At 44.8% G+C, this 287,121-nt stretch overlaps 1 protein-coding gene across 4 annotated transcripts; it reads right to left on the bottom strand.

Moving 5' to 3' along the window:
- Positions 1-31,880: 31,880 nt before the first annotated feature.
- LOC146772922 (acyl-coenzyme A thioesterase THEM4-like) lies at positions 31,881-152,420 on the bottom strand. 4 transcript variants are annotated; one of them, XM_085637577.1, is made up of 7 exons: positions 151,892-152,420; positions 104,883-104,939; positions 102,402-102,564; positions 80,797-80,950; positions 71,579-71,689; positions 48,752-48,876; positions 31,881-32,702 (listed from the first exon to the last, which is right to left on the bottom strand). In XM_085637577.1, exons 1-7 carry the CDS (start codon positions 152,018-152,020, stop codon positions 32,641-32,643), a joined length of 801 nt encoding a protein of 266 aa, XP_085493703.1. In that variant the 5' UTR covers positions 152,021-152,420; the 3' UTR covers positions 31,881-32,640. The 4 variants fall into 4 exon arrangements, with proteins under 4 accessions (XP_085493703.1, XP_085493706.1, XP_085493704.1 ...); XM_085637580.1 differs by lacking the exon at positions 104,883-104,939 and having other exon boundaries at positions 152,269-152,417; XM_085637578.1 differs by lacking the exon at positions 104,883-104,939 and having other exon boundaries at positions 151,892-152,363.
- Positions 152,421-287,121: the final 134,701 nt, after the last annotated feature.

Here is a 287,121-nt window from a genome sequence, read left to right on the forward strand (position 1 = left end):
GGCATGGCCTCATTCCCACTGGAGTCTAACTATATTTAGCATCTAGTGCTACTTTATATGGCTGATTATGCGTCCATGCAACAGTGGACTCTCCAGTCCAGAGAAACATTTGCACTGAGGTCAGTCAGCTCCTCTGCTCTAGCTCCCGTACACCAACATCTTCATCAGTATCCACCACATTTAAGAGGAGACAGAGATGCTGCGTTTCCCCATCTAGGATAAGCTAGCTGCAAGAATATGAAAAGCAAGCATCTTTAGTTTACTGAGCCCAGGACCAGTCGCACCAATGTTGGACACGAGTAGCATACACATAATCACTTATATCACCCTTCATGTCACTTGGCTACAGGCCGTCGTTGTCTACTCTAGCACAGTGACTCTGAATGAAACATTTCCTAGCTATCGTAACAGAAAGTTTCAATTCTATAAAAGAAATAGAGGTGAGGATTAGGCTTTAACTTTCTCCACTTTAATATATCCAGCAGCCATTAAACATTATGTAGATCTCAACATTAAACTTAATTTCCCATGAGTCATTAGGGAAACTAAACAGAAAACAGTCTATCCAATCCAAATGCTGCAGTTCTTCTCAACATTCTCTTGCTTTCTTCCTGTGCCTACAGCCGACTTTTCCAAGGATCACTCTTGTTTATTTGAATCTGTCCCGAGAAGAAATAATCACATACAAATTATGTTCCCAAAACTGTATTATCCCAAAGGATCATCAAACAATGCGGCAAAACACAGTAACTTAGACATTTCCAGTAAGACAAAGAAATCATCAACTTTTCATTACTTGAATGAAACTACAGCTGCATAATCTAAATTCTTATAATACCTTTATATCATATCGGGCGGGCATACCAATGTCATTGGAAGAGGGTGGGTTAGTTTTCACCTGCCTTAATAGAATTGAAACTTTCCGTTACAATAGGTATTCATGCCAGATTTGCAACTAGTTTGAAATAAAATCTTTTATTAGTAGAATCTGATTACCAGTCCGCTACATTGAGAATGTCTTCCAATCAAGCTCCCAATGAAAATGCTCTGGAGACTATGGCCCCTCTCACATAATGAGCTCTGAACTGAGAGATATCGATACCAGCTTCTTGCATGGTTCATCTGACCCACTTGTCAATGGTATGGGAAGAAACCGCTTTGTGGGGTTAATTGAGAGCAATGAGTAATGGCTTTTCACCCTGATGGTGAAGCTCTTGTATCATAGTCTCATAAGCCTTTACCGCCCCAGCAACCCATACCTTTGGAACATCTGGAAATGCTGGTCATGACACAATTTTTTAATTACATTTTGTTTGCCTAGAAATATGAAAAGTAACTCCATTTACAGTGAATGCTCTACCTGTTACATCCAGCGCTCTAACATCCAAGACTCTTTGACAGGAAATCAACCACATCAAGGTGGCTCACTTTGCTGACAACTGTTTCCTTGGCAGGTACTTATTTGAAGGCCATGATTTGAACAGATGTAGAACCTTATTAAATTCCCATAATTTAGAATACTTGGGTTTGGGCGGAACAGACAATCTTATACCTCTCAGAAGTTTACAAACCAAAGGATGCTCCCCTATCAGCGATTGGTCAACCGAAATGGCCGATCTAAAGGTATTAATGGACCTATAACCCAAACCATCAGAAGTTAAGGCAGCCAGAAAATTCAAAAATGTGGACAACGTCAGCCCCTCAGGGATCCAGTTGCTGCTGATTACACTAACCGAACCATCGAGACCGGGCAGGGTAGTATCTTTTATTCCAGCTATCTGCCCAGGCTTTGGCAAGCAACAAAGCAGTCTCTCATGAAATGCCTGGGACTTTCCAACGTTCCCAGTAATCCTCTACGCCATGACACAGAGGGAGCTTGCTAGAACTAGGTGATAAGGATTCCCTTGGGGATCCCGGAGGAGGCCTGGAAACAGAAGTAGAGGGATTGGAAACTCCCAAGAAAGTTCCATCACAACTGAAAACCAGACTTGAGACCTCCAAATCGGGATGATAACCCCCAAATCCTTCCATTGTCTCTGAACTGGGGTGGACAATCTCATGATCATCATCAATGGTGGGAATGCATACCCTCTCTCCTTGCTTCAATCCTGGACAAACGCATCAGTCGTCACTGCTTTGGGATCCAGTCACCAACTTTAGTATCTGTCCAACTAATGACTCTGTCGAGAGACAAACAGTTCCATTGTGAAGGAACCTCACCTGGATGGAATCTCTTGGAACACCTGTGGATGTAGTTTCCAGAGAATCACATCCTGTTAATGTCAGGAATGCCAATCTGACACCCGATTGGATTTTCCCAGAAGGTGGTCTGCTGAGACTGAATTCTAGTTGACTAGGCAGCAGTTCCAAAAGGTTCGAGCCAAATCTGAAAGGGTCTTCGATCTCATTCCCCCTAAATGGTTGACGTACCGGACCACTGTTGCATTGTCCATTTTGAGAGAGACACAACATAGGGACTTTTCTTTGGTCCAATACTTCGCTGGAAAGGAGCCTGCCATTATTTCCAGACAGTTTATATGAAGGGCTTGTTCTGCGGGTGACCATTTTCCTCCTGTGGAGAATTCCCCGCAGCGTGCTCCCCCACCTGAGCCGCTGGCATTCGATTCTATCACGAGATTGGGTCAGAAGCCAAAAATGGCATGGCCATTCCTGGCTTCCATATGGAAAACCCTCCACTGCAGTTCTTCCTTTGCCTCTTCCGAGAGGGAAATGGATTGGGAGACCCCATTGAAGATGGAAGATCTTTAGGCGTTGCAACACTGGGTAGTGAAGGGGGCCCTGAAAAATGGCCTGTATAGACGAGGAAAAACAACTACGATGCAGTCTAGTTGATGCAGGGAGGTCAAAGGTTTGGATAGGGTTTTCCTCAGCTCGTGCTTTATTTTGGTAAGTTTGTGTGATGGGAGGCTCAGGGTGGCTTTGACAGAGTCCACCATAAATCCCAGAAATTGTAAGGTTTGAAATGGAATCAGGTAAGACTTATTCTTGTTGACCACAAAACCGAGAGACTCCAACAGATTGGCAGTCATCTGTAAATAGTTTACAAACATTCTGGACATTAATCCATAAAGAGTATATTGTCTAGGTAGACAATTAGTCTGGCACCTCCAGCTCTCAAGTACTCGACCACAGGTTTCAAAACCTTGGAAAGTGTCATGGAGTAGATGAGAGAACGAAAGGAAGGGAAGTGAATTTGAAAATCTGTGGTTTTCATTGAAATTGCAGAATACGCCAATGTGGGGGAAAGATGGGAATCGTGAGATAGGCTTCCTGCAAGTCCAAGAGGACCATCCAGTTGTTTGCCTGCAATAAATCTCTGAGAAGATGGATAACCTCCATCTTGAAGTGGTGGTAAACAACCACTCGTTGAACTCTCTCAGACTGATGATGGGGTATTGGCCCCGTCCCTCTTTTCCACCAGGAAAAGGTTGCTGAGAAAACCATAGGTGTGTAAAATTGTTGGGACGATCACACCCTACTCCAAGAGCTGAGCAATCTCTAAGTCTACTAACTCTGGTCACAAGCAAGGACAGGGATTTTTGTCTGTCCGGTTGGGTTGGAGAACCATAGAATTCGATTTGGAACCCCCTTGCAATTTGAAGAACCCAAGCATCTGAGGTAAGGACCTCCCAATTGAGCAAAAATGCCACCAACCTGTCTGATCTCCTCGGAAGTTTGTACACTCACCTTGAGGGGTACTGTAGGTGCCATTCCTTCTGAAACCTCCTCTCGCACCCTGACATCGGGGATAGCTCCTGGTTGGATAGAAATTGCTGAACCTGGATGAGTCCTGCTATTGTCTTTGGCGGGTGTCGAAGTGCCCCCTACCACCACCGGCTCTGGCAAAACCACAGGGTGTAAAAATCTTCTTAATAGCTGTCTGGGCTTTGTCCAGGGAATTAAAGGTATTTACAAATTTGCCCAATTCACAGATAAATGTATCTCCAAAGAGACTCCCTGTGCTATGGGACCTGCCTCTGATGTTGATAACTCCCCCAGTTTGGGGTCTATTTTAATCAAGAGGGATCTACCTCTTTCTGTAGAAATCACACAGTTTGTGTTTCTCAGAAAGACTGTGGCTTTCTGAGCCCAGCTTGATAGGACCTCCAGGAAAACTAGAGAGCCAGATGCCATGGCATCTTCGGTCACATCCAGTATCTTGTATAGGGGCCGTGCTACATCCAGTAACTTATCCTGACATGAACATCAGGAGCGATCTGTTCCCATCTTTGGGTCATGTACAAACTTCGCCAAGAAAATAGCCATCTAGGAGTCAATTTCGGGAGTGAGGGCCACTTTGCCCTCCAAGGAAGGTTTAGGACACCCGGCCTGGAGACAACTCCGAACTCCTTTGTCCAGTGGTTTCAGTAACTGGCCCGTTATATAAAAGCCCACCTTAGGTTCCAGGGCCCAGTCTGCAGGGTGCAAATGTAAGAGGTCATCTGGGTCCAACATGTCTAAATCTGGGACTTGGGGAGCTGCATCGGTACTGGGATCTTTTTCTGAGAGAAAGGGATTACCAGAAGGACGCCAGGGTCTGCTTCAGTCACCGTCCCCATCAGAGGGACTGGTAGACTCATCTCGGTTTCCAGGATCTGGAGGGAGGGAAAGAGACCTCCCGAGATATTAGGGATCTGAGTCCGTAGGGGGAGGTTGTGAGTCCATAAATGCCTTCTAGGGGCACGCAAAGGCGCCTAGATTGACCCCTGGGTCATTTGCGCGCTTGTGCTCATTGTCTGGTATTGTGCCTGATTCTGTCCTGGAGGTGTGGGGGACGGATGCCCAGAAGGTTCTTCACTTGGCTCGATGGGTTTCTGCCACTGAGTTTACAGTTGGAGTATTTTCTTCTCCAAGGGCACCATAACCTGGGATACTGCCTTAAAAATGGATGCGTCCATAATCTGGCAGAAGTGATCATCAATTGGGAGATAATTAATGCCTTCCTCCTTTATATACTCCTCAAAGTCCTACATACTTAATAAAGAGGATTGTAATAAATCCTTTAAGGAGGAGGATCATAGAAAATTCTGGGACAAACACAGGAAATGATGCGTGAATCTCTGAAGGGACTATGAATTAGGTGTTAACAGGCCCTGGGCCCAGTACTCCCTTCAATACATAGGGTGATATATATACATAGCCACCTGGGAAATGTCCGATAAATAATGCCTCACTAAGGGCTATCCTTACCCTCGAAGTGGGTATTCAGCTCCAGGCAGTGGCTCTGGTAATTTATAAATTATTGAGTAATGTGGGAAATGTGACAACCCCCATGCACAAATGTGGCTGGATGCATTTCACCACGTGCCAGCAGCCGGGAGGTAGAACGCAAGTATTCAGCTGTGCGACCCCCCCAGCGGCCGGATGACCGCACTGTGCATTCATAGCCTGAAAGTTAATGAAATGGCCGCGAAGGAGCGAGAACATTCTCGAGGCCGTGCTGTGAATGAAAAGGCAATTAAGTTCAATAAGCAACCCCAACGTTAGTGGCAACCTTCACAGCGGAATTATGGATAAGCAACCCTTGTCTTAGCCACTAAATGGTATACACAACAAATGCAGAGGTAGAAAACACAAGAAAGAGGGGGATAGAGCATCTGCAGAGAATGTTGAGAGGAACTACAGTATTCGGATTGGATACACTCTTTTCTGTTTCTTTTCCCCAATGACTCATGGGAAATGAAGTTTCATGTTGAGATATACATAATGTCAGGGCTTTAAGTGGGCCAGGTCTGTCCGGGTCTGAGCACCAGCAGTTATTTTTAGGGGGCCTCGAAACGGGTCTCTATTGGGCTCTATTTTCGGGCCTCGCAGAGCTAGTCTGTTTTCTTTTCTTTTCTCTTGGACTATTGTTACATACATACTTGAGCAAATCAAGCTAATGCGCTCCCAGTACCCCTGGCATCCCCACACCAGCTCGTTCAGAGGCGCAACTAGAGTGCCCACAACTCCTTGTTAGTGTGCTTTCATCGCACCATTGTGTCGATCAATGGTAACTCAAGTGGGGTCATTTAGCAGCTTAAACCACTTTGTGTGAGAAACTGCCTACATTTTGGTATCTCTTCTTTCCTTCTGATCATGAGAAACTTGCTTGTAAAAGTCCAGTCAAACAAAAGTTAGACGTGAAATAATACAAACGTGTTTGCACAGAAGGAAATTTTATGTGACCGCATCATAACGAGGATGTGACAGCCCTATTTTGCAAGTGTGAGAAAAGGAGGCTGATTTTGTGCGCTGCGAGGCTGGCCTGCAGCATCGCCCAGTTGTTTGGAACACCCCAAGCCTCTCGGCGTGTTTACCGCCAGTGTTAAAGCCACAGAGGGGCCTATTCAGTGTCCTGGCGACAAGCACCCACTGGCATACCTACGGGGCGAGGAAGGGGAGGAGGGAGAGTTTGCACTGTTGAACAAAACGCCCGTGGGCACAGTAGTAGGAAGTGTGGAGATGCAGGGGCTCTAAGAAGGGGTGAAAAAACGACTCATGCAAATGGTCTTTTAAAGACCTGTGAAGTGCTCGGGTGCGGCTGTGTGTGTGCCTGGGAAGCTGTCTCAGCCTGGGCTGCCACACACGACGGGGGGGGGCTCTGAGGAGTCCTAGAGCTGACGGCTTGTCAGAGCAGGGGGTACTGCTACACTAGTTATCTTTATTTAGACCACGCCCTTACTCAGATAGGCCACACCCCTTTGAGGTTTGCCCCGCCCTTTTTAGAGCACCCCCAGTTTTTTTCCCGCATAAAGCCCTGCATAATGTTTTATGGCTGCTGGAAATAATAAAGTGGAGAAAGTTGAAGCCTAATTCTCGCCTCCGGTCCTGACATAAAATTGGTGTGCAGTCCACATACCAATTGCTATGTTTCTTTTGTCTTTGTTCTCGTCCACATTATTATAATCCTACAAGACTTACGAATATGTCTCTCCTATTTCCGGTGATCAATTATAGCTAAAAAGTATTGTTGTGGTAGAACAATACGTCTACACGAGGGCCATCCTTTCAGGCTGCACAGGGGTGCTTACACCTTTAGCAAGGTATGGCAGGAACTCAAATGGGATAAAAGTTAGAACTGAGCAGAGTGCTGGCTTTTAGGGCAGGAGTATTCATTTAGTCTATCACTAACTCTCCTCTTCATCTGCCACCTCCTGTGAACCAAACGAGACCCTCCGTAGGCCCAGCGAGGCTCATAACAATCACTTATAAAACAAATTTAATAGCCTGACCTCCTTCTCAATGTCTGTAGAAAACCATTCCTCTTACCCCTTTTGCCATTGTGTGGTATTGTTTGGTGTTTCTGCACCAGCGGGACACAGATCAAGACAAATTCCACCAAAAGCAGGGTCTGCAAAAAGTTAAAAGGCCAATGCCAACACAACAAGTAGAGGTGGGCCGAAGCATAAGCATTAAATTATCGTGTTTGTGTTGGTAAGAGAAGGGGGACTTGTGACTTCGGCTTCATAGCACTGTATCCATGTCAGTTGTTGACTATGATTGGGAATGCATGCCATATGTTAGTGGGCAGAGGGCTGCAGAGAAGTTTGTGCACTATAGAAGAGTAGTATGTTACAGGAAAAAGTATGGAAATGCAAAACCCATCATATGTGTACCACTCTAGGTACTCCCATGTATTCACTCTTTCAAGCCTTCTGTGACTCATTATGCCAAAATAGAATGTCATATTTTACATTTTGTTTTACTGCATAGCCAGGCATCCCCTGATGGTACCAGAAACATACTGGTCATCAGATCCAGGAACTACATGCCAATTTTCTGCCCATGCCTTCTGATTTCAGGGTGTGACTTTGACAGGGTCGTTCGCTTCTCACTACGCATACAGGCCTTGCTGAAGAGGAAAGCTGGGAATTGAAAATGGAGATCTTGAGAATTTTTTTTTTTTTTAAATGAATCCACAACACACCAGGATATGCGAGTGCGAAGGTCAAGCCTCAAGCGCAATGCAGCGGACTCCTCCTTTGACACTCATCTGAATTTGAAGACACCAGATATCCTAGTCCAGTGAGCAGTCACCAACCCCACTGGCATACATTCCCAGTTCACCTGAGATCTGACAAATAAATGTAGCTATTGGTGGGATTTTGCATTTGAGCTAAGGTTGTCGACACTGTGAAGCGGTTTCTCTGGCTAGTATGTCTTCCACTTTGTACCACGATCTTCAAGTTTCTGTTAAGATCTGATTCCTCTCGTATTAACCCCTGAACCTCTCATACGATACCTAGGTCCCTCTCCTGGTCATTCCTGCCCCGACATGGTCCATTCTCCATTACCTTTTCATACTCTCTCCCTCTGCAGTTGCCCATCTGATGCCTGCGGCTAGCAACCACGATGCACTATAAACAGCCTTGTGAAACACCAGTGTTCTGGAGAGGCCTACTCCATCCAGATGGTGTTTTCTCATTCCTTCCATCGTGCACCCTTTCATTGGTCTCAAATGATCCTTTTCTGTCTCTTACCTCCCCGCTGATCAATTTGGGAAACCTTATAATGCTATCAAAACTGTCAACATAAAGTGCGAAGATTGAAACCTGCCCCCACAAGTCACGGTTTGTGCTTCCTTCCTGGCATCCTCATAACAAGGGTAATGGTCTCCAAGTGACCTGGGCCTGGCTTCTTTAAGCACATCATTGAGACAATTAATAATAGTACCATTCTTTCCCAATCCTGGGAGTACCATTTTGATGCATGAACCTTGAGCAATGCCATTGGTCATACACGACTTTATAGTGCAGAGGCACTGATTCATTCATTAAGCGGTTCAGGACAACAGAAAAACTGCTTTGCCAATACGTGAAAAAATCAGTGATAGACTCTCAAGCGTCCATCCGAAATTATCAAAGGGGCTCAAGTACTCGAATAGGCGCGTGCTTGCATGCTAGTTACCTGATAAATGGCCTCTTCAGAAAGAACCACATAAGGGATAATTGGACTTTTTACAACCCCAACAGCATATTCCCTCAGCTGCTATAAGATACATTTTTGCAACTTACAAATTCCTCTAGGGGGACCTGCCAAAGTGCTAAAGGTTTGTGGTAGTTTACACAAGCATATTTCAGCAAATGGGCATTCTTCTGATAAAGACAATTAAGTCCTAAGGAAGGCGTAAAGCAAGCAGAATATGTATCTATTAGTTAAGTAAGTAAGTTTATTATGCATGATTAATTAAAACCGTTGAATACACATGATAATAAAATTTCATAGTAATTCAGTGAGTAAAAGCAGTGTTAAAAGGCCATCAAAATGCATTATATTAAAACTCACATTTAGACGCTGCGCTTTTCAATAATTCTAAAGTGCGTTGTGCATCAAGGAGAGCTGGGCAAATGGGCGCTGTGCCAATTTAAGCCCCAGCACACCAGAATACCGAAGGATACACAGGTCATTGTACCTGCTCAGGAGTACTCGCATCATTGTTGCGTGACTCACCGCACCTTTTATATATTTCCAAATTGGATTTGTTGTTGCGATTCGTGTAATTAGGTTACTGCGCCTCTCCATACCAGTACCCTCAATTGGGAATTGCCCCAATCCAACCCTACCTCCTTTGCTATACGCCAAGACGCTTGAGTGATCTAACGTACCTTCGTGCAACCGCAATAATCCCTTCCTGGCATTTTTGCATTGCTTGCCCCCTGCTATCACGCTTGGCTAAAATTCCCTGAGGCATCTAATTTTTACGTCCCGATGATGATCCCAATATTGTTTTTACGGGATCGAAACGTCGTCCACCTTATATGCACCGTAAACGCAATTGAATTAATTGCTGATGTGTAACGGTATCTCTACATATTGTTTGCTTCTTGCATTTCTTTATACAAGTTACAAGCATTTTTTGGCCTGCCTGAGCCTTTTTCTGAATTTGTGAATTTCTGTTCATTTGTGTCTTTGTTATATATGTTGCGTTGGACACAGGATTGTGTCCCACTTTATTCTTGTGTTTTATGCGATTTGATACATTATTAAATTTTCTGTACGGCTGAACAGCTTTAATATAGCACTGATTTCAGGCCTATATTAATTGTTTTCTGCGTGAATCTCCCCTGTCAGGGACTATTTTGTAATTGTAATGTGCCAATTTAAGCAGCCTTCATTATATGTCCTAATAAAATTTACATTTTTTGTGCTTACAATCTTCATCAAATCAGTTGTGTTTGTGTGTCCAAAAGGTGCTGTTGCAAAAGCTTGTCAGGACAAGCAACAGTGACAAATCGACCCAGGTATTTTTATTTAGCCGATGACCACTTGCGCTGCATGTTTGAATCTCACAGTTAATATGTCAAATAATTAGTTAGTGTTGCCACCTATAATTATTGAGGACAAAATAGAGCAAGATCAACTAACTTGAATTTAGCAATAAGATCTCTAATGGTCTTACAAAACTCACAAAATCTTGGTGGAAATATGATTCAAGTAATTAAGAGTCTGTGAACAGAAAATCTCCATCAGTGGACACAAATTATTGAACCACTCTTAAGGTTACCAAATGATTCCGTGTCATCAAGGACACAGAGGTCCTGTCCAATGTGGGCGTTTCATTTAGAAATTATTGATTTCAAGTATGTTAGTTCAGTTGGACTAACTAAAGAGAACCAGCAGAAGAACTTCATTAATGTACTAGGTTGTCAACCAAAAACCCAGGACATGAGTACCACCTTTCCATATGGATGCCAACCTGCCCAACTGTAATAAAATCTACAAAACCCATATCTTCATATTGGCTCTTTTAAAGACTTTCGTGCTTTTGATATTGCCTTCACCTAGAGCCTCGAATCCTCTACCAAAAATGGAAGACAAGATAAATAGAAACCTGAGACGGATATTACCCATATTCAGTGCAGCTTATTTTCTAACCCCCACGCCGCCCCCTACAGTGAGCCCACCCTCAAACATCACCTTTGCCCAGATTATTTACCTCACCTGTAAAGCACTGGATACTTTTCAGATTTACTGTTCTGCATATTTTCATATTTAAAAGGATAGTCTTAAGCTTTCCTGTCAGATGGGAGTTTCTTCACTGCAGTACAGCCCAAAAGCAATGGGATTTCACATTTATAAAGCCTAAAAGGAAGATGTGGTCTCTGTTCAAAGAGTGTACCAGCATGCCCAAAAGAACAAGTCAGAAGATGATCCTTATTTGGAGAATGTCAACAGCTTGTATCCAAATTATGATGTACTCAAATGTGACATCTGACAAGGCTTCTCCTCTAGAGATGAGACAGCAAGAACCAAGAGAGTCACATATTTTAAGTCCAAGCATGATGCGGGCAAACCAAGGAACTACTCGAGTCTTCTAAAGATTCATAATTCGTAAAAGCTCCAGATCTATGTGGCCAGAGTGAATGGATAGTGCTAAAGTCTAGGTCCAACGAACCTCAACCTCATATGTTGGATTTCACTCCCACTCTGACCTCGAGTCCATGCGCTGCTCAAGCTCAACAAGGAATCCTCTTTGAGGCACTGGCCAATACCATGCACCCAACTTTGAAGTCAGGCCCAAAGTCTTAGTTCCTTCTCTTCAATGAAGTTGGCTCCAAAGTCTCTCCTCGCCTAATAACAGCTTTGGTGTTGTTTGTACTAGCCATGAAGTCATCATTGGCGAGGATATTTTCCTCAGTATTGATGCCCCTGACTCTCCTGCCCTGGACATTAGACATTTGATGTCATGAACTTATGCACAATATTGTATATAATATTGGTGTTTTTAGATGGCATGTTTTTAATTGATCAACCTATGTATGTATGTTTTTACTATTACTGTCTAAATGTCCTTTTATTGTATGTCATGATGTTTATATAGTCATATCTGATGATGTATGCATTTGGTTTTAATATATATATTTCTATAGTGTAGTGCTTTTTATGCTTTTATGATTTCATTTGAAATTGAATAAAGCTTACCAATGAATGAATGATGTCATGCACTCAGACAACACGATCTAGATGTTGGGCTCGACTGGAGGAAGGAAAAATTATCCAAATCAGGGAATTTTTTTTTATCCGGAAGAGAGAATGGAAAAGAAATATGGGAAACCATTTTTAAAAGATGCCTTTAAACTTGAGGTTTAAAAAACAGCGTAGAGAAAAGAAGAAGCAGAAGAGTACAAGGTCTGCACCCTGTGTGAGCCTTATGCATTGGAAAAAAAGGCTGGCCTGAAAGAAGTGTAAATCTATTCGGCCACTACCCTTTGTCTTCCAAGGATATCATTCACGCATTAATGAAGCAGAATTTGAGAAAAACATGGTGTGTATTAGTACAGAGGAGGCAGAAAAGAATCATCTCGCCTTACTTTTCATAAATGAACTGCTGGTGAAAGGCTGAGTCTTGTAAAAGGCAATGGAATCACTATCATCAGCTAGGAACCTGTGCCTGGACAAAAATACAGGGCTCAAGGTTTCATCCCCGTGGGTCACTCTTCTTTGGAAAGAGTGGGTGGTGGCAGCAGAAGGATACTAATGAACTCACCACCAGGGTCCTCGGTCCCCCGAACAAAGAAAGATGAAAACTTGTGGAATTGCAAGAAAGACATTGACCAGTGACTGACTCACTATACATGAAGTCAGAATGGCTGCCCTACTGGAAAAGTGTGCAAACAGCAGTTGGGGGAAATGTCCCTCATCATTCCTGTCCTGCCAGACAACAAAGATGCTGAGGCATGTGATGAACTGCAAACTGACCTCTAAGCAGGACACGAAGACATCATTGATGTATACAATTTGGGATCCCATCACATGTAGACAGTTTTTACCAGAATATGGGCCACTATTTTCATCTACCCATACTATGGTGAAAATCTGTTCAGGAAAGAGATTGACAACAGCGTGAAATGAATGATATCCGATACAGTGAAACAATGGGATTGCTTTAACCACCCCGCCTATACCCTTTCAATACTAAAGTCCAATTTGTGCAGGAACAAAATTCACCCCTCTGTTGCAACAGCCCGTTTCAAACTGACCCAAAAGCGATAAGAGTACTTCAGATCAACAACAGTTTCAACTAGAATTAGAAAAAACAAAAAACAAAGCTCGATGGTCAGTATTTAAGCCTGTCAGTGAACTAGACATTGCAAAGATCTTGTCGACCACTAAACCTAACAATCACTATAACGACCCTTTACCTGCAAAGTGTTGGTCTTCTATAAACCATCTGCTCATCCCGTCATGGACAAAGGTCATCAATACTTCGTTGAGACAAGGCGAAATACCGGTCTGCCTAAAAACTGGTCAAGTCATTCCACTCTTAGAAAAATCAACAGAGAACCCCTCTGATCCCAACAATTTCAGACCTGTAACAAACATTCCCATGCTAGCCAGAGTCCTGGAAAAATGTGTGCAACAACAATTGAGCCTTCACATTTCGGAATTCAATCTGTTAAATGACTTCCAATCAGGATTCAGACCAAACCATAGCACAGAAACAGCAATTCTGCACATCGTGGATGACACTTTACTTGCCCTCGCCCACAACGAAACATGTCTCCTAATCCTGCTGGACCTTTCGTCGGCTTTCGACACGGTAAACCATGCTAAAATACTGGATCGCATGAAAAACAGAATGGGGCTAGAGGGAACAGTCCTAAAATGGTTTAGTTCCTTTCTTGAGAACAGATCGCAAAAATTCAGTCAACCAAGCATTGCAGGTATATTACAAAAAGCAAACATTTCTTTCCACATGTACGCAGATGACACTCAGCTGTACATCAAAGTCACATCGACAGAAGAGATAAGTACCATGAACCAGGCACTAATGAGAACCCTCCAATGGCTAACCATCAACCACCTGAAGCTAAACCCTCAGAAAACCGAATTCCTGCTGATTACGCCCCAGAAAAGCAAATCAAATATAGTAGAATGGACCAACCTAATCACGGCCCTAAAGTGTATTCCGAAGATTGTTGACTCTACTAAATCTTTGGGAATGATTCTGGACAAAAATCTGAACATGTTAGCACATATCAACACAATGGCAAAAAATGCCAGTTTCCATTTAAGCGACCTTAGAAAACTAAAACCTTTCTTAAATAAGACAGATCTCAAAACAGCAGTTCAGGAATTGGTCATATCAAGGAAAGAGTATGGATGCACAACTCTGGCCGGGCTCCCCAAGATCTCAACAGCCCCACTGAAAGCTTGTCTTAATGCAGCCACAAGACTAATATCTGGATCCAAAAAAATCAACCATATCTCCCCTCATTTGAAAGCATTCAACTGGTTGCCCTTCGAAGAAAGAATTCAATTCAAGTTGGCATGCATCACTCACAAAGCGATACATTACAAAACACCAGGTAACCTAGCCCAGAAACTCACTCTTTCAGGAGGGTGCCGGTTTTCCAGGAGCCACGCAGACCTACTACTGAAACCAGCTCGATTTTGTAAGAAAAGAACTTATGACCGAGCGTTCTCAGGGGCAGCTCCTAGAATCTGGAACGCTCTCCCGCCTAACATTAGAAGAATCCATTCCATCGCAGCATTCAAAAAGGAAGCAAAATCGTTCTATATGAGGAAATATCTCCCTTAATTTTCAACAATGTAGCTATTGTCTACGGACCTGTCATGACTGTTTTCTTGCTACCTCTAGTTGTTCATTAACCCTTTGTGGGTTTGTATATATGTATTTTAAGCTTAATGTTTAGTTCTAGTCCTGGTACAATAACTGATGACTTGGAAACATTAATGGTTTTGTTTTTGGAAATGCAATTGTAAAGCGCTCTGATACCCTACGCAGGGTCATGTTCGCGCTATAGAAAACACCAAATAAATAAATAAACCCCATTGGCTACCCACTGCAGCAACCCTTGAGAGAGCGGCAGAGGCTGAGATTAGATATTGAGGTGAAGTTAACTCTAAATCCCCCAAGATCTCACAACCTCCCATGCAATATGGAACCTTTGTTAAGGAGGGCAGGCAACTTCTTCTATTTTGTCACGAGCTGGGATGAAATATCATTGAATAAGTGGGAGATAGACACCTTGTCATCATGTCTCATTCTGGAATTCATGGGAAAGCATCCACGACTACCACCAACTCTTCAAACTGAATCTACAATGCATCTTCAGCAATTGTAGATTGAGGGCTGCTCACTGGTTCTCAAGCAAGCAACAGAGGCCTTCCCCAGAGAGAAAACATGGGATTTACTGCAGTTTTTTCCCGATGGAGGGGGACGCACAGGATCTCAGTCCCATTGTATGCTAAAGAATTGTTAAAAAAAAATTTTTTAAATGTCCTTCAAGAAGATCACCCTTTTGGAAGGGGAGCTATACCTACCAGAAGTTAAGGTAATGTGGCAGCTAGAATTTAAAAACACGTTTTTCCACTTCTCAGTCCGAAAAAGACTGACAAGTACCTGAATTTGAAGGTGGTCCCCTCTGGGTTGCGATGTTCGCTTTTTGTTTTTACGCCAGTGAGTGCGCATCTGCACAGGCAAGAGTTCCACACCTACCCATATTGGGAAGGCTTGCTCTCTAATGTTTCCTCATAAAAAAGGAAGCCAAGAAAGCTGTGCGGGCCTGTCTGTTGCTCTCCCAAACCTCAGGGTTAGCAGTTACCTTCCAAAGTCAGCCAGATAAAGTGTTTATTTCTAAAAATAAAAAGGCGGGGGGTTTTAATGATCAAGACCGGGTCCATTCTGGATTTAAGTTTGCTCCTTTGACTGTTGAGTCTGAATTAGGATTATAGGAAAATATGTTCTGACCTATGCATTGCACATTAAGTGTTAACGAGACCTTTAAAATATTTTTTTCACAATTAGTAGCCAATCTAGGATGCTCAGCGCAGGAATAATGTGGTTGATTCTGCTAAGTTTTAGGATCTGTCTCACTGCTACTGTGTGAGTATGGTGTAATCTTCATATCCAGTACCTAAAGAGTTGAATGTAGATCCCATGGGCACAGGCAAGATGGGAAAGCACTACCGCTATTGAAGGGAGGAAATTGAGAATCCAAATCCCATGAAGTAAAGCATATGGTGACTCTTGACCTGAGTTAGGAGATAGATATTGGAGTGCATGATCCCACTCAGGTTCTCCACTTCCGTTCAGCCTGAGGTTACGAAAGTAGTGGGGTTGAGATTTTGTCATGATCCCTAGTGAAGCATCTACATTTTAGAGGAATTGGGTTTCAGAGGTTCTGTATTATCCGGCGCTCTATTCCCTAAAAATATTGCAGTAGGGCTGAAGTGATGAGGTCTGAGTGTTTCCAGTTTTAGGATGATCTGGGCGTCATCATTGTAAATTGTAAGTTTGTAAGATTCGTCAAGCTCTGGTAGTGGGAACAAGTAAACAATGAAGAGAATTGGAGCAATTGCCGAGTCTTGAAGGACACCTACTCAAGGGGTGAATGGAGCAGAGCAGAATCGAGGGAGCGTGAAAATCTGGCTTCAGTGAGTGAGGTACCGTTTGATGCAAGTAAGGACTGCATCCAAGATTTCTGTGTCACTTAGCCTTTCAACAAGTAGTTTGTAGCTGGTAGCCAATAGTATTGAAAGCTGATGAGAGGCTGAGTAGGAGAATGGCAAATCCATTAGTTGATGGTGTTTTTAAGATTGTCCTCAATGGCAATCAATGCAGAGAATGTAGAATATGTCTCTTCCAGATGGATTCATGTTGTGGGTGTGACAAAAAGATGTTTTGCTCAAGGATGTCAAAGTTCAGAGAAAAAACTTCTTTTTGTTAAGCTCACCCAGAAACAGTCTACTATGTACAGGTTTGTAGTTTGCCTGGTACAACTGATCAACTGCTTGCTTTTCTAGAAGGGACTCTATGCTAGGCAGGAATTAATGATCATTTTAAACCTAATCACAACAGAGGATGCTAGAAATGTGTAGCTTTAGTGTAGTGGCTGGTAGCACTGTCCAAGTCTTAAGAACAGACTTCTCTCTGTCCTCTTGAGCACCTAAGTGTGTCTCAAAATTAGCAGATGTGTTAGGAGTGAGAGATTATTTAGCACATATGGGGGCATATGTACTAGAAAATGTCAGAGTGCGGAGCAACGCCAAATTGGGTAGCGCCGCACGCCAACATTTTCCAAACAATAGGGACGCACCGTATTTACTACAATAAGAAGCACCCCTGTGTTTTCCCTAGCGCTTGTGCAAAAATGAGCTGGCTAGCGCCAAAGCAGGGACCCTTGTACCATAGTGCAAAGGTACCTGTGTTGCAGGGAATGATGTTTTATGTGCAAGAAGGTGTCCCTTCCTGCACATAAACAAGCTATAATGGGTATTTGTTACTTCTATGTGTGCTGCAGTTTGCAGCCACATAGAAGTAGCAAATCATCATTATTTAATGATTGTTTATGTGCAGGAAGGTGCTGCTCTGGTGGTGATAGGGGCTTGCAAATATGCCCCATGATTACAGTGCTGGTTGGGTCTGCAGTGACAATGCCGTTTACACATAAGAAAAATGTGCAGCCACTCTACCTTACTCCTATCACAACAAACCTCCCCACAGTGACAGGCTCGTGCCATTGGGCGGAATAGAGAACACAGGCTGGAATCATGAAAAGTGGGACGAGTATGAAGGGGCCCCGAAGAAATCCCAATACTCAACCTAGAAATCTTTCCCAATTCCACACATTCTTCCCAGACCTTATAAAAAGGTAGCAAGAGAGTTCTTGTTTCATTGAGCCAGACCTCAAGAGAGCTTTCTCTCCAAGACTAAGACAATACATCTAGTAAAACAAGAGCAAAGGTGGCTGTATGTCATCAAACCTTTGAGGAAATGGCTTCAGGATACCAGATGATTTCTGCCTTGTTGTTTAGACAGACAGCAGTGCTCTACTGCAATACCCAAATGCAGTGGTCTCCAACCTGTAGCTCGGGAGCTACTGTAGCTCTCCAGATACCTCTGAGTAGCTCACTTGTGTGCAGCCAAGCTTATTAAATTAGAAAGCTTTTGCTTGGTTGAATTAATATACATATAACAAAATGCCTAATAGCTACTGTGGCCATTTCTACACAGGCCACCACCGAAGCTGTTTCTAGCCCTGGACATTCATTTTATAAGCATTTTTATAATGGTGTTGTACTCCTGCTACCACTGAACTAATTAGACAGGCCAGAAAACAGTTATTTGTAGAGTAGAAGCCTATTAATGAATAAATAAAACAAGTGCAAGTATGCATTGGAATTCAAATTAGGACCTTTATGAAGCACAGCACCGTGGTGACAGCCTCCATAAGTGACTGACCTAAAATACAATGAATCAAATGGGTTTTTATTCCTTTTAACAATCTTGCATAAATAATGCAGCGAATTGGGCGCCACCCACGGTAGGGACTTGCCAAATATGTATCCAGTCATTAACATCATCGACAACAGACATTTAGCTATATTTGGATATTGGCTTATGAAATGTTCTGCAACTGAAGCAAAGCGGCAGTACACTCCTAGTCTCATGATTTCCTTTATTTCTCAAGGCCGTGAAGTCGCTGCGAGCTCAGCTCAGGTCATTAGGCCCACAGACGTTCTGCAAGCACCTTATGAAATGTCACATAAAGGAACCTGAAACAAGATGGCCTCCACAGTAGGTTTAAAAGTCAAGACTGGAGTGTTAACGGCCTGGAGTGAGATGGTTACCCTACTAACAGAGTGTAAAACATGCAGAAGAAGACGTCAAACTCTGATTGGACACAATGACTTGCTTTAGTGTGCACCATCTGGAGTAGTGAGTGTGAGGCAAGTTGCCCTTTTCTCTTTGAAGGTGTAAAGAAATTGCCACAGGCGATTGGGACAATGATGGTTGCAGCCATTGATTTATAAGTCAGGCACATGATATGCCACTCTGAGTCACATTGCGAAAGAAGTCTGGGTAATGGTTCAGCGGGGAGTGCAGGTTCTCTTTTTGGAAGATGTGATGGAGAAGGGACCTTTTCAAGGGCAAGAAAATGAGTTTATTCTCAGTACTTCTTTGCGGACAGGAAGGATTTAGAATTCAAATAAGACACATTTTAGCTTTGAGGTGCAAGATTAGAGGCATCTAAAAGGACAAATTCAAAATAAGTACACTGTCCTTGATAGCACTCTTCCTCTGTCAGAGATTCATTTTCACAGCAACCTATAAGTTGCACATTACGGTTCAGAAGATTCCACAGCACTATGTGCAGGTTTTGCCGTGTTTTAAATAGTACCAACACAAATTGGTCCCCTCGACACATAATCAGCAGACTTTTTTTACTACTATGCCTCGAAGAAGCTGCAGTACAACTGAGAGATCAAGATTTGCATGAGTAAAACCCTGGGTATCTTCAGATGGCAACCATTTGCTGTATCTTCTGAGGCTCTCATTAAACTGTGGCAAATCATGAATGGTTTCAAAGTACAGAATCCACTTTGTGCAATCAATAATAGACATGCAGCAGAAGATACTCCGTCCTGTGAACAGACGCCATCAATTGCAGGATCTCCTGGCTGCTGCACTATCGTCTGTCATGCAGATGGATTCTATGTTAGTTCTTATCCCCTGCTGCACCCTCCTACTATCCCAAGTGCTTCTTCCCATGAGGTCCCTGCCACCATGGATATTTTCAGATGCAATGTGTCCAGATGTCAGTGAACCGGGAGGGAAGGAAGAAAATGTCTTATCACAGAGTCAATTTCTCACCAGAATATGGACCAGATTCTAGGTGCCTGTTGCAGCTGCAGGAGGCTTTGATCAGACACCTTCCGAGGTAACAGAGCTTTCACGAAGAACCTTCTCACCCCGGGTTTCTGATCTTTAGCGGACTCTCTGCATCACAAAGATGTTTTGTAGTCAATGGCCACAAGCTAGTCCTACAGGCCCATTGAGAAGGCAGATACCTAACATAGACTGTCAGTAAAGTATAAGTAGGATGTGCATCCAGATGTGGTACTACATCTGTTTATTTCTTGGAGAGAACACACATTGATCTGATCGCCACAGAGGAAAACAAAAAATGCCAACTCCATGCAACTAGATGGCCAAGGACAACACAGATAGTTGCCTTGGCATGCCTCCGCTTCCCCTCTGCTCCATCAACTTCATTGGCTCAGGGCAAGCAAGCGTATTGAGTTTAAGGCCCTCTGTTATATGTTTCGAGCCCAGCATGGCCTGGCCCCAGTGCACATACTCAATCTTGTCAAGCCTTATCGACCCTCTCGCAACCAAAGATCGGCCAATGTCTCTCTTTTCTCTGTCTCCAGAGCATGTCTGACTCGCATGGGAGGCCGCTCGTTTTCCTTCCTGAGACTGAAGTTATGGAATTCCCTTCTGCTAGATCTTAGAAATTGTCAATCTCTCCTCACTTTCTGAAAAAAGTTAAAGACCTTTCTGTTTAGTCAGGCCTAATGGCCAACTGAGCTCCACTCTTGTCTGTTTCCACTTTCAGCACTGGGAAACCCTGTTGGGTAGCTGGGCGCTCTATAAATCTTTAAATAAATAAACACTGCTGCAGAATTATCTATTGCTCAGCTGATATCAGACACGTTTTAGACTTTTTAAGCCATTCCCAGGATTCCAGCTTCTCTGCAGTTTCAAGTAGTCAGATTCGATGATAATTCCTGTAGCACCTCATGGGATGAGACAGATCTGGTATTCAGGTTTGTTACAACGATCTGCAGCATTTCCCATCAAACTCGCAACCAGAAAAGATGCACATTTGATGGAGCCCAGTAGCAGGGGTTTTGCATCAAAGGCTGCTACTTGTTCCCAACGTTTCCAATTATAGACATTGGAATCACCTTGCTGATTATACGTAAACAAAAGCAGCAGCGAAAATGAACACAGACATAATAAACTGTTGACTTTCAAGAAACCAAGCAGTACATATGAAATTCTGGGGGAAAAACATAAAATGTAAAATTATACCTTGCTACATTTCTGTAGCATGCAAATATTGGTCGGGATTATCTTCTTGAACAGTTGTCTTGACAGGAGGAACTAGTCTTGCAGTGATGGTTGTAGGTTTGGATTTTGTTGCTAACTATACTATGGCCTCACCCTAGGCCCTAAGCCTGGCCTTGACACACTGCAGCAGCAATGAGACACACGCACACAGTATCATGGTGTGAGCTAAACACCAGGTGCCGCCCTTTCCCCGTTTATTACATAGCCTCTGGCTGCGCCTGGCCAGAGGAAGTACAGGGTGCAGTTGCGGGGCATATATGGTTGGTGATTGTTACATCCCTTCCCAACTTGACATCAGACTTTGAAATGAAATGAAAAGTGTAGCTTATATAGCGCAACTGTCACTCCTAATGGAGTCTCCTGGCGCTGTAGATAACTACGGTCAGCTATATCAGTATGAAAGCTAAATCAGGGCCGAACAGCAGACCCTGATTTAGCTTTCATACTGATACTTTGGTGTTGTACTTGGTATGCAAAGCCTCTGAGTCTTTGGCTCGGAAGCGAATTGGGCCTGAGGCCGTACCGTTGATGACGCGAGCAGTTGCCGCAGTTTTCATGCTCCTGGCTGCCATGGGGCGGGGGTATCCAAGACACTGTTTCTAGGGATGCTTGGCTCAGGAGTACGGCTGCAGGCAAATGGCTCTTTGTGGCCCGCTTGCTGATATGAACAATTCCAATTAGTCTATTGCTAATCGATTTCTGGAGTCGGCTGGGCTGGTAAATTCACTCTTCGGAACCATGACACATTTCTGGTGACGGTCTCTTCACCCTTTCAAGTGGTGACCATGGTACCATCTGAGTGGATGACTGTCCATGCACCTGGTTCGAATGGTGTTCAAAACTTCCATCCGGGTCTCCTGTACCTTATCAGGACCTGGTCCCCGGGTGACAGTATCTGAACTCTTGCACGGAGCCCCTTGCTTGCAAGCACATAGGTTTGAGTGTGCCTGGCTTGGGCTTCAGTAGGGTCATATGGAGTTGAGTCAATCCTGGGGAAACTAGGAACTTCTGCATGGTCAGCTCTGAATTGGCACCTTCTGCAGCAGCGATACTCAATATTTTATTCAGGATGCGCATGAAGCGTTCGACTTTGCCATTGGCTTGCGGCCGTTGAGCGGTAAACCGGCCGTGTCTGATCCCAAAGTTGTCAAGTAGCTCTTTGAACTCTGACCCCTGGAACAACAGACAATTGCCTTTCTTTATTTCTTGCGGTAAGCCAAACTGCGCAAAAGCACTTTCAGCACTTGGGCTACATTGGAAAATGCTGTACAGTCTATCACTTCAATGATGGGGTACTTAGAGTAGTTGTCGACCATTACTGATGTAATGCACCCGCCTTGGAAGCTTCCAAAGTCTAGGCTCACTTGAGACCGCGGGGTAGTGCTCGGTTCCTCTGTGATGATGGGCACCAGCAGTTCTTGGAGGCTTGTGATCTGACATAAGGGACAGTATGTCATGGTCTTAACTACGGCAGCTTCCAGCCCAGGGAACCACACCTTTTCCCTCTTCCTGGACTGCACTCGAATGGTCCCATGGTGGCCTCCATGAGTCAGTGCCGTTACCTTTTCTTTTAGACTTTCAGAGATGACGATACGTGCCCCTTGATAGCACAAGAGCTTCAATTGAGGCGCTCAGTTCGTCATGCACTTTCCACAGTTTTATCAGGAGCTCCTTCTCTGGGTCATGCCAGTCGTTGGCATCTCTCAGGAAGTTCTGCAAGGAGCCTCTTTGGAGAGTGTCCATGACTTTAACTAGCACTGGAGGCTAAGTGCCTGTGGGCACGCACCTTTCATCACCATGCTGATGTATTCTTCATCGGCATCCCAGCTGTTGTGATTGTCGTCGGCAGGAGCGGGTGAATGACGGGAGAGCTACTGGCTTTTCAGATTTGTCAATGTGTAGCATGATTGGTGGGGCCTTCAGGCACCCAAGACCTTGCAACAAGTTCGGAAACTGATTTATAAGTTCATTAAGCTTGAATGTTTTCACGCTTCTCACAAAAGACACTAGACCTAGTTCTTCTGCTGTATGGGTGCCAATGAGGGTATCAGCTTCTATGTCATCGACGTGGACAGTTGCCATGACCTCGCGATCTTTAGATTTTATCTGTAACATAATTTTTCCCCTTAATGGGAGCAAAGATTGGCTTCCGTACGTGAATATTCTGGTATTTGTTGATGCCAGTGGTGGTCTTGGTCAAAGGCGCTGATACTGCTGGATACCCATTACATTCACTGATGTGCCAGTGTTGATGAGGGTCTTGATGCTGGATCCTGTAATGTTAACAATGCAGGTGGGTCGAAGCTGTCTGTGTCGTTTAAGGTCATTTGTGAACGAGATGAGGAATACTTTCTCTTCATCATCTGGCGAGGAGTCCTCCAGCCAGTGTAGATGGCGCGGTGGCAGCTTGGTGGTACTCAGGGATTCAGGGTCATCCATGGGTAGTTCCCTGATAGCCCTGGTTTGAGTTTGTCTTCCCGGTGTATCTCTTCCTTTAGAGCTCCCTCTGCAGACGGTGGCAAAGTAGTTCAACTTGCCGCATTTGGAACATACGCAACCTTGTGCCGGGCATTCATCCAGGAGGTGTGCACCACGGCCACAGTATCTGCAGTTTGACCCTGATAGAGGGGGCATAGACGTCTTGGCCTTCCTTGTCTTGCCATCAGTGTGCAAAGGAGTCGGCTTGTTCTACCATTTTTAGTGGGAGCATGCGCTCATTGTTATGTGATTACAATGTCCATTTCAGCAGATTTCGCTGCAGACAGATCGCGAGGCCATAGCCAGTATCAGGATGTCATCTAGGCTGATATTGGGTTACCTTACGATAAGTCCCCTTAATGTCTTCTTCCCACAGCTCTGGATGATCGTCAGCTGTGCATGTTGGTTCACACAGATGTGCGTAGAAAGTTGTTGGTCGACTCCCCATCTCATGGTGGGCCTGGCTGAGCTTAAAGCGTTCAAAATTAGGGTTTTAGCTGCAGGTTGAAATGCAAATTGAGTTCCTGGACTGCAATCACAACTCCTGTTGATTATGGCTCTATCAGACTCACAGGTTGCTATGAAGTAGCTATGAAGTAGCTCTTTAGCCTCCCTATCCATGTTCTCCAGGGCAGGGATGCCGTGGCTGGATCAACTAGCTCACTGAAGGGCAGCAGTGCGCCAACTAGGGCATGTTGCGGGCAGGCTGGTCATGAGGTGCCCGTGGTTGGCTGCATTAGTGACATCATCATCTGCCATTGCGTCGTCGACTGTCATGTGCTGCCTGTGAACGTAAGCTGGTGAGCAGCACCAGTGCTGTATTTCCGGTTTTATTTTGACAGTTTTTTGCCTCAATAGCACTTACTCTCATCTTTCGTTCTTTTTTTGTTTCTTTTCTCTTTATTTGTTTCCCTCTTGTCTGTTATCGTCTTTTACAGTTAGTTTAAGTTAGTGCAAGTATTTCACTGTATTGTGTTCGTGTTGCTTTGCAGTCGTGCGGCAATTGCAGCGGTGTGCAGAGACAGCAGGCCCTCTGGGCAGATCATGCCAGGCGCGTAGAGGCGTGTAGGAGGGAGGGCCGCTGAGCGCTCCTTGCTGTGTGAGCGGTGATGAGGTAATCCACAGGGGAATGCAGCTCCGATGCGCTACATGATGTGGGCGGAGCGATAAGAAGGCAGCGTGTGTAAGGGCCTACACGGCCCGTGGCAGGAGCGGAGCAGCGCCGAGCATCGATGTCAGCCCAGGGGGGGTGACTCTCACCTTCGCAGTCAGGCAAGTGGGCAAAGACCTCACCTTCCAAGGTCTGCACAGCTCATAACTGGAAACAGTGGATCAAAGCAGGGTAGAGGTAAGTGCACCGCCATGTCGGCGGAGAACGACTGGCGGGAGCCGACGTCACTGTGACTGATGAGGCGCTGTTGTAAAGGCAGTGTGGTCCTCTATAGCAGGTGGGGTCTGGGGCCCACCTTCGCCACCAGTGTACTGTGGCCTCACCCTAGGCCCTAAACCTGGCCTTGTTACGCTGTAGCAGCAATGAGACACAAGCACACAGTATCATGGGGTGAGCTAAAGACCACGTGCGGTCTTCCCCCTTTTATTATATAGCCAAGGCCACGCCTGGCCAGAGGATGTACAGGGTGCAGTTATGGGACAAATCAGCACCGCTGGGGTGATGCTTGGTGACTGTTACACTAACTAATTGATAGACCGGCAAAAGAGATGTATAGTAACACAGTACATGTTGCAGTTCAACAAGGGGAATGAAAGTGAAAAACTATGTTTCCAAAGGAACAAAATAAGATGGTTTCATTTTAAGCAGAATGTTTCAGGCTTGGGAGTTAATTCACACAAAATATTTAGGACAAATAAAATATAAACTGTTTTATTGCTTCAGTTAATGAAAGAGTGGTTTTAAGTAAGGACGGCAGTACTTCTGCTTTTCTTACCTGAACTACAACAATTCAGAAAAGAAATGTAACTTTGAATAAAAATAATAACTTTCAGTTATCAAATTCAGAACACATATATAGTAGGTATAAACAATAACACCTTATTTAAAAATCAACAGATTATTCAGTTTGTAATTATCAAAATGCTCACCATTACTTGGTGGATTTTAATCCTCGTTGTATAATATACTGAGAACACTGTTTGCTAAATATCCATTAACACAGATTATAGGAACCGAATACGGTTTTATCACTGGGAGTGGTTTTCTTATGGTGAAATAGTACTATGATTAAAAAAAATTGATAAATGTAACTTTTTGTGTGAAAAATACTATTTTTCCTTATGATACGACCCAGTACAGGAGCTGCCATTAGGAATGATTTTGCATAAGCAAGAATTGAAAACATATGCCTTCTGCTCCCAGTTTTCAGTCTCTGGACCGAACATGAACAGTTGGCAAGATGTAACTTTAGTCTGTAGAATAACATACTGAACTGGTGATAGTTCACAAGGTATTGCGATGACATCTCCTTGGTTTTGTAGCGTCACCTGTTGGAAAAACGCTTTAACTTGAGCTCTTCTACTCATGATGTAAATGTATCTTTGGCTCTGCTTCATTGAACACTGAAGTGGTCAGAAAGTTTGATGGATTTCTAACATTGAACTTTAACAGCATTTGTTTTTAGCAAACAGGACAGGTAAACTATGGCCCCTGTTTGGAGATTATCTGCACGAGACAACTTAAAAAAACAATACAGCAACTCTTATTGTTAATAATCAGAACTGGTCAACTGAGCTTAGGAGAACTGCGTAGGGGAATCTATCGTTTTTGCTTCCTAGTTTTCAGCAGTCGATAAAAGTAGTGTGTGGTGACTCTAACCTAGGTTAGCTTAATGTTTAACTAACAAAAACCTTGAAAACTGAAATTAGTTCATTTAAAGGAGTTTCTGGGTCAGCCCTTTCTTTTCCTTAGTGTTAAAATAGCATTAAAATTGCAAGTAATCCAATACTACAATGAGGCGTAGTGTCCACTTTGATCTGTTGGCTGAGTAGAAACCATTTTGATTCACACCGAAGATGAGATTGAACAAATTGAAAAGAAATTAGAAACAAGACGGACACATTGGTACCCTCAAATTCCCAAGGGAAGCGTGTTACAACATGGAAACTTGATCTTCACCATCATCTGTGTATGGGAGGAAAGGCATAGCTGACAGGTAGAGTAGAGTAGAACACTGAAAATAACACAACAGGCGCACTGCTTTGTGGACCATCTGTGCGAATGGCTCATTTTTCTTTAGAAAGCACCATAATCTGACAAGCAAGAAGAAACAAGGAAAGCCTCCATTTCTTCAATGAGAGAGAAAATATATTACGCTGCTCAATAATAAATGTATTCCTTTTAGGTGGCCAGAATTCTAGGTGCATCAAACACCCACTGCTGACACTAACGTAGTCTCCATTCACAAGTTTAAACCCTAGTGAGGCCAAGTCAGCCATTTATCCACCTGACATAGAAACGCTTCACACCTTGAAACTGGGTAACAGGACATCTGCTCACAGGTATTACACTCGTTTTAGAAAAACACACAGAACAAAAACAAGGTACATTTGCAACATTGTCTTCCTAACTTTTGTAACACTAAATAACTTAACAAAACCGCATAGCTTTGTGTGACAGTGCAACCTTGTCACAGTCAGGCAAAGTACCGGCAGATATTTTCTCAACAACCTATTAGGATTCATTCTTCAACAGATGGCTGCACAACCCAGAGTTGGTGTTTTGTGGTTGATTTACAGCTTGGTGGGAATAGAAAAAAAACTCTATATGCAGAGGAAGTTCTGAATACTTTGTTGGGTTTTCTCAAATTGCAGAAATAGTCATTAAAATCCCTTAATATAGCAGGTAGTAAGTACCAAAATAAAAAAACATCTTTAACCCGTCAAGATAAAATATAGGTGTAAACTATGTAGCAGCCGTCCTGTAATGTTCAGGCACACATTTTTCTTCCTTTCTTCTAAACACATTTACATAACCCCACACGTACAATTTAGCCAGGGACAGTTACATTCCAAAGTCTTAAAATAAATAGTCTCCTCGAAGCCTCTTCATTAAACTGCGCCATTACATTATCTACAGAGTCGGACAGCGTCATTTTCTAAACACTTTTGAAAGGATCAATTCATAATTTAGTAACGGATCCAGATATGGGTGTGGAAATCGGGTTCTTGTTTCTTTGACTGACCAGCTGCTCGGTGAGTGTAGGACCTCCAGGCAGACTATCGGCTCCACAGCGCTACTGCTGCTCTTTTGGCCGGAGTTAACAGTTCAGACATATCCTTCCTTTCCACGTCTCTTGTACGAGTGCCTCTAATGCACGATATCCTGATCAAGACGAAGCAGAGTGCGGAGATACAGAGCTGCAGTGTCACAAAGAAGGTACTAAATGATGAAAATGCTGTCCCAAACTCATACCCGTGGCATGCTTCTCTTTTGAGGAGAAGCCGTCTGATATGCATGAAACTAGTCCACTTGCGTTACTGCAAAAATGAGCTTGAGAAGTCGCAAATGCTGTCTGTTTGTTCTCCTTTACAAAACTCTATTTGCGCCCGATGATGTCTTCATTTAGGAGACGCCTTGAGAGGATTCACTTTGCAGCGCAACAATAAACAAGGCAATTTATTAATTCAAGTTATTATCCCCAGAGCACTGCTTTACTTCCTCCCACGTTTGTTGCGGCCTATTAAACCACAACCTTAAATGAGAGCTCCAGAGGGGATGAGTGGGGTGGTGAGAGTACAATATTGGATTATTACTTGGTGTGAGCGACTACCCACCTCAAATAATAATCACAACTCTTGTTAGAGTGAACCCTTAAAGTCGCTAAATTAACCTGAGCTTAACCTCCCGGTAGGTATAACACAGAGCAGACAGCCTTAACTTTGGACAATTAGAAAAACAAAAAACAACTTAATGAGCAAAATGACACCAAAATGACAAAAATCCAATAAGGGGACATGGAGATATGAATTTTTTTAAATGTAACTCAAATAGCGCTAGAAAGTGCCAATCAGTGGCGGTTCGCATAGGGCATGCTACGGGGCGGTGGGGCGGGGCAGGGGGTAGTAAACTCAGACATATGACATAATGGAGGAAACTTTACTCCGTTCCGTCGTATGTCTGAGTTTACTACCCCCTCCATCGCCCCCAGCATGCCCTATGTGAGCCGCCACTGGTGCCAATTATAGTCAATGGTCGCAGTAGACTGGAACCTAGGGGCGATATGAGGCCCCACAACGGAACCCTGGACAGATACACCCAGTGGCTTGGTCCCAATGAAAGTCTGGAAGTCAAAAAAACGTCACTGCCACAACGTATTGTGGTAATAGTTACGGCTATGAGCTAATGGACTTTTTTGTTATCATGTACAGGGCTTCTAGTAGAAATAATTTGTTTCACAAGAGAGTGTATTTTTTAAACTATGGCAATTAAAATAAATAAGGGTTAACAAAGCCACAATGTTGGGAAAAAATGTCAAAGTCCTGACCCAAAAAGGGACTTTTATTTTTTTGAGGAAAAAGCTGTCTCTGTGGGACAAATCTGAAATTGAAGCCGCCGCTGTTGAATTGCTGGTCAGATACCGGCTACAGGCTGTTCCCACTGACACCCTAGAGTTTTTAAAGTTTTGTCTTGACAAAGTTTCTAAGTCCCCATCCAGAAATCGGCTTTGCCATTTTTTCTGAGAACTGGAGCCTTTCAAGGGGGTGAATCTGAAATTCAATCCCAACCAGTGGGAATGCTAGGCAGGTGTTTATCATAGTAGGCCCCCTTTCCTCTGGATCGGACGTTTTCAAATGTTTCCAAACTTTTTCCTGGTGCGCAAGCAACTACAGAAGCACACTTCAAAGCCCCACGCCCCACATCCCTCTCCTCCCCCGCCCTCAGAGATGACATATAGAGACACTAAGAGTGTCAGGCAAAGTCAAGTTCAAGGATCAATTTTCACTGGTCACCTGGGAAATGCAGGGGCAAGGACTCCTGCAACTTTTTGCGTCCCTGTCGTCTCACTGGAGGCCAGCCAACGGACCCTTGGAGCCCACACCTTTGCCCATGACAAGTTGCACTGCAGGTTTTGCATTGCAGTAGTCAGGCTACACAGGGTAGGCTGTAACCATGTCTGCATTGCCTCTGCTGTGGATGGAACAATCAGTGCAGCAAAAAGAGTGTTCGGCAAACAGAAAAGGCGGATTTCTTACAGTCAGGGATTAAGAGAACATGCACAGCCCATGCAAGCACAACTAGAAAAGGAAATAAAAAGGTGCTGATTCATAAGACTAGTGCATGTTGTCAGATCAAACAGAAAGACAACGGTTAAACCCTCCTGAAATTAGGAGTTTTCTTCCTGGGTTCAAAATAATAAACAATCTTTCTAAGGTACCGTGGGTATGGTGTGGCATAGGAGCAGAGACTACATTGAGTGATTGTTAAATCCTCATGTTTTCGTGGTCATTATGTTAGCCACCTCACTGTAGCTGAAACACTACCATAATATTTTGTTAGTCCTCAACCAAAGGACCCCATAGCCCTGCATATCAATCCACTCTGCATGTCTTTGGGGGATAAGGCAACATCGCCATGAGGCATTGGCAGTAGTGAGCTACATACCTTCAATGACAAAGATCACGTGCAACATCCCATAGATTAAAATAAGTAAGAAGGACTGATAAAGTCAAAGGGGCTCTCCTTTGGGACCTATTAGCTTTGCCAGTGCCTTTTGGCGAAGCGGCACCGTACTGGGGAAAAGGAGCATATCCTGCTGATGCTGTGCCGCATTGCCAAAGAGAAAAAAAATTAAAAGTGAAAGATTACGTGCTGTGTTATTTTGGGGGGCGTGCACCCATGATGATGCATGCCCGCACATTCATCACCATGCATGCATGCCTCTACGAAATTGCTGGGGCACCATTTTTTTTACTATTTACCAATCTGAGATTGATCTGTGAATAAGAACAACATGAAAACGAAGCAGCACGAAGGTGCTTCTATTTTTTTTTTTTTAAGCAGAGCAGTTGGCAGCAATTTGATGCCTGGCTCTACAAAAAAATGATTATTAAAAAACACAAAAAGACAGTGTGGCTTTAGGGGAATCAGCGGAGGAGCTGGTCGGAAGGGCAGATGTGGTGAGGAAGGTAAAAACAAAGGCAGGGTTGGGAGGAGGGGAAATGCAGCGCACAAAGATGGGAGCAACAAGGAAGGGGGAGACGCACATGAGGGAGAGAACAGCACAGGAGCAGGGGCAAAGCACACAAGGGAGAATGCAACAAGGAGAAGCACACAGATTGGAGAGAGAGAAACACAGAGTACAGCGGAAAAGAAACACATAAGGGAGACCAGTGGACACGTACACTTGAATTGAGCACTTAACCAAAAAGAAAAAAGTAGCACCATAAACGTGAGCAATGGAAGGGCACAAGTCAACCCATTCAAGAGGATTGTAAAGAGGCTATGTACAGTGGAGGGACAAATACAAGATTGACAAGAAAAGTCAACAAATAAGAAGCAATGAAAGGAGAGCAGCAATAAAGCCAATCAACGGAAAGCAATGATCGGGCTCAAGTGGTCGGGCCACCCATCAGATTAGGAAGTTCCTCCTGTCTGGCGGGCTTTATGTTGGCGTTTCCATGGCAGTACCTCTAAAAATGGGCACCACAATGGGAGCGCCAAAAATAGTTCCTGCATGGCATGGATTGAAAAGTCCATGCCGTGCAAGAACTGGGGTGCATGCACACAGGGGGCACATGTGTCCCGATGCATTCACTCCAGGGCGCAGATCACACGGGGCCCCTGTTGGACCCCCTTTGTTCCTCGTCTCCAGGGTTTTCATGGAGGAAGAACCGCCATGATAACCATGGCTGAGAGGAAACTTGTAATATGCTTAGCGCGACCACAGGTGTCCTGCCAAGTATATCGCTTCCTCTGACTGCCGCACCACTGCCAGGGAACGGCGGTTTCCGGGCGGCTGCTGTGGGGCAATGGCAGTCTGACCGCCATAATTGTTATAGGGTGGTCGGGAGCCTCCCACCACCACACCCGCATGAGTCTGGCCGTCCATGGACCGCCAGTCTCGTAATCGACCTCTTAGTTCTTGGTAAGCACACCCATAGGTCTTCTAAAATCAGACATCTTGCGCTGTCAGGCAGGCTAGGCCCAAAAAGCAGGTCACTCTTTAACCTGGCGATGAAAAGCATGTTCAAAAGGTCATTCAAAATTCTTAATTCTTAAATAAGGAGAACACGACCATCTTCATTATGTGCTGCTATAAGTCCTACGTACAGTAAAATGCTTCTGCAAAGGAATGGTGTGATTAACGTAATTCTCAGTATGCTGATTTCAGATAATAAGGCTTTGACACCTAGAGCTATTCTCTTCAATAACTCCAAAGTGTGAGACTAAACAAAATAATAGTTACTTGACCTCAACTCAGTTGTTACACTGCCTTATATGAATATAAATAATATAGAGTACTAGCTACAGCAGGTCTGCTCGCAATAAATAAATACTAGCAGCACTAAAAACATTTTTAGAAAAAAGTGTAAAAACAAACATACAACTTTTTTTTACATAAAAACGGTTTAAACCCTGATGAAACATGATGTTCAACATTTTTGAAATTGGAAAATTAACTATCTCATAAAATACCGATAACAATACTAATTGAACACTTTTTTTGATTTCAGGCTTCCTGGCTCCAGAATCCACGCTCCACAAATGTGGATGGTCCAGTCAGAAAGAGACAAAGTGATCACAACCTTCCATGTGCTGACCCCAAAGAAGATGTTGCCACGGCCAATCTGGGAAATATATATAAAAGTTAAATGTGCTGACACCCATCTTTCCCTTCGTGTGGAATAAATTCGAATGAGTGAAACATAATAATTGTGTTAGTTTCTAGGGAGTGATTAAAGACACTACTTATTCAACCCGAGCCCAAAGCACAAACCCACAACCTGACTATTAGACACAGGCAGATAAGCAAATGCAGGGATGAGCAGGGATGGTACCAAAGGCTAAATTGTTCAACAAGCTAAACCCATAAATAAACTAAGATGATTCTTAATTGATATGCAGTGTGTAAATAAAAACTGTCATGGAAGGTTAGGTGACATAATACATTAGTATCCACAAGAAAGTAACACATTGCAGCAGCAGCAGGGAGGTTGGATCCATGGCTGGTTGTCGACTTCAACACAGTACATTTCTTTCTCTTTCTCTTCCAGTTGATGCTGGCTGAACACAACAGAAGTCGCGGTACCATTTCTGAAGTCTAGGGATCCAGCGATAAGGGGCTGTCCTCCCCCCTCTTCCAACTGAGTAGGATAAACAGTGCTTGAAAGAGAAGTAAAGAAAGTAAGTGTAAGGACAGAGAAGACAATCAGTTCAAGAGTTGAATTAGAAACGTTTTCCAATGGGACACACAGACCACTCACTACTCTGCTCCCTTTGCCTGCTACTAAATGATAGCCTTAAATCCTAGACTACATGAATCTTCTTTCTTAGAATAACATGGGCAGTTGACAAAAGTCAATGTGGAACTGATTCTATCTGGCATGCTGAAGTCCATCTAATATCTACATGTCTCTGTAAGCTGAAGGGTATGATGCAGTACGTGGGCTGTGTGTGATAACAGCATTCTAGGCCAAGGATTGGGCTATACTAGTTATATTTGAGAGAATAGCAGTCATTCTTCCAGCTTACGATAACAACACTCAACGTGATTGGCCCCCCTCCCTGGCCGTTTTTGATCCCAGGGACCATCACCTCCCCAGCACAGGCACAGCAAAACAAAGGATGGGAGCCGCCGGTCCACCCTCCTGGAGCCATTAATGGCTCTAGGACCACCACCCCCCAGGGCCAGCTCCCTATAGCCCGAGGTGCCCACCCTCTGGAAATAGTTGTATACTGTCGCTTGCCAGGAGTTTTGTGACAGCAAATAGTAAGTTTGCTCCCAGCAGGTGAGCGCAGGAAAACTGCTACCGCTACCGCACACTGGGAGCGAACTTTTCATTTGTGTTCCTGCCCACTGTCAACAGGTAAAATAATTGCTCCCACACACAGGGAGCAGCATTTTTTGCTGCTCCCTCCGTGCAGGAGCAATGTTGGCTCCCGCTGGAGTCGGGAAGCTGGCAGGGACCGTGGAGGCATTAAAGCTCCCCTCGCGGTCCCCAACACAGCACACTGGGTTCCCTGGGTGGCGCCAGGGCACCCAGGAACAAGTGGCCAGGCCCTGGGGGATGGAGTCTCCGGGGCCAAAATTGGGCCAGGGAGGGGGACCGTGTGGCCCTCCTCCCCATGAGCTAATTGGCCCGGGGAATGGGGTCCCTGGGGCCAAAGTCAGCCCGGTAATGGGGGCTGCCTGTCACCCCTCCCCTTCAACTAATTGGCCAGGCCTAGGGTATGGGGTCCTGGGGGCGAAAATCGGCCCGGGAATGAAGACAATGTGGCTCTCTCTCCTTCTACTAATTGGCCAGGCTCCGGGGGATGGGGTCCCTGGGGCCAAAATCGACCCGGGAAGGAGGGTCATGTGTCCCCCCTCCCTTTTTACTAATTGGTCGGGCTCTAGCGGAAGGGATTCCCAGGGCCGAAAACAGCACAGGGAGAGGGGCCGCGTGGCCCTCTCCCCTTTTAGTAATTGGGTGGTCCCGGGATATGCGAACCCCGGGGTCGTAATTTGTCCAGAGGGGAGCTGCATGCCCCCTCCCAAGTTGCCTACTTATTAGGGGTGGGAGACAGGCCCTGCGGCCATCCCCTCGCATGGGTCAAGTCCAGGCAAGGCATATGGGTGGGTGCTTGAGGAGAACTGGACACAGGACAGGCAGGCCCTGTGGCCATTCCCTGTCACGCACTTCCAAAGGCCGTGCGTGGAGTTGGGTTGGGTGCCTACGGGAAGGGGGGGTTGAATTAACGTAAGGTAATTAAATATTACTTAACATTAGAAAAACATAGAAATTCACTGACAAAAAACAAAGGTTAATAGGAGGTTATAGTTGGGAAATAGATTTAAAAACACCTTAGAAATTCACTAAAAAACCAAAGGTTAGAGGGACGTTAGAGATAGGTTCAGATTTTCAATGCACAAAACCATAGTATTTCAACAATTATAGTTATCTCAAGGAACTATAACTCATGCCCTAAGGTAACTATAACTCACGCCCTCACCATGCACTCCTACTTATCCCACATATCACATCAGTAATTACATCTTGTATGACATCATTTATAATATAACTGCAACATTTGCAATAACATTTGTGATGTTAAAACTGTGCATGGCAGGGGTGTGAGTTATAGTTACCTTTGGGCACGAGTTATAATTTCTTGAGATAAGCATAACTGTTGAATTTCTATGGATTTGTGCGTGTAAAATCTGAACCTAAAGTACCTCTAATCTTCGTTCTTTTGTGAGTGTGTATATATATATATATATATATATATATATATATATATATATATATTATCTACTGGCGGTCGCCAGTAGATAGTTATAGTTACGACCTAGTTTCCATGGGAAATCTCAAAATTCTATTTTGAATAACTTTGGCGCCGGTTGACGAATCCTCGCGAAATTTTCAAAACTAATGGGGCGCTCCGCTCAGCTCCTACCCTGAAAGTCTCGGGGTGATTCGTCAAGCGGGGGCCGAGAAAAAGGGGGGGTCCCAAAACGTGTTTTCCCCATGCATTTTTCCATAGGACCTTTAGACACAGCTACAGCCCGAACGGCTGAACAGAATTACGTGAAATTTGGCAGAGAGGTAGCCATAAGGTCAAGGAAGTGCCTTTTGCAGGTCTGGTGTAAATCTGTTCAGTATTTCCTGAGAAAATAGCATTTAAAAGCATATCAATATCTATACGCGCGCACCGTGCGCGCACTGTGCGCGCACCCTGCCGGGCGCGTGCTCAATTCTGATTGGTTGTTAGATGTCGGTAAACATTCGAATCGGTCGAAACCAGGAAGTGTCGGCCGCCATTTTGTCTCTCGCAGTCTGAGGGGGTGAAAAAAAAGGAGGAGAACGTGAAAAGGGGGCAGAGTGGACAGTTCCTGACCCCCTAACCTTGGTCAGGGGTCACAGAAGGACCCCCAAGGGAGAAAAAAACATTTTTTATTTTTAAATCGCGAGGTGCGCGCACCGCGTGCTCACGCCACGCACTGCGAACCGTGGTCGCTCGGTGCGCGTAGCGCACCGTGCGCCCACAGCGCGCGCAGGGTGCGCGAAGCGCACTGTGCGCGCAGGGTGCGCGCACCTCGCAATTTAAAAAAAAAAAAAAAAATTCACGGTGCGCGCACGGTGAAAAACCTGAAAAAAAAAAATTAATACATAACTTAGCATTTAAAAAAACGTACAAATTCACTGAAAACCATAGGTTTCACACATGTTATAGTTAGCTGGACATTTCACTCGTAAAAAAACCTATGAAATTCCCCCGTTATAGTTACTGTAGGCAACTATAACTCACGCGACCGCAATCCTCTGCTGATGACGTCAGATATTACATCACTGATGACATATGTGTCTTTATGAAAAATAAATATTTGTAATATATGTATAGCTAAAGATTAATGGAAGAAGACATGGGTAAATAAGTGTCTAAATACAGTGATGTAATATCTGACGTCATCAGCAGAGGATTGCGGTCGCGTGAGTTATAGTTGCCTACAGTAACTATAACGGGGGAATATCATAGGTTTTTTACGAGTGAAATGTCCAGCTAACTATAACATGTGTGAAACCTATGGTTTTTTAAGTGAATACATATATATATATATATATATATATATATATATATATATATATATATATATATATCCAATCGACACTGCTCACCAGTTGAAGCGCCTCACACAGCGTGCACATTTCTCCATTTATTGGTGGACATCAAAGGAAACAAAGGTGTCATTAACAATCATTCTTTCTGCTTTGCCAGAAGTTACAATCCAAATGCGTTTCGGGCGTGGCCCTGGATCACTGGTATATCGGCAACAGGGAACAGCAACACTCATCTCAGCGCACCTGCGCAATTTAAATGTCCCGCATGTTCGTCACGGGCATACAGAGGATGTTTTATTGATGCATTATGGGACTATTAGTCTTCCATGACTTTGTTTGAGCGAGGTGAAAGCAAGATGACTTGAAATCACGCTAATGTTACACAGTATTTATGCGCAGCTTTGGTTTTGCTCCGGAGGAGCCGGCATGATTATTCTATACAGTTTTTGAGCCACAGAGAAATGTACGCAATGCGTGAAAAACATTATCTGAGTTAGGCTGTTCAGCGATTGTGTGACGAGCAGTATCATTCAAATGAACAATTCAAGCAACCTGTAACCACTTCACGAGACATACACTGACAGCCCATTTGCTAAATTAGTGCTATCCGAGGTGGTGAGCGCTAATCCTTTTAACAACAAGACAGAAGTGGTTTTAATAATAGTAACAATAGCAACACGTTTTATTATTTGAAACATGGTTTCTGTACTCCATGCTTATTGTGCAATGTGTTGGAATTATTATATGACATACATTTGTATTGGCAATACAATTAACTATTTGTGCAGTTGTTTGAAACTATCTAATTAGCAATACAATGTTTCTACATGAATTTTTGGTATTCCCACTGTGCAAAGTATATTGATGTATTAGGCAGTGTATATAATGTTGTATTGGCGTGTGGTATTTTACAGTATCTATGAAGGTGTATTTTATATTTTCGTTTTACAGTATCGGATCCTACTGCATTGATATTAGCGACGCTACTGGAGAGCATTAGCCTCGATTTCATTGTTCAAGAAATGACACATACAATAATTACATGTAGTATGTATAATGTTATTCCTATAAAAACAAAAGACTGCCTCTGTATGATGACTATTGCATTTCATAACTGTTAAAGTCATTAATAAAGTGTGTTAAAAAAAATAATCTATGAAGGTGTAATACTATATAGAAAGGTAAAAATAGTGCTCATCAGAATGACTAAGGCTGTCGTTACAGCCGAAACGCGTCTCTCCTGATAGCCGGGTCAAGGCCCATTGCAATAAAGAAGCCATATTCCTGCAATCCTCGTGCTCTTTTCCTTTGGGAGGGGGAGGGGTTGTGTTATATGTATATATATGTATATATATATATATATATATATATATATATATATACACAAAACAAATGAAAGGTTGCCCCAGAGTCGGCGGAGCAGCTGATAATGCAACACGAAATCCCAAGATAGGTCGCTCACGCTCTCAGAAACAATAGACAGGATTTAGGAAAATATGTTGATTTATTCCATCAGAAATCGATTGTGGCGCGTTTCGCCTTGTGGCTTGATCACACCATATATATATATTTTATTATTATTGAAAAAAACAAAGGTTAAAGTAACATTATAGTAAGGTGAATATGTCTGTGACAACATTAATGTTTTGATTTTTTTTTTAAAACACAGACGAGCACCACTGCTTATAACCTCACATAATACATCACTCATGACATGTTCTATGACATCATTGATGACATCTCAAATTACATCATTGATGACATCACTGATGACATCATCCAACCTCTTTTGTACACATTGCTGAATAACCCAGTATCGCATTAGGGCTCTGGATGTAACTACAAAATAGCTCAGAAGAATATGAGATGTCATTAATACATCACAGAAACAACTCCATTAGGTGTAGAACGTATGGGTTATATGCCACATTGATCCTATATCATACACTTCACCGATAGCGTAGTTTACATTAACAGTCAACCACAGATTTATAAGAAACCCTCATTGCATACAGTGTTCAATCTGTATACAACTTTTCAGAGAAAGCCAAGTTCCTAAAAATACTGAACGTCTGTTCCATAAGGCATGCCCTACTACGGACAGCTTTTTTCTGCATCAAACCAATCACCGTACCTACATTGAGAAATGAAGTTGATATAAGTAGTGAAGTGGGTACTGTTAACAATATTCACTCTATGGAGAGAGTTTACATCATACCAGACTGTTTGAAAACAGTGAAACTCTTATGAGAAATACCCTACGAAGTATTAAAAAGTATCTTCTAAAAACAGTGTACACTCTATACTACACTTGTCAAAAAAGACAATATTCACTTAAAATAAACAACGCCTGAAGGTCCCAAAGATTATACTACCTGCAGCCTTCATACAAGCACATGTACATAGCTTAATACCTGGTGCACACAGTCTTCTATGTTAAGTGAAAATTGGCATGCTAAGATAATTCTGTCTAAAAAGTCAAGACTACTTATAATACTTAGTGTGTAGTATGTAGAATCTCTGCCCTGCCGGAAACTTTTTCTGCAGTACCAAAACAATGTGTGTGAAACATAATGAACACACATCGTCAACTGTCACCAACGCACAGATTTACTCTTCAATATATAGATTTCTAACGTGTACACTACCTCTACACACCTATGATGCATTTGATGCACATGCATTTTGTAAACAGTTACACCCATAGATGGATGGACACAAGCTGTACAAAATTTGGTAGAAACGTAATATGGTACTTACCCGCCACTATGCAAACTATAAAACAAACTAGCACACTCGTTGGATGATGCATCAGTCATTTGAGATGTTATGAGTTATTTCATAAATGATGTCATAGAACATGTAATGAGTGATGTAATATGTGAGGTCATAAGCAGTGCATGGCGGAGGCGCAAGTTATAGGTAGCTCTGCTAACTATAACTAGTGAGTTTATGTGATTTTTTAGCTCAAAAAGTTAATTTTGCCACTGACATTCACCTAACTATAACACTACTTTAACCTTTGCTTTTTTTAGTGAATTTCAAAGTCTTTTTTTATAAACAGATCCTTTTATCACACTTCGTTATGTTATTCTTATCTTTGTTTTTTCCAGTGAGAATATATATATATATATATATATATATATATATATATATAGCTAGATAGTGATACGATGAATTTTAATTCAAGATATTTACATTTCTTGCACCTTAAAAAAACCCCACCACCTGCTCTCGAACTGTTTTTCTGGTATTTTTTTATACAGTGAAAGCAGTTACAGTGCTCTGGAGTTCCTCTGGGGCAATGCTTAATTTGTGTCGGTGTTTGCAGGTGTCGGACATCGGCACTCAATTTTGGGAACCTCCATTTCGTCATCAGACTTTGAACCAAATCCGGAAAGAGAAAGTCAGTGAAGATAGAAATGAGAAAAATAGAGTGAAATAAAAAGAAAGGTAAAAGGCTGGGATAAAAAAAATACCCATCAAAAGCAAGATAAGAAGGCAGGAAGTGTAGGGCGGTGGAAGAAAGAGGCATGACGTGGAAAGAGAACTGGTCAGTCTTCCTATTAATGTCTAGGGTGTTTTCCTAAATTAAGCGGTTGTGTTTGGGGGTGGGGGTTAAGAATGGAGGTATCATTACGCAGCCTGGTTTGGAGGCAATGTTGGGATGCGGGAGAGGTGGGGTTTATATGGGCCCTTTGTTAGAGATGAAAAAATGTATCAGGTGTTGTGCACGTTAGATTGGAGGTAATGACGTGGGGGGCCGGGGGAAGGACGTGCAGGAGGACTTGGGGCTTCTGCTGATTTTCTATGGGGTAGGGGTAGGGCCGGTGCTACTCTTTACTGGAGGGGCCCAGGGCACAAAGTATCTCTGGAATTCAGGGAGTGGGCGCTGCTCTTTTCTGGATTTCACCTTTTAACACCCGCCTGCATTAGGTTAACGGAACTAGCAAATGTACCCATGAATCGACAACGAAGAACCCGTGAATATTTTGCAGCATCAAATAAACCAGCAGTGGCACTGTATATTCTAGGGTTAAACATGATATTGAGTGTAAAGATGTGGAATGGAGCTAGAAGTCTGACCAACGGGCCGAAAACAAGTGTTCTGATCCCAGCTTCGGTTAAAATACTGTGGGGCATATTCTCAAGAACGTGTGATAACCATCGCAAATTTAGCTTAACGCAACTTTGCATATCGCAGTCCATCGTGAGAAAATAACACCGTCTTAACGCCCAATTCCCAACCCGGCGGCACCATGTGATAGCAGCATGATAACGCGCCAAATGATCGCTTAAAAACCAACGCGTCAAACATAAAATGCGAAACACGAACGCCCAAAAAGTTGCGATGCCACAAAGCGCGATACCAAAATCAGCTAAACCAGCGACAGGCCTGCAATTCCCATGCATCATGCGGGAAAATGCACTATGAAAGCAACAAAAAAAAAACACCAAAACCAATTCAAACTGTGTAGCATCATGGATGCACCTGGACCGAGTGCAGAGGACAACCGGAACCCCACAAGCCCCACGGAGGACCAGCATGGAACCCCGTGTTCAGGGAAGGGGAAGAGGATTCAGTCGTAGGAAGACCGGATCATCGTCACGGAGGTGATAGAACACCATCAACAACTGTTCAACACCTCCACTGCAGCACTGGCAACCCAAACGGAAATCTAGCAGTCCATCCTCACCAAGGTCAATGCAGTCGGAGTGTCGAGGAGGTCAATGGAGGAGGTCAAGAGGCGCTGGCATGAAGTGCACAGCCAAACCAAGGAGAAACTCGCCGCCAACAGGAAGGCAGCAACGGCGTCTGGAGGTGGGAGTCCTGCGCCGCTGGATGAGCTGGAGGAAATGGTGGCCACAGTCATCAGTGTGGAGACAGTGGCAGGAGTTGGGGCCATGACACATCTCAAAATGACCCAACAGCAACAGGGTGAGTAACCACCAGGGACTGGGGGACGGGGGGAGATGGGCACAATGACTGTGGAAAATGTCCCTGATACACTTGCAACACTGCAGCACAAATACAAACACCAAGTAAGCCCCTGTCCACCATGTGCACATATGAGCCCCCTCCAAATCACCGACGACACAACCGAGCCATGCACATGTGATGAATCCAGAAAAGCAGCGGATGTGTGAGCCACACTGACTATGCAAGTGACACTGCATGCCCGATAGCATGGCAGCAGCCAAAAAACATGACATGGTGTACAAATCGACATGGAGGTGGCCCAGTGCGGATCACATCCGTAAAGGAGCAGGTCACACTCTGACATATCCACGGTCACCCACAACCCATGCCGTCCAATACACGCAGCGGACGAACAATGCACAAGGCCACAAAATCTGTCCAAGAGCACATACAACCCAAGTCGCAAACATTTCAGCCCCCAAAAAGCACACAATTCAAAGGCACACCGCCTCAAAGGGATAAGGGTACACAAAATCAGAGCTGCAGGGGCAACTCCCCCACAATGCAGCACACACACATAGCAATCACAGAACATCAGCAATGACGGTACTGTGATACAAAGTGCAACACCAACACCACAGGACAGAGGACACAACAGGTTCTGCTTGTGCATAGTAACTGTCCACGCACATCTGGCATTGCCTGACACTGTGTGATGACAATGTACGGGTACTACCACACATCCGTCATGTAGTCGAAAATCACACTGTCTGCCATCAAATAGCCAACTCCAACAAAACAGTCACAGTGTACATTGGCATGCAGTCTGAATGTAAACATCTGCAAATCGTCAACATACATGGGAAACTCTGTTAACCTGCAACTCCCCATTACATTGCAGAGGGACAATCAACACTTCCTACAGAGCAGTCCACACATCTCATCAGTGATGATGAAGAGGACAACCTGCACATATGTCAAGACACCCTCCAACGACTAATGGTCAGCCTCCGCACCACATCCCCAGGAGCAGGGCAGGCCAACTGCCTCGAGGTGACCCCACCACCTGCACAGACCACACAGCAGGAAACACAGTGATGTAGCCATTACACCGCCACACACACCGGACATACCGGACACAGACGAAGCATCAGAGGAGTAATATGTGGATGGAAATTTACTGTGTGAGGAAGGAGGCAGTAGCATCCATCACCGCCATATGGCCTGTCCCTGCCTGGTTCTGCCCTATGCATCATGCCCTGGGACAACACCTTCCACTGACACCCGGAACACTCTGCGACATTCACCTGGACCCCGACACGGACTGCCATATCTTCACTGCTGGACAATTACATAGCAATCCTGCTGCGGACTGCACTCCCCCTCTTCCAAATCACTTTTCAATCCCCAAAGGACTCTGGATGGCCCACCACTGGGCTTCCATGTCATGTGGGCTTGGATGGCCATGTACAGCTCCAGCTCTGTCATTCACCAGAATGTGTATAAAACATTCTAAATCACACCAATGTGTCATGACTATGGTCACTCATGTATGGAAGTATGGCTGGATGTAGGGATAATGATTGCACATGTAGGTACACCCTGGTGAATGACATCAATGCGCATGTTTATCCCTGAGACACATGGCCATTTGGATGACTGTGAAGGTGAGTACTAGCTGTGTCCACAGTGCACATAAACAACAATCTCACAACCCTCCAACGTAGGCACACGTCCATGTATTGAATAGGGCTGTGTGTAGGAATGACCAAATCGGTAGCAGGCCAGAAGTGGTGTCCTACATCACATGTGACAACAGAACTTCACGTCGCATACCTACTCACACACATCTGTGTAGACACATTCTGTTATGATTTATAATATTGCTCCAAATGGTCCGAGGTTGGACACCGTACTCACATTGCTGTAGACACGTAAGTGCACAGGTCGGCCAGCAACTATCCCAAAACAATGTCTGGCTCATAGAGGTGGAGCTGTCAAAAGGGACCCACCCCCATTGTACACACATCAGTCAGTTCCTCCTTGTGTAGGGACGATGCTCATTGTGGCACAAGAGTGGTCAATCTAATCAACACTCATCACAGTTAGACACCAGTGGAGTTGCGTAGGCTTTATTGGCATGTGCGTGTCAGTATGGACAAGGCTAAGGCCACAACAGTCAGGGACATGCTTAAGACACTTACAGGCAGCATGGGAATATGTCGAGGTGCAGGAAATGGGGAAGCAAAAATGAAAAACAATCATCACGGATGGCAATGGTCTCAGCCCATCTTGCCTTGCTGAACGAGTCATGTGTTGTTTGGCGTCTGCCCATTGCCCCGTGTGAGGGGGCAAGACTCACAGCCCATGGGGTCTGCATAGTGCTCTGCCACCGGACTGCACCGACTGTCTGCTCTGCTGACAGTGATCAGGTGAAAGGGTCCGACAAGGTCACATGTCGTGCTACATTGCCATGTGTGTACTCTCCCCCCAGCAGTGTGTCCGAATTGGTAACGTTGCCAAACGACGCTGTGCTGCTCCGACCATGGAACTGCATCACCTAGCACAGGTGTGTGTACACACGTGTAGTTCCACGCACATGCATTCAGAGTCCAGACCAAGGTAGACATGTCCTCTGTTGTGGTGGGTTATGTGAGCATTCCCCACGATGCAACAAGGTGTTGGGACTTGTGCTGTGGGTGACAATCCGATGTGGCTGCAGGAACGTAGTTACTCGTCCATGAATGCCAGCGCAGCTTCATGTGCAATGTGTTCCAATAGTACATCGTTGTTGAGTTCAAGGAACACCAAGGTGAGCCAATCCATTAACTGGTTGGGCAGATGTGCTCAGTCCACGCCGTTTCCCCAATCCGCAACACAGCCCAATAGGGGAGCGCCTCGATGTGGTCACTGCACACGAGGAGTTGTGCAATCTCCCATGCGCAACTGCCAGCACATACGCCAAAGATCAGTGCATCCCATGAACGGCTATCCCGGTGACACTCCTTTGGGCCAACAGGGGGCGCACTGTCCGGTCATAATCCAATTCAGCTACCGTTGCGTTGGATAGGCAGACCTCCATGGGTCACTCGAATGTGCAGGATCGACAGTGGAACCAGGGCTGGATGCAGGTGACGTAGGCAAGACGGAAACTCCCAATTTAGACAGATAATTGGGTGTTAGGGGCTGAATTACTGGAACATGAAGAAAGCAGCCAGGGGGTGAGATTATGAGAGGATCTGCACACGGGCACATCAGTGGTACCATCTGTGAATGCCAGTGGGGTTAGATGCTTCCCTGCAGTGTAGCGAGATATGGAAGTAGGGACATACAGACCTGAAAAAGCAGCAGGGAGGGCAGCGGGGGGTTGAAAAGGAGGGAGTGTCACAACACACACTGACAGTGCCCCGAATTATTGCCATTTTGTTGCCTAGGGCTGGATACTGGCCTCCTTCCTCTTCCGGTCAAGGCCGATATGAGGAGGATTAGGGGGCAGAGGTAGTGAGACACTGGGGAAGCAGTGAGTATCAGGAAAGCACAAGGGGCGACAATGAGAGAGGGTCTAGCAGAGGACACATTGACAGGTCCCTGAGTGAATGCGATCAGGATTGGAAGAGCTTGACGCTGTGAGGGAAGATAAGGGGTAGATAGAAGAGGCCTGTGCCTGTCTGAGCACTGCGATCTTTGATACCCCAGGAGCTAGGCAGCATCATGGCGGGGTGTCAGGGGTACCGTGTAAGAGTAAAAAAGAGTAAAAATGTTTAAAGACTGTCTCATCTTGTACCCAGCTGCCTTTTCTTCCACCATCCTTCACTGCTTATGTCTTTACATCACTCTTGCGGGTTTTTTCATCCACAAGTTCTCCCTTTGTAGATTTTTTCTTTTCTTACGCACCCCTTTATTTCACAAGTCTTCTTTCCTCTCTCTCCTGCTCTAGGTCTGCATCCACCTAAACCAACAGATTTAACATATTAGGTCCAGTCTTCTGACAGCAGCAGTAAGTTCCCAGATAGAGGTGGTGCACACAAGCAGGGTTGGATTGGGATCAAAAATCGGCCCGGGCACGCAAAAAGACATGTGGCCCACATTTTCGGATTGCCTTTCTGCAAAACCCTGCTTCGGTGAAAAGAAGGGGGTGGGGTCTCTGACAGAGGCATGCTTTCTTAACTTCACTTAGATAAAAAAAAAAATGCACAGATTAGTTCACACTGGTGAACCACACCTGAATACAAGTGAAGCCACTTCTGCTCAGGCCCCCTGCCCCGCTCAATATGCATACATTAATGAGCCGGCCCAGTGTGAGAAAGGGAGTGACACCTCTGCCGTTGATAAAAGGGAGGTAATGGAGGTCCATCTGCCTCCAGAAAGGCCACTCAGGTGGCCACTGGCAGCATCCGAACAACACATACACCGCCCAGATCAGACCCTATGGTGCCCAAAAATGCAGCCCACAGCTGGAACTCGGTCACCGGCACCTCGGCCATTGGCCGAGTGTCCACCTTACCAATCCGACCCTGCACACAAGCACTGCACAGATTAATCAACACAAGGCGACTCCTTCAAACAGACTGCAGTCCTGGACATGGCCTGCGCGTTTGACAGCGTGGTACATGCCAGCTGCGAACAGACAGACCACCACTCCCCTCCTGTACACAGATGATACTGTCTTATTGTCTTGAACACCTAATGGCCTTCAGCTACTCTTAAATATTTTTGTAAATATCACTAAAGCCTCAGCCAGCTTACGAACTCTGCCAAGTCTTTTGTCATGGGCTGTGGCCCTCAAAATCTGAATTTGCAAACTCTTGTGTTGTGGGGGCTCTCCATCACCAGACCGCATTCGTATTCTTACTTGAGGGTAACATTTGACTCCCAGGGGACCTGGGGACCGTGCCAGAAAAATAAGGAGACGTACGTTTTGTAACTCAATTGGCTCTCTTTTCAGTCTTGCCTCCAAAGTTGGCAATAAGCATATCGCACCCCTGGTGGAGATTTACAAACGTAAGTGTTTACCTGTCCTAACTTATGGCGCTGGCCTGTGGGGCTACAAAGGAACCAGGTTCTTACAGGGCAAGGCAGATGTATCCACTGTATTTCGCCGGGATCGTTGATGCAATCTGTTCACGAGGAACTTGGTATACCATACGTTGCTGAATAAATCAATCTGGCGCCATAGATGGTATGGTGTTTAATTTGGAACAAGACAATTATGTTGGACTGTCTGTCGAGTGACAGAGGCTCCTGTGTCCCGTGGTTTTCGTGTATTAGGGACACTTGTAATAAGTTAGGCAGATCTGCTATATTTCTTCAGCCAACTAACATTTTCAGTAGAGATAAAACCTATGTTCAGGTTCAGGTCCAGGTTCAGGAACTTAGAAGTAGGGGAAGAAAATAGTTGGGGCTGAAGAAACCAGCTAATAAGGAGATCTGTTGGTCCTAACCACACCATGTTTGGAACCATATCTGGAGCTGGTGCCAAAATCTTGGGATAGGACTTTATTGACTAGATTTAGGCCAGTACGACCTACATTTTATTTTGGTCTGCCCTTGTGACAAGCCCTCCTTGCAAACCATGGCACACTTTGTATTCTTTTGCTGATTTTATTCTTATTTTACCAAAATGTTTTTAATTCCTCTTCTCAAAGGTGCCTTGACTTCTAAGCATGCTGTGACCCATCTATTTCTACAGAAGCTCACTTCACTGGAAGTATATTTAGGTGTGACTGCTGTTTAGTTCGGGCCTATAGGGGCAGTGTGCATGCGCTCCTCGCTCTGTGAGGCATGCAGTAATGGAGTATGGAGTGGAAGCTCCACCCACTGCCCCACCCATCTTTTTCATTCCCTTGTGTCTCTGTCCTTTCTAAATGCTGCCTTCCGATTGGTTTATAGGCTGTTAGTCCCTTCTTATGACAGCCATGTCATCATTTGTATACTTCCATGGCTACTGGACCCTATACTTCGAGTGTTGCATGGTATGTGTTATTTAGATTGTGAGCAGTGTTTTCTTCCCATGCCTTCCAGCCCCCCGCCTACACTCCTGTTGTTCGTGCCTTCTCGCCCCCTGCAGCCCGCACTCCCGTTTGCAATGCAATAGGTCTCACGTAAATGCGAGTCCTATTGCATTGCAAATGCAAGTTTGAAGTGTGCCTTCCAGCGCAGACAATCTCTATCATTGCAGCTGACCTGATTTTCTTTTATTGTAACTCTTATAGTGTTTTGGTCTGTGGCTGTTCCCCCTCAAAACTGTCACGTAATATATTTGGCATAGAATGGGCTGTTTTAGTTAATGCAATGTCTTATCTTTGTTATCTAGTTTTCACTCTACACTTTGCCCGATGACTTTGGCTCTTAGGCTCCGAATCTGATTGTAGAGTGTAGCTCTCTGATGTTAACTTGTAATTTGTAATATTTACCTGTTTTTAACAATTTTTTCAAATGTTTTTACATACAAGTGCTTTTATGGTTTGTATTTATGAACTGAAGAAAGAACTGAAGAAAGACTGCAGTCAATCAACTACCTGAACTCAGCCGAGCCACGTTTCTGGCACCCTCCAGCTTGTCAGTCTGTCCATCTCTCTCCATTCCCCACTCTGTGAACACCTTTAGCTGGGAGAGGGCAGCAGCAAAGACAGCTGACGTGCTTGTGGTATTACCAGGAGCTCCCTCTCAGAAGGAGGACGTTTAATACCAGCAACACTGGCAAAAAGGAGCGATATGGACATTACAAATCAAACGTTACAGTTGTCATTCAAATCAATGAATATGTATTTTGCCACTTACAGGGCTCAGAGGAAGCTTGTTGCTGACATATGCTGTGACCCAAAGGTGACAAACTCCAGACGGCGGCTGTCTCAGCAATTAATTCTTCAAGTGTTGATAAACAGGCCTTCATTTTGTTTTTGTTTTTTCGATCCTGCGAGAGTCTCACGGGATTGCTGTATTTTTTGCTGGGGTGCTTTTTAATTTTGCCCCAAAGAGGGTCCCTCTGGGTCCCCCCCATGGAGCCTAGGGGGGCGGGGTATTCGCACCCTGCGCCCTTATATTGTTTGTTTTATACCAGTTCATAACAGGGGACTAAATCTCCGAGTCTGGTAATGGCTGCCAGAAACATTTTTCTCATGTTGCTGGAAGCCAATCAGAACACTCACTCTCGCGGGAGTCAAACTCCCACCGGAGCAAGGTGACCCAAAGGTGATAAAGCTCCCGGGCCAATCTGATTGGTCCATTTTTAAACTTGCACTCACGCTAGAGTCTTTCGAGAGTCTTGCGGACCCAACTGTCTAAATATACAATTGCTTTTACCCTAAATTTCTCAAAAACTAATGAACGGATTTACACCAATTCACAAAAAGTACAATCTGTGGTGAATGGACTATTACACTAAAAGCAGTGCAATTCTTTCAACATGTGAATTCCTGCCTTGTACACAACACACACACACATATATAGCCTTTGAAATGCTCCAAACAGTGCTAACCAGCCTTCATCCCGGTTTATAATCTGCACTAAGTGTATCATGGACCGATGTGCGAATAAGTGTACTGTTCCAACTATTCTCGTACCAAATGTTGAAAGTGAGGAGGAACAAAGGGAATTGTGTCTGCTGAAACAGCAATCAGCTTTTCACAGCCAGGCCAGGGTTCCCTCAAAGTCTGAAATAGTGAAGAGGAGCAACATGCTTGCCTTCTTACCACTGGCCTCGTTATGGAGGATTGTGTCATCTGCACTTTTGACTTGACAGGAGAGGAATATCTTCTTCCCTTCAGTTTTTTCTAACTTGCCTTCAACCACGATCACAGAGCCCAGAGGGATGGGGCTGGGGAAAAAAGGAAATAAGAGGTAACAAAAGACACATGGAAAGAAGGTCACAAAACATAATTGTAAGAAGCAGGCGGCTTGCCTGTCGTCTTCAAGGAGTACATTTGTGGCCACATTTTTATTATTAATGCAGATTTATTACATTCATATTGATAGTTTTTTCTGGTATACAACATCTGCCAATAGATGATTTGCATGATTCAGAGACAAAGTGCATGTCCTACCTGGAATCAATAATGCTACCATACCTCAAATACCTAGATGAAAACAGCAACCAGGGTATCGAATCAGCAAGAAACATGTGGCAGCTTTTTGCAGATGGATAAGATCTTTCTCTTCTGATCCAAAGTCCCTTCATCTTTTCCAGCCCAGTTGGTACTCAGTGAGGGCAAATCACAGGGTTTGCTACTACAAAATGGCTTTTTAGATCTACTAATCCACTTTGCAATTCGGTAACATGTTACTGAATCATAAAATGGGATTAGAACAGCATACCAAATCCCTATTTGGAAGGTGCGTGCTCAGAGTATTCCTTCCATACAAAAATGTGTTATGGTATGTTTAAATTTTTTGGGACTGTAATCAAGTCGCAAAACATTGATAAGCTATTGATTCCCGAGTTGGGGTTATAGCAAATTTGCAAAAGAGAAGGAATCCTTCTGGGACCACTTTTCCTTTGTGAAAGAAGAAACAAATTGGGGGGGGGCGGGGGCGGGGGGGAGTATCCAGTGGTTCAAAGGACCACGCCAACTCTCAAACAAACTTTAAAGAAAGTATAACCTTTTTTTTAAAATTCAGCTTCTGCATCTGCAGTGGGCTAAATTCTGAAAAAAAGTTTTCTTTAGTAAAGCACAATCATAGACATGTTTGTCTGCTGACCCAAGTTGACCGCCATCACTGTGATGCCATCCAATCACAGTGAGTTTCACTTTGCAACATTCTGTTGTGCCTCCATTCAAAGTTGATGTCGCTTTCCTAGGTGAGGTCACTCTTAGAATGTAGGTGCCTCTATTTAGAGTGAGGTAACGGAATGTTAAGACAGAGTAGGCTCAGAAGCTTAGATTGAGCATGGCTACATCTGCCCAGTATTCAATAAAGAATGAGGAAACTTGCCTGCAGTCTTGGATTAACTGCTGCACCAACTGTGCTTTGATGCCTCGTCAGGGGTAGTGAGTGCAATATAAATACAATAACAATAACTGTGGCAGCTGCAAACTTCGGCGAGTGGAGGGGCAAGCAAATGGGTGGTGGGTGGTTTCATAAAATAAAAATAATTAAGTAATTAAAATAAAAATGTACTTATCATGGTTGCTGCAGCATCCTTCTCTCTCCGGTCTTCTTCCAACATAACTCCAGGGCCGCAGCTAACTATCTAAACCAATCCGGTGCTGCTCTTGTGCTGTCAGAGCAGCGCCAGGATTGGTGGGAGCGGCCTCTTTCAGTGCTCAAAAGAGCACTGGAGGCTTTTGCTTTCTCTACCCCAGCTGTCTTGAGACAGCTGGGGTAGAGATCTCTAAATGTGTATGTTTGGCTGGCTAATGTAGGACGTCCGACCAAAGAGACATGCACACTTTAAACAAGTGCAAAGGCAGCCCGACCTCCTCCTTGCTGCCATTCAGCAGGCCCGCACCGTTCTGACACTTCGTTCGGGACGGGCTGCCAAAAAATAAAATGGTAATGAATTAATTTAATTACCATTTTATTTTTCAGCTCTTGGGGCATTTCATTGGGGCGACGCAATAATGGAGGAGCCGCCCCTGTGCAGAACACTACAAGATTTTGGCAACGAGCTTGATGAAGCTGAATCCTGGGTTGATTCCCACATTGGATTGCCTGCCGTTAGTGGTTGCTGTGTGCCACATCGACTTCCTCACCATTTTGGACTCCTATGGTGGTTTAATTGGCTGTGAAGGAGGAAGGTGTGGCAGATGGGCTTTGTGGGGTCATGTGAGTTTTATTGTGTTTGCGGATACTTCAAGGTTTGGAATCAGCCTTGGACTACCACACCTGCAAACGGTCTCCAAGTGCACCTGCAGTCACAAGTGCACCTCCAACAGTTGTGACCGCGAGCAGTTGTGTGCACACAAGTGTGCGTTACCATTGCATCCGGGGTCGGGTAGATGTCTCTACTTGTTGCGAGGTGCTCCAACACAGGTCACACAGCGTGCCCCCTGCATGTGGCCAGTTTAATTACAGTTTGCTCTTATTCAAACGGATCAGGCAGACTTCCTTTACGATTAATTGAAGTCCCTAAGCATTCATGGGATTCATTTAAAATTGCATGGATGAGTGTTGAAGGGAGTGTTGCTATTACTGAGCAGGCATGGTGTGTAGCTAATTAGTCTGAGGATGATCTTAAACTGGTCAATTTATGAGTCATGAATGGGTGACTAGAGAAAGATTATTTTTTTTTAAATGTGTCTCGTTTCTTCGGGGTGCGATGATGATGAGAGGTTCTAGAATTATTCAACCAGAGGATCTGAAGACTATTATTGTACAAGTATGTGACAAGAGTCATCTTGGTATTGTGAAGAGTATGAGAAGAGTTAAGGATGTTTCTTAGTGGCCCTGAATGGATACTGAAATTGAGAGGGTGGTGAGATAATGCTCGAATTTTTCTAATGTGGGTAAGTCACAGATCACCTTAAAGCCTCCTTAATGTCCCATTCCTTGTACTGAGATGGCCCGGGATGGGTTAGTTATGGATATCATGGAACCGATTGTGGATGAAGATGGAAAGTACACTTATAATTTGGTTGTTATGGATTATTTTCCAAGTGGCCAGAAATACATTTTGTGGAGTGTGCTGATGCAAGTGCTGTGGTTCATGGATGGGATCTTCTAAAGAGAGGAGTTACCTAAGAAGATTATCATGAATACCGGTGCCAAATTTAAAGCAGGAGTAGAACAAGTTGATGCAAAATGGAATTCGGCAGAAATTCACATCAGTGCAACTTGCCGACGGAAACCGTGAAGTTTGAGAGATTTAACAGTGTCATAGAAGGTATTTTACAGATGGCGAGAAGTAGAAGAAAAGATTGGAGAATGGAGGTAGGGAAAATGTTATGGATGTACAGGATCACTCTTACGGTCACAATGTATAGTCTATTTACTATCATTGGAGGAAGAGTTCCATTTACAAACTATAACTTGAATTGTATGTCAGGGTCAGGGTTGAAAGAGTGGTAATCAGATGTGGTGAGTGGAAATATTGATAAGGCACAAGAAAGTTAAAAACATACCCATGGTACGGGGGATGGTTAAAGGAGTGCATTTTGGGAGGTTAGTGAATGGGTAGGTGTAAAGAAACATGAAAGGACTAGAAAGGGTGGTAATGTCTTTTCTAAACCACTACAGGTTAGGGAAGTGTTTCTTAACTCATCTAAGCTCAGTGATGAGCTTTTGACATGAGCAAAATAGAAAAGTGCAGGAAGCAGTCAGCGGGTGTTGAGCATAGGCTGTTGGATTCAGATTGCAGTGGAAGAAAAAGGTATACTTGGTTGGATGAAGAGGAAAATAAGTGGGTGGATGAAGTACAGAGTAGCTGAAAGATGTAAACTGGTGAAAGGATGAGAGATGAGTGCAGAGATGAGTGCTCAAGTTCAACTAGAGATGTGGTTCAAAGTAGATGTGGTCACAATATTAAGTGTCCGGGGTATCTGAATGATTTTATTGTATAGGAATCAAGGATCTCAATGAGAAAAACTCCAAGCTTTCATTATGGTAATAATTGAATGACCTTACCTAATGTTTGATATTCACATACTGTAATAATGTGCATGTGTTGGTTAATGGTTTAGTTTTAGCTTCGCTGCATAGTTTATTCAGGGGTAAGACTGATTGTTCAATGTAAAATGTGATGTGTCTTCATTCTTAGTTGAAGTCACCTTTCTTGGTGAGGTCACTCTTAGAATGCAGACGCCTGTATTCTGTGAGGTAATAAAATGTTACGGCAATTCAGATTAAACATGCAGGTGAAGCATGCCTGCACTGTACCCAGGTTTCTATAAAGAATGAAGTAAGTTGCCTGCAGTCTTGAATTTTTTTCTGCCCCAACACTACACATAACTCATGAATACTGAGGACGTAGTTTTGATTGTGACCCACTACAATTCAGAATTATGTGACCTGACCAACTAGTACATAAGCTGGTTTGCAAAATTGTTTTCCATGAGCAAAAGAAAGAAATGAAAATTGGTGCGCAATATAAGACCATTTTTTGAGAATGGAACTATCTTACATCAGGCCCATGGTGGGAAGCCTACAAGTGCAGAATATATTTAAAAATGTTATTCTACAGTTGTATAAGACAGCTTGGACAGCCTATTAATGTAACTTCTAAAGTGCTCAGAGCTTCTGCAACCATTTCCAAACCTCCTTGTGTGAGCCGTACAGATCAACGTTCCCCAAATGCCAATGTCAAGTTGAGGCTTGGCAGCAGTCTCATCATTTCTTTGTAAACATCAAGGCAAAGTATAGCACTAGGTGCTTGACTGACAAGCAACTCAAAGTCCAGGGTCCTTTTCTTTCATGCCAGCTGCAAAATCAACGGAATGTAGAAATATCGCTACACCCAAGACAGACCAATGTTTCTAGGGGTAGTTATGAAGAAACTGGCAAGGGTACTGGAAGGGTGCTGGAAGAAAAGGATTACTGGAACTTGAAATACTTTCGTCATTCTTTCACATGTAAAGGATATAGGATAGGCCAAGCCCAGGTAGTCACCTGGTGATGGAAAAGGAAAGAACATAAACCACGCTCGCCTAGCCAAGTCCCTCCATCCGGTTATATATTTAACACCTTGCAGTTTCCAGGGCTAAAGTTCTTTCGATGAAAGGTATTTTGAAAGCAAAAATAAAGCTACATTTAATGACTGACCAACTACCCCAGGAACAAATAATCTCTGACAAGGACCCATCTTTGTCAGTGGGCAGTTTTCATGTTAGGTTATGTTATTAGAAGAAATACTTTTGTCTAAGGAGTGGACAGAGTAGGGCCACCAGACAAGTAAAGTAGAAGATTTAAAGATGATAATGGTACATCTGTACTTAGATATTGTGATAAGTTATAATGGAATCAACTAGTTAATTTGATTACATTTTCATCTGCTCAATACATATCGAAGACACGAGTTTTGGTTAGTACTTCACCATGGCTACAGTGGATATAGAAGAGGCAGCCATTAGACTCATTTGTCGTGGTGCAGTTCCAGCAAGATATATTATGTTGGACAATCAAGGGTCATCAAAGAGCATTAAAGTATTGTTGACCTCAGTTTTTTGGTTCCATCTTTTTGGTTCCCATACCAAAGAAAAAATGGAAATAGAAAGTGCCACTGAAAAGTCAGTTGGCTTAGAAAAGATAAAGACTTTTAGAGGTTCTTAAGCGTTAAGACACATTTCTATTCAGCGCTGGTCTCAACTACCTGTCAGAGTGAGGCAACAGTGGAAGAACAGTACAGGTAAAGAGACAGGTGCATCTCAGACGGGGCCTCCAAAAGGTGCATTTCTTCTCCTAAGCGACTACAATTCATCTAGAATTCCTTAAGTACACAGTATTCAAGCTTGGGGTGAAGTAAATGTCCACAACCTTTAGAAGACCTAACTGACGACAAGTGGGAAACCACCACAAATCCAAATTCTACAACTTGTTTAAAAAAAGAAAAAAAGGGATATTTCTTCTCCTCATGTACCTCCCAGCCCCAGCAACTCTCCGACTCTGATATGAAGAACTAAATTACACCTGGGTTCCTTCAAGAGGATAGTCAAACACCACTATACAAAATAAACTATACAGTCAAGGACATGAATTTAATTGTGGGTCAAATGTAGTTGCAGTTCTTCAAAAATAGGGAAAAATGAAGAAGTGGCCCTTTAAACAATAAACATGTTGAATTTATGGGAGTCATATTCTGTCCTCTCTGAATTTGGAAGATGTGTATTTTCGTATTTCAATAATGCAACAAGATTGCAAGTCTCAGATTTAAAATATAGGCAGCCTACTGTTATTCTGTGCAATATCATCCTGACAGAAATCAGTGGCAAATGTGTTCAACAAAAACATAGTAGGTGTGGTCACTATAAGAAATTGGGTTGTTGGTTGACTGGGGTGTGAGCCCTGGTTTAGCAATAATTATACAAAGATCTACTCTTAAATTGTGGCCACATGACCGAGCAGGATCATTGAGTTAGCTTCACCCTGGTAGTATCGATTTATTCCTGGATAGGGTTGACACCTGGCCATTTTTACTGGCCTGGCCTGCATTATCTAATAGAGACATCTAGCCGCAAATTTCGTATCTTAGAATCCTCCCCAGGCGCCAGCCTGGATCCGGATTTGTTTTTAGCAGTATCTCAGTGCATCAGTAGAGAGTGTTGAGGAACTCCATAGCAACGTCATCTCCCGACGGAGTCACGCCAACGGAGTCCATATAAGCCTTCCCCGACGTGCTGATGTCAGTTCCTTCTTTTTCGTGCTAGCAACCCGGATCCGAACAGTTCCTCTGTCTGAATTCAGCCTACTTGACGTTTTTTAGTGACGGGGCAGTGTGCCTTTCTCAATAGGGTTTAAGCTCTGTGAGTCCTGTGGATGACAAATGTCTGCCACGGACCCTCACTCGATTTGCATATGTAGTCTGGGTGAGCACCATACCTCCGACTGAAGGCGCAAAGAGAACGTCGCATGAAGCTCATTGTGGCATGGATGTCACCGTCAAAATATTCTTGTTGACCTTGGTCCCATACACTCTCCACAGACCGACCGCGCATCTGCTATAGGAGCTGTCACTGCAGGTGTCATTCTCCATCAACGTGTCGAGGTAAGTTTCGGCATAGGCGGTCGAAGATGCAGCACCACCTTCATTGCCTGCTGCTAGTCCCACACTCTTTTGTTGAAGTTCCAGCACCTCCCCACCTATCCTGGGGTCAGGGTGACTTTGAATCAGATGAAAAAATATTATCAATCTCTTCATTTTATTTTTTAGAGAAGGCCAAGCCCAGTGAAAGGGTCACTGCATTGCTTTAATTGCTCCCACGCAAAGTCTGCCTTATCGCTGAAAAGTAGATAGCTGTGGAATGGAGTGACAAGTGGAATGGAATATCCATCCAGTATACCTGAATGTCACCATAAAAAACAATGGATTAATGCAGGCATGATGCCTTATCGTGACTGAAGTGCTCCTGGATCAAGCCACAGAGTCTGTTGCCCTCAACCTAGAACACAAAATCTGCTTGCTCATATATTGGGCATCCTTTACTAACAGTGAAAAGGGACCTAGCTTCAGGGCATGATGTATCGTGAGGTTTACCCATTCAGCGTGTCTAGGGGAATTTGTTGATACCTAAGGCCATGGCCCACAAGGTTATTTGCTGCCAATTGAGCCATTTCCTAAAGTGTGCAGGAGTAGTGACCCAGCAAGCATGTGGCCTTGCAGGAATAGACAAAAGACAGATTTCCAGAAGGGAAAACTTTCTACCACACAGCATCAGTGTGCTAAGACCAATAATCTTTGAGAGTTGATGCTCCAAATCAAAAATTAACAAATCTAATTGGGCGTCATTAAACAAAAGGAGAAGTTCTGAAACAGAAGAATCAGGGGGCAGAATCTTAGTTAACAAGTTAGAACTGGGCATTTAAACAGGAAGAGGAAGTTCCACTACGTTGGCTGTTTTGCAAATACCACCCACAAGAGGCCACCTCCACTGAAAGTGGGTAGAAAGGCACACTCCAGCTCCACTTCAGGAGATATTTGCAGCGAAAGGGAATCCACCAAATCATTGCAAAAACCATCAGTGTAATATGGCTTTAGGTGACTCGTCTCATTATTGTGATCAGTGTGGAAAACAATGGAAGCCATAGGGCCTATGGCAGTGTCTTTCTTATCTTTCCTTGACTGCCTTAGAGTGCATGACATCACACTTACCGCTGGAGCGGGAGTGTGTAAAATCTAAACATCCAGACCAAAGCCCTGGCACTCGGAGATTAACAAAAGTGACATCACTAAATATTTTTTTACTGCCAAATTGTAAACATAGGGGAGGCCTGAATCCACGTTCGTGGCATAGAAAAAAGGAACTGGCCAGAGTTTGCACTGTAGTGTCTTACACAGCTCCATGACATCCGGAGATGTGTCAAGAGGTGTGGCTATGGCCACACAAGGCCCACTCTGTTGGTCCTGTCGAACAGTTGCAAGTTTTCCGGATCCTGTCTGGTGCCTGAAAGGATTGATGCAGTGAGGAATCTGCAAATATATGTATACATCAGGAACTTAAAAGGTGTTACCCCCTGCTAGACCTGGAATCTTTGGTGTGGTTTCCCCTGACTTTTTGCCTCTACCTCCTGTATTTATGATGCTGTGCTGGATTTCGTTTCTGCTGGCTTAGATGCTTTGGGCACTTTGCCACTGCTGATCAGTGTCAAAGTACAAGTGCTCCCTGTGTAACTTGCTATTGCAATTGTTTTTCCCTGATTGGCACATCTGATTTACTGGTAAGTCCCTAGTAAAGTACACTAAGTGTGCCAGGGCCTGTAAATAAAATACTACTAGTGGGCCTACAGCACTGATTGTGCCACCCACATGAGTAACCCTGAACAAGTATCTCAGACCTGCCACTGCAGTGTCTGTGGCAAGTTTTCAACTGCCATGTCGACCTGGTAAGTGCTCCCACTTGGCAGGCCCTAACCTTCCATTCCTTACATGTAAGACACCCCTTAGGTAGGTCCATGGTACCCCCATGGGTAGGGTGCAGTGTATGTGAAAGGATGGACATGTACTGGTGTGGGTCACATTTCCTGATAGTAAAATCCTGCCAATTTCGTTTCTCACTATTGTAAGGTTATCTGTCCCGTAGGATAACATGGGAGATACTTTTTAACATCTTACAAGTATAACTTCCCATTGGGACAAGATGGAGAAATAAAGTTTAGGTTCTCTGAACTCAGAATTTATTAACACATCTTTTAGTAAAGATGGTTTTAAATTGTGTGTTTGAAAATGCCACTTTTAGAAAGTAGGCATTTTCTTGTTTAACCATTCTGTTTGCCTCAGCCTGTTAGTGGATTGACTGCCTGGTTTTAGAGTGACAGGGGCTGGGGATGTGCATTCACTGTAGACAGCCACTGGGTCAGGTTGAGGTGTGCCTGACTCTTCCTGGGTGACTCAGAGCTGAGCTGAACAGACCTTAACTGTATTTAGAGTAGTGGGAGAAGTTTTCCTTGCACCGGAAAGGGCCTGTCTCCCGTGCACAATGCTGTCTCCATCCCCGATGGTCATACTGCACCAGTGAGGACAGAACTGGTTTGGACTCGGCTCAGAGAAGCTTTCATAAAGAAGAATAAAGACAAAATGGGGTATAATTATTTATGGATTTGTATAGCGCTTGAATCACCCTTGAAGGAGTATCTCAGCGCTCACGGACCCACATGAGAAAGCTGTCACAAAGGAGCGAGTCTAGAAAAGGACAGTTTTCAAAGCCTTTCTGAACTGCAGATGGACCGGGCACTGCCTCAATTAAATGGGAAGCTGGTTCCAGTAGAGGGGCGCCAGATATGAAAAAGCTTTTCCCCCTGTCCTTGACTTCTTGACCTTAGGTACCATAAGGAGGGATATCGAACCAGAGCGGAGGTCCCTACGGGGAGTATATCGGTTGAGTTTCACTGCCACGTAAGTCGGTCCTTTTCCCCACACTGCTTTATGGACAATGCAGCAGATATTAAATTGTATTTGTTTGCGCACAGGCAGCTAATGAAGCTGTTGGAGAAGGGAAAGTGAGGCTGTTCTGTAAGGGGCATACAGTGTTAAACGAGCCGCGTATTCTGTAAGCAGTCCAGAGAGGACTCATTAGCTGCAATCAACAAGGCGTTGCAGTAATCCAGTCTGCTCAACACCAGAGTCTGGATAAGAGTCTTCCGTCTGGAATCGGGTAGGAAGGGGAAGACTTTTCTCAGCAGGCTAAGCACATGAGCCAACCGTGTGGGTCACATGCTCCTTCATGGTCAGAGCCTGCTCTATACGAACCCCTAGATTATTTACTGCTGTCTTCGGTAATGGAGCAGTCCCCGTCTCTTTTGGCCACCACTCTGGTGTCCACAGCAGTGGAGCATCTCCAAAAAGCATGATCTCAGTCTTTCCAGCATTTAGTTGTAGAAAGTTGTTACGCATCCATTGAGAGATTGCCCGCATGCCGGAAGAGAGGGTGGCTTGAGCTGCCTTGAAAGATTTATTGCAAGAGAATGTAAGCTGAGTGTCATCTGCATATGATATTGGAGTGAACCCGTAGGTCCTCAGAAGTGCGGCCAAGGGAGCAACATAGATGTTAAACAAGGTGGGGCTTAAACAAGAGCCCTGGGGCACTCCCTTGGTCAGTTCCTTGGATGTAGAATAATACAGACCCAGGTTGACTGTCTGGGAATGATTAGAAAGGAAACTTGTCATCCACTGCAGAGCCACACCACCAATACCCGATTCCTCCATTATCCTGAGCAAAATCTGGTGATCGACCGTATCGAATGCGGCGGACAGGTCTAATAACAACACGCTGCTGGAAGATGGCCTTCCTTCAGTAAAAATTTAAGGAGAGAGCAGATTGGAGCTGACAGTTGTTTTGTGAGAGAGGACGAGATTCTGGCAGGTATGACATCAAGCGGTGAACCTGATTTCACATTTGAGTTTCCACCTCCTCCTGAGTCAGTGGAGGAAAGCTCACCAGTGAATTTACCTTCGAGCACAGTGACAGATCTGTGGTTGTGGTAACCAACTGCGATCTGCCAGCAGAGATGATCTTATTATAGATAGTATCAATTTTCTGTATAAAGTAATCAGCTATTTTATCACAGAGGATTTCAGATGGGGCTTCCTCCAGATCACAAGCTTTAGGATTTGTAAAAGCTTTCAGGATCTGGAACAAAGCTTTGGGTGTGTTCTCTGCCTGGCTTATCTGTAAGGCAATATAGGATTTTCGAGCCAGCTTTATATTTTTATGATACTGGGTAAGGGCAGTCCTGAATTTCTCTTTATCATTGATAAGATGGGTCTGTCGCCTCTCCAAATTCTTGCAATTACCTTTTTCTTTACGAAGCTCAGGTGTAAACCAGGCCGCCTGGGCTTGTCTGGATTTATTAAGTAGTGGACCTTAAATCCCCAGAACTTTAGATCACTTCTGGACTCAAGAGGAAAATTTGCCAAGGAGAAGAGCTGGAAAGCTGTGAGGTAGAGTATTGCCCTTGTGCTGTGTGCTGACTGGGGTTGGACTGCATTTGCTGCTTCTGCAGAGGAAAGGACAAATGTTATGTTATGTTATGTTATGTTATAGTGTGTTTATATAGCGCACGGCTACTCCAGAGGAGTGTCTGGAACTCTGCTGTAAACCTACTTGAAGAAGAATCTCCAAGGGCCTGTGTGTGCTGGCCTCCTGCTTTGAAGTCTCAGGGACACAAAGACTTCACCTCCAGCTCCCCTGAACTCTATTGCTGAGAGTTCTGACCTGCCAAGAGGGGCCTATTCTAGTTTTGTGCCTCTGGAGGTTGTTCCTGCAGTTGGAAACTGGAAGCAATTTAAAAAAAGCAAGAAAACCAGTCTCTGATGCCATTAGCGATGCCGCAACCTACACAGAGGCCAGGGACACCGCTTGTGAAGTGCACGACGCACCGCCCGGCCTGCACCGGCGTTCCCACAGTTATCGGCCGTGCCTGACGACTGCGCTCGCACCGCCTCCATCACCGCCTGCGCCTACATCACAGGACCGATAACCACCGAGGAACCGTCGCCTCACCGTCGACACAATCGACTTTCCATGTCCTGGCCTTCTCATGGACACAATGTCTCACCTTCCCCGTGGCAACAAGGGAGCTAGCCTCGACTTGGGCATGGACGCCTCACCTCCATGACGCTGTGCATCGTCATAGACTTTTTTATCCAAAGATACTGTTTGTTTGGGGGTCCGTGTGACTCCATGCCCGACGCCGAGCACCTCGCGGTCGGCGCCGTACTTTGGATTTATTGCTGTTACGACGTTGCAATAGCCCCAGGTGGAGCTATTTGTTTTCTACAAACTTTATTTTTGAAATAACTGGTTTTCAGTGCTATTTTACTACATGTATGTAGGATTTTTGTTGTTTTGGCCTTGTTGAGTTTAGATAAAGATACTTTATTTTTCTAAACTGGCGTGGTGTCCATTTGTGCTGTTATCACTGTATTACTGTGTGTTTTGAGTACAAATACTTTACACATTGCCTTAGGGATAAGCCTGTCTCCTCCTGCCAAGCTACAAAGGGGGTGAGCAGGGGTTATCTAGAGTGTGTATCCCCCTTCCCCTGACTAAAAGCAAAGGTCCCTACTTGGACAAAGGTGCATACCTCTGCCATCTTGAGACCCCCAGTTGTAACACCCCAAAACTGTTCTGCCCCAGAGTAGCAGATAAGGTCACAGACAGAGTCAGTTACCTTCCAGGTGGGTTCACAAAACTGCTTTCAAAAATTGCAGGTGGCAGATTAACTGTCATATTTGTATTGTCATAACAAGTCCTTGGTTCCAAGGTTCTGTTAGAATGTAATAATTTGAAACATAAGCAGCTTGTGCTGAGGCTGGCAAGGATAAAGTCACGTTTCGGTGGGCTGAATTAAAAGCTTCAAAAGGCTTCCCGTGTGTGGCCTAACTTCATTTACCACAGTTTTTGGTGACGTGGAACAGCCTACTCTCTTCAGCCTGCCGTATGATGGTGTGAACTCAGCATGACAGGAGAGCGCTAAACCAGGCCGGAGTTTATAAGACACACAAAAAAGGTTTAGGATGCAACCCTTTCTAACATACTGTCAATATGCGCTTTAATGGAGAGGGAAGCTGTTTTGCTTAACTGTAGTCACTGGTGAGAGGGTTCAAAAGAGTTTAAGGCGCCAGTGACTTGAACCAGCAGTTAGGGGTGAGCAGCGCGAGTGTACCTGGTTCTACGGCATGCTCTCTGGATCATTCAGTGCTTGTGGTGGAGCTTCAGAGCATGTGGCCAAGGAACCCTCTGTGAACCACCAGCAAATGTGGTGGAACTCCCTGTGCATGTAGCAGCCAGCATTATGAGAACCATCACAGTGTGTCCAGCGCGGGCTGCTGTATTCGCAGCCATTGTCTCATGTGCTATATGTTAGAGAACAAGGGTACCCCCAGTATTCTGACCAGGGGTGAGCAAGTCGTTTTCAAAAACACAGGTCTGAGAGAGGCCACTAGGGTCCTCAGGTAGCCTAGGCTACTAAATTATTCTGAGCAGCGTTAGTCAAGTAGAGCAATGCTGAGCAGTTTTGGTTGTAACAGTCAACGGTGTTTCGATCTCAAGAAAGTAAGACCATCATCAGGACGATGGAAACCGTTGGCCAAGGGGACTGTTGGGCGGCTGCGGGGGACCACTTGAAGAAAGAAGCAGAAGACCCGTAACAAGGTCGGGTCGAAGGTAGCACCCCATCAAGCGTGGGTGTGGGGGAATTAATTCTTGTGGTTGGCAGCAGTAGACGCGCGTGAAGTTAGGAAGTCTTCTGGGAACAAGTTTCCAAGTCCTGCTTCTTTCTTCAAGTGGTCCCCCGCGGTCGCCCAACAGTCCCCTTGGCACAGGGTTTCCATCTACTGCACCGCTCGTGCCTCCTTCCCCCTTGACCATCCGGTCCGGCTCCAAGGCTCCAAACTTGCCTCTTGCCTAACAATACCAAGATCCCTGATCTGGCCAATTGTGTCCTTGTTTCTTAAGCAGACTCGATAAAAATTCTACTTGCTCACATTTATCTCGTCCTGATGATGGTCTCACTTTCTTGAGATCGAAACGCCGTCGACCGTTACAACCAAAACTCCACTACTACATTTAATTCATTTGGAGTTTTGTTCACTGTTGTTGTCAATGCGATGTAAATTTGAAATGTCCCTGGCACCCCTCACTTCACTCACTTTCACTTTTTATGTGAGCACCGGTACTATTACTAAGAAATTTACTATGATATTCCATTTATGCTGTTAATAAATGTGATGTCATCCCAAACCTTGTGTCCCAGCATATATTGCATAACCAGTCCCACGCGGACTCCTCAGCATTGCTCTACTTGACTAACGCTGCTCAGAATAATTTTGTAGCCTAGGCTACCTGAGGACCCTAGAGGCCTCTCTCAGACCTGTGTTTTTGAAAACTATTGTCTCATCTGCGCCATCAGGGTAACCTCTGCGAGCCCCAGGCTGTTATCTACTTGCCTTACTGATTTGCATGTCAATGCGGTGATGTGCACACCTTGTGAACTGAAATTCTTACCGGCTGCAGTTTTTCTTAAAGGAGCTGTATCCTTAAAGGAGCCGTATCCTTATCTTGCTCAGTGTTGTGCTAGATCACAGTGAAGCGCACACTAGTTTATTTAAAGGGAAAAGAAAAGTCAACTCAGCAGTGTGCTTCACAGTGCAGTGACGCACACACCAGTTATTACACAGCGCGGTGATGTGGACACCAGTCTTTTGTGGAAAGAAATCTATACTAATAATTTCCTAGTTTCAGGATTAGAATTTCTTTTATTGATTGGAGAAGAGCTTTTATAGTGTTTTCCTTTGCTCTGATGTCAGGAGAAGTTGGAATTAGGCAACGTGGAGAAAGTTTCACTTGCAGCAGCACTGCCATTTTTGCAACAATCGGGGGCACAGGTCATTCAGTGGGAAAGCTGGATTGACATATTCAACAACTACTTATTAGCTTTGGATAGTGAAGAGTATGGTTCTGCAAGAAAAAAAGCAATTGTGTTAAACTCTTTAATTTCAGAAGCACAAAGAATGTTTAAGTTTTTGTCAGTGGCATTGGATAATGGTGCAAGGATTGCTGATGCTTATAAAGAAGCTATATGTAGATTGAGCTCTAGATTTGTGAAATAAACACATTTTGTCATGGCAAGTTTTATACATAACCACAGCATGTGGGGGTGACAACTGATTAGTGTGTTTCTAGGTTGAGAGAGTTATCGGTGAAAGGCCAGTTGTTATGGGTATGGGGGATAAGGTGAAAAGGGATCAACTCATTGTGCAATGCAGGAGTAGGATGATCCAAGAACAGCTGTGGGCAGCAAATAATCCTTCTCTTAAGGATGCTATTGGCAATGCAAAAGTGGTCAAAGAGTCAGAATTTAGAATGCAGGAGATGAGCAAGCAGTCGTCTACCGGTTCAACTGAAAATGGTGGGGTTGCTGAGGTTGGAGAGTTGGTGAAAACAAGAAGCAAAGTAAGAGCTGTTGGTAAAAGTGGTCAAAGAAGGCAGAAGAGTTCTGCTAACAGACCAAGCTCAAGTAGGGGTAATCGATGTGGAAGGACCTTTCATGGGTTTGAGAAAAAAAATGATTATGCCATTGGCAAAGAGTATAGTAGATGTGGTAGAAAGGGGAATTATGCACATATGAGCAAGGACTGGCCTAAGTTCAAAGTGGCGGTGACTAGTGATGAAAGAGATGAGCTGGTGTGTGATCATGGTGGCTTCAGAGAACGCATTTTAAGTTTAGGTGATGATGAGGGAATGGAGAGTAGGAAAACTAGGCCCAAGGCGTGGCTCATTTTGGGAAGTTCTAAAGTAGCACTTATGGTTGACACTCGTTCATGGTACTCCATAATTCCTAAGGGCATTTTTTACAAGTCATGGTCATATATTCAGTTACTGCCCAAAGACATTAGTCCAGGAGGGCAACAAGAGGAGGAAATAAGTATCTTGGGGTATTTTATTTCACCAATAAAGTTCAAAACACGAGAGACACAAGGGAAGGTATATGTGTCAGACAACGGACCACCTATTCTAGGTTGGATATATCAGTATGATCCTAATATTCTTGCGAATCCAAGAGCATTGGAAATGGTCACAATGGTGGAAGAAAACAATGTGGAAAATGTTTTGAGTGAAGTGAAGGAGGACTTTCGAGAGGAGTCAGGGGTCCTGGAGGGGTATGGCCACAAGATTTGTGTAAAAGCAGGTGTAGTGCCTGTAAAACACAAAGTTTGGAAGGTTCCAATTGTGGTGAGGGAAGAAGTAAGTCTTATGTTGTGTGAGATGGTGAAGGAGGGCATCATTGAACCTGTGGAGGCTTTTAGTTGAATTTCACCTGCTGTGATAGCTAAGAAAACTGACAGACGCTTGCGATTTTGTGTGGATTTATGAGGCGTGAACCAGAACATAATTGCGGATAACTCCCCACTTCCGAACATCAAAGAATTACTCCTTTTGCTCAATGGTTGTAAGTACTTTTCAAAGTTGGATTTGAAGGGTGCTTACCATCAAATTAGGTTGCACGAGTCCTCCAGGGATATGACAGCTTTTATCACAATGGATGGAACATTCTATTTTACTAGAATGCCATTTGGATTATCTTCTGCAGCAAATCTGTTTCAAAGAATGATGTTGCAAGTATTTGAGAGGGCTTACTAACGCCATATATTTCCCGGATGACACTTTGATATATGGAGCAAGTGTGGAGCAGCACAATCAAATTTTGAGGAAGATCCTCAGAAAGGTGATGGATGTGGGTCTTACCCTGAGTAAGTAGAAATGCGTCTTTCTGTGTGAGGTAGTTGGGTCATACTATTACCGGGGAGGGAGCGAAACCGAAGAGGGACTTCCTAACAGCAACAAAGGTAGCTCCACATCCCAATGACAAAGATCAGTTACAGTCATTCATAGGGCTCATGGACTACTATGCAACATTTGTGGATAACTTTGCAAAGACTGAGGATTTGAAGGTTCTATTGAGAAAAGGGGATCCTTTCAAAGGGGGTGATGTTCAAAAAATGTGTTTTGAGAAAATACCAAATAGAATGTGTGTGATGCTGGTATCCTAGTACTGTTTCTTTTTTTTCATTAAAAACATATTTTATTGATTTTATGAATATTGTACAGGGTGTATAAACCTCAAGCAACAACTCAACATTAATAGCAGTCATCATATATCAACGTTTTGGTCTAGTTCCTCGAGTGCTTTCTGCAGCAACAAAAGTCCCCTGACAATTATCTCCATTATAAAACAAAACTGTAACTATACCTGTACCACTACATATGTTTAATCTTGGTTGTGCATCTACGTGTTGTATTAGTGAATGATTCGATAGACCCACCATCTTCCTATCTATGTTATCACCTCTGTATCTAATTGGTCCTCTGCACCATGGTGTAGTTCCAGGGGTATATTTCTAGAAGTGGCCCACCTAGCCCATATTTTGCCATGTTTTTGCAGGCATCCCCAGGCAGTGAAGACAGGGAGTTCCAATTCCATAATAAAATCCAAACCTGCTTTCCATAGCGCCACTCGGGGTAAGTTCTCCGCTTTCCACAGTTTTGCAATATCTCGCTTTGCTAGGGTGAGACCTAGGAACAGCAGATGCCTTTTGTACCTATTTCCTCCTATAGTGTTTTTACTATGCAATAGTGTTAATTTTGGAGATCTCAGTAAGTCCCAAGCTAGCACCTCAGTTGATACTTCTTTGAAATCTGTTCTCACTGTTTATACTAGCGCATCAAGGGTGGGTACTGTCTTATCCCAGATCCATGGTGGTATTGAGAAGACTGTATAGCCTTTGTGTTGAGCTCTCTGACAGAAACTGAGAAGAAGTACTCAGTCACTGAGTGCAAGGCATTGGTGGCAGCTTGGGCGGCGGAATATTTCAGAACATATCTGTGGGGTGTGAACTTCAAAATGAAGACGGATCATAAGCCGTTGATGAAAGTCTTACCTCCTGGTGGGGCAGGAAAAATGTCAGCCAGAATGGCAAGATTGGTGGCTCGCTTACAAGAATTCATATATCTGTTGAACACATTCCTGGGTGGGGCAATGCTCAAGCTGATGCCCTTTCACATTTATACGTGAATTGGAAGCTGGTTGATGGTGAGGCTGTTCACAGTACGTAGAAAGAAGGAGGGAGAGGTGGCTTGGCTGGAAGAAGCTGCATGCTATAGAGTTTGTGTTTTCACTAAGACAAATTGGGTGCAGGAAATGGGTAGAGATTAAGTTTTGCAGGACATTTACAAACCTGGGCTGGCTGGAGGTAGAAGGGAGAGCACAGTTGCAGTGTCGGTGAGACCATTTGTCAAGTTACTTGATTAATTATCTGTCTGCGAAGGGTGTGTTTTAATGAGGGGAGGCAGATTTATACCAGACGAGAATCTTAGAAGGAAAATGATCCAGTTGGCACATGAGAGGCATCTGAGACAGACCCTGACTCAGAGAAGAGTGAAGGAAAGTTTCTGGTGGCTGGGGGAGGACATACAAACCTCTCAATGGGTGAAAGGGTGGCTGGTGTGCAGGGAGAGTGAAAAACATCTTAAGGTTGGTGTGCAGTCTGAAATGGGTCATTTTCAAGATCCAAAAGAGGTATGGCATACTGTTTTTATAGATTTTATTGGACCTCTGGCAGGTTTGAGTCAAGATCCGAGGTTTGCCTTGGTGCTAGTGGATGCTTATTTCAAATGGTTGGAGGCCATATTCATGAAGGATATTTCTACAAGAAGTACCATTGCCAATTTACCCAAGATTTTTAGGAGGGATCGTTTCCCTCATACTTTGTTGACCGATAATGGCACCCAACTTCTTGTGAATTTAAGGAGTTTTTATCCTTTTGTGGTATTAGGCATCACAGTACCACCTTTTATAAGGAAATGGTATTACAGAAATAATTATTTGCATGGTCAGGGGTACCATGCAGTTGGCCCTGCATGGTGGTATGGGTGTTTCTGTAGGAGTCCAAGAAGCTATATGGGCACATCGTAACACTCTCAATATGGGCCTCAACAGATCCCAATTTGAGGTTATGAGAGGACGCAAGGCAAGGACTAAATTGTTTCCAGGGTGATTGGAACGTAGGGAGGAACCATGTGCGCCTTGAAAAGGATCTAAAGAATATAAGATTCAGAAAGGTAATTGGGTGAAGCTCGTGGATGGTCGTGTTGGCAGAGGTCTATTTAAGTTTAGGGGTTCGTTCAAGGTCAAGGATGTGTATGAATGGTATGAGGTGTTAGAGAATGGAAGCAAGTGGAACAGATGCAGAGTCGCTTTGTATCAGAAGGGAGGTGAATGTAGCAGATTGGTGGTGGAAAGTGATAAAGGATGAAGTGGTTTTATGCTGGCAGGAGAGGGAGTACCTAGTTCCATCAACACAGATGGACAGGGGATTGATGGGGCTAGAGGTATTGGAGGGGCTCTGCAAGATGAGAGAAGGGATTGTCAAGTGAGAAGAGAAAGAAAGAGTCCTGCATATCTACAGGATTATGAGTTGGATTCAGCTTGAGTCTTGCACACTGTTCTTTTGGTTTAGCCTTTTTATACTTTATTCTAATATTCCACAACCTTGTTTGTCTTCTTCCTGTACGCTTCTTTCAATGCTTATGTTTACAATTTGTTTAATTATCTTTGTTATATTTATTTACAGTTCTATGTCTTTATTACTTACTGTAATATGAAAGAGGTAAGATGTGTCATATTTGTATGGTCAGAACACAACCTTGGTTCCAACGTTCTGTTAGAATGTTATAATTTGATGTATAAGCAGTTTGTGCTGAGGCTGGCAAGGATAAAGTCACATTTTGGTGAGCTGAATTAAAGAGCTTCAAGTGTGTGGCCTAATTGCATTTACCGCATTAACATCTTCCTGGTCACCACTAAGGCTCCCAAACAGCAAGGGATGCTTCCCAGGTTGAAGCCACAGTTTAACAGTGGGAGGCATGCTCAGCCATGCACTCCAACCTTGGGTTCCAGCGCAGTACAACAGTCTACTGCAGTTTCAACCACACTCACCCTGCCAGTTCTACAGCCGTCCATTCCCAATTGGTCAGCTGGTTCTGTCACACATGGGAAACCCTTTATTAGCTTTTATTAACTTTGTTTGTCCCTCAGTCCTTCTCCACTAAGACGAGCAGCAGACCTTACACTTCTTATTCTACTGGCCTCTTCCAAGTCCAGATGCGCTCTAAAGATTGTGGTGGTGGGATGTAATGTGTAGTCAGTTTAATAATACACAGTAGTGATTGGTGACCTCCTCTAACCTAATCCCAAAAATGTTCCCAAAGACCAGCATGCCTACGTATTTCAGCAGTTTTTGCTTGTCTTCCTACATAAAATCCTAAAGTATCAAGCACTCATAAACTCCACCCATATCCAGCCTTGTTGAAATGAGGATCCACCCCACCAAACTTCTCCTGATTGGCTTTAGAAAAGGATTCTTCCCAACTGTATGCAGCGACAGGATGGTTGAGAAGGATACCAGTTTAAAAAGCTTAAACATTTAAAAGCTATCCTCACACTAAGCCCTGCTCAAAGCAAACCTCTGAGCAGAGGCCGCCCATCTTGATCCTCAGTGGTGCCATCTGTGCATCTCTCCACTCCCTACTCCTACATTTCAGGGCAAGTGTCCAGCGATTAATATCCCAGTCGTCCTTCTAGGAGAACCATCTCTATTATCTCTGAGCAGAGAGGGACTTTTCACCTCATCAGCATACAGAATACTGGAACTTGAGGCAAAGGAAACTAGCTGAACTTGGTTTAATAGTAATAAAATACCCAAGCAGCACAGAGTTGGCTTTTATAAAGTCACCCTTCTACTAAATTTATCAAAAATCTACTTCAATGGAATAGATTTTTGGTGAATGTAAAACAAACTTTTAATTAACTTTCTTTTATTTTCCTATCCTGAATTGTGAAAAAGTGACTTTTGGTTACAAGTACGCTTTGTGCGTATGTGCTTGAATACTTTTAAGGCATGGCTTGGTGTCATATCATGTTTCCTCTAGTATTAATACAAGTGTTGCATAAACCGGGGCAGAGCCTTTAATGATTAAATTCCCAACCATGTTTCCAATTATATAAGGGTCTGAAGGTGAGCTTTACCGTGGCATTAGCACAATTTAAATAATCCAATCAATGCTTAATATGTGCAGGTGTTGAGCACAAGCACACATTTTTGTACACCAGGGTTTATTTTCCATCATCACTTTGACCCAGAGCAATAGAGAGAGACACTGAAGGCAGGGGGGGTTTAGGAAAATGTGACAAAGAGAGAAAGCAGGGATGTAAAAGTACCAGCAAGGTTGAAATATAGGGACAGGGAGTGTATGGTTGTGGAGACCCCTTGTTTGAAGATTGTAGGGATGGGATGTGCAGCTTGTCATTTGTAGGCATCGAAAAATTATAAAAATGTCACTGGACCTACATCTACTCGACATAACTTTAATGTACTTGATCCGTAAACTTGTCTCAAATTGTGCGATCCTAAGCAAATGTTTTTTACAGAGCCACCTTTTCTTCAATATCACGTAAGAGCACCTTCAAATATGTCACTTCTGTATTTCTGTTGTGGAAAAAACTCTTTTGCTTGATTTAAGAGACTGAACATTTGCTCCACGTATAATAAAAATCTAGCCCACATACAGGATACACATGACCCCTGGCTTGCCTCTTATCCACCAATAGCATTGTCATCAAGGCAGAGGCAGGAATGTTTTCGAGTTCATGTTTAAAAACTCACTTTTAATAAATAAATTGCTGAAGCGTGATGTGATTGCGTGCTATCATTTACAAACAGCACATTTTCCATTGAAATGACCGCAAACTTTACCACTAACAGGCAGTTTTACGGCTATAACTATGTAGTGTATCTTTTTACAATAATCTGTGAAGATAGGGTTTCATCAAAAATATTTATAATTTATTTGCACATCATCATATTAAAATGTTTTAATCATCACACAGACTTATAACAAATGTGCTTTTATAACTACTGAAATAATATTTTGAAATCTTTGTACAGTTCATTTACAAGCAATTTAAATGTAGTGTGTTAGAAGAAAAACTGACACCCCACCACCTTTCATTCTTTTTGTACAACACAATACTCAAACAGCTTACTTTACAAATTCTCTAACTTTACTGTCAGTGAAAGAAAAGTAAACACCAAACCTCCAGGATAAAATAAGAAGCAAATTGAAAGAAGACATGAGCTGACATTTGACCTTTGTTTCTGAATGCAGAGAAACTGTGACAAGATAAAAACACGAATTTAAGGCATCTGTATTTTTCATTCAGTTTCTAAGTGAACAGAACATCTTGAGGCCTGACTTGGTGGAATTGCACCTATACCCTTCAAGATGTCATACTTCCATGACTTCTGCATCAGTTGGCCAAGGAGCTCCGAATAGAAAAGGGTGGAGCACATTGATCCCCTAGGTGTCATTTATGCATGAATGTGTTAGAGGAAGAGGGCTGGGGTTACGTGGATCCCAAATGCATGAATCAATGTGAAAATGCGAGAGGGAAAAAAATGTGCTCACTTTTGTAGGGCTTCTATTATGGTGGCTGATGCATAACTGCATATGCTGACTTATGTTCTACAAAGTGCAAGCATTTGTTAGGGTTTTAATGACTTAGCAAAACCGACTTCGGTATGATGTGACATACGGAAACGGGACATTGGTCTGACTCCTGACTTGCTGTTCGTCAGTTTTCTTTCATATCTCCTTGTACCACTATCTGTTCCCATCCTACTTACCCTCTGTGATTCTATGAAAAATCTGCTCTAACCTCTACTACTATCGGCTTTCCACCCTAGCCTTAGCTATCCTATCTCACGTGTAGCTTCTATGTATGGTGCATGAACTTCTTTTTCTTGGAAATGCTTGAATTACTCAAGTTGAGACAGCATTGTATGACAAAACCATAATATGTATTGATACACTTACTTTCTGTAGTTGACGTTGAGGTTGGCTGTCATCACTTTGCCGCAGATTAAGAGAGCACATGTGCCAGTTACTATATCTATAACTGTTGCAATGCAGCCACCGTGCATCATGCTGAAGTGAGGAAAACAGCAAAAATCAACACAGATCTATTTTCTAGTGAAAACTCAATGCACGCTTCAAGTACTGTTCTCAAGTACTGTTCTTCTAATTTCATCCCTATCGTTTAGTCCCACAAATTTAGTTTTGGCTTTAAGATCCTACCTCCCAGCCTCTCACATTTATCCCTTGGATCATTTTGGAGTTCTCAATTGGTTCCACTTGTATTGATTTTCTGCTTCTTAAATACATCAATTATGACCCAGTAAATCAAATGATTTTTGTTTTACTCTGTGAACGATCCCTACTGTCTCGCAAATAGAGTACCACCTCCTTTACAAAATGGCTGGGGGCAAGAGAGGACAATTTCCCAATCTGAAATGGTTGTACACACGCCAGAGTGCCTAAACTGGATGCTGCAGACAAAGACAAATTAAAGATGAAATTAGGTCACTGTGAAGAAAATGGGCAGTTTTGATAGCCTTAGTTGCCCAAATTTACTGTCAAAATTCTACTTTTCTCACTGACCTGTCAGACCAGCACTTATAATTTTAAATGCCATTCTGATAATCAGACCGGGTTGTGAGAATCCACATTCTTCATAGCCAGTGCCCTGAGAAGAAACAGAGGTAGAGAACACAACTGCCTAAACCATCCCAAACTCTTGAAACTAAAGGTTAAATCCCATGACAGTTAGATGAGGATTTCAAATAAGCCTACCAAATATATTTCTTGCTTCACATAAAGACACAGGTCTCAAAACATTTTTAGACACTTGATAAACATACTTAAACATTGTGATCCTGTAAACACTGGAACCATCTCCAGAAAAAGTATGTCTCCCTCAAACCTTACCAAGCAGAAATGGATCAAGGATACGACTCAAATTGGTCTGACTAACTGCCCGCTATGTCTGGCCCACTCTCTCCACACCTCACCCATTTCGAACTACCCTTATTTTCCCACCTCACCATGTTTGCACCACCATCAGGAGATCAGGAGTACTTGCAATGCCCAGACGTCGAATTCATTCTTTATCTAATGGAGCATACATACTACTTACTTCTGGAGAAGGTAGAACTGAAGTGATCCAACAGTTAGAGGCACCTTTAAATAATGGAAATGGCTTGCTTGGCAGGAAAAACATGCTGAGACAAAATCAATAATAGCATCAACTTCTAGGATGTTTTGAGAGATTTCTTAACGGAAGGGAACCTTCCTCAATCATATGTACAAGATGTGGAAGATAACTATTGAATCTGCTAACTAATGTATTCGCAAGGATGTTGGATCGATAGTTTTGTCTTAATCGAAAATTGCTAGATGTTTCAATCCCTGCAATTAGGTATAGGTTCCATAGCCTACATTTTCTATTGAAAATTGATAAACGCACAAAATGTATTTGTCTTCAGGTCATAGGATTACTGCTCAATGAATGGAGACTGAGTAGGTATTTTCGCTAAATAATAATATTTTTTGTATTGTCTATGTTTGTTCTCTTTGAACAAAATTCAATAAAACATTTTGAACTCAAAGAAAAAGAAAATACTAATGCAATTTGTCATCTCAGACTGCACCAACACAAGCAGATGGATTAACGATTCTCTAGATAGCAACTTCTTTTGCTGGAAGATATATTTCTCTCTCATCCTCAAAAGTTTAATTAGATTATGACCTCACTTTCCTGCTTTGTATAAAACCCGTTGAAATCTCAGGCAATAAAATTAAACATTCACCACCAAGACCTGCATGGTTGCACCTTAGACATAGTGCAATTGGGAACAATGCTTTTGTTATATAAACCGTCTCTGGGCTAACTTTGGCTGGGGAGTACTTCGGCTAAGATTATCCAGGACAGCTTGGAACAGACAGGGACCAGCCTTCGCCAGATGGCAGGGGCAGACCATGGAAAACCTAATACTCAACACACTCCGCCCGAAAAGACTATCCAACTTTTTCTTGGTGGAGAGAGTACACTGAGTGCTGGGGCCTCCACCACGCCCGGGGCCCCCACACGTACAATCATAGCTCAAATTCTTAATTTCAGGGATCATGATGCTAATCTGCCGGCACTCAGGTCGCATGGAGACTTAACATATGAAAACGCGACCGTTAGATTCTTTTCCTGACTTTACTTTCCAGGTACAGCTCCAGCACCAAACTTTTGACTCTATAAAAAAGGTCTCTGAGAGAAAAATATAAAATATATGATAATCTACCTAGCCAAGCTGCGACTAATCGTGGAGGGCAAGTCGCATCTCTTCACGTCTCCAGAAGAAGCATGGGATTGGCTAGAGGGCTGAAGCAAAGCGGAACGAAAGTGAAACAAGAAGAAAGAAACCGGATCAGGAGAGACCTCGGACCCGCAGAACCTAGAACATCTATACAACTCGCTGGAACACAGAAAGGGTCCTGCTCTGAAGTGAACATGACTAACACCTGTTATAAGAAGGGTGCTATTCCGGGACGGGAGGGAATGTAACTGGGGGCCAGGTGGTCTGTGCTCAGGCTGGCATGGCTAGGAATTGCCCGTGACTTGGCCTCGCCTGACGAAAGGATGCAGGAGCAACTGGCCTAAGCAGAAGTAAGTGCAATGGTGATGATTTAAGGCATAGGGTTGACTATTATTAATAACGTTTTATTCATATATATTGGTGGCGGGGGTAGCGCCCTCCCACAGTTCCATGCACAAGTTTGGGCGACAGGCACTCTGCATGTTGAGGAAGTGGGAGATAAATAGCTCACTACACTGGGAGGCAGGGAAGTTGTTACACAATTGAATGGTTATGCTCATCTGAAACAGAGATCGGGAATAGCAGGGGTGGAGAGGTCGTTGATACGGACGTGCTCAGCTGACGCCCAGAAAGCGAAACACTGCCGATACTGACAGAAAGAACTACTCAAATATGCATATGGTCATGGAATGCGAATGGGCTGGGCAACAAGATTAAACGAACCTTGGTCCTTCAGCATGATAAACGGCACTCACCTGATTTTGTTCTGCTTCAGGAAACACACCTGAAGAGCAATCACTACAAAGCACTAGACCGCTTTGGGTATAAATTCCTAATACATACACGCTACTCCACAGATGCACGGGGTGGATATTCTAGTCAAAGCCTCAACACCATTTGTAGTTTCCAGGATATGGTGCGACTCGCAGGGCTGCTATTTGGCCATCTCAGGTACATGGGAGGCCATCATCCTGAATCTTGGCCCTGTGTACATCCCACCCAGACTGCATACCGAGTTCCTCCCAAAGCTAGGGGCTCTTCTTTTGGAACTCCCGACACAACCACTATTGCCGGGTGGCGATATGAATGCAGTGATGTACCCTGCCAAAGACAGACTGGGGGTGACACACACTGTTGACGGACACATGTTAAGTGGTTCTCGTGTGCCCGGTGTATCCTTTACCTGTGTGGTTCTCACATAGGCGTGTTTTTTGCAGTAGCTTAAGTGGTCCTGAAGAAAGCCTAGCCTTATCTAAGGCGTGATGGCTGAAACATGTCGACCATTATATATTGACTGATCACCACAGTCTATATTTCTGCGACTGGTGGTGCACTAGATTTTAATCCTGGTCATGCACGGCTGTGGAATATTACAGTAATATTTCTCTTATTTGTTTGCCGTTCTTGAACTAGTTTTAATCACACCATTTTCACTTAACTGTTTTTCCTATAGCACTGCACCCCTCACTCACACTATAAGCTCTTTATTTGTGGATTTAGTTTATCCTCCAGTGTATTTCAAAACATCCCTGAGCTCCTCCCTCGCAGAGAGGGGGTTGTAGCCCCCAGAGGAACTAGGTTTTTCCTTTGGGAGGAGAATCCCAAATGATGAAGCATGTCACCTATGGTGAGTGAGGGATTACGTCCTACAAAGGGATTGCCCTTAGAAATATCTATTGGGCTTAGTCTGTTTCTACACTTCACTTTATTATTTATTTGATTTATAGACCCCAGGGTTTCGTACTGTTGTTTTGATCTGAACGTTGGGGAATAAACCCTGTGCGGTCTTTAAATTTTCCCTGAGACCCCTGGCTTCGAACCGTTTTTGTTAGTATATTGTCCAGATATACAGTCCTACTTAATTTGTAGGAACCGTATGACATTACTAGGCACCAGGCAGATACAGCTCCAATAAGTGCTGCACCATAAAGCACCTAAATTCGTTAAGGTATGCTGCAGGATACATTTGAGGCAGAGAAGGTACTAGTGGTGCAAACAACATTGAGGGAGAAGTAGTGGGGCTGGAGAGGCACTCCCCTATAGAGACAGAGAACCAGAGAGCAAATACAGGGATAACAGATGCCAAGCAGAGCAAACTGCTCTTCGATACAAAGAAAACCGGAAAAACAAGACAGGAGAAAGAGGCTGTGTGTCATAGCAGTGGAATCCCTCATATGCATTTGCAGGGCACTCCATGCATTCTGGGGAATATGCAAGGGAGGGCCTAAACAATTGATCTCATTATATGCTGCTGACATTGCGTTTCATATTAATCATGCGGACACAAATATTTCTCCACTAATGAGAGAAGTTTTGAGAAATGGCAATGTGTCTGGTCTTAATGTAAAAACTAGAGCAATAAATATTCCTGCTGATGCCTTGTCCCAGAAGACACCAGCTGAACTATCCTCTGCTTTGGAAAGATGACTCAGTGTGACATCTAGGGATTAGAGTACACAGAAACCATGGGATAGTCATAAGGGAGAATTAAGGCACTGTGTTTACCAGGGTGTTAGAGCAAATAGAAAATGGCTAAAATTACCACAATCAATGGCCAGCAGAAAGCCCATTATAAAGATGATTGTTATACCTTGGTTACTGTTCTGTTATACACTACTATCAGTGCCTTCAACCTTCCTCAAACAAATAAGATCTGCCTTGATCAGGCTCACCTGGGCAGGCAAATAGCACAGAGTATGGTGGCATATATTAAGAATGCTTTATGAAAATATCAGCTACAGATATATTTTATTATGTAGCACTAGTGCAACACATCAAATTTTGGTTTGGAGCTGGGAAGATTCTCCCACATGTACAAGTTGAAAGTGAATTAGTAGACCTAGTCCCACAAAAAACAACAATTTCGGGGAATCAAAATAGATCCACTGAACAGATTAACCCTGCTGACTGCAGAGTGGGGGATTGGTATTTCAATGTGTTATTTATTGATTGATTTAGACCTCTACTGAGGTCAACAATAAGAATACTAAAAGACATACATTGATAAATTTACATAATCGCAATAAATACCATTGATACTAAAACAATGGTAAAAAAATATTTATAAAATTGTGTAGATTATTACAAAAAATTCATTTGGGGGAGAATAAATAAGAGCAATCTAATCATTCACAGTAATCACTTTATGTCTAAAGCGTAAAGGATTTAAAAAACGATGCTGAGCCTCTACTACTTCTTTATTTGGACAGATATATAACATGTGGGTTAGGTCTTGTTCCCTTCTTTGCAAAGCTTACATATTCAGGCATCCTCAACAGAGTTATACCAATGTTTGGTATAGGAGTTCAAAGGCAGGATCCCCAAGCGAGGCAAAATAATACAGCGTTGCATGCTGAGTTAAAGAGTAAATTTCAGATACTGCTGATAGAGCTTATATTCGAGAGAAGCAGAATAAGACAATGAGAAAGCTGTGAGCAATAGGCTGAATCTAGATCAAAACTAAGATGTGGCATCATATTTTTTAAGAACATTTTTAGAAGGGCCGGTGACCAGGACTGTAAGAGTGTAATTGTACACTTGAAGAGTGATAAGATCTGCTTCAAGATTTTTGTTGAATGTAAAATTGCACAAACCAATCTCAAAGGTTTCGAGCTTTAATAAAGCTCTTCCAATATCTTTTTCTGCGAGGAGTTTATTATATGCCCACGTAATTGTATTGGCCAGGGCAATTGTATAAGCACTAGTCAGTGACAATTCGAATCGAAGGGCCTGGACTGCAGTGGCCTGACTAATGTTAGTTATTTTCCGTAAAAGTTTCCCTTCACATTTGTGCAGGAAATGCCATTTTGTATTGGAAAATGTTCTAAGGCATACATCAGGGTAGGCGGGATCTTTATCTCATATATTTCCAAGACAGCTTGAAAATGCCTCTTTCCTGAGTAAATATAAAAATTCTTTAAGCATTTACTGTGGCTTTTGAATCTAAGTGCCATGGATGAGAGTTATTTTCTAGTGTCTGTGAAAGTATTCTCCCTAGATATCCATGCTCCTTTACCATCTCTACTGGTTTACCTCCTAGTTTCCAATTAAAGTGGATGTGATGCTTCTATCCCCTGAAAGGGACCACTTTTGTCTTCGAAATATTTACTTTCAAGTGGGGATTGGGACAAATTAGTGTTATACTATAGAGTTGACAATATGTGCTTAACTGAAATTACATTCATCTGTAACCCTAAGACATTGGAACATAAGGCAATATCGCCGTATGATAAGCTTAGGACCACAAAACTTGGGCAGTCATACCAGAATAGTAGTTTCTTGTCTCTTCACAACTTTAAATCCATTTGGGACGTGACAAGCCTTGATATATTCCAATATATCAGGATACAACATAAATTTAAATCAGACGCTTGATGTTGAAACAAAACTAACCAAGTCTATGCTGGCACACGGAGCGTGAAAGTTGGTTTCAAAGTTATACATGGATGTTTGTAACTTTGAAAGATAAGTCCTTGTAGGTAAATAAGGAATGTTGCGCCTAAGAATATGGAAAGCGAAAGAAGAGAGAAATTCCCAAATTGCTGGGTCTACGATTAGAGAAAAGATAGGCGTCTGTAGTTGGTAACCTGAATACATATTTTGTTACTGTGTAAAAACTAAATAAAGTTTTAAAAAAGGCAGGAGAACATTATTGACTCAAAGACAACCCCCATGCAGTGAAGAATAGTCCCTGGCCGTGCAGGAAGTCTGCCTGACCTGATGGTTCCGCTTATAGGGTTCTGACACCACACCATATGCCTCCACAGACGTCAAGGTACCCTCAACATTAAGGTGCTTATAATATAGTGGTAAACTCTCTCCAGGATCTGCTCGGCATATCAGAAGAGGTTCAGAATGACTTCAAGGCTCATCCGCTGTATTGACCATTAACACTAACGAGGAAACGACCATTAGAAGGACACACAGCATCATCCCAGCAGTGGTTTCACCACTTTCCAGAAAGACAACTTTTGTCCACAAAATGATTGCCAAAGTAATTGATTATGGCCCACTAAATCCCACTTCGAGCATATCTCAGCCACAAAAATAGGATCTGAAGAGATAGAAATAATAGGTCTCCCACTTCTGCCTTCGCTTGCCCTGCTCTATGAGTGATAGCATTTTGCCTGATCACATGTGGACAGTTGCCTGTATAGGAAGGAGCCCATTACTAGGGCTGATGTGCCTGGGCCGATTGACTAGCCCTTTATTTTTACTATCTATATATCTATCTATTTTTAAGTTTTTTGGCTATTGCATATGTGTGCAAAAAATAAAAAAAAGCACACTTACCAAGACCAGACCTATTTACTTTTCAATGCGAAGAACAAAAATACAGTAACTACATCAAGAGCGCTACAGGTATCGGCAATAGGTAAAGTTGGTCAAGTTTAGCCGAACAATTCAAGGAACTGGTCATTCTGTCAAGCTGGGCTGTAGCAGGCAACACAGTGCTATGACGTAGCCAGCAACCCATTGCCAGCAGTGCCAAAGGATTATTCTACAAGAGAAAAGGCCGTAAACAGCTGCACTCTGAGGGATCGTACCATGACCAGGCAAATTTATGGAGCAGAGTGGCACAGCACTCTTCACATAGCATTCAAAACTGCTATGTTGGTTCTGTTGGCGTAGCTTAGTTTCAAAAGCACTTTCGGATACATTACTTGCAGTTCAGTGCGAAGCAGGTGAACCTATCACAAGTTCATGTGACAAAGGGACAGGCTATTTAAACTGCAGCACTAGGTTTGAAGCTTGGTAGGAGTAGAAAAGAATTCCCTCAAATCTCAGCACGTGGTAAAGGAGTGTCAGAAAGTGTGGGGGGATCTCTTGACATCTCATCTAAAGTGAACAATTCTGGGTCTTGTAGGCAACATCACTTTGTGTGAGACATGGCCTCTGTTAAGGCACACTTATCTTTTTATTCAAAATGGTAACTATTCTGAATTCCAGCATTAGATCACAGTAACAATGAAACCAAAATACTCCATAAAACATGTTATGCTGCTAGACGGCATTTGGGTTTAAATCAATCCAGTTTCCCCCACAACAGACACTGAACGCATGTGACTATTGGACACACATCTTCTAAAGCAAGTTTTCTTGCATATTTTGATCAATTACAACTGGCCCTGTCTATCTGCACAGACCATTAAGGGTTTACTCTTGCAGAATTTGATGCCAATGTTCTCTTCAAATATAGCCTTCTTCCTAGTGAAATACCCTGCAGATAAATTGATATCCTATTTACCTTCGAACAGATTTCCTTGCACACATATATCCCATACATATTTCCTTAAAACACTTACAAGTTACAACAATTCAGCCCTATTACTTGGAGTAGACGCCCGCAACATCTGACCCGCTGGGGTTCTCTTCTGAGTGACCTGTAGCCCTTTCTCTGCAGTTTCTATCTGGCAAGTCCAATGATCTACTATGAATTGCCATTGTTGTCGATCATTTTGTTAATTCTCTTTAGCCAGAAGTGCCTTGCGTGACAGCCAACATTAGTCCAACTATTCTGCTGTTGAAGGTACAATGCTTTTCCTTGAATATCTGGGATGATCACTAAATTCAATCACTTTTCGTTTGTTATTGCAAACTGAACCCCTTTTATCATCTTTATTAATCTGCACTTTCCCCTTTAATGGACCTGGTCAATGTTCTGCCTAGTCTTCCTTAACGTACTGAACAAGAAATATCCCTTCAGTTTGCACAGCACCCATTATAAATTAGAAGAAAACATAGCGAACATTAAGATGAGATTTACCGATTAGAATAAAGAGTACTTAAAACTTTAAGATGAATGTGGAGTAAAAGAAAACAGAACAGAAAGCAATGTGCAATTAAACACCAGGTTCCAAGACATAGAATACATCAGACTCTACTTACAAGGGTGGCCCTTCCAAGTATGGGCCTATCTGGAACACTCCCACTACTCTTTTTTCTTCACGGTTCAGAAACATGGCATATTCCAAGCCAGCTCCTTCTATATCCAGGTTTCTGGTGTAGAGACGTGTCTTCCGTGCCTCGATGGGCTCAATATCTGAATGGAGAAAGAGAAATGAGTAATGAGTATGTATTTGGCTTGTACGGAAGAAAATGGGAGTAGTTGCCTAATCTGATTATTTAGGAATTTTTATGGTGTTCAATTGCTAATGATTCACCGATTTTCAGATCTTCAACCATTTGTTTTGATCTAAGGTAATTGTGTGATTCGGTAATATTTAATTTTTGTTTTTATGAATTTATTATTTTAAGAATATGAATGTATTTCATGATTGTATTTGTAGGTCTCTTTTATGGTCTGTTTTTAACAAAATAAAAAGTGTTGAGCTGAGCTGAAATGATTACAGCGCACAACCGTCATCAATTGGAGCTATTTTATATTTCTGAAAAATAGGTTAAACGTGATTTAAACAATTCTTTAGATTTTCATAGAGTGTAGTGCATTGCCACCCCCACCCTTTCCCAATTCTTTAGAGTGTGTTGATGGATACCCTCTCTGTGATGAGTTGGGAAAGGATGTGGCAGGCGACAAGCCAAGGAATCGAGTCTGCGCAGACTCGGCTTATAGTGAGGCTGTTTCCCGCGCGTACGTCTGACCGGGAGTGGTCGTGGTCTGCACGCCATTATATTAACACTGTGTTGAGGCAGTCAGACACATGATTTACTGATAGCACTGCAGGTTGCTGTCGGTATCTGGACTTGTGAACATGGTGTGTAGTATTCACCAGGTAAGGCTAAAAATAAATTGACAGCTGCTGGGCCTAGGTAGGCCCATTTTTGGGTCTCGCCTACGCAGCGCGCATGCGCTGTATAGGAGGACCTTTAGCCGTCGTTCTGATCTTTTTCGAAGCACATACTCGTGCTTGTGGCGGCATCCACCTTGCGGAAGCGCGCAGGGGTGTGCCACAAGCACAAGTATGTGCTTTCAAAAAGAGCAGACTGCTCTTCCAAGCGCGCGCGCACTCCTCTCTCCTCGCCCACACGTCCCGGCCACTCACTCGCTCCGCCCTCTCGGTCTCGCGGCTCGGCATCTGCTTAAAAGTCACCTGTTGTGTAATTTACAGGACGGGTCTGTCAGTTGCTTGGCTCGTGCTTTAGATCTTGGCTTCAGCCAAAATCTTGTCTGAATTCTATTAATAACTGGCCAGAAATTACATTTTTCAGAAGGCAGATGTGTGATGATGTGTACTGCTTGCTTATGGGTACACTATGCACAGCAACATAAACAATAATAATACTTAGTCATATTAGTGTAGTTAACTTTTTGCTACCACACTTTTATTTGGTGTTTTGTAGCATTGCAAACAACAATTGTTGCTCATACCCAATTTAATGGTGCCTACACGAATGTCTGTCTAAGCAGGAACTGAAACTGAGAACTTAATAGAACATGAGTACCTCTCTGCCGCAACAACACATAACACAAGTATTTGCAATGCAATAGGTCTCATACTTCTGAAAGTTTGAACGTTTGGAGTTCCTAATAATTTTGCAACGCCAAGAGATCAAACATTCAGTAATGCGAGGCCGATTGCATTGCAAATGCTTGTTTAACTTGTAATTAGGTCCGTTTAGGGTCTTGTCACATGGATGGATGTCCGGTAGGGTAGCAGTCGGGGCATGTGTTAATTTAAGTGTGTTAAGTGGCCTCCGAACAGCGTGGCACTCTGCGTCATGCTGCACCTAAGACTACTAGAGACCCATATCCCTCCTGAGGCAAATAGCCTGAGGACACTCTCACCCCTACCCCGTGTACAGGCCTGTAATGAACATGAATAACGTGCCTGTTGCGTGGTGTACCATATATGTAGCGACAGGCACGTGTTCAGGCATGGTGCAATTTGGCAGCCCAGTCTCAACTTCTTGGTCCCACCAGCATGGGATGAGCCCATATGTACACTTATTGGTCACAGCTGCATGAGATGACCCATGGACACACTTCTTGGTCACAGCGGCACATGATGAGTTATTCTCACACTTCTTGGTCATAGCGGCACTTGATGAGTTATTCTCACACTTCTCAGGTCACAGCGGCAGAAACAAATGCAAAAAGAACAATTGATGGACGGAATGCTGAACAATGTCAACATTTATACATTTGTACAGAGATCTGGGCCTAACTCCAACGTTTTTTGCTCACCCTGCCAATCCAGTATGGACCTAGGCATAAGTAAATCAACCTTGAGCCTGTTCCCCATGGAAACATTTTGGCCCGAACTGCCAGGCCAGGTCCTCCCTGGACAAGTGAGAAGCATCCTGGGACCGGTTTTGGGGTATCCCCCCTCATCAGCCAGGCTAGCTTGAATCCAGTGGCACAGTGAGTACGGGACTCACGTCTGGACATACGGCGACAAGGGGACAAAAGCAAAAAGTACAAATGATGGGGTGGTGTGGTGAGCAAAAAACACAATGGATTTAACCCAGATCTTTGTGACTTGGGTGAATGTTTGCATTGTTCAGGATTCTGTTTATCATTTGTTTTTTTTTGCTTTTCTCGTCCCAAGTGGGAAGGGTATGCCCATACGTGGATTCCATGCTCACTGTGCCACTGGATTCAAGTTAGCCTGGCTGATGTTATGTTAAATTAATTTTATACGGCGCACAGCTACCCAACAAGGCTTTCCCAGCGCCAAGCCTGAAAGAGGAGAAAAAGAGTAAGAAAGAGAAAGCCAGAAAAATGCAGATGAATAATAGATTATTGGTTAAATAACCACGTTTTTAAGAGTTTGCGAAAATTCATGTATGAAGTTTCATTGCAAAGTGTGATGGGAAGAGAATTCCACATGGATGGACCAAGGCAAGCAAATGAACGGTCTCCCATTCTTGTAAGTTTAATCCTGAGCACCAAGAATTTTCCCTGAGTGGTTGATCGTAGAGGACGTGAGGGTTGATAAGGGTGGACTAGGTTTTGCAGATATTTAGGGGCAGTGCCAACTTTGATTTTATACATATAACTCAGGGCTTTAAACTTAACACATTTTTCGACCCTAAGCCAATGTAGATTTTGCAAAACACTGGAAATGCGAGATGTTTTAGAAATCTGGCAGAGCAGCCTGGCAGCAGAGTTTTGTACCACCTGAAGCCTCCACGTAACATCCTTGTTTGCCCCCAGATATAGGATGTTTCTGTAGTCCATTCTAAATGTCACAAGTGCCTGGACTACGGTCTTTTGAGTGGGGACCGGGAGCATCCAGATGATTTTTTTCAACCATTTTAAAATGGTGAAACAAGTGGCTGCCACCTTCACTGGCTGCTGCTTCATAGATAGTTTGTCATCAATGATGACTCCCAGATATCGGACATGATCAGTGGGCTGGGGTAGGGCACCCATTTCACTTGGCCAATGCTGGGGACCCCAAAGATCTTTATTTTTACCCAAAATTAGGACCTCAGTTTTTTCGCCGTTTATCTTAAGTAGATTAGCTTGCATCCAAGATGCAATATTCCTCATACCAGTCTGAAGAACTGACGGTCCAGACATCATTTCCGTTTAAAGAGAAAAGATGGTTTGGGTGTCGTCCGCGTAAGAAAAGAGGGACAGCCCAGCATCCTCTGCAATAGTCGCCAAAGGTTTAACATACAGATTAAACAGAAGAGGACTTAGAATAGAGCCTTGGGGTATCTCATAGGAAGAAGAGTACATTTTAGAAGTGGCTCTAGAAGAAAAAACTTGGAAAGTCGTTTTGCCAAAAAAGATTAAAGCCAGCCGAGTGCTGAGCCAGTGTCCCCAGAGTCCAAACGCTGTCGTAACATTTCTGATACTCCAAGAAGAGTTGTCTCGGTTGAGTAACCGGCTCTAAAGCCGGATTGAAAGGAGTGAAGAAAGTCAACAGATTCGACAAATTGAGTTAGTTGCAAATTGACATGCCTTTCCAGAATTTTAGAATAAGTTGGAAGTAAAGAAATAAGCCTAAAATTAGACGGCTGCGCTGGGTCAGCATTGTCCTTCTTCAAGAGGGGAAAGACCATGGCATGTTTCCAGTCCCATGGGACAATAGCCTCTTGAATAGAGGCATTAAGTAGCTGCATGATTAACATTAAAGATGGTAAATCCAGCTGCTGCAGCACAGATACGGGGATGAGATCACAGGGAGAGCCGGATATAATGCTGGTTAAAATCTTTTTAAAGGAGTTGATGTCAAAAAGTGCCCAAGTCTCTAATTTGCTGGTGTACTCAACCCTATGGGCAGGTTCAGTCGTAGAAAGCGACATAGCAGGTACCACTGGCTGAGTATTTTGCAGTGTGGAGTGTATTTGCTCCACTTTATTCACTAAGTACTTGGCCAGATTGTTGCATTGTTGTTCATCTAAAATAGGTGGAGTTGACTGTGTATCAGAGTCAGCAAGTTTCTTCACCATAGTAAACAAGGTACGTGAACAGTTCTGGGCATTGGAGATGGCGGAGGAAACATGGTTCTTACTTGCTGATTTACAGAGAGCTTGATAATATTGTAAGGCTTGCTTATATTTTAATTTACAGCCCTGCATGTAGTTCCTCCTCCAACTTCTTTCCAAAGCTTTACACTTGTTTTTTTCAATCTTTAGTTGCTATGTAAACCAAGGGGCTGGAGGGCGGTAATTGTAGGATTTCTTAGTAGATAGTGGAAGACAATGCTCAATTACATTAAAAATCCATTTTTGTATTATACCCAAAGAGGTAGTTGACATATGATCAATGGTAGGGATGCTACTAGAAAGAAGTTTATTAAAAGCTTCCATATCCAATTTACCCCAATTACGAGATCTTTGTGGAGTACTAACGGTAGCTGCAATTGGATTCACTGAAAGAATACAATGGAAATTAACTGTGAAGTGGTCTGACCAGCATAAAGGAAGAGCAGGACAGCACTGAAGGCAAGATAAATTGGAGAAAATGGGATTAAGGAGATGGCCAGCAGTATGTGTGGGGCCAATATTACAAAGCAAGAGATTAAGTGCTGCAAAATCAGCAATCAATGTACTGCTGACCGTACATTCAGGTTTATCAAGATGCAAGTTAAAATCACCCAGAATAGTAAAGTTTGCCGCTTTAAGAAGATATGGAGTGATTAAATCTGGAAGTGAAGAAGCCCAGGAGCCAGATGGTCCAGGGGGCCGATAGACAAGAATGCCCGAGAAGGTTAATTGCGGGGTCATTGTGATTTTAAATAAAGCTGCTTCACAATTTGAAAAAGGTAAATCTTCCAGCTTACATTGATAGGATTTATCATAAATTATAGCAATTCCTCCGCCCTTTCCAAGAACTCTATCCTTTCTAACTACAGCATAGTTAAAAGGTAAGGCTAAAGTTACATCAGGACCAAAGCTTGTATGAAGCCACGTTTCGGTTAGGAAGATGGCATCAGGATGTTCACTATTTAAAAGATCAAATATGTCCATTTTATGTTTAGGGAGGGAGCGGCAATTAATGTTCCAGAAGGTAAGGACCTTACTAGAAGAATTATTACCCAACAAGAAATGATTGGTTTTTTGAGGCAGGGTGGAATTCAGAAAACCGCTTCTCTTTTCTTTTGAAAGCGTTGTACAAAACGTGAAATTACAACAAGGGCATCGAAAGGCATTATCTAAAAAGAGATTTACACTACAATCAAGATGGGTGTTGGGACGATATTTTATCAGTTGTTCAGTAGAGTATTGTATTAATGTATCAGAGTGGCCAAACTTTTGGCCAGGGTTCATGGCCCCTGGTCCCGAAAGGGCGTGGACAGGAGCAGACGGGCTTGCCTTTGGCGAGCCTTCAGCGCCCGCTCCGCGCGTCCGCTGCGCGTCCGTTCACTACTCATGTAAATAGGAGATGAAGCAGGGCGGCCTGCATCAGCTAGTGCGCACAACAAAAAAAAAACGCGTGGCACAATCAAGATGGCCGCCGCGAAAAATTCAGCAACACTCAAGAACCGAACAGCTGAGTTTGAACAGACTCAGTACAAGGTTTAAAAAATCAGGTTAAAATCATGTTTGGCAATTCTAAGCGTAATTCTAAACGAGTAAATGAAAATTCAGCAACAATTTAAAAGCAGATAATGTGTGCAATACAAATTATGTACAAAATACAGCAAAGCAGCAAATAAGTAAGCAAAGGTAAAACCTGTCCCAGTATGCTTGTTTCAGGTCGAGGGAGGACCTGGCTTGGCAGTTCGGGATGGACTGTTCCCATGAGCAGCAGGGTCAAGACCGATTAGCATATGGCTGGGTCCAAACTGGAGTGGAGTGGCGAGCAAAAAAACACAATGGATTAAACCCAGATGTTTGTGAATGGGATTGAATGTTTGAATTGTTCAGCATTCCATCCATCATTTGTTCGTTTTGCTGACAGCGACAGAAACAGCAGCAATTCTATAGTTCCAGGGTGGAACCACCACTCAGAGTCTGATGCCCACTGATATCAGGGCAAACAGACTGTTCTCCTCAGCCTCGCAACCCCAACCCCAGAGCCAGGGTCTTTCTACTTCTAACTCTTCCTGCAAAGTTACATTTTCTTCAGCGTTGGCATGCTTCTTTCCTCCTTCGGCAAGCAGGCTGGCTTCTAGCCAACTCAGAACAGTTAAACAAATTCTTCCAGCAAGACAAGAATACAGGTGATCTCCCCACACCAGTGGGAAGTTGGCTGTCAGGCAGATACCAACTCTAGTTGCACAGTAGTCCTCTGAGTACTCTGCGGAGCACTCCCTTCCTTGATCACAGAGGACTTAAAACTGGGACTACAAAGGGGACAGGGGCTTCCACTTTCATACAGTAAAAGGAAACAGGAGATGCTGATCCACCGCCTGCACCTTCAGAACACGTTTTGGATGGATCTGTTTTCGAGTGTCCTTTTCAGTGAGTTCTCCAGACACAGACTTTGTGTTGCGTGACGCTCCTGGATCATCCACAACATAATTACAAAGAAGTGTGAGCTTTCTGCACCTGGCTGATATCAGCCATAGAGATTTGTCCTCACCTATAGGGTTCTTTTCACCTTGAACAGCAGACTAAAGTCCCACTCTTCTCCCCCGCAATCTACCATATAGCAGTGCTACAGGAGGACTGATCACCAGCTCATCTCAGCAAATGGCCTAACTGAATTTCTAATGGAGCCTTGTCTCCTCTCTCGACGCTACAATGTCCAGGTCTCCTCCCTCCAGCTTCAGGAATTTTTGCAATACACTTCCACTATCTGGGAAATCAACTTCACCACCTACTTGAGCACAGGGCCAGGCCAGAGTTTCCAAAATGGATAATAAAAGCCCCCATTACTGTGGCTCAATCACACATGCAATGTATGTACCATGCAGACAACATATGCAACATGTACAAAGTGCACTTTGGAAGTTAGGACTAGCATGTGGGTTAACACATAAAACCCCAACTTTACATGGGTGAGCTTGTAGTCATCGACTCCAAGGACACAGACCAAAAAAACCTCTGGCCACAACTATGGATTCACAAAACAAGGTATGCTGCAGAAATATTGTATGTACTAACCCATTATAAGGGAAGCAGTTCACTCTCACTGCAATAAAGGCCCGCTTGATGCACCCCTCCAGGTAGGAGGCAGTCTAGAACCCTACTCGTGACAAGGAAAATGTCTGGGCCTATGTGCACACATTGGATATGTTTGAGGCTAGGGCCAAAAACTAGGATACTATGCACTTGTGGACAGGCACTCATGGCAGGGGAACATGACGGTGCACCATGCTTGGGAAATTTCCGTCCCAAAACTACCCATAGGGATAGTCCAGTCAGTCAAAGGAAACAATACTGATTTTTGTCCAATTAATGGCAAAACCACAATTATGTCCCAAACACTCCCAACATGGAAAATAACCTTGCAAGAGTCCCATCCACATTTGTCATACAGAGGAACACTTCCTCCACAATTATGCACTGATCCCATGTCCAGTCCCTTTGACCAGCACATCTAACACACCAGGGGCTTCATCATCATGGCAACATGCAAATGATTCTGTTGCATTGATATAGGGCACACAATTCTGTTGACTGGAATTCTAGCTAATGGGTTGGTATAGAGCTGTACAAACCCAGAAGAGGAAATTTGGGTTAGCATGTACAGAGATTCTATTAAATCAATTCTTGTTCAGCCCCAGGAATACTATTACTTTAATTCCCTAAGACTCACCAACTTGGCACAAGTGCAGGCCTATCCCAGAGGCAATGTGTAAAGCATTTGTACATAAAACACACAATAACACAGTGAAAACCCTACAAATGGACACTATACTAGTTTAGAAAAATAACCAATCTTTATCTAAACCAAACAAGGCCAAAACGGCAAAAATCCAACATACATAGGCAAAGATGTCACTTTTGAAAAGGTTTAAGCAAGTTTGTCCATAGAACTCTATGGGTGCATAGATTTTAGCACAAAGTACCTTTGAGTCGTCAAAATCCAGGATGAAAAACAGCTGCAGAGGAGGGAAGAATCGAAAACAGAACCAATGTGTTGATTCTTCACTCCCAGAGTAATGGAGCGTCAGTTCTGCTCCACGCAGGAAAAGTATTGCGTTGATTTCTTACTGTGAGGAGAATCGATGCGTCAAATACCAAACACGCAGCCTCAGCTCTTCATGGCTTTGCTGGAGACTTGCAGCACAGGAGCAATGCATGGAAAAATCAAGCCGTGCTGGGCCGATGCAGTGGCGAAACAGGCGCTGCGCAGTTTTTCACAGCCATGGAATAGTGGTGCATCAAATTCTTTTAGCCGCACAGCAGGGCCTGCCCCGAAGTCAGAGTGGGGGTCTTGGATGTTGGAGATACGGTGCTCAGGACTCGGTCTGCGGCGATTTCTCAGTCACATGGCAGGCCCTGCATTGATTTTTCAGACGCACAGCGGCGATTGCATTGGTTTCTCAACCGCACAGCAAGCTTGCAGCAGGAAAAACCGGCAGAGAAGGGCGATGCCTGGATTTTCAGTCTTTTAAGCAGCAAAACCACCTTCAAGGACCCAGAACTGGCATTGGCACACCTTGGCAGGGCAGGTCAGAACTCCCAGCAGAGGAGGTCAGGGGAGCTGCAGATGAAGTTGTTGATGGCCCTGAGACTTTCAACAGAAGGGAAGCACACACACAAGCCCTTTGAGAACCTTGATATCAGGAAAAGACAGTAGAGTCCAGTCCTTCCTCTGCCCAAGACAGAAGCAGAAAGCAGCAGGGCAGCACAACACAGTAACAAGCAGAGTGGCCGTTCTCCTCCTACAGCTCCACTTCTTTTCAGAATCTTCTCTTGATCCAAAAGTGTTCAAAACGTGGGGTTACATATTGTCACGGAATCCCTGGGGAGTGGGCCCCGCAAGCCACGTCCGATATTGACGTTTTAACCCTCCTCCGCGCACAGGACTGGACTGGCCCCTTTAAATCTGCTTGGGACCTGCGGGAGGACGTATCTGGAGGCGGGACCCCCTCCTCCTATCAGGAAGCCTCGCCGTGGTGAAAGGGGAAGAACGAGAACCAGGAAGTGCGCAAGCCGGAGAACTAATCGAAGAAGACGAAGACGAATGAGGAAGAAGACCGGGGGAACACAGGGAGGGAACGGGTAGGTTTGTGAGGGCGGGCACAGTTTTTTTCACTCTACACTGAAGCACAGGTGGTGGTAGTCCTCGGTGACCCCTCGCCCACCCCCTTCCTTGATCAAAATGCGGCACCATAGTACATTCCACGGACCGGTGGTTTTTCTTGTTTTTTTTTTGGTCCATAACAAAACCAGACATTTCCCTGCCGGAGCTGAAACAAAGCCAAAGCCGTCCCGCTGCCAGAACTCTCATGGACAATAGAGACAATAGGGACGCTTCTTGAGATCACCAAAGAGAGTTGGGAAAAGGAGGGGGTTCAGAAGCCGAATCCTTGTTGGATTATGCAAACCAAATTAAGTCCCGTCTGCACAAACTGAGAACCTTAGCTCACGAGTCATTGGAAGAGGCCCAACGAAAACAAAAACACTTCTACGACAAAGGGAGAAAGTGGCGTGAACTAGACGTAGGAGATTGGGCTTTAATCCTCCTTCCATAAATTGAGGAAGAAATGGCAAGGATCTTTCCAAATCATAAAATAGATAGGCAAAACAACCTATGTTCTAAGGCTCTCTTCGAGAAAAACACAAATGTACCATATAAACCTCTTGAAAAAATGGCTGGGGCCTCCACCTAAACTGACCACAGTGTATCCACCGTGGAAACCCCAGACCACACTGTTCAGGATACCATAATTAACAATGACTTGACTGACAGAGAGGGACAAGAGATCGGGCTCCTCCTCCTTAACCATAAAGAGATCTTCTCCGATCAGCCAGGCAAGACCCATTTGGCCGAACATTAGATTCCGACTCAAGAAGGAGTCGTGATTAGACAGAAACCCTATAGGGTACCCGAGGCCCGACGACTCGCTCTCCAAAACGAGGTGTCTCAAATGCTCAAAGCAGGGGTCATAGTGCACTCTAAGAGCAACTGGTGCTCCCCAGTGGTGCTTGTTCCGAAACCGGATGGCAGCATCCGATTTTGTATCGACTTTCGACCAGTATACCGCATCTCGAAACAGGACGGCTACCTCATTTCCAGGGTTGATGAATTGATAGAGCGCCTTCGTGAGGCTCGGTACATCTCAACGATAGACCTCACCAAGGGCTACTGGCAAATACCCCTAAACCCTGCTGATCAAGAGAAGACGGCTTTCGCCACACCCGATGGCCTATACCACTTTACCGTCCTCCCGTTTGGGTTGCATGGGGCGCCGTCTAGTTTCCAGAGGCTGATGGATACGGTTTTGGCACCCCACCTATCCTACGCATCTGCCTATCTCGACGATATTGTGGTATACAGCAAATCATGGCAAGAACACCTGCAACATCTCCAGGCCGCCCTCACCCAGCTCAGACTTGCTCGTTTACATATCAATGCAAAAAAGTCCAGGTTCGCTTTCCAGAAAGTCAAATATTTGTGATATGTTTTAGGGATGGGTCTTATAGAACCCCAGACGGAGAAGGTAAAGGCCATCCACAACACTCCATTGCCTGCTACCAAACATGACCTTAGGGCTTTTCTGGGATTAGTGGGGTACTACCGACGATTCATTCCCCAGTTTTCAGAGCTCGCTGTCCCCCTCACGGATCCTCTAAAGAAGTCAGTCTCTGCCTCGCGGTTACGTACCTCCTTGGCCCCTGAAGACCGGGCCTTTCAGTCCCTTAAAACCGACCTGACGACCTCCCCTGTACTAATGACGCTGAATTTCCGAAAACCCTTTGTTCTCCAGACAGACGCCTCCGGGGTGGGTATCGGTGCGGTAATGTCCCAGGTTGATAGTGAGGGTGCTGAGAGGCCTGTCGTCTATATCAGCAGGAAGTTGTTCCCGAGGGAGAGGGTCTACCCCACGATAGAGAAGGAATGCCTTGCTGTGAGGTGGGGAATCGAAAAGCTGCGCTACTATCTCGAGGGCTGGCCTTTTGTTTTGTATACTGACCATGCCCCCTTGACTTGGCTCCAGCAGAATAAGGGCTGCAACGACCGTGTGCTGCGGTGGTTTCTGGCTCTGCAGTTTTTCCAATTTGAGGTTCATCACCGTAGGGGCACGGAGCAGGGGAATGCTGACTTTCTTTCCTGCTATCCTCTTTCCCCCGATCGTGGAAATCCAGGGGGGGGGTTGTGTCACGGAATCCCTGAGGAGTGGACCCCGCAAGCCACGTCCGATATTGATGTTTTAACCCTCCTCCGTGCACAGGACTGGACTGGCCCATTTAAATCTGCTTGGGACCTGCGGGAGGACGTGTCTGGAGGCGGGACGTCGGACCCCCTCCTCCTATCAGGAAGCCTCGCCGTGGTGAAAGGGGAAGAACGAGAACCAGAAAGTGCACAAGCCGGAGAACAAATCGAAGAAGACGAATGAGGAAGAAGACCGGGGGAGCAGCTGCTGGGTCCCGACTCAAACGGCGGTCCTGAGGTCCAGGAGAAGAGGCTGGAGAAGGATCCGATGCCAGGAGGCCAACGACCCCACGCGTTGCTCCGCCACTCTCCAGGAGGAGTGTGGCTGGAGCAGGTACGTCGTCTTCTGCGGGGGCTTTCTTTTTCACGGGGAGGGAACGGGTAGGTTTGTGAGGGCGGGCACCGTTTTTTTTACTCTACACTGAAGCACAGGTGGTGGTAGTCCTCGGTGACCCCTCGCACACCCCCTTCCTTGATCAAAACGCGGCTCCATTGTACATTCTACTGACCTGTGGTTTTTCTTGTTCTCTTTTTGGTCCATAACAAAACCGGACGTTTCCCTGCCGGAGCTGAAACAAAGCCAAAGCCGTCCCGCTGCCAGAACTCTCATGGACAACAGAGACTATTTTTGTTTTCTCCTTTCTCCTCGCCTGTGGTGATACTCGATGGCCGCTATTTCTTTTTTTGATCGCCTTTAAATCAAATAAAACAAAAAAGCCTCCAGAACTGAACATTCCGAATCTCCTCCTCCTAATTTTGGGTTCACCTCTCCTTCAGGCTTGCAAGGCCCCAGGGGCCCGTGACACATATCCATTACTTATACCCGTTTCCACCTTTGAAGAAGGCATACTTCAAAGGATAGTCTTTGCACGGATCCTGCCTTGCTCTGACCTGGCTACAGACACACTACAGGGGGTGGAGACAGTACAGGTCTAATCAGGTTTCAGTGAATACTCCTCCCACCACTCTAGCTTAGGAAGGCCCATCAGCATGGCTATGGGCAATCGGGATAAAAAGGGCACAAACAGCCCACTGTCAGTCTAAACCAGATGTGGATTCCACAGGTCGGCAGAGGCACAGGATGGTAAAGCAAGAAATTCTAAAATTCTAAAAGTGGCATTTTTAAACACCCAATTTGAAAACCACCTTCACGGAAAGATGTGTCTTTAAATCCTAAATTCAGGGAACCCAAACTCCAAATCTGTAGTTTTTCCCAATTGAAAGTTACACTTGTAAGAGGTTACCAAGCAGCTCCAATGATAACCTATGGGAGAAATAGGCCTTACAATCAGGACATGTAAAATACACCAGTACATGTCCTACCTTTCACATACACTGCACCCTGCCCATGGGGCTACATTGGGCCTACATTAGTGGTGTCCTACATGCAATAAAAGGGAAGTTTTGGGCCTGGCAAGTTGGGCACTTGCCATGTTGATATGGCAGTTTAATACTGCATTTGCAGACACTGCAGTAGCAGGCCTGAGACATGTTTGAAGGGCTGCTCGTGTGGGTCGCAGAATCAGTGCTGCAAGGCCACTACTAGCATTTGATTTACAGGCCCTGGACACAGACAGTGCACTTTACAAAGGACTTACCAGTAAACCAAATATGCCAATCATGGATAACCAATCACAATCCTATTTTACAAAGGAGGCCCTGGCACTTTAGCCTGATCAGCAGTGGAAAAGTGCCCATAGTTCAAAAACCAGCAAAAATGAAGTCCAGCATACAGTCAAAAATACGGGAGGCAGAAGCAAAAAGACAGGGGAAACCACGCCAAGGATGCCAGACCTAACAGCCTTTATTTGCCAGAATTTTGTTTTATCCAGCTCCAAAGACATTACAGATGAGTCCCACTAAATGAGCGTCCTCACTAGACCTACATCAATGCCTTTGCAAACTAAGTATTTATAATCATGCCCTTCTTCATCTAGCCTTCAAGGACTTTCACGTTCCAAGATACCAGTTTTAACTCATCCATCTTACAGGTCACAGACGTTATTTCAGGGGGTGACCCACCGGTTCAAGTCATATTCCATGCAGGCACAATGTATCCAATAAACCAAGCCCTGACCTAAGCCAGTTTAACTCCCCATGTTCTCCCCACAGTATACCACAGTGCTGTTTGTTGTTAGTTTCAAACTACCCTTGAACTCAATGCCCTTAGTGCACTTAGAATATTTCAACCTTAGATAAAGAGAAGCATGATTAAAAATCAATTTGAGAAAGAGGACCAGAAATAAAGAGACGAGTGGAGGTAAGACCCTTATCCTGCTAGCCACTACAAGTCTCAAAACAAGTCAGTGCACAGTGATCATAGCGTTGGTGAGTTCATGTAAACTGCCACCTGCTTACAGACCTCAGTCCATAGAAAGATTTTGACATCATCCCACTTCTAAAAGCATCATGTTTCTTCCTCATGAGATCATTAATCTCACCCTCCGTTTGCTTTAGCATTTCCCGGTACTGAGGGTGTTGAAAGGCAAGCAAAGTCAACACAGTTGGTACAGACAGTACAGTAAAAGTTGGCCTCCACCTCACTACTGATCCCTTGGATTGCACCTCTTGGGGAAAGGATGTAATATCAGTACTTAACCTCACCCCTTGCTCAGTATGGCGCTTAACCAATTAAGCTTTCCCCGTGGTATACAAAACCTCGAGCCAGTCCCATACTTTATTAAATTTCACAAAGTGCTATGTTTCACCATCAAGAAGTATCCATAGGTATGCGGGAACTTCATGATACACTTAATTCTTCTATCTACCTATTTCCTATTAACTACATCTTAAGTCCTCCTCTGGTGCTTAATGCCTGTGTAAAGTTTGGAAAAATTAAGTTACACATTTTCTTGGACGAACAGGCCTGGTGATTACTTTGTCTGCATCCCAATCAATGAAATTGAGGAGGCATTCTCTGATGGCCCTCGCGAGGGGCAAGTGGTTTTGAGGCAGCACTAGGGCTTAATGTACCCCTTCGACCAAAGACAGAACGCAAAGAGACTTCTTGATATTAAGTATTTGGTGGAGCAGAGACACAGCAGACCTGCCCCAGATAATGACCCCCCTCTCAGTAGGTGCTGCCGTCAAAGATAACCCTATTTTCTCATGGTGACCATGGCTCATAGATGAGCAGATTGAGTGTCGGAGTGGGGGTGGGGACCTCAGGAGCAGAGCCTTACACCCCATTTGCAACTCCTTCTTGTGGGTCCTTGGAGGGATGAAAATGGTACACCTGTTGAATCCATGCCTACTCGCATTAGCTGCATAAGCTCTATGTTGATACACACCCTGGGTGATAAGTTCCCAAGTCTGTTACAGGCACTCTCAAATGTCGGTATATCAGTTAACACTTCTATCTGTACTAGTGGTGCTCAAAGGAAGGAGGAATCACCCTACCTCCTGAAAATGAGATACCAAGAGATCTCTCTAAGTACCACAAAGCGATTCCCAAGCACACACTTTCAAATCAATAATATACAATATGCAATATTTTGGACAATCTTTGTCTTTTGTTCTTTATTTTCTTTTTGTCTTTTCATGCCCTGCCAACACGTGTTTTGTTGTATCGGGTATTTCCCACGACTTCCTTAGGGCTGTCTTCTTCTTGGTGTATACGCAATAAACCTTGTTCCCGGTTCTACATCCGTTCCGGTGGTATCATAGGTGTTTCTCAGTCTAACGGAATCATATGTGTTCAATATGATGTGTACTTCTTGTCGGTCTTAAATTGTTTGTTTCCATAAAGGGGAGTATCCAGAATCAATATTCGATCATGTTTGGGTACCCATAATCTGAAACCCAGACGTTCAGACGGCGTTCTATTTCCTGTTGTGTGAACACGTAGAACCGGGGACAAGGTTTAGAAAATAAAGCACAAAAGACAAAGATTGTCCAAAATATTGCATATTGTATATATTATTGATTTGAAAGTGTGTGCTTGGGAATCGCTTTGTGGTACTTAGCTCTATGTTGCCTGGTACTGGATATTTAATAGAGACCCTCACAATATCATCCCCCTACTCAGAACTAATGGGGTCACACCTATCTGGAAGGGCATGGGGGGGGGGGGGGGGACAGCTTCTAACATATGCACAGGTCCGTCTAAATGTCATTAAAAAAATACTATTGTATTGTACCACTACCGACAATGACTACCGAAAGTTTTGCATTATTTTGTTTATGTTGGACATAAATAATGGAACCATGAGTCAACGCAATACTTCTGTAATGCAGTAATGTTTATTTGAATACTGACTACGGATAAGTGCTCGGTTGTTTATGGGCGAGATTATCTATGTCAACAAGTGATCCGAACTATGTATTATAAGTGATATATCGACCTTAAACGTTATACATGTAATAATTATGTAAAGTACCCAGGGAGGGATGACATGTACCACAAATTTGCTATCCTCCTCTGGCAAATGCCCATGAAGTATACTGTATATGTACTTGCATAAATGTCCTTAATATCAAATGGTCAAAAAAAAAGTATTTGGTGGTCAACTCTTCCACAAACAACTCGGCCCACAGACTCTCCAGCACTCCCAAAATCTACACATAGTTTCATCCAGAGAGTTGTTCTGCATCTTGCACTTAAGCATCAAGGTATTTACAAGAAGTGGTGTTACAGTCGCAGGGTGTTAACATCCACCACACTTTACACTGTCTTCCTTTCCACTGTGCCCACTCGTGCGATTTTCTTGAAATCTATGCATAGAACTCTACAGTTGATAGCTACTGTATCAACCTTCTGTTCAAGTGCATTATGGGTATCATGTACAGCAAGCAATATGTCATGGAGAAAAGGTTCTGGGTCTTCTTTTCTGACATTCTGCCCAGAGGCCAAGAGGTCAATAAGCAAGCATTAGTAGATAGCCTGTCTGGTAGGAGCACAAAAAAGGGCACATTGGTCGTGTGTTCTGATACTGTGAATGCATGTTCCTTTAGCGTCAGATTCATCTGTTTGGTGCAGTGGGCAATAGTACAGGTTCAGGGACGTGATCCCTCCACTCCTGAGAGAATTGTCACTGCCGCTTATCACTAGCCCCAGCCACAGTCAGTGAAGCGGATAGCAAGTGGCTCATCGCCTGCCCTGTCTGCTGCTGCCTGGCAGTTCCCTGAGGTCACATTTGTATGATAACCCACCTACACCTGTATAGAAGACTTTCTACTGCACTACAATAATATCCTCATGTTCCACATTACTCTTTTTGATGTCACTGCTCACTTCTGGGGCAGGACTATCACCAGAGATCTCACCCCACTCTTTGCTTGTCCTGCTATGTTCAAGGATACCCCTCATCCCCCAGCCATAGATCCTTATCCCACCATCATGTTGTAATACCTCTGCGTCCATCTTGCTCTCTGTGGTCCAATGGTGGCGACACAAGGATTCTCAGGAGGGACTTCTGAGCCCATCGATAGCCAGGAAGAGTATTATCAGCCACTGGGCTGCAGCACCAGTGCCAGCCGCAGACTCCTTGGCAATTTGTAGATGCTCCTGCGTCCCAATCGCAGCCTCCAATCCGCTACTCAAAGAGCCAGCCAACTTCACCAAACCCCGCCCAGGCCTTACCGCTTGGTGACGATGTGAAAGCCTCATTAACTTGTTTCCCCCCAAGGTCTCCCCAGGTTGGAAGGAGTAATGTTGGCTTACATAACCATATCCTGAGTATTACATTTAATTGTAATTAGCCTAGGTCTTCCTAGCTGCTCAGCCAGAGTGAGAGAGGGTAACAGAATGTTGGTGTGACTGTGATGAATGGAATGCCTGGGTGCCTGTGTGGATGAGTGATGACAGTTGGAGATGGGCTGAGCAGCTAGGCAGGCTGCTCCTGGTGGGGCTGGTGTAGGAGCTGGTACATGGCTGATCCTTGATTGATAGCACTTGACTTGGAACTAATAAAGAAGACTTAGAAACTTACAACATGGCTACCAGTGTCTTCATGTAAAGAGCACAACATAATTTTGGCGACGAGCGGACCTGGACCCAAGCGTACTTAAGGATTGTACAGAAACCCAGAGACTACAAAGAAACCATTGTAACCAGCACAACTACAAAAGAAAAAAAAGAAAGAAAAATACAATAAGCAGAATGGAGTAAATGACAAGCCAGCCCCACCAGTGTCCTGTCATCGGACGGCCCCAACCTGTATCCTGCCTGATTTTGCTCCATGAACTGGACCACAGGTATGGTCTGTATGTTAGGGTATGAATTGACTGACTTTCACCCTACCACTTCCTTTTGAATCTGCCGTATGGATGTATCCACTACGCAAAGGAATTGTGGCTGTTCAAGATGTGAGTTGTGGTCCAACTCAGTGAAGTAAATTCACAGATGCCACACAGGAGAGATGTGGTGTTGCTAAGTCTTCTGCTTTGTTGTCAAGAAGTGCGTTTTTAAAGATAATTCACTAAGTGGTCATTTATGAGACTCTTAAGAGTTACACAACCTGCATTGGAGTTTGCATCACAAAGTGTTTTTCTGATTCTCAAGACCATTTTGTCTGTCATGGATCAAGATGTTCCAGGGTCTGCGTGCAATAGTGGCACATATGGACATTTTAAGTTGGTAACGTGTGTATGTCCTAGTCAGATTGGAGTGAGGCTTTACAGTTTTAACCACATCTTCATGTTCAGTAAAGCAGTCATCGAGTAGTGTATACTACTTTGTGTTTGCCCTGGATCAAGAAGCCGTGTCAAACTGCTTGTGGTAGTTTTCACTGTTTGCCAGCTGTCAAGATTATTTTTATTGGAGCAGTCAAGAGAGGGTGTCTGTGGCCGTACTTGGGGAGCTGCCATTCTGTTTTTCAGTACTTTCTTTCTGCATGTGGAGAGAATTTTCATCTTATTTTTTTAGACTTAATTTTGTACTTCGCAGTCCCACTGGACAAATGGCAGTTAAACCGCTCCTAAGCAATTTGAAAATGATGGCGCGTGCTGTTCTCTACCCGCGCGCAGCCTTACCTTCACCCTCAGACGTGTGGGGTCTCCATGGTTCTTCGGTGACGCTCCTCCGTTTTTCCGATGTTCTGCAGTTCCTTAATGCACCTACGTGCCTGGAGCCACCCAGCATGCCGCCGAAAACGTGCCGCCATCTTGTGGCTGGCAGCCACTATGTTCCGATGAGTTGCCAACCACGATGTTTCACTTTGCCAACCACGTTGCTTTGCTGGTTTAAATAAAGTTTGAACATCACATCTTGAAGTCTGGAAACGACGATGTGGACTCTGCTTCAGTTCAACGGAGCGTTCGTATCCTGTGGGCAAGTCTTTATCTACTCTTGATCGGACAATTTTCTTCGTGGTAATAGCAACTGAGTCTGGGCACATGTGACGTCTATTTGGGTAAGGGTTTAAGGAGTTTGAAAGACTTGTAGGTTCACCCTCTGGATCACGCAGCATACATCGTTTGTTTGAAGATACTTTCTGATATTGCTGTCAACTTCAAGCTACACGTTTTTCTCTGCTCTTCTTTGTTTCTTATAGTACAGTGTTCACATCATTCTCCAGTGGTTGTAGAATGAATTTGTCTCCACTTCAAATAGGAAAACCAAATACAGCAACTATGCTTAATGGAGAGTGCTATGTATTATTGAAGTAGCAGTATTTTTCGTTTGGTTTTAAATTGGTGTCACAGTTTTCGTGTTAACAGGCAGCCGAGTGGCACATGATCTTTTTCATATGTTTCAAATCTACTAGGTCATTTCCTAAAGAGTAGGTTTTGTTAATCTTGTCCCGTTGGAGTTCCTAGCCTAGTAGTATTCGGGTTAGAGGTCGCTCACCGGCCTGGGGCACAAGTCACTAGTGTTCTACAGTAAATGTAACATATACAGCAATTTTATGTCGTGATTCCACAGTTTTACGCTGTTTATGGTTCGGACGTCCTAGTCTCCTGGTGGGTGGACATCACAGTTTCTCCCTTACATGAGGGTGGTTCTGGTCTTGGTGGGTGGTTCCCTTCTTCTTGTGTTGTGTGTGCAAGTCGTTTTACGTTGCACGTTGGGCTGATGTGTGTGTAAGTCGCCTTGCGCTACACGTCTTGTCTGTGTATATGTGTGTAAGTCGCCCTGCGCCTCACATGTTGTCCTGTGTAAGTCGCCCTGCGCTTCAGTTGTTGTGTGTAAGTCGCCCTGCGCGTCACATGTTGTCCTGTGTAAGTCGCCCTGCGCTTCAGATGTTGTTGTGTGTAAGTCGCCTTGTGCATCACATGTTGTCCTGTGTAAGTCGCCCCGCGCTTCAGATGTGGTCGTGTGTAAGTCACCCTGCGCCTCACTGTGTGTACCCTCTATGTGGTCCATATTGTGGTACACGTGTATCTGTAGTGTTGGTCACCCTTGTTGTCTGTTTCTGGCCTCGGGTGTTTGTCGTGGGGTGTGTTCACCTTTCACTACATGGTTTTTCAAATGTTCAGGGGGAAGGATGGGGTTACTGTTAGTATGTAATTTGACAATTTATACTCCTTCCCGAAGGTACGTAGTGTTAGTCTGTTTCTCTGCGATGCAGTGTTAGTCTGTTTCTCTGCGTTATCTTGGATTGTGATTTAATAACTATTTGAATAATCTTGAGGGAGGATGGGGAATTTTGATGCATGTTTTTATATATGTCGTATTTTGCCCATCTTTTCTTTATTTGCATTGTTCTCTCTTTTGTGATGTTTTATTTTTAGTTGCATCCTTTAGTTATGAACATCATTGCTTATCTTGTGTGTAGTTATCTGTTTCAGTATTGTAATCTTTGTTTTCATTTTAAAAGGAAAGGGATAATGTTATATCCTGAGTATTACATTTAATTGTAATTAGCCTAGGTCTTCCTTGCTGCTCAGCCAGAGTGAGAGATGGTAACGGAATGTTGGTGTGACTGTGATGAATGGAATGCCTGGGTGCCTGTGTGGATGAGTGATGACAGTTGGAGATGGGCTGAGCAGCTAGGCAGGCTGCTCCTGGTGGGGCTGGTGTAGGAGCTGGTACATGGCTGATCCTTGATTGATAGCACTTGACTTGGAACTAATAAAGAAGACTTAGAAACTTACAACATGGCTACCAGTGTCTTCATGTAAAGAGCACAACAAACTTGTTTCCCCCCAAGGTCTCCCCAGGTTGGAAGGAGTAATGTTGGCTTAAATAACCATAATAATTCTATTTTAGAGTTGGGTACAGTTCAAATCCTGGTTTTCTTATACCTCAGGGCTCGAAAAATCTGAAAAATGGTACTAGTCCTGCAGGTCTAGTACCTTGAAAAATCTCCTCGACCTAACTGCAACCTACTTGACCTCCATCTCTGAAAGCGGAGCAAATGTGACAAGTTAACAAGGTTTAAAGGCATCTTTATTGCTCATTCGCTTTGTGAGCAATAAAAATGCCTTTAAATCTTGTTATCTTGTCACATTTGCTCCGTTTTTAAAGACAGAGGACAAAAGTTAGTTTGTTTTCCTACTCGCCAGAAAAGGCAAGTAGGACCTAAAAATAGCTCGTCCTCATTAATTCTACCTCGCAAATGCGAGCGGGCGAGTGGATTGGTCGAGTCCTGTACCTATGCGCACAAATCCAGATTATGGAGGTGACTGGCACTGAAATGTACTGATAATTTGGTGACAAAAAAAATATTGAAGGCTAGTTTTGGTATTGCTGTGGTCCACACATTTGAGATCAGGAAAAAATTATGTCATATAATAATGCAGCGCCAGAATTAATTTTTGGAATGTGAGTCTAGCAGAAATTTGGCCTTGACAGATATTCTACCTTGTTTATGCTATTCTATGAAAGAACACTTGTAAAATCAAAGCAGCATTTTCTACGTACCCGTATGGATATGGAGGACAGTAGCGTTGTACGACGGAATCCTTTCCCATGACCCACTCTTTGTCAGCTCCATAAACTTGTTATAGAGGGCCATCAGTTCCTTCTTCCAGCTGGGGTTGGGGAGGGAAAAATCCGTGCGAGGGTCTGCGTATGCCGATGAAGACTAAAAGTTTAAAAAAAATGATTTACCTTCTTACCAATTTACAGCTCTGGGAAAGCTGCCGCATTCCATTAGCTCTAGACTCTATATCAACCAGTTTCCAACATGGCCACTATTTCCTTAGGGACTAAACATCCTTTGCAGTCATGTTTACAAATCCATTTTGATATATCCACCGGATTTTCTCACTCTGTGTTAGTCTTTCTCTACAAGTAAAACACTTGCTATCATTTAACCCTGTATAATGTCAGTGTTGGGACGAAAAAGTCCTCTGCGTGGTGATGGACATGTATCCTGAGGCACAACTGTACTGATATCTTGATCCGTCATGGTGATTTTTGTTGTCGTAGGCAAACACGGATCATGCGTGTGGCAAATAAACAAAGGCATGTGTCACAGATCGCCGTGTTGTTGGACTGAGAAGGGCACACAAAGCACTACCCTCATGGTTGTGGAAGGTTACTACCTTCACCAGGAGTTAAGCAGTACGTGCGAGGTGGTGGTAGTATACCGTGTAGAGATCAGTAAGAGTTACATTTTTTTAACTAGAATGAGGACTACAGGCCCGCTCATTTCTTAAAGTTTGGCTGCCCTGTGCTTAGCTCGCCCTTTGGTCTACTTTAGTTGGATGTGAGGTGCTCTTCAGCGCAGGAGAGGTGACTGCGTTAGATGTATGTGTGCCTGTAAAGGGGAAAAAATACAGAGATAGAGCAATGCTGTGCGTGCACGGTGAGTGCATGTACTGGGTCTATGTGTACTTGCGAGCAGTACAGTACATGAAGGGTATAGTGCTGTGCAGCGTGCGCATGATGAAGGTGTGCGCTGGGTGTATGTTTGCCTGCGAGTGGCACAATACAATACTGAGCAGTATACGCAGAAGGAATGTGTGCCTGTAGAAGCACAATGCATGGAGGTAACAGTGCTAAACAATGTGTGTGCTGTGCAAGAGCGGAATGTCCATTGGGTCTGAGGGGCCACGCTTCTTCCCTCACTTTCAGTTCTGGCAGCCAGGAGCCAGACATGCACATTTAGCGCAGGTTCCTGGCTGCCCGAGCTGAACTTTGCTGGGCTGAGGAAGTCACAGCTCCTGGGGGCGTGACGTCCTCAGCTCAGCAAAGGTCCCTGAGGCCCTCCCTTCAGTGACGAGGGGTAGCGTCACTGATTGCCTCGCACCTGGGTGCTATAGTTTTAAGCCCTGAAGCGCCCAGGGTCGAGTGTCAATCAGTGACACTTCATCACAGAGTGGAGTGGGGTCAGTAGTCTCACTGACCCCATCCCACTCTGTGATGAGGTGGGACTGCTGCCTTCCCTCATTGGCTGACCATAGGTCAGCCAACGATCCCAAGCCTTCTGGAACCGCCGAGGCAGAGCTGGTTGCAGGTAAGTGTGTGTTTTGTTTTCTTTTTAAATCAATGTTTGGTGCGTGCGTGCGTGTATGAATGAATGTTTGGTAAAGAGTTTTGTGAATGAATGTGTTTGTGTGTGTGCACGCGTGTGTGAATGCATGGTTGTGAGTTTTATGTGTGTGTGTCCCGTCCGCCTCGTCCCTCCAAAACGAACAGGCCGCCACTGGTGCTGTGTACAGTGCAAGTGTGCCTGTAATGATTTATAAACCGTGTTCACTAATCTGTTTCCACCCAGGATCCATAGTAGGTCAGGCCCCAGGACATAAGGTGTAAAAAGCTTCAACCCTCACGATTGGGCCCAGTAACCCCTGCGTGCCCCACGGCCCTCTAAAAGCGGTTCTGACAGTCCGCATTTGATATTTTTGATTAGTGCCGACTTAGTCCAGAGAGACATGTGAATGCATGAGTACACTACACGTCCGGCAGGTCACGAGAAGCCCTCAATAGTAACAGAGTTGGTTTTATAAACAGCAGATCGAAATAGAAATTGCATCCTATATATGGAGACCCCTAGGGCATTATAGCCAGGGACTACACCGATGAATGGGATGCCAGAAGTATTTTGTATTCCTTATTACAATTTACAATTGAACAGTACATGAATAATAATAGAACATTATTTACAACATCAATAAATACAATGGCGACCACAGACATTATTATAAATAGCTTTAAAAGATGACCATGCCTCACTAGAATCAAAAGTAGATATTAGTTCCGAACACGTAGCATTACAGTTTCTAGAATCTATATTGCACCTTGCAAGGCATTGATAATAATCAAAGGCTTCCATTATGTCCCTGTACCATTCATTACTGTAAGAACCTACTAACCTCAGACAGCTGTCAGGAAAGCAGCATGTATGCAAAAAATATATATAGTTCAATATGAAACATCTGCAACTCCCACAATTACCTGGTAGCATTCCCAGAGTGTCAGTTGGCCCCAGGCATGAGCACTGCAGCCAAATCCCTAATGGAATGGAAAGGAAATTAGGATTTTGTATTAGTAGTCTGGGTGGGACTGGGACAGCAGATAGCCCGGGAACCAAAATAAAAGTACCCTCATTAGTGAATTAGACAGCTAAGAACCTGGCCCATGTATGTAAATTGTAGCAGTTTTGGACTTGCCCATGGGAAAATATTGGGTCAGATGCATCAAGCATTTTTCTCTTCGCAAACGGGCCGATTCTGTGATTGGACCGTTTGCGATAGCAAAAAATGCTTTTGCTATGCATCAAACTCAATTTTGCGATTCAGTAACCTGTTGAGCGATTCGCTATTTGGAAGGGGCGTGTTTAGGGCGTCCCTTCCAAATGTGAAACCTAACCGTATGCATGAATGTTTTGTGACTGTGAATGCGGTCGCAAAACATTCTCATTTTACCACCTACTTCAAGTAGGAGGTAACCCATTCGCAAATGGGAAGGGGTCCATAAGGGACCCCTTCTCCTTTGTGAATGTTAGTAAAAGTATTTTTAAGAGCAGGCAGTGGTCCCACGGACCACTGCCAGCTCCTAAAAAATGAAAAGAAACCTTTTCATTATTAGGTCTCGCGACCTGCATTGCACTACACAGCAGTGTTCGCGCAGGCGAGAGTCCTTTTGTCCGGGTGTTCAGAAAAGGACCCTGGAATCGCACACGCTCGTGTGTGTGCGATTCCTTTTGTGCTACCCCATTGGCCTTTGCGGGAGTCTTTTTATAAAAGACTGCACGCAATTGGCCAAAGGCGGGCGCGTTGCTCCGCCCAGGGCCTTTTGGTGTCTATTACGCGCTTGGTGCGCGTAATAGACACCAATAGGCCATGTGGTTTCAATTATAGTGCCCAGACACGGGCGCGATAATTGAAAACACGTCTCGCTGTGGCGCGCGCGCACCACTCGCGGGATTGTTCATTTTTGGATCCATTTCTCATGGAAGCAACGGATGGAAAGAAGCGCTGACGTCTTGTTTAGGACTTGTTTTATGATGTGAACACATCTTAATTACTTAAGGTAGGAAACAAGGAACGTTAACGTAATGATTAATGAAAATTATTGGTAAGTAATCTGGGCTTCAGAAAGTGATATAATTAATATTATTTGCAGTAAAGATTAATACGAACCCATCCACCGGCCCGACTAGTGATTTTTCTAGTTCTAGGCACCATGCCTTGTGACAGTTGTTATCGTAAACAAAGGCATAACTTGGCAGGATAAGCAAAACTCACTCTTTGCATGGCACGACATACAAGATGGCGCAAGGAAGAAACAGCTATTGCGAACGCAGTTCATGCCTACCATAGACATACTCCACGTGTACAGGAAATGTGCCCACCTGTTTCATCCTGGTCACCCGCAACCACCCTGTCCTTTTTCAGGGTTCGGGCATCAGACTGACTCTGGTGCAAGTTATTTGGTAAAGTCGAGAACCCACAAACACCCCACAGGAGATATGTTTTCTTTCGTCAACGAAGCAGCCAGACACCATTTTGTCACAGTGCCGCCCCTGCGCTTCCTTCTTCGAAGGGATTCCATGCACAGGGGATTTAAAAAATGGCGTTTGGCAATTTGGCGAATGATTTTAACAACTTGGTAAAGACGTCCGTCAAATCGAAGAATTTCGAATGATGTATACATTTATACAATACATTTGCGTCTCTCTTCATGGTTGCATCACCACCCAGGGACTGCGCCTGTGTACCTAGTGAGCAGGTCTGTGTGCCCTGAGTGTGTGTGTGTACTGTCACTAGACATGGCCATCTGATTCTGTGGCATAGAGGGAAAGAGAGAGCAGCTACTCTGGTTAAAACTTATCAGACCCGCTGAGCCTGGCTATATCTGAGATTCTGCCCTGATCTAGGGAAAGATTTGGCATCCCGTCTAAAGCCCGGGGTGCTCCCAGCCCTGGACTCCTGCAAGCACCCAGCTGCACAGTGCATCACCATTTCCATGACTCACCGCGAGCCATAAAGAGTAAAGTAAAATACACATTCACCTGAAGCCCTTACATCACTGCAGGCCAATGCTAGTCAATAAACCCCGAGCCGGTGAAATCAAAGCATCCTGTAAAGGTTCCCCAGGTGTTTTATAAGAAAACGGTGCCAGCCGCCCCCGGGGGCACCGGTGAGATCAAAGAGCATTAGGCGGGCCAAGGGCCCAGACACAGTCAAGCCCCGAACCGTTCAGGTGGCAAAAAAATGGGAAACAGTGGAGAGATGCGGGAGTATGAACAATAACGACTTTAAACAAGCATTTGCAATGCTTTAGGTCTCGCATTTACGCGAGTTTGAGCTATTGACATTGCAAATAACCATGCCTTTTATTTTTGTTTTCCTTTTTAAAACATAAATAAAAGGCATTATCATTTACAATGCCAATAGCTTAAACTTGCGTAAATGCGAGACCTATTGAATTGCAAATGCTTGTTCTGTTTCTAAAGCATCTCGTTTTCCTGTAAGGAAAACGGGCTGCTTTACAAAAAAAAGATTGCTTTATTTAAAATCTCAGCAGGCCCCTATCCCTGTGATTTTTGCGATTCCTAGGGGGTTGTAAATTGCGACCCACCTCATTAATATTCATGAGGTAGGTAATTTACGTCCCCTTAGGAATCGCAGAAAGTGTACTACACACTTTCATCCATGCCGTTTTGCGATTCCCTAATTGCGAATCGCAAAGATTCGCAATTAGGGAATCGCAAAACATTTTTTTAAAAACATCTGGCCCATTGTGTTTTTAGTAACTATTGTTCGACATTTGCTCAGATTTCTGGGTAACAATAAGAGATGGAATCCATGCAAGTCACATCTCCGCGTATTCTCCTGGTCTATCTACTTCTCAAAATGTGTGGGATTCATAGTTTTCTTGGATTCCTAGCAAAAACTACATACCTGCAACATACCAAATCTCCATAACAAATCCTGCAACCAAACTTCTCTATATGAAAATGCAGTTTTTGTCTGTACCCACTGCAGTCTGCTACTCCACATGTGGTCTCCATTTGATAGAATGATGGGTGGGATTGCATGACTGGCGGTGCATAAGGTGACCAGACTCTAGGCCAGGGCACACAGGTCCTCTTAATTCCCCAGTTATAGAAGATACATGATCACTACTAGGAAGTGTAGTATGTCCCTGTAGATTGACGCACAAGAGAGAAATTCTACAATCTGGTTTCCCAGGAATGCAGAAATGCATGTGGTGGGAGAGGCTAAACAGAAGCATGACTTGTGCCACGATGGCTCCTTGTTCCAGGTATTTCTATTCTCCAAGAGGACCTGGAATGCATGTAATAGGTGAAGTCCGGAGCGAAGCATGCCTCGCTCCAAGATACTCAATTAGCTGGTCTATTTGCATTTTTCTGTTAGACTAAAAATAATCCCTTGAGTCCAGAGCAACACTAAAGGGCGCCCTGAAATAATGACAGTCGGGGGTAATTGCATTCTGGTAACACCCCTCCAGATTGGAAAGAGGCCGGAGAGAGGTAATTCCTCTTATGTCAGGTTGCCCAGCTCTATTTGTTTTTTGCATTAGACAATAAATGATCTGGTGCCCAGGGAGGCTTCCATGTCTGTTGCGGGGAGCACAACAGGATAATACACACACCAGCTAAAGATGTGAGGTAGGGAATGCAAGGGGCGATGAAGGCTGCGCTCCGCTGTTACTGCTTGGGATCTGGCATGTTCTTGTTGGTGTTTCTTACTCCGGCCCAAACAAAAGTCACCACCCAGAAAAAGTGAAAAACCCATGTTCTGGGTCACAGCAATGATCCAACAGATGTCAAAGAAGCTTCCAAGCACAGCAAGCAATTTTAATGCAGCGACAACCCTCTCTAGACCCTTTACCTTCTATTCATATGACTCTGCAGACAGGAATGAGAAAAATGGGAAAAACAAAAACTCTAAGGACCTAATGCTATTGAAATCCCTCAGGTGCAGTACATGGGCAACTAATCACATCAGCCAAAGCAAGGCACTATAACAACAAAGTCAATTAGGTTGCCAACAGAAGCAGAAAACTATTCAAAATCTTAAAACGCTGCATCATGCCTGGTCTCTCTCTCTCTCCAATCCCATGCTCTACAGAAAGGCGCAATGCCATCAAACTTTTCTTCAATGAAAAAAAATACAAAGAATTCAACAGAACATCGAAAACACAAGCCCTGCTTCTACTCTAAAAACCGACCCTCCACGTCATCCCACAAAAATCATCCTTAAATCCCATCTCTTGCGGGGTGGGTTGGGCTCCTGCAGCCAGGCCCTGCATCCAACCCCAGTTTGCAAACTTCTAAATGAACCCTGGGGGATGCAGCATGCGATGTGGATCTTCCAGGACCGTGAGATACCAATGCGAACAAACTGATAACAGTTGAATAGGGAGAAGGAGAACGAGTGAAGGAAATGTAAGACATCAGGGCAGAGATGCAGGTGGGATGGTCAACTTGTAGGTGTCTGAAACACCAGCAATATCTGGAGACAGCAGCCATCTTTATCTGTGGTCAAGAGAGCTTGTTCCCTGATGTGTAATTTACCTGTCTCCATTTTGCAGTGTGATCAGAAGCTTGACTGGTATCCATCTGTTGCTATGATCTTGGAAAGGTGTGTGGACAGCTTTTTCAATAATGCTGCAGAGGAAGGGTAGGAAACAGAGGGGCTGGTAATTGGCAAGGTCATCAGGGTCTAGTGTGGGTTTCTTCAGGAGTGGAAGAATCTGCATTGCCTTGAGAACTTCTTGGAAGATGACCAGTGGGATGGAGGTGTTTGACAATCATGATTGTGGGTGAGAGAGCTTGTTAGACAAGGGCTTTGTTGAAAGATGAGGGTAAGACATCTTCTTTGGGGTGGTGTTAAGGATGTTGCATTATTGAAGTTACTCGACCTGCAGGTCAAGTAACATTTTAAGTTTTTTCAAGGCCTGAGCAGGTTCCTCCTAGTGAAGCGTCTCATCTAACCACAGTGACTGAGCCCCTGAAAGTTGGTAAAGTCATTTGGAAGAATTTCCCGATTATGCCAAATCCCATTCCTCCAATAGCATTCAAACTGTAAGCACGAAGAAGTGATTGTGAGGCAAAAGCGATATATCCATCCCGAATTCTGTGGCCAGGGGTCTCCTTGGCATTCCTCCCCCAGTGTTAATCTTGGGGGTGAGCCTAGGGGGACTTTCACCAGCTCTATTTCAGACAAGTCACCGGATCATAAACTTGAAAGGCCCGCTGCCACACAGCTGATCTTGAGTAGCCAAATGACCAATATTGGATGTACATTAGTAACCTCTCTCCCGCCACCTCGCCTCAAGCTGACAGGACAACAGTGGGGGCTTCAAGGGGTGCGACAGCATATGAAAGCACCCCCCAACCTTTCCCTTTGACAATTCCAGAGTTCTCACAATAGACCTCCAATCTGTGAGACAAGCAAGGGAGCCGCAACAATCAATTGGACTATGTCGACAATGAAGATGCCACTGCCACTGCCACCTCAACAGGTAATTGACATAGATACCCTCTCCTGAAAAGGTGAGGGAGCCGTTAAGGTGGCAGACTTTAGAGAGTGCTGTCCTCCATTTTGCAGGCTATCTCGCTGCATGCAGATAAATTAGACATCCAAATTTCCGTCCAGCAGTCGATGCAAGATGAGGTCACTTGCCACTGCAGTCCTCTGATTGAGAAACTTGGGTCGCATCCTGATATAACGGCAACCAAAAATGGCGATCTAAGAGGTGAAGCAGCAAGGCAAGGGTGGCCTGGGTCTCCAGGAATGCCAACCAAAAGATTTTGCCAGTAAAACCTGACACAGCCTGTGACACCCTTTTCAATAAGGGCCACAGCGGTCAGTACAGGAGGCTCAAAACTGACCTCATTTGCTTCACCCACAACAACTCATCTCGGATTACCATCTTCCACAAATCACTGAATGAGACATCCTCCTCCAGAATCCCGCATGGCTGCCAGCTAAAAGTCCTCCCTCCAGCCTGCTTCACAGGATAAATCACTATCTCCTTATACGACACCGGTCAGTCATGATTCAAGCTAAAGACACCTATCTTTCTCTGTTTTGCCTTATATTTCCATCCTAGCTCAATCCCCCTGATACTCTGACTCCCCCTCAACTCATTAATGGACTCTACCCTCACGCCACACTCCACTGTTCCAATCCTCTTGTGTAGCTAAGGCCCATCACCCGGAATGTACAGTTTCCACTTTGGACCACCCACTCCCTTCTACCCCTCTAGCCTCTTCTCCTCCCAATTTGTCCAGCGATAACTTCATCCTCAACACTACGTCCCAACCATAGGCCAGCACTCTCATCTCCGCCCATGCACCATCCTGGGAATTTGAAGAAACTGCCCCCCACCCCCAACCGGGGCAATTACCCCCTCAATCATCTATACCCCTGTATAATTTGTCACATCATCCACGTCTCAGGCCCCCATACACTCACACAGCCAAGCTCACATGCTGCTACCCTACCCCCCTCTCTTCACTTCCAACTACTCAGACCTTTCGCCCCATCTCCTCCCATCCCACCCCTGCAACCCACATGCCTCTGTCCCACAACAGCTACCACCCATCCTCACCTCAACCACTACAAAATACATCTGTTTTTCTCAGTGAATGTCCTGAAAACTTAATTTACACCACAGCAGCACCCACACTCACCTTCAAACAACACCACTTGACTTTGTTTCCTTCAGACCATAATCTAATAACCCCCCTCAACACCTTACCTCTCACCCCCTCCCAACTCTGCCTTCCAAAAAGAACTCTCCTCAGAACCTGCTGTCCCTACCCAGCATCATAACATTCCCTGCAGAGCTCTGCACACCCTCTAAAACAAACTAGGCCTCCTAAACTCCAGAATCTACCAGTGTGACGCAACTATAATCCACTTGAGCTCTACTCTAAAATGTTCACAGTTTTTGACTCCTTACTCCTCTTGGCTGGAAACACAGCACCCCAAACACTTAATCATGAGCAGTGCTCTTCTCTCACGCCTCAAAAGAGCTGCACACAATCTCTCTGAAATTTCTAATTTACTCGCTATCTATAATACCTCTACCTCCCACACATCTCCTCTACAGACAACACAAAACAATGCACCATACCCACCATTTCCTTGATCCGAACCAAACGCCAGCCACTGACACCCAAGGCAATAGGAACATCATACCTATCATCACCAAAAGCCATGATACCCCTAACACCAAAACGGTCACCTCAGACCTGCGCTGTATGCTTCACAACTACAGATCTGCAATAAAACACAAGCTGGAAATCTCAGATACCTTCACTCACTACAGCCTTGACCTACAAATCCTCACTGAGACATGGTTCAATGGCACTTCTCACATCATTCTCAATCTTCTTCTCCCCCCTAACTATTCTATTGCCAAGAATGATAGGCTAGGTAGAGTCGGTGGAGGCGTTGCTGCCATCTTCAGAAACTCCCTTTAATGCAGGGAAATACCCAGTAGCTCCTTCTCTACACTCAAATGCCTTATTATGGAACTTCATGTGCTGCACCATTAACGCCATTTACCACCCACCGGGCGAAAACTTCACTTTTACTGAGGAATTCATTGATTTTGCAAGTGACTAATCTTCCCGAAGCGATAAACTGATCTTTCTAGGACACTTTAACGTTCACTGGGGCACTTCAGAAGACTCGGCTGCCAACCAAATTGCCGCATTTCTCTCCAGAAATGATCTTTTACAACACAATTCTAAACCAACACACTCCAAGGGGTCCACTCTTGTCCTAATTATTTCTAAAGATGACCTGCTCACAGTAGATGATCCTATACTAGTAAACTGGTCAGACCACTTCCTCATCCCTTTCTCACTTCACCGCTCGCAAGTACAAATCCTGGCCAACCAAAAAGGGCAACCACCTGGTTTCGCAACACAAAAAACATTCACCTCAACACTCTTAGCAACACTGCCAAGAAGGTACTAACAGACATCAGCCCCAACTCTGACATCAAGGACATGACTACTCACTGTTTCACCAGTTTATCTGCCTTTATAGACAATGTGGCTCCTCTACAAAGAAAGAAGAAAAGGCCCCACCCTCTGCACCATGGTTCAATAAGTCCCTTAATAACGAAAGGAAATGTCTAAGAATCCTGGAGAAGAAATAGAGACAATCACCCTCTGTCAATCATCCTGCATACCAGCGATATGCAAGATCACATTATCACAAACGTATTATTAGCAAAAAATCAAATCACTTTAGAACCCTCCTCGATTCTGTCAAGAACAGACAAAGAAACTCTTTGACCTAATCCAAACTACCAGAAACCCCCATCATCTTCAACCATCAAATCTGACGAACCACCCAAGAAAGCAAAATAATTTGTACAATTATTCAATGGAAAAGTTAAATCGCTCATTAAGCATGATACACATCCAACCCAACACGAGATATGCAACTCCAAATGCTCCTGGCACAATTTTGATGTCATCATTGAGGATGCCCTCCTCAAGAACATCTTGAAAACCAAACCTTCAAACTATTCTCTAGACCTTTTCTCCAGTGACATTGCTATAGACCTCTACACTCACACGCTCTCCTACTGGACAAATCTGGTTCACCTCTTTGTCAGCCAAGGATCCTTTCCCGATGCCCTCAAAACTGGTCAGGTGACCCCATTACAACAGAAACTCTACACTGATGTGAACAACCTTAGCAGCTTCCTTACTATCACCAATCTGCCTTTCCTTGCCAAAATCACTGAAAGATGTGTAGAGGAGAAACTCACCCAACACATCAAGGATAACAATCTTCTAGACGAATTTCAATCCAGCTTCAGTCAAGGCTGCATCACCAAAACAGCACTTCTACAGGTTATCAACGATGCCCTGCGAATCTTAGAATTGAACAGCTCCCGCCTCCTGATCCTTCTTGACCTTTCTACAGCCTTTGATACTGTACACCATCACACACTTCTAACACATTAGAACAAAGAATGCTAATTGAAGGCGTGGTACTTAAATGGTTTGAATCTTACCTCACATGGAGATCTCAGATGATTAAAATTGATAACTGTCTCCCTACTTCAAAGACCGTAGATCAAGGTGTCCCTTAAGGCTCTATCCTTGCTCGAACACTATTTAATCTCTACATTGAACCACGAGGAGGCAATTTAAAAGAGGCCGGGATCCTTTATCAAATCTATGCTGATGACACCCAACTCTACCTTCAGGTGTCCTCTGCAAACAACATCTCACTTCTCACCACTGCTCTCAACTCCATCCAAGATTGGATGATGTCTCATCACCTAAAACTGATTCCCTCGAAAACTGAATTCCTTCTTCTCTCTACTGCAAACGCTCCACCTCCAGTTCAATCAAGGATGGATAATCTAAACATTCTTAGCAGTAAACCTATCATCATTGACTGCCCCAAATCCCTAGGTGTCATGCTGGACAAACGACTAAGCCTCTAATCCCAAATCAACACCATTGCCAAGAATGCAAGCTTCCAACTTTGCCTTCTCTGGGGGATCCATTGTTACATTCCTAAGCAAGACCTAAAGGCTCTTGTGCAATCTTTGGCTCTCTCCAGACTGGACAACTGTAATTCTCTCCTTGTAGGCCTACCAAGACCCACCCATCTCCTTTAAAATCCATCTTACACTCAGCTGAACATTTAGTCTGCTGGGCCAAAAGAAATAACCATATCACACCTATGCTGATAACTCTTCTCTGGCTTCCTTTTAAAGCTAGGACTATATATAAGACTGCTTGCATCCCCCATAAACCCATTCACACCTCCACCCCTCGCTACCTAGCAACCAAACTCAAGATATCAGTTGGCTCTAGACCATAGATACTCACAAACATTTTCTGAGGGGCCGCAAAGTAAGGTCTGTGATGAGCCCGAGGGCCGCATTGATGCGGGCAGGATGGGAGTGGGGCTTTGTGCGTGGTTAAATGTTGCAGGATACTTCATTAGATTATTTTCCTTTACTTCAGTTAGCTTGTAAATAAAAGCCTCCCCATTTATTTAACATCTTTCTGAATGTTAGTGCTCTGGGAAGTAAACAGCAGCCCAGGGCTCCAGTTAACCCGGGGACCGCATGTGAAGGTCAGGAGGGCCGCAGGAGGACCCCGGGCCATACTTTGAGATCACTGCTCTAGGCCTTCATATAATGCTGAAAATGTGCTGCTCCAACCTTCAACTTTCAAAAGGGAAAGACTTATGGTGCAATCTTTCTCAGGCAGAGCAATAAGAATTTTAAACTTGCTACCCCCAAACCTTCACACGATGACCTCTTTCTGGATCTTCAAAAGGGACCTTAAAATTCTTCTTTTCCAAATGCTTTTTCTCAATAACACGCCTCATTAAGCTCCCCACCAGTCATATACCCTCACATTTAATGGTCTGACAGTGACTGTTTAATGACATCCTCAAGAGCTATCATGACCTTTAAGCTCCAACTATATAAATTTGTAATATGTATTTACGTATCCCTAATTGCTTTAACTTTTCTAAATATGTAATTTGTAATGTATGTGACATTTATAAAGATGTAACTCTCACCATGAGTAACCACAGTAGCTATACATATTGTCACCTACTATCTTGTCACTCTAAATTCCTCATGTAACTTTCTTTTTCCCCGATTGTAATGCGCTCTAACAACTCTGGTTAATGTCCGCGCTATATAAAAACGCATAAATAAATAAAGCCGGGTCCTTCCGCAGCTGAGACACCAATGAATCCAGGTTTACCTGAGCAGTCTGAGGCTGCTGGTAGACGGGCAGCCCCTTGAGACCAACACACCAAATGCAGCAGAGTATCGTATAATTGAGATTCCCTGCCGTAAGGGACCCGCTGAGAAAACCTAAAAAAAGATATGCTGGCCCGTCAAACAAGGGACAAGTGGCCCCCTGGGCAAGTGCACAAGCCCAAGAGATTGCAGGTGCCTCTAGGAATCCTGCTAACAAGGAACCAGCTCTTAAAGGCTACACCAGAGTGTCCCTGGATAAGACAGACGCCACAAAAAAGATTAGCCTTAAATTTGCACTGGCACCTACCGCACCGCCACCTCAGGAATTTAGCGCCCATTCTTCTAACAATGAGTGGGTAGTCGGTACTCAAACAATAATAATCGAAGGTTACACCAGGGTCGCATCCCTATAATACAGATGCTTCGAACAGGTCTACCTTCACATTTGAGCTTGCGCTTATTGTTCAGACAGTCCAGGAATCTATCGTCAGTTCTTCTAATCACATACAGGTAGAGGGCACCCAAACAGCACTGAAAGCACTCCCGGCAATTTGAGTTGAGACACCCCGGGGCAAGTGGTAAATACAATCAGAGGCAGCAGATACGGGACTAACAACAATAACAATAATAATAATGAAAAAAGTTCAAAGGGGATCCAGAAGAGGCAGAGTCTGGACCCTCCTGCCCATAAACTAGAGACCCCAGAGTCATCTAAAAAATCTGCAAGATTCCGTACAACATAACATACCGTCTACCAGACAGCAACTTCTTGATGACCAGTAATAAAATGACCTTTTACCCTATGCTTACCGCTCCAAATGGGATCTGCTAAACACATGGAATTTTCTGGGCATAACCATTGCACTCGGGGTGACAAACGCAAAAAGAACAATTTATGGGCGGAATGCTGAACAATGTCAAACACTCATCCCCAGTACAGAGATCTGGGCCTAAATCTATCATTTTGATGCTCACCATACCACCCCATGCTTGTTTATGGTCCAGGGTCCTTGCACCAAGACACCCCCGGGTAGTAGAGCGCACTACAGATCCAAATTTCATTTAATTTCAGTTCGAGCTGGACTGTTTCTATGGGGAGAAGACTCAAGACTGATTTGTATATGTTGGGTCCAAACTGGGTTGCATGGTGAGCATAAAAACGATGGATTTAACCCAGATCTGTGACCGGGGGTGAATGTTTGATAATGTTCAGCATTCCGTCCATCATCTTTTTGTGTTGCTTTTTCCTCAGGTAGCAGGGTAGTAAAGCAGTCCCTCTTGCAGGCAGAGAAGCAGAGCAGCTGGGCAGTCAATCTTGCAGGAAGCAGCAGGGTAGCAGAGTAGTCCCTCTTTTGAGTCTTTCACAGGTCCAGAAGTGATACGAAGATTTGCATCTTAGATTGTTGCCCCTAACGCCTTCCACAGTGCAGTTTCTGCTAGATTTCCCACTGCAATGGACACCTGAACCGGTGCGCTAACTGGGTATTCAGGTCCACCCTGACGCTGATGTGGTAATTAGAGCTAATTATGGTAAATTGCTAGATATGATTGGGGATGATATAGATAGGTGGATGGTTGTTCTGCCCCGCCTGCTTTTTTTATTTCTCAATATTCCTATAGTGGTCCCTCAGCAGCTGTTCTGTGAACTCCGCTCTCTAATGATTAAATTAGCATGGGCTGGTAGGTCCCCCAGGGTTGCCTTGGACACCCTCATGCTCCCATATACCGCTGGCGGACTTAATGCCCCGAATTTTGAATTGTACTACAGGGCCGCTCAGGCCTCCCATGCCTATAGCTGGGTACATGGGCCTCACGATCTGCCTCATCTCCCTATTGAAAGGGTTGCTGCTGCCCCGTACTCTTTGCCTCGTTTTCTAACATAGACCCCAACACGACGTAGTGGTATATTGGACTCGATTAATTCCGTAGTACATGCGTGGAATGCATTACTGAGAATGTATGATGGGGTGCAATTATATTCGCCAAGAATGCATGTTGAGTGGTGTCAGTGGTTCGTACTTAGCTCAGAGAAAGGGACCTTGGATTCCCTCAACAAGTTAGGCTTACAAACCATAGGCGACCTTTTTTGGCAGGGACGGTTGGTCACGTGGGAGGAGATTGCGGGTGCAGATAGTGCACATTCAGCCCTCACCAGATTCCACTTCTTTAGAACTAGACACGTGTTACGGGTGATACTGGGAGAGGACTTACAGGAGCCTTTGGTTATTCCCCCTTTGACAGCTCTGCTGAGCGCTCAGTCCCCCTGTATGGTTTTTATCTCCAAGTTGTACGCCTTAGCCATGGATACGAGGACTTCCTCCCTCAGCATGGTTAGGCAAGCCTGGCAATCAGACGTATGCGTCCCCCTTACTGACGACATGTGGTTCTATTGTTGCGAGGTCACCCGTAAGATATCCATTAATAGCCGTCACCGCCTTGCCCATTTTAAATTTTTGAATAGAGTTTACTATTCCCCCTTACGTCTATTTAGGTATGGCTTGCGTGACACTGATAATTGTGAGAGATGTCATACACCACACGCCGGTTTCTTTCATCAGGCGTGGCACTGTCCGCAAGTACAACATTATTGGGATTCCATTTTCTAGAAGCTGAATGATATCCTTGGCTTGTCCCTTACTCCGGATCCCCTACTAGCGCTCTTGGGATACACTAAAACCCTTAAGAAAGATGTACGTAGATTGGTGGCAATAGGTCTCCTTCTCGCCAAGCGTCGGCTGGCAATGCGCTGGATGAGGGGTCCTGTGCCCACGGTGGCAGAGTGAGAGCGTGACATGGTTTACTGTAACACCCAATCTGATGTATATAAGGAAATGCTCCCTCCTTGTAATCGTCCGAAGAGTTTTTGGGGTATGTTTGCTCACTATCATGCCGCTCATCAAACTAAGGTTGACACCTCAGAAGATCAGAATACGATTGTGTGAAGTCATTGTTCCACCAATGTCTTAAGTGTATCTTCCGGATGATTGTATTTTCTTGTCACATCCTCCGACTCATCAGCAACCTTCATCATGGCCTTGTACCCGACTGATTATTTCATTGTTGGTTTATTATGTCCTTACTGGTCCTTTTGATAGTTCCCCCCTGACATTCCTTTAAATGTTATCACGTATTGTATTGATATTGTCAACCCTATATTTGCATTTGATTTCATTGACCCACATCGTTGTTACATAATTTGTTTTCTTTTCCTCTTGGTTTTTCTATGAGTGCGTTGTTTTCTTTTTGTGTATTTTTGAAAAACGCAAGAAAATAAAATAAAAAAAAATATTACACATTTTAAAAAGAGTTGCATCTTAGGGTTCAGTATTTATATGTGGTGCCCACTTTGAAGTGGAAGAAGCATCTGGAGTTCCCCCCTACAGAGGTTTCTGGAATATCCTGCCTCCCTGCCCTGGTCCCAGTAAGTCTGGAGGCACAACAGGCTAGTGTAAAGTCCTTTGTCTGTGAGCTGAGCAAGTGCCTTTGAAGTGCAAGTGTAGTAGGTAACAGCTTAAACACCCCATCCTGCCAACACCCAGCCCCTCTCTTGTGATGCTGTCTGTGAGGAACACAGAAAGGCCAGCTGCCAACTACACCTAGTCATCTATGCGTGGTCTAGTCGCTTGACACGCGTCTAGCTGGTCCCGCCCCTCCCCTCCCTGCAGCATGGCGCTCCGTGTTCCACGATCTGCGGTCGGCCAGGGCAAAGGAAAAGTTTGCAAAGCCACGAAGGATAAGTCAGGGGACTGGAAGTGGCCTTCATTCGAAGGACTTTAAAGCAGCCCTGGTGTTTTTTAGTTAAACTATCTCGATTTGGGGTGAATGCTCTTTGTGCCAATGTGAAAGACCTGAGCCCATTTGATATCGCTAAGCCGAGTCCACAGCTGCCTTGGGAGGATTTGCGCTATTTGAGACATTGCCTGCCCTCTCCTGGGGAAACTGCAATGGCCCCCTGGGGAGCTAGGAGATGCCGTTGGAGTACCTTAGGAAAGACATATGTTAAAATTTCTCTATTGAGCATCTCTGGTCTCAATTTAATTAATTTGCACTATAGTCCCTGGGCTTGCTAAGTATGCCTAGGCTCAAGTCAGGATTTAACTCAGGGGGCATCGCATGGAAAAGCTTGGACTCTCAAGTGAAAGCCCCGGTGTTTTTCAATTGGAAAATCACCTTTTCATCATTATCTACAGAAACATTAAATCTATCTAAAAAGGGTGAGATCCTGATCTTCCAGTGCCCTCCTCGTCTAATTACGTTCTGTTGCTTTCGCCTATAGAGAGTATGGAGGAGTAGTCAGGAGGAGGGCCCTCTGCATATTAAAGGGAACTCCCTACTGTCAGCCCATCAAAATAAATTAGGAAATGACTCCTCAAGAGAAACATTCTCAAGGTGTATGGAAGATGGGAATTTGGAGGCGGTCCCAGAAGGAGGCCCCAACAAGGGGTCTAGAGACACGCTCAATGTGGCTGGGCCTGCTGGTGAGGAAGGGGGCCCAGTTTATTCAGTGGTATCGTATCAACGTTAGCCTCTGCCCTCTCTCTGCTATAGAAAACTTCGGCTAGCGCTGAAAAAGATTTTCCTACTTTTAATTAAGCAGGCAAGGCCTCAGCAACACTCACTTCTGCCTGCCACATTGGGGTAACTACTGTGGCTCAAGAAGATAATAACGCAGTGACTGGGGATCAATAGGCTATTCATTTAAGTCAGGCCGAAATGCCCCAAGCTTCCCTAAAGCCGGAGAATGCAGCAGTCGGCTGGGATGTGGAAGCAGCCAGAAAGGCCACCCCTTCCCTAAAAAGTATTTCTCCCTTAATGCAGCTGGTGAGTGAGGGAGTTGAGCATTGCCTACCTGATAGAAAGATTGAATACTTATCGTTGAAGATCTTGGCGGAGGTACAGGAGGTGAAGGCTTTTAAAAATTCAATGGTACATACTTTGGGTGCTCGGATGGCAGAAATGGAAAGAAAAATTGAGTCTTTGGGGACACTAGTGGAAGGAATGACTGCCAGAATCTCGGATCTTGAAAATACCCAAATTGCGCTTGTTAAAATGAATTATACTTCACAAAAGGAACTTGGTAGATGTGTTGGGCTACAAGGAGAGGGGAGGTCTTTAAAAAAAAAAAAAGGAATCTAGCTAGATTGGGAGGATAAGGTTACTGATATCGGGACACTGGGAGGAGGAGGCGACAACTGCGATAAGGTTACTGATATCGGGACACTGGGAGGAGGAGGCGACAACTGCTTTCTCAAGCGATCACACATAGGTCATGATTGACCTATTTGCTTGTGGGAGGGGGGGGTAGGGAGGGGGAGGGAGGGGGGAAGGAAGAGGGGGTTCACACAGAAAATACAGCATATTCGGCGTTTTCAGCACAGCACAGGGTGATTTTTGTTGGTTTTGAGTATTTCATTAGTGGTTAATATAAGATCATTGTACGGGGTTTTCTAATGACATGCAAAATAGCCTCAATTAATATTTGTGGTCTCAACGATGTTCACAAAAGATTACGAGTATCGGCTCTACTGAAAACAATGAATTTGGACTTAATCTGCCTCCAGGAAACACATATAGAGGGTGGTAGGGGGTTTTTGATGGAACAGCTGGGATATTCGCTATTGGCTAATACAAAACAGGGGTCTAAAACTAGGGGGGTTGCGGTACTGGGTAAAAATAGGGATATAGTAGTAAGCAGGAAGAGAGAAGATCAATGGGGTAGATGGGTGATATTGGAAATTATATTTAGGGGGGAGAGGTTCACGTTGGTTTCAGTCTACGGCTCCACTGAGGATGATCCTGAAATGTTTCAGTTTTTAGATGCGGAGTTAGCTTTGTGGTCTGAACCGATTGGTTATGCCGGTAGGAAAAGAAAAACATTCAGGGCATTAAAGGACTTGGCAAATAATAATTCATTGATAGACACTTGGGCCACTATTTATCCCCTCAAGGACGGAAGTACATTCTTCTCAGCACCACATAGGGTTTTGGTCAGATTAGACTACTTTTGGATATCTAATTCCCTGGTTAGTAGATCTCAAATAGAAAAGCACCCTCGGATTGTATCTGACCATAGCCCCTTGATTTTAACTGTCAAAATGGGTCAGCGGCGGGTAATGGGTACCTTTTGGACGTATGAAAGAGCCCTGTTAAAAGAGGAGGCATATATTAAACATATGAAAACTTGTATTAGGAATTTTTGGGAAATAAACAGGGGGACTGCGGATTCTGGAATGGAATGGGATGCTTTCAAGGCAAGTATACGAGGAGAAACGTTGAGTTATTCGTTATATACACAGAAAAGGGAAAAAGCAAGATTTAATGAAGTAGTTATAGAGCTAGCTAAAGTAGAGGAACACCTATACTTAGCGGTACAGCTTCAACAGCCTGTGGAACAACTGGGCTTAAAGATAGTTAGTCTTAAAGCAAAGGCAGTAGAGAGTATTTCTAGTAAGTCTGCTGCTAGATATTTAACAAAGAGAGAGGAGGCCTATGAGTTGAGCGAGAGAGTGGGGCATATATTGGCTATTCGCTCCAGACAAAAAGCTTTGTCAGCAGAGATTAAGAAGATCATGGATGTTCAGAGTAATGTGGTCACAGAACCTGTTGCAGTAAGGGAAGTGTTTAGACAGTTTTATGAGACCCTGTACAGCTTAGACAAGGATTTAGATTCAGAGGATATTTCAGACTATCTTAACAATATCAGGCCAACACTTCTTCCTGAGGAAGACAGGGGTCTGTTAGATGCGTCGATTAAGTTGGAAGAAGTGACGGTAGCACTGGATAGCCTTCCTGCGGGTAAAGCCACGGGCCCAGATATGATCCCAGTAGAATTCTATAAAGTTTTTAAAGAGGTACTAGACGTTGAGCTCTTCCGAACTCTGCTACAGGCACAAAGAGGGGAATCTATTCCTAACTCGTGGGGAGGGGCCGATATTGTAGTTATTTTGAAAAAAGGTAAAAGTCCACTGGCACCATCTTCATATAGGCCCATTACCCTAATGAATGCAGACGTTAAAGTCTATTCCAAAATACTCGCGAAGAGATTGGCCGATGTAATTGAGACTCTGGTTAGTCCTATACAACATGGTTTTATACCTGGCAAGGGCACGACACAACACATTAGACAGAGATTTACACTCTTCGACGCCGTAGAGGTCCCAGGAGATCCTATGGCGGTATTGTTACTGGACGCCGAAAAAGTGTTCGATAGGGTCTCCTGGGAATTCTTATGGTCAGTATTGAGATGGTATGGATTCGGCGAGAAATACATCAGAGCTATTCAGACTTTATATAACAAGCCATCAGCTAGAATTAGGGTTAATAAAGGACACTCAGCCGCAGTGCAAATAGAAAGAGGGACTAGACAGGGGTGTCCGTCTTCCCCCCTTTTGTTTGCGCTTTATATAGATCCATTTATCCGTAGATTAGAAACTAATGTTAACATACCACCAATAATAATTAATAATATGGAAATTAAGACGCAGGCATATGCGGACGACGTGGCAATTATTACATCTAACCCCACTCTTGCTATTAGTGCAATAGAATTGGAAGCACAACATTTTGGTCAGGTGGCAGGCTACAGTCTTAATAAGACAAAAACACAGATTGTAAGGAACTCACATGTGTTATGTAATGACAACAGAGTAGTTAATTGGGCAGTATACATGGGAATAAGAGTATCAGCAGACCTTAAGAGAGTGGTTGAGCACAACATGACCCCCCTAATGGCAAATGTAAAATTAGATTTAGACAGAATGAATAACCTCCATCTCTCTTTAGTGGGCTGCACGAATGTCATCAAAATGGTAATTTTGACCAAATTTATGTATTTGTTTAGAGCAATACCATTATTTTTTGGGGCAAAATGGTTTCAGGCGTTAGAGTCGATGTTAAATAGATTTATTTGGGCACATGGAAAGACTAGGAGGGCGTATAGATTTATTACCCTTCCAAGGGAAAGAGGGGAGTGGGGGGCCCCTGACTTTAGACTATACTATTTGGCTACAGCATTGCAATACATGCAGGGTTTGATTGGTGGAGGGGCACATCCTAGAATTTCGAGAATGTCCACGGCGGTGTATGCAATAGTTTTGGGGGTGGACGCCGAGAATTGTTTTTTAAATTGTACGGATTTCTCCTACTTCAAAAGAACAAGGTTTAAGACAGTTATCGCCGCTGTTAATATCTGGATGACTTTCCTGAAAAAATCTGTGTTGGGCAGGTATAACAGGTACACCCGAATGTTTAAGAATAAATCCTTACCAGGGGAGATTTTTGCAGATTTGGTCTTTGCAACTTGGGAACATAAGGGGATCAGGAGGATAGGGGATATTATTGGTCCTGATGGGATTGTGCAGTTTGCTGACTTAGTAACTAAACATCAAATAGACAGTAGGAGCTTTTTCAAATATCTGCAGGTTAGAAGTTTTTTAAATACTAAGCGAGGAGGGACCATAGGGTTTAATAATAATGAAATTCTAGATAAGATTGAGAAGGGGGAAGATTGCAAGATACGCAGTTTCTATGCAAGTTTAGTAGCTGGAAAAACAGACGATCTTGCTAAATATAGCGATAAATGGGCTATGAAATTGGGTATTGAGAATGCCGGTTTTCAGGAATCGTTGGATTTGGGACGTATAGTGCTTTGCTCGGCACCGTTACAATCACAGCATTATAAAACTCTATATTGCTTGTATTATACACCGGCTAGAATAGCACAATGGGGTGGTACTCTAGGGATTCATTGCCCACGCTGTAATCAATTACAGGCAGATTTAGTCCACATTTTTGCTACCTGCCCCCAACTCTTTACGCTGATTAAGGAGGTGGAGGGATTCATGGGAATGTACCTCGGGATCCAAATTACAATTACATCTACTGTGATTTTACTGGGAATAACTTTAGATAGGGATGCTATCAATCGAGATTTTATTTTTGTAGCCATGGCAGTATTTCGACTTGTCATAGCAAGAGCATGGTTGGATAAAACACCTCCCACAAGGAATCAATGGCTGTCCAATCTTTTGGCAGCCTATAATTTAGAAAAAGGGATCTATGAGCGTAAAGGCAGAAAGGGGAGGCAGCTGGGTTTGAGAATCTGGGATCCAATACGGAGATGGAAAGAGCAAATGGAGTAAAAATGTAGTCATGTTGTTTACATTACCCTATTTCAGAGAAAGATTAATGAATCATCATACAAGCTATTTGAAAGAAAGATTAATGAATTATCATACAAGTTATTTTAATTATAATTGACAGATAGGGTTTCTGTTTTGCATCTCTGTTTTTCTGTATAGTCACTAATGGATGTATTCTATGCTGTATTGCAATATATGGTATATGAAGTTTTTTTAATAAAAAGAATTAAAAATAAAAAAAAACAAAAGGAACTTGCCTCTGTGAAGCAAAAGCTCGAGGTCCAAGAAAATTGCTTGAGAAGGTTTAATCTTAGAATTTTGGGAATACCTGAAAGTTAGAAGGGGAAAGCGGGTTCTGCAAATGAATATATGAATGATCTGATTCGTGCCCATATTCTGATGGGAAATACAGAGGATTTGAAGATAACACTCACCCACTGTGTCCCATTTCAGGAATATCCAGATCCTTCTCGCCCTGGTACAATGCTAGTGAATTTAGGGTACTACAGGATGCGAGAACAGGTGCTGAACAGTGCTATCAAACATAACGGGAGGTCAGGTTATTCAGGTTTTCCCTGATATGTCATACGAGACTTCAGAGCGACGGAAGGTGTTCCGGCAAATTGTATCTTTATTATAAGCTGCTGGTTGTCAAAATAAAATTCTACACAAACTAGACTCAGAACTCTGGTTATAGGAGAATGTAAGGCACTTATTGATATTCAGTCAGCAAAAAAATACTTTCATGGGATACAGTCCAAGAAAAAATTATGAGTTATTGATTGATTCTTTCATATGGCTTAGTCCTGAGTGCAAGAGGGTTCGTAGCCCAGAGTAAGGTACAACCAGTGCACCAGTTGCTGGGAGGGGGCAGCTCGTGACATGGCGACAAGGTCACGATGAAGAGGTGGAAGCCACATGGGAGTGGGGGGTTTCTGGATAGAAGATGTGTATTTCAGTAATTTCAGACTGGCACAGGTGTGTGGGTGTGGAGGCTTAGGGTGGCCCATAACCCTGATGGGGGATTGGGCCAAGTGTTTTTTCATGTGAGAAATTGTTTTTTGCAGGGATCTGTGGATTCAACTGGGGAGTGTGGATTGGCTGTATGACAGAGGTCTGCTGTTGTTTGGTGTTGTTTTTCAGAACTTGATATGCTAAGGGGGTTAGTTTTGGACTGGCTTGCTGATCAAAGATCATCTTTGAATTTACTGAAGAAGATGTATATGAAAATATCTAGAATGTCTTCACTTAACTGGTCGACTTTCCAATTATTATGCCACTCTTCAGCCTCAGCGTCTCATAGAGGGGTTAATGTTCTGGTTAGAAAGAGGTTCGAGGCCCGACTGAATCGGGTGGCAGCAGATCAGCAACTTTAATTTTATTCAGAATTGAGAAGTTGATATTAGTAGTGGAACCTTCCCTTAGCGTAAACCTAAGATGGCAAGGGCAGTCTATAGGATCAAAAAGAAGCATGGCTTGGTGGATTCATGGCAAGGTTTCCAACCAAAGACGAGGCGCTACAGTTTTTTTCCCCTCTCAGTATTGCTCCGTGTTGAAGATAGACTTTTTTCTATTCGCTCTTGATATTCCACCTCCTGCTTCCTCAATTATATTAAATTCTTTATCGGACCATGCTGCTATAAGCTTAGATTTGGGTTTCTCCAATAAGGTCCCCTTGTCTAATCGTTGGTCCTTTGATCGAGCATTATTTGCTGATGAATCATTCATTGCACAAATGAAGAAGCCGGCATCATTGTTTTTTTAGGAAAATCAATTAATTTCCTCTTTAGATAATATCTGGGAAGCTTTTAAAGTAACTGTGAGAGGAGAGATTACTGCTTTTTAACGTTTTTCCAAAACAATATCTAAAATGGAGTTTCTGTCTTCGGATCTCCAATTAGTGAAAGCTGAGCTTTACTGGGTGCTCAATGATTTACATTTTAAGGAGAGAGAGAGGGCAAAGCATAAGCTGCAGCAGTTGTTGTTGGAGAAGCAAATTACCAATGCTAGAACTCATGGGCGACAATTATATGAGGGAGTAAAAGTGGAAAACTGCTAGCTTGGTGAGTTAGAGCCAGACAAGCTAACAATGTGGCAGGTAAAATACAGGAGCCATTAACCGGCTCCTTGCTAAGGGAGCCTTATTAATTGAGGGCGTATTTCATCAGCATTCTGCAACTATAAATGCACCTTCCAATATGAGAGATATGTGCAGTTTGTTTACATGCTATTTACCTCCCGAAGCTGTTGAGTGAGGTGGCCCTAAACCTTGTCCATCCTACAACATTATTAGAGGTAGAGATAACTATTAGAACTTTGTCAAGAGGGAAGGCACCATGAGAAGATGGGTTACCTGCAGAGTGGTATCAGGTTTTGATTTGTGAAGTGAAAAATCCTGTGATGGCCCTATTTAATACTATATTGACGGGCAACTTCATGACCTCCTCTTTTAGTAAAGGCCTGTTTATGTGCTTTCTTAAGAAAGTCAAAGACCCAAAGGATATAAATTCCTTCCAACCAATTGCTGCTGAATACAGACTATAAAATCTTAATGAAAATTTTATCAGCTAGGCTGGCTGAAGTTATGCCTTTTTTAATTGAGAAAGAGCAGTACAGGTTAATCCTTGGACGTCAGCTCTACTATAATACACATTATTTCATGGAAGCAATGGATTATTTTAATCTTACTAAGACTCCTGTAGTGGTATTGTTTATTGATGCTGAGAAGGCTTCTGACCACGTGAGCTGGGATTATTTGTTTTTGCTAATGGAGGCCATGGGATTTCGATTTCAGTTCACAAGGTCAATTGCAGCATTGTACCAGGGCTCATCTGCCGTACTATCTCTTAAGGTTAACGGTCTCAATTCTTTCCAGAACTCCAGGAGCACCAGGCAGGGCTGCCCTCTTTCTCTATCTCTTTTTGCCCTTTTTTATTAAGCCCCTGTTTTGTTGTGGACGGCAGAACCTGGGAGTGAGAGTGGCCACCCAGGGATATTGAAACTTAAATTATACGTGGATGATCTTGTGTTATATTTGGCACCGGAGAGGAGGGTGCTCCAAGAACTGTTTGGTATTTTCCCAATTGTCAAGGTTTACGGGGTATTGAGTCAACATCTCCAAAAAACAGATCCTTCTTTTTAACACTGATGCTTTTGCCCTACTCTAGCATTTGCAGAATATATATCAGCAAAAAACAGTTAGGTATTTGGGCATAAATGTTTCTGAAAAGTAGGAAGATCTATATGATTTAAATTACTCTTCCTTGCTCCATAAGGTTCAGAATTTGTTGGGAGCGGTGGGGTAAGATGCCAATATCAATAATTGGTAGAGTGGCTTTAGTTGAAATGCATATCTTGCCCTTGTTAAATTTTTTATTACATCAATTCCTTGTGTGCTTCATAATAATTTTTTTAAACGGCTGAATGGACAGATTAGTGGTTTTATATGGAGAGAGAGCACTCCAAGAATTAGTATGATGAGGCTGACTCTACTGATGGATCAAGGAAGGTTAGCTAACCCAGATTTCAAAATGTATTATTCTGCTGCCCATTTGCTGAATTGAACCAGGTATGTTGATTTAGCATAGTGCAAAACTTTTGATAATTCTTTCCTCCGCATTATGTGTGAATTAATTTTAATCTGTTTACATCCCAATCTTATCCTGGAAAAGAATCCAAAAAAGGTCAGGTATCATACGCTTCTGACCTTAGAACTAAGCAGAAGTTACTTTTTCGCTGACTACAAGTTCCTAATATCCATGCTGAGACTCCTGTTAATTTCGTATGCTCCGATGAATTGCTTGGGGTCGCTTCTACATTGGAGAAGTGTAACCTGGGGGAAGTTGGGATTGGATGGGTAATGGAGTATTGATTCCATGGTGAGCTGCTTAACTCCTTTTTCTGATATTCTTGGGGCAGAATACACTGAAACTTTATCAGACTCAATCAATCAGTCAGGGGCTTTTAAAGCGTGCTATTCACTTGTGAGGGTCCAAGGCGCTGGGGGGGCTGACGGGTGCAGCTCCAGGTCAGTCGAAAAGCCAGGTCTTGAGGTTCTTCCTGAAGGTGTGCAGGGGAGGGGAGCTTCTGATATTGACTGGGAGCTCGTTCCAGGCCTTGGCTGCGACTTAGGAGAAGGCCCTTCCGCCTGCTCTGGTTCTGTGGATGCGCGGAGTCTCTGCTAGGGTGAGGTCGGCAGAGCGGAGGTTTCTTTTGGGTAAGTGGAAAGAGATTCTTTTGTTGAGGTATTTGGGTCCGATGTAGTGGAGGGATTTGTAGGCGTGGGTGAGTAGCTTGAAGGCTACTCTCTTCGCGATGGGGAGCCAGTGGAGGTCTCGCAGGTGTTGGGGTCATGTGCTCATGTCGTGGGGTGCCAAGGACAAGTCTGGCTGCGGTGTTCTGGATGGTCTGTGTAGCAGAGATTTGTTGATTCCAGCATAGAGGGCGTTTCCGTAGTCCAGTCTGCTAGTTATGAGCACGTGGGTGACGGTCTTTCTGGCTTCGGGGGGGATCCACTTGAAGGTCTTGCGGAGGGAGTTGAAACAGGTGGAGGCGATGGCTTTGATCTGGCGGATCATGGTGAGGGAGGAATTTAGGATAATGCAGAGGTTATGGGTGTGGCCCGTTGGGGTGGGTGGGTTTCCGAGGGCGGAGGGCACCAGGAGTTGTCCCAGGCGGTGGGGGAGGGTCCAAGGACGAGGACCACTGTCTTCTCCGAGTTGATCTTAAGGCAGCTTTTGCTCATCGAGGCTGCAAAGTCTTTCATCCCTTCCTGGAAGCTGAGTCTGGTGTCCTTGGGGTGCTTTGTGAGGGAGAGGATGAGCTGGGTGTCAATGGCGTAGGATACTATGCTGAGCCCATGCTGTCTAAAATGGCGATGAAGGGAGCCATGTAGATGTTGAAGAGCGTGGGGCTGAGTGATAATCCTTGGGGTACTCCGCACTTGATCTCTGTGGGTTCGGAGAGGAAGGGTGGTAGTCTGATCCTTTGGGTTCTGCCGGCGAGATAGGAGCGGATCCAGTCGAGGGCGGTTCCCTGTATGTCTGCGTCGTGGAGTCTGGCTGCAAGTAAGCGGTGGGAGACTGTGTCAAAGGCTGCAGAGAGGTCTAGCAGGATGAGGGCAGCGGTGTGGCCCTGGTCAAGTAGCATGAGGATGTCGTCAGTGGTGGCAAGGAGGGAGGTCTGGGTGCTGTGGTTGCTACGGAATCCGGACTGGGAAGAGTCAAGGATGGTGTTCTCTTCGATAAAGGTGGTCAGAAGGGCATTCACTAATTTCTCTGTGACTTTGGCTGCAAAAGGAAGGAGAGAGATGGGCCAGTAGTTTTTCAGGTCTGTCGGGTCAGCCGAGGATTTCTTCAGGAGTGATTTGACTTCAGTCCGCTTCCGGTCGTCGGGAAAGATGCCGGATTCGAAGGTGGCGTTGATGGTGCGGCGTAGTTCGGGCGCAATGGTGGTGGCGGCGACTCTGTGGAAGACGTGAGGCGGGCAGGGGTCCATGGGGGCTCTTGAGTGGGTGTTCTTCATGGTCGTGGTGGTGTCTTTGGTTGTGACTGGTGTCCAGGTGGTGATGGTGGGCTGGCTGTCGTTGCTGGAGGGGAGGGTGATTTCTGGAGTATGTTTGCTGAAGTTGTCATAAAGGGCCTTGGTTTTCAGGTGGAAGTAGGAGCCGAGCTTGTTGCAGAGGTTCTGGGACAGTGTGGTGTCCGTGGCTTCGTAGGGGAGGGTGGTGAGCTGCTGAATGATGTTGAAGAGTTCCTTTGAGTTGCTGGCGATGGTGAGTATTTTGCCCTGGATGAAGGTCATCTTGGTGGCCCTTATGAGATGTTGGTATTCTGTCATGACGTGCTTGTAAGTGGTCTGGTCTTTGGTGGTTTTGCTGTTTCTCCATCGTTTCTCGAGATGTCTGCACGAGCGTCTGGATTCTTGGAGGTCGGTGGTGAACCAGGCGGCCTTCAGGGGGCTTTGTCTCTCAGGGTGGCGGAGAGGTGCGAGCTTGTCTGCGCAACTGTGTCCGTTTTATGGACATACTAACATTTGCAAATGTGTGGCTCTTTTTCATTATATGCAAATTTACACAAAGCAGAGCCAATGAGTAAAATGGCTGAATTTAGGGGGATCTAACTTTCAGGCCCAGTTTCGAAGCATGCAAACGAAAAGGTCACAAGAGAATAGGTTGAACCTAACTCAGGACCAATGGCTGGAAGCCTCTGCCCTCTGTTTGAAAGTTTTAAGAGGCCCTAATTTTCGTAAAAGGCAGCTGAATGCCCAATGGGTGGTATATTATACCCCAGCACTGCTACATAAGTGGAACATCAGCCTATCTGACCAAAGTCCTAGATGCTCTGAATCTGGAAGCTGGATACATATTATCTGGTAATGTTAGAGTGAGAAAACGTTTTGGGAAGATGTGCTAAGATGGTTGTGGGTTTCTTTGGGAAAAACGTACTCATTGGATGTGAATGCTATATTGCTAGGTTGGGAAAGGCAAAAGCTTTGCTAAAATATGGCATTACAGATCTGCTTCTGTCTCCCATGTCCTACCCAAGTTACATTGGTTGCCTGTTGGGAAACGAATCCAATTTAAAACTCTTTGTGTTTCACATAAGATCCTTACTCAACAGGCTCCCCTGGGTCTGTCCAAGTTGCTTCAGCTTTATGTGCCTCGACGGCCTCTTAGAACGGCCAATCAGGCCTTAGTAAGTGTCCCTCGTGTTGTGAGAGCGAGAGCTGGGGGCCGCTCGTTCCGTTGTCTTGCGGCGCAACTCTGGAATCTGCTTCCTGTTTCAATCAGAGAGATCCAGAGTCATTTGGTTTTCCGAAAAGCTATCAAGACCTGGCTTTTCCCCGCTGTTGCATAACTGCCCTCTCGCCAGCCACCCTCATTGTCTTTGGTCGCGCTGGGACGCCCCATCGCTGGGGCAGCTATGCACTATACAATTCCGACAAATAAATAAATAAATTACTCGAGACTTGATGTAAAATGGGAATAAGAGTACAAGGGTTGGGATAGGATAAGCTTTAGCTGTTCCTTCCAATGTGTTATTAAAAGATTGTACTTCTGCATTTTTTATATTTATTTAGTATTATTAGATGAAATGCATATATATTTGCTACCCATTACTTGCCACTTTGAAATTGCATACCTGACATGCTAGAAAAATATATTTTGACCTGACACTTTGAAATTCTATAACTGGCATTTTTTAACTTGAATGGGAGGAATTATGGGTATTTATAGTTTTAGACTAGTTCTCTTTCTGATAAAATCAAAGCACTGGGAATTGCCCGGGCTATCATTCTGAATTATATTTGCACTTTTTTTCTGCTGGCTTTGCACTTTTAATTCTAAAAACTGTATTGATGTTGCCACGGAAAATGTTTTTAGGGTGTCTATGTATAAGATGTATTGTGGCCTACTTATCCTTTGTGAACACTTTTTTTGTGGTTGCACTGACAATGGTTGAATCTGTAACCCTCTAAGAAACAGAAATAAAAATTAAAAAAATACAACATTTAAAAAAAACTACACCTAGTCATGTGAAACAGGATGCAGGCATCACATCGTTAAGACAAGAAAATAACATTTAAAGAGTTTTAAACTTCAGTTCCTCAGACACCAAACATGACTTTCCTACCTGTTTTGCCTGTTCCAAATCAAAAACGAAGCACTAAGGAATGTAATATGGTAACCCAATGTTATTCTATGGGAGAGGCAGGCCTCAAATTAGTGAAACATAAATGTAAGAGTTTTTCAGTGGTAGAACATGTAAATATTAAAAGTATATATCCAACTTTTTAAACACACTGCACCCTGTCCTATAGGTTGTTTAGGGACTACCCTAGGGGTACCCTGTCCTATGGGTTGTTTAGGGACTACTCTAGGGGTGATTTGCATGTATTTAAAAGGTTATGAGGTCAAAATGGCACGCACAGACTGCAATGGCAGGCCTGAGACATGTTTAAAAGGCTATTTAAGTGGGTGGCACAATCAGTGATGTCGACCCACTACTAGCAAGTGGATTAGATGGTTCTAGGAGGACCAAGACAGCCTAATTCCCTAGTTGGAGCAATGCCTAGAGGCATTTCCCTCTAATAGCATTGGGAACCTGACATGGGTTTACCAATGGTCGTCTTTGATTGCACAACTTAACACCCGTATTAGCGCTATGTAGAATTCCCAGCTCGACAAGGAAATAAAAAATACGACAGCTGAAGCCAAAATTGAATAAGGTCTTGAGAGCACAATGTTGTAATACAGGAGGAACTCAGTGCATCAGAATTAACATCAAATCCCTACAATCAGAATACGGGAGAAGGATTAAGGTGAAAAAGAAGGTAGATGCAGAAATTAAATGGGCAAAACTGCATGAAACAATAAGAGCAAATGACTCTAAGACGTTTTGGCGCTTGATCAATGCATGACAGTGGTAAAGCCCTCCCAAGAAACAGTAAATATCACCCCAGCCAGCTGGGCAAAATATATTGAGAAACTTTCCATTGAAAGTGTCCCAACGAGTTCAACATCAACTCCACCTTGCCCTGAAGAAAAGGACATCAATAACATCCAAGTGACTATCAAGTCTGTATGAGGCAATTTGCCTCATGTGCTCTACTGGTGCACCGGGCCCAAATAGCCTACCGGCCTCTATCATTAAACAATCTCTCACTTCACTACAGCATGGATTGTAATCCCGAGAGCTGGAGGTGGTCCTCCCAGCTTCAATTCTTAAAAAAGGAGACTTTCGTCACAGAGAATTTCTGATTGATTACTCTTCTTGATGTAGAGGGCAAATGTTTTGCAAGAATCCTGAACCAGGCGCTGTAAAGGTAGGCCAAGGACAATCAATTAATTCCATTCATTCAAACAGGCGTTTCAAAAGAGTTGTAAATCTGAGGATAACTTTCTGTCTAACACATCTGACAGAGGAGACCCTGATGAAAAAAGACAGATTATTATATGTGGCATTTATTGATTTTGCCACCGCCTTCAACTACGTGTCCAGAGAAACATTATGGGCCAAATTTTACAAGTGAGGTATTCCACACTCTCTACTCAACGCCATAATGCACTGTATACGGACACTTGGGTCAAAATCAAGGTCAGTTTAAGCTGGGCCAAATCTGGTAAAAATCTATACCAATAAAGGGCAAAAACTAGGGTGCATTCTCGCCCCATTGGTATTTAACCTGTACCTGGCTGACTTGAAAGACCATTTGAACGGTGCAGAGACAGAATATCGAATAAAAAATATCGACTTGCACAAATATCGAGTTGTAAATATCGTTGGTCAGAAATATCGACAGCAAGAATATCGTGGTCAATAATATCGACTTAAGGTAAGTAACATCGATTTTAAAAATATCGAAGTGTTTTTTATCATTTGCAAAAATATAGTTGTCAAAAATATCCTTTGTTTATTAATATTATGTATTTTAGTATATATATTTTATATATATATGAGTTGTATTTTTTTTGTATAAGAATGGTTTGTTTTTTTAATATATGTGTTAAATTTTTTGTAGTTATTAAAAAAAATATTTGAATTTTGCGTTTTTAGTTCTGTAGCGGGTTGTGGGTTAATAGGGTGGGAAGTAATTTAATTATATTACATTTATTGATTATTTTGTATTTATTAATATGTGTTAAGTTGAGATGTTATAGTGTTACTTGTGCAATTAATTAATTAATTAACTAATGGGTTTTAATGAATTAATTATTTGATAAATAATTATGGTAATTGTGTAATTAGTTTTAGGTGTGTGTTGCGGTGTGTATAGGTGTTAAGGGTGGGAAGTAATTTAATTTTAACTGATGTTAATTAATTTTAATTAATCATATGGTAATTAATTATGGTAATTGTGTAATTAATTTTAGGTGTGTGTTTTGGTGTTTATAGGAGTAGAGGGTGGGAAGTAATTTGTATTTAATTGATTCATATATAGTTGTTAATTATTTGATAATTATTTTGGGTAATTGTTTATTCTTTTGTCTGTTGTTTTTACTTTTAAAGGGGTAAAGAGTGGGTATTAAATACATTTTAATTACTTTATTATTAGATGTTAATACAGGGCTGGAAAAATCATTTAATTTTTACTAGACCTGAACTGCAGGTCTAGTAACCTAAAAAATGTACTCGACCTAACTGAAATGCACTTGATCTCAGTTTATGAAAGCGGAGTAAATGTGACAAGTTAACAAGATTTTAAGGCATTTTTATTGCTCATACAGTTTGTGAGCAATAAAGATGCCATTAAATCGTGCTATCTTGTCACATTTCCCCTGCTTTCAGAGACAGAAGTCAAAAGTCAGTTTGTCTTCCTACTACAGAAAGGGCGAGTAGGACCTAAAAATAGCTTGCCCTAATTGAATCTGGTTCGCAAATGTGAGCGGGCGAGTGGATTTTTCCAGCACTGTGACAGTAATAGTTTTTAATTTATACATAGGTTTTAATTGTGTTTTATTATTTTAGAGTTTAATTAAGATGTGTGTTGTGGATATCATAGTGCTAAAGTGTGTGTAGACAATTAATGTTTATTCGTTTTTTTACTAATAACATTTTTTTAATGGATTATTAATTATGATAATTTTGGAGATTTTTTTTAATGTTGAAGTGTTTTGGTATTGGTGTGGTGTTATACTGTAGTAAATATAATAAATACAGTTATGTATTCATTCATTTATTTGTTTGTAAATATTTTCTAGTTTAAAAGAGTTTCTTTTACAAATCAATTTCTTATTTTATTTTATATAATATTTGTAGTTTTTTATATGTAATTAATATTATAATATTTTGTCTTTTCATTTATTTAATATATTTGATTTTTCATTTCTAAATATTGGTTTTTAAATTATTTTTTATAATTTTTAAAGATTTTTATTTTGTTTTAAATGTTTGAATAGTCATTTTTGTCTCTTCACTATCCAACACTTTCCCTAATGTTGCACTCACTGGAGTCGGAATAGTTATTTTACCTCTCTGCTATCCAACACTTTCCCTACTATTGCACTCACTGGAGTGGGAGTAGTAATTTTTACCCCTCTGCTATCCAACACTTTCCCTACTGTTGCACTCACTGGAGTTGGAATAGTAATTTTTACCCTTCCATTATGCAACACTTTTTCTACTGTTGCACTCAATGGAGTGGGAATAGTAATTTTAACCCCTCCGCTATCCAACACTTTCCCTACTGTTGCACTCCCTGGAATTGGAATAGAATTGTTATACCTCCGCTATCCAAAACACTTTCTCTACTGTTGCACTCACTGGAGTGGGAATAGTAATTTTTTCCTCGCCACTATCCAACACTTTATCTACTGTTGCATTCACTGGAGTGGGAATAAAAATGTTTATCCCTCCGCTATCCAACAGTTGTTCTACTGTTGCATTCAGTGGAGTGGGAATAGTAAATTTTACCCCTTCGCTATCCAACACTTTTCCTACTGTTGCACTTTTTGGAGTGGGAATAGTAATTTTTACCACTCCGCTATCCAACACTTTCCCTACTGTTGCACTCTTTGGAGTGGGAATAGTATTTCTAGCCCTCTGCTATCCAACACTTTCCCTACTGTTGCTCTCACTGGAGTGGGAATAGTAATTTTTACTCCTCTGCTATCCCACACTTTCCCTACTGTTGCAGTGATTGGGAAATTTAAGTTTAAATATTTTGTAATAGTTTAATGTTTTAATTTATTATAGAATTTTTTATATTTTAAATTATTGATATATATTAGCATTTTATTTTTATATAATTTTAAACTTTTCAAAGAAATTAAAGATAATAGTTTATTAAATATTTTAAAGTAAAAATATATGTATATGTAAATTATTATGTTTGTGTGTTTATCTTTTTTTAATTAAGCTTATTTTTTATATTTTGTTGAAATGTATTTTAAATTTAATTTATTTTGTTAAAATTAATATTGATATTTAATATATATAATTTAATTTAATATATATATTTAAATCGATATTTTTGACATCTATATTTTTGATGCGATATTTTTGTACTTACCTGTTTAGGTATGGGAGTCGATATTTTTGTAGTCTTTATTTTCGTTTCGAAATTTTTAACATTGATATTTATGTTATCGATATTCTGTCAGTGAACCCATTTGAACTAAGTAAGAGCCTTCCTTCCCAAGCTAGCTGGTCAAAAAATCCAAGCGCTGCAATGTGCAGATGAAACAGTGCTATTGGACCAGATGCGAATTAGCCTTGGTGGATGCATTGGCCAATTACTGTCAGTGAAACGAAGAAGAAGGCCATGATCATTGGACGTAAACTGATAAAAAGTTAGGTCTTGGTGCATCCAAAAGAGCTCAATCTGGAAGGAGGCATTTTATAAATATCAAGGGTTATAGCTGGATGAAAGAATGTGAATTGCTCCACATATTAAGGCCCAACAATCGTCAGCCAATTCCCTGAATTGGGCATTTTCTAAACTGCATAGATCTCTGCAGTGTCCCGATCTAGGTGCGTAATTGAAGGTCATATCCAGCAAGTTAACGGCAACAACACCATACGGCACACTAGTCTTCAAAAGTAGGTTGGCAAATTGGCTGGACAGAGTCCAAATTAGTTGCTTTAGGAAAATATTGCCCCTACCTGATTGTACTACACACGCTCAAGTTTGTCTAGAATTTAAGGTGTCAAGCCAACACCTCCTATTGAATGCTAAGTTCCTGTCCTACTCCTTAAAACTGAAAACGGCCTTTTCCCTGGGACATTAAAGCATCTTCTTTAGTCTGTCACAGCACAGGAGGATTCAGCACGGCAACATTATTTGAAAACCTAATTGAACAACCTACAAGCACGAGACATATGGTCTGCCCGCCTTCCGATGGAGCAGTCTGCAAAGCTTTTGTCAAAGCAAGCAATAATTATCTCAGCAAACCTTGATAGGAAAGCTTTAAAGTAGAAATGCCATGGTAGCTGGGCCATCAATTTGTACATCCTGGGGGCCTTACCAGTATATCTATCACAGACCCTTGTAAGGGGCTTTAAGAAGCAACTGATGAGGCTGAAATTTGGGTTGATCCCTTTGAAAGCTTACTAGTATGGCAGGAGGGGCAGTGATAGGGTGAAATTGTGAAGACCGTGTCATACAGGAGTAGACTCTCACTCATGTTGTCTGTATTTGTCAATTGCTATTGTCTTATAGAAACTTCAGGCTTCGTACCACTTTTAAAACCTTGAACACATGCACTTGTACGGAGGCAGCTGAATGCGGCTTGAAGGGGGAATCCACCCAGTTGCCTGCATGCTTCCTGGAATTCCTAAATGTAGTAATATATCCACTCTTCAGGCTGCACTGGAAGCCTGAGGTCTCTCAGGTGCCACAACACCTACAGCCACTTCAGTGCCTTGTGGTGTGTGGGTTATAGGGAATGACCATTACTTCTCTCTTCGTGGTAGTAGCTGGACACCCCGTTTAAGTAGCTAGATGACCTAGGGATGACTGACTGACTAAATCTTAAACACCGACCCAAAGCACCAAAAAATGACAAGGGGGTGGGGGGTTGCAAGGATTGACGAAAACTCTCCCCCAGTGAGGAGGTAGTCAGGCTCCTCCCTCGCGAGCTAGGGGATGCAGAGATGGTGTTTACTGTCCCTTAAATAGCAATGAAGCTCCTGGTAAACTGTCCATAATATCCTCCCATGGTGATAGCACACAGGCACCCCCATTGGCCTGCTAGGGCATATAGAGACAATGTCAATAGCATGTCAATAGTACTCTGAGGCACCTTTGTTAGCACTTTATTTAGCACTGTAATTAGCAGCACATCTAGCACACATTCTGCCCCGAACCTACCGAACACAGAGAAGTCTCTTTCATGAGACTTGTGGCTGTTAGGATCCACATTTTATCCCTCTATGGGATCGTGGGATGGCGCTAACGGCACCTTAAATTGTGACTGGGAGCACTCTTAACTTGCACTCCAAACAGCACTTTTATTGACAGGCAACACAGCAGCCATTGCCCACAACTTCCGCTGTGCGCAGAGATTTTCTTTAAGGTACTGGCACTACATGTATTTCATTTTAAAATCTCTGCAGTAGTTGTTAAATGTTTTTCACCCTTTTAGTTGCTTTTAGATATGGTCCCATTTGGGCACAAGTCTTTAAACAAGCATTTGCAAGGCAATAGGTCTCGCAATTGCGAGATTTTGAGCTATTGGCATTGTACATGACAAAGCCTTTTATTTATGTGTTTAAAAAACCTACAATAATAAAAGGCATTGTCATTTACAATACCGATAGGTCAAAGTTTATAAAATGCGAGACCTGTTGTATTGCAAATGCTTGTTTTCAAGCGCCCCATAAAGCATTTTCACGCTAATAGAGGCCACGCCCCTTAGTTTGGATGAGGGGCGTCTAAAGAAAGGTCCGTACTGGGAATATTTTCGGACCTATGAAGTTGCATAAATGTTTTGCAAATACGGAAAAAAAAATCTGATTGAAGTGCTTGTAACTTTTCTGGTTACTTATTTTAGATTCTAAAATGTGGTTCTGGGTAAAAAAACATTACATGGATTGGAGAGTGGGGGGTTGGTTGAAGGTGATCTAATGTGTCATGTAAGTGTCAGTAAAAACATGGGAAGCTGCATAGTGTCAACTATATTTAAAGATGTACTCCCTGAAAAAACATTAAAACAATTCACTACCAAATCCCTTATTCAAAAATGTCATCAAAACTAGTCAAAAAAAGAGCTGTTGAACTAAGATGGTCCCTCTTCAGTGTCCTGGTCTAATGGCAGTGTCATTTGTGATATTTCCATAGAGAGAGCGACACAGACATCTCTCAGCGAAGTTATAAACACCACACACTCCCCGTGTCCTGTCTGAATTATACCCAACTATCCAGGCCCTCTACACAAATTATTTTATTTGATCACTTTTGTCTTAGTTGTTGTTAATTAACCTATTCACAGAAAGAAAGCTTAGTGAATCACTAATCTTTTTTCTGCAAGTAAGTGGTCTTTCTCCTGAGAACAAGTAACAAAGCAGAAGGACAACATTTACATAGAGAAAATGTGCCCCGAATTATACCCAGAACTTCAAGTTAAATTCACAGATAAGGCACGAATAAGGCACAACTACCCATCAAACAAGCACTGGCATAGCCAATAGGTCTCGCCTTTGGGACTTTATAAGTGTTTAGTTATCCAGCACATTATCCTTGGTGCAACAACATCAAGTGTTGAATGGCTAAACACTTATAAGGTCCCAAAGGCGAGACCTATTGGCTATGCCAATGCTTGTTTTGAGTGAGTGGTTCGTGCAGGTATGCCACTGTGAGGTAGAGATGCTGCAAGAGCCCCTCTTCAAAATGTATCTTGGGTCTGGTGTAATACTTCTAGCCCCTATTCCCGTCTTCTCGCACCCATTGCATCCTTAAATGTCCAATGTACAGCCGGGATTGATGCTCCTATTACCCCTGCCCTCCAGTGACACTTTACCAGTCACGGGTAGTGGTGGTGGTGGATGTGGTGGTGGACGTAATGGTGGACGTGGTGGTGGATGTGGTAGTGGTGGACGTGGTGGTGGTGGACGTGGTGGTGGACGTAGTGGTGGAGATGGAAGTGGTGGTGGGCATGGTGGTGGTGGTTGAGGACGTGGTGGTGGTGGTGGACGTGGTGATGGTGGTGGCGGACGTGGTGATGGTGGTGGTGGTGGACGTGGTGGTGGTGGTTGATGTGGACGTGGTGGTGGATGTGGTGGTGGACGTGGTGGTGGACGTGGTGGTGGACGTGGTGGTGGACGTGGTGGTGGTGGTGGACGTGGTGGTGGTGGTGGACGTGTTGGTGGTGGACGTGGTGGTGGTGGACGTGGTGGAGGTAGTGGACGAGGTGGTGGTAGTGGACGAGGTGGTGGTAGTGGACGTGGTGGTGGACATGGTGGTGGTGGTGGACATGGTGATTGTGGACATGGTGGTGGTGGTGGACGTGGTGGTGGTGGATGTGGTGGTGGTGGACGTGGTGGGGGTGGTGGTGGTGGACGTGGTTGTGGTGGTGGACTTGGTGGTGGACGTGGAGGTGGTGGTGGTGGACGTGGTCGTGGACTTGGTGGTGGACGTGGTGGTGGATGTGGTGGTGGTGGACATGGTGGTGGTGGAGGACATGTTGGTGGTGGACGTAGTGGTGGTGGATGTGGTGGTGGTGGTGGTGGTGGACGTGGTGGAGGTAGACGTGGTAGTGGATGTGGAGGTGGACATTGTGGTGGGTGTGTTGGTGGTTGACATGGTGGTGGACGTGGTGGTGGATGTGGTGGTTGACGTGGTGGTAGACATGGTGGTGGACGTGGTGGTGGTGGTGGACGTGGTGGTGGTGGATGTGGTGGTGGTGGCCATGGTGGTGATGGACATGGTGGTGGTGTTGGCGGTGGACGTGGTGGTGGTGGACGTGGTGGTGATAGACGTGGTGGTAGTGTTGGTGGTGGACGTGGTGGTGGTGGACGTGGTGGTGGTAGTGGAGGTGGTGGATGTGGTGGTGGTGGACGTGGTGGTGGTGGACGTGGACATGGTGGTGGGGGACGTGGTGGTGGATGTGGTGGTGGACGTGGTGGTAGACATGGTGGTGGACGTGGTGGTGGTGGTGGACGTGGTGGTGGTGGATGTGGTGGTGGTGGCCATGGTGGTGATGGACATGGTGGTGGTGTTGGCGGTGGACGTGGTGGTGGTGGACGTGGTGGTGATAGACGTGGTGGTAGTGTTGGTGGTGGACGTGGTGGTGGTGGACGTGGTGGTGGTAGTGGAGGTGGTGGATGTGGTGGTGGTGGACGTGGTGGTGGATGTGGTGGTGGTGGACGTGGTGGTGGACATGGTGGATGTGGTGGACATGGTGGTGGTGGTGGACGTGGTGGATGTGGTGGTGGACGTGGTGGTGGATGTGGTGGTGGACGACTATTGGGTAGGAGGGTGCTGGCAGAATGCGGAAGGAGAGGAGGATCTCGAAGGGGGCACATGGGAGAGCTGAAAGAGGCCGAATATTAGAAACAAAAAACGGCGAGTAGATAGAACATGAAACAGATTTAACGGGGTGGTCCCTTCTTATAGCGCATGTGAATGTTCCTTAGCACCCCGTTTTAAGTAAACAGGGGTACCATGGGGAGATTAATTGATTAATCGCGCATGATGATCGCTCTGTATAGCCCAGTACTGCATTTAAAATTTAAAGCGCATTAAAGTGCAATGCTCCGTCAATTGAAAAAAAAACACGTCGTGCCTGCAGTGAGAGTGGCTCATGTAATGTAACTGGGTGTCTTGTAAAGGTCTCTACTACTCGTGAGTTCAGTTTGCGCTGTATGAATTTGCTAAACAAACAGTCAGCAGACCTTGTAGAGCAAGAGCCTATTATATCCGTTCATGTAGCGCACAGCAATGAGGGCTCTGTACAGCCCAGTACTGCACACTACACAACAAACAAATATCCGTTCATGTAGGGCACGCACAGCAATGAGGGCTCTGAACAGCCCAGTACTGCATTTAAAATTTAAAGCGCATTAAAGCACAATGTGATGTTAATAAATAAAACTTTTATAGCGCAATGCTCCGTTAATTTAAAAAAACCTGTTGTGCCTGCAGTGAGAGTGGCTCACAAAGAAAAGAAACAAGCAGTCTCTGCATGGTAACAGGGACCAGACACGCACAGCGTTTACTTTTGCTAAAACGCGTGCATGTTTTGCATTGGGTTTTTTTGCCTCTCGTGCACGTTTAGCGGTTACCTTACGGGAGCGAGCAGCGGCAGGGCGATAATTGCTAATAGATGGTACCGCTGCTCGCTCCCACAAGGGAAATGCCAAACGTGCACGAGTTGCAATACAAAGCAATGCAAAACGTGCACACGTTTAGGCAATTGTGGTGATCGATTGCCAGAGGTCCCCTCCTAAGCAGCACTTGCACGCTGCGTAGGCGAGACCTAAAAAGCGTGGCATTCGAGCCATGAGATAAATACCATCTGGCACAAGGTTAGCCAACTCACTCCCACACACACACAAAGCTTCTTTGCAAGGCCCATGAGCTATGGTAGTGCTATACTACTCAGCCACTAAAAGTGTAACAGCTCTACTGAGAAGTACAAGTACTCTCCACCAAAGTAAGGCAGTCTGGCGCAAAGTGTTGGTATTTTGTGGATGAACATTTAGCAGGCACGCTGAGAAGTGCTGGTACTGTCCCATTAAACGTATATTGGGCCTGTTGTACTAAAAATAACGTTCTTCTAAAGGTTGAGCAAACTTGCTTTGAAGTACTCCTAAAACCGCATGTCGCACTCCTTGCGCAGGGATGCGGAATTCCTACAGCCCGACGCCCAGGACATATTGTTTGGGGTCAAGGGCAACAAGTATTCATGTATATTTTGTCCTTGGGACAAGTAGGACCAAACCCTGCAGCACAAACCCTTTGGCTGTCAGTTTGCAGTACCACATTATTGATCAGGGAAGGGCACTGTCTGCCGTTAAGGTAATAGTTTTACCCATATGTTAATGCTGTTCAAACTTGTATTTATGGTTGATTAATTGAAAGCCTTTATTATTAGGGTGAGCGCTCCAGGTAAATGTTGCATGCTCCAACTGCACTACTGACAGTGGTTCCAGTATAAAAAAAAGTGTACACATATTTTCAAAGTTTAGCAATATGAGGCTATGTATAATTCTCCCAGAATGCTCTTTGATTTGATGCAAATATTTGCAGAAGCTTGAAAGCAAGATTGATGATTCTTTGCTTTCAAAATAAAATGTTCATAAAAAATGAAAGTAGGAAAAAAAACATTTTGCTAAACTACTGTTAACTGTCAGGTACCAATTCTTTGCAGCATCATTTAGTAACATGTGTTGATGCCTGCTAGTATTTCCCAAAAATAATCATAATGGGATATCAGTGTAACCAGTTTGAATAAGGTTATGGGAAACAAAAATAAACAAGCATTGGCAAAGCCAGTAGGTCTGAAATTGGTGGTCAGCTTTTTAGTTTTGTCAATGTGCGACTTGTTTTGGCACGGTTTTTGTAAAACCTTATTGGTGTGGTAGCTGCCGGGCCCTCACCATTATAACAAACATTGGCAAAAGCAAAAATTGTTTTTTGGTCTCAAAAAGTACACACTACCACAGTAGTTACTGGCACTGAACAAAAGTTCTTTGTGTGCCGATATGCTCCTTGTGAAAGCAGAATGCTGTCACTCACAGTGAAGCCAGCCGATACAGAGAGAGAGATTTTAATAAACAAAAAAGATCACGGTCAAAGCCAGACCAAATTAGGGGCCCAATTATTAAAGAAAGTCTCAAAAGTGCACCCATGCTGTATGTCCTTGCATTAAGTGCAGCTATACGGCTTTCATGAATTCCCAAGAATTTGCAGAAGTAGGACAAGAAATAGTACTCCTAAATATCTGTGAACTGCATTTTAGCGTGAGCAAATCTGCATGTGTAGATTTGCTCATGCGAAAATCTGAGTGTTTGCAAGTTCACTTTCCCCTCCAACCACTTTTTTCCCAACTCTGGAAGAAGGTTTACGCCTGCCATTGTCAGGAGTAAATTTCCAACATTTCTCAGTATGGTTTGTTGAAAACCCCTAAAACATGCAAGTTAGTAGGTTTCCACAGACTCAAAAGGGCATTCTAACCCTGGAACTATTGCTTACCACTACTTTCAGCCCCAGTATGTAGATCTGCGGAAAAGTAGCAACATAAGGGGATTGCAAGTATTCAAAACTACTATGGTATGAGCCCTGGCATAATCAGAGAGGCTATATCAGAGCTCTTATATCATGAGATTGCTGCCATAATTTCTCGCTGCACTACATGGCACCAAAGGAGCAAGTGGATTTTGTTACAGGACAAGTAGATTTATGAAGTAACCTGCCCCATGGACAAGTAGATATTTTATTAAATTCTACACCCCTGCTTGCGCCAGGTCTGTGGTGTTACATGCATGTTGCACTCCTCGCAGCTAGTCTGTGGTGTTACATGCATGTGCATGTCGCACTCCTTGCGCCTGGTCTTTTGCATTGCATGCTACACGTGCAGGGCACGTGCAGCAGATGAGGGGCTGTGGAGCCTGTGCCGGTGGCCGCTCTTTCCGTCTTTTACCTCTTGGGTCAGCGCAGGCGCAGTGCCCCGAGCCTGGAGCAGAAGGAGACAGGGCGGGATTGGATCCTTCAAACAGGGAGAGCGGAGTTCAGTCAGAGAGTCCCGGAAAGGAAGAGACATGGAATAGAGAGATTGCAATACCAATGAGGGACAGAGGAGGGAGAAGAAGGACAGTGAGGGATAGAGGAAGGAGAAGAAGGACAGTGAGGGACAGAGGAGAGAGAAGAAGGGCAGTGTGGGATAGAGAACAAGGACACTGAGAAATATAGGAGGGAGAAGTAGGACAGTGAGGGAAAGAGGAGAGAGAGAAGGACAGTGAGGGACAGAGAACAAGACAGTGAGGGGACAGAGGAGGGAGAAGAATGACAGTGAGGGATAGAGGAGAGAGGAGAAGGGCAGTGAGGGACAGAGAATAAGGACAGTGAGGGACAGAGGAGAGAGAAGAAGGACAGTGAGGGACAGAGGAGAGAGAGAAGAAGGACAGTGTGGGACAGAGGACAAGGACAGTGAGGGACAGAGGAGGGAAAACAAGGACAGTGAGGGACTGAGGAGAGAGAAGTAGGTCAGTGAGGGACAGAGGAGAACAAGGACAGTGAGGGACAGAGGAGAAGAAGGGCAGTGAGGGACAGAGAGGGGAGAACAAGGACAGTGAGGGGCAGAGGAGAAAAAGGACAGTGAGGGACAGAGGAGGGAGAAGAAGGACAGTGGGGGACAGATGAGGGAAAGAGAGACAGTGAGGGACAGAGGAGAGAGAAGGACTGTGAGGAACAAAGGAGAAGAAGGGCAGTGAGGGACAGAGGAGGGAGAAGGATAGTGAAGGGTAGAGGAGGCAGAAGAAGGACAGTGAGGGACATAGGAGGGTGAAGGACAGTGTGGGACAGAGGAGAAGGACAGTGAGGGACAGAGGAGGGAAAGACGGCAGTGAGGAGCAGAGTGAGGTAGTAGAAGGACAGTGAGGGACAGAGAAGGGAGAACAAGGACAGTGAGGGACAGTGGAGGGAGAAGGACAGTGAGGGACAGAGGAGGGAGAAGAAGGACAGTGAGGGGCAGAGTAGGGAAGAAGGATAGTGAGGGGCAGAGGAGGGAAGAAGAAGAACAGTGAGGAACAGAGGAGGGAAGAAGAAGGACAGTGAGGAACAGAGGGGTGGAAAGTGAGGAACAGAATTGGACAGTGGGAAACAGAGTGAGGTAGAAGATGGACAATGAGGGGTAGAGAGTGGTGACCGGCTGTCCTTGGAGGGGCTGCCGGGGGCCCTCTGGGGGAGCGGAGGTCCTGAACCCCACAGGTCACTCACGCTCTCCCCCCCCCCTGAAAAAAAGAGGGCAGAGCTCCCAGAAGAAGAGGTGGTGCCTGGAAGAGCCTTGAGTCAGGTAGGGAGTCTTGAGATAAGAGGCCCGTGTGGTAAAAATAAGGGCCCGTGTGATGAAGGTGGGGTGACCCCAGCCCCACATGTCGTAGGGTGTCTTCCTGCCCCTCTGGTGTAAGGCCTGCTGGTGACGTGTGGTAAAAGCTGGCAGGGGCCCTGTGTGGTAAAGTCCCGAGTGTAGAAACAGTAAACCCTGTGTGTCACGGGTGCCCTGGCCGCGGCCCTCACTCCCGCTGGGTAACAAGGTCTCGAGCCCTGACCTGCCCCCAGAGCCCACAGAGACCCTCCTGAAGGAAGCGCCATGGATGGAGCAGTTAGAGCTCAGCACTTCTACCTGCACCCTGTGTTTGTGCGCGTCCATATCCCTGGCCCTTAGACCTTATTATAACCTGCGGCCCTGCAGGCTGAGGAAGGAAGTGTTTTATTGACCACTCTCTGCACTCTGGGATACATGCTTTTCGCTAAGGTTGGAGTTTCCGGTGGTAAAAGCCCCCTGGGGCACGTCTGTGTGGTAAAGTCACTGGCTTAAGATCCTGCATTACCAGTGGATGTGAAACGACCCTGTGGTAAAAGGTGCAAATATCATGTGGTAAATGTGGTAAAATGTGGCGGGTGCTGCATCCCCTGCTGTAAAAAAATCCATATATGATGTGGTAAATGTGGTAAAATATCTTGGTGCTGCACCCCCTGCTGTAAAGGAAGTAAATATCATATGGTAAATGTGGTAAAATGTGACGGTGCTGCACCCCCTGTTGTAAAGGATGCAAATATAATGTGGTAAAATGTGGCGGTGCTTCACCCCCTGCTGTAAAGAATGCAAATATTATGTGGTAAATGTGGTAAAATGTGGCGGGTGCTGCACGCCCTGCTGTAAAGGATGCAAATATCATGAGGTAAATGTGGTAAACCATGGCAGGTGCCCCCCTCCCCGTGCGGTAAAAGACCGTGTTTGCTGCAGCCCCCCCTTTGAAGATGGCCGCCCATGGTCCACGCCCGTGGCTGCTGCCCTCCTTTGTAAACTTGTTGATTCTCTGCGGAGATCTTTCTGCAAGGGACGCTCAGCGTTCACTCTCATGGCTTGCTATTGTCTGGGAAAGTGATATGCGGCAAACGGAGGCAAACAATTGTGGGAAAGTTTTATGGCAAACGAAGAGAACCATTTGTCACACTCAGTGGGAGCTTCAGGGGCCAGACTGCTTTCTTTCAAAAACACACACCTCTGTTATATTAAAAAAACTGCCCATAAAACACGGATACAGAGAAGACTTACGAGAGATCTCTGACAACGCAGCCCCCATGGATGCCCTGAGACTATCAAGTGCAAGCAGCCTTGGTCCCCTCTGCCACGCCATTGGACGAAAAGGCTTGGCACTGTTTAATTAATTCACTCAATAAGCAGCGCTGGCCACTGGGGAGAGCTCTCTCGGGGAGTGCCCTCAGCCCTGGCTGGGAGCCAGAGGCGAAGCTGAGGAAAACTTCACACGGTGCGTTCTCCAAAAGACAAGTCCAGCTTGGGCGAGTTAACTGTTAATGAATCTGCTGAATGCCGATGCCTCGAATGCATCTCCTGACCAACTTGAACACTGTGCATTGCAGATGAGACATGTTTGGTTACTTGTGTACTTTGTAAAAATAGACTAACCGTGCAAACTGCAAAGAGTATGTTGAACAGACGTTCTTAGGGAATGTGTTCGCGCTGTAGAAAAAACAAGCATCAAAATCCACCGTAAATGGTGTGGGAGGTATGATTCCATGCACTGTAAAGCTCCTCCGGGAGGCCCTCAGTGCTCCCGGTACCAGTCTTCTAGACCCGGACAGCACAACCTGGCTGCTGCCGACCAGAGACACGATTCTGCCATCCCACTGCTGAGCCAAGCTTGAGCAGGGAAGGCAGAACAATAGGTATCCTGTCACAGGGAGGTGTGACCACCTCTCAGACAGGGTTTAGTGTATTGAGGCCGAGTGGGAGCGCTTGCCAGTGCTATTCAGTCTGCTTGAGGGGCACATTTGGTGCCCTCCTTGCATAGTCCAGTTCAAACCAGCTCAGGGAGCCGCTGGCCGCTGCTCTGGCCCGAAATTGGACAAAGGACATGGGAATATCCTCCCCACTGTCCGACCCCTCCCCTGGGAGGGAACCCTGAATCGCCCAAACTCATTCCTTAAGGTACTTAAGGGCTCACCTGTAGGTGGGTTCCCTCGATTCGTCCTGGGACAAGATTCATTTCAAGACACCACTTCGTCTTCGACTGTTTGGGCACTCTGGACTTCGCTGAACTTCGCTCTGGGCATCAAGACTGCAACTGGGAAGACTCCTGCTGCTCCTGCTCTCGTCACCCTGCTCGTATGCTGCAACGTCCATGCCTGTGCTCCATACAGGAACCTTCCAAGGCCTGTGGGCATCCAAGACACCTGAAGGAATCTCCCTTGAATTGAAGGAGTCACTTCCCTGCATCTTCAAGGCACCACAACTAAGCTGACCGATTTGCTGATCCTGGGCTCCCACGGACTTCGAAAGGGCTCAGCAACACAGGTGGTGGTTCTTCACATCCCTCGAGGCCTGCCCTGTCCTCTTACCAAGTTTGAGGCCAGTATCCCTTGTCGGGAACTGAACCCCTGTGCACCGCGTGGACTTGCTGTTGCAAAGGCTTGTTGGCTTCCTTTCTCCAAGATCTTCAGTCTACAAGTAGACCCAATCTCGAGCATCTCCTGTGACCAAGATTGTTGTCCTTACCGCATCACTTGCACCGTGGGCCTGCATCTTTGGTGAGCTGCTTAAAGTCCTCTTGCGACTCCAGTCCCTCTTATCTGTGGGTCGTCTCGAGTGTCTCCTTTGATTTCTGCAGGCTCCCCTGATTGCTCAGGGCCTGCCCTGACTCCCCTGCTTGTGGTGAGTCACCTGGACCTTGCTGGTCCCGACACTACACCTTTCTCACTTTCCACGTTGTTTGCAGTTGCCAAGGCTTTATGGTGCTCTCAACGCACGCCGACCCCTTAACTCTCGACATCCGACGTGGGACAGCTCATGAGCAGCCTGAGTGGGATAGACTGTCCCCTCTGCTTGCAGGTACTTCTCAACTTGAATACATCTTTGGGTTCTACCGGATACTTTCACCTTCTCCCGCAGCGAGCGGCATCTTCCTTAAGTCCTCCATTGAGTTCGACGGCGGTTTCTGACGCCACTTCACACCCATGCACCGGGCTTCCCTGGTGTAGGTATCCTAGTTCCTAGGGTATCCACGGGTGAGGTGGCTCTCCAACCTTCTGTCTTCCACAGGGTTTCTTCAGGGGTCCACTGGGAGGGGTCCTTCTTCTTTAAAATTGCAACCGCAACTTACCCATTAACTTGTATTGAGCCCGCAGTCAAGTTCCCACTCAGCACACGGCCTCCGTGGGGTTCCTAGTTACTTACTTCGGGGGGTTCCCCGGCATTTCTATGTCTTCTGGGTATAGTCTTGGCTCGAGTCGTGGTTCTCATACCACTATTTTAGTATATGGTTTGGTCTCCCTGTGGCGACCACTGTGTATTCATGCTACTTACCTGTTTCTATTGAAAAGCATTGTGTGCATTGTGTATATCTCCGACTAGGAGATATCTGTATGTGTTAGTGAGTGTCTTATAATAAATACATATTTTTATAAATACACTGTGTGGTTCTTTTTCACTTAATCGTTACCTATAAGATTATGTTCTGGGGAAACAACCTGCTTTGCACTCCTTCTGGACTAAGCCTGTAGACTGATCTCCACGGCTACCACTTAGAGAGCTTTCTGAGGTTGCCCAAGACCACTAAAATCACCATAAGGGTGTCTGGATTAGTACAGGGTGCCCACTTACATAAGTGTGCACAATATACTAAGCCAGATTCTCACAGTGGGTGGACGCCATCTATCCGCGTGTACCCTCGACTTGTGCCCTGCATGTAAGCCTGCCATCTGGGCAGCCTAGGTCTACAAAGTATGCCCTTGGGGGTGCCAGCCGAACATGCACTTTTCACAAGACCTGGAAACTGCAGCTTCTCTGTCCAGGGTTTTTTTTTTAAAGCTTTATTTAGATTTGCAAAATCAAATGGTACACAAATGATAGCTGTGCGTTCACCAATGACAAAGTACGGAGGTACATCACAACACTTCCAGCTCCCTGACAAGATGTGTAACTTATGGATGGCATCCGACATCAGAACCCCCTTGATCAATTCCCATCAATACTTGTCTAAATTGAAACAGATGAAACTGACATCAACAATCCACACCCAGGGCCCATAGCCACCCCATCCCTCCACGTATACCCCGCTACCCATGTGGAGTCCATGCCATCTACCCCCCCACAACAAACGCCCCATGGAACAAACCATCCCATTCATTCCCTGACGTCCCCATTCTCCAAACGCCCATGTCGACTCGCCTACCCCACTCCCGTTGGAACTATACCGGAATGTGTGGGTGACGAGGGGGAACCGGGGAGGCCCGCAATTTCTCTGTCCAGGGTTCATTCGATTCGCTAGGTGATGGCTACCACCAAGTGGTGTTTCCCCTTCAAAAGCGTCCCTATCAGCAGCCTCCAAGTCAGCCTTAAAGTAAACAGGTGTCCAGTTAACAAATGTTGAGTTGTATATTAACACAGGATCAATTTTATCTGCTAGTGTAAAGTTTCCAGTGAATGATCAGCCAGTGCTGCATTTGAGCAACGGAGCTTTAAGTAGCTCCTAAGCCAATCAAGCCATGATGCGTTTGTGTTAATCATAAAGGTTTACATTAATACCTGTTCAACCATATGTGCTACAGTAAAGTTTTTAGAAGGGTTTAAGCCTATTAGAATTTTAGCTGCAGTGTTTTTACTAGTAATGATTGTTTTAAATGTACCATTATTATGTTCCAGCTTTTAACATCAACCTCACAGCTGGTCAAACATGTTTGCTATTGTAAAGTTTTTATGAATGCTTAGTGTCATCTACATTTTAGCTGCGGCGTTTGAATAGTAATGCTTTCTACAGTTGAGCAGTATCATATTTTTCAGTTTTTAATCACCAACCCCAATGCCAGGCTTAGATGATCTGTAAGGGGCAAGTGACGGGTAAATTGGCCACTGTAAAAAAAAATCTTAATGTAAAGCATTATGGGTATTCTAGCAGTGGTGGGATAATATTCTAATGATTTTGTGACAATTGAACAATTGCTCAATAAAATCTAGATACACATGCAATCTAAGAATGGCAGATGAATCTGAATACAAGACTAATAACACCAATAACCATTTACCTAGCACCTACAATGATTCTATATTAATACACAAAGTCATTTTGTGTACCCTTCGCACAGTCAACAATAAAAAAAAGAAAAAAAGAACAGGACGCTTGTAGACATAAACCTGTAGTATGCAGGGCACTCCTTAATGCCGGTTCATAATGCATTTGTCTGACAAGGCTATATTACAAAAAAAAAAATGTGTGTGTGCTGCAGGTAACTCACTATATCATTTGAGGACGACTCAACCCAGAGACTAACGCAGACGGATCTCTCATGCAAATGCAATTTCTAGCATTGAAAAGAAGATACTATAACCAGGCGAGGCGTAGGTAGGTAGAAGAAATATGCAGAAGGCTGAAAGAAAAGTTGGGCATACTCACTCACCATCAGTGCGCGTGCTTGGCAGCTGCAGGGTGCCTTCGGCAATTCCGCAAGAGGGAAGGCAGTGGCTCTGTGAAAGCGAAGGGTGACCCGGCATAGCCCGGAGAGCAGTCTAGCAGAATTCCGCAACATGACAGAAAATCCAGCTTTTCCAAAGCGCAGAAGAGCAGTTATGAGGAGGCTCTCTTCAAACAAGGAGTGACTGGCTGCTCACTGCCTACCCGAATGTCATTTGCTTAGAGAAGGGATGGGAGGTGGGGTGAATGAAAGTAATGGAATGCTAATAAACTATAGGAGCAGAAAATTAAACTAATGCATCTGCATATACATCACGTCGTGTCAAAGAAAATAAGAGTTTCGATATGAAGGATTTGGCTTACAGGTGTCGTGAGCGCTGCCATGAGCAGTTAGTCCCTTTCAATGACAGCCGTACAGAACCTTGATACTGTTTCCTGAAGCTACACCGGCGAAAGGCGACTCGCAGCACGTGACGGGCTGCCGACTGGCAGAACAGAGTTGACATGTTGCAGGGGACGTACGTTGGGTTATAGGGTGGCGCTAGTGCATCGATAAAGAATAACACATTATATAAAGAACAACCGCTTTGTATAGATACATCAATGACTAACGACAACAGAGCTACGGCACAGCTTAATTTAGTCAGTAGAGGGTAAATAGAAAACAGAAACACTGCCTGCTAAATATTTGCAAACTTTCGATAATGCAATGTAAGACTGTGCACTTGGCAGTCTAAGATGGCCGCCCGATTTTCATTGGCTGCCCAATGAAATCCCTGGATTTCTGAAATGCCAATAATTGGCAGAAGTATAGTGTGGAGCTATTTGAGAATGGCTGAAGCTATTTGCTGACGGAGTTGGGCGAGCGGGAGAGTTGTAGCAAGGGTCTGGATTTGTTCCAAGAGCCTGTGCAAGTACTTTGTAGAGAAGCTGTGTCGTTACGGCCAGATCTAACGACTTTGAACTGGGGAACAAGTCTTGGCGTCGGCTCAACAACATCCTGTAATTCTGGGCAAATCACATAATCTTGGCAACAGGATGTGGTCTGACGGCTAGATTGCCGATTTTGGAGTTGGAAAACCAAGGTTCGAGCCTCGGAGTCCCGTCCACATCTTGTAATTCTGGGCAAATCACTTAATCTCCCCGTGCCTACCAAAACAAGCATTGGCATAGCCAATAGGTCTTGCCTTTGGGACTTTATGCGTTTAACCAGAACTTTTGGCTATGTTGTAGAGCATTGTGGCGGCTGAGTACCATGTTGAAAAGTTATAATAAAAAGTGTTAAGCATTTTTGTTACCTTTATACAAACCAAGACGACATTATATACAACTGAACAACCTGAAGATTTTTATATGAAAAATGTCTTCTAGTTTTTTAGGTCTTGCTAGTCCGCGCATGCGCTGCTCTTGCGAGAAATTTAGTAGGTGGTTGAAAAGTGCTACCCAGGCCGGCTGTAAAGTTGCTGTTTCTGCTTGTAATTAAACACCATCAGGAGTAAGGAATTTACGTGAAATATACTTTATTTCTAATTAGCGGGAGAGCGCCGGGAAAGACACGACCTCGCGGTCTCCACTCCGCCTCGCGCATGCGCATTCGCCCGTCTTCACGCGTCCTCGCGCGCTACGTCACCACGTAGCGCGTGAGGACTAGAGCGCAACACTACATATCTCCCTTCTATTATTTAAACAAAGATTTGTGGTCCATAAAGTCCCTCGGGTCGCTTAGCTACCCTCTAGTTCAAAGTCTCGGAAGTGGCTGGGTCTTACTACCACTCTGCCCGCTCTAGTGCGCCTTACCGGAGTGGAGGAATCTTCTTGGGTACCTTCCTCTGCGGGGCTTCCCGCTTGGCCTCTCGGTGTGTTCAGTTCCTCTCTCCTCGGGGTTCTACTCTCCTCTCCACTCTGTTCCTCGATCTCAGGTGTTACTTGCTCTCCATGCTCCTCGGTGCTTTCTTCTACTCTCCTGTCTTTCTCTACAGCTGCGTTACTTCCTTCATTTTCTCTTGGGCTTATGTCTTGTAGTGTCCTTTCACTCTCCTCCGGGGGCCATCGTAGGATCTTGTTACATTTGGACATACGGTCTTGGGACCACACATTCCCATCACTGAGCAATGTTGCCCTATCGTACACTTCTTTCACTTAGGTAGGCTGTATTTGCTGTCTCCCTTCTTTTTCCTTATGGCTAATCTGACTCTCACCCATTCCCCTCTCTCCAGGGTTGTGGCCTTCACTTTTCTCCTTTGATTGTAGTATTCTGTATATATCCTCTGGGCCTTCTCTAGGTTGTGCTGTACTACTGCCGGAGACCACTTACTAATTATCGTCTTTTCTCTCCACGTTATATTGTCTTTGGTGAATGGATGCCTTCCTCTCAAGATTTGGAAAGGGCTATACCCCGTGCCTGTGGGGGTGATACGGTATGCCCATATCATGTTCTGTATCTCCTTCTCCCAATCTTTGCCCATCATGATGGCTGCTTGGACGGATCCCATGATGACTCTATTGAAACATTCCACCTGTACATTACTCGACGGATGATACACGGAAGTGTGTTGTATTTTGATTCCATTCCTCTCTGCATACTTGTACCACTTTTCTGATGTGAATTGCGGTCCATTGTCGCTCAGGATGGTTCTCGGGATTCCTTCCCGGAGGAAAACTGAAGTCAAGAACTTAATCACTGTTTCCGTATCCATCGCTTCTTGAATATGTATCTCCGGCCATTTAGAGTATTTGTCTACAAGAACGCACAGATATTTGGGCGTCCCTTGGTTGTCCAGCAGAGATCCTAGAATGTCCACCTCCATTTCTTCCCACGGATCCTTCGGTAGAGTGAATTTCCCCAATGCCGGCCTTAAAGGATTCAGTGTCTTGTCTGCTCTTTGGCATTGGTCGCATTCTCTTACATGTCTCTCCACCTGGATATCCATTCCGGGCCATCAGTACATGTGCTTCGCTCTCATCTTGGTTTTCACTATTCCTAGGTGTCCTTCGTGCAACAGCATGACCAGGCGAGATACTAACGCTGCCGGGGGAATAACTTTATCACCTCTGTACAGGAAAATCCCTTTGTCCCCCACTGACAGCTCCTCTCTGACTTCATAGAACTTCCTGAGCGCCTCTCGCAACAGTCTTTTCTCGGGCCATCCATGTATTATGTGTTCTTTGACCTCCCTAATCTCACTGTCGTCTTCGTACGCTTGGGTACACTCTTGCTTACTTATCACCCTTTCGGGGTCTTCCATCACCGCTACCATCTCTTCCTCTTCTGTTGCTGGGTTGGGGGCTTCTTCCATCGCTGCCGCTCTACTGAGGTAATCAGCGACTTTGTTTCGTGTCCCTGGTATGTACTCCACATCATACCTGTATTCTAGTAACTTTAGTGTCATCTTGGCGATGCGCGGCGTGGCGCTGGCATGTCCACTTGAGGTGAGTACTTTGACTAATGGCTTGTGATCAGTTTTGAGTTTAAACCTCGTGCCCCATAGGAATTGACGGAACCTTCCCATGGCCCACACCACCGCTAGCATCTCCTTCTCAATTATACTATATTTCTGTTCTGTGGGTGATAATGATCTGGATGCAAAACTGAGGGTCTCCGTCGTCCCTTCTCTCCTCTCCTGCATGAGGACTGCCCCCAATCCTTTCTCACTGGCATCCGTCGTCAATATTGATTGTCCAAGCGGGTCGTATCCCTGCAGTGGTACGGCTTGGCTGATGTCGCACTCCAATGCTTCAAATTCTTTTTGTGTTTCTTCTGTCCATTTGAACGCTGTTTTGTCCCTTATCAACTGTCTCAGGTGGTGTGTCTTGGTGGCAAAGTGTTGCACGAATTTGCTATAATATTCTGCCATCCCTAGGAAGGATCTCACTTCTTCTTTGTTGGATGGAGCCATAGCATTGCAGATCGCTTTCACATTTGCGCGTTTAAGCGTGATGCCCTGTCCTCCTATTTCATGTCCCAAATATGTGACAGACGTAATTCCTAGTCGGCACTTTTCCCATTCTGCGGTCAGGCCGTTGGTTTCCAACACACGAAGTACCTTATCTAACTTCTTATCATGGTCTTTCCTGTCTGACCCCATCACCAGTATGTCATCCTGGAAATATTGGATGCCCTCGATGTCCTTGAAGAGGCGATGCATTCATTTCTAGAACACCGCCGCTGCAGAAGCAAGACCAAACGGCATCCTGCGGAATTGATAGCGTCCAAAAGGCGTTATAAAGGATGTCAGTTTCCGGCTTGTTGGATGTAGATCTATCTGGTGATAGGCAGAGGTGAGGTCGATAGTGGAAAACCACTTTATCCCCTTCGTTTTGGACAACATTTCTTCAATGCGCGGCAATGGGAATTTTTCCACTACTAGGCACTTGTTCAGTTCTCGAAGGTCCACACACAGACAAACTTTTCCATTGGGTTTCATGGCTACTACCAAGGGGGCCAGCCATTCCGAGCTGTCTATGGGCTCTATTATTCCATTTTCTTCTAGTCTACGTAGTTCCAGCTGTACAGCTTCTTTTATGGCTAGAGGCACGTTGCGGACTTTGTGTGATACCGGCCTTGAGATTTCCTTGAGTACGATCTTGTGTGTGAATTTCTCTAATTTGCCCACTTTCCCGCCAAATACCTTTGGGAATTTGCTTTTCATTTCTTCTACTTCCGGCCAGCTCCCTGGAGCTGTCAGAAGCACTTGCGTGTCCCCTCCTGGGTCTAACTTGATCCCTAGGTCCCCTTGATCCATCCATCCTAGGACGGATGGGCCTTTTTCTGCTACATATAATTTGCACTCCGCACTTCTTCCCTTAAATTCGAAGTTCAACTTTCTGTATCCCACCATGGGAATGGGTTCGCCTGTGTACGACACTGGTCGTATGTCCGGTGGTTCTAGCCTTGATCCCAAGCTGGGCTCAAATTCTTCCCTCCACACTGCTCTTTGGACAATGGTGTATGGAGATCCCGAGTCTGCTACAATCTTGATTTTCACACCTCCTATTACCATGTGGCATTGTGGTTTGCGGGAGCGCTTGCCCTCGATGCCTAGCACTTGCTCGTCCACGCATAATACACCATCTTCCTCATCTTGTTCTTCTTCTTCCTCCTGTTGGTCTTGCATCACGTACTTCACCATTGGTCTCTTCGTTTTCCGGCGACAAACCTTTTCGTAGTGCCCCATTATGCCGCAGAACATATATTTTGCTCGGAATGCTGGGCAACGTTTGTCCTGGGCAGCATGCGCCTGACTACCACACCTGTAGCACGTTGTAATGTTGTCTCTATTCGGCTTCCATGTTTGTCCCGGTTTCCCTTTCCACTTATTTTGTCCTTTCCCTTCGGGCGGCATGGTTTTGCTCCTTCCCTGTGGTTCAGCGTCATCCACCTTGTTCACCATGGTCTTCTGGATGGTCTCCCTTTTTGCTGCTTCAGCACACCTTTTCGATATTTCCGCCTTTTTCACCATGGCTATTACTGCCTTCAGTGATGCCTCACTGTTTGTCCACAACTTGTCTTGCACTGTTTTGTTGGTGGTGTGCATACCTATCTGATCTTTTATGAACTCGTCATTCAGGACTCCGTACTTGCACGTTACCGCCAACTTCCTCAACGCTGCCACATAATCATCTATGGATTCGCCGGTTTCTTGTTTCCTTTGCTGGAAATTATACCGGTTAATGGAGACGCACACCGCAGGGCGGTAGTGGGTGTCGAGGTCTTCTATGGCGTGTCTGAATACGTCGTCATCCGTGTCCGGCCTGGGTGCGGGTACCAGATTCTGAAAGACTCTTATCCCTTCCGGGCCTAAATTGTGCAGTAGGATCCTTTTCTTCCTCGCACTGGGGAAGGCCTCCCCATTTTCATCTTCCAGGGCTGCAATATAGTTCTTGAAGTACTCTCTCCAATCCTCCCATTTCATTTGAGGTTCTCCTGGTCTCGGCAGGAACGGGATTGGCGTGGTCAGTGAAGATGCTTGCGTGCTCATCGGGGCGCGTCCTTCTGGCACCGCCCCTGGGCCTCTGGGACTGCCTGGCGCGTCCGCGCTCTCACCTTGCGCTTGATCTTGTCGGGGTTCTCCCGCACCCCTGTCTCTGCGTGCTGCTGCTTCCGCCAGGGTCTCTTTGGATTGGAGATGGTCTTCGTCGTTTTTTTTTTCCCCACACCTGGTACTTCACCCTGTGGTTGTCTTCTGTCCCTTATTGCCACCTCTGCCACGCTCTCCCGCCGTGTTGTGCTCCTTGATGGTGGTTCCCCTCCTGTGGTCCTCTCTGGTGCCTTCCCGGCCAGTCAGCACTTCTTGGTGGGGTGACTAAGTTCCCCTTTTTTTTTTTCCTTTTTTTTTCTCTCAGATCCCAACTCTCGTCGCCACTGTAAAGTTGCTGTTTCTGCTTGTAATTAAACACCACCAGGAGTAAGGAATTTACGTGAAATATACTTTATTTCTAATTAGCGGGAGAGCGCCGGGAAAGATGCGACCTCGCGGTCTCCACTCCGCCTCCCGCATGCTCATTCGCCCGTCTTCACGCGTCCTCGCGCGTTACGTCACCACGTAGCGCGTGAGGACTAGAGCGCAACACTACACCGGCCACCAGCTTGCTATTACGCGCACAAGCGCGCGCGATGTGTACATCACTTTTTCCCGTCGCTCGCGCACGCACAACTCGCGTCACCACTCGCGTTTTTTTAATTTTGTATTTCATTTCGCGGCCGCGCGGCGTTACTTTTACGGCCGCGCGGCCAATGCTTGTGCTTTATGCGGTCCTTAAACTGCGTTTAAAATCTGCAGATAGAATATTTACACCTGTCTATTCTCTCGAAGAAGTCCAGTGTAGTGTCTGGCGTGATTCTGGCTTAATGACTAAATGGCCCCATGGACTCACGGATCAGAGCGTGTGGTGTGCCGAGCTCCATGCTGACACAGTTACCCACTCTGGCCAGCCGTTGGCTTTTTTCCAGCACTCTGCTTCATGGAGGAAGTTTGAAGCACATGGGCTCCGTAAACATCAAAGTAAAATTTTCAGTCGCGCCCCGCTCACCAAACACAGAGCGTTCATAGGCGCTACACAGGTTACACAATTTGCACGGTGCTCCTTCGCTCCGATACTCCGCGGCTCCTGCAATCGGGTGGGCATGAGCTTTTATTTTCCGTCTTGTCAGTTTGGTTTCCTTCCCATTCTAACTTTCTTGCGTTCTTGTGCTGCTATCATCACTGTGATATTTTGTGCTTTTTCATTGATTTTGTACTACAATTTGGATTGCTGCACAATGGTAAATCAAACAAATACAGAATAAATAAGCAATAACATCGCCATTAAGCTTTTTCTTTTGAAGAACATTAACATATGAAAAGAATCCGCAAAGATGTTACTAAAAGAAATGCAAAACAAACTTACACACAGGGTAACTGTGTTTGAGTCTTGACCACATTACTGAAACAAAGGCAAAGTAAATTACAACCCTTTCACAAGCGCTAAGTGCACACTCTGCTAACCTTTCTTATACTTAAGCAGACATGCTACGTCAGTCTTTGTAACTGAAGTAAAACAGCAACAGCAGCCTGAAGAATGAACCCATTTAAGTACTGAAATAGGTGCACAGTGACAGACCTCAAGTGTTGCACTTCTATCTATATGTAGCCAAACACAACCTCTGCAGCCCAGCAACAAATTACATTTCTATTTCAGCATATGCTGAACTAGAATTCTGTCTATTTTACACCTCCCCTATAGACATGATTTGTACTGCTCACTTCATTTGGCCAACGCATAGCAAAAGTAACCCATGCTCACATTTGATCATTTTGTGCCTCCTCCAAAAACACCCACAGACAGCATGAAAAGACAGTAATATTGTTGCACAGGAACCTTTTGATACCATGATTTATCATTAGCAATCTCCCTGTCACATGGTGGTTATCCCCACAAAAAAATTGACTGCAGTAGACTGTTGACTAAATCCAAAAGCATATAACTAGGCTTAGCCAATAGGTCTCGCCTTTGGGGCCTTATAAGTGTTTAACCATGCAACAGTTAATGTTGTTGCACCAAGGATATTGTGCTGCATAACTAAATACTTATAAGGTCCCAAAAGCGAGACCTATTGGCTATGCCAATGCTTGTTTGTACTTGCACTGCTGGCAACTTCTTCCTGCCTGTTCTCATGCTTGTTTGTTAAAATTCTTTTTGTTATGTGGGAGCGGGACATAAATAACGGGGGAGTGGAGGTTTGAAAAACGTAATTTAATTAGAACACGAGTAGCGGACGGACACTAGGGGAGAATTAACAGATGCCAGATTCCGAGGTCAGACTGACGTGATGCTTCGGTGATGTTTAGGTGATGATTAGGTGGTGCGCTGATGCAAAATGGTGGTGGTGAATGATGTCTGGTGCTCAGGTGGTGCCACTATATGGTGTGGATTGGAGGTACATTGTGGATTGTGGAGTTCGGGAGTTGAAATATGTTGTTTGGTGTGTAATTATGTGGAGTGAACTAGCAGAGTTAACCTACACGTTCACCGTAGTGCGTTATGAAAGGGTCAGAAGTTGTCGTTTTTAATTTAAGTGGTGATCTTGGAAGACACACAACAAAATATTGCAGAGTGGATATTTTTGACTAATTGGCAGTATTTTGGCTCCATCTTTAAGAAAGTCTACATACATGCAAGTCTTCACTGTACAAACAAAAAGCTGTAAATATAACCGGTTATTATAACTCCAAAGCAAAAATAAATCACCAAGCAAGAGCAATTAGTAAATAGCATTGTCTCTTTACGAAAGTCTAAGGAATCTAAACAGCACAAACCTCCAAAACAAAAAATATCAGAAATTAAAGTGTGTAATGTGTGTAACACCTTCATGTTCAAAAACATTATGGAACATATATGTAATAGTATTACAATGTATTGTCAAAATTTTTAAAAACAGAATCCCTCTAACCTCGAAGTGTTTCACCTTAATGCAGTGATATATTTTCGGTGTACTGAGTGACGTGTATTAGAAGGGCCAGTTTTCAAACATGAACATAGACACATTCATGCCTACCCATCATCTCTTTCAATAATGCCATTAGTGAACTGAAAGGCAAGTCAGTTGCCATGTGCGTTCTGTAGTTGACCTACATTATTGTTATACATCGAACTACATTATCGCCTAGTAAATAAAACACAAGGTTATGTACAGGGCACATCCTGAACTCATACAACAAGGAGCTCTCATATGTGGTAGTGACGAAAAAAAGAAGTGCGGTGAAAACACAATTCCCTAGGATCACACAAATTGGACAAGCGGGGAAGCCGGGATTGATCCCAAGTTTTTTGTTTCTTATTGTGAAATTCAGACACAAGATAAATCTCTCGTTTTAGATCAACAGTTTAAGCTTTGTCTTTAATTCTCAGTGCATGGCGCTCCAGTGTGGGTTAAGGTTCTAAGAGGGCTGCGAGCAGAGTCAGGCATGCTCGAGTCTTCAGTGGCTCTTCAAAATGCGTCACATAATGGCAATTGAGGGGACACAGGTATAGGAAGGGCATGATTTGACCAGAATCAAACAGTTTTAGCCGAGAAGAAAACAAACACCATGGAGCGAGACTACTTGTTTCAAGGTCCACAGCTATCTAATTTCACCATATTTTAGTGGGCAAATTATGAGGCTGGATATTCTGTTCCCCATGGGTAAAAGAAAATAATTGTTAGGTTACAGTCCTATGCTCGGCATCACGATTTAACTACATTGTGTGATCAGCGGTAAATCACTTATCTGCAAAAATTGATATCACTTAAAAACTTGTATAGTTACTTATAAAAACACTTTACAGTACAAAAAAAGGACGCTTCAGCTTTGGGAGGAAAGGGGAAAACGTTTCTGTTTTACTTCAGACGGACGAAGGCCTTGGAGATTTCGGTGACGTCTCAAACCACGCGGGCACGCAATCAAGAAACTTTTTGGCCCACTGCCAAAAATGTAACATGTTAACATTCAAGAGATTAGTCACTGTTTACAAACTTGATGAGAACGGGCTGTTGACACGGCTATGTGGAAGTGCGTTCGCTGCCGTCCGGCCAGATACACTGCCGCTGCCCGCGTCCTACGCAGTGGGACATCAGCAGGGCAGCTTTCTAGTGGCCGCCCGTCGCAGCCTCCCCCCCCCCTGTTCCGCCTTGCGAGCGAGGCCGCGCCCAGGGAGGGGAGCTCACAATGAGTGTGCCGGTAGGAGGCGGGCCGATAGGGGGGCGAGGCTAGACCCCCCTACTTAGGCGTCTCTCTCTCCCAGTTCCTCCTCTGCTTCCTGCGCGCCGCTCCTGCCTGGACACGCGTATTGTCTGCTTTCTGCACCACGCTACTACGACCGGGGCCCCCCTCAGCGTCGTCGTGCTCTTCGGGATACCATCTACTTTCGGTGAGTCTTGCTAACCTCTCCCACCCCGGCCCTGTCCCTGGGCATGACCAGGTGGACGGGGCCCTGTGGCCCGGATGGCCATGGGTGTGGGGGGCGCAAGCAGTGCCCCGCGTCCCTGCGGGGCGATGCGGGTGGTGCTGGGGGGGCATCTTCGTGGTGCGACTGCGGGGTGGCAGGCTATCGGGGAGGTCCATTATCGGATCGGGCGGCTGGTTGCGAGTGTCTCGTAGCGGCCACGTGCGTTTCCCGTGCCGTTGTGCGGGTGTTTGTAACCACCCCCCATCCCGCGCGGCCATCTTGCCTTGGGGTTCCACGGTACCAAGGCTCTCGTGGAAAAGGTTTTCGCCGGCGTGCAATATTTAGCGCTGGTGACTCGGGCGGGTTCCCAATTGGCGCATCGCGTTAGAATGTTGCACCCGGGCCTGGAAGGAAATGGGTGACACGGTGCGAGTCGGGCCACTGCCGGGCCGCAGGAGGCTTCGAGGGAAGAGTGGGGGCTCCTCTGCCACAGGGCGGGCCACGGGGGGTTGTGTATCTGTTTGGACGTCGCGTCCACATCCTGTGATTCCGGGCAATAACTTAACCCCCCCCGTACCTGAATGTGTAATGTAAATACGGTGACCGTGTAAAGCGCTCCAATACCGGCCGGTTGAGTTCGCGCTATATATCAATACGCAACAAAATAAGAATGCGCTTTTTTCCCGCTAAATCTACACGGGCCATCGAACGATGTGGCGCGTTAACAGACCTCGGGGGGTTGTGTATCTGTCTGGACGTCGCGTCCACATCCTGTGATTCTGGGCAATAACTTAACCCCCCCCGTACCTGAAGATGTAATGTAAATACGGTGATCGTGTAAAGCACTCCAATACCGGCGGGTTGAGTTCGCGCTATATATCAATACGCAACAAAATAAGAATGCTCTCTTTTCCCGCTACATCTACACGGGCCATCGAACGATGTGGCGCGTCAACAGACCTGTCGGTCACGGGCTCGGATCCCGGCTAACCGAATCTTCAGACCAGCGCAGGGGACGCTTTAGCGGGTAGCCGTACAGTCACGTGGCCTCCGCGCGGACAGAACGGTAATTAGCGCTCCCGGCTCTTTGCTCGCCCGACTGTTGGTGCCTTCTCAGACCGTGTATGGTACCAGTGGGGTAATCGGAATCGTTATCGGTCTTGCCTTAGCTCCGAACATCCCCCCCCCCCGCACCCACGCCGCAAACTCGAGCGCGTGCATGTAGCCCACAAGGTTAGAAGGGCAGCGGGGGGCGGGCTTTCACGCGGTAAAACACGCGCGAGCCAGACCCGGTGCACTATTAGGACTGTTTAGCCAAGAATGCTTGAGCCTGCCAGGCACCAGGGCAAATTTTGTGTCGGGGGAATATTGCCGTACGCCGCTCGGTGAGCAATGACCATGGGCGGCAAGGGGCTGTGTTTGCATGAGCGGGTTTCTGCATCCTTTATGCATGTCGCGCACAAGGTTTTCCTGGCTTTGCCAGGGCTGGGGGCTGGGCCGCTGGGTAGGTCATTTACTGTCTCCGTTCCAGGAGTGCGGCCAACAAACTCGGTGCTTCAAATATTTGGTTCTGTCACCAGGAGCTATAGCTCAATGGTAAGTCTGGTGCCCCCGGGTTATCTTGGCTTTCACAGGACAAGGGGGCGGGTAGCCCCCCCCTAGATGCTGTCGTAGTGCCATAAGATGGCAGATTGCAAACTCGGTTGGACAAAGGCCAGGCTGCGCATAAGTGTGTTGAGTCTATGTGGTTGTTGGTATATTTAGTCGCACTGTTCTCCCATCGTTCTAACTCCGTTCCTTTCCCCACCTACAGATCCACTGAGGGACAGCCCGCAAACATAGGGGCAGGGACCGAGGGGAAGGCGCAAGGGGGACGCGCGCTAGCAGTGACCTCAGAGTAGCCCACCCGCCATGGAGGATATCGGGACACCGGGTCCACTGTTCTCCCAGGAGACGTCGATCGAGGAGACGCAGTCGAGCGCACCGCAAGAAGGGGTGTGGGCGGACTTTATGGCGTTCGCCCGTGAGAAGGGCACGGCGTGGGCCCAAGGTTTCCTTGAGGGTCGCAGGCTGGAAGATTCGGGCGTGGTCGTAACCCCCCCCCATCCGAGGGCGTCCAAGGCCCTTCGGGGTTAGAGCCCTGGAGGTCCACCCGGGTGCGTAAGCCCACATCTAAAGACATGCCCGAGGCCCCGCCGGCCAGGAAACGACAAGCGACCGCACCACGTACCGTCCTACCGGCAGTTGCAACACCGCCGGTGCACGATTCTGCCACAGGAATCACGGACATGGCCCAAATGGGCAAAGCCATGGACCACATGCTTAGCCTCATGTCCGTCTTTCAGAGCCGCTTGGACGCTTTATCTGCACCGCCACAGGTGCCCCCAGCGACGGTGCCCGCGCCAACCCAGGCACCCGTGCTCCAAGTCTGGGCGGGTCAGAGCACGGCCGTGGAACAGCGTAATGGTGAGCCTGGGGGAGCCCCGGGGTTATCACTCTCAGGGAATGCTGGTCCACCCGCAAGTATTGCAGCGAGTACATCCACGTCTGGCGCGTTGGCTTCCCTACCACCCCCACCTGCGAATGGTACGCCCACCACCTCCGTTGCTGCTGAGCCTACGCCCACCGCGGCACTAGGGTGTGCTGTGTCAGTAGGGGAGGGCATGGGCCAGGTTCCCAGACCCCTTGTCACCCAAGCGCCATTGGCATCAGGCCGCTGCTCCCTGGCATGGTTGGTACCGCAGGCCGCTAAGGAAGGGATATGGAGGCGAGAGTACATAGACATACTAACACTACTGATGCACGGGTCGGCAGGGGTGGACACAAGAAAGATGGGGCGTAAGGAAGAGGAAAGGGTCAGATATCAGCGATGGCCTGACAAGACAATAGAGAATTGGACGTCAGCATTTAACATATTGGCGGCGGTAGTAGTGCAGAAATTTCCTGAACAGAGCGAGGCCCTAATGCAATATGCCAGCACGATCCAAGAAGAGGCGAGGCTCTCTGGGGGGTTGGGCTGGTTCTATTACGACCAGGACTTCCGGAAAAGAATGGCCATATGCCCGGACCTGGGGTGGGATCAGAAGGAGATTCAACTTTGGGTAGAACACATGTGCCGACCCACACGGGATAGGAAGGATCAGGCATATAAGGGGCAAGGGGAGGCAGACGACAGGAAAAAGGATCAGTTTCCCAGGCGCCCCTTCAAGCAGTCTTTTCGTGGGGGCAGGGGGCGGGGGCAGAGGCAGGGCTCCAAGCGCTTCAATTCAGGCACATGCCGCCTTTACAACGGGGGCAACTGCACTTGGGGAAGTTCATGCAAATTCTCACACAGCTGCAGCAAGTGCGGCGCACAACACCCTGCTACTGCTTGCCCCCCCAGCCAGGCCGCGCCACAGCCTGCCACACCCAACAGGACAGACTCACAACGCCAATGAGACCACAAGTGTACCACCCCCCCTCGCCAGGCCTCCCCACCAACGCCACCGCCCCCTGCGTTCCTGGGCACACTGCACAGCGCCCCAGCCCCGCGAAGGGCCCTTCCCCCATCATCCTGGAAAATTTCATCCCGCTCATTAGGCGCTATCCATTGGTGCAGGACAGGGCCCTACTGGCGGGTGGGTTCTTTGATGGCTTTAGGATTCCCTACAAGGGACCGTTGGAGTCCAGGGACGCACGGAACCTGAAGTCAGCAAGGGATATGCCCAGGGTGGTGGACCAAAAGGTACGAAAGGAGTTGTCAGCAGGGAGGGTTGCGGGGCCGTTCAGCAGCCCGCCCCTGGACCATTTCTTGGTGTCGCCGCTGGGAGTGGTACCTAAAAAACAGCAGGGTGCCTATCGCTTAATCCACCACCTATCGTACCCCGAGGGGAATTCTGTGAACCACTGGCTGGACGAGGGGATTTGTTCTGTGGCATACTGCTCCCTGGACATGGCCATTGACATGGTCAGGAGAGTGGGGAAGGGGGCGTGGCTGGCGAAGGCGGACATTGAGTCCGCATTCCGCCTGCTGCCGGTGCATCCAGCTAGTCAGCATCTGCTAGGCTTCAAGTGGGCGGGGCAGTTCTTCTATGATTGCTGCATGCCAATGGGTTGCGCAGTCTCCTGCGCCTACTTCGAAGCCTTCAGCTCGTTCCTTCAGTGGGCCTTGGGGGACCTTCACGGGATCACGCAGGTGACCCACTACCTGGATGACTTCTTGTTCTTTGGCCCGGATGGGACAGACGAGTGTGCGGTAGGCCTGAGTCGCTTTGAGGAGCTGGCAGATTTTCTAGGAGTTCCCCTTGCCCCAGGTAAGACCGAGGGGCCGGCTCAGGTCTTGACCTTTTTAGGTGTGGAGCTAGACACGGTGAAAGGCGAATCGAGGCTCCCCGCCGAGAAGGTTCAGGGCTTGTTGCAGGACATCCAGGCGCTGCTGGGCAAGGACAAAGCGACCCTAGGGGCTGTCCAGAGCCTGGTTGGCAAATTGAGCTTTGCAGCCAGGGTGATTCCAGCGGGCAGGGTATTCTCAAGGAGGCTGGCAGGGGCCACGGCAAATGTAATACAGAAGCACCATTTTGTACGATTGACCGCCGGCTTGAAGGCGGATCTAGCAATGTGGGCAGAATTCCTCATTGGTTTCAATGGGACTGTGATTTGGAGGGCCCCGTGGATAGCCAGCCAGGAGCTTTACTTGTTCTCTGATGCGTCTGGAAGGGAAGGCTTTGGCGTGATCCTGGGTGAAGAGTGGTGCGCTATGAGGTGGCCTAATGCATGGCGTAGAAAGAAGGTGACAAAGAACATTGCAGTGTTGGAACTCTTTCCTATTCTTGTAGCGCTGCACCTATGGCGGGCCACCCTAAGCAACATGAAGGTAGTCTTCTGGTCAGACAATATGGCGGTGGTGCACGCCATCAACGGCCTTACTGCCTCGTGCCCGCTAGTCCTAAGTCTGCTGAGGGAGTTAGTGAAAGAGGGTCTGCGCAGCAACATTGAGTTTAGGGCGCGGCACATCGCGGGTGTACGGAATGTGGCAGCTGACGCTCTTTCTCGCTTTCAGTGGCTCCGGTTTCGAGAGGCCTGGCCGCGGGCAAGGGCGGAGATGATACCATTCCCAGACCATCTTTGGCGCCTGCTTCAGTGGGGGAAAGACTGAGGAGGATGGGGGAGAGGTCCCTGGCGCCGGCGACGCGGAGGAAGTACGGCTCTCAGTTAGCAACGTTCAGAGCAGTAGTGGAGGCGCAGGGTGGCTTAGCCTTGGGGAGCGAGGATCAGGTAGAGACCTTTGTGGTGTGGGCCAAGGAGAACGGCAGATCCCACTCATGGACATGTGGTCACCTGGCAGCCGTGCGCCATGACGCCAAGCTAGATGGGGGTGTCGACCCAACGGGGTCATCCAAGATTAGGGCGGCCCTGAAGGGCTGGGCCAGGGAGGAGGTTAGACAACCGGACACCAGGGCACCCATTGAATTCATGGACCTACAGCTCATCCTGGACACTGTACCCCTGATTACTTTCTCCCCGTTCGAAGCAAGGCTCTTTTCAACGGCATTCTGCCTGGCATTCTTTGGCGCTTTTAGGGTTAGCGAGCTAGTGGCAAAATCGAAGGTTGACCTGTCTGGCACAGCGCTGGATATCGCGGATGTGGCCCTTAATGTATCCCTGGAGCTCCGCATTCGCAAATCCAAGACAGACCAGGCGGGGAGGGGGAAGACAGTTGTTCTACAAGCCTTGGGGGACAACAGGTACTGCCCGGTCCACATGGTCAGGGAATACCTGGCCTTACGCCCAGCGGCCCCGGGCCCCTTCCTGATTCATGCAGATGGGTCCCACCTCACCAGGTTTCAGTTTGACCGCATTCTGGGTGCCACCCTGGACAAGGCTGGCTTATCAGGGAGTGGGCGCAGATTCTCCTCGCACTCCTTCCGAATTGGCGCTGCCACTTCAGTGGCTAAAGCCGGCCTGGGCCCAGAGGGTGTGAAGGGGGTGGGGCGCTGGGAGTCCGATTGTTTTAAGAGATATGTTCGACCTTGATGCTGCATGTGCAGTTCTGAGTTTTCCCACCCTAGTTTTCCTTTTTGGATGAACATATCTAATTTGGTGTGCAAATAAAGATACAACTACCTAAAAGCTGCTTCATCGTTTCATTGACAGGTCACCAGGTTTGGTTGATGGGACACTCCTACATCACGAGGTTGGAACGCTGGGCAGCACACAGGAACTGGTCGCAGAATTTTGCTAACACACAGTTCGTGTGGTTGGGCTCCCCGGGGATGAAATGGAGTGAAGCATGGGGCACAATTGAACAGCATTTGGCTGCTGGGGGGGTACAGCCCTCGATTATCATCTTACACCTTGGGGGAAATGACCTTGTTTCCAGGGGAAGGAGGGCCCTGCTCATGTCCATGCAAACTGACCTGCCAGCCATTAGCCAGGCTGGGGGGTCATGCGAAGTGTGGAGGTCGGAGATTGTACCCCGCAGGATTTGGAGGGGGGCCAGGTCCCCGGCAGCAGTAGAGCGGTCACGCAAAAGGGTCAATAGGTCCATGCAAAAATTCATGGAGCGCAGGGGCATGGGCTTCATCAGACATGCATTGATCCAAGAGAAGGTGGAGGAGTACTACGAGACGGAATGGGGTGCACCTGTCCTGGGTAGGGATGGACATGTTCCTGCTGGACGTGCAAGAGGCACTAGCAAGGGCAGGGCATCAGTAGCAGCTATGGAGGGAGGGGGGCTCTGGCAGCGACGGTAGCCTCCCCAGAGCTGTGGCGGAGTTACAGGGCGATCTGGAGGCAGAAGGGTACAGTAAGGGTACCTCTGCGACAGGCGGTACAGTAAGGGTACCCCTGTCCGGCACAGTAAGGGTGCCCGAGCCAAGGTCCAGGAGCCGAAGGGGGTTCTGGGAAGACCGCGACGGCGCCCCGTTAGTCCTTCGGGCGGTTGGGGGGCCTGACCAACCGGGGGTGTGCCACAACACGCTCCGCCCCTGTCAAAAGGGGCGGGAGTAGAAGACAGATCACGTGACCCAGTGGATGATCTGAAAATAAATATGTGCCGCACTGCCGGGCATCGACCCACCGTGCGTGCTGGCTCACCAGGCGGGCGGAGCAGCGAGGGGCTGCTTGCCCTGGATCGCCCGTAAGATAACCCATTTATCGTCATACTTATGTTGTATGAAATAAACCTGCAGCAGTTCTTCACCCACAATGAAAGTGTCAGTGTAATCCTTGGGTGACGTCTGTGCATGCGTGTTGAGTGGAGCGGATGACGGTGTGGTCACTATGTGCCCTGTGGGCGAGGACGCAGGGCGAGCTGCCTCGAGTTCATCCACGCTGCCAGCGGTCTCTGGTTCCCATGCAGAGCAGGAGCAGACACGATGCCCGCACCCCTGCCAGGGCCGAGAGTTCACGGGCACCGCTCACGAGTCATGGCCCTGGCAAACAGCCATTGTTTGCGCTTGGTTCTGCAGCCAGCTCGAGCGGGCTGGGCACTGGGTGGGCTGCGAGGAGCCCAGGAAAAGCACTGGGCAAAGTGCCGGAGGAGTGGGGAATAGAGGTGGAAAGGACGAGGCAGTGTGAGGGGTGGGTTGAGATATTCAGATGAGATACAAACAGAGCCATTGATGTCGATGCCAGGTTTGCAGCCTGTGTTTTCTCTTGTGCATGAAGGCATGCAGGCGCTGGGACTACATCTATCTGTGCTCTTCAGCTTCAGTGGAAAGAAAGACACCGCATGCCCTTACGGAGGTACGGCCTAACATGCTGCAGACAGCGCCTTGACACCAGCCCCGGGCTGGTGGCTGGCTGGAAGCGTCAGCAGTGACTATGAACCATTAAAAAAATTAACTGGTGTACGCAGCCCCGCAACTGGCTCAATACGAATACCTCTCAGTGCTTCTGAGCACGCTCTAGTAAGCCCTACGTCACCACATACATGTGGCCACTGTCCCAATGCACTTCATATTGCCAAAAGCAAATAATGAAGGGAAAATGCCCCCTTTGCATGAGGGTGTTAACAGCTGTTAATTACCAACCTTGTAACCAGGGAAGTAACGCAAGCACCTGCATTACCTCTGGCAGGAGTGGGGGGCACCCTTAAGGGGCTCCGATTCTGCTTAGAGCCAATGTATTTCTGTGAGCTATGTGAGACCCAGGGGGCCCATTCTCGTATTCTGCAGGGCGGTGGTCACAACATTTTGCGTTACGCCACTGCTTGTAATTAGATGCCTCTGCTAAAGATGAGGGGTCAGAATTATTGAAACGTCTTACTACTCGTTAACGAGCATTCACATTTTTATTTCGGTTTTTACAGAGTATAGACAGCAGGCGAGGGAAGTCAGTCACATTTTTAGATTGTCTGAACATAATCCACGTCTACACTAGTGAGACATGTTAGGGGCGAAAGCAGAAAGTACCTGAGATAGGCCTGGCAAGAAGGTGAGATGCAACATCCCATGGAAAGTCCTGCTGATTCAATCATGGCAGGTAGCAAATCGACCTCTGTCATGCAGAGGGAGAGAAAGGACAGCAACTATAAAGCTGGTGAAGAAGGGCAAGGCAGCGTCAGGCACCATGGAAAGGTGACACAAGAAAAAGAAAACAAGCCCTGTAAAAAGCCACGGTCAGCGCGAGCGCCATCTGTTTCCAATTAACGCGAGCGCGAGAGGCAGGCGCGATAATTGGAAACAGATGGCGCTGATGCTCGCTCTCGCTAGCCGTAGGCCGTGGGTGTATGCAAAGGTGGGACATGCACCCGCCTTGCCCAATTGCGTGATGTCTTTCTTAGAAAGACGCGCGCAAAGTCCAATAGCTGTGAACAAAAAAAAAAGCACATGCACGAGCGTGTGTTCACAGTTCAAAAGACCTTACTAAAAGCCTCGCAGAGCAGCACATGCGCGCTGGCTCAGGCAAGACCTAAAAATGAATGTGTTCATGTGTCCTTGTGTAACCTAACCGGTGCTCATGTAAAGCGCTCCAATACTTTCGGGTCGAGTTCGCGCTATATAAATCTGCAAAAAAAAAAATCTCCCATGACGGAAAAAGGAATGTACCCTTGTGTAATGTATCATGTAAAAACGTGTGGTGTAATGTTCATAGCTGCCAAGGTTTCAGTGTAATTATCAGTGACATTCAACGACTATGAGTGACACTTCCTTGCGCGATTAAAATCAAGCAATGAAGACGAGGTAAACATATACATATCAGAAATTACACCCATTTGAGCAACAAAACTGATCTTAAAATGCTGCAAAGCACCAGAAATGGAAGGGCACTGTGAGACCCGACTGTACCAAACTGGATGTGGGCCCCAGCGAGGATGATCACAGCTGCCTGCTAATAAATTATCATAATCACTCAGAGTCACTGCCATAAATGGCAAGTTTTAACTGTGGTTATGTGTGACATTTCTTTGTCTGTAGTGAGCTTATGTGTGACATTCTAATGCATTGTATGTGACTTTTTGCGTGACACTTTATAGTCAGCTGAAAAAAGCAGTTACGTCCATGTAATGAGGTTAATCTCACACAATGTTATGTTTTGGAAGGGGCTTTAAAATTCTTACAATTCTCCTGGCAAGGTGATTAACCTGTTTAACATGATCCCCAGGCATTACCAAACTAGTTCCTGCAAGCCTCACTCTGCCCTCGGCCTTCCATCTATGCCTTATTTCTACCTCAGTTAATACCTCTTTCCGTTTTTTACTACCTTTTTTTCTTCTCCCATCCCTTTTTAGGTCTCGCACCTAGCGTTGCAGTGCGCAGCACTGCTCGCACAGCTAGAGACCTCAGGTAGGGGGTATAAAAACTGACCTAGGAATCGCACACGCTCGTGCGTGTGCTTTTCCTTTTGCCCCACGCTATTGGCATTTGCGTGCGTCTTTTTAACAAAGACAGCACGCAGTTGGCCAAAGGCGGGCGCATTGCTCCGCCCATGGCCTATTGGTGTCGGTTACCCGCACCGCCGCCATGTGGTTTCAATTATCGTGCCCAGACACGGGCACGATAATTGAAACCAGATGTCTCGCTGTGGCGCGCGCGCGCGCACCACTCGTCTTGCTAGTTCTTTTGAGGAGATATGGAAATAGGTAAACTGGTCGGTCCAACTTTGGAAATATTTTTATTCTTCTTAATATAACAACCAGGCACGTTTCGTTAATAGTTTGTCATGTAAATGTGGTAATATTGATTTTTCACATTTGAATGTTTTCTATTGTTTCTGTTTCACTCTGACATATCTCATCATTGTAAAAACTGCTGCCATGACGAAAAAAGGACGCGTATTAAAAAACTCAGTCTGAAAACAAAAATTTGAACGAAACAAACGTGTTTAATTCCATTTTATTTTTTGTGTGGTGCTATTCTATGTGCTTTTAACAGTAGGACATAAAATCGAAAATCTTCTAATGTGATTCATGACTTGGTGAGTGCTAATATCGCTCAACAGTGCAAAATTGATAACTCGGCACCTTATAAAAAGTAAATTATATTATCATATTTATATTATAGTTAATAATCGTCTCTACATTGCATACAGACTACGAAAATCGTAGTGCCAAACTTTGGCTGTATCTACCCTGCTTTGATGTATTTATAAGTATTGCTTAAATCTGACATGTACTGTGCTTACTGCCTGCCATACTTCTCTCGTGGGACGGCGTTAAAAGCAGCCTTTGTTACATGTCGCCTCAGCCCTGCGAGAATGCATGTTTTCTTTACTCCGGCACCGCGCTCCCAGAGCCAGTACAAGCTGTCTGTGTGTTCTGCTGGAACTGAGGATTGGGGGACCTGTCCCAGAGGGTCACCTTTCTCGGTTTATTTGGTTTCTCGGATGCGTACTCTTCCCGACATGTCCCTCAAGTTACATAGACTTACATCTTGCGCGGAGTACCCTGGAGATGAAAGCATGGGTGCCGGTAACACGGTAGCCCCTTGCCCAACGAAACAAGCACGTTTGCTTATGTTAAATGGTGCCACCAGTTCACTGCTAGGCGTGCCCGCCAGGTAGGTGCTTTCATCTTCAGTTAAACAATGAGAGCGCTTTTATCATAGCAAGATGCAGAAGCTAACCGGGTAAGTAAACACATCGAGTAATAATAGTTACATTGGTGGTTAGATGGGCAGCACGGGTAGTCAAAAAGATAGCAGATTTGTGGGAGTTCTAAATGAATAAACATATATAATGATACATTGATTGCCAACTGTGTACATAGGTGCTACAGCTAAAAAAGGAAGCACACAAACTGATGGAAGGATTTGTGTACGGTTGTATATGTACCCCATCTATTCAGCTTCCTGATATACATAAAGATTTTTCAGTGGAGAAAATTGCACAATGAAGTCCTCCATATGAGTGGGTGAGAGGTGCACAGTTGAGCCCGCCCTCTTCGGGTGCAGGACCCTTGAATTGAACTTATTTTTCTGCGCTCCGGCCCCTCTGGCCTACATTCCCCGACAGTAAGCCCCCTCTGCCACTGCTGGCAGCACCTCTCGGGCCCGGCCAGCCTGGTAGAGGAGCACGAATGGGCTTTGCCCGTGCTGTCGGAGATCACTCGTGGGGTGGCATCGGCCACTGCTCGGGTGCGCCTTGATAGGCACTGTGCCCCCTCCCTCCACAGCCGCCTTCGTACTGTAGTCCTAGACTCACCTTCAAACGAAGGCTGGAATTTCGGTGGATTCGACAAATATTCGGATTTGAAATCGTCTCATGCACACGCCTGACTCTTCACAGTTGAAGGGAGACCATGCTATATTTTCCTAAATATATATGTCTGCTATTTTTAATCTACCACGGCATCTATTCATTTTTAGGCATATTACGCTAGAGCAACACTTGTGTGACTGTGTTCAATTTTAATTGTAAAATGAACTTGAAGTTGCCAGGGCAATTATGGCTTCAGTTTTTAGGTATTCGCCCCTTACTGTAAGAATTGAGTTCACTTTGCTCATAATGCGCCAGTCAGATTTCTAACTGATGCAAGTCACTCCTTAAGATATATGTAGTGACACATTTATTTTGATATCGACACAAAACAACTTTTGTGGCTCTAAACTAAAGCAATGACTTCATGGTGTTTCTTCCCTTGAAGGCAAAGCTTAGAGTGGCAGGGCTCCGATACAAACGCACCACTGTACCTAGAATCGAGCACAGCACAGCAGGTGATGTAACACAGCGGCTGCCTTAGGTCCCCACAAAAGCTGCATTGTTCGCGGGGCAGCGGCGGCAGCGCACGTCTTCACGCCGCGGCACCTGACGGCCTGTTCTGCGAGCACCCGCGTCCGCGGGACGGACACATGCAGTCGGAATCCTCGGCTCACAGTCCCCGTCGCAAGGTATTGCACTACATCTGTACGCGGCTGCCTTTTACCTCTGTCAGTGCCGCACGGAAAGCATGTACCAGTATGCAGAGTAGAAAGAATCACTTCTAATTTACTCTCTCTCTCTCCCATCCATATTTTCCCTCTGCCACCACAACCATTTCTCACGTGTGCGTTCTGCCGCCCCGGCCGCCTTTCTGTTTTTTCTTTCCTGTCTGTTCTCTCATCATTCCACCTTAATGTTCGTTTACTCTCTATTCACCCTTTACCCCTTATCTCTCTCTTCTGTCCCTTCCCCCTTCACTCTGTCTTACTATTCATTTTTTTCTTCCCATCACACTCTTTATCTCAGCTCATTTCTGTCTCCATGTTAATCTCTCCTTTCCACACTCTTCCACTTCCTTTGTAATTTTTTTCTACCAATTCATACAAACCATTTGCAGCACAGGTACAACATTCCTGGATATGAAATGTAAAAAAAATATGGCCAGTCAATCGCAATAAAATCATGAAATTAGTATACTGAAATCAGTGATTGCAACACTACTAGTAAGACAATTATCCTTCACACAGTCTTATTCTAGTGTCCTTCTGCCAACTTATACCTACTTAATAGCATCACTCGCAACATTGCAGGCACACGCATTATTTAGTTTCATTAGCACCGTTGTCTTGACCTAAATTGTAAATATTGCATTTCCAGCCCATTTTCGATAGTTAAGGGGAATGCATAAATCTTGAAGCTTCTCAGAACTGCCCAGTTAATGAAAGCATGTATAATTGAAGGAAAGCAGATTGTTAGGCTGTGGGAAGAGAGGCCCAGCCCTGATGTGAGCCGTGGCTGAGCTCCCGTACAAACAAAACTTTCTAGCGTAAAAAAGTAAAAACAGGTTGTTTCGAGGAATTTCAAACGTATCCTTGAAAGTGTGGCAGGAGCAACAAGACCTAACTCGGAAAAAAAGTGAACGTGAAGGAAGAAGAGGAACACCAAAACGACATTATATTTAAGAAGTAACAGTATGGTGTGAGGTAATAAAAAATAACATAACAAGCATTTGCAATGCAATAGGTCTCGCATTTGCGAGAGATTGAGCTAAGTTTTGAAAACCTGCAAGAGGTGCGGAAACACACACTTTGTGCTTATAGTCATTGCTTACGAGAAGCAAGACTGGCAGTAACTGCGCCTCTTTTACTGCCAACCTTGCTTCTCATAAGCAAGGAGTATAAGTACAAAGTGCGTGTTTACGCACCACTTACGGGTTTTCAAAACACATAAATAAAAGGCGTTGTCATTTACAATGCCAATAGCTCAAACTCTTGCAAATGCGAGACCTATTGCATTGCAAATGCTTGTTAAGTATAGATTCTTCCTTTCACTGATTATCTTATCCCGGTCTAGCCATTTCCTCGGAGCACCACTACCTGTGCTTACTAATACACTTGCGTCCCCTCTCCTTACTCATCTGTGGTTCTGTCTTCTCATGATGACTCGTGCAGGCTCCGATTCCTCTTTCCTTGTTGCCCACCCTGAATTTTTCACTACTGTTGTTTTTAGGTTGATAATCTCTAGTGATATGTTGGTATATGTAGGAGTGATTTTTAAAAAAAAGTTTTAGTCCTGTAATGAAGTATTTCTTCTATAAAGTACTCTAATGCCCTTCTGTCGTGTATTCCAAATCACTTTTGTGCAGTAGACACTCCGCCAGCAGTATATTTTAGATCTTGCCACAAGAGGACAGCAATTGATGCATTTTCCTTCCACATGTTCTTTCACTTACTTAGTCTTTCGTAATAAACTAGATGTAACGTTGTTTTACTGTCTAAAATGTAAGCAACACTAGTCATGAAGCAGCTGTACTGCTGTGTTTTCAATGCGTATAAAGTCAGTCTCGGGCACCGCGATGCATTTAATGCAGTGCGACTGCCACAGTAACTTGAAACCACCTCCTTTAGTTCACTCAGGCTCAGCGTGTACAGGTGGGCAAAGCGCTAAAAATGTGTGATAATGCACTTTAATGTGGAGATGCGGACAACCGCTTTAAAATGCGTTAGTCTAATGCTTGATGCTTGGTACTTGGCAGGGCTGAGTATTCTAATAAAATTGACTCGCACAGGTAGGAGAGAAGTTTCCTTTCTTCTTTACAAAAGGAGGTCGGAACCATTTACTAACGGTCCATGATGACAGAAGTTTCACCAACTTTCTAGACTCTACCAAGTGAGGGAAGGGGCGTGTGCGGCAAAAAGGAAGGAAAGGGAGGGAATGAAATAATGGAATAAGGGAAGATAGGCTGTACACAGATAAATAATGAAACACAACCACTTAATAATGTTACACAAACTTCTTCATGGAGGAACAAAATCAATAATTTTGGAAAACTTTCCAAGATGGCAATTTCACACGTGGCTCTCTCCTTATTCGCTCAGCTTGTGAACTGGGTTCTACCATCCTGGGTTCAGTCGCTAAGGTATTTGATATCTGGCTCCTATTGGAGTTCGCAGAATGGGTATCTATCTCCAATCCAATCAGGTTTATTAGTTCAGCTTTACAACAAAAAAAACATACAGTATGAATACAAATAAAAAAACTAATTTGTTGAATTACTCTGGTTCATTCCCCCGATGATTTAAAAAGTTATGAGTAAAAAAAAAAAAACACTCCCAGGCACAAGAAAATGATATCATAAAGCAGAAATGCAGATCTCGCACAGAAATAGAATTATTTAAAAGGAACTTATGAAACCTTATGACAGGTAAGATAAAGTACTGCGTGCAGTGCATATGTTGTCTGGATAAGATAGACTGCCTCTAAATACTTCATGAATGAATATGGAAGCTGTAAAAGATGCTAACACAAAGAATTGTAAAAAGATGCAACCATGCAAAATACAAGTAATTGATAAAACGTACGTATCTCTACAATAAATAAAGTAAAACAGTACATGCTTACCAAGGAACATTTCCATCCAGCAATATGCAAATGCAATTTTAATCAATAGCACCAATTTATAGGAATTAAAAAATGTAATCCAATGTCCGACTCGTCCTCCAAAAAGAACAACACAGGACTATAAAGATAAAAAAGGAATCTAAAAAATGTCAGTGCTCCTTGTTCAGAATTGTAAGAGGTTGCGCTCTCTATTGCCTGTTTTATAGCCGGTCGCCATCTTTTCCAGGCGATATATATATATATATATATATATCTCCGGGTGGCCAGTTCTGTAGCACAGTAAGAGAGAATCCTTACAGCTCCTCATATTATATTTTAAAAACAAGGGGTGGAGATAAGTTCTATGAAGAGACAAACAGTTATTGCAGAGTAACAAAAAGTGCATCACGGTTTCTTGGCCACCTGGGGATCAGTCACACATTCCGTCTCTCCTACCATAGCCCTTGGGCCAAGATTTAGTATATGAGTGGATCTGCAAAGTGCCTAGCATGAAGCTAGGAAAAAGAGCTTTTTTGGATGGAAAGATCATATCAATGTAAGACTTCCACCCAGGGTCGGCCTTCAATGCCAAGTATTTAGTTTACAGGGCACTACTTGTGTCTGCAGATTTTTGCCACATAAAATCCCAGTATTTCCTTCTCACCCATGGCAGTATAGATTAGGTTATGTTGTCAGGGTGAGACCACAAGTCTGAACAGCCAATTTCTTTTAGAATCTGCTCTATATGTCTAAACCACGCCAGTTTGTTACAATTCATCCGACTTAAAATTACCCTCAGGCACTTTTGGTACTCGACACGACCCAGTGTTGACCAGAAGTGAGTCCAGTAGCTTACAGGGTGAAAAGCAATATAGTCTGCCTCAGACCTTATTCCCAGTTCAGCTCTACGTGCTACCATTGGAGTCCCTGGGCCTAGGTGCAGGAGGCGTCTAAAAAGGTATTTTCCACTACTTGTATGGCCTTTGCGTTAGTATGGCCACAAATTTCAGCCCCATAAGTGCTCTCGGCTATTGCTTTGGTTTTATATGCTGTCAAGGCTGGTTTTATCAAACGATTATTGCACTTACTTGCAAATGTCTTTACTGCCCCGGATTATTGGGATAAGACCATTTTGGACTTAGTTACTTGACTGCCCCAGAGTAACTTACCATCAATCCGTATGCCCAGATAGTCAAAGGTTCACACCTGTTCTACTTGATTGCCGTAGATCCTACAGGGTGACTTTAATTTAAATTTGGCCTTTGATTTTATCATCATGAATGTAGTTTTCTGGACATTTTTTGTTCATTTTCTGGATGTGCAGAAATGTTCAAAACCTTCCAATTGGCGATGCTTAGAAAGTTTGGTGCGTGCTAAGATAACGACATCATCAGCGAACATAAGGAACGATATTTGATCGTTCCGCAATTTGGGTACAGCCTGTGCAAGCTAGATAAGTGACTTCCCTTTGTCGTAGATATAACTGTTAAAAAGGGCTGGGGCCAGCACGCATCCCTGTCTAACCCCAAATGCATTTGTGCACTCACGTTTAGGGCCATATTTTAAGGCCGTTGTGTTTCCAGTATGAAGACTTATTAACAGATTCAATAGGTGCTTGGGGACAGCATGGTCTTCCAACATCCGGCAGAGTGTGATCCCATCCACGTTGTCAAAAGTAGTCCTTAGATCAATAAAAACCAGAAAAAAAGTGGTGTTTTCCTTAAAATACCATACTTCAGATATAACAGATTAAATACAAGCTCAAAACTTGATTAATCGTGCTCTGGCCCCTATGGAAGCCAGCTTGCAGGTGAGACTTAATACCCCTTGGTCTCCATCCATGTTTCCAGGTGAGTCAACAACAGTGTTCCAAAAATGTAATTTGAGGGGTTGTCTCTGGACCCTTTTTTGTGAATAGGGACTATTATATGTGTTTTTCATGAGCCTGGAACTACACCTTCCAATAAAATGGCAGTTGAAGCAGCTGTCATAGGGCCCAACCGGAATAAGATGTACGGTTGCACTCAATTGTAAGAAGAAAATTCAATGATTAATCCTGGTAGGAAAACTTTGGTGCTGGTGAGTCCACCTCCTAACCTTAGAGGTGTGAGCGAAGTAATGTTAAGACAGCGCCTTCAGGAAAAGACGACCTCACTTTAGCACTCAAATGGCGGAATTCCGCTTAAGGAAGAGGTACAAAACTTGTGTATAGTTGTATATGGAAGCTTTTAATTCATCTGTCGTGACGTATGATAATTCTCATACTCAAAAGAGAATTTCCATGTAGGTTAACAACACTGTTGGATATTTCACAGTTTTTTAAGTAGTCTTTTCAGATATCCCCGATGCATTTCGGGACTCGCCCTTCGTCAGGGGGGTGTATTTCTACAAGAAAAAATGAGGAAATTGGCAAGGGTCCAGGACATAAGAAAAATGTATTAAGTAGAGTGAATGAACCCGGGTGTCGAGTTACGAAGGTAAATATTAAGTGATAGGTAATAGCAATGGTGAGTATTAGTCAACCGAGATGTGGACCGTAGGCAAACAAAAAACAAGAAAAGTGAAACACGGTATCCATTGTGATAACGTCGGGAAGGTGAAAAAATGAATAAACAGCGAAAAGTATGGAGTGAACCGGGTAGCGCGGTGATAAGTTCCCAATAAAAATCGTAAACCACAGCATAGAAGTATACCAGTGCAAGGTAAGCAGTGGAGAGAGGAAAGAACATGCGAAGAGTCAATGGTGAAATACCTGAAAAAAACCATCGAAGTTTCTGGGATGAAGTTTCATCAAGAGGTGATAGAAATCCAAGTAGGGACAGCGGAATAAATGTGCTGTTAACCCGGAAATGATACCGACGTAACGTACGTGAGGTGACGTGTGACTAAAAGAGAGTGAAGAAAGACTTAGTGCGTGCAGTAGTCATAGTAGCTTCGGGTGAATGCTATGATATAGGGAAAAGTAGATGAGAGTTATATCAAAGACATAAACTAAAAGTTGAACAGACTGGGAGTAAACAACGGTAAAAGCGACCTAAAAAACAATAATAAAAAAGTACACAGTCGTAAAAAAAGATACAATAAAGCACGAGATGGTACAATAAAGCACGAGAAGGTACAATAAAGCATGATTGCTAAAACATGAAAGCAAATAAGTGATACAGTGTCCAGGAGTCATAACACGAATATGACGTATTACAAATAGCAACTGTATTCAACACGTTCATTCATTCCAGAAGGATAAACTGAATTAAGTTTGTTGATCCAAAACATTTCACGTTGTAATAGGAAAGCATTATTGTCTCTTCCTCTTAGTAATGGAACTTGTTCCAAAATGAGAAATCTCAATTGGCTGCAATTGTGTCTGTTCTCAAGAAAATGTTTTGCAACAGTTGACTTGGTGTTGTGAGTTCTTATGTTGCTTTTGTGTTCAATTAGTCGAGTTTTCATTTTTCTTTCGGTTTTGCCTACATACGGGAGTCCACATGGACATTTGAGAAGGTAAATTAAGTTGCTGGAATCGCATGTCGCAGTTACTCTGAGATTGATGGGGGTTCCTTTAGAGGGATGCATGACATTGGTTCCCTTAATGATGTTATTGCAGCCACCACAATTGTGACATGGGATAGTTCCTTTATAAATCTTGTAAGAATCGGAGGAGGTCTTGTTCAAAAGTTGTTGTAAGTTGGGTGTTCTCTGATAAGCGAAGATGGGCAATTGGTTGAAAATGCCTTTGAAATCTGTTTCAGACTGTAATAGTGGCCAATATTTTTTTATCGTGTTTTTAATTCTATGGCTTTGTTTAGAAAACTTGGACACAAAAACCAGTCTTTCATTGGAAGTCTTGTGGGTAAATTTTTGTAGGAGATCAGCTCTGTCTTTGATTTCGGCTCGATTTATGGCATCCTGGAGAATTGGTGCAGGGTATGCTCTCTTTTTAAATTTGTCAATGAGGATATCACTTTGTTTCTTGAAGATCTCTTCATTGGACGAGATTCGTTTGATTCTCAATAGCTGTGAGTAAGGAAGGTGTTTTTTCAAGGATTTTTGATGGAAACTAGAGAAATGTAAAAGATTATTACGATCAGTTATTTTGGTGAACACTGAGGTAATGATCTCGTTGTTTTGTATTGTGATGTCTACATCCAAGAATGTGATATGTTCCCGATCAATTTCATGCGTAAATTGGATGCGGTCATTGATGGTGTTCAGGTAGGTAATCTCGGTCAATAGTTCCATTTGTGTACCTTTCCAAATCAGGAAGATATCGTCGATATACCTGTAAAATATTAGTAAGTTTTTTGACCAACTTTCCCGTGACAAAATGTGATCAAGCTCGAAGCGATGCATGAACAGATTGGCGTAGGCAGGTGCGGCACAATTGCCCATTGAAGTGCCGGACAATTGCATGTAGTAATTGTCATTCCAAATAAAATAGCTGTGGTATAATGAGAAGTGCATAAGTTCAAGTACAAAAACTTTCAAATCTTCATCCATGTTGTCCTTGACGAGAAATGATTCAATCGCTTGTATGCCCAAATCATGTGGATGGAGGTGTACAGGGATTTAACGTCGATGGTACACAAAAGCAATTGATCCTGGTGTGTCATTTCGATTTGACTGAGTTTGATAAGAAAGTCTGTGGTATCTTTGAGATATGTGGACATAGCTTGAACAATAGGTTGTAGGTGTTTGTCAATATATTTACCGACAGGTTCATGAATTGTATTTCTGGTGCTCACGATTGGTCTGAAAGGAGGCTTCTCCAGGTTCTTATGAATTTTGGGTATCATATATAAATATGGTACCTTGGGATGGTCTGTAATAAGAAAACGTTTGTCTCTGTCGTTGATGGTGCCTTGTTCAAGAGCTTTGTTGATGATCTGTAGTAAGATAGAAGAAAATTCTTGAGTAGGGTCTGATGGCAATTTCAAGTATGTGCCTTGATCATTCACATGTGCTTCAACATTTTCTGTGTAGAAAGCGGTATCTAAAATAACAAGAGCCCCTCCTTTATCAGCCTTGCTGAAGGTGATTAAAAAATTGGCAGCAGATAAAGACATCACCTTCAGCAAGGCTGATAAAGGAGGGGCTCTTGTTATTTTAGATACCGCTTTCTACACAGAAAATGTTGAAGCACATGTGAATGATCAAGGCACATACTTGAAATTGCCATCAGACCCTACTCAAGAATTTTCTTCTATCTTACTACAGATCATCAACAAAGCTCTTGAACAAGGCACCATCAACGACAGAGACAAACGTTTTCTTATTACAGACCATCCCAAGGTACCATATTTATATATGATACCCAAAATTCATAAGAACCTGGAGAAGCCTCCTTTCAGACCAATCGTGAGCACCAGAAATACAATTCATGAACCTGTCGGTAAATATATTGACAAACACCTACAACCTATTGTTCAAGCTATGTCCACATATCTCAAAGATACCACAGACTTTCTTATCAAACTCAGTCAAATCGAAATGACACACCAGGATCAATTGCTTTTGTGTACCATCGACGTTAAATCCCTGTACACCTCCATCCCACATGATTTGGGCATACAAGCGATTGAATCATTTCTCGTCAAGGACAACATGGATGAAGATTTGAAAGTTTTTGTACTTGAACTTATGCACTTCTCATTATACCACAGCTATTTTATTTGGAATGACAATTACTACATGCAATTGTCCGGAACTTCAATGGGCAATTGTGCCGCACCTGCCTACGCCAATCTGTTCATGCATCGCTTCGAGCTTGATCACATTTTGTCACGGGAAAGTTGGTCAAAAAACTTACTAATATTTTACAGGTATATCGACGATATCTTCCTGATTTGGAAAGGTACACAAATGGAACTATTGACCGAGATTACCTACCTGAACACCATCAATGACCGCATCCAATTTACGCATGAAATTGATCGGGAACATATCACATTCTTGGATGTAGACATCACAATACAAAACAACGAGATCATTACCTCAGTGTTCACCAAAAAACCTGATCGTAATAATCTTTTACATTTCTCTAGTTTCCATCAAAAATCCTTGAAAAAACACCTTCCTTACTCACAGCTATTGAGAATCAAACGAATCTCGTCCAATGAAGAGATCTTCAAGAAACAAAGTGATATCCTCATTGACAAATTTAAAAAGAGAGCATACCCTGCACCAATTCTCCAGGATGCCATAAATCGAGCCGAAATCAAAGACAGAGCTGATCTCCTACAAAAATTTACCCACAAGACTTCCAATGAAAGACTGGTTTTTGTGTCCAAGTTTTCTAAACAAAGCCATAGAATTAAAAACACGATAAAAAAATATTGGCCACTATTACAGTCTGAAACAGATTTCAAAGGCATTTTCAACCAATTGCCCATCTTCGCTTATCAGAGAACACCCAACTTACAACAACTTTTGAACAAGACCTCCTCCGATTCTGACAAGATTTATAAAGGAACTATCCCATGTCACAATTGTGGTGGCTGCAATAACATCATTAAGGGAACCAATGTCATGCATCCCTCTAAAGGAACCCCCATCAATCTCAGAGTAACTGCGACATGCGATTCCAGCAACTTAATTTACCTTCTCAAATGCCCATGTGGACTCCCGTATGTAGGCAAAACCGAAAGAAAAATGAAAACTCGACTAATTGAACACAAAAGCAACATAAGAACTCACAACACCAAGTCAACTGTTGCAAAAAATTTTCTTGAGAACAGACACAATTGCAGCCAATTGAGATTTCTCATTTTGGAACAAGTTCCATTACTAAGAGGAAGAGACAATAATGCTTTCCTATTACAACGTGAAATGTTTTGGATCAACAAACTTAATTCAGTTTATCCTTCTGGAATGAATGAACGTGTTCAATACAGTTGCTATTTGTAATACGTCATATTCGTGTTATGACTCCTGGACACTGTATCACTTATTTGCTTTCATGTTTTAGCAATCATGCTTTATTGTACCTTCTCGTGCTTCATTGTACCATCTCGTGCTTTATTGTATCTTTTTTTACGACTGTGTACTTTTTTATTATTGTTTTTTAGGTCGCTTTTACCGTTGTTTACTCCCAGTCTGTTCAACTTTTAGTTTATGTCTTTGATATAACTCTCATCTACTTTTCCCTATATCATAGCATTCACCCGAAGCTACTATGACTACTGCACGCACTAAGTCTTTCTTCACTCTCTTTTAGTCACACGTCACCTCACGTACGTTACGTCGGTATCATTTCCGGGTTAACAGCACATTTATTCCGCTGTCCCTACTTGGATTTCTATCACCTCTTGATGAAACTTCATCCCAGAAACTTCGATGGTTTTTTTCAGGTATTTCACCATTGACTCTTCGCATGTTCTTTCCTCTCTCCACTGCTTACCTTGCACTGGTATACTTCTATGCTGTGGTTTACGATTTTTATTGGGATCTTATCACCGCGCTACCCGGTTCACTCCATACTTTTCGCTGTTTATTCATTTTTTCACCTTCCCGACGTTATCACAATGGATACCGTGTTTCACTTTTCTTGTTTTTTGTTTGCCTACGGTCCACATCTCGGTTGACTAATACTCACCATTGCTATTACCTATCACTTCATATTTACCTTCGTAACTCGACACCCGGGTTCATTCACTCTACTTAATACATTTTTCTTATGTCCTGGACCCTTGCCAATTTCCTCATTTTTTCTTGTAGAAATACACCCCCTGACGAAGGGCGAGTCCCGAAATGCATCGGGGATATCTGAAAAGACTACTTAAAAAACTGTGAAATATCCAACAGTGTTGTTAACCTACATGGAAATTCTCTTTTGAGTATGAGAATTATCATACGTCACGACAGATGAATTAAAAGCTTCCATATACAACTATACACAAGTTTTGTACCTCTTCCTTAAGCGGAATTCCGCCATTTGAGTGCTAAAGTGAGGTCGTCTTTTCCTGAAGGCGCTGTCTTAACATAGGGCCCAACCGCACATCCTAGTTCCTTTTGAACACATCTATGGGAACCTGATCAGAGCTTCTCCCAGTTTTTGATGTTCAATAGCCCAGGCTGTTTCCAGTTTACTAAATACAGCACCATTGGAGAAGTAATTACTCAGAAGTACCATACTTTCAGTTTGTTTCTGTGCAAAAACCTGTAGATTTATTTTTCCTTTTGCCAAATCTTCCTCCTTAGGCACTTGATATAAGGAGGAGAAATTGTCCACCCATTGTGAAGAACTTATATTGGGTTCTAAGTAAGTCTGGATGGTGAACCCTGCTCCGCTTGCGGAGTTTGCGGAGAGTCCCGCACTTCGCGTAACGCGGAGCTCGCGGAGTTCCCAAAAACTCCACTCCGCATAGCGGAGCAGAGGTGTTTTTCCTTTTTTTTTTTTTTAATTTTTTAATTTCAGCTTGGAAACACAAACAGTACAAATAGCCTTTGTAAAAAACATTAACAACATTTGGATCGATTACAGTCGTAGACTCGTTTATAGCATCCAATCGGGTCTTTAAATCATAACAAAACTAAGATAGACACTTAGGTCTCATTTCCCCCCCCTGAAAAGAAGGAAGAGGAAAAGAAAAAAAAAAAAATTTTGGCTGACCTACATCCAAATTATGTATCATTTAGCTTTTCCAGCCATTGTGTGAATGGGGCCCAAATTTGTGTGCCCCTTTCCCGTCTTCTTCTACCCGCCCTTTTAAACACAGCTGACTCAAGATTATAAAGGGCTAAGATCCTTGCCCTCCAGTTCACAAAAGTTGGGGCAGCAGAGTTTATCCATTCCGATGTAATGCATAATCTTATTTGTGACATTGCAATGAATATTAAAGCAATAGTGTAACTCGCTCTATTCAGTGGAGTGTCAGTTTCACAGCCCATTATTACTAATTCAGCTGACATAACCAGAGGAATTTTGAGGCTATTATTAATGAATGTTTGTATATCTTGAAGGAATAGGGCCAACTTAGGGCAGGCAAAGAACATGTGAACGTCGTCAGCGGCTATTATGCCCCTGCCACCCCATCTGTAAATTTTGGCTGGAGTATAATAAAGGTCAAACAAAGCCATATAACTTTGAGAACATAAGCTACCGGAGATTAAGACCTTACCAGAGAGATCTAACACTTGAGCTATGTCAATATCAGGCTTACAAAACTTATCTTCCCATTTGGCTTTAAATATCAGTGTATCGTCAGGTAGTGCAGAGAGTAAGTTTCTATAAATTGGCCCAATTCGTGAATTTTTAAAAATTAAATCCATGAGTGTATTCCTACAAAATAAAGTTGGAGTATTATGCAAAAGTGTAGAAAGATAACTGCGAACCTGTAAATATTTGATAAAGTCATGGGTATCTAGTGTAAACTTATCTTTAAAAAAAAGAAAAGAAGCCATATTCTCCTCATAAGCCAGATCCCCTATTGTCTTAATACCTTGAAGCTGCCATCGTATTGTAACATTGTCTTGAAAGATAGACGGAAGCAATCTGGCTGCTGACAAGGGGGTATAAAAGTTAATACCTGGGATTGCCCATCTACGACGGACCTTACGCCATATTGAATACATGGAGGTAATAACTTTAAATTTAGTCTTTTTGTAATAGCTGGGTTCAAGTACTGACGTTAATACCCCCTTAGCTGCTTGCCCCAGGCCTATCTCAAAAATAGATGGTGCCCTGCATGGCGGGAGACTAGCTCTGTCCCCAAACAGCGGGACAGAAAAATGTTGGATCAACGCAGTCCAGCTGTATAACAACAGGTTAGGTACAGACCACCCTCCCCCTTCCAGTGGTAGCTGCATCCACTTTGCAGCCCTACGTGGTTGGCGTTAGCCCCATAGAAACCTATTACAGCATCTCTCTGCACGGAGAAGGCTGGACTGAGTAAACTCCAGTGGGATGGTCCTAAATACATAAAGAAATTTAGGAAGTATCAACATTTTTAAAACATTGCGTCTACCAAACAGAGACAAATGTAAATTATCTAATCTACGTAGTGTGAAATTAACTTTATCTATAATAGGCAAGATGTTCATATCAGGCAATCTTTCGATTGCCGCTGTTATTACTATCCCTAGATAACGTGCGCTCTGGACCACCGGCGCTGTAGAAGGGCCCATCTTAACCGTTTGGACCACCTGTGTTTTCTGGGCGTTAAGCTTATAGCCCGAATACTGACCATAATGTTTGGCTGCCTCTTTAATTGCTAAAAATGAAGTGGAGACATCTGTGGTTATCACTATAATATCGTCTGCATATGCAAGGACTTTAAATTCGACTGTGTTGATCTTAACAGGAGCTATATTCGGGCAAAGTTCATGTTTACTCAAAAATGGATCTATATACAGAGCAAACAGCAGGGGAGAGCAGGGGCAACCTTGTCGGGTACCCCTGCTGATTGGAAAAGACCTTGAAGTCTGTCCAGATATAGATATGGTTGCCCGAGGGGTTATATATAATGACTGCAAAGCATGGATAAAATTGACACAAATCCCCTTCCAATGCAGGACCCGCCAGAGAAACTCCCAGGCAACCCTGTCGAACGCTTTTTCGGCGTCCAGCAGGATTGCGCCAAGGGGGGAGGCCGTGACCTGGGCCCAGTCTAAGAGTGCAATAACGAGGCGGACATGGTCCGTCGTGTCCCTGCCTGGAATAAATCCATGCTGGCGGATAGAAACCAATGGTGATATCACCAATGCTAGCCTTGTTGCTAAAATGTTTGCAAATATTTTATTATCAGTATTGATTAGTGATATCGGACGGAACGATGCAGGGTCAAGTTATGGCTTATCCTTCTTCTTAAAAAGGATTATAGTGGTTTAGCACCAAGAGTCCCGAATCTGACCTAATTGTGCCTCTCTAAGTATCTTCAAAAAGTCCTCGCGGATCTCTGACCGGAATATTTTATAAAATTCCAAAGGAATTCCATCCGGGCCTGCAGCTTTGCCATTCGCCAATGCATTCAATGCAGTTTCCACCTCATCCCATTCTATAGGTGCTGCCAAAATAATGTTCTGTTGGTCCGTTACTCTTGAAGTGTTAAGATCTGCTAGAAAGGTACTAATATTATAATCTGTAGTTGAATCCTGGATTTCTTCCGTATAGAGGGATGTATAAAACTCGAGGAAAACAGATAAGACAGATTCTGGGGTATCTTGAATATTCCCATGGGTGTCCTGAATCTTAGCAATACGATTAGCCGTAGCTTGTTGCTGTAGTCGTTTAGCCAGGACCCTACCTGACTGTTCACCAAACTCGAACATCGTGGACCGGTACTGAAGATATTTAGCTGCAAGGTCCTGACCAAAGAACTCAAGCAACGAAGCTCTGATATTGGCTACCTGGGTTTGGCTATGCGAAAGATCCCGACCTTCCCTGATCGCATCAGTAAGCTGAATTTCTGCACATCGTAAGGCTTCAAGCCGGGTCTTAATCTGATCTTGAATTTGCTTACGATGAAAAAATGAAAAACTCTTAGTTTCACCACGGATTGATGCTTTCAGTGCATCCCAAACAATTTTACTAGAGGCTGAATCTCTATTAATGTTTAGGAATTCAGACAGCCACGGCCTCATGTGGTCTAAATACAGCTGTTCTGTCAAGAGCTTTCTCTCAAAAGTCCATAATTTACTAGGTTTAACAATTCGGTTCAAAATAAGGGTAATGACCAGCGGATTATGGTCAGAGATAATGCGGGGTAAAATTGAAATTAAAGTGAGGTCTACGTATTGGCCAGAGAAAAAAATATAGTCCAACCGCACCATTTTCCTATGTGGCGCGGAAAAGAATGTGTACCCATCCAAATATTTAAAATGGTGGTACCAGAGGTCGATCATAGAATGTTCCTGAACTAATGCTTGTAATGACCTGTATACTCTCGTTTTCTTACCCAAGTAGCATCCCTGGCTATCGTTAAGATTGAAGTCAGATGCAAAATTTATATTAAAGTCGCCACATAGACATAGAGGCTGAGGCCACAAAGCTAGCTCAACGTTTAAATAATTTAAGACCACCGGGTCATCGACATTAGAGCCATATACTGAACAGATGGTGAATAAGGTGCCGCCAATTAGAAGCTCAGCGATGACCCAGCGCCCCCCATTATCTTGTAATGTTCTAGGGCAGGATCCCACCCCTCGCCTTAATAAGATTGCCACCCCTCTTGTCGTCGAAGATTGTCGAGAGCACCCAATCAAATCAAAACCAGGAATTTTTAATGAATCGCGTTTGTTCCAGGGTATGTGAGTTTCCTGTAAACATATCACTTCTAAATGTAGTTTGTGAACAATGGTTGAGAATAGTGCTCTTTTCTTACCATTGTTGAGACCACAGATGTTCCATGATGCTATTCGTATTTTAGCCACCGCCATTTCGACAAAAAGCTATGTAGACCAGAATCACGACTGTAGTACTGAAACAATTGGCATAATAAAAAATCACAATATCTTTCCCAGCTGCTTTTTTTTTTTGGCACCAACCCACCCCCCCGCCCACCCCAGGTGCTGCCCCAGCCCTTAACCCAACCCCCCTTCTTCCCTGGCAAACACCCTCCCTGCACCCAGATGCACCCCCCCTCCTAGGCAGTAGGACCGCAGTCCAAGTGATGGAGAAACCGGTATGGGCCGTGACGCCCCCCCCTCCGAATGCTACTGCTATCTTCATCATTGTCCCAGGGGTATTGCAATGGAAGTGATAAACAAAGCAAACAAACATAAGCAAGACATAGTAAGTCCCCATATGATGCATTGCCTCCCCTAAAAAAAAAAAAAAGGGATCATACGGTTACAGGTAGATCACAGCTAGTAACTTTAAAGTCCCATTATAATTACTTTCTAGATTGAGTCCAAAAAGGTTCTAGCCAGAATTTCAGACTCAAAATACTTTGTCTGAGCTTGGTGAATAACTTTAAGTTTAGAAGGAAAAAGCAGAAAAACCTGTGCGCCTTTTGCCTGAAATGGGACAATAAGCTGACGGAGCTGCCACCTCCGTTCTACTGTGGCTGGTCAAAAGTCAGGCCGGACGAAGAATTGACATCCCTTCGCTGATCTTTGTCTGTCAGGCCTAGCTAGATCATAGATCCTCTCTCGGGCTAAGAAATTGTGTAAACATATCAGAATAGCACGGGGTCTATCTGCTATTTGACCTGAACGTGCCTTTGGCTTGAAAGGAAAACGGTGGGCGCGTTGAATTTCTACGCGCCAGTCCCACTCCTTCACCTCCGGGAACGCCTCGGTAAATAGTTCAATCACGAACTGACGAGTGTCGGTACCTTCTTTACCCTCGGGAACACCCAGAACTCTTAGGTTATTTCTTCGGGCGCGGTTTTCAATGTCCACCAATTTCCAATGGATATCGTCCCGTTGGGATTGGATCGCCTCTAAGGTAGATTTTTGGGTGACTAAGTCATCTTCCATTGACGAAATCCGAGTCTCGGCCTCAGTGACTCTTGATGCAATGTCCGCACATGATTTAATCACTCTGCGTAGCGAATTTTGGACCCTACGACATGCGGCTTGCGCCCGCGCGCTCTCTTGTCTAGTTTCTTCCCGGTGTGCCATAATAGTTTGGTAAATTATTGCCAAAGACATCTCACCGGGTGGAGGGTATAGATTGGAGTTAGAATTATAGGCTAATTCCTGAATAGCGAGATCCTGAGCTTTAGATTGATCCGTAGGCTGTCCAGAGAATGAATAATCCCACGCCAGGGAGTCTATGTTGCTGCCTGAATCTTGTGGCACCTTGCGTACTGTAGTGGGAACCCTTCTGGTGTCAGGGGGATTCAAAACTTGATTGAGACGCCAGTCCCCCGATTCCGTGTCGTCGTCATCAGTCCAATCCTTATCCAATCCATCATCGGCAACTGAAGATCCAGTATGGTCGGATAAGGAATAGAAATTATCGCCGTCCATATCGGCGTCCATATTTGAGGGTTTAGAAGGTATAGAAGCCTGCTGCGGATCCATAGAACGAGAGTGCTGAACCACTGGCTGCATGCTAGGAGATACACCTGTAGAGACTACATTACCCAGCATGCTGCTGGTCTGTGAAACCGTTCCAAGCGTGGCTTGGGCACTTGCAAGCTTCTCACCTGTGTTCTCCGAAGCAGTCCTACCTTTTGTCAGGAACGACAAGTCTGTGGGGTCCCCCTTGTTGCTGCCACCCTTAGCAGACGAGAGTACAGTCATTACAGGGGCCATAGCGGGATCGAGAGCATTTGGATCCTTGCCGGAGTTATTAATTGCAGTAGTAACTACCGAGAAACTCCCCGCTTCTGGGCTCTGCAAAGTTTCATTAGAAGCAGTGGAAGCATTTTGACGTATTTTAAACATCGCGGGGACTGGAGGCAAACCCTCTTTCGTGAGTTTAGCTGCTGCACCCTCCGATCGCTTGCCTTTTGAGAACACGGTTGCTGGCGGGGAGAATTGCTTCGCAGCGAGAGATGCGGGAGGTACTGATGACATTGTCACGGTGTTTTTCGCTGTCGTTTTAGAAGAGAGATTCTTTGTTTTTGGAGGCATCTTAACGTTGCGGCAGCCGAAGCCGAAATCAAGTTTGTAACGCTGGAAATTCTGGAGCCGTTGAAGACGCTGAGTATCCCGATCCAGCAATGACAGGCTGTCCCCCGGTAAGCCTCGAACCGATGATATGCAATGCAGTATTCTGTTTAAATGAAGCCACCGGATCATTTCCAAAAAAGCCACTGCTGTTCTGATTTATGAACCACACTGTAACGTGGTAAATTCTAGCAGGTCATCCGGAGAGGGTACCGATACCGGCTTACTCGGCCAGAGTGCTGGCCGCCATCTTGCCTCAGTCGCCTGCCCCGCAGAGGTTTTTTTCCTAGCTCGCGTTTGTCAATGTCAAGTTGGTAAACGCGAGTGTGGAAAATCCCCCTTTCGGCAAGATTTTTCCTCATTCGCGATCATCAACATCAAGTAGGAGAGTGCGAGCCTTGAAAATCAACCTCCCGGCGAGATTTCTCCACGCACGCGGTCAGATTTCTCATTACGAGTGGTCGCATACGCTCGACCGCTCGCGTTGAGAAACTGTCCTTTCGCGTTGAGAAAACTGCTGCTCAAGAAAAAATCTACTCGAGCGGCAGAAAGGAAGCAGCGCCCGCTTGCGTTGTGCATGGTGCTGTTCACGATGATTGCACAGTGCAGACAAGTACTTGGCTTTGAAAATCAACGCAAACAGCATTTATCCAAAGCACTCCTCTGCTTGCGGAGCTCCGCGTAGTGTGGCGGAGATTTTTTTGCACTTCGTGGAGTTCCGCGTAGCAGAACTCTGCGAACTCCGCCCAGGCTTAGTTCCAAGTTCTTACGCAGGCCTGAGAAGCTCCATCATACAATCTCCCAGTAATTTATATATAAATTGCATACTGCAGGAGTTTCCAAGCTTTGATACACTGAGTCTTCTTTTTATATCGAATGAGATGTTTGTAAAATCTTCAAGCTTCCATTAATTTTTCTCCGCACCCTGGGGTCTTTTGTGCATTAAAGTGGAAGTAAGCGCTTTCTTTTTTTCGACACATTCACTGTCATACCAATCATAGTAACGGTCTTGCACTAACCTACCCCTACTGCCTTTATGCTTAAATATAAATTGCTTGGTGATTGTGAGGAGTGATTTAAAGGATTCAACTGTCCCATGACCACCGTCCTTGTCCTTCTTGCTCAGTGTTGTGAAGGGTGCACTCCACTTCAAATTGGCAGAAAAGTCTAATGTATGCCACTCAATGGGTCCCCTGACAAGTCGTTTTTATCCCATTTAGTCTCAGCTTAGACCGATATTCTTACTCTACTTGGTGCTACTTTGCAAAATAAGAATCAGCAACTTCAAGCACCAGGTGGAGTGGGTCATGGTCGCATTCTATTTTCTTCGACATTCATGTCAATTACCCGATACCAGGCCTCCAGATTAATCATAAAATAATCAATGATGCTATCACGCTTCCCAATCCTGTAAATTGGTATTGGGGGAAAATCTTTCATGCCTTAGGGAACAGAGTAGTGACTCCAATGCTTCCAAAAGTATAGAGGATTCTATTTTTCCACACTTAGGGAGGTAGATATTAAAAAGATCTATCATTCCCATACCTCTTTCAAGCCTCAGATGTTGAATCTTTTGACCTATAGGGGTAAATTATAATTTAGTTTTAAGTGTACAGGAAGCCTTAAACCAAATGTGTAAGCCTCCATATCCTCTTCCTCTCAGCTGGGTTATAGCAGGTGTATTATAAGACACAAACCCCTCTAGGTCAATGGTTTTCATTGCCCAGGTTTCTTGCAGACAGCATTTATACTGCACCTTCATGTACTCAACTCAGTCTTTGTCTTCCATATTCTTATTTAAACCTTTATTTAAAGCTGCTATATTTCAACTTATTATCTGCATTGAGACAGGCACTGAATTATAAGATCTCTGTATTCCCTGTAGGTTTTTGCTTGGTTGCCCAGCAGTGCCAATGAAATCCCATCCAGAGGGAGGTTGCCGATGGATATCATTAACGGCAATACTGGCCTGCGTATCTAGCAGATCGGGTAAATAGGGGGCATCCTTCACTACAGCTGACTCAGAATGTTTATTCCCACATAATCCTGATGAAACGGGTGATGAATACTGAAGGCTGATGGCAACAGATTGTCCTGCAGTTCCTTCAATATTTGGTTGGTAGTTCACAGAATCTAGTAACACATCACCTGCTTCATTAGATACTTCTACTTTCCAATCATTGGTAACAGATGAGACCCTGTTGTCCGAACATTTGGACACTTTTACGGTTCTAACATTTACCATCCTGAGTGATGATGTTGTTTTCGATGACTTTCACTGGGTCACTTTTTAATGGTATTAGAAATCCTGCTGCTCTCTTTTCTTACCATCTGGGGAATGCAAATTCTAACACAATCCCCAACTTGTATGTTGATATACCTCACCTTATGTCTTTCATCATAACGGGAATTAGAATTTTCTTGATGTAGCTTAACCCTTTCTTGTATCTTAGAGGTGTCTACATAGTGTTTAGTCACGGGATAATCAGGATATCTAGACTTGAGCCACCAGGGACATATTAATGGTGTTGGCTTTCTACTCTTCAACATGAAAAAGGAGGTTTCCTAATGACTGAATTGAGATACATCCAATATGTCCACAGTCATCTCCTGATGGTCACTCTGAGAGGAATATTTTCCATTGAAGCTAAGTGCCCATTGTCCTTGAGGTATCCATTTTATTGGTACTTTTTTTCACTGCTGCAAAGCAGTGGGGCGAAGGTCCCTGTGAGCATTCTTTGTTCTTTAATGTGCCTGCACTCGCTAGACTCTTTACCTTCAGCACATATTCGACATAGGGGGTACATTAGCTTCCCATCGACTCTGTATGGTAGGATGGGAAAGTAAAGCCTCCGTGAATAACAGATTTGGCATTTAACTAACCCAAAGTATTCATCTATGGGTTTAACGTCCCTATATATGATGATGGGATGGCCTAAGGCGTATAACTTCATCTTGTTCACAAACAGATACAGTATAGTGAAATCATAGTAATCTATTTTCTTACCCTCACCCATGACCCTGTACAGCTGTATAGCATTTGTATGACCCCAAAATAAGGCATTGCGGGGCTCCAAGGTTCTGGTAACTCGCTGCTCTTAATGAAAGAACAGAGTTCCGTATCTGATGTTAGCATATCTAATCACTCATGCCCCCAAAGGGATCTCATACCAAAGTCACAGTTTTCAACATATTGTGCCTTTACTGGAGTACGGTGGTGTGGGTGTTCAAACTTGGTACCCAACAGTCTGTTAAACTCGTGGGGCTTCTAACAATGAGGACAACCATGATTAAAAACACCAGTTGTATCCAAAGGCAATTGGCACATCCTTAATTACAGCGTACCCATCTAGGTAATAATGACCCAAGCGGTATTCACCACCCTGGAAGGCATGTTGAATATGGATGTCTTCCTTGGCAGAGACATATATGAGAAATTGGATAGATAGGGTTGAATAATGTTTCTGTTTACTGTTATAGAGGTCTGACGGTACTAGAGCGATGCTTTCAGGTCTTAAAACATGTATTTGTAAATCGAAATGCACATGGAAGCAAGCGTATTATATGTTGAAAAAGGTCTATGTATTCTATGGATTTTGTCATCATGGGTGTGTTGGGTTTCAAGACCTTTTCCTGTTTAGTCATCTCCACCACAACCTCTCTGAAGAGGTTACAGGCTGTTCGCAAGATCAATACATCAGCCTGACAATAAGCTTTCAACTCAGTATGAAAATGAAATTTATTTTTGTGGTTTTCACCATACCATTGTAGAAAGCTCTCTTTCGCTGCAGGTATCATATACTCCACACCGTAGTTATCAGGCGGCGGCATAGGGTCCACATAATTCTGATTTGCCCATGTGTTAAAAAAGTATGGGAAATAACCTTTACACCCGGGAAAGCCAAAGGCTTTTGGCAGCCTGCTCAATTTCATGGGCAGAAAATTCAGGGCATCTATGAACCTTATTTGTAACGGCCCAGCCGTTAACAGCATCAGTTTGAAACCCTGGGTGATAGGTTCTATGGCCATCTTTTCATGGATCAAATTTTGTAAAATAAAGAAAGAGTCATACGCTTTCGAGTTATATGCCATCAGGCTATACCTTTTAAATTTAGGCTGAATGAAAGTGTTGAGGAAATCGTTTACGCATGAACGACCTTCAAACTACCAGTTGTCATCGGAGTTTAGATGATGAGCATAAATATGGTTAGGCTAATGTACACCTGTCTCTTGTGTACACTCTATATTGAACACTATGTAGTCTTCTGTTTTGGTCTGGGGTTGCCTTTAACCATGTAACACATGTGCTCTGTTCCAGTCTGAAAAGTCGCCTTACACCTGGGACATTTCATGCCTTTACATTTGTGGTCTTCTGCCATGTAGTGCCCACACCCCACACAATCTGTTCCAAGGATGCAAATAACATCCCTGTTGTTTAAGCTCAAGCAGTTTTGCGAGTGCAAAACAGATTACGGGTGCAACACCGCACCTTCTGGTCGGTAACTACAATGCATCCGTCCCTTAGACACATCTTACAGTGCATTTCACACTGGTGGTTTGCCTGAGTGTTGTAGATGTGGTCGCAATGGGCGCACACATACTTGGCTCCTAGAAAGCTCTTAAGGTTCAAGATGCCGTAAAAGTGATTTTCATGGTGGAGAACATATACGGTCATGTTTTTCACACGCTCCCCAGTTGTGAAGTACTTCCAAGACCCTTTGTGGTAAAGAAATTTCACTGTAACAGCAAAATAGTTCAGAAAAAGTCCCAGGTCCCCAAATCCTAACAGTCGGTCATGTGGTATTTCAAGCACCGCATGGGCTTCAGCCACTCTAGACATAATGACAGCATCTGGGGTGCTGCAATCCAGCCGTAACCCTACGATGCTAGAAGCCAGACAAGTGTTGATCATTCCATTGTTAAAGTTGAGCAGCCAACGTTTTTCCAGTGACTTTACTGTACAATACCCTCTTTAAAGACCTAGAAATGCCACCCTCACGACCCCGTACAATTAGGAAAATGACTCTGAAGCTGCCGTATGCTACGATTTCAGCCTTACTCTGTAAAAGACTAGAGAGGTTTTCTAGAAATTTCACAGCATCAGACACATCACAGGGTGTTTGTCTGGTGAACAACAGGTTGTCAATGCTCTCCCCTGGAAGCATGGCTGGAAGAACTCATTAGGCCCCACAGCATGTAACAACCGTTCTGTAAGTATTTGTACTGCTGGATGGATAGTTAAAACCCCATGATCAGAGTACCTTATGCGCTCTAGGTCAATAAACCTACATTCCCGTAATGCTCTGTAGCATTAAATCTCTCCACAGTACGTCTGTAACTTCTAACGCTCACTAAAAAACGCGGGCTCTGAATTCTCAGATTGAGCAATAGTGTTTGTTGGTGAGCTCTCATGTGAATCATTTTGGGGTGTCTGCCTTAGGTTGTGCGCAGGTGCATTTTTAAGCCGCCGTGTAGCACATATTCTGTCTTTCTTTAATTTACTTATTAAAAGTCTAAGCTGCTTAGTGCTATTAGTCCACCATTATTTCTTAGTGGCCTGTCCATTTTTAGGCAGCCTCCCACAACCTATTTGAATGGTCTGGGTTGTGTTTGTGAGGGCCGTCCTCGCAACTTCACCTGCTACAGCCTCTCCAACTGACCCTTCTGTGTGTTGAGGGTGTTGGAGTCTCTCAACTTTACCCCTCGAGTGCATCAAACTTATGGAACTCGGGAGGTTCTCTCCTACAATCATGTTTTGCTGTCTATTAGGGGCTGGTTTATATGGTTCTGTTCAAGGTGTGTCGAACTTCTAGACCATGCTTGAAGGGCTCTAGTTGCTTTTGGACGCGTAAGAACCGAAGAGCTTTAGTCAGTATATCGTGGACCTTCTTTTTATATTTTGACCTATGTCTAGTTTTATTAATAAATGAGGAACGGTCGTTCTTTAGGGGTCGCCATAGGCCAAGTCAGGCTGTTGTAACCCCTGTGTGTCGCGGCTGATTCACAAACTAGTAGAACTTCTCTGCTACACCTTTCTAACCTTTGAATTTTCTCCCGCTGGACATCCATCAAGGGTCTGTTCTTGCTTCCCGCCTTCCTTAGTTTTAAGGTTTTAGAGTTCAGCTTGCATTTTAACTTTCTGATATCCTGTTGTATATCTTTGATATATGTCCCTAGTACCGTTTTTTGGTCTAGAAAATCATATTCTGGGGCATTAGGGACAGCCATTGGGGCAGGTGTATATTATCCTGAAGCACCCCAAGGACAGTTCTCTAGTTACCCTCAACAGCCCCTTTCTGAGAGGCAGGGCTTGGGGGGGATCAAAGAAATAGGATCCCAGTGCGAACACCTTGTTGCTCCGCAGCATGGTTCCTTCCTAGATGTCATTTCCAAACTTGGATTTTGATACCAACTTCATCCTCTTCTACTGTCAGGGTATGTTGAGGCAGGAAAGGTAGATTTATGCTTGCCAGAAGATGGTGTGGTATAACGCGCCTGGTGGTGTAATAGGGGACATAGGGTACAGGGAATTTAAATGTTGGTCGTAATAACTCAGGGCAGCAGAGTTGTAGGAATCGTGGGGACTGTGAACAGGTGTCTGCCGAGCAGATTCTTACAGCCCTTTGGCTCTACACTAGAAAGACCACCGTGCACGGCTTCAACGGGTGTTTAAGAACCCTCCATCACCCCTGTCAGTGCCTTGAGAAACCCTATACACACAGAGTAAGGGTCCTTTATGCGCAGCTTATTTTATTTCCTAGAGTCCAATAGACTATGAGGGCTGTTTATAGAAGGTTTTGGGGATGACCTCTGGTGAGCATATCTACAACAGACACCTCAGCTGAAGAACATTTTGAGGCCTGAGGGTTATGGGGACTGGGCTGAGTTGTAACAGTCCTTTTTTAAGGAGAGGTCTAAAGGAACTGTTTGTAGCTCAGAGAAAAGGCGATTCACTTTTGGGTTTTGGCATTGCTTCAGATCCCCTTCAATGGTTTTACACAACCCCTGGTGTCGCATGTCTGGGACTGTAAACTCACACCCACTGGGGTCTCCAACCCCTTGCAGAGATGGAGTTCCTGTAGGACGGTTCAATATACTGGTTGTAGGCTTGACTTGTAAAGTGGTGTGTGTTTTAAAGACAGTACTGGATCTATGACAGATATATGCAGAGCATGGGTCATCCTGGTGCACAAGCCAACTCTCACAGGTTGTTGACGTCTGGCACTTTTGAAGGATCTTTTTGATGCTCTTTAACTGCATTGGCGTCCGCTTAGCCTTACGGGGACCTTCTCCATAGATCTTTTGCGGCTTTTCTATGATCTAAACATTAAAGTATATATGAGGGGAAAAAAGGGCCTGTACAGATGTCTACCATACCCCTTGACTGCACCCCCTCCAGCATAACTTCCACATCACGATGTATACACCCCATTACTATATATTGGAGAACTGTGCTGTTTGAAAGAAAAAGGCCTTAGGATTCTTTTGTCTCATTTTGTAAAAACACACCTATTATGCTTCTTTGCGCAGCTCCTTCCTTTGTAGCAGGACCGGCTTTAGGCATTGTAGACTTCCTTTTCATGGACTCCTTCTTTGCCCCCTTTTTTGGCTCGCAGTTCTACCTTTTGCGACAGCATGCTGTCCTTGTATACCTCAGGAATAAATAAATGCATGTCACATTTAAAGTATAATTCAAGACCATGGCCAACTCTCTGAGGGCTCCTCCTATAGGGCTTCTATGTTTTTTTTTTTACTATCTGGGCATAACGATTACATAGCGTTTAGAGCAGGGCCCTTTTTATTTACCTGTAAGAGCAGGATTATGTTGTACACTGAGCGTTGCGTCTTGAGTCTCTAGGATTTGCTGTAAAAGCGTCAAACGCCACTTGAACCTCAACATCATAACATGTAAAAACACATATACATAACAATACAATTAGGAAAACTGATGTGTTGAGACACACTGGTTAACAAAATGGCTGAGAACTATAAAAGTCAAATATCTATACCTTGCTGAAAGGCGATCATTTCCTCATCACTCAACGTTATTTCTGGGAAATCCTATGGCATAGAGCAGACAGGATTGCCTCAAAAACATCTCAAATATACAAAGCATTACCAATTGTTTCATCTACCTCAGAAAAATGCTGATATATGTTTAGAATAGCGCAGTGTCTACAAATACACTCACATTTTGAAAATAATTGTGCACTGATAATACATAAAAAGCACTGCTACAATCAGTACTTGTATTAAGATAATACACATAATACAACTATGCCAAATAAAACATCGCAAAATATAAGAAAAAAGATTTATACAATGAATTCTTTTTTATTTTACAATCTCAGGATAATAAAAGATGTGGGGAGAAGCATAACTATTCCTTACAGTTTAAATGAGACAAAAGCAACAGGCAGTGGACCAACCCTGAATGCTGCACAGACAACTGATATCTCCCGATAATAAATCTGTTCAATCAGGTAGTTTTAATATAGCAATGTGTGCACACACAGTAGGCACCCTCTACCCAACGGATTCCAACCTACGTTAGGTGAGACCAGATAAACAAAGCAAACAGCGGTGCACCACTTCCACAGTCCCAATAGTTTCAAATATATCCACAATGTTCCGGAGGCAGATGGAAATCTTCTTTTTCTTGTTGTATCGTCATTGTATTTAAAAAAAGTCAGCCGACGTGTTTCATCCACATACATGTAGACTTCTTCAGGGCAGCAAAAATTGAAAAATATCTATCCTTGTTTAACCAAGAGGATTTTGCATATCTCTTCTTGATAGATATATTATTTATCAGTAGCAAGATCCGTCCAAAGTGCCAGGGCTTGACAGAACAATCATAAAAGTCCTAAAAGTAACAGACTAATAGATTTCGTCTCAACACTCATTCATTCACCCAGCCATTATCCATGCACTCATCCATTCACACAGGCGCAACCGTTTCACTCTTCCATTCACTCAGGCACTACATTTGCACTCATCCATTCAGCCACACACTGCCCATGCACACATGCAATTACCCAATTACTACGTTTGCACTCATCCAATCACTCAGGCACTACTTATGCACTCATAGGTTTACTCAGGCACCACTGCTGCACTCATTGTAAAATGTATGAACGAGTTGTGCACTCAATCAACTATCCATACACCAATCATATACTTTATCTTTTTTCTTCTTTAACTGTAAAAGGCAGTTACAACAGCAACCTTTTTTAAAAACGAAAAATTAAGGCTTTTGTAAAGATAAAAATGTCTGTATTTTTTTTTATAATAACAAACATGGAAACTAGGACAGCAGGAATTGAACAAATGTACACTGAAAAATGAGCAAAACATATGAAAGAGGGAAAAAATTAGCATGTGTGCTGTTTTGCAGCAGTGTGAATAGCTGTAAGAGACTGGTCACCAGCACTTATGACAACACTACAGTTCATGCAGTACGTGGCCATTCTTGACAACTCTGGACCCATATCTGTTGCTGTACTCTGCACCTCAGAAGGGAGTTTTCGACCAGGAATTGTTGCTGCTGCAACTGAAGTAGATGGTCCTCCAGTGTCCCTCTGTTTGATCGCCCATTGGAGAGGTTTTTTATGATAGGGTTTTAGATGGTATAACATGGACGTTGTCCCACATGAATATTTCTTGTTGGTCCCTCTTGAGAGGGTCTTTTTGCAGATTGTGCATTGCACAAGTTTGGCAGTTGTTTTTGATTCACTTGATGGGATTGTAAAAAAAATCCCAAAACGAATCCACCTGCTCAGAATGAATTTCTATGAAAATAGATTCAAGAAGGAGGAGTGGGTGGTGACCGAAATAGTCATGGTTACTGTGTTAAAGCGAAATACTAAATATAAGTTTAAAGTAGTTTTGTTTAAAAGTGAAAAGAAAAGCAGAACTTGCAATATTATAATAGTGAACAGATATACTAAACTTGTTCACAATACCTCTACATATACGTTTCAGAGTTGTTAAAAAAGTGCGCTATCCGCTGCTATCGACGTTATCGCGACTTCCTCTGTCTTATTGGACACCGGAAAAAGTGTTTGGAGACGAATAATCTGGAAACTCACTAGAAAAATATGAGTTTGAAAAATACACTACTAAAGCTCTACTGTTAAATATACTGTAGAATATGTCTATATACATGTTTTACACTTTGTATAAACTACGCACTCTTTGTGACTACCGACGTCATTGCGATGACTTCAGTAGTCGCAAATATTTTTTGGGTGAGAAAGTGGCTTTCTTTTAAATTGATCATAGAAAGATAAGTAAAATGAATATCTACTACATATTTAGAGTTACACTTTATTTAAAAAATGTCTTTAAGTGTATTTTACAGTAGGTGAAATACATTTACTGATGACTGAATCTCCACTGTAAATGCAACAGTGTTCTGCCAACTTACAAAATTGTCAAAAATAAAACCAGCTATTAATGTCTTTTCTGATAAAGACATATGAAATTAAAAAATCAGTGGTGTATTATATAAATATAATACATATTATCCAATTACAGAAAGAAAGTAAGAAAATCTTACAAGTTCACTTACAGAAAAATGGACATTACAATTAAGAAATAGAATTGAAAAAAAACTTAGAAATTGCAAAAACCAAAGGATACAGGAACGTTATAGTTAACAATTAATATTTAAAAACCTTAGAAAATAACTGAAAAAAACAAAGGTTACAGGGACATTATAGTTAGGGCTCCCGGTTTTATGGTATTTTTTTTTTTGCCATTTCCGTCTGTATTTATCCATATTTGTGTTTTGCTAATTTTATCTGTATTTATCCATATTGATTTTGGGTTTGTGGAACAATTAAGGTTTCTACTTGTATGGAAACAGCATTGATACTGTTCCCAATCATCTCAAATGACATCACTCATGACATCAGCCTCAGAATCTGACGCAGCCACTCACACCCCATGTAACCATGCATACAACCACTTCAACTTTCACACTACCATTCTTGAAATCATTGACATACCCATACCAGTACTAACATACTCACTTACTCATTCATAGGTCTACACACACACATCTACTTACTCACCCATACAGCCACTCATACACCCACCCACTCACTCACTAATACAGCCACTGACATATCCACTCATACACCCATACAGCCACTTGTACACTGTCAGACACTCATAGAGCTACTCACACACCTACTCACTCACCCATAGAGACAATCACACTGCCACTTACTAACCTATACAGTTATACATACCAACTCACTTATTCATACAGATACTAACACATACTCACCTATACAGCCACTGACACAAGCACACACTCACAGATACAGCCACTCTCGCAATCACTCACTCACACATACAGTCACTTATATACTCCAACACTCACCTATACTGCCTTTCTCATATGCAGTTACTCACCCATTTACCACTGAGGCATCCATTCACTCACTGACACAGCCATACACACACTCACTCACCCATATGGCCTCTCAAAGATGTACTCACATACCCATACAGTCATTGATTCACCCACTCACTCATCCATGCGGGGAGTCACACACCCACTCACCCACCCACACAGACACTCATACACCCATGCAGGTACTCAGACAACTAATCAATAACCCATACAGCCACTCATGTACCTACTCACTAACCCATGCAGCTACTTACACACCAACTGACAGGCTGATATTCACACAAATTAATCACTCACCCATACATTCACTGAGACATGTATAATCACTCAATTGTACAGTCAGTCACACACCCACTAAATCATCCATACAAGCACTCATACAACCACTGATTCATTAATACACCTTGGTGTATATATTTAACACTCATAAATGTTTTAGAACCACTCACATTCAGTGGATGATGTCATGAGTGATGTCACTGACCATGTCAGGAGTGATGTAATATGTGAGGTCATAAGCAGCGCATTGCGGGGGCACAAGTTATAGTTAGCTCAGCTAACTATAACTGCTGAATTTCTCTGGTTTTGTTCAAGTGAAATGTCAGCCTATCCCTGTAACCTTTGGTTTATTCAGTGAATGTTTAAGTTTATTTTAAAATTCTATTTCCTAACTATAACGTCCCAGTAACTTTAGTTTTTTTTCAGTGACTGTGTGTGCGTATGTGTATATATATATATGTGTGTGGGTGTTTATGTGACATATATCATCAAGCTAAATATATGTGGAGTTAGATATAGAAAATCTATATATACTTACCTGTCGATATTTTAGACCTTGATATTTTGGTCACAAAATTGGGGCCACTCTATATTCCATACTCGTGCCAACGTTTCGATCCACAAACTAATTTTGGTGGGTTTCCTCAGGACAAAAAATGTCATCTGGCAAAACATCTCTCATGATAGGCTAAACAGAGATGGGTCAACTCAGACGCTTTAGACGATCATCACTTGTATGGAAACAGCATTGATACTGTTCCCAATTTGATTGGGGTTTTGCGTAGCAGTGACAATCTGCGAGTGGGGTCTTTGTTGTTTAACACTTAAAGCTCAATGCTTACCACTTGCTACTTCTAGTGCTTATGTGCTACACCGCACTTGACCTGAAAGGGGTGATTATGTTATCATTTTTAGATCTGGCCGAGGCAGCACGCATGCGCTGCTCTAGGAGGGCCTTTAGCCATCGTTCTTCACGTTTCAAGCACTGCACTCGTGCTTGTGGCGGCATCCACCTTGCGGGAGCGAGCAGCCGCGCGCCACAAGCACGAGTGCAGTGCTTGAAAAGTGAAAACTGCTCTCCCAAGCAGGCGCACCACTCGCTGGCTCACCTCCTGCTCCTTTACGAGACTTTACTTTTGTTTCTCATGCCGGATTTTTTCTTGCAGATTTATATAGCACGAACTTGACCCGAAGGTATTGGAGCGCTTTATTTGTCTTACTTGTTATTTTGATTAATTAAAATTTTGACGGGCAGGAATGTTAGCTTCCTCAGTCCCCCTGCCCCAAACTCCATTGGAAATCTGTGCCCCCCCATTACCGCAGGAACTGTACTTAAAACGGAAGGCGCATATTTTTATTGTACCCTTCCCGTGGATGCGGAAACAGGTGACTAGTTTAGGCTTGTCACTGCCTTCCCTTTCTTTGAAATAGACGGTATTCTAATTATTTTTGTGTATACTTTCGCTTTGTTCCTTGTGATTCTTTCATTTGCTTCAGGCACAGTAAACAGCGTTACAGAGGCTCTCTGAATAATTTATTACAGCTAATGTGCCGTGTTTGCAGTACAGTCTGTACAGGAGATGAGAACAGTGTGCTTAAATATTTTTTCTGGCATAGCAGAGCGCCCTGCAAAATGTATAACAGTTTCCAATGGAGTGTGATCAGTGACCTAGAGTTACCCTAGTGAGTACCTGTTTGCTACTTACAATTCCTCAAGCTATTCGATTAAATGTATTACGCAATTGCGGAGTGGTGCAGGTACGGTAAGTTAAGAAATAAATTAGTGCAGGTACTCAGTACATCTCCGTTAAAAGCGCTGAGTGTTATAGAGCAGCTCTGCCCAGGTACTGCAACGGCAGACGAGGTTGAAGCGGCGATGGTCCAATATCACTGGCTTCTCTGACTTTCCCAAAGGATGCTGTATACCTGGCTGGCTCATGAACTGATTAGATAGCCCCACATCAAAAGCAGCACAGAGAAATCTATACCTGTGCACAGGACTTTAAGTGGGATGATAAAACAGGGGGGTCTCTGATAGGGGCGTGGGTGCTGTAATTAAGGGTGTGGCTTAAAAAACTAACGCTAGAAATCTGTGCTAAGTATAGTGTGCTGCCCAATTGGTATTTTGGTGCTTCTGTCCATTCATCCATATATATATAACACAACAAGTATCATTAAACCTGTCTAGGTAGCCCACGCGTTCGCCAAAGCGCACCCAACAGTATTTCAGTCACATGGTACAACCTGCACCCAAAGAGAAGGACTAGAGAGGGCAGGCTTGAGAAAGAGGACAAGGAGACTGCGTCCATAAGCTAATGATTAAATCTCAGTTTCCAGATTCTCCCCTCTTCTCTTCTTCTCGACCCGTATTTCTCCCTCCCTCCCTTCTTTCCATCTTCTGATTCCTCGTCTTTCCTCTCTGTTTTCTTCTCCTCCTCTTGCCACTCTCCTCACCTACCTGTGTATATCCGTGAGAAGTGCAAACTGATCCAACTAGGAGAGCTCTGCAAATCAAACCTTGGATGTTGAAAGAGTTGATCCGAGTTCAAAGATTACATCGTATTTGTTGAGGGTTCATAAAACTATACAAATGTCATGAAACGCTACTTATAAAGATGTCCTTCGTAACATCAAACCTATTTGGGGGCATATTATCAATGAGGCGATAAAAAATTATCGCCGCTTTTGCATCCGTTTTCGGACGAAAAGCGGCGATAATTTTATCGCCTAATCAGCAAGGTCACGCTATCGCGTGAAACCTTGCATTAGCGCCTGTATTCTGAACGCCCAGCTGTGCGTCTCTAATGAGATGCAAAGTGGGCGTTTCTCCCCAGAATAACGGGAGAAATGTCGCAAGGCGACATTTCTCCTATTATCAAGCCTCACGCTAAGAAGCATGGCGGCAAGAAAAGTAGCGATAACCTCTGTTATCGCTACTTTCCTTATGCCTGCTTTGAAACGGACTTAGCCATGATATCCTATGGAAGGTGGATATCATGGCTAAGTATGTATAGCCCTATCAGCAAGCTATCGCCAGAAGTTGAGCGATTATCGCTGGATTTTCAGCGATAATCGCATAGTTGGTAGCTTGCGCTCTGAATTTTATCGCTTTGGAGATAAGCGTTGCTGATAGCACGCTATCTCCGCGATAAAATTCAGAGTTGGCCGGCAATAATTATCCTCGCGCTAAGTAAGCTTAGCGATAATTATCGCCGGCCCTTGCTGATATGCCCCTTGGTTCTATGCTGCACACTTAAAAAAGCTTCTCTTATTATGTTCCTTATGCTATGTGTTAAAAAAATAGCGGCTCCTAATACGTCCTATGGTGATATCCCTTGTCAGACAAATTAAGACTTGAATGGATGAAGAAAAAAACAACCTCTACTGAACATAAAGCAGCCAATCAGATCGCTCCCTCTATAGTGCAAAGACATACACAGGTGTCTATTGTAACAAGGTCGCTAAAACACAAGATCTTTGAGAATAAGGGCCCACAGAACTTGCATTCCCTTATCAAACCTTCCACTTAGGAACCTCGGATCTTTTGGTGCCATGCTGGCCAGCATCCCGAGAGTTAAGAAAGCGCGCATTGGTGGTAGCTCCATAGATATCTAGTGCCTAAACTCTGAAACTCCCTCCCTCTCTGAGTCCATCTTCCTGTTCTCGTAGCGCTAAAAAAGACACAAGTCGCTATTCTCCTCTGCACTAACTAAGATTTAATTATGTTTCCTGAGGCAAGCATGTATTCCTTAATCAGACTGGATGACCCAGTGTGTAGTAATTGTATAGCTCTTCAATCCGTAACAGCACAGCACCCATGGTAATATGCTGTATGGTTAAACACTTATAAGGTCCCAAAGGCGAGACCTATTGGCTATGCCAATGCTTGTTTTTATATGTTTATGCAACAGTTGCGATGTATGATGTATGGAATGTGCTTGAAAACCTAATAAAGAAATATCAAATCCATGCATCTGTTTTTCAAAACTACAATAATGTGGGCAGCAGATGATTAAAACCTGTTCTTTAAATTCAGAAATGTGTTAAATAATGAAAAAGATCTGTAAACACCATTTGGAATTTCAAGATGGAGCACCAATGGCACAGCGTCTGCAGCCTTACGCAAACTGCGAATTAAAGACATTGGGCCATATTCGCAAGGAGCTATCGCCGAGTTAATGGCACTTTAATACAGCCAAAGTGGCAATAAATATACCGCCCAATTCACAAGCTGGTGCTAACAGCCCATATCACCAGTTTTCCGGCGATAGCAGCCGCAAAAAACATCGCCACAGATGACCCCAGCAGATGCAGAGTAGGCGTTCCCATGCAAAAAGCCGTGACAACACGTCACCCCAACATTCTCAACGACCAGCCTGATATGCGATAAGATCACAAAACAGGCGATAAGGCGCGTTAGCACCAGGAAACTAACACCTGCTCCGACCTGGTGCAAAGTCGGACTACAACCTGCCCCAGAAAAGAGAGCCCAGCCCAGAGCCACATCTGAAGAACAACAGATGCCATGGAGCCACTGAACATGCGTGCCGGACACCCAAGAGGGCCACAACACCCACCACTCCCAGGAACCCCCCCCCCCAGCCAAAGACATGCCACATCAACTACACGGAATCATGTACCAAATAACCTGCATGATGTCGCACAATCACATCCGGTGACATGCATGTGTCGTCACAAAAATGAGCATCACACAATGACCTTCGAAGCAACAAATGATAATTTATTAAAATAAACACAGAGCAGAAATGAAGACACATGGCGGCTCCCCTCGGGACAATCCATAGGTCACAGCCTGCAAGACAAAAATCATGATGAGAAGGTGTGTCCTGCGCACATCAAGGGACAGCGAGAGAGCGAAGGAGAGAGAGAGAAAGAGAGAGACAGACAGAGAGGGGGAGAGAGAGATAGACGGACAGAGAGGGGGAGGGAGAGACAGACGGACAGAGAGGGGGAGAGACAGACAGACGGACAGAGAGGGGGAGAGAGAGACAGACGGACAGAGAGGAGGAGAGAGAGATAGAGAAAAGAAGAGAGGGACAGGGAGAGAGAGTGCCGACACTGCGCACCCAGGCCACACTACTCACCTGCTGCCACCGGTGTGTCTCCAACCACGTGCCTGTATGTAGTGCAGTTCACCAGGTTCAACGTCTGAGACAGAACCGTCATCTGAAACAGAGTCCAGATACCTGAATGGCATAGTACATACAATTGCACTCAACAACATCGCCTGTCCGCCCCTGCGCACCCAGGCAGCTGCACCCCAGCCCCTCCCGCAGCCGAGCGGTGCATGCCCGCCCCTGCGCACGCAGGCCTCACTGCTCACCTTCTGCCACTGGCGTGTAGAAAAGAGGGCCCACCACGTGCCAATGCAAGCCTGGGGTCTGCAGGCATGGCACCCTCCACATCATGCAGCCCCGCTCCGCAGGCCACCAGGTCTCACATTTGGTGCTGGGTCTTGATTACTCCATGGCAGAGGACATACCAGTGCAACCGGCATCATCGCAGGCTGCACACCCGCTCAGCCTCATAGGTGTCACTAACTCTGTGATCCAGAAGGCTACGCCACGTGGCGGTAGGCCCGCGCTGCCCGCTGGCTCAGGCCTACACTGCGATCCAGCAGGGCACACAAAACCTGAGCCGTCCGGACCGCCGGGACGGGGCATCATCGCAGGCTGCACACCCGCTCAGCACTTAAGGTGCCCCTACCTCAGTGCACTGAAAGTCACCGTACCGTGGCGGTGTGCCTGTGCCAGCCGCAGTGTATCCGGTGCCACCAATTCTGTGCCCCTCTAGTCATGGACCCTCTATGATTGGGTATCGTGGTGCGGAGGCCATCATGTCACCTCCGGGCCTGAGGAATGTGATGTCGCAGGCCCCTGGGTCCCCATGCCTACATGCACACCACACGGATACACCCAGAGAGAAGTTGGAAATGGTGTTGTGTATGTGCGCCTGGCCCTATTTATTGGGAGGGTCACATGTGCTGTGATGCATGTGCTGGATGGGTGTGGTGTGGGTGTAAACCAGCGGTGAGGGAGTGGCCATGGCATGCTGACAACTATACCTGTGAGCAGCAGATCACTACAGGGCAGTCCTGGCACATGTGGCGTTGTTGCCCCCCTGGAGCGTAAGCATGGTGGGCTGATCTGGCGTATGCCAGTCCAGCGTAAGGGTTTGAACAATGACCCCGGGGCTCTGGGCGTGGTTCCATACGGGGCTGGACAAGGAAGTAACAAATGTGTGTGTCGCTGTTGTTGCGTTGACGCCACCCGGACGACAATCGCAAATGTGTCACCCTGCGACCCAAGTCCAACGACATGAGCCACATGGACGTAAGAGGAATTCACAGACCCTACATTCATCCATACTACCACACTTGAAAGACCATAGAGACGACACATCTGTGTGAATCTGAATGTTTAATGCACATTCAGTGGAGTGTTGCATCTGGAGCAGCACAGGGCCATGCAAACCCCACTTTCAAATGTTGGCCCGTGGAGGGCCAGCCAGAGTCATTCAGGGAATGACAAGTCCACAGGAAGTGGAAGAGTTCAGTCCGCAGTCTGTTAGCTGTGTCATTGGCAATCAAACAGAATATGGCAGTTCATTGCGAGGTCCAAGGTGAGTGTCGCAGAGTGTATCGGGGGACAGTGGAAGGTGATGATGCAGAGGGCAGAACCAAGCTGAAACCGGCCATATGGTGGCGATGAATGCTTCAGTTTTCTCCGTACCAGTTAAGCGGTTTCATCCGCATCTTCGTCCTCTGCTGTTTCATGTGCCTCACGTGTGGGGGATGCTGGCCTTTCTCCAGCACTGTGTGGCAGTGACACCTCAGGGACCGGAGGTGGAATGTCTGCCGCACTGTGTGGCACTGACATTCAGGGGACGAATATGTGGAAGTAGTGGTAGCAGCAGCATGCATCTGCGCCAGGCCTTGTGGCAGCAATGCTATGAGGATGGTTTTGAGGTCATTGTGGGACCCAGTTACCTCTCGCTGGTGTGCAGCCGTGGCAGCCGTTCTTTCCACATTGGCCCACTCCATGGTCTCCATGATCCTCAGCATGAGTCCCAACTCGCGGGCGAGCTCACTGGAGCCACCCTGACTAGACAGTCGTTCTTGTGGCACAGTCAGGATTCTGGCGATGTCAGCCATGGTTCATTGGAGGGCATGGAGCAGACTGTCGGTATCTGTTAGGGACTGTGAGTGGTCCCTGATGGGACTTAGACACCCACGTATGGCATCTAGTTTGTCTGTCATGTGGTCAAAGCCCACCCGCACCTGTTCAGCCAGCTGCTCCTGGCATCCCAACACACGGCGTTGGAAGGCCATGTGTTCTTCGTGGGGGTCCTGGGAGGCAGCCGTGGTGGTGGGTGCTGCCTGCAGTGTGGTCTGTGTAGGGGGTGGGTTCTCCTCGTTTCAGCTGGGCTGCCCTGCTCCTGGAGGTGAGCTGCGGAGACTATGAACTCTTGGAGGGCGTCGGAGTCAAAGCTGTGGTGGTCCTCTTCGTCATCAGAGAAGAGAGGTTGGGACTGCTCTGCAGGAGGTGTTGATTGTCCCTCTGCAATGTGAAGGGGACATGCAGTTTAACAATGTGTTCACATGTGTGTTGTCGCATTGTACATGTTTACATGCAGACTGCATGACTGTGTACATCGTGGCTGTTTTGGAGGGGCTGCCCATTTGCTGTGGGACCGTGGACATTTCGACAACATCACGGATGTGTGTTTGTACTTGTACAATATCAACTCAGATTTCCCTGCAATGCCACTTGTGATTGGCCAGTGTCTACACCCAGTCGGCACCAGTTGTGTCCTGTGTTCTGGTGTGGACGTGTTGGGGTTTGTGCCACTTTGTTGTCAGTATTGATGTGCTCTGCTTGTTATGTGTGTGTGCTGCATTGGGGAGGGAGGTTGGCCCCTGCTGCTCTGTTTTGCTGCCCCTTATCCCTTTCATGCGGTGTGCCTTTGACTTCTGTGCTTGTACAGTGCTGACATGTAGCATACTTGGGTACATTGTTCTCTTGGTGGGAGTTGGGGTCTGGGGCATGGTTTTTCCGCAGATGTGCTGTGCTTACTTGTGCATGTGTGCCATTGTGCTCATCTCCCCCGTACTCCCAGTCCCTGGTCGTTACTCACCCTGTTGCTGTTGTGTCTGGTCCGGTTGAGCAGTGTCAGGTCCTCCGACTCCCGCCACCGTCTCCCCACTGATGACTGTGGTCACCATTTCCTCCATGTCATCCAGGTTCTCCTGTGGCGCAGGACTTCCACCTCCAGCCTGCATTACTGCCTTCCGGTTGTTGGCGAGTTTCAGCTTGGTTTTGCGCTTGACATCATTCCCGCGCCTCTTGAACTCTTCCATTGTCCTCTTCAGCACTCCGACTGCATTCACCTTGTCCTCGATGGTCTGCCATAGTCCATTTTTTGTTGCCAATGACACAGTGGAGGTGACGAACAGTAGTTGATGGTGTTCGAGCACCTCCGTTATCAGGATCCTGTTTTCTTGCGGACTGAAATGCTTCTTCCTACTCTTCTTCTCCCTGCCCTTTCCTGAGCCCGAGGTCCCAGACATGTCCTCCTGGGGGCTTGTGGGGTTCTGGTTCTCCTCCGTACTTGCTCCGGCAACATGCATTGTACTTGGCTGTTGTTTGGCATTTGTTTGTCAGTATTTTTTCTACTTTTATGGTGATTGTTCCCGCCTGACGCGTGTGAATTGCAGGCCTGTAGCTGGTTTTCACTGTTTTTTGTATCGCGATTGGCCTCATCGCAGCTTTTTTTGCATTTGCGTTTCGCATTTTTGTGGCATGGCGTTGATTTCATTGCAGTTAGTTTACACGTTATCTGGGGAATATCGCATGGTACCGCCGTGTTGTGAATACCTGGTTAACACGGCGTAAATTTCCCACGATGGACTGCGATGTTGAGGGTTGCGTTAAGTATCTTTTGCGATGGTTATCACACGTTCTTGAGAATATACCGCATAATTTTTTTTAATTGCCGTCTTGTGTAATCTAATTCAGGGCCTACAAAGCAGAGCAAGATTCAGGTGCTGAGGAAAACCTTACATAAAGTGCAATTTTTTCTCTTGTACAATTGTAACAGCAAACCATGTGCCTTTTTCTTGAATATGAATCTGCAGAGATCATGAGGGGTTAGATGGATTAGACAGGGTTGTAGTGTTTTACTTGTGGGGTTTTCTGCTTGCTTCCATGTCTATAAGAGACTAAGGGACGAACTATGCGGAGTCTGATGCACATACCCTTGGGGCTGTTCTAGGCACAAGGAAAGCAGGCTGTTCATGACCTTCATGTTGATGACCTCAATCTATTATTGCAGTCACTTTTCGCCTTGTATACTCCAGAAACATATCCCTCTGCGCTTCAGGGGCAAACTAGGGTCTCTAGTAGTGGGCAATAAACAGACCTTATTCAGAGAGCCCAGGAAAATATACTACGGGACAAGGTGTGTTATTAAAGTTTTTCTGGTACAGGCTACAAATATGATTTTTTTTTTAAATATGTATTTTTATTGGCATTACAATACATGTGAACAGCTGTATACAGGTTACCACACAAGGTACATTATGGGTATTCATTGAATCTGCTTCCAGAGGTACAGTTTGCTCGTCTTTTGCATATCTTCAGGCCATTTTGTATATTCTCTAAGGCGTCTGAACATAACTACCTGTAATAAACTAAAATACCGCACCACCCTAGCCATGCATAGACCCCATTATCCTTCCTTGTGTCCTCACATTAACAAAGCATGTGCATTTGTAAGGCCCACGTTCACCCATAGCTATCTTGCCGCTGAATAACATGTTTATTGTTACCCAACTCAATGGTACTGATTTTATCGACCTCAGATGGATGAAAGGCTGAGTGGACCCGCCGGAATTTGAACCTGTGATTATGAGGTCGAACACAGGCCCCTACAGTGGACGAATTAGTCCACTTAGCTACCAGACCCACCTCTATTCATACAACGTAACGTTTATATCATAATCCTAACAAATGTTATCCCCTGATTATTTTCTAGAATAAGTGTCAGAAATACTAAAGCCCCCTTTAAGTGAAAAGCTGTCTATTGTGTCCAGTTGAAACAACAGCTCATATGTATAGATTTCGAGAATTAGGTTCATTGGCGTCTTAGCTAATGGAGAGTCCAGGAGGGTGAACATGGTCCTTGGTAAATGATTTCAGAGCTTCAGAATTATATCCCAGCTGTGAGCAGTAAAATGTTTCTCTCTGTGTAAATGCTGACTTTTGGCTTCCAACCATTAAATAGCATTTGAGTGCCATCTAGTGGTAGACAGAAGATAAACTTTCTTCAACTTCATGGTGATATTTCAGCTAGTTAATTAATACTAAAGCTAAGTCATTGAACGTCTTAGTAGCTTTGTCTGGTTTAAGATCCGAGAAGAGACCCAGGGGAACATTGACTAAGGTTTTGCATCAGGATTGCATCACTTTTTGGTATTTACTAAGCCAGGCTGTGCATGGTTTAGTTATTATAAAGTAACACAAGGCAGCGCAAAGGGCTGCCTTGCGTTAGTTACTATGCGCTGGGGAAGCGTTACATGGGTGGAGAATGAGCATACCCGTGCACCCACCCATGGATTTTGACACCTTCACAAATTTATAAAGATTTGTAAACCTGGGGATGCATTAAAAAGCTATGCCTACCTGAAGCACGCGTAACGTGGTGTCCCTTCCTGCGCAAAACAATCCTCCCTATAAAACAATCACCCTTGCACTATGGTGCAAGGGTGCCAGCTTTAGCGCTAGGCAGCCATAAGTGCACCAGTGCAGGGAGAGAGCTGAAGAGCGTTATATCTAAGTAGATATGGAGCTTTTTAGCCCTCCCCAATTCACACAACGCAGGGTAGCAACTTATCTTGCTGTGTTGCAATGCGTGAATTTTGAGTAAATATGCCCCTAAGCATGCACACCTCAAATGTATTATGTACTTCTTCATAACCTGAATTACGTGTAAGTGTAGCAATGGTGTCTTTCCAGTAGGGATGCATGGCGAAACAAGACCAAAACATATATGGGATATCGGTTACAGATGCATTAAATCGAGAACAGTGTAAGGAGGTCTGGGATAATTCCGATTGATCGTATTAAGAGTCAAGTTAGCTCTGCTTGCTATATTAAACTGAATGTATTTATATCTCGTGTTACGCAACATCTTATATGAGTCTGCTAGTATCGTTTTCCATTCCGACTCATATAAAGAGCTAGCTAGGTCTGATTCCCTTTGTGCCTGTTGTTTACTCCGAGATACATTGAAGTATGGTGGAAAGCTCTGTACAGCCAATTAATAAGGCATTTGCCATCACCCATGGGATGTAGAGTTTGTAGAACTTCATGTGTAGGTGGTTCTGTGTCAGCTATATTCCAGAACCTGTGAAGTACATGCTTGGTTCTCTGATACATAGGGATTTGCCCATTTGGAATATCATAATTGTGTGTCAATGTCTCGAGTTGGAGCAGAAACCCATCTGAGAACAGAAATAGAAAGAATGTATTCCTTTATTGAACCAAAGGTGAAGTTGTGATGCAGGTAGCCAGTGTTTATGGAATGGCAGATCTCATAGTGGTGTTGAAGATGCAGAAGGGAGGATGTGTTTTGTAAGTGCTAAAGCACATCTTGGACTTACTAGGGCAGCGTTTAGAAATATCAGCATTTTGCTAAAGGATTACAACTTGAAGTGTGTCAATCTCAACACAGTGCCATCTGTTAAGTGTGACCCTGCAAGCCAATCTCAATCAGAGAGTGCTCTGTAAGCCATTCAATTAGCCATTGCAATTGGGCTGCTAAGTAGTATTTTTCCAGATTTGGAAGACCAAATCCACCCACAGAAGCCAGTAATTGCAATGTCGATGGGGCTACTCGTCATCGACCGCCTGCCCAGATCAAACCAGTAATCAATTGGTCCAGGTGTTTGAAAATGAAACGAGGCAAAATCAAGGGCAGGTGTACAAGATAATACATTAAATGCTGAAGTGTTGGACTAAGACCACTCAACCCATCACTGGCAGCGAGGACCAGATTGCAGTTTGTGTCGTGAGACTCCACATAGCTTTACCGAGATTACAGGCAAGAACGATGCAGCCTAGATTACCTCTGAGTATGAAGATTTATTTTGTTACCTGAGTATCTGAAACACCAGAGGCAATCTAGGTGCACCCCTAGTTTATCAAAACATGCGGACCTCGCTCCTACATTAGTATCCGGGATGTCAAAGCAACTGTAAATACAGAAAAGGAAAAAAAAATAAAACAAGCATTTGCAAAGCCAGTAGGTCCTTGAAAAGCTGCAAAAAAACTTTTCATGATGCTGACTGAAATATCCTAGGTCATTACTAGAGGTCCCTAGAGACAGACACAAGTGTTACTGTACCATAAGGCAGTACCTTAAGCCATTAACAGAGGTGCCTTTACTCTCAAATACTCTCTATTCCAGGCTGTAGTACCTTAAGCTGTCAGTAGAGGTCCCATACACTTCCACTGATCCCCCTTCAATTTCAGAATACTTGGGTCAGCGTCTGCAATCGACAGCAGTGCAATCAATGCATTGCTTTTTGAGCGAAAGGTTTGCAGCAACCTTTGGGGAACAAGTTCCTGAAGCAGCCGAATGCTGCTCTTGGACTGTCTTTGCTATTATACTGTTTTACTGTATTCGCATTTAGATAGCGCTTATTGCCCCTGAAGAGGCATGGATGCACAGTGAGGGTGGGTTGCATGGCACTCCGTCACAGTGCCTTGGATGGAAGTCCATATCTCAAGTTTGGCCTACATGGGTAGTATAGATGTGTGTGAGGACCAGAACTGATATCTTGTTTTATGTTTGGTGCTGAGCCTATACATGAGATTAAAGCAGAGATGAGTAAGGAATCATACACGCTCATGCAAACGTTCATGAAGGTAGCCCTGCAGGTGGGCATACATGCAGGCAACTGGCCATTCAGAGAAGAATTCATGCAGACCAATAGTCATGCAGGCAAGAGGTCATTCAGGTGTATACCAACCACCTAGATAGGTATAGAGGTACCAGTGAGTGTTGCGTTGGGTCAAACCAGGAGTGCCAGAAGTACAACCCCTGACACTAGAGCTAAGTCACCAGGAAACACTCTATAGAGTCAGCACATATTAACACAGTTATGAAAAGAATGGTGAATTACTCTAAAGTAGAATGCAACAAAATACAAACGTTTTCTGGATTGAGGAGGGAGAGCTTTTGTATAAAAGAAAAACAATACAAGTGTTGAACATGCATGGCTTAAAAGAAGGCCTTGTTGGCCCATGGGAAGAGCCAGCACAAGATGGAATTGATGTCCCGAAGGGCCTCTGAGCCGAGTGATAATGGTGGTGACAACGATACTGAAGTGCCTAAGAGAGGTAAACAAAGGGCCTACAGCCCAAGAGACCTGGTGCCAAGTTATGTGGTGGAGGATGACATTGAAAGTGGTTTGCAATTTATGAGGTGGCCTTTCAGATGTTTAGAGTCCCAGAGGAGGACTGTGTGGGTAGTCGTGGAAGCACATGTCCATTGTTCAGAATGATACACTATTATTCCTAGATACAGCTGACAAAGTTACCTATAGTCCCACGCACGAGGCCCCCATAACCTGATCTGGTCAAACCCCTTGAAAAGTATAATCTGAAGCTCATGGATAGCCAGAAACAGTCACAGTTGGGTGGATTTTGTAGAATCGTCTACTGAGGCACTGGATGGTTGAGTGAAAGGCAATGAGGTACAGGATTATGATCGACAGTATAATTTGACCATGCTGTAGCACATCTTGAGTAATTGCTTTACAATCAGCTCAGCCTCCAAGTGTCCAGTAAGGTACCCGGGAGTGATAATAAGAAGGGTAGCCTAGGTTCCCTTCTGCAAAGGGAAGTGGAAGGCAAGGATAATACAGAAAAGGTCTGCAAACGGCTGTAAAAGAGTTTTGAGGGGAATGATTACCAAACCACTTCAGAGCAGAAGAAAGGAAGTTTTGGCGGAAAGAAGCCATGGTGCCATATGACCAGGCCCATGAAATTACCATCTACAGACGGGGCGCAAGATGGGGGAGGGATCCTGTATATACCTGAAGCTTTCCACAGGTGGGCACACTCCAGGGGTGACTGTGTACTCTTAAGGGTATATTCTTCCCAGGAGGAGAGGGTAGAGCATGTCCTAGTATCACTAAGTTGGGAGATGGACCATGAAGGGAAACTGGTGACTCCTGAGGGTGGAAGACACCACTTCCAGGAGGGAGCAGTAAATGGGATCTCTCTCAATGCTCTCAATGAAGGAAATGACTTGCTTAGCATGGCAGCTACCCAGAATATATAGCGATTATGTCTTTCTAGCCGTGGAATCCCAAATATAGTTGTGTGATTTGGAGAAGCTATCAAATTAAAGGCAAACACCACCTTGTGACTTTCCAGAGAGACGTGAAGTAGAATTGCCATCAAGTCTACAACTCCTCAAGGCAGTGAAGATCCATCAACAGTCTGAACCTATTCAGGCTTTACCTTCTTTAAAAATAGAATGTGTAACTTGGTAGCCTGCCCCTTATGGTTATGTTTTCCAGATGCCCAGACTCAAGGAGAACGGATATTGAGACAGTTTCCTTTGCACCAAGATGCAGTTGGACAGGAAGAACGAATAAATGTGAACCAACTCACTCAAAGGAACTAGAAAGACCCAAACTAGGGATATTGACATTACCCGTCCTCCCACTCATTTACCAAGGATGAGAGTTAGCTTTCCTGGAACCCAGAAGATGTGACTGGGTAAAGCCAAACCAGATGACCTCAGTCAGCGCAACATCAGGAAAGACCAGCCTTCCATCTTTGATCACTCCTAGACTCGGACAAACAACCCGTTGGCAGTTCTGATCTGCATCAGCAACTCCTGGGAGGTGGAGCTGGAATTAGATGAGGGTTCGACTCATCAGACATTCGAAGCTGCAAACATTGTTCTCAGATTATGCCGTCCATCCTTCTGTCTTGAAGCTGATGCTCAGTCAATAAGGCTTGATCAAGAAGCTCAGCGAAAGAAGAAGCACAAGAGATTCAGCCAAGCTCATTCCCATACTGAGTACCCTAAGAGGAGAATGAGGATGAAGTTGAGCGGAGAAATAAGGAAGGATCCAGGGCCAGTGGAGTGGTTTCTCCTCGGAGCAGCATCAACTGTATTGTCCAGGGCAGGGAGCAGTGTGTCCTCTCACAGTTTGTCCCTGTCAGAGCTGGAAGGCAGGCCAACAGAGAGGGCATTTATGTCATAACTGCCTACCATTGCCTTTGAGGAGAAAACATTGGCTGGCGGCTGGGGAGAAGAAGGCAGCCACAATTCTTGCCCTGGAGGAGAAAAAGTTGACCTTGCACTTAGAAGAGGTTATGACTATTCCTTAGTTATTCTCATTTCATTCCGAATTAAGATGTGTTGTGGTCAATTCAAAGAGACATGCAACATTCTGCAGGTAGGAAACTACAGGAGTACTTCTTTACACACTTGAAAATATATTTGTGAATGAGCTCCAATGAACAAAAATAAGTAGAAATGCAAATTAACATGGTTGTATTTGACCATAAGAGGGTGCCATGGCATTGTGAATGGAGACAAATCACAGTTGCTCATACAGATGTGTTCTAACTGTAGTTCTAGCTGGAGAGACCAATAATGTAATTTGAGCAAAGTGTACAGGAGGCCATGTGAACGCGGCAGGTCGGCGAGTCAACAAATTAACAAGTAGAGCTGGGCAAGAGCAGAGCCAAGGGTCCACTCTGGTCATAAGAGCCTGTGCACGAGTCCAGCCTTGAAAATATTTGGCATGCAGATTATTCAACAGAGATCACTCTAGAATAGAATAAAGTGTCTTCTATATTCGGAAGAAGTATATTTCTTTAACAGGTGGCAGTATTTCACCGTAGTACATCCGATTAGTTGAGAAGTATTTATTGAAAGTGAGAACTTTTTAACGTGAACTGAGAAACATTTCTGCTCCCCACCCTAATGACAATGCTATTAGTGAACTAAGAGCAAGCCTGCGGTCATGTGTGTCCTGTATGTGGCCTTTATTCTTATTAACCAAAAACAAAAGGATGGACACAGGGCTAATAAAGGTACAGCACACACGCCCCTAGCTAAGACTGAAAAACAGAAAGGTGTGCAGTTCCTAATGGAGGTAGGTCGGTGAGCTTCCGTCTGTGAAGTGTGGGTGTTGTGGTGAGGGTCTAGTGTGTGAGTGGAGTGATGGGAAGTGTATAAAACTAAGTCTGAGTGTACGTAAAGGAAATTTTATTAGTTATACAGTACCCTTGAGTCGAGCCAAGGAACGGGTAGGTCGTACGCATCCCGCAACGATCCCTAACTGCAGGAGGACGCATCAGCGCAACTCCGCATCGGCTCATTGGAGCTTCCAATTCCACATCAAGCGGTCGGTACATTTAACCGCTTTAAGGTACACAATATCCTTTCTGCGTTTGGGACAGCAAGGCACCAAGTAACACTAGTGCACACACCTGTCCATTTAGGAGTCGTTTTTTGGTTCTTTCACGGTCCTGACGAATTGCCTTGATCTTTTTAGACTTAGCGGCAAGAAACATGTTGATCTGCACTAAATACCTAGAGGTAACGTGGTCCATTATAACCACTGTAGCCCACACTTGTTTTTAATATAACATAGGATCTACAAGAGTGTGTCATTTTCAGCATTTACAGCTGTCTTTCTCGTATACTTTTCCCCACTTGTGTTCCTTTCTGTATCCGCCCTTCCTCCTTCTGTTTTTCATATTCCCTTGGTCCCACTCTCCTTCTCGTTGTCCATTTTGCTTTCCCTCCACCGCAGCGCTTTGTGGATTAACATAGCACACTGTGTCTCCCTGGGCAGAGTACGGTCTCTCTAGACTCATAGGCCTTGGACAGGCTGCTGTCTCAGCAGGGAACTCTCACAGTTACTTCTTGCCGGGGAGCCCCCTTGCCCACACACACCGATTCCACTGCTCCACACCCACTCCTGCTCTGTGGAATTGGATGGCAGAGGCTAATGTTCACCATTTAAGGAGGTTAATTCTGGATTAATACGGCTGCTAGCTCCTTCCGAGACCTCTTATTACTTGCACACAGGTGAGGGAGTCCACTTCAGCTCAGCCAGTACTTAATTTGTAAAGAAATAAGTGCCAGAGCCCTTGTCAGGAGACCACTGCAGCTTGCACCACCCTTTGCGCTACTAATGACAATAAAGACCCTTTATACACTCAAAATTACTAATACCAGCCGCACAAGCTATTTGTATAGGTTTGGATGGCAGGTGTTAGTCATCATTAAACAACTATTGCTGTGTTCATCACAAAATAAGACAAACAGCACCACCATGTGGCTGGCTATCATATATGCCAGTGTTGACAATTAATTGCCAGTGCCAAGCACTGGAAAACACTGGCTCAAATTGAGCAATGAGCTCAGCTAAACTTGCCTGCTGCTGCACCAGGAGGGCACTGGCAGAACTGTGCATGAACATGCCTGCTCCACCAAGGCACTAGCAGATCTGTGCGTGTCCTATTTGAACCACAAGGGCAGCTGCAGATCTCTGTGTATCCCCTGCTGCAACATCACGTTGGGTGCGTAACTGTCTGCTCCACAAGGGCTCTGGCAGATCTGTGCGAGCTCCGCCCCATCACAAGCATGTTGTAAATATTGAAGATATGCCTCTGAGAGGATCACTGTGTCTATTTTACTCCTCCTGATATCAGTGCATAAAGCGGCCCAGGAGTAGCTCTTTGTTTGGGGCATAAACATCAGTCTTTAACAGCCATGGAAGCAACTTAAGATTGTTGTTACATTTGTTGTGTGCCAGTCTCCAATGGGTGGAAATAATAGCAATTTGATCTGTTAATTATAGCTTTTGGATGGTGAGTCGTGTGCACATGCAGAAACAAGCATTTGCAATGCAATAGGTCTCGCGTTTACGCGAGTTTAAGCTATTGGCATTATAAATGACAATGCCTTTTTATTTATGTTTTAAAAACCAAAACATAAATAAAATGCATTGTCATTTACAATGTCCATAGCTCAAACTCGCTAAAATGCGAGACCTATTGCATTGCAAATGCTTGTTTAAATCGCATCTATGTGACCTGTAGGCAACGAACTAGGATAGACCTCTGGAGGAAGGCACGTTGTGTGGGGTGTTGGGGGCCACTCTCTTGCATTTGGCCTGGGCTTGTTTCGGGATTCAGGGATTCTGGAAGGAGATGGTGCCTATAATTGTGAGGGCAATGGTCTTGGCGATCCCTCTAACTCCGCTGGCATGCCTCCTGAGGGTGGTGGTGAAGCCCAAAGGATGAAAGATTCCCTACAAGCTTGTGCTACTTTCAGGCGAATAGCCATTGGGTGGATGATTACTCGAGTGCTTCTAAGGTCTTCGTGGCTGCGTGATTTTCTAGAATAGAGGGTGGCGGAGAAGATGCACAAGCGCCTTACCCGTCCTGATTAGGTTCCCTTGGACACGATTATGCTGTGGGGGTCCCTACTTAATAGGTTTACTGATGAGGGTGACTCTGGCTCAGAGGATGGCTCAGATGGTGAGTTGTGATTTTGTGCCTATGCCAATGTATAATAGATGTGACAACCATGTATGACATTGCTGTATCACTTGCCTTTTACTGGGCTCGATGACTTGGATTAAAAATGTCTTGCTCCCTTACTGGTTGTTAATTTTTCTGCTGCCTATGTTCTGCCGTGCACACTGCTATACTACTTGTACTGCCGTAATCTGTGAATGTGATGTTACTCCTTATGTACGTTTGGGGACATGACCTGCGTATTTATGCTGTTTTCTGTTGTACAACATGAATTAAAAAAGTTTGTAAAAAATATGCATAAAAATTATAAATTACCCTGATTTGTTCATCGTCGTGTATGCTGTACTGAAAATAACCGAAGCACTAATGCTTTTGTTTGGAATTTTCTTTCTGAATACTCAGGAGTTTAGCGCAATCTCACGTATTTGCCTTGAAAACATTTTTAAAACTCGGTGACAATTATAGAAGTCCAAATCCAGCAGGTGGCTCGTACATTCCACCCAAATCGTTTGATTTAAATATGCACACCCTGAAATGTATCCAAAAGTATTATTGTTTTTTTCATGTGCTTTTATTTCTTGCATCTCTAAGAAAGTGGTTCTCGTGCCAATGCTGTCAAACATAAGAAATGCATCGGCTTTGTGCAGGTAAATCTCGTGGATGTTATTAAAAGTGAGAGTTTCACAACTGGATGTCTGAAATTCGACGTTTTCCTAAATACAGACAAATGCGCGAGTAGCTATTCTACAGTCCTGCACTATATCCATAATGCACACTGGGCCATCATTCTTGTTCGATGCGTTTTTGTTTTAAACATCAGCCACATGCATCCTTTACAAAGGCATCAATAATTATGCTAGTGTTAAACCGGCAGATGGCACACATGCCAACTAGTTCTATTTTCAGCAACTTAAATATTTCTATTTAATTACTTTCGCCTAACAGATAGCCACATGCCTAATACACATTTCTTCCAGACTAACTCTGGGTGCCCCAACCGTAAACAAAATGTGTTTTTTCGAGCATCAGGCGATGTGAAAACACATAAGGCAACAGGTGCACAAGCCCACGCATCTGCACAGTGACAGGCACGCAGCGTGCACATTCTTTGCATATGAGGGGTCTTTCCTGTGAAAACCACGTGAGGGGAAGGTGTGTACGCAACGACTGAAGGACAACTAACAACAAGGGGAAGAGGGAGGAGAACTGGTGTAGGGAACAACTGGCAAACAATATCGATGAGGTAACAACAATGGCGAGGAAGCAAGAGCCAACAAAAAGTGCTTGAATTTGAGAGCGACCAGCGGAAGGACGGTAATAAAACAACTCAGCAGTACTTGGCACAAGCTCCATAGAAGGGACAAATACATAAGGAAGAAAGTACTCATTGACCAATGAGAAGCAAGGAAATGAGTGAAGATTAAGCCAACCAATTCTAAAGCATTTGCAGGCTCTAAGCACAATTGTTTTTTTTTTAAAAACAAGAAATCTCGCAAGCGACAGCACATACCCGGTCTCTGGCCCATGAATCGAGGTGGTAAACTACAATACGATGTAAACCACGGAAAGATAGTTTGTCACAATAAGACACCCTGATTAGACGTATGGGCAGGGGGTCGTTAGGCTATGCAGCTGGAACTAACATGCAACCTACGCAGACTTAAAACTAAAGCAGTAATGCCCTGTCGAACGAAGATCGTGCTACGCTTACCAAAGATGACGAGTTTTCAAAAGTTCCCCAGTGTGAATCGCCGAACCGCCGTGATATCGTGTTAGTGAGTGCTGAAACATGGCTTTCGTCCGACAGGGCGTTACGTGCAGCCGCGAAAGTGAAAGTGATCGCGATCAAAGCGGCCGTGTAGCCGTGAAGGTGAAAGTAAGCGCGGCGCGCGCGCCCGCGCACATGCACTGTAGCTCTAGGCTGGCCTGGTAGCACTTTTTGGAGCCCACATACAAAATATCTCTTCGAGCCAGCGCATGCGCTGGGCTCAACGAGACCTAAAAATGATAATGGTTGTCAACCAGCAATACATTAATGCACGTGAGAATAATCCTGAAGGTGAACTGACAGGGTAACTTCCTCCCCACACGTGCTGATAAAGAAATCAATTCCAAGCACTCATTCAGCCTGCTACCAGTCCCTTCCATTCAAACAGTATTTTGTACAACAATCCTCTCAGTTCAGTATAGTTAAACAGTGTCTGCGTGTGCCATAAAACATAGACCAGAGCAGTATTGTTCAAATAACACTTATGCAGTGCACCCACCCACTCTGCGTTGCAGGACTATATAGTTAAAAAATATAGAAACAGATGTGCGCATTTTATACCTTCTGCCAGTCCCAAGTGGTGTAACTGAAGCCCCCGCAGCCCCTGCGGTGCGGGGTCGAGCTCCAGGGGGCAACCTCAGCAATAGTGGTAGGTGGTGGGCCAGGGAGTGCGGCCCCTCTCCATTTGCATTGTGGGGGGGCTCAAGTTTTGTTACATCACTGCAGTTCAGACAGCCATGTGTGTAAACCACCCCCCACTCTACCCTGCTCCACTTCATGCCACTCCACGTCACTTTGCACCACTCTGCTCCACTCCACTCTACGCCACTCTATGCCACTCTACACCATGCCACTCTACTCTACGCCACTCCACTCCACCCAATGTCACCTCTACTCCACATCACTCTGTGCCAAAATACACCATGCCACTTTATGTCACTCCACTATACACCACTCTACTCTACGCCACTCCACACCACTTCAAGCCACATCAATCTACTCTTCTCTATGCCACACTATCCTGTCACTCCCCTCTAAACCACTCTAGTCTACTCTACGCCACTCCACTCTACACAACTCTAGTCTATGCCACCCTATGCCAACCTTCTCTAATCCACTCCACTCTATGCCACTCTACTCTACGACACTCCACTCCTCTGTAAGTCATTCTACTCTATGCCAATCTATGGTACTCCACACCCCTGTACTCTACACCTTTATAGGCCACTCCACTCCACTCTAGGCCACTCCACTCTGCGCCACTTTACTCTACTCTATGTCACTCTACACCATTCCACTTCATGACTCTCTACTCCACTCTACTCTACACCACTCCACATCACTCTAGTTTTCTCTATGCCACACCGATCCATACAATGTCACCATGTGGCACTCTACACCACCCTACTCTACTCTACATAGCTTTACGGTATGCCACTCTGCTCTATGTAACTCCAGTCTTTGCCACTCTAGTCTTTGCCACTCAACTTTATGTCACTCCACTCTACTTCACGCCCATTCACCCCACTCTATGCCATTCTGCTTTAAGCCACTCTGCCCCTCTATGCTACTCTATTTTACACCACTCCACTGTACTACACTCTATACCATACCACACTACTCTACTCCACTCTACTCTATGCTACACCACTCTACTCTACTCTATGCCACTCCACATTACACAATGCCACTCTATGCCCCTCTACTTTGCGATACTCCACGCCACTCTACACCACACCCCTCCACTCTACACCACTCTGGGCCACTCCACTATACGCCACTCCAATCTGCTCCAGGCCACACTATGCCACTCCCCCAGAGTCTACTCCACCCCACTCTATGACACTCTACTTCATGCCACTCTGCTTTATGCCACTCCACTGTACTCTGTCACTCTACCCTACTCTACTCCACTCTAACCCAATCAACTCTATTCTGTGCCACTCCACTCAATTCTACTGTACTCCGCCGTACACCACACCACTCTAATTTATGCCACTCTACTCTGTGACATTCCACTCTATGCCACCCTACTCTACTTCACTTCACTCTATTCTCCACCACTCCACACAATGCCACTCTGTGGCACGCTATGCCACTGTACGCCACTCTACTCTACACAATCAACTCTGCATCACTATACTCTACTCCAATCTACACCACTCTATGCCATGCCACTCTATGCCATTCTACGCCATTTTTATCTATGCCACTCTACTCTTCTCCACTCTACACCACTCCACGCCACCCACGCCACTCTACACCACTGCACACAGTGTCACTCTATGGCACTCTGTGCCACTCCACACTACTCTACGCCACCCTAAGCCACTCTACTCTATGCCTCTCTACTCAACTCCACTCTACTCAATGCCATGCCAGTCCACTCTACTCCACGCTAATCCATTCCACTATTCTCAACACCACTTCACTTTATACCACTCTACTCTATGCCACTCTACTTTGCTCCACTTTGCTCCACTTTACTCTACAACACTCTACTCCACTCTATGCCACTCTACTCTACGTCATTCAACAACACGCCACTATACTCTATGTCACTACTCTGTACCATTCCACGCCACTCTACTCAACACAATACTACTCCACTCTATTCTATGCCACTCCACTCTATGCCACTCCACACAATGTTAATGTTAATGTTATTGATATTTCTAAAGCGCGAACTGCTACCCAAAGGTGTCCTGGCGCTGCTTGAAGTCCTACCTGGATCCAAATGTGAGAGAGGGGGGTAAAGCAGTAATTGAGCCTAGCTAGCAAAGAGCCAAGTCTTCAAAGTCTTTCTAAAGGCCAGTAGGCTTGGCATGGCTCTAAGATGTATCGGGAGTCCATTTAATACCTTAGCAGCCCCGACCGCGAAGCTTCGCCCCCCCACCCCCAAATTGGCTTTTTTTTACAAAAGGTACCGCCACTAGTTTAGCGTCAGAAGAGCGTAAACATCTGGTTGGTTTGTACCTTTGGAAGTGCTTTTTGAGATGATTGGGTTCAGTTTGATAGTGCCTTGTATACTGTACACAGAGCCTTAAACTGTACCCGTTTTCGCACTGGCAGCCAATGGAGCCTTCTGATTTCTGCTGATATGGAGGCATGTTTGGGAGTGCCAGTCAGCAATCTTGCTGTAGAATTCTGCAGGAGTTGTAATTTATTTATTAGTCCTTCCTGGATGTTAACATATAGACTGTTGCAATAGTCCAGTCAGGACATTACTAAAGCCATGATGATTATTTGATGACTATCTTTGGGCAGGACTGGCAGGATTTTCTTACAGGCTTTTAGAATGTATGAGGTGGAGGAGACTACTGCGTTCACCTGATCCTTGAGTCTGTTGTCTATCCAGACTCCTACTTTTTTAGCCTTTTTGATCGGCGTAGGACCTAGTGTGTCTGGCCACCATTCCGGGGTCCACAAGTTACCATCATTGCTGAATAAAACCACCTCAGTCTTACTGGAATTCAATTTAAGGCAGTTTTGGGCCATCCAGTTCCCCACAGCTATCATGCAATCATGAAATCTGGATGCTGTTCCTTGCGATTCTCCTGGCCTTAGTGACACCACATTTTGGGTGTCGTCTGCGTACGAGGTCAAATTAAAACCGAATGATTCAATGAGGGGAGCAAGAAGTGAAACATATATATTAAAAAGTGTAGGGCTTAATGATGACCCCTGGGGGACCCCACACAGGAGAGAGTAAGGTTCAGTGGCAAATTCCCCCAGGGTAACTGTCAGTTGTCTGTCTGACAGAAATGATTTCAGAAGTCTCCATGCTTGACCATGTACTGCCACTCTACAACACAGTGGGCCACTCAAGTCTACACCACTATTCTATGTCACTCTACTCTATGCCACGCCACTCTAGGCCCCACCACTCCACCCTATGCCACTCTACTCTATGGTACCCTAATCTACACTGCTACACGCCACTCTACTGAACTCGATGCCACTCCACTCCATGCCACTCCACTCTACGCCACTCTACTCTACGCTACTCCGCTCTATGACACTCCACTCTTCTCTATGCCACTCCACTCTACACTTCTTTACTCTTTGCCAGTCACTCCACTCTGCGCCACTCCACTCTACTATGCTCCATACCACTCCACTGTTTTGCCACGCTACTCTACACTACTTTATTCTGTCACCCTACTCCACTCTATGCCTCTCTACTCTATGGGACACCACTCCAAAGTGCCACTCTACTCTATGCCACTCTAGTCTATGCCACTCTAATCAACACCATTCTATTCTACGGCAATATACTCTACGCCACTGCACACTAAACCACTCTACCCTGCGTCACTCCAATCCACTCCACTTCACGCCCCTCTACTCCACTCTACTCTATGTCGCTCTACTCTATGGCACACCACTCTACACCACCTCACTCTCCTATACTCCACTAACTTTTAGCCACATTAAACATCAACTGCGCAGCTGTACAACATGGCTAAAATACATTGGCAAAGCCAATAGCTCCAACATAGGAGAGACCTATTGGCTTTGCCAATGGCTGTTTTAAATCCAACACTTGTGTTTACCACTGAACTTTATGTAAAGGGACTGAAGGTACTGTCGCGTTGGGGAAATAATAAAGGCAAGCTACGCCGGTAGCTCCATGCCGTGGGACAGGGACGAACATTAAATAAAATGCAACCATCATGAGCAGAGTCACGAGTGACGCAATGTCAGTATTCTTCCGTTTGTCAGTCAATTACATTATAGCGAATAAGAGCATAATAGAAAATACTGGGAAAGATTGATAATAAAGAAAGGAACAAACTAGCCGTGGTGAACCAGCCCCACCCTATATACATGTGCTCATAGCACAGGGGGAGGGACTGGGATGCACTTCCTTCCCTCAACGAATCATTGGCCAGGCCGCGGTTGTGCGGATTGCAAGGAATGCTGGGAGCTGTCTCCACGCGCACCCCGCCACGCCCTCCAGCCCCGACAGCCAGAGTACGTCTCCTCAGAGACGGGTGTAGTATACTCATAAATGAAGTCCAACTCAAGAAGTATGGTATAAGATGAGTTCTTTATTACAGCCCCCCGCACACGGGAATAACACCACCAACGCTGACAGTCTCCACAGCAGAACTGTCTTACTACAGAACTCACACACACAATACATTCTACAATCTAGAACTGTATGACTCTTATACATCTTAAAGCTATATACTACACAATCCCCCTTCTTTAATGAAAACAAAAAAAAAAAAAAAAAAAAAAAAAAATGAATAAATAAATAAATAAATGTAACTTAAAATCTACATATTATTAAGTACAATCAAAAATTTCTAGCAATTTTGGTTTCTTGACAATTCTACCACTAGACGTTTTAACAATGTTTTCATCGCAAAACACTTGTGGTAAAACAGGATCCTGAACATTTTGATGATTGCCCCCCAGAGAAACATTTTCATCACATGGAACCTCTGGAACAGGAACACTATCTGGAACAACACTACAATCTTGTGAAACCTCCAAATTAACATCAGAAGATATCCTTTGATTAACATTTTCATCATTTGGATTAGAATCATCAATATGTTGTGACAATTTACATGTATCTAGCCACCAAAAATTCTTGCATTTGTTCCGCTCTTCAGATTCAGAACTATATGAAACTGGTGCCAGACGACTACAATGCCAAACCTCACCATTTTGAAGTAAAGCTGTGTTATTCATAACTTTGACAACCAATTTGGGCTCACTAAACTTGCTTTCAGTCTTAGACACTTTCCTAGCACTTTTAATTCTAACCCATTGACCACTCTGTAAATTAACTTGTTTAGTACCATGTTTTAAATCATAATAGGACTTGTTTCTCATTTGAGAATCTTTGATATTCTCTCTTACAACAGGAATATCACACAAAACCATCCCACTTTTATTCAACCATCCTGGATTAATCTTTGAATGGGGAATCCTCCCTCTCATTAAGGAAAAAGGACTTTTACCAGTAGTACCATGAATAGTACTTCTATAGGCCCAAAGGAGTTTTTTTAATTCTTCTTCCCAAGATAGGTCACCTTTGTTAGCAAGTTGTATGACACCCTTAATACTGCGGTTAGCTCTCTCAACAATACCATTGCCACTAGGATGATATAATGCTGTGAATCTCTGTTGAACCCCAGAAGCACTCAGATAATTTTTCATCTCACAGGATTTGAACTGTACACCATTATCAGATAAGATAAACTTAGGGAAACCTTCTCTTAAAAAGATATCATCTAAGAATGTTATCACTGTTTTGGTAGTGATGGTATCCACAACACACATTTCTAACCATCGTGAAAAGGTATCGACGAGTACCAAAATGTATTTCTGCGAATTATCATGCCAACAAATTGGTCCCATGCAGTCAATAGCTACAACTTCCCAAGGAAAATTGGGGCAACTAGGAGAAGCTAAAGGTGGATTGAAAGTTTTCAATGTTTTATCCGAAACTTCGCACTTAACACACGATCTTACACACCTTTCTACATCTAAGTCAATCTTAGGCCACCAATACAGTTCTTTTAGACGCAATTTGGTGCGAGTGATTCCTGAATGCCCCTCGTGGCCTAAACTAATTATTTTATTCCTTAAGTTTTTCGGTGGTACAATTTTGTCACCCCGTAAAACAAACTCGTCTGAAAGACTCAGTTCATTCCGAACTTCCCAAAAACCACGCAAGTCATCATTCACAAATTTTTTATCAATTCCATTCCATCCTTTCATAATTAATTGTTTAAGAACAAGTAGAATTTGATCTGAATTCTCTGCTTCAAGCCATTCCTCTTTACTAAAACTGCACTGGACTTTTGACGAAATGTGAGCTACTGAGAATTCATTCCAAGGATTCATATCGAGCTCAACTAAAGGTAAAGACATGCGACTCAAAAAATCTGCAGTAAAATTTTTAGCCCCAGGAACGTATTGCACCTCGTACATGAAATCTTGCAATCTCATTGATAACCTCGCTATCCTGGCTGTGGCACTGGTTAACCCTTCAGTGGTTAGTAACTTAGTCAAAGGCTTATGATCACACCGTAAAATAAACTTCCTACCCCAAAGAAATTTTCTAAAATGTTCTAGGGCCCACACACAAGCCAGGGTCTCTCTTTCAACAACTGAATAACGTTCCTCAGTAGGGGTAAGGGATCTTGAAGCAAAGGCAATAATAACTTCTGCATTATTCTCACCCAATTGTGTAAGCACACTCCCTAACCCCTTGCTACTGGCATCAGTGGTGACAATAGTTCGTGCACCAGGGTCAAATCCTTGGAGACTAGGTGCTTGCGCTACAGCTTTTTTTATTTCTTCAAAAGACTTTTGACATGAATTACACCAAATAAATTGTGCCTTATTTTTGAGAAGAGATCTCATTACACAAGTTTTTTCTGAAAACTTGTCCACAAATTTAGAGTAAAACTCTGCTAGTCCCAAAAAGGATCTAAGGTCTTCTTTAGATTTGGGAGGGGGAGCATCTTTAATGGCTCTTACTAAGCTGGCCTTGGGTCTAATACCTAAAGAACTTACTTCATGGCCTAGGTAAGTTACACTATTTTCTGCAAATTTACATTTTGAAAGCTCCGCCGTAACCCCTTTATTTTGTAAGATATTCATGACTTTCCTTAAACGCTCATCATGAACCTTCTTATTAGGACCCATTATAAGAATATCGTCCTGAAAGAAAATTATACCTTGCATATCACCCAGAAGTTCGTACATAAGCCTTTGAAATACCGCAGCCGCGGATGCTAACCCAAATGGCATGCGACGAAATTGGTAACAACCAAAAGGGGTACAAAAGGCTGTAAGGTGTTTACTCAATGGATGTAACGAAACTTGATGATATGCACATGACAAATCAATTGTTGAAAACCATTTAGCCCCTTTGGTGAGTGCAAGCATTTCATCGATTCTCGGGAGAGGAAACTGATCAACAATTATATTCTCATTCAAATATCTCAAATCTATGCACATGCGAATTTTCCCATTAGACCGTCTAGCAATCACTATGGGAGAAATCCATTCAGATGCCTCAATTGGTTCAATAATATTTGCATCTAATAATTTCTTTAATTCATTTTTAACCTCATCTCGAACAATTAATGGAATGTGTCGTACTTTATGAACTCTAGGAACTGCATTGGGTTTGGTCAAAATTTGGTGCGAAAAACCTTTAAGGTTTCCAATGTTGCCACTAAACAATTTTGGAAACTCTTCTAAAACCCATTTCTTAGTATTCTCCGCTTCACACATGACAAGCACTTGCTCAGGACTATTCGGATTCAAAATGATACTTAAAGAACGTTGGTCTCTCCAACCTAAAACTGAAGGCCCATCTTGAGCTACATACAATTTACATAGTGCTCTTCTACCCTTGAACTCAAAAATTAAAGATCTGAAACCCAACATATCAATTTTTTGCCCCGTGAAACTTTCTGGATTCACATCAGTGGGTTGCAATTGTGGACCAATGGCATTAACAAATTTGTCATTCCAAACTGATTTAGCAATGATAGTGAAAGGAGACCCAGAGTCCGCTGCAACCTGTAACACCACACCTCCAAAGGAAATCATACATAAAGGTTTGTTGCTATCATTGCTCGTAATATTGACCACAACATGTTTTGTAATGCCGCTGGAAATACTCGAGTTCTCTGGAGAGTCTTCATCTTCATTGTTGTCTGACAAATCTGAATTGCTGTTAGTGATGCAACTTACATGTGATTTTTTATAACGCTTCCTTCTACAAACTTTAGAAAAATGTCCCACGATTCCGCATACAGAACATTTTGTAGATTTAGCAGGACATTTTTCAAATCTCGCAGTATGCGCAGTACTTCCGCATCTGTAACATACAAAGCCGGACTGAGAAGAAGAATTTTCCTCTTTCTTGGTGTAAGGTGGTTTCCAATTGCTTTGATACGATTTAGATTGTTTGCACGTAACACTTTTGTCTTTTCTGGTGTCAGTAACTTTATTAACAGTGACTGTCTCAGTTGAATGAGAAACAGCTTTAGCACACCTTTCTGACAATTCCGCCTTCTTAACTAATGTAATGATGTCTTTAAGGCTAGAGTCACCCTCAATCCAGAGTTTGTCTTGGATACTTTTATTCTTTGTACACATGACTATTTGGTCTCTAATCATGTCGTCATGTAAAGCCCCAAATTTGCACTTTATGGCAAGATTCTTTAAAGCGGAGACATAATCTTCGATTGATTCATTAGTCTCCTGTTTCCGTTTATAAAATGTGCGTCTAGATACTGCCGCACACACAATAGGTGAGTAATGCTCATCAAGATCAGCAATTGCGCACTTGAACACGTCAACATCTGCGCTCCTCTCATTTTTCTGCATCTGATTATATACCCTGAGACCTTCAGGTCCTAAACAATGCGTTAAAATTCTTTTTTTCCTTTCAGGAGACATAATACTACCATTATCCTCCAAGGTAGCAATGTAATTAATGAAATACTCTTTCCATTCTTGCCATTTAATAACGGGTTCTCCAGGATTAACTAAGAATTCTTTTGGATTGCTGAGAGTTATGCTGACATTTGTACTTTGTGAGTTCTTGCTTGCAGTGGAGACTGTGCTAGATTCACCATCCATGTTCACTTAATTTTAAATGTCTACTATAAATAAGTATGGCAAATAATAAAATGGTAATGGAGGAATTTCTATGCAAAACGGTAAATTTCTTGAACTGAAAACTGTCTGAAACGATGTTCCGATCGAAATGCTTCACTTGTATTGCATTTCTAGCACTGATCAGATAACCAAGATGGCCGCCAGGGTCACGTTGCGTGACCTCGTAACACACGTAGACTGACGTATTGCGCGTTGCTCTGCCACCAGCTAGAAGCGTCTTTCAAAGCAAGCTTACGCGCTGAAGAATGGACGTCGTCACTCGCGCGAGGTAAGCAATACTGAAGTCTTAAAATAACTGCCGCACTTTCAAATATACGCAGCACTAGCGTTGGCAGGGTTGACTAAATGGATAAACAAACAAAAAGAAAACTATCTCACGGATTGCTAGCAAGCGCAATTGGACTCACGCACAAGTTGTAACTTCCGTTGTGATTCCTTTCGTCGTATAATCCATAAATTTCCCAAATTGAGTCTGAAATCACGCACTCGTTCCAAACGTTGGCAGGGGGCTGAGCATCCTTGTCGCCAATTCAATGTAGTATACTCATAAATGAAGTCCAACTCAAGAAGTATGGTATAAGATGAGTTCTTTATTACAGCCCCCCGCACACGGGAATAACACCACCAACGCTGACAGTCTCCACAGCAGAACTGTCTTACTACAGAACTCACACACACAATACATTCTACAATCTAGAACTGTATGACTCTTATACATCTTAAAGCTATATACTACAACGGGCCCACCAGCGTCGCCAGACGGCTGCCAGCAGCAGTGAGTCAGTCTGCTCTGCCTGCCTCCCAGCAGAGAAGGCCTGCCTGTCTGCGTTTAGAAGGGCTAGCTTCAAGGCCTCGTCAGTGTGTACAATAGCCCTTTGTTAACCCGCTAGGTTAAACGGGTGTTTAACTAAATAGAAAACAATAGCCAGATATAGTACCAACGTACACTAATACTAGTGATTTTACAGAAGAGCGAAGCCGCGGTAGGAAATCACCACTTCCAGAGTCTTTTTTTTTGTTGCAGTTTTATAAATCGCGAACTCGAGCCGAAGGTGTTTGAGCTCAAGCTAGGTTACACCAGGACACATTTAAGACGTTTCACCACTTGCTTTCATGAGAAGGGAGATTAGGAGGAGGAACAAAACCAGTGTCAGGGGTACCAGGTGGCAAGCTTAGGGTAGTAGATGGCAGAGACGCTGCTAGAGTCAAATTTCGGGGGAGGGGCTGAATCTTTAAGGGTGGAGCTGCAGGGGCTCTTAGAAGGGGTGAGCAATAGGCAGAGTGGAGCTGCAGGGGCTCTTAGAAGGGGTGAAACAACAGCAGGGCCTCATGGGGAGAGGATGTGGTCTGTCGGCTTAAAGACCTGTGAAGTGCTCGGGTGAGGCTGTGCGTGTGCCCCGCTCATTCCGGGCTGCCACAAACGACGGGGGGGGGGGAAGCCCTTTGAGTCCAATGGGTGTTGCGCGCCTGGTAGATGGTACCCATGGTTATCCCTAATTGACGTTTAAGCTGAAAGGGTTTCGAGTGTTAGCCAAGACCCTTTGTTTTTAATAAACTTTTTGTACAATATCTACACACAGGAGCTTTCAGTCAGCTCTCTTCATTCATTGGTCGGCTGTAGTGCCAACCACATGTTGCTTCCATCCAGTATGGCATGGGGTCCAAGGCCAGCCCACTTCAGCCGTGGCTTAGTTGGTTGGGCTCTTGCATAATGTGCAGTCACTCTCTAAGTAGTACCCTTCAGTGCAAAAGACTACGGGTGCGATATGTCCTTTTTACAACAAACAAAAACATATTTTGTCTTTTTGAAAATGCTTGTTTTCATGCAATGCGTGCATTCGTACAGATACAAAATCATTCACAAACTATGAGCACTGGTAAAGCCAAACGGTCAGCAGCCAACAGCAGATCTACCGGCTTTGCCAATGCTTGTTTAAACCGGAGCCCAGTTCAAAGGGTAATTATGTCACAATAGTTCTCAGAAGTCCAGGTGACACTGACACCCTGGAAACAAAAGAACTTTCTAGAATGCCTATTGTTGGTGACAGTGATGCAAAAATGGGCAAAGAGCACTATATTCTTTCCTTACACTAGATGGCTCCTTTAAGCACCAGCGTACACAGTTGCATTAACTATGTGTAGTGGGTTCGGGTGACAGATACGCAGGCTCAGGCTTTAAGAGGTTCTAGGGAGTCTTTATTTCAACAGTTTACACAGTAATCCGTTCCCACTGGAGGGCAGCTGCCTGTGGTAGGTGTTGCTTCGTTGGATGTCTTCCAGGGTATTCCCTCTCTCTCTTGGCGGTGGCTCGGAGGGGTGGTCTGGTCTGGTCTCTCCGGTGTACACGCCCTGCTCCAGCCACGCTCCTCCCCCGGGAACGTGGCAGGGCGCCTCACGGATGCGTTGGCCTCCTGGCTTGTAGGTTTCTCCCCTCGTAGTCGTCACGTCGAGGTGGGTTCTTCCGCCTTCCGTCCGGCCTCCGAGGTCAGCCCTTCTCCTCCACTCCAGCTCCGTCGTTCCCGCTCCCTTCCGCTCGGGCTCGTACTCCTCTGATGTTTCCAAGTCCGTCTCACGCTCTTCCACTCTCCTTCTCTCCGACTCCCGCTCCTCCAGTCTCCTTCTCTCTCTCTCGACCTCCGGGGAAACGCCGTCCGTCGTCTCTCTTCTCGGACTCTCCTTTGAAGTCCCGCCGATGAGGACGTCATCCGGGGGAGGGGCTTCCACGCAGGGAAACTCCGTCTTAAAGGTATGGTGCTCATCCTCTATCGTCCAATCGAGGCGATTGTACGGAGCCCAGTTGTCCAGCCGGGAATGTCCCTCAGATGCCTGCGTGGTGAGAGAAGCGTTTTTAGCGCAATCAAGTGCCGGACAGTGACAGTCAGGGGTGTTTATGGCACCGCTATCCCCTACCCCGTCACACTATGGTGCCCTTACTACACCACTCTTACTCGCAGTTATCTCCTGTCACATACGCATCCTGTTTACACTTTGTTATGATATCTTTCTGGATTGGATTGTTCATTTTACTCCTGTTATCTCACATAGTCTTTAACAGCACTGTAAACTTGTACTCTTTTTGAAAACGCTTTGTAGAGCGCTGTGTAATTGTTTTTCTCTACTCCTTTTATTATCTTTTCAAAATGGTGTCTGGAGTTGGGATACTACCAGGTCACTGACCACAGGCATATTTTCCCCTTCGAGTCTGATGTGAGCTTGCTGCCTTCCCAAATTTTACCCTGGAAGTAAACCACAAAGGCACAAAGGTTCACCAGGCCCCAATTTAATCCCCCGATTTGACGACAATCAGTAACACGCTTTATCAATTACATTTTGGGTAGTTACGGTCTCACATTAGAGTTGCATAGTGCTGAAAAATGCTTTGATTTAAACCTCTAAAGGTAAAGGAGACTCCATCATTGTGGTTTCCACCATTGTTCAGTCCCATGGGTTGAGGGTAATGGATTAGGGGGTCTTTCCTGATTTTACACTTTCGCTTTGTCAGAGATACAGAGGGTTCATTAGGGATGGTTATCATATATGAAAGATGGCTATGGTGGTCCATGGATGGTAACCAGATTGCCAGGAATGTCCAACAGATTCCACGAATACCCACCAAGAGTTGGGTTGTCCACCCAATTGCGTAGAATCCCATAAGGTGGCAAGAACAGCCATAATGTGTCAATAGTGGCCACTGTATGTCAGGGCTGGCCACCATATGTTATGAATGGCGAGCTGGTGCTAGGAATGCCCACCTAGAGAAATCATATGCCCAGGCAGTTTTCAACATGCTAAAAACTCAAGAAAGAATACCATGATTAATGTTTATTAACCATTCTAAGTGTCTATTGACTTCTTTACACTGGTTATGGAGTCCGGTGGAACCAAATGCGAGAGAGCTCACCAAAAAACATGAGTCTCATGGCCTTGCCAATCACAAAGGAGGGACTGAGGGCTTTTTAGACAGGTCCAGCATACATGCCCTAACAATAATGAAGATACAAAAGGTGTGCTGTTCCTAAGCCTTGCACAATGTTGGTGTCAATGGTGTGCAGTTTCAAAGGAAGAGGTCTCCGTAAGGAAGTAACGAGCAACCTCACTGTGCAGCCCGCTAGACACACATTCTTAAATTGAGACTGAGGTAACCACAGTTGGTGCGAAATCGCACTTCCATTGGGAAATGGTTTTGAAAAGATATTTTGTAAAAATAAAGGGCTAGTGCCTAAAATAGCATGTAAATGGTACGTACAACTTAAACTCAATCCTCTGACTTTCCAGTGACGAATAAAAGAAACATTGGGAGGCAGTTTCATCAGGTTTCTAAGTTTTTTGATCATCCGCACTACATGATTCTGAATTTGTGGCTGTTTACTCAGACTGTAGCATGGCAGGCCTAAGTATAGGTCGTTATTATAGCTGAGTTGTGAGAGAACCCATCCTTACACAACTAGAGAATGAATAACCGAGGAATGGCAGGCGTGCTTGCTCCCCCGTGGTCCACAGGTAAAAAGACCATCTAGAATCAGCTGTCCCCAACTACTTAGTCACCCCATGGATGCAGATGAAGGATAGTAACCACCCTTTATTGCATTATTGACTATTAATTGGATATTTTTAGAGTGCAAAAAATTACATTTTGGAGGGTCTCAGCAAGGGTGATATACTCAGCTGTTACTGGTGCATGAAAACAAAAGCTGGTAGGATGGAGCATGCTATCTATAAAATATCGAGGTATTTTATTTCTTCCTGAATTTTATGAGGGCAAGCTGTTTTGTGAGGCTCTTTAACACACTTTTCAAGTACAGTGACCATCTGCTCAGCATGGAAGCATCATCGACACATTGACCTATTCCAGTGGGAATGCTCATGGTCTAGTTCACTGTTAAAAAAGCCACAGGACAGGAAAGAAAAGGACAACCAAGGGAAGTGTGGCTTGGCATTCCCGGAAATCTTTTTTTTTTTTTTTTTTTAAATTATGAAAAATCTACACAAGGTCCTTTTACAAAGACTAAATTGCAGATATAGCAAGGGCTGCCCTGCTCAAGCAGCTAACTTTGCCAATAAAGGTGCTAATAACATTCTTGACTACACCCTTGTGGATGCTGGTCAGTTCGACCTAGTAATAAATAATTGTATTGACTGTCATATTGAAAGCGTCCACCATGTGCAGGTTAAGCGTTTTGCCCTATCTAAAATAACGAATGTACGGCGAATTTAGAGGGAAAACAATTAAACGGACTGCTTCTTCTGTTAGGAAAGTAAATACTTCTGCACCCTCCCAGGAGCAATGAAAGAAATACACAATACAGTAGTTTGCTCAGGAACAAAAGAAATGTATTTTTCAGTATCCATGCATACTTGCTAGCCAGAAAGGAAGAAGGCAGTGTACACACGAATGCTCTCCACCTGCTTCTTCCCTGCGTGGCTAGTTTCTGGGCCATATATACACTTAGTAATGCAATTTTACAGAACTAAAAGAGACAAGGTGCCAAATATGGTCAACAGAGAGATGCAAGAGTGGCACCATGCAAATTATAATACAGACATACAGTGTACATAGAAATGAAGAACCTGGTGAGCAAACTAACATGGCAGTCAGAAAAATAAAGTGACCTCTAAGTTGGTTCCGAACAGCTGTTGAAGCTTGTCTAGGTAAGGTCAGATGTGTATGTAGTGCATACATATGGGCAAATATTGGAATGCATTTTTTCCCCCACAATCCTCTCTTTAGGATAGCTATATCCTACATTAGTGTAAAAACAAAAATATATACATATGTTGGAGAGTTCTTGAGAGGGGTGGATGGTATTCTCCATGGCTGTAGGGTTGGAGAATTGTTTGACTATTTTTAAGAGTTCCTTTGTGTGGTTGCGGAGTGAGCGGGTGTTGAGCAGGATGAAGTTGAGTGGTTGCGGGGTGTTCGTGGTCTTGTGGGCAGGAGTGGTGCAGGATCTTTTTTAGGTGTGTCACAGGAGGAGTGGCAGTGGCGGCAGGAGGATCGTGGGGGAGAGAAGATGCAGCTGTTTCGGCGTTCAAGGTACCGGTACAGGAGTTCCTTGGCGGTGTATCGTCAGGTGGTGAGAGGGCCTGGGGTCCTGCCACTGGTCGTGGTCCAACCGGTGTTCAGTTGGAGGCACGAATATTGCACGCGTCCTCCGCATGGTCGTATGGTGGCATCCATTAGTTGTCCTGGTGGGTGGTCCAAGTGGAGGTAGTGCAGGTGGAGCAGGTAACACAGGTGCAGCAGGCAAAGCAGGGTCAGCAGGCAACTCAGTGGCAGGGACAGCAGGCAACACAGGGACAGCAGGCAGTGCATGGGCAGCAGACAGCAAGGGGCAGCAGGCAACGCAGGGGCAGCAGGCAACGCAGGGGCAGCAGGCAGCGCAGGGACAGCAGGCAGCGCAAGGACAGCAGGCAACGCAGGGGCAGCAGGCAACACAGGTCCAGAGACAGCAGGCAATGCAGGGGCAGCATGCAGTGCAGGGACAGCAGGCAACGCCGGGGCAGGGACAGCAGGCAATGCTGGGGCAGCAGGCAATGCAGGGGCAGCAGGTAATGCAGGGGCAGCAGGTAGCGCAGGGGCAGCAGGCAACGCAAGGGCAGCAGGCAACGCTGGGGTAGCAGGCAGCACAGGGCAGCAGGCAGCACAAGGGGCAGCAGGCAATATACGGGCAGTAGGCAATGCAGGGGCAGCAGGCAACGCAGGGGCAGCAGGCAGCACAGGGGGCAGCAGGCAGCACAGGGGGCAGCAGGCAATGCAGGGGCAGCCGGCAACTCAGGGGCAGGGACAGTAGGCAATGCAGGTGCAGGAGGCAATGCAGGGGCAGCAGACAATGAGGGGGGAAACAGGCAACACGGGGGTATGTACAGCAGGCAATGCAGGGCAGCTGGTAATGTTGGGGCCGCAGGCAAAGTAGGGCAGCCGGCATCGCAGGTGCACGGACAGCAGGCAGTGCAAGGGTAGCAGGCAACGCTAGGGCAGCAGGCTACGCAGAGACAGCAGGCAACGCAGGGGCAGCAGGCGGCGAGGGACAGAGGCAGGGGGAACAGTATCTTCAGCTGGGGGTCAGGTGAAAGAAGGGTGGGCCAGGCTCCTGCTGTCTTTGACGGGTGTGGATGGGCCTGCCCTTAGTCCAGGCTTTGCCCGGGCACCACCCGCATGCGTCCTGCGATGTGGAGGCTGCAGGCAACTCTCATCCTGGCCAGGAGGCGCGAATGTGAAACTGGCTGGTGGCCCCGCCTCTGGGGCTGCTGGCCAATGGAGGCCGGTCTTTTCCGACCGGCTGGTGAAGTCTGGTGGTGGGAGGGGTTATTCGGGAGCTCTCATCAGCAGGAACAGAAGGAAACAGGAGGGTGGGCATCTCCTGCTATGAGACGGAAGGTGAATTCCCCTTCCTCATCCATGCAACTTTAGGAGTGAATACTGTGACAGGACAAAACACCGAACTCTCCCAGAGCCGTGTTAACCACTCAAGTTATCTTAACTTTATTATAATCCCCTCAAAGTTACTAGGCACACAATGCTTGCTGCAACAGGTGTCTTAATCCTGTAAAATATTTTAAAATGCTGCCTCGTGGCCACATAAGTAATCAAGAACAAATTTACTGTCACTTATGCCCTTGTTGAAAATTTCTTTCCACCAGATTTTCTCAAAATAATTAACGTACATCTTGACTATCAGACTCTGTTTTTCAAGCTCTGCCTCTTGTGATTCCACCCCGTTCCCTCTGCCACATCTTGACCCTCAATTTATGGGTTGTTTGGGTATTTTCTTCCCCAATACCAGCATTGGGTGCAGTGAAGAAGGTTGAAGGGCTTGGCCCAGGGTGTGTGCATGGGGTGTGTGGGAGAAAGGATTAGCTGGATGACAAAATAATAATTGAAAACAAATTAAAGAGCTCACCTAATGCCTACCGCAAAATTGGTTATTGAGCCATACAAGAGTCTGTGATAGCCTTTTGTCGCAGTTCGACTGGTCTTTAGTGGGACAGCTAGATTTTTCTGCATGGCACTGAATGCTCCTCTTTTTTTCTTGGCCAGGGAACCACTCTGAACTGAGGCAATCGAGACATTCCCAAAAGAGAAGGAACCTTGAAAACAATTAATTGCTTTGCGGTTTTGCTTACCTTAGATGTTTCATTCACTAGTGCAAGTCACTCATTTTCTTATCTTTCAGCACACTTGCATTCCCCTATCACATTTTATACTTTATTAGTCTGCGCATTCCATTGTTGACTTCATTTAGTATTTTTAGGGTCGAGTCTGCGAGAGCATGTGTCTTGCTTGCGAGACACTGTTGTTAACAAAATGGGCTTGGTGCCCACTCGGTGCTCACAGTTTGTTGGCTTGCGTGGCACTTATCTTTTTAGCCTCTTAATTTGTCAAGGCAGGCCTAACATCGTTTCCGTTCCTCTCGGTGGAGTAGGGACCAAGCACTGATTAAATCAACTTAATCAGTACCTGCCCACTGCTCCCGACGTGATTGAGGTACTATTTTGTTCTGTTTCAATTTTTAGGATCCTGCAAACAGAAGGCGTGTGACTGGCAAAAACATGCCCAGCAGGACAAACAAAATTGCAAAACTTTATTTTCTGTGGTTACCTTTCTTTTATTTGGCTATGTCTTCTTTTCTCACTTTGCCCTTGTTTTCTTCTGTTTTTGTTCGTGGGTGCTGTTCTCAAAAGATGAGGATTATATTATTGCAAAGCAACATTGTTTCTTTCTTATGTGTAATTTCTGAAAATGATGCTTCAATACATAATCGTGCAGTGTTCCCAAATCCAATCCACTCCACTCCATCTCACCCCACACCAATCTGCCCCACTCAATACAATCCATCCCAGACTAATCCAACCCACCCCACTCAAAGCCACTCAAGCCGATCAATCCACTCCAATCCACCACACTCCAATTCTCTCAACCCACCCAACTCCAATCTGCCCCAATCCAGTACATCACACTCCAATCCAAAAAAAATTGCTCAGCTCCAATCCAAAACAAAACAATCTACCCCACTGCAATCCAAAACAGTGTGTGCCACTCCAATCTGTCCCACGCCAATCCAAAGCAATCTGTCCCACTACAATCTAAAACAATCTGCCGAACTCCATTCTAAAATAATCTGCCCTACTCCAATCTGCCCCAATCCACTCCAATCCGCCCCACTCCAACAATCTTCCCCACTCCAAAACAATCTGCCCCACAGAATCCAAACAATCTGCTCCAGTTCAATCTGTCCATCTCCAATCCAAAACAATCTGCCCCATCCTATTCTGCCGTACTCCAATTTCCCCACTCCAATCCGCCCACTCGAATCCAAAACAATCTGCCCCACTCAAATCCAAAACGATCTGCCCACTCCAATCCGCCCCACTTCAACAATCTGCCCCACTCCAATCCAAAACAACCTTCCTTACCCCAATCCAAAACATTCTGTCCAAATTCAATCTGACCCACTCCAATCTGCCTCACTCCAATCCAAAACAGTCTGCCCCACTCCAATTTGCTATGAATCACTCCAATTTGCACCACTCCAACCCAAAACAATCTGCCCCATTTCAATCTGCCCTACTCTAACCTGCCCCACGCCAATCTGCCCCACTTCAATTTGGCCCACTCTAATCTGCCCCACTCCAATGCAAAACAATCTGCACCACTTCAATCCGCACTACTCCACACCGCACCACTCCAATCCAAAACAATCTGCACCACTCCAATCCATCCAACTCCAATCTGCCCCACTCCAATCTAAAGCAATCGGCCCAACTCCTTTTTGCCAAACTCCAATCCAAAACAATCTGCCACTCTCCCAGCTGCCCAACTCCAATACAAATAATCTGCCACTCTCCCAGCTGCCCAACTCCAATACAAAACAGACTTGCCCACTCTAATCTGCCCCACACCAATCCAAAACAATGTGCTCACACCAATCTGCCCACTCCAATCTAGTCCACCTCACCCCAGTCAACCCACTCCATCCCAATTCACTCCACTCCAATCCAACACAATTACCCCACTTCTATCCAGCCCACCCCACACAAATCCAATCCACCCCAATCAAATCTACCCCACTCCAGTCCAATACCACTCACACCAGTCAATCCACAGGCTTCTTCGCCAATCTACCCCACTCCAATCAAATCCAATTCACCCCACATCAATCCGTCGGCCCCACACCAATCTGCCTCACTCCAAATCCAAAACAATCTGCCTCACACTTTCCAAAACAATCTGCCCCACTCTTTCCAAAACAATCTGCCCCGCCTCAATCCAAAACAACCCTCTCCACTCCAATCTGCCCCAGTCCAACCCAAAACAATCTTCCCCACCTCAATCCAAAACAACCCTCTCCACTCCAATGTGCTCCACTCCAATCCAAAACAATCTACCCCACTTCAATCCAAAACATTCTGCCTCACTCAGGGGCATATCATCAAGGGCCTTATCTCCGCTTTTTTGGCTTTAAAAGCCAAAAAAGCAGAGATAACATTTTCGCCCTATTTACAAGGCGGTGCTAACATGCATTAGCGCATGTTAGCAGCAGTTTTCCTGACGCCTAGCTTCACATCTCTAATGAGATGCAAAATAGGCGTTTCCTCCTAAAACAACACGGGAATCATCGCCAACTGCACTTCTCCCTATTATCAAACTGGCCCAGGATACCACTACCGACATGATAATCTGTGCTAACCCGCGGATATCGCCGTAAACTAACGTCTGCAAAAATCCAGACTTAGCTATACATATAATGGTAGGTGGATTCTATGGCTGAATCCACATCTCCCTATCATCAAGGTTTTCCCTATCACTGCAGGAATATCGCTGGATTTTCAGCGATATTCCTGCATTCCGCCGCTATTGCTGGAATATTTATCACCTTGGAGAAACGCGTTGTTAATAACACGCTATCCGGGCGATAAATTCCAGCGATAGATGTAATCGCGCTAAGCGCGCTTTGCGATGTTTATTGCCGTTTGTAGTTAATATGCCCCTCAAATCCAATCTACCTCACCCCATTTCAATCCACCCCATTCCAATCCAATCCACCTCAGCCAGTCCACCCACTCCAATCCACCCCAATCTACTCCAATACATCCCACTACTTGAATCCACCAAACCTGCTCCACCCTATTCCACCCCACTCCACGACACTCTATGACAATACAACACTCTCTGCGACTGAATTCTGCTCCCGTCTACTCAGCTCTACAACACTGTAATCCCCCCTACTCCACTTTATGGAACTCTACTCCAACAAATCAGTCTACAACACTCTACTCCCCCCCACTTCACTCTAGGACACCCCACACTTCTAACCTTTAGCCATGCGGAACAGCAGCCACACTGGGGTACAACATAGAAACACATTGGCAAAGGCAATAGCTCTTGTACAGGCGAATCCTATTGGCTTTGCCAATGCTTGTTGTGCTCTGTTCAACGGACTTCACTCACTGTTTGCAAGAGAAGCTTTTACGCACTGCCCCTCCCTAGTAACGGAATGCAGTTTTTTGTTTTCTTAAGTGACCTAAAGAGAATTTTCTGTAACCCGGCTTGGCACCTACCTCTACGTGTCACCGGGTGCTTGTAATTTAGGCGGTAGGCTGGTGTAGGAATGTTTGGTGCCAGGCACTGCGGTTTAGAAATGAGTGATGTCACTGTTTACGCTGGAACATTCTAAGAAAGGAGGGAGGCACTGGAAACAAGGGGTGTTTGGCTCTGCACTCCATCGGTGTGGTGGTGTGAGTTTTCATCATTTTACATGCAAGAGCGTTTTTCTTTTTCATGGGGGTGGCGTCAGAACACGACTCAGCCGCCATAAGTGTTCTGTTTGTTCCATTTGTCGAGGGCATGAGAGATGACCGAGGGTAGGGAGGGCTCCGAGGGCAGCAGGATACTACACCGAGGGCCCTCGGTGCCCCGCCTTTCCGGTACAGCGTGCTGCTGGGTCAGCAGAACCTGTCACGTCGCATTTCCTGTGATTCATTGTTTGTGCGTTGCAGTGAAACATCCTAAAAGCACAGACAGAGCCCAGGCAGCGCCACGCCCTAGGAAGGCCGTGGGCTCAGCCTGGTTACCATGAGAACCTGAAATATTTGTGCCAAAGCGGCTCCCCGATGAATCAGAGCACAGGCGGGGGAAGCCAAGGCAACGGGGCCAATAAAACACGAGAGCGGACCCTGGAGAGGCGGGGAGTCAGTCCTTGGCCGAGGGTCAGAGGTTCGACTGTGGTTGATCATTAGCAAAGTTCATACCAAATACCAAACTGTTGAAATAATGCGAAAGGCAAAAATGTCTGCTAAGGTAGCGCCATTTCCCCTGCTATTCTCCTCTATCACCGCCGTTGCCAGCGTTCTCCAGGGTCTTTCAGGTTCAGTCCACACAGTAAACGTGTGGTCTGCTTGGAAATGCACCCAGTAGGAAGACACAGCAGGCTCACATCACTGTCAGAAGGCGGTGGGTGCACCTCTAATGTTTCCTTCCAGGCATACATCTAATGCACGTGGCAATACCAGTTAGTCTTTTTTTTTGTTGCAACTTTATATAGCGGGAACTCGACCCGAAGGTATTGAAGCGCTTTACATGAGCACGGGTTCTAACAGGCCTATGTGGCAGAAGTCCAACTAGAAACCTAGATAACTCATTTGTTTGTTGCTGACACCCTCGAACCAATCAGATAGGCGTTGCTCTGCTCCTAAACCGACGTCTTTAAGTGGCCCGGGTCTTGCCGGTGCTCAGCACCGACAGTTCTAACAAGCATTTGCAATGCAATAGGTCTCGCAGTTACACGAGTTAAAGCTATTGGGATTGTAAATGACAATGCCAATAGGCATTGTTATTTGCAATGTCAATAGCTCAAACTCGCGTAAATGCGAGACCTAATGCATTGCAAATGCTTGTTATCAATATCTGTCTCCTGGTTCCTGACTGACGTCAGAGCTCCTAGGGCCTCGATCAGTGGCCGACAACTGGCCTCGCGGCACCCTCGGCTGTTAGTGCTACCGGTCATCACCGGCACGAACAAAGGCTGGAAAAAAAAACCCGAAAAGATATATTTTCAGACTAGGTTCGAAATTAGACAGAAGAGAAAAGCACAGGGGTAAGTTCTCGTCATCAGTGCCCAATGTATGAAGCATAAAAACGTTAATGTGTGCATCGAGGGGAGTTCAACGCAACTGGCAAGAACTGCACAGTGAGAGGAGCTCAGTGAGCGCTGCAAAGAGTGACGAGACGCTACACAGGCATAGTGGAAGGCTTTAAGGTACTGGCAGATACAATGAAGGGATCTGAGGTGCCCCAATCACACACTGGAAACGTCACATGCCTACACAAGACACAGACCTGCACAATTATAGGAGCTCAGTGGACTTGCAGAATCTAAAGAGGTGCTAGACTGATATAGTGAAAGGCTTTAAGGCGCTTGATAGACACAATGGAAGAGTCAGAGGTACTCCATTCACGTGGTTGAAGCATCTGAGGCCTCCACTGGACATAGGTCCACAGACCCGTGCAATAGGAGGAGCTTAGCGAGCGATGCAGGCTCTAAAGAGGCGCTAAAGAGGCGCTACACGGTCATAGTGGAAGGCTTTAAGACGCTTGCGGGCCCAATGGAAGAGTCAGAGGTACTCCATTCACGTGGTTGATGCATATGAGGCCTATACTGGACATAGGCCCACAGACCCGTGCAATAGGAGGAGCTCAGTGAGCGATGCAGACTCTAAAAAGGCGCTACACGGACATAGTGGAAGGCTTTAAGGAGCTGCAGGGAAACAATGGAAGGATCAGTGGTGCTACATTTGCATAATTGAAGCTAGGGCATAGACCTGCGCAATGAGGGAAGCTCAGCGAGTGCTGCAGAAACGAAAGAGGCGCTACATGGGCATGCTGGAAGGATTTAATCACTGGACAGACACAGTGGAAGAGTCAGGGGGGCTGCATTCGCATAGTTGAAGCACGTAAAGAACGAAACGGGTTTACATTAGAACAAGCGGCCGCGCGGCCGCGAAAGTGAAAGTGATCGCGATCGCACATCAAGGCGGCCCTGCGGCAGCGAAAGTTAAAGTAATCATTTTGCAGCCGCTTTGATGTTCTCAGTGGCCGCGCGGCTCACTGAGAACATCAAAGCGGCCGCGCACATGCCAAATGGTGCGCGCGCCCGGCCCAACTTGCACTGTAGTTGGTGGCCTGAAAGCACTGGTTTGCACTTCCAAATCCCCCTTTTACAAAAGCTCTCGCGAGAGCAGCGCTAAAGCGCTGGCTCAGGCGAGACCTAAAAAGCAAGTGCTGAGACGGTTTCCTGTCGGGCTCTCCATTTTTGCCCTCACCCTAAGGATGGAAATACAATCTTAACTCTGTAGCAGTACCACCCTTCACCCTGCAGGGTCTGTTCGCCAGAGTCAAGGGATTCTGGGATTCCAGAATTCCAGTGGGGAATAAATGCCGTCATTAGCCATGTACTTTGATTGCCCTCAAATGCCGTGTAGCTGTCTTAATCTGGATATTAGATGCATAGTAGTCCATTGTACCTAGAATACAGCACACTCTCTTTTTAAGAATAAAGCATTGGTCATTGATGTGTTGGGCTCTATTGCCTATTGCATTGAGGCTTGAATTTCTCACCCTACACCAGCTCCATGAGTAGGCCTTGGTACCACTATACTTTACTATCTTAAGGCTGAGGTGCTAAAAGGGCCCACTAGGAGTTCGGGCCCTGGGACATCAGAGGTAAAAGGCTCCTATTGACACAATTAGTGCCCATAATCCTTGTGTGCCCCAGGACCCCAGAAGCAGGTCCAGTCACATATATATGAGATCCCTCCTGGACCATCTGGTGGCATTAAGAGTAGGAGCATACCTAGTTCTCACCGGCTGTACACAAAGGGAGCGAATAAAGATCAAAGGATCCGGTCCTTGTAACTGAAAACCGATAACTTACTGATGTAGTTTTAATGACTAAGGCTGTTGAGTCCAAGTTCATGGGATCTGAGGGCCGTTTGGGACCATATCTTCTTTTGCTCCAGAGACACTGCTGCATCATGGACCTCCAGCATCCCACTCCCCGTCTGGCCCAGAGGACCCGAGCTGCCATTGCACAATTAAATTGAGCCAGTCTCATCTTCTGGATATTGCTCTGTTGACCTTGAATCAGAGCATTCAGTGTCAGTGCACTGCAGAGGAGCTTAGTCTCCATTCCATGTTGGTGACTGCTGAGAAGAGGAAGGCAGACGAGTCGACGAAGAAGAAGCTGCATCACTCAAGGAAGTTAAAAAGCCATGCTTGACGGGCGTGGTCAGGTCACTCAGTGTCATCTAAGTGGTACTGGACTGACAGCACTTTTAATTCCAGCCAGTAGAAGTTTCCCACTCTTTCAGTGCCTCCTTTTGTGTTGACCATCCTCAGCCACTACAAAAGGTGGATCTTCATTCCCCCAGTTCTCAATAGGCTAAGAATTCCCTGCGACTTTCCCATGGTTCCACTGTCCTCTCTGGCCCTTTCTCAGGAAATTCACTTCACTGTAGTTGTTGAAGGCTTTTCCTCCACTATCACTACTGGGCTTGAATCCGCACTGATGTGGGGACCACCTTGGTGGTGCAGAATGGCTGTGCGCTGAAGCACCCCACCTACCTCTTTATTCACCCCGCTCCTGTCCAAATTACCATTACAGGAACCTCTACAGGAAGTTGGGAGGTTCTCCCTTTCAGGAGAAACAAAAGCAGTCCTGCACTTGTAAAGAGGGCTGACATTCTACTACTTTTTTAATATATATATTTATTTATATTTACGATATGCAATAACAATGCAACAAATTTACACAAATCGAAAACTTCAGACAGCGTTACATTTACAAGTGAGGACAGGCCATTTCTCAGACATTTATGTGTACAGCCCCATTGCATCCCCTATCTCCATTGCTTCCAGAAATCATCTCCTCACACAATAGTGCCAGTATGTGACATTAGACGTCCGTGCACTGGTTCCCCCAGAGGGACCCCTCAGTGATCCCTGTGCCAGTTCCCCATCCACTTCGCTCCCCTCAACTGTGGCCAACAGTCCCTGTAGCATCCCTGCCCATTCAAAACAATCCTCTTCCTTCTTGTTGTCGGTCCTAACCTCCTGCATCCAGCTTTCCTCTGCCAGTGTCTATTGTCCCATATCCCTGCTCCAGTGCTTATGAGCAGGCCCTCGAGGGGACATCCATTGGATAGCGATGCACCTGTGATCCAAAATCAGCTCCAACAATGCAAACCTGTAGTACACCCTACTTCCCATCGGAATTGGTACTAGGTGGAGCAGACAATGCCACACCGTATTGTCTACATGTATGTCGGTCACTTTACTGAGTCTCCGAACAACCGCGTTCCAGTACTCCCGTAACCCCGGGCACTCCCATGCCATATGTTTGAAATCTGCCTCAGCCACCGCACGGGACCTCGAGAGACGTGGAGTTGACCGACGTCAGGAGGCAAGCAGTTTGAGTGATCATTCTCTCAGCACCTTGGGATGCATGGCATGGCAGTCCTCAAGTTTGTGGTCGCTCTCCAGACACCACAAATTCACCAAGTGGGGGTCTGTCACTGACATTTGCCAATGACAGGCCCCACATGGTTTGAAAGGAGCCGTTTTTTTTGAATGGCATCCTTCACACCAGGATACAAAAACTCAAAAAAGTTTGTCAAAATTTCAAAAAAAGCCGAATAGTTACTGGGCAGCAGCTCAGACTGGATCAGTGCTATATGGCACGGGAAGGAAAGAAATTACATCAGTGCTCCGACGCTGCACCTATTTAGGTACCACACTTACTTACGGCGTGGGCAATGCCACACTAAGTGGAATAACTCTACCTACCAGATCAGTGCTATCTGGTGCGTAAAAGAAAGAACTGACATCAGTGCGCCAAATTGGCCCCTTTATAGGTACTGCATGCGTTACTTCCGGCACGGACAACACATGTAAAGCTGAATGACACTACCTACCAGCACACACGGCTGCTGCTCAAAAGTCTTCGGGATTCAGTCTGATGCCTGGGAAATATTTTATGGTGAGGAATCTGCAGCTAGAAGTCTCTATCAGATAGCCTCCACAACATACATGCATTTTATTCTAACTACACACACACATTTGCCAACCTAACTACAAGAAAGAGGTCTTTGTGGCCTTCACTAAAAGCACAGATTCTGGTGATCTTCGGGCATCAATAAAGCCTCTATGTTTGTGCCACTTTGAGGTTTTCCTCATGCAGTGAATTGGATGCTTGTTGGTACCTAAAAATAGCATCTAGAATCAGGGCAGGGTACTGGAGCCTGTAATCAAAATATCTAGTATTCCGTTGTGCCTTTGTGGACTGTACTGCATTCAAGAGAGTCGAAAGAGTGGCTACAAAATAGCCAGGGACGTTACTGTCATAGGCATAGGTCTAAGACAGCTCAAGCAATGTCAAATAGACAAGCACAGGCGATCATAATAGAAGCATAATAAATGGAATGAATGTATACATTTTATTTTTGAACATTTAATATAAATGGTCATGCAACACAGAATTATTCTAGATTTCACTCTTTTTCAAATTTTATATTTTGAGTTTTCTGTATATCTGCACAGAAATAGGCTGAATGTGGTGAAGGCAAGCACTAGCTATACATAAGTTCATTATGAAGTAATTTCCTGCCAACTAATTCTCTGAAATCTATAACTGGAACCTTGGTAGAGCTGCAAGTCGTAGAGGACATACTGCTCGGATGGTCACAGTTTGGACGTTAATCAAAGATTATCTTCCATTACCAAGCAAGTGCTCAGTCATAAAGAGCAGCGGGCCTCCTGTAAAAAGTCGGCCAAGAGCTCAGTGAAGACTTGAGGGCGACTTCTAAGGGTGATGTCCACAAGGAAGGTTTGATTCTTGAATACCAGCATGATGAGTATATGAATGTAAGAATCCTGCTAGTATTCTCTCAACAGACATTCACAATTTTTGACAGCTGCAAGAACATGACCCAAAGTAAGTTTTGTGCACTTATGCCGGGTGGAATTGGGTGATAGTGTAAAGATCTGGGATGGATACAGTACGCTGCTGCCTTTTTTCCTTTCAAGGAAGTAGAAAGTCTAAGGGTCCGATCTGGGCAGACAGTATCCAGCAGGATCAAAATTCAGTGGGGGACCAGACAGTGATGTTCCCTGTCACCCTTGCTGTTTGCGCTGGTCATGGAACCAATGGCAAAACACTAGTGGGCTGAACTGAAGGGCAGGGGGATACATGTGAGCAGTATGAAACGAATATAGCATGTTACTACGCATGCTATTACATCGTGTTCTGTTACAACGAGATACCTTTACATCGCAAGTCATTAGATCGACTTGCTGTAGGGGGCGCGCTGGACTTAGGAATAGTATAATTTACTATTCCAGCTCCAACATGCGCAACAGTAGACAAGGTGTTGAAATTGTATATTATACTATTTCTTAGATTAGAGCGCCCCCTATAGCAAGTCGATCTAATGACTTGCGATGTAAAGGTATCGCGTTCTAACAACGCGGTCGTTGTAACGACCGCATTGTAAAAGGAACGCAATTTAATGGCAGCGTTGTAAACACTGTTTCCCATATGAAACACCTAGTGTCTCTCTACGCAGATAATGCCCTGATATATATGTGGAACCCGACACAAATAGTGCTGCTGCTGCTGTCTACCCTGCGTGATTTCGAGGAGGTATTGGGTGTTTGAGTGAACTTGGGCAAGTCTTCGATATTTCTTATAGCAAGATGGGCAGAGATTCCTGAGGATCCCCTCCTTGACTTGGGCCTGCGCTGGAGCGATTTTGTTACCTGGGCTGACAGGAAGCACGTACCGCTGAGAAGCAGTATAGGCACAATATGGGCAGAGTCCTGGCGGGCCTAGAGGCCTTTGTGGCTTTCTGATGTAAAATGCAATTATCAGTCACCAGTAGAGTGGCAGATGTCAAGATGGACTTCCTGCCCCACTACCTCTCTGCCCTGCGGAACACAGAGTGCCCTATTAACCACTGCACATGTAAAACGCTGGACAGCCTACTGGTGGTCTGGGCTGGTAAACGCAGTAGAATAGTGCTCTGGGTCCTTAAACTGGACATTGAGGATGGGGGACTTGGTCTGCTGGATATAGAACTGTACTACATGGCAACTCAATTGCAGCATGCCGTACACTGGTGTGCTGATGGACCTAAATGGGAGAAGAGGCTATTGGCAGGAATGCTGGATGAGGCTGAACTTCTCCTTTGCCTTTTGGAGGGAGCCCGGGTGCATACAGGGTATCCCCACATAGTACGGCAGACATGAGAATCGGTGGCCTGACGAGTACTACACCGGGCCCCATTTTCCTGTGGCTGAGAGACTCTGGGGGACCTGTGCCCGGGAGAGCAGTGTGTCGCGTTTGCAGAAGCAAGAGAGTCGTTTGGGGTGGGACCTGGAGAATTCTTTCACTTTGCTAAGCTGACAAAAACGGCTAGCGGAATCTGGCCTGTGGTCTCCAAGACCACGCACCCAACTCTTACGCTGGAGGTTTTGCTTGATGGCAGTGCCACTCTAGGGCTAAATACAAGATTGCATGGTGCGCTGAAGACGGACTGGCTGGTTACCCGGCTAGCGGCAGGGAGGCAGATTTGGGTGAACCCCTATAGATAGTGATTGGAGGAGGGGGTGTGCTCTAGTGAATGGTGCCACTCTTAATGTGCGATTTCAAGTTGACACCATTTTACGTCTTGCACCGAACATACTTTTTGCCCAAGAGGTTGTGTGGGATGTGCAGAACCAGATTGGACATTCATTGTCATTCCTGACTCTGACACAGAGCCAGAGCAGTGGTGTCCGACTCCGACCACTTCCATGCTTTCCAGAATGGAGCCAGTTCCTATTTATTTGACAGGCCTGGAGAGCGAGACAAATTGGAGGGGTCTACGGCCCTTATGGTTACCAGTTTCCTGAAGAAGAACTGGAACAGGAGAACTGGTCTGAGGAACTTGCAGAGGCCAGTGGGTTAGAAACCTCACACAACACTGGGCTGGTCTCTCATCCTACCATGCTTATGGATGATGGAGCCTTTTTTTCGATGGTGGTGCGTAGGGTGGCTAAGGTCTTGGACCTTCAGTTGCCCACAGTGGCGGTCAAGATGAATTTCTAGACAGAGGAACTTCAGCTAGTATTTTTCCCTTCTGAACCGCTTTCCCATTCAATGAAGCCCTTATGGCTATCCTACTTGGGGGGTGGTCCAAGCCCTGCAAAGGAGCTGCAGTGCATAGGACGATTGCCTGCCGCCATCGCCTGCTCCGGAGGGGTTCCCAGTTTCCTCACGCAGCACCCTACCCCAGAGAGCTTGTTGATCCAAGCCTCCACATCCAGTATTAATTCTGGTGCTTGCCCTACCACTCCACCAGATAGGGAAACCAAGATTCTGGACAACTTGGGAAGGGAATGTTCTCTTCTGTCTGCCTAGCACTGGGGTCGGTAAACAATGCGTGCCTTTTCAATCATTATTCCCATACCATATAGACCTTGAATGTACAAGTACTGCCGGTGGTCTTGGAGGAGGCCTCAGTCATACTTACTCAGGCTATTGCTGATGAAAGCAGCAAATTTCACCATACGGTGTGGACTCAACACACCCGAATCGCAGGGCAGATCGATTTTGTCATCGGTGGTCTTGTGGCACCACGCCTGGCTGAGAAAAACTCTATTTTCAGGGGATGTCCAGTCTTCCCTCGTGGACATGCCTTTGATGCGCCTCATCTCTTTGGAGCGAAGGTGGCTTCAGCGCTAATGCTTTTTAAGGACAGCAGAGTTACAGCTAGGTCCTTGGGCCTGCGTTCAGCCCCTTGTCAACCTCAATCTGCCTTCTGCCCCTTTTGCGGCCACAGAAACGATCTCCAGCCGCGCCCTTACTCTCCCAGCGACCACAGCTAACAAGGTTCTCAACTTTTTTGTGGCCGAGGGCGCAGACAGTGTAGGACAGGCGGCCATTGGTCCAGTCAGTCCACCACTCCCCTGGCAGCAGCTGCCTCAAAACATCTTAGTTTGCCTTCTGACCATCATAAGCATCCAGTGTGAGGTAGGAATAGGCCTGGGCGAAGTGACTAAAAAACTGTGCCGCGCTAGGTGGAGTTTTTTTTAATTTATTTATTTATTTTTAATTTTTTTAATTTCTTTATTTTACTTCAAACCTTCGTCACTTAACAAAACAGTAAACAAAAGACACTATCCCACTCTCTTGACATTACAATAACAGCAATGTTCTGCAGTCGTACATTCCAAGGCAATACAGCACAGTAGGTGATCAGTATTCCATTTCTTATTGTGATCATTCTGTGCACTCCATCTAGACATGAGTTTAATATGCAATTTACCCCTAGCTTCAAGTTATCCCTAGGGCTTATGGTATCTAACATATCCCCACACTCCAACAATTTCCGCAATGTAGCTTCTGTCCCCACCCGGGCCCGCTTCAATATTACAATACTTCAGGGATGGATACCCTCGTTTCTTGACACCTACCCTCTGCGGTCCCGTTGCCCCCTTCTTCAGTAGCTCTATATGCTCTATGCAGCGCCCAAAAGTGCTTAGGCATATTGCGGGGAGGGAGGAGGTCACTATAGTACTCCGTTTGGGTGCAGCAGTACAGCATATCATTCGCCCACTGAGCAGTCGTAGGGAGCAGTCCTTTCGACCAACAAATCGTCACTCTACGCTTGGCCACCAATAGCCACGCTAGGTGGAGTCCCATAAGTGGAGTGCATTTGGTTATGCCGTTCTCATTGATTTTCAACGCCCAATGTCTGCCCGTGTTGTAAAATTGGCACGAACGGCACCATGCGCAGCGCAAGAGGGTGCTGCTTCTTTTCTTGCCACTCGAATAGATTTTGTACCTGAGCGGCAGCTTTCTCAACGTGAATGGAAGTTTTCTCAACGCGAGCAGTCGCAACCATCCGTGATCGCCCGCGTTGAGAAATATCGCTGGGGGGTGGATTTTCCTCGCTCGCGCTCACCAACTTGATGTTGGCGAGCGAGGAAATAAAGCTGATACGCGCAGCAGAGTCTTTCAGAACTCAGCGTACTCTGAGGAGTGCGGAAAACTCCGCAAACGGAGCGGAGTTCACCTCCCAGGCCTAGTCAGGATACGCCATCACCTGCCCCCCCTGGCTGTCAGTAACATTGGATCGCTGGGTTCTCCAGATCGTCCTAAGGGGCTCCTCCCTCCCCTTTGTGACTACCCCACCACCCATGCCACCCACTTACAATCAGCTGATGGAGGACTATCTCTCCTTGTTTCGGTAAAAAGTGCAGGCTCTCTTGGCCAAGGGTGCCATAGAGAGGGCGCCTGTCTCAGAAGTAGGTTGTGGTTGTTATTCCCGCTTCTTTCTGGTGCCAAAGAAGGACGGAGGACTTTGTCCTATCTTAGATGTGCTTCTTCTCAAATTCTTCTTGAGAAAAGAGAAATTCAAAATGCTCACGCTCGCCCAAGTTCTCTCTGCCCTCAACCCGGGAGACTGGATGTTAGCGCTGGACTTGCAGAACGCATATTTCCAAATTCCTGTCCTACAGGTCCACAGACATTAGCAGCGGTTCATGGTGTGCCAATAGCTATTTCAGTTTCCTGAGCTCCCCTTCGGCCTTTCCAGTGCCCCTCAGGTGTTCACGAAAGTGAGGCAGTAGATGCAGCTCATCTGCACAGGTCAGGGTTCCAGTCTTCCTCTACCTCGACGATTGGCTATAGAAGGCAGGATTGCTCCGGGCAGTCATTTCCCACCTTCACACTATGACGAACCTCCTCCATTTTCTGAGTTTCACTGTCAACATGCCAAATTCACACTTGACTCCCTCTCAGAAAATCCTTTTCATATGAGCTGTTCTGGATGCAGTGCAGTTTCTGGCTTATCCTCCTGAGCGGCGAGTCCAGGATATTCAGGCTATGATTTGGATGTTTCAGCCTTTATCCTGGATTTCGGTGAGACTGTCTCTAAGGCTGTTGGGCCTCATGGCATTCTGCATCCTACTAGTTACTCATGCCAAATGGCATATGCAGGCTCTACAGTAGGACCTGAAGTCTCAGTTGGCACAGTATCAGGGGAATCTCTCCCACAGGGTCCACATCTAAGAGGGAATGGCAAAAGATCTGCAGTGTTGACTATTAAACTACAATTGGGTCAGTGGCAGACCCCTCTCTTTCCTCCAACCAGAGCTGATTGTAGTGACAGATGCATCTCTCCTGTGCTGGTGTAGCCAACTGGAAGAGGTGGAGATCAGATGCCTCTTGTCTCTGGTGATGTATGAGCTCCACATCAGTCTGTTGGAGCTCCTGGCGATTCGCTTGGCCCTTTCTTCTTCAGTGCGTGCTTGTCGCCCAAAAGGACTACATTACACACTTCTCTATCTGCAACCTCCGAGCTGCACAGAAATCCCCAAAGACTGCTCTTGTGAAATCCAATTTAAACTTCAGCAAAAAGATATCAAAGTTTATTTAGTTAGGAATTTTATATAGTGTTCCATGTCTCCTCACACTTATTTTGATATGCTTACATAAGTGTTCATGGCATGGCTGGAGTCCAACCGAATTTAGGATTTGATCTTTCCGCGATATTCCTTGCTCAATTCTGTGTGTCCTTGGATACTAGCTCCATTAGCTAGGTTAGGGAAATTTACAATGTCTAAGATATCCTCCTGTCTATCTTCCTTAGCTTTCTATGTGATCTGGTTAAATAGTTAAGGAGACACTACAGTTAGGGAACAAACCCTAACTCTGTCCTTTGTGTGACTAATTTAGTATCTCAACTTTTCCTCTGTGTTCTTAAGATGTCTTATTTGAGATTCTCACCATGGTGTCCGTTCTTCTCCATGCCACCTTGAGAAAGTCTGCCAAAACTGTTTTTTTGTTTTAGATTAGATTCTTAAATGCATTTTAGCATCTTTCTCTCTATATGACGTCTGTCTATTAACTTTTCTGCCTTCTTTTACTTCTGACTCTCTCTCTACCCCGTGTCAGGATTTTTGCCATCCCAGGCAAGACATACATCAACCAAGTTCAACACATAATTTAATATTGTTGGCATCATGTGAGCTTGAATTATCAGGAAATTGTTCATAAAATTCAAAGTTTTTCTGAACAGGGGCACCCACAGTATGTCGTGCCTTGTGTCCCCAAAATCTTTAAATTGACACCGTCCCCCAGGCCATATAATGGGTATCAATGATTTAGACTTTTTCATGTGAAAAAACACTTTAAAACAGAGTATTTATGTAAACTTAATCTTATACAGATAATGTAAGAATTAAAAATATTTCATCTAAACTGAAAATTTAAATTCACAATTCATCACTATTAAAACATTTATCAACTGCTTCGAAAAAAAAGACACAAATATTGCTGTCTTAAGAGTATCGAGATCTATTAAATACTCAAAGGCAGCAGTCAAAATCTGTATCCCTACTGTCCATAAGAACAGATGACAATAAGTGTTTCCTTTCTGTCGTCACAACTGAACATACTGCATAGGATTAACTATATCATGATACAAAGGCGACTGGGAATTACAGCTAGAAGAAAGGATGGCTATATACATACAGTGTGAATTGGAGATGTGTCCATAACAAAAACAACAGCAGTGATGATTGCAAATTTGGATTTGGAACATTTAACAACAATTGTGCAAGCCCTGGTGACTCTTTGATGTTATTAAAGTGAATTAGTGACTTCTTCTGGGCAAAATAATTCTCAACACATCACATTGCAAACTCTGGGTATTGTCTTCTTCCTATTTGCGCTAAGGGCTCTGCAATCCAAATATGATTGTTTCAGGGTGGAAGGCCTTTTAAATCTAAAGGTGTCCAGCTAGACCATATATTGGCTTCTTAAAGTTCCTTTGCTACCAAAAACATTATATATTTTGATGTAATACCTTCTTGTCATGGGTGCAGTATGTAGGGCAGCGGTCCTTAGGAAGGCACCCTAGTGAAGAAAGGACTGCTATGATGTGCAGAGATTTTTTTGACAATAACAAGAATGGGTAATCGGCTGAAATGGCTTTATCATGCCAGAGTTTTTAAAGTCTCTGTTACTCTCAGTAATACTTTGGGTACGCAATCCATCTACTTTGTTAGGATCAGAGCACAAACCTGAATTTCTGTCATTAGCTCTTTCCTCGTAGGAGGATAAAAATTTGGCATATTCCATGACTTCTGACTCTCTTTTCTCTGTTCTCTACCCTTTGATTGGGTGTGTTTTACCTTGTCTTCTCTGCACTGAGGCTAGGGTTTACTATCACTTCTTACACTTTCTGGCCCACCACCATGGTACACGGTGCATTTTATCCTGCGACTTCTATCTCCAGTTTTCTAATTTGTCACCCTTGCACGTGGTATATGTTATACCCAGACTGCCGACATTTATTTTCCGGCACAATGCCTTCTTATGGAGTACATTTTATACAATAACTTATGAAATGTATATTCTGGTTTTGAGTGCGACATCCCTTTGTATTTTACACTATCAGTTTTGACATTTGTTTTCTGATGAATCACTCGTCTATTTTCCGCTTCTGCCACCTATTTTTTTGGATCGCCGTCGCCACAATGGGTATATTTGACGTAAAATAATTTGAAGAAACATACGAAGGCTAAAATACTAAAGTGTACGTTTACTTTACTTGCCGTCGAGTGAAAACCAGCAAAGTTGCTTGAATGGCCATGTTTCTTCTTGCAGTGCGTCTTGCAAGGCAGCAGCTCTCCTTGTTTTGTGTGTGTGTAGCCAAGCTCATAAGGTTGTTTAAGGCTGAGCGCCCAGCCCCTACCCCTGCCTTCTCTGGGCCTTCTCCAACTGGCGCGGAGTGAAGCCTGGTACTGGCTCATATGTGAAATTCCTGCTCACTGACGTGAGAGCTGGAGGCTGGGTGTGGCCAGATCTGTCCACAGAAGGATGCCCACAGCGACCGTTACGCGCAACATCTGCAGCAGAGCGTGCCAACTGTCAAATAATGGGATTTCAAAACGCGTCAGGAGAAGTGGTGTAACTGTCAGAGCTGCCGACTTTGGAGCTGGGTAGCCAGGTTCGATCCTCGGTGTTGGCTCAGCACCCTGTGATTCTGGGCAAATCATTTAATCTCCCCCTGCCTACCAAAAACAAGCGTTTACAATGCAATGGGTCTCGCACTGACATTATTCGAGCTGTTGGCATCGTGTTTTTTTTTTTTATTCCTTTGTGAAGCATTAATCAAATGGTGTAATGCCAAATGGCAATAGCTCACTTTGTTGTTGTTGTCTAATCTATTGCATTGCATTTGGAATAGTGTGAGTTTTCTATTTTAAATGGCACTTGCTTTTAGTATTGATTTTTTTTAAATCATATTAATTTAATGCATCAAAAATGTTAAACCCCACTTAATTTGGAATAAGGACTCTTAGTGGATATTACATATACTGATGTATTGTTATCATGATTGCAGTTACAGGTGTGGGATCACTATCACTGCAGATGTAGGTGTGATATTATTACTGCATATATAGGTGTGAGATCAGCATTTCTGCAGATATAGGTGTGTGAATATTATTTGTTTAGCTAGGTGTGAGATTACAATCACTGCAGATGTAGGTGTGAGATTACTATTATTTGAGTTATAGGTGTGAGATTACTGTCACTGCAGCTATAGGTGTGATGTTACCATTACTGTTGGATAGGTGTTCGATCATAATCACGGCTGATATAGGTGTGAGATAACTCTTACTGCAGATGTAGGTGTGAGATCAGTATTTCTGCAGATATAGGTGTGTGATCCTGATAGTTTAGATAGGTGTGAGATTACTATCACTGTAGATACAGGTGTGACAGCTTGGGTACTCCTCACCAAGACAAGGGAGGGTATGTCAATATTACTTCCTGTTAATTTTCATGGCTCCTAGCCCTAATTGTCCTCATCCCAAAAGCCTGAGGTGTTGGTGGGTGATGATGGTAAGCACATGCAAGACACAGTCTTAGGTACCGGAAGCTCTGCTGTAGCCCATTGTGCCATGCTATGGAGCCCCACCTAATGTTCAGATTCATACCCATGAACTCATCCTCATGTGGAGGGGGTTACCCTCTTTTTAATTAACTCTCCTAAAAAGCAATATGCTTCCATAAACTTTATTAGTGTCACTTTCTTTCAAAGCTACATCAACCCCCCTACCTAAAATGGTGGATTATATATACGCTTTAACAATATAGCCCTCTAAAATATCAGACTTCACCTGCATCCTCGAGCCGGCAGGCTGAAAGTATGCAGATGTGGCCACACATCTGTGCTCCCAGGCACAGAAAGCATAGCTCTAGCCCTGAGCTCTTTGATATGGAGCACGGCGAATAAAGTTCAAATGTAGTTGCACATCAATGGTCCCAAACATCAGACGCTTTCATCTAAACCTAAGCTCTATGCTGTGGTGCTTAGTATACTGGTTCAGTTGTGGATGTGCATCAGCGGTCCCTGGCAACTGAAGCTTTCCTCTACACCTAAGCTCTATGCTGTGATTCTTAGTATATGATTCAGGTGTGGATGTGCATCAGTGTTCCCGGCGGGGCTTTAAGCGGGCCGGGTCTCGCCGGTGCTGAGCCCCAGCAATTTTTTAAAGGAGACCTCGAAACGGGTCCCTCTCGGGCTCTGTTTTGTGCCCTGGCACAGGCCGTCCGTTTTTTCCCAGACTGCAGTGATAGGAGACGCATCATATGTGTGTGCTCACACTGCTCACTTCTCACTAGTGGAGAAGTTACGGCATGACGTCATGCCAGGTGAGCGTTGTAGAGGAAGGGAAATCCTTTAAAGAGTCATTTTCTCTCTGGATTTCACTTCTCTTTTTGAAACTCAGGAGCAGCAACATTGTCGTGGTGTCACCTGGGCTTTAAGTGGAAGGTTTTTCAATATTATATATAACAAGCCATAGTTGCTGCTTGTTTCTCTTATGCAACTAACAACCATTGACAAAGCAATAGTCCTGACTTCTTGTAGGTATGATGTTACTTGTATCATATATCTGGATGCAAAAAACAGCAAAATACAAGTCAGGTGGCCACTATGCTATGCACAGGTTTTTAGCTTATGTGTTTTTAAGCCACACCCTTAATTACATTGGCCATGCCCCTTTGAGAAACCCTCTAGTTTTTGCATCCCACTTAAAGCCCTGGTTCCCTGGCAACTTAAGTTTTCATCTAAACATAAGCTCTATACTGTGCTGCTTAGTAAATGGTTCAGGTGTGGATGCACTGAGTGGTCCCGGGCAGCGGAAGCTTTCCTCTAAACCTAAGCTCTATGCTGTGGTGCTTAGAATATGGATCAGGTGTGGATGCACATCAGTGGTCCAAGGCAGCAGAAGCTTGGATATAACCTGAGGGCTGTGATATGGAGCTACTTATAGGATTCTGCAGCGTGTACACGTCTGTGGTTCAAGGCATAGAAAGCAAATCTCTATGCCTAGGATGTGGGCTATTGAGTCCCACTGACAGCACGGTTGTGACTGTACATCATTGGTCAGAGGCACCGTGAACGTGACTCTAGTCTTGACAAATCAGTATTATGGGTCTTGTGTTTTTTGTATAAGGTTTAGTGGCTGCACGTGGCTACAAGTCAGCGAAGTCAGGCATCGGAAGTCTGGCTCTATCCTGGAGAGCTGCCTGCTATGGGGGCCCTTGAGGCTCAACTAGCGGCACTCGTCAATGACCCCGGGCATCGTAAGTGTGCACCGAGCCTTGGGTTCCGTGTTACAGAGCTCCTTCAATGTTCAATGCGCCAGCATCCCATATATTACACTTGAAAGGGTCATCTACAGTGCAGTGGCGTGACTGACTCAGGCATGTCAACGCTGCTGCTCCACGGGACGATCAGATGAATGACAACAAATTACATTTTCATTTATGACGAAATGCCCTCGAACCCTGCGCGTGCGGGCTCCAGATTACACACGCCTTTTTAACCGGAGGCCCGGACTTCGCTAAGGAAGTGTTTACAAGAAAAGAAGTAATCCAGGGAACTTCTCCCTATCTTCCCACATCTCATTTCAATTACCCCACAGATCTGTCAGTGCATGAGTGTGATTGACACGTGCCTGCTTGCTCCTTAATAGTTACTATATGGAGAGTGATGGCGCGCAGCATCCCGAGTTCAGTAACCAATTTTAGTACTGTCGGCTTTTTAGCATTAAATAAGGCTAATCAGATTTTGAATACATCAGTTTGGGGGTGATGTAACAGGGGTATTGTGTATTTTTTCCAAAGGAAAATGGTATATCACTCTTTCCAATGAAGATGGCCATTCATCCTTAGCAAACCCCATCTGTAACTTCCTAATTGCGCACGCGGACCCCCAGGAGGTGGTTATTGATAAAGAACCCCGCACAGGGTTCCTGGAGCACTCTCTTGCTGGTCCATGGGGCTTAAGTTACGTGCGTGTGCAAACGTACTGCTCTGCCTACAACGGCCAATCCGCCACGGCTCCTGTCAAGCAGCCTTCAAAGAACACATTACAGCCAGAAGCCTCATTCTTTTCCAAACACTGCCACCATGCGGTCCTTTCTGGTACAGCTATACCGAACTCTGGACGGGTTTCAGAGACCTTCATCCAGACAGTCCTCCTGGCAAGCGAAAGAAGCGAAATGGGACCTGAGCATAGCAGATTAGCATTTCATTTCCCATCCGTCACTTGGAATTTAGGGCTTGGGCGAGCGGCGTGACTCTTGTCTGTGGAGGAACGTCTGCGTGGAGAACTGACTTCTTCCGAGGAACAAATGGACTCACTTTCAAATAATGAACCAAGCCTACAATGAATCGTTAGTTTCTCTTCAAAGTTTACAGATATCGGTATAATGCATAATTTATATAGAGAGATTTCTGCGCACTTCCCTGTTCCGATTTTAAATAAACCTGGAAGATATATAAAAACAAGCTCTCCAAACAGTGCTTGTTTATTACCGCCCTGTCTCCTTTTGGGACGGCCCATTTGGACTGGATCTCACGGCTTGTTTATATAACACGCCTCCTAAAGATAAGAAATTGCTTTGCAACAGCCGCAAAGCAGATAAGCCAGTCCGGCTGGGCCGTCCCAAAAGGCTAAAGGGCGGTAACAAAGAAGCCTCCTTTTCAATGGAAGGCCACCGTTTACCATAAACGATGACGCCTTCCAATAAAAATGAGGGGCGGGGCTTGAAGCCCCCTTCTAAAATGTCCTCACTCACAATAGTCTCACCGAGCGTTGCAGCGCATGCGCTGCAACGCTAGGCGAGACCTAATGAATGTGTCCTTGTGTAATCTAACTGTTGCTCATGTAAAGTGCTCCGATACCTTCGGGTCAAGTTTGCGCTATATAAAACTGTAAAAAAAAAAATGCTTTGGCAGACAAGGTTAGGGTTTTCAATATCTCTTCGAACTAAAAGTTAATGCAACTGTGTACGCCTGTGCTTAAAGGGGCCATCTATTGTAGCGAAAAAGTATAGTGCTCTTTTCCAATTTTTGCATCAGTAGCTATCACCAAAAATATGCCTTTAAGAATGTTCCTTTGTTTCTAAGGTATCAGTGTTACCTGGATTTCTGAGAACTATTGTAACATCATTACTCTTTGAACTGGGCTCCGGTTTAAACAAGCATTGGCAAAGCCGGTATATCTGGTGTTCTGGACCGTTTGGTATTACCAGTGCCCATAGTTTGTAAATGTTTTTGTATTTGTACAAAGGCACGCATTACATGAAAACAAGCATTTTCTAAAAGACAAAATATATATATATTGCATATTGCACCCATAGTCTTTTGCACTGAAGGGTACTACTTATGGTGTGAATGTGCCCATTATGCAAGAGCACAACCAGGCAAGCCATGCCATGCCTGAAATGGGCTGGCCTCAGGCCTTGGACCCCCGTGCTATATGCTTTACTGGATGGAAGCAACATGTGGTTGGCACTACAGCAGACCAATGAATGAAGAGAGCTGACTGAAAGCGCCTGTGTGTATATATTGTACATATAGTTTATTAAAAACAAAGGGTCTTGGCTAACACCAGACCCTGTATAGGCTCCACTCGAAACACTTTCAGCCTAAACGTCAATTAGGGATAACCATGGATACCATCAACTACCCTAAGCTTGCCATTTGGTACCACTGTTACTGGTTTTGCTCCTCCTAATCTCCCTTCTCATGAAAGCAAGTGGTGAAACATTTCAAGAAAGGGCAGATTTGTGTTCTCCTTTCCAGGTATTGCTTACTCTAAGGCCACTTTACACCAAGGATGCATTTTTTGATCTTTGAAGCATTAAAAGTTTTATGTTAATCAGGAGGCCTGTTTTTAGAAAGGCGTTACTTTAGGATTTAATCCATACATGTTTAGGCCTTTTCACTAGGATATTCGTGCTTTAAATTTAATGTACTAAACTCAAACATAGGTGCCACTGGTAACTAGGGTAGTCAATATACAATGTAATGCAAGATAATAAAAGGTAAAATAGAATATGGCGTTGCAGCGCGTGCAATGTAATTTGTTTCACTTATTTATTTATGTACTTAACTCCGGTCAGCTGTATGCTGGAGTTTACTACCCCCCACCCTGCCCCTCCCTGCCCCTCCCCCGCCCCACCGCTCCGAAGCACTCCCTCGAGGAACTGCGACTGCTGGGTGCATATAGAATCAGTAATATTATAGGTGTATTATCCTCACCACCTCCGCCCCTGTCTATGCCCATCCTGCTGCCCAGACGCCTAAGGCTGGCTAGCTTTACTTGGCAACATCGTTTTAGCTCAAAGTTATCAGTGGGCGCGCCAATTTAAGGGTACCATTGGAATGTTTTTCTTTGAATAGGTGTGACTTGCTCTTGCCTTGACCTTGACTTCCTAGTGAACTTCCAGGAGTAAGCAACATCCACTCATGAACGAAAAAATTGTGAAACAGGCTCAAAAGCTTTTACACTGAACAATCAAATATAAGAGGACAATTCCACCAGCAGAAACCAGTGTTGGCCAGAGAAAGCCAAAACACAGCACACCCAGATCTATAGCATCATCTGGTATTTCCCTGGAATGAACATCTGTACTGGGTTTTTTTTCTTGTGTAACCCTGCACTTAGGGGATGTGAAGCATCTGACAGACAGTATTTTGTGTTTTCCCAAATATTGTACGCTATTTGGACTTGAACAATTTACACAAAAGTAAAGATCCCCAAATTGAAAAAGAAGTAATCTCATTTATTAAACTGGGTTATACCATCTATATCTACCAATACTAATTCTAAAGGAGGAAAAGCTCCTTGAGCTCACATGTAGGCCACCTCCAATGAGAGCTTAAGGGTCGTGTCCCTGTTTTACTGCCCGTGTTCTAAGATGCTCAGGCTCTATGGAGGAATTCTATGATGTCAGTCATAGTGGGTCGCACTCCAAGCTGTGAGTATCACATTTCTGGAAGATTGCCTAGTTGAACCATCTATTTGGGGTGCCAGTTGTCATCCCCAACCTTATGTCAGATAAGTCTGTACAATCAGTTGTCGTCTTGGACGTCATGTTCTGCAGTAGTCAGAATACTCAACAAAGAAATCTAAAGCTCACACGGTTCCAGCTATGATTGGTGGGAAAGATGGAGACCATATGTCTTGCGGTAGATGATAGAACTCTATTAGTTGAAATGTTATTAGATTTTTCTGCCACATTCAACATAGTTCTAATAAAGCTGCTTCAAAAGCATTGTATCAGTGGTTCAGTTCCCAACTGGTTTAAATCTTTTCTTAAAGGAAGAAGTCAACATGTGCTCCTGGGTGGAAATGTGTCATCTTCAAGGCAGCTAACATGTGCGGTCCCTCTGGGTTCTTCCCTTTCACCAAATTTGTTTAACATATAAGTGATGCTGCTAGCAACTCTAGTCCACTTTTTGGTCTAAACCTACATACCTGTGCTGATAACACTCAGATCTTTTTCGGGTCACTGAGTTCTTTGCTATGGACTCAAATCGGTATCAGAACTACCTCCACTCCTGGATGAGGCTGCATTTGCTTAAGTTGAACATGGACAAAACTGAGATGCTTATCACGGGTACTAGTGGTCACCTTTGGCAACGCTCCTTTTGGCCTGCCATGTGCGGGGCTTGCACCTCACATTCCAACGCGGTAAAGACCTTGGTTGTCAAAATCGATGTGGCCCTCCAGATGGACTGTGAAGCATCTGCAGTATTTTAAATCTCCCATCTTTGCCAATTGCTGCCTATTGTGCCTTATTTTACCATGGAAAGATAAACCTTGGCTCTCCCGCCTATGATTGGATCAAGATAGGACTACTGCAACAGCTCGTATCTTAATATAAAACTCTCACTCTTGCACCGAAACTTGCAGACTATATGCGGACCAAGCAGCCAGACTGGTGGTTTTAATGTCTGTACTTAGTTGTACTTCTCCCATCTGGCAGGCCCTACACTGGTTCCCCATTCAACATTGAATATGTTATGTATATGTTATCATGTCCTTCATAGTATGACTAGGATTCTATGTCCATGTGGATACAGAGAGACATGGCCTCCAGAACACACCAGTTCTCTGAATTCCTTCCCAAAGTTTCAACATTTTGCAAAGTGCGGACCGGTGGTCGGCCACCCCATTGCAGCATGTGCACTTCTACTATAGAATATATTACTAAAACAACTCCAGCTCTTCTTCAGCCATCTTTTCTTCCGAAAAAAAGTAAAGTCTTACTTTTTGAATCATTTCTAGAACTCTGCCCACATTAATGGCTTTTCCTCTTGCATCTGCCCCGGTGTCACCATTTGTTGCCCCCTCTATATCCCTTGTAGTTTAAAACTCTCTAACTATTTTGTGCGATTCATCCACTGTGCCTGAAACATTCCATTCCATTATTTACATTTCATTTCAACAAAGTTACAAACTTCGACTACTCAGCTCTTGAAACATTCAACTAAGCAGCCATCTTTACCGTTGTTTCATGTCACATGGATCATGCACTAGCAACGCATCTCATTTGTTCGACCTCGGAATTAATTGCTCACTCCTTTTTAGGTCTCGGCTAGCGTAGGCTGTGCAGACATGCGCAGTCTCGCTGGCGACATTTTATGTTTTTGGGTAGCTTTCACTAGCGGGGTTTAAGCCCCGCCCCTCTTTTCCATTGGCTGGCGTCACCGTTTATGCTAAACGGTGGCCAGCCATTGGAAAAGAGCTTCCAGTGACGTACACTTTTCTCTGTTAGAGCCGTCCCAGTTGGACTGGCTCGTCTGACTTCCTGCTGGCGTAAAAGGTTTCTTATCTGCTTTATGGGGCCAAACACATGGCCTCATAAAGACAAGAAACCTTTTAGCAGGCGAGGCCGTCCAAGTGGGACGGCAGAAAAAGGCGACGAAAACGTCATGGCGAGCGCTTGTTATTTTCTTACTGTCTCTCGCTATGTCACTGTAATCTGTGATTTATCTGCAGGGAGTCCTTCTATGCCACACACAAGCACCTTCATGGCATTTTGTGCCACAGCAGTCGTTCCTAAACATCTCTAGCTTCCTTGCGTGGAGACAGTACAAGCAATTTCCGGGCGTGTAAGATTCGCAGAGCTGTGTTTTTTGTCTCGCAGTTTTATATAGCTCGAATTCAACCTGGAGGTATCAGGGCACTTTACAAGAGCACCAGCTGTTCCAGACGGGCACATCCATGTTTTGTTAGGCGCGGGGAGATTAAGTGATTTGCCCAGAATCACAAGAGGTTGAGCCGCAGAGACTTGAACCTGGTTACCCAGCTTCGAGGTCATATGCTCTAACCGTTCCACATCTTAATGAGTCCAGCCTGCAGGGACAGGGGCCCCTGTACTTACACTCCAGAGTGTGTCACTCCTGGGCGTGTCACTCTTAAGTTTGTCAGTCCTGTGTGTCTCTCCTGAGGTTATCACTCCTGTATGTATCACTACTGGGTGTGTCATTACTGAGGGTCTCACTCCTGAGTGTGTCACTGGGGCGTGGGGGAGAGCAAACAACCCCGTACTGGTCACCGTGTTCTATTTGTATGCCGACGCTTGTTATATCTGGGTTATAACAGCAGAGCTGTCAAACAGAACTACTGGTTACAATATACATAGGGTGGGCTCAAGGTCAGTCCCTTTGAACCATTACCCCTTTCTTGACAAGTCTCTTTCAGCTATTGGTTGAGACTTTGTCACTCATGTCTTCACTCAGTGAAATTGAGCATTCATCGCACACCTAGTGCTATTGGCTATTTGATTTTATCCTTTCTCCTCCACTCCAGTGCTCGCATTGAACTACATAAGGGACCACTTTAAAACTATAGCCTTCTCTGTCTGCGTCTGCTGGCTCACACCTGTGTGTGTCTCACACTTGTATGCGGGCCCTTCTAACAGCATTATAGGCCCCCGGACAAGGCAGTGCACTGGGCCCTGCCTACACAGCCACTCACAGGAATAAAAATATTTAACGGAAAATTACTGTTGAATTATGGTCTGCATGGGGCCCCTATGCTCGTGGGGCACTCGAGCAACTTCTCAGCGGGCCCATGCGTTAAGACGGCACTGCTTGTACGCTAACACTGCATGCATTAGCACATTAAACCCGGATCTATTGACTTGGGAGATGCTCACTCTTTCATGCTATATACTGGACTTAATCACTGCCAAACTCTTCCCCATTTATATTTTTGTCCTCAAGCATTGATTATTAAGCTGCCAGGTGATGTTTCAGTGTTCATCTTAGGGTATCCTCCTTAAGACAGGTCTATATTCAGTAATCAGGTTTCTTATATTTTCCAGTAACCCTACTCAAATCTGTTGAACTTATTTAATGGTTATTGTTTATTGCTGTTTATACATCTATCTCTTCTGGTTTGATTGTCATATTTTGCTACCTCGAAGGTCTGAGTAATGTTTGTAAACTAAAATGTTAATTCTCCATATATAAGTGGTCCTAAGCAGATTAACTTTCCACGAGAGCAATAACGCTCATTTGGCATCCTGTATGAAATGCAGAGATTGGCTCAGCCCTTAGCCAGCACTTAGGCTCTCACTGGGAGTGTCCCAGCGGGTAATGATGCACCTAATAGATCCTGTTAATATTGTTAGCTTTGGGTGAGGTATTTACTGGCTCCAGTGAATTCCTCTTATTCTGAATTTGAACTTTGAAGTGGGACATCATTTACTGAAATAGGTCACTATCTCAGTGAAATCTGCATGTCGCAGTATGTATGGGCTTTTTCCTTTGGTAGATTTTGGCAAGATTCACCTGCTGAAACTGACCTTAGGAAAACTGGAAGGTTCAATGTTTTTCACACAGCTTAATTAGTCAATTACTTAATGTGCAAACTTTTGCCGAGGTAAGGATTCTGATATCTGAGTAAACAAGTGTTTGTGCAAGGATAAGAGTTTAGCCGCAACCTAGGATCAAGGATTTAGATATCTGGCACTAACTACTAGGGTGTGTTAGACCTGGCATCTTTTGGCATGGTGTCCTCTGTCTTTTTGCTTTTGACTTACTGTTTTTGACTGTGTGCCGAACTTCGTTTTTGCTAGTCTTAAGACTCTGGCCACTTTACAACTACTGACCAGTGCTAAAGTTCATGTCCCCTGTGTCTAAAATGTATTGGCTTTTGGTTTCTCCATGATTGGAATATTTGATTTACTAATAAATCCCTAGTACAGTGCATTATGTGTGTCAAGGGCCTGTAAATCAAATGCTACTATTCGGCCTGCAGCATTGATTGTGCCACCCACATGAGTAGCCCTGAAAACAGGTCTCAGGCCTGCCACTGCAGAGCCTGTGTGTGTTGTTTTAAACTGCATTGTCGACCTGGCCAGTACACCTACTTGCCAGGCCCCAACCTTCCCTTTTACTACATGTAAGGCACCCCTAAGATAGGCCCAAGGTAGCCACATGTGCAGGTTGCAGTGTATTTAAAAGGTAGGACATGTGCTTTTAAGTTGTACATGTCCTGATGGTGAAAGTTGCTAAATTAGTTTTTCACTACATCAAGGCCTTTTTCTCCAATAGGTTAGCATTGGAGCTGCTTTGTAACATTTTACAAGTGTATCTTCCAATTAGAAAAGGATAGAAAATGGAGTCTGGTGTCTCCGGACTCACAATTTAAAAACACATCTTTTGTGAAGTTGGTTTTATATTGCAGGTCTGAAAATGCCACTTACAGAAAGTTGATCCTTTCTTACTTTAACCATTCAGTGCCTCTGCCTGTCTCTAGAATATTCATTTGGGTTGGATGACAGTTGGTTCGTTGAGAATTCACTCTAGACAGTCACACACAAAAGAGAGCTGAGGTTTGCCCTGCATATCCTGATGGCCCATCACCAGGCTGATGGGTCTTCCTGAGCTAGAGTGGTGAAAGGAGCTGATACCTGCACCTCAATAGGGCTCACCCTGTCCCCGAACAAAGAGCTGCAAACCCCTCCCCCCCCCCCCCATAGTGTGTCTGGAGCGGGGGCGAAGAAGGGAGGGGTCTTTTGCACTAGAAAGACCTTTCTTTGAAATCTCCCTATTTCAAAGTCTAAAATCAGTATAAGTACTGGACCTCTGACACAATATACTCTGAACACTTCTAGACTGAGGACATTCTGCCAGGAAGAAGAGCAGATGTGCTGTCAGGAGGGTCTGCCACTTTCTGCTGGCTTTGGTGTGTTGTCCTGCTGCTTCTGTCCTCAGAGTGAGGGGATTGGACTTTGCTCTCTGAATCCTGCTTTCTACAGTAACCCCAAGGGCTTGAGTTGATCTTGCCTCCAGTTGAAAGACTCAGGGCCATCAAAGACTTCATCTGCAGCACATGGGCGTCTCTGCTGAAAGCCCTACTCTGCCAATTGGTGCCAAATCCAGTTCCTGGGCCTCTGGAAATGAGTTTGCTGTGATAAAATGAAGAAATCAAGACCTTGACTTTGAGCATCTTTTCGGAACCGGCGCCACACTTCACCACCTCACCATTGCCCGCACCAGAGCCATGGTCCCCACTCAACACAACAACTGTGACTTACAACACAGTACCTCCGAAGAACCACCACAGCGTGAGTCTTGAATACTGCTTCACTGATGGTCGTGGCGCCCAACCCCGCTGCAGCACCTGTGCTCTGGGATGTGACACCGACATTGCGAAGTCGATGGCTCACGGCTTGATCCTCTGAACTTCATCGACACCACACCGCCATCGGAACCGCCACATCGCCGCAACCGCAGCATCACCTCCCCTTCCCCTTTGTAACGCCCCCGGGTGTCAGTGGCTCAAGGACTCTGCAACTCCTCCAGGAACCAATGGCTCACTTGCTTCAGTGATGCTTCACCTCCTTTGTGCACCACCATCCCCTAGCGCCAACGTGCCAACAACCTGCATAGCAAAAAGGAAACGACGCCGTACCTGTCTTCACGATGCCTCACCTCCCTGGCCCCGTGCAATGTCTTTGTTTCTCAACGTTTCTGAGGTACTGTATTGGGGGTCTGTATGACTCCATAGCCTGTCCGCGCTCCCCAGCGGTCAGCCTGAACTTGTGGATTTGACTCCGTCAAGTATGTCGAGATAGCCCTGACCAGGGCTATTGTGTTTCTAAGCACTATAACTGCATTTAATCTTCAAAAAATTATTTCATGACTAGTGTATGATGGATTTTTTTTTTTTACCAGATAAGTATTGCCTATTTTCTAAAATGGTGTGGAGTAAGTTTGTGATGTTCCCACTGTGTTACTGTGTGTGTATGTGTACAAAAATGTTACACATTGCCTCTGTGGATAAGCCTGACTGCTCTGTGCCAAGCTTCCAAGGGGACGAGCACAGGTTATCTTTGGTGTGTAACTTACTTACCCTGATTAGGATTGTGAGTCTCTACTTGGACAGGGTGCATACCTCTGCTAACTAAAGACCCCAGTTCTAATAGGGTGCCCAAATTTAACAAAGATCTCCTGACTCTAATCAGAGTTTTGCCCATTTTTGCAGTTCCTACATGACTTACTTAGGCCTTGATTAGGAGTGAAAAACATGGGTAGGTGCTATTTATGGCATCCAAAAAAATCTGACTCACTGGGTTTCAGAATTTATCAGACTTAAAAAATTCCACCTGTTCCATGTTTTTGGGTTATAATATGTGGATTTAGGTAACTAGGTGAGAATATGTCATATGTCTGCTGAAAGGACTATTCTGATAAAAGAAAGACCAAGTCAGAAAACTGCTTAAAGAAACTTTAACAAAGAGAACGAAGAAATGTTTTAAGAACAAATAGAAGCACAAGATACAACTCCATCTGCTAAACTGTCACATGGTGCTTTTCATAAGTGTGAGGGCGGTCCATCTGGCCATCATACAAATTCTTTTTAAGAAGACCTCCTTTGCTGTTGATTAGTAGGCCACTACCAATGCTGTAGGGCAACCCCTGATGCTTGAAGAAGACACCTGAACAGAACACTCATAAGTCACAGAAACTGCAAAATGTACCCATCTACTAAAAGTGGTTGAAGTTCCAGGAGCCTTTTCCCACACCAAATGTAATAAAAAGGTCTGACAAGAGCGGAAGGCGGCTGAGTATTGAAATTAAGTCTATAAAGCGCTTCTGACGTTTTTCAGAAGAAGAACAGTGATTCTGATCAATCCCCAGTTACTCAATCCCCCATTCTGGAACAAATGGTGGGAAGATAATCTGATTCAGGTCTCAGATTAACACGAGCCTGAAAGTAAGGTACAGGGTAGCCACTACTAGTGTCCCTATCTCTTTCAAATGTCAGGTTGAAGTAATTGCCAAAATAAAACAATCCCTAGAAGCTAAAGAAGGATGGAGTGACAGGTTTCAAGGCTCAAAAAGGATCACTGTAGATCGCTGTAAACTAAAGATAAAGCCAAAGATGGTGATGGGGGGAACCAACCACAACAAGAGGGGGGACCAGGAGCGCACTAAGGTCCAGCATTCATGCTCCGAAATAATAAATTGTAACAAATAATGGTATGCAGTTTCTAAGAAGGAAGGTATCAGGTCAGTTATATAGGAACCAAAGGTAGGGGGATGGTTCTTTTTTTGGAACTAGGGCCCTCACACACCCAAATGGGTGTCATGCTTCATCATCGGGCTTGCTCCTCGTTGGGCTGGCGCTGCAGTACCTGACAGGCTCCCCCAGGGGGCTCTTTATCTGAGATCTTTTGTCCCAATGCCTTCAGTGAAGTGCAGGTGTAGGGCACTGGGTGTAGATTGAAGGAAATGTAGCTCTGAATAGTGACTTAACAATAGACTAAGCAATTCTCTAAAAGGGGGTTTATTTGGCAAGTTTGCTTGTCCAATAAAAAACAAGATGGCCGCCAGTGGAGGCAATGATCCCTTGTAGCAAATGAATTTTTAAAAGGTCGACATGTTTCTTGTCATCGTAAAGTCAGTAAAGATCAAAGGGCCATTTGTCAGGACCGAGTGAATCTATTTCACACAGTGTTTTGGCACCAGTTTGTGGATTACACAGAATCCAAACATTAAGTACGAAAACATGATGTACCCTAAAAACCAAGATGCTGACCTGAAATGGTTACAGGGATAATTAGCACTATTGAAGCATTATTCATGAGGCTTATCACATGGCAAGGCATGCAGCAATCTACATGCCACCAACTGTGAGCATGTCACACAAGGGAGTGATAAAGACACTTATAGAGAAATACGTGGCAAGCAGGTGACACATATTTAACAAGCATTGGCATAGCCAATAGGTCTCGCCTTTGGGGCGTTATAAGTGTTTAGACAGAGCAATTGGCTTTGTTAACGTTTTTAATATTTGTTGTAGAGCATTGTGAATGTTGTGCAGCACACACAGCTGTGCATTGTGCAGGGATGTCAAATGTAGCACGCACCACAGATGCGCAGAGGTGTGATAGGAAGCACGCACCACGGTGCTGAAAAAATGCAAATGCTAAAAGGTGCGGTCAATTTTTAAGCTGTGTACTTTGCAATGTGGGGAAAAGAAGCACGCACCACAGCTGTGCACTGTGCAAAGATGTCAAAGGTAGCACGCACCACAGCTGCGCAGAAGTGTAAAAGGAAGCGCACACCACGGTGCTGAAAAAACCGAATGTTAAAAGGTACAGTCAATTTTGAAGCTGTGTACTGTGCAATGGGGGAAAGGAAGCGCGCACCACAGCTGTGCACTGTAGAGAGATGTCAAAGGAAGCACGCACCACAGCCGCGCAGAGGCATTATTTAGCAGCCGGTGCCAGCAAGCACGCACAAAAAGCAATTGCTAATAATTAAGTGCCCATGTGCGCACTGGCAGACACTTGCTCAAATTAAGCCCCCAGCAGGGGCCTGCGTTACGCCCCTGGATCCAGCGAGCACCAAGAGCCTGGACTACTACACACACAAACACACTCAAAGGAACTGTAATACAAGGGACGCCTGGTATGCAGCAGCTGATCTGTAGGCCTCCTGTAGAGTGAAATGTGCTGGCTTTCTGTACTGTCCCCGTGTGCAGGCCTCCCACGGAAAACTCTTTATTTAACAATATTCCCAAAAACAAAACATCTTTTAATGCTCTGTGTCCTTTATTTTGTATAGTAGACACCTTGTTGGATGTTTGGATGGTTTTGGCATATCAATATAATCAGTCTAGCTGAAAAATAAAATAACGGTGGGGGCGTGGGCCTGTTAAGTGTATTAACGTTCCTGCAGATTAACAGAGCCTAAACACTTATGTCTGTTGCAACAATCTCGGGGAAGAGACAGTGGGAGGGAGAGTGGGGAAGAGTGAAGGGGGCAGGTGAGGAGCCAGTGGAGGGAGATAAATTGCAGCGATAAGAACTAATACACAGACTGTTTACTGTAGAGCCGTCTGTTGGAAGTGTGGGAGGGGTGGTGGGTCTGCCTCCTGTTAGAGTGGCGGTACTGGTGGGCTTCCTGTCTGAGCAGCACAGGGGCACAAATGTTGCTGCTGATGATGTAAAAACTAACAAATAGTGTAATAAAGGGCAATAATGTCAATGCCAAAGTTGCGAGGAATAATAAAAATTATTAATATTGTCATACTATCACAGCAGCTTGTGGCAGAGGAGTTTGTCCCTCGGCTGGGGTGGAGAGGACGCGCCTTGTAAGAAAAGCTGCAAGGTCCAGTGCCTTGGTGCTTCTGTCAGGGTGCTTTATAATCCAGCTTGTGGCGGTGGGGTCTGTCTTGGCTGGGGTGGAGGGGACTCGCCTTGTAAGAAAAGCTGCGAGGTCCAGTGAGTTCACAAATGCTAACATTGGAAACCTGGGCATCTGTGCGTGAAATTTGTTTATTAAACAGAAAACGAGAGAACCACATGGGTGTGATGGAGGGGGCATGTGCAGTGGGGTGAAGGAAACATGCATCACAGCTGTGCACTGTGGTGAAAGGAAGCACGCGCCACAGCTGTGCAATGTGTAATAAGGTAAAAGGAAGCACGCACCACAGCTGTGCACTGGGGTGAAAGGATGCACACACAACATATCTACACTGTGCAGTGTTGTGAAAGGAAGCCCGTGCCACTACTGTGCAGTGGGGTGAAAGGAAGCACTCGCCACAGCTGTGTACTGTGCAATGGGGGAAAGGAAGCACACACCACAGCTGTGCATTGTGCAGAGATGTCAAAGGTAGCACGCACCACAGCTGCACAGAGATATGAAAGGAAGCACACACCACGATGAAAAAACGTGAATGTTAAAAGGTGCAGTCCATTTTGAAGCTGTGTATTGTGCAACGGGGGGAAAGGAAGCACGCACCACAGCTGTGTACTGTGCAGAGATGTCAAAGGTAGCACGCACCACAGTTGCGCAGAGGTGTGAAAGGAAGCACACACCACGGCGCTGAAAAAACGCAAATGTTAAAAGGTGCGGTCAATTTTTAAGCTGTCTACTCTGCATGGGGGGGAAAGGAAGCACGCACCACAGCTGTGCACTGTGCAGAGATGTGAAAGGTAGCATGCACGACAGCTGCGCAGAGGCATTATTTGGCAGCTGGTGCCACCAAGCACGCACAAAAAGCAAGTGCTAATAATTAAGTGCCCATGTGCGCACTGGCAGGCACTGGCTCATTAATCCCCCAGCAAGGGCCTGCGTTAGGCCCCTCGATCGAGTGAGCACCAAAAGCAATGTGGGGAAAGGAAACACGCACCACAGCTGTGCACTATGCAGAGATGTCAAAGGTAGCACGCACCACAGCTGCGCAGAGGTGTAAAAGGAAGCAAGCACCACGGTGATGAAAAAACGCTAATGTTTAAAAGGTGCGGTCAATTTTTAAGATGGTACCGAAAAAGAGGTGACTATAGAAGCCAACTACAGAGTACAGCTAATGTCTTGACAATAACATACTAATACAAAGATAACGGTGCAGGAAGAGAGTGCTGACAGAGATGAAATGGGAGTGCTGGAAAAAGAAGCGTGCACTCTTGTGGCGGTGGGGTCTGTCCCTTGGCTGGGGTGGAGGGGACGTGCCTTGTTAGTATCTTATTGTCATGAATGCAAGTGCTGGAAAAGAAGCGCACACTCTTGTGGCAGTAGGGTCTGTCCCTTGGCCGGGGTGGAGGGGACGGGCCTTGTAAGGAAAGCTGCAAGGTCTTGAAATGAAACATGATCCACAACAGATGGCACGCTGCGTGCCGCTGCTCGCTCCCTACAGCTAAACGCTGTGGGAGTAAACATTTTCAGAAAAGCTGGGACATGAACCCGCCTTTTGCCAATTGCGTGCTTTCATTTTTGAAAGCCACACGCAAAGGCTAATAGCATGTGTGGAAAATCGAACACCATACGCACGAGTTTGCAGAAAGTCTGAAGTGATTCCAAGAGGCCTTCTCCTAGAGCAGCGCATGCGCTCTGCGCTAGACTCGACCTAAAAATAAACATTGTTGCAAACACTGTCAATATTGAGGAAAAATCACTCACCCAATTAGGGTAATCTATGCACCTCCTGGGGTAAGCGCTGGAGACATGCTAAAGTTTAGCATTCTATGGAAACTGAATAAAACCCATAAAAATGCCCCACTGAGTAAGCCAAAATTAAAGACAAGCATCAAGCAGTATCCCGGTACTCACTTGGTCCTAGTGACACTGCACCTGCGACCTACCCCATCTTGAACGTCTCGGAAGGTGGGAGCAGGAGGGAGGTTGGCGGTATATATCCGGTCTGCTGAGTGCAGATTGATTTCAGGTGCTGGTCGGTGGTGAGCACTAATGTGAATTCAACTGAGGCAAATAAAGTGTTGTGCCTGATGGCGGTGTAGTGTTGGTGATGCTTTGAAATCCTGCCCAGTGCTTGCTTCAACCCCTGACACCGGCTCACTAAACACTGCTACTTACCTGTAAGCAGCCTCTGTGCGATTGCTCCATTCTGCATTGAGTCATATTGGGCCCCGACACCGTATTTGCACCCTGCAATCAACCGCTCCATGCCACTGGTGGTGTGGTGTTGGTGCTGAACTGAACTTTGCCCAATACTGACCTTGATTTCCATAGACTGGTTTTGTTAGTTTATGTTACCTATATGTATGCTGAATGTTTTCTTCCTCCCATGGGTTAACATTGCAATCTGCCACCAGTGAGGCTGTCCCTTTCGCAGGATCTTCTGTCTCAGCAACAAGGGCAGGGTACTACACCGAGCCTGTCCACTCTTCATCTTCATGCGTCGAGATTGAGCGGCAACAGTTGAGGGTGTTTGATCTTGTACCTGGAGTGAGTGATTTCATTCTGGCAGCCAGGCCTTCCTCCGCTAAAACTATTAACGCCTGCTGATAGGACAAATGTGTTGCCTGGTGTATGTCTAAATCGGTTGATCCTCTTTCTGAACCCTTTTCTGAAGTTCTCTTGCTTGTTCTATCACTGGCCCGGCAACGCTTTGCTTCGGGCGCTGTTAAGGGATATCTGTCTACCATTTTGCACCTTTCTGTGGTTAATAGACCAACCTTCCCTGTTCAGGACACCTGTTTGTGACTAGATTCCTTATAGGTTTACAGCATATGTGTCCTCCTATGCCCTTCATTATGCCCCTTTTGGACTTAAGTCTAGTTCTCACTTTTCTCATGTGTTCACCTTTTGAACCGATTCACAGCTGACCTCTTCGGCTTCTCACTATCAAAACCGTGTTCCATGTAGATATACATCTGCCAAGAGGGTTAGCAAAATACAAACCATCCTTCAAAAAACAGAGCCTGACATTTGACCTCTGTCTTTAAATGCACAGCAAATGTGACAAGATAAGAATAAAATTGAAATGCCTGTTTACGGAAAGCGAGCACCCGTGGATGCTTTCGTGGAACAATACATGGAGCCCTAGTAAAAAGGCTATATGCTCTATGGGACAGACTAACTCAAGCTGGACAGCCCAAAATAAATAAAGGCAGTAAACGGGAAGCAAGCAAATGTGACTTACAAACCTCAAAGCCGATGATGAGCAATGGGCGGAATTCATTCCCAGGGAAGCTTTCCAAATGTCCCCAAGATTTCTTTAGCAAACCAGACAGATAGGCTTCAACCAAAAACTAGCTAAGCATAGTGTTTTTTGTAATAGGCGTTTAAGGTCAACGCATTATTCGTGATGGTTCCTTCCTGTGTTTAAGCAAGTTGACAAGATGATTCAATGTTGATAGACACACTGTCTTCCACACCTGGCCCTTAATTTGACACCCCATGGTATTCTGAGAGTTGCAGTTCTGTTTAACCTCAATTGAACCAACAGTTTCAAGATTACAGTATCATGCAGAACCTGGACTGGAATATAGTGTCTGAGGTGACATGGAGTTGTCTGGTGCCATAGTTTAGGCCATCACTTCAGTCAATGGCTTGTCTCGTTTTTGACTACGTTGATCACGTCTTCCAGCCTTTTCGAGAAAGGCACGTTGATTTCTCTTTGTTCAAAGAGGGCAGGCTGTGTCTCCACCAAGGAGGAGTGGAAAACTTACAGCAAGTTATGAAATTGGCATTGCCCCATGTGATGCTCTTATTAGCTACCAGCAAAGACGTGTCCCTTCCATTATGTGTTTATTTATTTCATTATTCTCTATAGCACAGACAGATCACCTTAAGGCCACATGTTCATTCAGACCTTTTTTTTACACGCACTCTTTGATTGACCTACAGCCCAAGGGAGTGTGTGCTGTGGGTGATCAAATAGCAGGCCTGGCCAATTTTCTCTTTAGAAGTCGTTTTATGTGTCTATGACTCAGGTAATCCTGACATCCCTGAGCACAACTCATTTCCACAGTGGAAAAGCTAGAGCTTTTGCCGCACATGGCAACCCCTGCATTTGCTGGCCCATGGCCCCCTGCATTTGCTGGCCCATGGCAGCTGCATGTAAGAGTAGGGGGGAGGTCGCCGCCCCCAAAACTCGTGCCGCCTGGGCCGGACCGCCCCCCCTTGCTACGCCACTGAATTTCCACACCAAATTCCGAACCACCCATACTCTGTTCCCACTCTGCTAGTTGCTGCAGGCTGGTGAGGCTAACACCTTGCAGTAGCTTCAAAGTGTGGCTTTTCATTGCATTGCACGAAAACGCTGAGCCCACCCGTCTCTGAGTAGGCCTGGGAGGTAAACTCCGCTCCATTTGCGGAGTTTTTTTGCACTCTGCCCCTTGCAGAGCTTGCGAAGTGTAGAAAACTCCACTCCATGTAGTGCAGAAGAGTTTTCTTCCTGCTCATGCTCATGAATGGTAAGTTTGCGAGCGCGAGCTGCCACTCGGGTAGAATTTCTACCCGAGCGGCAGGAAGACCAGAGCGTTAGGCATTTCGCACTGCACTCCGCCACTTGCGGAACTTCGCAGAGTTTTTTTTGTCACTTTGCGGAGTTCCACATAGCGAAACTCTGTGAAGTACGCCCAGGCCTGTCTCTGAGTTTCTGAGCAGGATCAGCTTCTCAGCCTCACACAAGATCACATTCCCAATGGTAAACCATTCCGAGGAAGTTCATGAGTTTTATTCATTTTGTAGCCCCTATGTATTCTAATTATTATCCCAGAATCTGGGGATGGGTGTATTGCTCCAAGTCCACCTAAAAGATATGAATGATATAGGAAAACGTCCTCTTGCATTCTTCCTGTCCCTGAAAGGAGTCAATAAAATGCAGAAAGGACACACATTTGTATGCTGGCCACATCTTTCTCTACTTTTTTTTAATCCATGTTTTGGTGAACATATCATGAAATCTTTCATGAGAAAATAGAATTTGGAATCATAAGGATGATCATTTTGTACCACGCTTTTTAGCACCTACAAACCATTAGGGCATTAAGCCGCATATGAACAGATTCAGTATTGTCGTACAATTCCGGACATTGGCTGCCTTATTAGAAGTGTCCCAGCATTCCTGAATCCGGATTACGGTTAGTGTGGACTGCTCTACGTAAGTTCTTGTCCTCAATCAATCAATCAGGGGTTTGTAAAGCATGGCTACTCACCCGTGAGGGTCTCAAGGTGATGTCCTTATGCGATTTTTGCTGGGGAAAAACCTAGTGATACTTGCTTGGGGAGACAAGATCAGAAAAAGGCAAACTGTGTGGTAATTGGATGTGCAAACACCTATACCACAAATTACTCCTCTTCCCGACTTTACCAGAGCAGACGGAGGGTTAAATTCTGACCGGTGGAAATACTGCAGCATTCAGTAGCAGTATTCCGACAGGTGGTATTATCTTGCCAATATCCCTAGACATTGGTATTCAGGACTCTAGTAGGGTTTCTTTAATCCCAGGATCATGGAGTTTGAAAGTTTTCTCTAACCAGGAAGTGAGCAAGTAGCTGTGTGCTCCTCATGTCTGCCACTATATGTGTATAGTAGTGAAGTCCACTGCGGGGTGACCCTCCACACAAGATGTAATTGACCCAGAAACTAGTTGCATTCACATGGCTGGACTCCCTTGTTTTAAGATTACCCACAGCAAACTGAGACTGGAGGATCTGATAGCACATAGTTTAGACCAGTGCTTCCCAAGCCTTTTAGGACTACGGCCCAATTTTTAGAAACACAAAGTTTCGCTACCAACCTAGCACTAATGGAGATGAGCCTGGTGATTGTTTTAATGGAACGAATGAATCGTATGGTAGCTCACTGTCATTTACAGACAGCACATTTTCCTTTGAAAAGGCTATTAAATTTACACTATTAGCAATAATAATGGGGGTCCCCGGTGTCCCTCAGAACCTGGGTATAAGTGTTAAACAAAAACAATTGGTTCTGTTGGGGTATACAAATTACTTTAAAGTACTCAAGCAGCACAAGCTTACTTGTAGTAAACACCAACAATTTAAAGGAAGAAAATGACATAACAAACACCGAGGTATAGAAATAAATGCTGTATTAAAAAATGTCAACTATTCAATGTGCTGTTTGAGTACTTTAAAGTAATTTGTATACCCCAACAGAACCAATTATTAAATTTACACAGCAATACAATATTATTGATAAAACTTTGTTGTACACAAATGACAATGTTTGGAAATTGGGTTTCAGTAAATATTTATCATTTGTGTATCACCAAATAAAGTGTCTTTATTTGGTTTGTTCTTATTAGAATATTTGTTTCCCTCACACCTTAGAATTACAAAACAATGTGCTTCATTTTTGCATTTTTCTGATTGCTAAATATGTACAGTTTGTTTACAGGTGTTTATATTTTGTTGTGTGTTACAGTAAATGATATACTACAGCCTTTACTTTTCTTTCTCTGACTCCAAAGTGAGAGGAGTTTGTAAACACCATTCCCCATTTAAAAAAATATAAGCAACAATTTGCCAGAAGATGTTGCCTAACATTTGACTTTCGTCTTTGAAGCGCAGTAGATGTGGCAAGATAAATACTGAATTTTTGGGGGGTTAATGCAGAATTTAAAGGCATCGTTATTTATTGATTGGACGTTTGCGGCCCACCAAAAATCGGCTTGCGAAACACTGTCTTAGAGACTATGGAAGCAAAAAGTAGTATGTATGACCCAGGAAAAACTTTAAATTAAAAGCAAATTTTTGTGCTAATCCTTGTTCCTTGGCTCTTATTGCAATAATCAATAAAGATGAGGAACAACCAACTTTTCAAGTAGGGTGATAAACACTTCTGTTATAGATAAGTCATCCTTTTGGATGGGGACAGAAATGTATAAGCGAAAATGAAATACTAATGGTTGAACAATGAATTTATGCTGATTGCGTTCACCTAAAGCTACAGCTGCCTCACTGGAGGCCAGAGCATGATCGAAGTCAAAACAATGATCAAGGAGTGTGTCAAAATTGGAGTGAGGGATAGATTTGTAGCAGTCATTCTAAAAAACTCATTTGGTTGTCTAGATAGGTCCTCATTACCAAGTTGGTGGAACAGAATTTCCATATGAAACAATCGCCGTCGGCTTCATCGGCAACAGCAGCGGACTTCGTCCCATGGGCCCTCCCAATCTTCTTCTTCTGTAAGGGGGAGCCTGCAGCGATAACCCTGGCTAGGCCATTTCATCCCCTTGCTTCTGCTCCCTCCGCGCCCCCACAAGCAGAAGCCCCTGCAACCAATTTACCACATGTTCAGAGCCATAGTAAATGGAAGAGTTATACCCCTCGGAATTGGGAATTCTGTGCAGTTTTGTGGCCGGTAAACCCTGGTATGCATTGCATGGTACCAGTAATTATGGGTACGGGGTTCGCACACTGCCAGTACTATGCAGCACGTAAAAAGGGCCAGAGATCGCTATTCTGGAAAAATCTGGACAACTTCAAAATAAATGTGTGGTTGCTAACTTTATTTCAAAAACATGAAAATGTATAAATAGGGGTTGGGGTCTAATATGACAAACATGGTTAAACATAAAATTGCTCTAAACATAAAAAAAAAAATCAAGACTGATCTATGGCTCCAATGGTGATAGGCAGGTTTCTGAGGATTTTTGGAGTCTGATTCTAGAAATCTTCTGAAATTCATTTAATTGAGGGGGAGGGAGAATGAGGTTTCATCCACTATTGTAGGTTGGGGGAAATTATTTTGGATCTATACCCGTGGTCAAAAGAGTACTAAGAATTTTAGATTCCAATTTAGAAATTTCAGGTTAAATCTGGAGAAAACTCAACCCTCAAGCTGTAAATTTTGAGGAAGGTTTTTAAAGTGTGCTTTTGAGATAATAAAGGATCACATTGATTTGCCACAACAATTGATGGGAAAGGCATATTAAAAATAGGAAAAATGAGATAGTCACTGATGACTTCCAATTGGAAAATACAATGATTGACTCCGAATTGCTAAATTGCAGTAAATGAGGGGAAAAAGAGTGAATTTCAGAGGGATTATGAGTGAGAGAGTGTGAATGAGTAAGGTGTGTTTCTGTACATGTTTGTGATTTTGAGTCTGCCGCTGGCTATGACTTTCTCAGTAGAAGTCTTGGCTTAGGGTGGCATCCAAGGTAAAGTGCTGTTACTGGTATACTGGAGATAATTCTTGACATAAGGAAGGGCACCCATGGCAAAATGCAGGCCCTGACATTAGAAGTAATTCTTGGCATAGGGCTCCAGTGGCAAAATGCTGGTATTTGCATACTGGAGCAAGTTCTTGGCATGGGGGTAGTCGTGGCAAAATGCTGGCGCTGGAATATTGGAGGTAATTCTCGGCATAATGGAGGGTACCTGAGCCAAAATGCAGACCATTAAACACAGGAAGTAATACTTCACATAAGGGGACAACTATGGCAAAATGCTGGTGCTGGCATACTAGAGCTAATTATTTGCCTTAGAGAGGGCAGCCATGGTATATTGGGCCTGAGGGGGTGGGTTTGGGAATATTGTATGTAATTTTTGGCATAAGGGGTACCCATAAAAATGCTGACATTGGCACAATTATGGTAATTCCTAATATATGTGGAGCTCTCACGGCAAATTTTGACACCACACAAAAGATGCTCATTTTAACAATCAAGTACAGTGTTGCGCCTTTCCCCAGGAGAAGACTGCCCGAGACATTCAGGCTATGATCCTGATGTTTCAGCCTGTGTCCTGAATCTCAGTACTGATGATTTTACGTCTGTTGAGATTGTTGGCCTCCTGCATCCAGATAGCACAGGCAGGTTCTGCAGTGGGACCTCGAGTCCCAGTGTGCACAGCATCCTGGGAATCTGTTAGATTATGTCCAGATTTTGGCGCAAACTGCAAAAGATCTGCAGTGGTGGCTCCTGGACCGTGACTGAGTTGGCTGCAGACCCCTCTTCCTACCCCACCCAGAATTGACAGTGGTTATGGATGCATTGTTTATGGGTTGGGAAGGCCAGTTTGGAGGGATGGAGATTAGTGATGGAGGAGGCTCGACTCCACATCAGTTTGTTGGAGTTGAGTTCAGTTTGTTTGGCGCTGAAGACCTTCCTGCATGCCATGAAAGAAAGGCTGGTGCAGGTGCTCACAGACAATACCACCGCCATGCAGGGTGGGGTCTGGACTGTGTCAGGAGGCTCTGCTCCATTGAAAGTGTCTGGACTGTGCAAAGGAAGTTTTCTGGTAGCAAGCCACCTGAAGTGATCTCTAAATCCACCTGGAGTGATCTCTAAATGCCAGTGGGGACAAACTCAGCTGCCGATGCTTAGCGATAACAAATGGCAGTTGCACTCAGAGATGGCATAGGGCATCTTCCATTATTGGGGAGAACCCTGGCTCGATCTTTTCGCCACCGCAGAGAGCGTGCAATGTCAGCACTTTTGTGTGTTGGAGTTTCCAAGGCAACTCTCTCTTTTATACTCCTTCCATTTATATAAGAGCTTGGGACTCCTGTATGCCTTCCCACCGCTGCCTCGAATAAGATCAGAAACGACCTGGCTCAAGTCATTCTAGTATCACTGGATTGAGCAAGGAGATTGTAGTGCCCAGAGCTCCTGGACATGAGGATCTGTCCTCCAATCAAGTGGCCACTTTGGGTGGAACTTCTGTTGCTGTAACAAGTCAGGTTAAAGCACATGGGCATGCACAATTTGCATCTCCTTGCTTGGAGCATGAGCTGCAGCCGTTGGCCTCTTTTGACCTTTCTCCGGAGGTTACTGATGTCAACTTACCGTCGAGGGATGCCTCTACAAAATCGATGCATGGTAGTCATTAGGAAAAATTTGTGGTTTAGTGCAGCATCCACCAGATTGACATGCTACAGGCCAAGCTGTCTGACGTATTGTTTGTTTTGTTCCTGGCCCAGCAAGAACTTGCCTTGCATTCTATTAAAGGCAATTTTTTGGTTCTTTTGACTTTCGTTCCATTGCCTATCAGCCTTCTTTATTCAAGTCACCTCTTGTGATGAACGTTTAGCAAAGGTTGCAACATTTGTATCCACCAACACCCTATGTGATGCCATAATGGGACTTCACTTTTTGATATGCACCCCTTTAGGCCCATTACTCAGTTGCCCATTAAGACTCCCGATTCATTTTTCATTGTGATAACGTTGGCTGAAGTATATGAGCAGGCTGCAGGCCCTTTCTATTGACCCACCTTATAATTCATTCTTCCCAGATGAGTCGATATTGAAGACCAGGAGCTTCTTTTCTGCTGAAATTGAACACTCCATTTCATGTCGGACGGGCTATCACCCTTCTGCCTTTCTTTGCCTCACAGCAGCCCTCCAAGGAGGAAGGGAGGCTTCATTGTTTGCATCCAAATAGGGCATTAAGCTTTTATATTGATCACACCAAAGAACATCAGTGACCTATCAACTCTTTGTGGTTCTCCGGAGGAAGGCAATACAAAAGTGGACCCTGTGCAGATGGATTATTCTCTGTATAAAGATCTGCTGAGAAATGTGAAAGAAGCAGCCTCCAGGGGCCTTACGGCCTCCTTCCACCGGAGCGAAGGGTGCTACATCTGTGCTGGCACTCTGAACATTTGTCAGGCGGCTATGAGGCTATGTGGGCGTCATTGCATACGTTCACAAAACACTACTGTCGCGACAGTGAGGTCTATTGAAAAGGGCCATTTCCCTGCTCAGTCCTGTAGGAATTTTAGGTCTGAGTCAGTTCCCAGACCCAACAGCTGGCGATGTACTGTTGTGATATCTATTCAAAAGAGGAGGAATCTGTGGGTAGTAGTATCCATCAAAAGAACAAGTAATTTACCTTCTGTAACAATCTTTTCTGGTAGGTACTCTATCTAACCACAGTTTCCTCACCGACCCTTCTGACTCCACATCCTGTAAACATGGCTCTCTCTTTTTTTAATCTAAAAAGATCCTACTCAAGAGATCTGCCCACGGGTCTTGCTAATTTCTCGATTGTCTCTATGTCTGATAGCGCGGATAGCCTAGGAAAGCAACTGGTGTCTGTACTCATGCGTGACGCTTGTATGCAGCTCTGCTCGTCTGTTCTGGAACCTCAGAGCGTCTCCTATGGGCGCGCAGAAGAACTACTTTCAAGTTTCCGG

The sequence above is a fragment of the Triturus cristatus genome, chromosome 12 (assembly GCF_964204655.1).
Source record: "Triturus cristatus chromosome 12, aTriCri1.1, whole genome shotgun sequence".
In the NCBI taxonomy this organism is placed as follows: Eukaryota; Metazoa; Chordata; class Amphibia; order Caudata; family Salamandridae; genus Triturus; species Triturus cristatus.

Excerpts from the sequence above, each read along its gene's own strand:
- LOC146772922 (XM_085637577.1), bottom strand. The coding sequence starts at position 152,020 with ATGTTGCGGAATTCTGCTAGACTGCTCTCCGGGCTATGCCGGGTCACC. Across the intron at positions 80,951-102,401 it reads TGTCCTCCATATCCATACGG|ATATTGAGCCCATCGAGGCA; the intron begins GTACGTAGAAAA and ends TTCTCCATTCAG. Across the intron at positions 48,877-71,578 it reads CTCAACGTCAACTACAGAAA|CCCCATCCCTCTGGGCTCTG; the intron begins GTAAGTGTATCA and ends TTTTTTCCCCAG.